At 38.0% G+C, this 285,877-nt stretch overlaps 4 protein-coding genes and 1 pseudogene across 4 annotated transcripts; 2 read left to right on the top strand and 3 right to left on the bottom strand.

Moving 5' to 3' along the window:
- The first annotated feature begins 51,177 nt into the window (after nucleotides 1-51,177).
- LOC134806076 (calexcitin-1-like) lies at nucleotides 51,178-92,136 on the top strand. Its single transcript, XM_063779344.1, has 6 exons — nucleotides 51,178-51,279; nucleotides 83,793-83,857; nucleotides 83,956-84,008; nucleotides 86,211-86,330; nucleotides 88,051-88,263; nucleotides 90,517-92,136. Exons 2-6 carry the CDS (start codon nucleotides 83,800-83,802, stop codon nucleotides 90,625-90,627), a joined length of 555 nt encoding a protein of 184 aa, XP_063635414.1. The 5' UTR covers nucleotides 51,178-51,279; nucleotides 83,793-83,799; the 3' UTR covers nucleotides 90,628-92,136.
- A 17,026-nt stretch (nucleotides 92,137-109,162) lies between these two features.
- Nucleotides 109,163-111,454, bottom strand: LOC134801400 (uncharacterized). The gene is made up of 2 exons (XM_063773936.1): nucleotides 109,370-111,454; nucleotides 109,163-109,171 (listed from the first exon to the last, which is right to left on the bottom strand). The coding sequence occupies exons 1-2, from the start codon at nucleotides 110,537-110,539 to the stop codon at nucleotides 109,163-109,165; spliced, it is 1,179 nt and encodes a 392-aa protein (XP_063630006.1). The 5' UTR covers nucleotides 110,540-111,454.
- An 8,135-nt stretch (nucleotides 111,455-119,589) lies between these two features.
- LOC134806067 (uncharacterized) lies at nucleotides 119,590-246,788 on the bottom strand. Its single transcript, XM_063779326.1, has 2 exons — nucleotides 245,303-246,788; nucleotides 119,590-119,606 (listed from the first exon to the last, which is right to left on the bottom strand). The coding sequence occupies exon 1, from the start codon at nucleotides 246,744-246,746 to the stop codon at nucleotides 245,352-245,354; it is 1,395 nt and encodes a 464-aa protein (XP_063635396.1). The 5' UTR covers nucleotides 246,747-246,788; the 3' UTR covers nucleotides 119,590-119,606; nucleotides 245,303-245,351.
- LOC134799863 (vacuolar protein sorting-associated protein 16 homolog) lies at nucleotides 119,920-123,300 on the top strand. Its single transcript, XM_063772272.1, has 4 exons — nucleotides 119,920-120,329; nucleotides 120,625-120,771; nucleotides 121,120-121,218; nucleotides 122,672-123,300. Exons 1-3 carry the CDS (start codon nucleotides 120,159-120,161, stop codon nucleotides 121,171-121,173), a joined length of 372 nt encoding a protein of 123 aa, XP_063628342.1. The 5' UTR covers nucleotides 119,920-120,158; the 3' UTR covers nucleotides 121,174-121,218; nucleotides 122,672-123,300.
- On the bottom strand, nucleotides 227,079-230,720 carry LOC134801391 (uncharacterized; annotated as a pseudogene).
- Nucleotides 246,789-285,877: the final 39,089 nt, after the last annotated feature.

The following is a 285,877-nucleotide window of genomic DNA, read 5'->3' as shown; positions in this document are numbered from 1 at the left end:
TGAATTCGGTGACGCCAATTGATTTCAGTGCCTGCACATGATTTCGGTGTTTTTTTAAATCTCAAATATCTTAAAAACTATAAGGTTCTAATGGAGGCCTCCACTACCAATATTTTTTATATTAAGGCTAGATTTTAGGAAATAAATTCGCATATCAAATAAGTTAAATATATAAAAAAAAAATTTGGCACCGAAGTCAGGCACCGAAGGTCATCTCTGAGAAACGCCCATACACTCTATTCTTTACTCCAGGTAAACACCTAGAAAAATAAAAACAACTGACGCGAAGGATTGTGTTGAGTAAGTTTTCAAATGATTGTTTTCAATCTTTTTGCAAACCTTCTCTTACCGATTATCTTTCACCTCACTACACATAGTCGCATAATGTTTTCTAAAAGCAGAAATACTTACGTGTGCTTTATTGTTATAAAATAGGGCGGAAATCCATTTAGCTCTCTATTCATTTGATTTCTAAAAGCCGGCTTTTTAGGGTTCTGCACATGAAGGGTATATACCGATATCGGATGTCGGAAAGAAGTAAAATATAAGAAATATGTGTTTCTGTGTATTACTATTCATACATTTAATAAATCATTATTACTAAAAACCAATAGACAACACAAAAAGGCGGACTTAATGCCAATGGCACTCTCCTGCAGCTGTTTTTGTCATAGGCGCCTTCCGACATCCGATATTGGAAAGGTGCTTCCGATAAATTCTGCCATGTCGGAGCCCCCCGTCAGCTGTTGGACCGATAATACATTGTTTGTGTGCGTATGTGTAGGCAAAATGTTTATTGTAGTGTGCGTGACCGCTAAATACAGCATCGGACAATGTGAAAACGCTCTAAAGGGGCCCACTGATTAACAGTCAGCCGGACGGTATCGGCCTGTCAGTTAGAACAAAATTTTGACAGTTCCGAACAACTGACAGGCCGATACCGTCCGGCGGACTGTTAATCAGTGGGCCCCTTAACAGCGGGGTCGCCGTAACTAACCATTTTTCAAAGAACGCAGAAGGCAAACGGGAGTATAATCCGAAAAATAAGTACTCAATTAAATACATGAAAATTTAAACACAATTGAGGTAAACGCCACCATTTGCTTTTATACGGACTAGCGACCCGCCCCGGCTTCGCACGGATTCCACAAAACCTTAACAAATTATACACCTAAACCTTCCTCAAGAATCACTCTATGGATAGGTTAGAAAACCGCATGAAAACACATGCATGTACATGGTGGTTGGGCATTTTCGCGAGAAGAGATCCAATCAAACTTAATATTTTTCCTACTCAGAATAACGAGCTCTTTAGATCTAGGAGAAAAAAGGTAGGAGAAAAAAATGACCCAAAATTTTCAGTAATTTTACTTACTCTCCATATTGTAACCGCCGTACAAAGTGTTTGAAAAATGGTTACGAATTGGACAAACCAAATTTGAGACGCTTTTTTTCTAGTAGGATCGAAAGAGCTCGTGATTATGAGTAGAAAAAAACATTAAATTTACCTATTTTAGAAAAAAGGTGATTGGATCTCTTCTCGCGAAAATACCCGGTTGCACCTTTATCAATTTTGTCATCTGTTATATCATTAGTCACACTTACAATTACGTACCTACATGTTATAAAGTTACGACCACAACAGCAGACGGTAAGAGTGCGACCACCTTAGGCTCCGGTCAACCCGATTACTATCCAAGTTTCATTTAAAAATAAACCAATTCTTTGACCCCGGAAAAAGGGTTTGTGCCCGGAAGATGCTTATAAACGAATTCCATGATAAGAAACGACATTTTGAATAAACAATGCTTATACTATCTATGTACATACAAATGCCCTTGCTGGGGTCATATTAACAAAAAAAAATCAGCCTATATACGTCCCACTTGCTGGGCACATGCCTCCTCTCATGCGCAAGAGGGCTATAGTCTCCACGCTAGCTCAATGCGGATTGGGGAGTTCACATACACCTTTGAATTTCTTCGCAGATGTGTACAGGTTTCCTCACGATCATATTATACTCGTATCATATCATATCACTAGATTGCTAGATATAAAATATAAGTAGATAAAAAAATATAACTAGATAAAAAATATAACTAGTTAAAAATAGATATAAAAATAGAATCAGAAATAATTAATTTGCAAAAAAGTGTACCTAAATAAAAAAGTAAAATGTAATGAAAATATAGATCGTTCAATAATAATACGGCATTTGTTAAATTAACGAATACGGATTACGTTAAACATTTATACGGATTACGGGAAGCAAAATGGAAGCAAACGACCAGACAAATCGTCTGATAGTAATCAATTACCGTCGCCAATGGACACCTGCTACACTAGAGGGGTTGCAAGGACGTTTCCGTATTTAAAATGGGAGCACTCTTTTCTTGAACTTTCGAAGGTCGTAACAGTCCGGAAATAATTTTAATTTTTAACAAGCAGTAACGTCTGCGATCGATGCTATTAAGTTTAGAATACATTTAAAAGTGGACAAATTACTGTCTTGGTTGAGACTTGAACTCACGACCCCTGGATCGATACTCTAGTGCTCTGCCATCTGAGCCACAAAGACCTCATCCATAGCCAGCAAATCTTTCCACCATATTATAGGTCAAGGGGACCCTTAGCGACATCTACCGCAAGAGTGTTACACTTCTTAAACGGCTACCGGAGTTCCAAGTCATATTGGAAATTCACCAGTTACGATGTGCTACCCATACTAATTTTAATTTTTAACAAGCAGAAACGTCTGCGAACGATGCTGGCTATGGATGAGGTCTTGGTGGCTCAGATGGCAGAGCACTGGAGTATCGATCCAGGGGTCGTGAGTTCAAGTCTCACCCAAGATAGTAATTTTTCCACTTTTAAATTTATTCTAAGTCCGGAAATAGCTACCACGAGCGACAGTTCATTCCACAGTGTAGCTGTGCGAGGCAGGAAGTTTCTGAAGAAATGCACAAATGGGGACTGCCAACCATCTAAGTGGTGAATGATGTTATATAAATATAGATATACTATACTTATATATGAGTCGCTTCACTTCGAATTCGGGTAAATCCATGTGTCAAATTATGCGATTTTGATATTAAGAAAAGGTAATAGGGTAGGTATTTGCTGAGAAGGTCGAATGGATTTACCCGAGATAAGTTAAGCGACACATATAAGAACTACAAAAATACTTCCATGTTTTTGTTGATAATTTTCTCATCAATCATCTTTGTTATACACATTTAAACATAAGCTGGTCTCTTTCTCTTTCGGTGTGTGATTTCGGTGTTAGCACGTGCATATTTCTCGCTTGCTTAGGCGCGACTAAAGGCAACATGGTATATTTTTTTTACAAAGTAATCGCTTCAAATTTGAAACGCCTACCTATAATATCATTAGGAGAAAATGGAAGCGATGTTCGGTTATAGTTAGTTTTTTTTAGCATTAGAAATAAGGTAAACAATCTTGATGTGTCTTTTAATTGAAAAACACATTTTAAAAATAAGTTACGGCAAATATGTAACAATTATGAATCTAATACGATCATTTATATTCTTCTGCTTTCATTAGTAATAGTTACTGATTTTTAAAAAGCGTTTTTCAGTTAAAAGTCAAGATCGCTTACGTTCTTTCAAGTTCTTTCTAATGCTAAAAAAAAGAACTATAGAGAGAGTCGGAAAGCAGTAGTAGTGGGTACAAAAAGGTATCGAAACGACTTACTATTAAGGATAACCTGGGTTCGATTGAATAACAACTTCTAACTAATAATATAAGCGGAAGTCTCTTTCCATTTCCTGTGATTAGAAAGAGACTTTCGCTAATATTATCGGCCCCAGTTTGTTAAAACCCAAAAGTGCTTCATTTGCATCCCCTGACTACCTATTGTTGTAGTTTGCACCCATTTGCAATCTGTATCAAAAAACAGTGTATTTACTTTCCAAGCTTTAGTGTATGCGTTGTTCCCTTAACCTGCTGAAAAACAATTATTATTTACATGATTTTCATAATAAATTTCCAAGACACTTACTAATACTAGTATTAACCGAGGTGTGAACCTATGACCTACGATTTGGACGCCGCAGGCCATATTCTCTCATTTAAATATCATTATGTAATCTAAGCTTCAAATTCCTTTGGAATCTAGTAAGACGTTGGACCGAACCAGCTCTGCTTCGTCAATGTGAATCGTACTTTATTACCACTGTATAAGGTTGATTTTCAAATAGAAGTTAGGAATGTTAGGATTAAGATCGAACTAGCTCTGCTTGGTCCATGTGAATCGTACTTTATTACCACCGCGCAAGGTTGATTTTCAAATGGAAGTTAGGATTAAGATATTTAACTAGTTGAGAAGGTTGTTCTGTTGCACCGTGTATTCGTACACGTGGATTGAGAAGTTGTTGCTGAATAATAATAATATTTGGGATCGAAATTGATCTTTGATAGTAAAGTTGAAGATCAAGTTTATATTTTGCTAGGTATGTAAGTTAACAACGGAGGATGTGTAGACGAGATCAAACGTCGTATGGCAATAACTAGAAGCGCTATGGACAAGTTACGAAAAATATGGCGGAATCGTAACATCACAAAAGCCACAAAAATCCGGCTCGTTGGAGTACTTGTATTCCCCATATTTCTCTACGCCGCTGAGACGTGGACCCTGCGGGAGAGTGAGAGGAAGAGGGTGGATGACCTGGAAATGTGGTGCTGGCGAAGAATGCTTGGGGTATCGCGGACCGAACACCGCACCAACGTCTCCATACTCCAAGAGCTCGGCATCAAGCAGCGTCTATCCTCCATCGTTCAAGCTCGCATCCTCACCTTCTTTGGACACGTTTCTCGACGTGGAGATGTATCCATAGAGCGACTGGTGGTGCAGGGCAGAGTAGAAGGTACCCGAGCGCGAGGAAGGTCGCCCATGAGGTGGACGGTCCAAATAAAGGCAGCAAGGAATGGACCCTTTAGTACCGTTTGGTAACTAAAAATTGGTAACCAGCTTCGAAACGGGATAGAAATACCAATTCGTAACTGGCTTCAAATTGGGACTTTTCCATTACCGATTTGTAACCACGTTTGGTAACCGGCTTCGAAACGGGAAAAATAAATCCCAGGTTGTAACTGGTTACAAAATGGGACTTTTGAATTACCGATTCGTAACTACGGTTGGTAACCAGCTTCCAAACGGGAAAAAATATCCCGCGTTGTAACTGGTTACAAAATGGGACTTTTGAAGTGACCATCTAACTTTCTAAGTGGTGACAATTGGCATTCACAGATTTTTGATAAAATGTACAGTCAGCGAGAAATTATCATTAAAACTTAAAATGAACGTATGCAATGACAATGACAATAAGTCTGAAGTACTTTCGTATGTACACCGTTCTAGCCTCGAATTGGTACAATAAACTCCGATCAGTGAGTGACTCTGTCCCAATACGTAACCGGCTACAAACAGGTAATTTTGGATTCCCATTTTGTAGCCAGTTACAAAACTTATTTACCAAACGGTACCACTCTGGCCCAATTCGTAACTGGCTACATACAGGGAATTTTAGATTCCTGTTTTATAGCTAGTTACCAAATTTAGTTACCAAACGGTAACATGCTGGCCCAATATGTAACCGGCTACAAACTGGGAATCTTGATTCCCATTCTGTAGCTGGTTACGAAATTTTGGTTACCAAACGGTACTAAAGGCAATGGACGGCCCCTTGCACGAATGCGCTAAACGCGCAGCCGTCAGGGAGGAGTGGAGGCGAGCCGTCAAACGTGTCACAAAGGGAGACTTCCAATGTTGACCACGACCGCTCTGTCAAGAGTGTCCCGATCAAGAAGAAGATGTAAGTTAGTTGTATATGATATTATCTAAATAATTATACTGAATTAGTAGATTAAGAATCGCCCACTATGTTGCAGAAAAGATGTGGTCAAAAGTGTGGTGCGAGCAATCATTTACTCATCTAACTAGGTACACTGCAAACAGATACAATTGACTTTGCCAAATTAGAAATATTAGAAATAGTTCAAGGATTCCACGTAAGAATACAATAAAATAATATTGGAAAAACTTTAATGTTAGTTAATCGCATGGATTTACTTGGTGAGAGCTTGTTGCTAGGCCTACATGAATAAAGTAAATTTTGTTTGCACCTATTTTTAGTAGTATACTTACCTACTTAGTTTTATTGACTCGTAAATTAAACAAAAAATTTATAGATGTCCTGTTGCTCCCTTGGGCATTATGACCTATCTATCCTAAACTGACGTTGACAGCTAAATAAAACGGAAAAGGGATGGGATCCTTCCGCGTGTCGTATTTATGTCAAATGGTTTTTTAAAACCAAAAATAACCTGAAAGTTCAATGTGCGGCGCGGCACGTAGGTACCTACCGTACGATCAAAATCCTTCTTTATCGGCCTAGTCCGGCAATGTTTCTTTGCCGGCTAAGCAAATGTTTTTAGGGTTCCGTACCTCAAAAGGAAAAAACGGAACCCTTATAGGATCACTCGTGCGTCTGTCTGTCTGTCTGTCTGTCTGTCTGTCTGTCTGTCTGTCTGTCTGTCTGTCCGTCTGTCAAAGCCGATTTTCTCCGGAACTACTGGACCAATCAAGTTGAAATTTGGTACACATATGTAAGTTTGTGACCCGAATACGGACATGTAACGTAAACAAATGAATTTTAAACATGGGGGCCACTTTTGGGGGGTAAATGGAAAAAATGAAAAAAAAAATTTTTCAAACTATAACATGTTACATATCAAATGAAAGAGCTTATTGTAATGATTTCAAATAATTTTTTTTTATAATTTTCGAATCAACAATTTAGAAGTTATTCAAGAAAATAGGCAAAAAATGACCATTCCCCCCCCCCCCCTTATCTCCGAAACTACTAGGTCTAAAATTTTGAAAAAAATACATAAAATAGGTCTATACCTATAGATGACAGGAAAATCTATTAGAAATGTACAGTCAAGCGTGACTCGGACTTAATTACAGTTTTTAATCCGACCCCTACGGATTTTTTAAAGAGATTTCACTCACGTTTCACATAAAAAATACATTGTTAACATTGCCGGATTACTTAGAGTAGTAGTTTTCTTAGAGTAATTGGTGATAATTTTCTGATAAGATAATCATTTTAAATATTTAACAGTCTCACCTACTTACGAGTAATTGTAAGGTCAAATTACAAAAAATGTTTAAAAAAAATGTTGAATTGAGAGCTAGCTTAAAGTTTTTTGTACTCGTCGACTTTAATGGTTGAATTAATAAAGACTTTGTAACCAATAAGCAAAACAAGCACGTGCTTAGGGCACCACGTTCAGGAGGGGCACCAAAATGCCAGGTTGAAAAAGGTGAACAAATTTTAAAATTAGGAACAGACACATCGTTTTTACCACACGATTTTTTTTAGCTGTCCAAAAGCTAATTTGCAAAAATAATGGCGCGTAATTCTTTGGGAAACAATCGGTAGCAGTAGAAGAGTCGTGATTACATGCATAGATTCGATTTCAACCCACTCTTTTGCGGTTCGGCGTTCTGCCTTAATTACACTTGGGCGTGGATCCAAATCCAAGCTTTCCTCTTTCGCAGCTAGGCCTACTGCCTTTCTCACACTTCGCCAATTCAATTCCAAGCTCTGCTTTCTTGCATATTTTATGCATGAAAACAACCTCGAATATCGAAGCCTAAGAAATATCGAGTCCTATGCGAAGCTAGGCTGATAGAAAACTGTCCCATCCCTTCTCTGTATGAAATCCTGGATTCGCGCCTGGTTGGGACTAAAAGTAAAATTGCGTTTCTATATCGAAAAATTTTCGCGCTCGCTTCGCTCGCGTTTTCAATAACTTTATAAGGTATGATAAAGGTCACATTCGGGTGGCGACTTCAGCAACATTACTCTGTTGCAACGTTACTGCTGCAGTACTGTCAACTTCCGTGATAAAATGATGTGACTGATTTCCATACTAAAAGTAAAAATTTACAACTGTCTATCATATTGCGTTTTTATATCGAAAAATTTCCGCGCTCGCTTCGCTCGCGTTTCTATTACTTTCTAAGCTATGATAAAGGTGACATTCGGGTGGCGACTGCAACAGCATTAGGTACTCTATTGCAACATTACTGCTGCGGCACTGTCAATTTTCGTGATAAAATGATGTGACTGATTTCCATTCTCAGCTGTAACGCGGCAATGAACTTCTCTCAATTTACCAAAAAAACAATGTAATCTTGATGACCCGAGGGAGAGGGGGCACCTAGCAATCCTTAGGGCATCAACATATCTTAATCCGGCACTGATTGTTAAAAATTGTGTAATATACGGAACCCTTGGAACGCGAGTCCGACTCGCACTTGGCCGGTTTTTTTTCATTGGATGCAGATATAGGTCACACAAAATTAAAAGGCAACTGTTCAATGTGTCGCCATGACACGAATCTGAATATTTCTGACCGCGAGTGCAGACCTTTTGTGAGCCATTCACATAACTACACCGTCATCTCGTAATGAAAGATAAACTACAAGCAAATATGTTTTCGTTGATTTAAATCACTTTTTTATTTTCTAATTTTGTGTCACTTATTTTATAATATTGTTTCTTTATATTTTACAATAAATAAGGCGTCATAAGGCAAATAACTGGACAAGAATATCACTGTGGGCGGACAGTTGAGAGCACTCCCCAGTTAATAAGGCCGTATCCCACCACTTACAGTACATACACCGGGTTACGATCGCGAGTTAAAAGACGCAATGACCCGCCATAGCGTTTTAGCGTCGTCATATTCATAATTTTATATGAAACGCAATGAAAATGCTCTTCTGCCGTTAGGGTTTATTAATAATGACTGGGAAATAAATGCTTTATTAAGTGATAGTAGATTACTAGCTTTAGCCTGCGACTTCGTCCACGTGAAGGTCGCTAATTCTAACAAATAGTTTCCTACAATTAAGAAATAAATCGAGAGTAAAATATACTATTCGGAATATCTTAAGTATATACTATGATTAGGTTTAAGGAAAATTACGTATTACTGGAGAATTGTAAACAAACATAAAGCCTAATGATTACTTAATAATATTCCAAATAGAGCTGATGAAGATCTCAAATTAGGTACATACCGGGGGTGGCCTGTAACACGAGCAAATAATTAAAACATAGATCGTACTCCTCAAACAACTTTTGTTCAACAACTTTTAAAAATTATGAAGTATTTAGACTCCCTATTTTTCATATGAAATAAATATTATCTTCAATGGACGCCATCGCCACGCCATATCATTGTGACTGACGTTGCTTGTCACGTCTTAAACATAACAAAATTTGGAATACATTGCGTCTTAGAATACATTTTAAAGTGTATTAAAAATCAAACCACAAGTTATATTTAAAAGTCGCTTAACAAATGTTGGTTAGTATGAGGAGTACAGGCTACAGTTTAATTTTTTGCTCATGTTACAGGCCACACCCGGTATATGTAATTATGACACAGGTGCCTGCGCGGAATGATATTCCGGAAATTTCATAGATGCATTATCAGAAGTAGAAGTTACGCAAGTTAAAGCAAGTTAAAGCAAGTTAAAGTAAGTTTTGTTGTATGGAGTTTGGAGGGTTTCTACGGGATCGTGATAGCTATCGGCTTTACCTTTAATGGTATTAACTGCTATAATTTAAACTGATGTATGATTTTTTTAGTTAATTTTTTCACGCGTTGATGTAGTGAAAAAAAAACCGGCCAAGTGCGAGTCGGACTCGCGCACGAAGGGTTCCGTACCATTACTTACGCAAAAAACGGCAAAAAAATCAATAATTATTTTATTCTGTTTTTAGTATTTGTTGTTATAGCGGCAACAGAAATACATCATCTGTGAAAAATTCAACTGCCTAGCTATCGCGGTTCATGCGATATAGCCTGATGACAGACACACGGACAGACGGACAGACGGACAGACAGACAGACGGAAGACCCTTCTGGTACGGAACCCAAAAATGGAGTTTCACTAGGGAGCAATAGTTATTTGTACAACAAGAGATCAAAGTTTGATATTTCTTCGAGTGCTTATTTTGAGTCCCGTGCAAGCGAAAGATTCTATAATAGATTCACGAGCGTAGCGAGTGAATCTAATTTAGAATCTTGAGCGTAGTAAGGGATTCAAAAGCGCACGAGATGTAAATAACTTTGATCTCGTGTAGTACACAAAAATTTTCACCCTAAGCAGTGAGAACATACCTAGAGGGACAGAGATAATAGAACCCAAGTATATCGAACTTGTATTAGACCCCGCATGTTGAAATGACTATAAAGGTCACTTGAATGTCATTTTGTCTCACTCAGTGAGCAAAATCGCATTTTGCTCACTGAGTGAGACACAATCAGTGAGCAAAATGCGATTTTGCTCACTGAGTGAGACACAATCAGTGAGCAAAATGCGATTTTGCTCACTGAGTGAGACAAAATGACTCAGTGAGCAAAATCGCATTTTGCTCACTGTTTTTAAGAAGCAAAGTACCCTTGTTCGAGCTGCTGAGGTGAAAAGTTTATTAAACCCTTGTGCCTTGAAACCCACACAACGCTGATAATTCCACTTTTAGAACCACGAGCGTAGCAATTTTTGGAATCCCATGCAGGCTCGGGTATCAATAACATCACGTAGGTTCAACAACTTGCCCCCTTATAAAATTATTAACTATTTTCATCTTATGTCAAATGTACCATTGTAAATAATGTTTGAAACTATAATTGGCGCAGAACAAAATTAAATCAAAACTGTCAACCTCCCAACTTCGCCGCGACAACGTGTTTCCTTCCCAATTAATTAAATACTTACAATAAATACAGACAAGACAAATGTTGAGGCTCGGTTCGATAAGTTTGATTGTCAGCTCATGACATGGCAACCTTTGGTCCCTTTTTGATCCGCTAACGATCCAGGCGGCCTAGCCAAGGTGACGATCGTTATCGCTTCGCCATTGAATCGCTTTATGTCTCTCTATCACTCTTCCATATTAGTGTGACAGTGACAGTTGCGTTACGTTCGCTACGGAGCGTTAGCGATTTGCATGTTGTCTACGGGGCCAGTTCACTTTGTTATGAGTAGGAAGGGGTTCGTAATGTTAAGACAGTGATAGAAGGTGGACCAAAGCAGTGGGGAGACACTCCTGACTTCGGGCAAACTCGGCTCCGTTCGGCTCAGCATTGCTCTGAGCAATTATCAGGGTTGGCACCACTTGACGTCCTTTCCCGTGCACGACCACAGATAAGATAATGACTTGAATTTTGACAACCCTAAGTAGCCGAAAGGGATAGTGCCATACATTAGAAAGGAATAGCATGATTCGTCCCTGAATCGCTGTCATACTTCGGTTTTGTAGGAAGTGTCCTTTCTGTACGGTAGTACTATTATTTATTCTGTGACAAAAATGTTAACGGATTGGAGGCCGCTTTCGGATGAAAGCAGTCTCGTGAGATGAATGAATGACTATATAATAATTGTGTTTAAATGTAATTAAACGTATGATATGTAAAAAAAATATTACATGTGAAATGTAACATCTTCTTTTTGTAAATTTGATGCCTCCGACCTCTTTTTACGACAAAAAACCGAGCAATTAGGCATTTTTTCTAGTTTTATTACCCGCGCTTGATCAGTTGATCTTGTAACTACGCAGAGGGGAAATAGTGCGAATGCCGCCTCCCTTCCGTGCTGCTCGAAGCCGTTATACCATGTTACAAATGCATTTCCGTTATTAAATTATTATTTAATTGCTTAAAATAATAAATAAAAGATACAAAAATTTGCCCGCGAAAAGCTGGTCAGCGAAACGCAACGCCATTAGTCGAAACGTCACGTAACGTCACTCGTTTCAACAAATTGTATAGACCAACCAAGAGTGAAAGAGTTGGCATTATGACCTGACTTGCCACTAAGTAGCAAACCTCAGTTGCGCTCACACCGAGTCGAATTCGCGCCAAAAATTATGAGCGTTTCAACCGCTCAACATTTTAAATGTTTTTTAATAATATTATGGGAAGGTTTATAAAAGTATTTTTATTTTTTCCGGTGTTCAAACGACAAATAATTATTAAAAAAAAAAGTCACGCATGAGGCTAATTATAAACGGCTTGTTAGAATTTACAAGGAGTATGAATAACGCCATTGATACTAAAAACAATCCCGAATAGCGTCTATTGTTCAAGTTTTGACTACTGTTACAAATTGTGTCGTCAACTTTGGAGTTTGGTTGTTAGTTGCGATGTCATTGACAAATTATATACAGGATGACTTCAAATTGGTAATACAAAATCAATGTTTTAGATACATCTTCCCTTAATTAAGCCCCTCAATTAAGTCTCATGCTTTTAAAATAATCAAAAGTATATTTTTATAATTTTTATATTTATCCCATTTTTTTAGGCTTCACATGGTTATCCTAACATAATGATTAACAAAGAAGGTTAAATAATTTCAAAAGAACACTTTCCTCTTTGGTTATCAATCACCTAAGCTGTCACAGTATTTATGAAGTAAACTTGTTTTGATTAGTAATTGTCACTTGTCAATCGAAAATTAGATTTTCCGCAAGATTTTGATTTTACAATAAATGTTTAAATAAAACAATTCCTGAGAAACGTGTTACCGATTTTGCTACAAAAGGTGCCGGAGCAAAATTTGGAGAATCTCCATTTCCAGCAACCAGCACCAGCGCAGTTAGCTCTAAGTGTGCGATATCATTTGGACCAAGAGTTCCCTGGCAGATGGATTGGACGCAACGGCCCAGTCGCATTGCCGCCTTGAAGTCCCGATCTTCGCATGGCCGACTCGACTTCCTTTGTAGAGCGAAATTAAAAGGAGAGTGTACGCACGGGAATCATACCCTCAATGAACTTCGTCAAAAGATAATTGAGGCGTTCAATTCTGTGAAAACCAATGAATTTATCAAGAATCTCAAGAGTAATCATATGAATCTGACTTATGTGTCCAGAAAAGCGGTGGTCATTTTCAACACATCTTAAAATACGCTTAGTTAAAGTAGGTGCACACTTATATACTTATTGAAAGTATTGAAACGTAGGTACTCGTATTTTAAGATTGAACGTTGTGAGCCGCGCGCCGCCATATTTTAGTGTCGATAAATACATAGATCTGTTGTCGAATGCAAACAGTGTTTTGATTACTTTAAATTGATTTCGTGTTGGAAATTACTAAAAACTTTAAAATTAGTTACCTACATGACAATGTTGCTGAATGGTGAAGTAAAATTCATCTATGATTAACCAAAGAAGTGCAGTTCAAATGATTTATAAAGAAGAGGAGAAATATTGCTGCGTTTCTGATTTTTAATTTTATATTTAGTTGTATTTCCGAGGCATCCGTCATGTCATTTTCTATGACGGCTGATCGGTGATCACTGATCACGTGGTGCTTTCCATGGAAAACGAAGTGCCGGAAGCTCCGGCCCGGCCCCGGCCTGGTCTAGCGTGAGTCATCCTTAACTTAAGAGCAAGAATGTAACGTTTATGATTCTATATCGTATTGTTGTAGCGGTGGTGGCCGAGTGGATATGACATCCGACTTTCAATCCGGAGGTCGCCGGTTCAAATCCTGGCCCGTACTAATGAGTTTTTCGGAACTTATGTACGAATTATCATTTGATATTTACCACTAGCTTTTCGGTGAAGGAAAACATCGTGAGGAAATGGTAGGTGTATGTGAAGTCCCCAATCCGCATTGGGCTAGCGTGGGGACGATAGTCCAAGCCTTCTGGCTCATAAGTGGAGGTCCGTGCCCAGCAGTGGGACGTATATCGGGTGAATTATTATTTGTATCTCCGTTTTAAAACACTCGGGTCTTTCGAGCCCGGTATTATATAAGGCGTGCGTGGGGACATAGGTCCAACACGTAGAGGCCGTTTGGAGAGATTTGATGTCATATAGAACGCTTCCTGGAACCCATTCACGGGTACATCAATAGATACCCGTGAACCGGTTTCAGCAAACATTGTAAGCTATTGTAGAGAATATGGACAGAGTACTGGTCTATGGTTTAAGTTTGGGTGGAAAAAAGACTGGGCTATTGCAAAGAAGTCCGGACACCTGCCATAACATTGCTTGCACAAGCTATCGAGGCAGCCGATGACTCGCCACTCGTTATATGGGCACCTGATGCGCCATCGTAAAGACGGCCTGGCGAAACATGGTGATGGTGTCGAGAGGTGTGCGCAGCTTTCTACCCAGTGGCTGTTACCAGCCACTCTGCCAACTCGCGTCTTATGCATCTTTCACTTCCACCCCTGGAGCATATAGCTCTAGCGACTCCTTTCTGGACGGCCAATGAAGGCAAGCCAGAGCTGAGAGTCCTGCGGGTCCCCTTGAGGTCCACTCCGACCAACGAAGAAGCGCCGGAGACCCTGACCGACTCTCTTATTGTGTATTTTTTTTGTTTCACGAGAAAGTGACGTTTCTGATTTTATTATTATGTTACTATGTTTTCTTAAATAATATCAGAATTATTGATTCTCTTCTTAATAACAAATACTGTGATACCAAGTACATAATAGGTACTTGGTATCACAATATTTTAAGCGTACATATTTTGTTAATATGACAGACACCCGTGTTTGATTCTTAACTCTATGGACACAGAACGACCTACTGTAAGACCGACCAATCAGCGTGCGAGGTGCGTTTCCTCGTGTGTCGGTTCACAATTTTACGGTTTCTTGTCGATACATTATAATCTACCGAAAAACAATCCGTAAAATTCTGATTTAAACTTTCTCGATTATTAAACATTATCAAACTACACAACGGGACTTAATCGCGTCCACCACCACCACCACCACCACCACTGGTTTGAGCTGCATAACCCTAAAATCCTTTCCACGGATCGCCATTTCTACAGTAGAAAAGTGCGGGAAGCGAGTAGCTCACAGTCAAGGTGGCGAACACTTCAACGCGGCGAGATGTCAGACTTATGCCACAAGGTGTCAGACCTACTGATATGATTCAGCGGCGGCAGCATGATTCCATTTTTATCGCATTATGCCCGTCACTTTCGCACTTACATACTTGTTAGAACGTGACAGACGATAAAAATGCGACCGTGCTACCGCGCTGGATTCCAGATTATTATCTTATAGTAGTTTGTTCTTTAATAACGGCCTTTGGAATCCTATTGGGACCCTACAGGCTATTATCAAAAAGAATAGATAGTATAGAGGGGTCCTGTCATTGTAAATTTCGTAGTCACTGTAAATTTACTGCCATCTATCGACACACGACTAAAACTCAAAATGAAAACGTATAAAGTTATCAAAAAATGTATATATATGGATAAATGATTTTATTATTTTTATATCATTTTGATCCATCTTCATTCACTGATATCTATGTGTTAAAATTGTTAAATATGAAACGGTGTCGTCACGCCATCTAGCCGAGGATAGGCTAAAGGTGTGTGCGGCATCTATTCGAGAATGACTTTTACTTGAATTCCGAGGCACGTTTTTTCCTTAGACTTTATTCGTCTTATACGAAGTTACATATGTCTTTGCTATTATCAAGAGGCACACATAGGCGACATAAGCAAAAACTTGTTTTTGGTATAAGTATTTCATACATGAACTTTTCGCCTTAAAAACTAAAGTACAGTAAATGAATGATCAACGAATGAAGTTTTATTACCAATCAGTGCACGAAGTGAGTGAGTTTGAACAGTTTCGGTTCAATCAAGCCCCGAACCCACGTTACGGTCCCACGCGTGAGGTGAGTCCTCACTGCAAGCGATTATAGACTATGCTCAATTTTAACTTATTCACAGTACTTGTACATTCAACATCAGAAGTCGCGAATCAGACTTCGCGTCAAAAGTATCTGCTATGCTCTAATAACTTAACAAACAGAGATATGTCTCGATATGTACAGATGTAGTGCATAATTATTTTCCATCGTATTTTCACGGAAACTTACGAACGTGTCTTGCTATTTCAGTCAGTCTCAGTACAAAAAGTACTGACGTTGACTGAACTAGCATGACAAATACTAACGTTTCCGAGAAAATACGATGGAAAACAATTACGCACTACATCTGTGAAACAATTTGACTGTGACACATGCTTTTGAACGCGAACTATAGAGATATTACGAGTGTATCTCTATTTGGAAAAACTGAGCATTCCATGATGGCAGATTTTATTGGCGCGTCGGCATCTGCTACAAAAGGTGTTGCTCTACGTATTGACTTCGGCTCCTTGCACGTCTCCCAAATGTCCGGAATACCCATTCAGTTATTATTACTATAGAGAAGCTAAACCAAACAATTAAGTAAATTGTCGCAATGGCAACCTGTACCACGCGGCCAAAATGTCGTAAGCACTGTCGCAAGCAAAGCGTTAAATTCATGGCACTTACGCGTTAAGGTCGCGAGATTCACGCTCCGCTTCTATGATTTGTTCTCAAAACAAAACCTCATGGCTCATGGCGCCAAATACTGGTTATCTGTGCCGGTTTTCTACGTAGTTATAATAGTTCAATGGGAATACCATTGTTCGGTGATGGGAAAGACATACAAATAATATTTTATTTTTAATTCGCATTTCCGCTGCCACTAAAGCCTCTCTCGCCCCTCGTAAACTACAGTGTATGCGCAATAAATGGGCCGATCATTAAAAACGCCGCAAGTGTTTAATCAGTCGTTAATCATCACTCTTTACGATTGGGAGTCTGTTAGCTGTCTCCAGCCTGGCCTTGAACTCCGGAACTAATTTTATGTGAAATTGTGATCAGCCTGATGCCCTAAATTAAAGTGTTGTACTGAACTTTGCTTTAGAAACTTAAAATGTCGTAATTTTAGTTGTGATTATTTTACGAGAGTAGGGAGTAATACGATGAAACTTAAAGGGCATTTAAACTTTTGGTTAACTGGTAGAGAAAGCCTTTACGCATTCAGTCCTTCTTGTACATAATGGTACATCTTTGTGCCATGAAGTTGAAGTAAATAAATAAACTTTACGCTATTTTTATATTCTGAAGTAGTCGCAGTTGGCCATGGAGGTGGTGGAGGTAAGATTTAACGCAAGGATCAGACGGCTAAATAAATAAATATGTACCTATGTATTTGCAAACTATTTATTGTAAAAAAATACAAAACACAAACCTTATACAAAATAAGCACAAATGCGAAATTTCGAACTTGTGGGATATCTTCCTGACAAATACCAAGCAATCCAATCACGCCATCTATCGCATAAAACTAAAACTTCCCAGCAGCAACTTTTCCTGCCTCATGTTATCAAAAATGAAGCGCAGTTCGTAGCAACACGGTCGCGCCATCTAGCTGCGGGGTTACGACGTAGTAGCTCTCGCTACGAACGTAACCTTGCTACGAAGTTGTGGCATTTGTGTTAGGTCTACGCGAGGAGAGGTGACGTATCTCGTAATAAATGTTAGAGGGCGTGTTTATATCCTTAAATAATTCTTTTTGTGGAACAATTCTGTTTGAAATTAAGTCTGACTGTCTTTTGTTAAATTGGACGATCCCGCTTAATAGTCTAGACAAAAAAAATCAAAATCGCTCTTCTTCTTGATGCGACTGCCAAATCATATTACTTTTTGGCAACCGGGTTTTTTAACCTAATTAAACCCTGCTGAATCCGAATTTGCCAGTTACCAGATCGAAATCTTGACCGGAAGTGAAATATTTGATATTAAAGGTCCCTTTTTTTAGTTTTTCGTAAGTAACTCGTAAACGGTGGCGCATAGCAAAAAATACATAAGTAATCTGCATAAAATTGCCTACAAGAAAGATTCCGTACAATTTTTCGCAAGGATCAATATTCAAAGTGATATTAACGCGGGAAATTTAATTATAATCACTTCTAAGGTCCCTTTTTTTAGTTTTTCGTAAATAACTCGTAAACGGTGGCCAATATAAAAAAATGTTGTTCAACGTTAATAATTTACACAAAATTTTCTATAAAATAGATTCCTTTTTTCGCAGGGATCAATATTTAAAAAGATAATAAAGAGGGAAAATTTATTATAATAAATTCTAAGGATCCCTGTTTTTATTTTTTCGTTAATAATTTGATAAGTATGACTCATAGCAAAAACAAATCTTATACATAAATAATAAACATAATATTTCCTACAAGAAACATGTGGAACACTTTTCGCTGGAATCAATATTTAAAAAGATAAAGCAGCGGGTAAGTTAATTATAATAAATTTTAAAGTCCCTTTTTAGTTTTTTTGTAAATAACTCGTAAACGGTGTCCCATAGCAAAATAAGTTTTAATTAATAAATAATTTACATAAAATTTTCTCCAAAATAATCTTGAACACTTTTCTCTAGGATCAATATTTAAAAAAATATTAATGGAAGGAAGTTAATCACAATCAGTTCACAGGTCACTTTTTTTTAGTTTTTCGTAAATAACTCGTAAACGGTGCCCCGTTGCAAAAAAATTGTGTACATAAAATTGTCCACAAAAAAGGTTGTGTACACTTTTTCGCTACGATCAATATTTAATGAGGTATTAAAAGGGGCTAAGTTAATTATAATCAATTTCCTGGTCCCTATTTTAAGTTTTTCGTAATTGACTCGTAAACGGTGGCCCATAGCAAAATAGGTTCTTAATGTTCTTGTAAATAAGTTTTTTTTTTATATTTAAAAAGAAACAAGCGCTGGTAGCCTAGCGGTAAGAGCGTGCGACTTTTAATCTGGAAGTTGAGGGGTCAAACCCCGGCTCGTACCAATGAGTTTTTTGGAACTTATGTACGAAATATCGGTGAAAGAAAACATACTGTGAAAACCGGACTAATCCCTATAAGGCCTAGATTACCCTCTGGGTTGGAAGGTCAGATGGCAGTCGCTTTCGTAAAAACTAGTGCCTATGCCAATTCTTGGGATTAGTTGCCAAGAGGAAGAAGCTATAGAAACGAAATAATAAAACTCCTGTGTTACATCGCCGGAAAATCCACCTACGATATAAATCCTGAATTCAAAAACACACGTAGCGAGGAAGGTTTTGTAGGTATTCATACTTCACCGGCATGTCGAATGGCTTATAAGAATTTTAAATCTCGCGGTGACACTTACATACCGGGAGCCCAATTCTGAATTAACAATTTGTTACGGTTTTGATTAGAGATGCAAAGTTGTTGTTTGGCCGGATACCGGATACCGGATATTCGGCCTGAACATCGGCCGGTCCGGGCGCCGAATATTCGGCCGGCGGATCTATACCTACATTTCGGTTCTTCTGGTCCGCATTGTGCAGGTTTTGACCTGTTTTGTAGTTAACGTTCGCGTGTACTCATTTCTGGGTTCGAAATGAGTGCGCGTGCAAGTGAGTGGAATGTTTAAATTGTTTTAAAATGATAAACTGGTACAATTATGACCGTGACTGTTTCTTAGATCCAATTTGTTTACTCCGAACTCCGAAATCAAGCAATGTTACTATCCGGTATCCGGCCGGATAGTAGGTCACTATCCGGTATCCGGCCGGGTATTAAAATATTGGCCGGATAGGCGGGATACCGGATAGTAACCGAGTATCTGGTGCATCTCTAGTTTTGATATTATTTCGATACGACCTTGGAGATCGATCACGCTGATTAGTGCGTGCGAAATGAAGTGACAGTCGTGCGTGAGGTGCGCGCCAATCAAAAAGACGATCGTTGAGGTCGTATCAAAACTATATCAGATTACTGAATCAGAATTGATCTCTGGTTCATACTCGATAAAATTCTGACTGTGTTCGGTACATAGGATGTGATGTCTGGTTTTACTTGCGTTGAGGGAAAAATGTGGTATAGGTAGACATTAAAAAGGACACACATTTTAAGTTTTGCTTAAATTTGAGAACGTCATAAATTGAACTTATTTATATGATCTCTGCACACAATATAGAGTATTAGGTTTTTCCGTGTTCTTCATTTATAACAAGGTAGCCCCTAAGCCCTTATTCATTCATACTTTTCTTTTCGGGCATCCAGAGTTGTCTACCTTATTATATAATCTCTCTTATATGGCAATACCCTAAAATCTTAAATACCTACTAGTGTTTTCTACCTCTTCTCTTCTTCTTCTCAGCATATTTGCGTCCACTGCTGAACATATGCCTCTTTCATGGATTTCCATGTTGTTCTGTATGCGGCGGTTTTATGCCAGGTCGGCCCTGCCGTCTTTCTAATGTCGTCCGACCATCTGGCTCGTGGTTTTCCGTCCCTCCGGCTTCCCAGTCGAGCCTACCTGCTTATCCATAATCTAGCGCAAAATAGACATCTCACTTCGCTAACGTTAACTTTAACTTCAAGATTTTATTCTTCTCTGCACACATGTTTAGAGTTCTGTCATGGTCCAGATTTGGACTGTAGATATTTGGACTGTAATCTAATAATGTATTTTATGTAACTGTCGGTAACTTGTTTTGCGACCTAAATAAAATTCAGCGTAACCCTCTAACCCCCTAAATTTCCCAGAAATAAGCAGTTTCGACTTATTCACAGTGTTAGTGATGGTACTTGCCATAACTATTCCAAAATTTTAGGTACCTACATCAAACGGTCTTTGAGAAAAACGCATTTAACCGATTTGCAAGACCGAAGTGATCCCATAAGAGCACCGTGAACAAAGTTTTGTACGGTGCTCTAAAAATGATTTAATCAGAATATTTTCTTGCACTTTATACTAACTAGCTGTAACTTAATCCTTTGGTTACCTGCTAGTAAATGTCAGCCGTAATACGTATCTCCGTGCAAGCTCGCCTCAGCCGCAGCCGGGTCTCATTAAAGCTGCATTTTTCACACGGTGACATGAAAAAGGCCAAGTGAGGGGCTATTTCGAGACGGTAGACATTTTAACGAGCGATAGTTAAAGTATCCAAGATGATTTTAACTCTTAAACAGGCCTGACGCATTTTTTACTTTTGATTACTGATTCGGGTATAGCTTTAGAAGAAAAGTAATTTCTTGGTTTTTTAGTATCACTAATTCAACAAAAAAAAACCGATGGTTTTTATATGCCCACTGCTCGATACCAATGGTGCTACGTGGTCCTTATATGGCCACTGCCTTGTTAGCCGTACCGAGTAGTTTTAAGGGTAAGTCACGTGCACATTACATTTACACTTGCGTCACAAAATGCACTAACTTACAGCACTTGCTTGCCTCGCGCGGATGTCGTGGCTCGTAAGATTGACCGTTGAATAAATATTTAATTTAAAAACCAAAGGAAAATATATTACATTTGTACTATGAGGGTTCATTTATACTAATAAATAAAATACTTACTTACAGTATTTTATTTCGGCGTAGCGACTATTTTTGTGGTCGATTTCAACTTGACAACTAAAATGTCAAAGAAATTTGTTTTGACACCTCCAATTTTTTGCATTCGGAAATCACTTACTTTATGGTCGTTTCTCAAAAAGTTGGCACCGCCAGGTTAAAATTTATGTTTTTCAAAAATTTTCGCATTTTTTTTATTGGGATCGTTAAAAGGCAACTTAAACTATTAGAAAATGTTTTTCTAACAACACTCAAGCATAATTTATTCTTTCACGTTCATGATACGTCAAACGATAATAGCGCAACCATTCTATACCTCCTGGGCAAAATAAAATTAGGATAAATAATTCAATGGATGCATACCAAGTAGGTACCTACTAAAACATATCGAAGTCTTACATAATTGCATCTTCCTCCAAAAGCTCACGTTGAAATGCAAGGAGCATTCTTTTTCCATTTCGGATTCCAACCGAATCATGCGCTTGTGATTGGCTATGTAAAAGCAGCTCCGGAGAAAAGGGGGTGCAGTGCAGGCGTCTCGAGAGTCAATTTGAATTCAAGTGTTAGTATTAGGTAATATCGTCGCCCCCATGGAAAAGTCACCTATGTGCAAAAAACACATTTTTGAGGGGAAGGATTTTAAGCTGTAAAATTTGTTTACGCCAGCAATGACTAAAGATCGCAACAAGTGGCGATCAAGTATCAGGAGGGCCGACCCCAAATAGGGAATGCGCCAGGAGAATGATGAAAATGGTGTTAGGTACTACTACTAACGTAACTTAACAATTGTAACGATGTTTCCTTCACAATCTTATTACGTGGGCCATTTCTGGATTCTGATATATGAGGTGACTTATTTTTTCTAAGTGGCCAGTCCAGGAATTTTCAAGTATAAAATTAAAAGCAAAGTATTTAAACAAGGCAAAACGTGCCTAAGATGTGAACGAAATGGCACAAATGGCACGAGATGTCCGCCAATGATCCTCGCGGGCAGAATGCCAAACGTCCGTAGTCTCACGTGCCAAATTTAAAAAGTGCCGCTCAGGTTGAAGTAGAGTGTTGTAAAATGTTTCAGATGAAATAAACATTGTAGTTGGTAAGAACAAAGTTTTTACAACCTAGTAAGGTAGTTTTCGAAATATGTGGTTATATTGTACCTATAATGTACATATTTTATAATGGACTACGGAATGGAATCGTAAAAGTAATTTCAATTGTTGTACACATTAAAAATATAAATCAATTCTGTTAATTTCGGCTTATGAAATGAAAACATTTATTTTCAGGCAACTATTGGCCCATAGATCTTAACACTAAAAACACACAATTATGGCTGCGATGCAGTTCGCAACCCCACAGTGTCAGGGAGCCGGCCGCGGAACCGCTGCGCGCTGGAACTCGACACTCTTCGGCCAAATTAAAACATATTATATCTCATCCAAGCTATTCAAGCGTAAGAAACAATTACGTAGGTAACAAAAATCTTTGTTCATGTTTTTTTGATAACATATTTAAATGAGTATGGCGCGTTCTAAATTTAAAAATACAAAATTGATTTGATATTAGTCTAAAGTCTAGATGAAATGCACAAATATGTAATGTGAGAAAAAAATATTTGAAACTAATACCAAATCTGTATCCCCTAAAACCAATAAAATATATATCAATTGGAATGCTCTTCATGGTAGGAAGGGCAAGGATGGCACGATATGAACGCTAGTGGTCGTCTCTGGCAAAATGCCAAACGTCGTCTAACGTGCCAAATTAAAGCGACGTTGAGGTTAGAGAGCGCTCGCGAACTGCAAATTTCAAGGAGTCAAGTAAATAAACATTTTAGTTGTTGACTTTTTAAGGCGTTATTCATAAACGCGCTACATGCCCCACTAGCTATTCAACTCAATCGTTTGTCTTATTCTGTTATGTTGATCTTTTGTTAGAGCTTTAAGAACATATATTATATTGACATAAAAACATATTATTATAGAATATATTTAATAGAGTTTGAAAACTGTTGTAAAATTTATATCTAAATATATATAAATAAATATAAATATTGACTATCTATAAATATTGAGTATAAATATCAATTTTACCACAGTGTTCAAACTCTATTGAATATAAACTGAGTTTTAAATATTTTAGGTAAATATACCCGTCTCGCTAACGGAAGCGGCACCTAAAAGTAGTGCGATAAGGACAAGGCGAAAAATCCTGCGTAAAAATCTCAAAAATCGAGGTTTCGTACTCCTCTGTTTCCTCCTCCAAAACTTAACCAATCGTAACCAAATTTGGAAATCTAAATGATTATGAAATTATCTGTGTCGGACCGTTTTTCTTTTTTGGCTAATTGATATCAGTTTTGAATGCCACGCCTCTCATTGCGGCATAGTCAATTAGGCCATTTTGGCCATTTTTGAAGGGCTCTAGCGCCTTAAAAAACAAAAATATCAAAAAAAGTAAAACGGTCCGACACAGATATTGACAATATTAATCGGTGTTGAAAAAATCATTGCTCTAGCTTCAAAAACGACGGAGGAAAACGAGGAGTACGTTTGTATGGAGAAATAATAAATAATAATAAATTCATTTATTCGCGACCAACTTGGATCAATAGTGTTAGTGACAGTTTTTATCTTAAGGCTAATGTTAGTATCTATAATATAATATACACAATTATTTACTTACTAGCTAATTAACTACTACAATCTCATATAACTATTTCTAATAAATAAATAAATAAGCAGATTTTCTCAATAAAACAGTTTAGAGAAAATCCCCCCACCTACTTATTCCTGCGCACATGGATCATGCAGCAGTTATTTATATACAGGCCATCAACCCTGTCCGCAATCATGGTCAGGATGCTGTTGGAGCTGGCCCGTACTCTGCGCACCAGGGATGTGGCTCGTTTGCGCATCGTGGTGTAGAAGCAGTCTACCCGCGCTTCCGCGAACATCTCTGACGCGCTACAGAATCTGGGCAATCCCATCAGCACCCTGTACGCGTTGTTATATTGAACGCGCAGAGCGTTGTACCGTTTATGCGTATAGTCTGCCCACAGGCTGCTCGTGTAGAAACTAGTACAGTAGGCTCTGAACAAACTGACTTTGACTTCTTTTGAGCAGTGAGCAAACCTGCGGGCTATCATATTCGCTCTGACGGACAACGCTCTGCGCTCACGCTCAATATCGGCATCATCTTTAAGGTCAGGGTTCACCAGATGTCCTAAATATTTAAATTGGTCAACGACGTTTAGAGGTTGACGAAATGACGACTCCCGTTGGCTTTTAAACTCTCGCGTTTTGTACACATATTTAATTACACAAAAGTCTTTCCGTGACCACAGCTGGTGCAACTTAGCTGAAACGTAGGAATGTAAGATAGAAACAATGAAATTAAATCGCGGTATACCCGTATGTGTAATTAAATAATGTATATGTTCTGTGTTTTTATATCAATATAATATAAGTTGTAAGAGCTCTAATAAAAGGTCAAAATATCTTTACGATCGCGGAGACATTTTGTCGTTAAATTTAATTGGGTCGTCGGGTTAATGTAAGGTATTAGATGATTTTTCCTACGGTACGCATAATAAGAAGAAACTTGTGGGAAGTAAAAATTTTGTCCAAAAAGGCCGATTAGATCCTTATTATAAGCTAAAGTCTAGCTAGCCAAAAATTGTTGACAGAAATTTCGTTGTTGTATCACCCATTGTCTATGATTTAAAAAAAAGCTAAAGGACAGTTATCAATTTATGTCAGTCATTCAAATTGTTTGCGGTTTATAAGGGGTTTAATTTAAATAATATTAATAATGTCTATACTGAGTGAGGTTCGCTAACTATTATTTAAGCTCGTGAATAATTACGACAATGTGCGAAGTCGACGTGTATCGTTGTATAACGAAAAACTGCAATGTTTACAACTCCTAAACAAATTAAGAGGTTGGTGCTCTATAAATATTTTGATACTTAGTATTTAGAATATTTGGCATAGTACTTATGTATTTTTTTTGGTGATGGATCAATATTACGGTATTATCGAGCTAGGTCTTATTTACACTACATTTCATTTTTCGCCTTGTTACTAGGGAATGCAATAACCGGCCAAACTTCATAACCGGTTTCGGTTACGGTTATGCCCGAAAAATAACCGAATATCGGTTATAATCGGTTACGGTTATTTTAGACGAAGAATTATAAATTTACAATTAAGTAATTAAAAAAATACTAAAATCTTTGTTGTAGTACCTACAGTATTAGGGAATGTGAGTAAAAGTCTTCGTTTTTTAATAAAACACACCAAATACAGTAAAAGTAAAATATGACCTTGAACGTATATTCAATAAAAATATTTCATAAATAAGGGAAGTAAATTTGGTATATTTTTGTTATTAAAGTCCACGAATGACAAAAATTACAGTCACAGGCGTCACAGCCAAAAATGGCAGGATTTTGTAGTCATTTGATGATAAAAACATACAATTTAAGTCATAAATAAATAACCGAAAATAACCGTAACCGGTTATTCGAGTTTCCAATATTCGGTTATGAAATTTTGTCAAAATATTCGGTTATAACCGAATATTTCGGTTACGGTTATAACCGATTTGCATTCCCTACTTGTTACAATGGTATATGGTGAGAAAGTGTTAACATATGTGTTTATCGATGACTGTAATTTACATAGTGGTAGAAATTATGTGAGCTGACTTTGAGTGCAAGTCAACGTATATTTAACTTATATCCTTAGGTACCTTACGTGTGCACAGAAAATCTAAAATATTTTCTAGTATCAAAACTATAATTCCTACTACACAAAGTGTGACCCGCCCAAGATTTTTTGAATTTCCCGCCATACATTTGTGTAATATTTCAGTAGCCAGACTCTACGTATCTAATAAACGTTTATGACCAAAAAACTAGTCAGTTTTTATTTATTTTATTTTTTATGTATGTTTTGTGTGTATATAAGTTTTTAATATAACAATATCTTCTTTTTCCTCGCGTTATCCCGGCATTTTACCACGTCTCATGGGAGCCTGAGGTCCGCATGACAACTAATCGCAAAAATTGACATAGGCGCTAGTTTTTATGAAAGCGACTGCCATCTGACCTTCCAACCCAAAGGGAAAACTAGGCCTTATTGGGATTAGTCCGGTTTCCTCACGATGTTTTCCTTCACCGAAAAGCGACTGATAAATATCAATGATATTTCGTACACAGTTCCGAAAAACTCATTGGTACGAGCCGGGGATTGAACCAGCGACCTCCAGATTGAAAGTCGTACGCATTTACCGCTAGGCCACCAGCGCTGTATAACAATTATATGACAATATATACTCGTATAACCTAGATATATCGTAGTCTAGTACCCACAAAACAAGCATTCTCTCTGTCGATCTCTGTAAAATTGTCCTCTCATAATTATTTATTGATTAATAACTGTTATCATCATCTTGACGGCTGCAATACCTCGAAATTCCAATACCTTGACATTTCCTATTTAGGAACTCAACGAAACTGAATATCGAGTAGGTTATAAATAAATAATAATTTCCCATTTCGATGTCCCTAAGTGGCAATCTTTTGTACCGGCATCGGATCGGAAATTAGGGGGCTGTCACCCGCGCCATTAAGAAGCTCGTTTCCGCCGGAAGTTGTTATGGGATAATTTTCCGGGGCGAGGTTTACAAGTATATTGTTATTATACTGGGATAATGAAAACAAAACTTTTTTACATATATATTTGTGCTTTTCACTGGCAAACCAATTTTGTTAGTAATAATAGAATAAAAAATCAGATATCATCCCTCTTTTGGGGTTATAATACTAGCATAAGAAAAAAGCAGTATGATTATCTTTGCCTGTGCCACATACCAGCGACTCTTGACAAACTAAAGTACCTACCTACATTAGTAAAACTGACTAAGTGGAAGTCGGAGTACTTGAAATGAAAGATTCAGTCGGTACTTTACTGGTTAATTGTGTGGTCGCGTTCTTTCTTTTATGATATTATGATACCGTCCCCCCCCCCCCTATAGATTAAATATGTATATGCTTCCCCCCCTCCCTAGGCCTTCGGCAATATCATATTGCCCCTCTGGTCCATTGACTGGCAACGTCATTGACGTCGCACCTTTCGTATTTATTCAAAGTGATTTCTCTTATAAAAAAAATTAAACGTCCAAAAAACTGGTCCCGAGGCACAATGAAACTAAAAGTAAAACTATTAAATTTTCCACAAAAAAATGACTTAAAACTTTAACGCAACATTTTATACAGCTGTTGAAAGTTAACACTGTACAAACAGCAACACTCCTAACTGTACATCGGTGGACCTTATTACAAAGGCGTAAGGTCCACCGATGTACGTTAACAAAGCGAAGGTTCTACCTTGAATATGAAAAAGAAAACTTGGAAGTGCAAAAAGCGGGAAATTCATTTAGGACGCGTAAAGGAATTTTTGAACAGTGGGAATTTTTAAACGTCTACTTTCGTATTTCAGTTATTTTAAGCCAAAAGCACACATTCAGAACTACATAACTTTCAAATTGCATTGTACTAAGTAGAGAGTACGAGTAATATACCATAGCAAAGTTCTATCACGATAACTTTCCATACCTATACCCTGAGTCTCTGACAATAGTTTATTTGGCCTTTGCCATGGTGCAATTAACGGCCCGATTCAAATTTTAAGATACGTCAGCTAATAGATCTAGAAACTATATGGATTAGATATGTCTGTGTCAAATGTAACGTTTCTTCAAACAAAAACGTCACTTTTGACACTGACACATCTAATCCATATCGTTCCTAGATCTATTAATTGACGTATCTTAAAGTTCGAATCGGGCAGTTAACTTTTAATATGCGTTGTTTTAACAATTAATGTAAGTAAATACATGAATTGTTTTCTGATTAAAATTTTATAATATGACATTTTGTCAGGTAAATATATTGTCAACTGAATTACTAAAGTGAACAATCTTTTATTAATAGAGGTAGGTAGGAATAATCATTCTGGCAAACGTTTGTCAAATGAATGATTTAGATTGATTTATTTAATAATATATGAAATTACATTATAAATTATTCTAAGCTAATCTATACCAATTTATATTCTCTTTATTCATTTCTCATCTTAAGTTAGGTTATTTATAATATGAATATAAAAGTAAAATATAAAAACACTTACAAAACAATAAAAATTAATATAAACACATTATAAAAAACCTAACCTAGGGTGCCGCCAGCAGCGGGGCAGGGCCCAAGCTACCGGTGGTCAGGGCCGCAGAGAGAGGAACCGGCGGACTATCCGCGCCGTGTCCAAGATCACCGCCTTCTGCATCTGACCCTTGATCCAACCACCTAGCGAGAGTCTCTCAAGATGTTGGTCGAGACTCTTCGCTATTAGACCGTTCACTGAAACGACTATCGGGACAATGATCGTCGAATCAACATCCCACATGGCGGTTATCTCGTGAGCCAAGTCTAGGTACTTACTGGACTTGTCCTTCTCGGCTTTCACGAGATTCTCATCATGGGGGATGGTGATGTCAACGAGCACGGCCCGACGTTGCGATCGATCTATTATCACGATGTCAGGCTTATTGGCTACAATAGTTCTGTCAGTGATGATAGATCGATCCCAATAGAGCGTGGCACGACCATTCTCGAGAACAGGCGCAGGTAAGTACTTGTAGTACGGTACTTCGCGGTCCACAAGGCCGTATAGAAGAGCAAGTTGCTGGTGAATAATCCTGGCTACGAGATTATGTCTGTGCAAGTACTCGCCGTTAGCAAGATGAGAACAACCAGAATTTATATTATTATTATGATCGTCAACTATTTATTATAAACAAATGTCAATACAGATAAAAATCATCATCAAATATCAATAGCAAAATAAATGCATCACAAATTCAAATAAATATTGGGAAATAAATATACAATGTTTGTCAATTGTTGTTTGTGAAATGACAAATCACCTATAATACCTCATTTGCTCGGCAAACCCTCAATAATCTCACTTCGACTAATTACAATGGCTTAGAGCCGAAAGCCAGATTGGTCCGATGGCCAATTATCGGGAATCAATAGGCGATGATCGCTGATCGCTGATTGCCGTTACCAGATTGATCGACTGGGAGATAATGCAGTCACACACATTCTGCCCGTGACTTCGTCCGCGTACAAACTTCCTTGTCCTCACGTACAATACCGGGTATACTTGTACTTATTCACAATTTCTATCGAATAATTAGACAACCATTGTAGGTAGTGGAAAAATGATATTATTAATTTAACTAATTAGGAGGTGTAAAAAACTAAATAGTAGGTAGTAATAATGAATAAGTATAGTAGTGGTACTACTAACTGTAAGCCTATAAATCATGATATTGTATTCATCCTATAAGAAATATATTAAATACCTATTAGTTAATAGCAAATAGTGATGGAACGTGCCTATATTATAATTTCTTATAATATAGGTAAATAAAATATCATGATGTCGACGTATAAGTCCTGACTCAAAATGAAATACCACTTATATATAGTCGGACAGACAAATGAATCAGCGAGGCTATAGCGGTTTTTAGTTAGACTGTGTACATAATTCCAAAAATCTAACTAAACAAAACGAGTACATACTTTGTATGCGCAAGACAATCTGGCTTGTACAGTCGATTTCCTCTCTAATGTAAAAGACTCAGACTCACAGAAAACCGCCTTCAGACTAGACCTAATTTGTTACAAAAAGTTCGAGATGTAGGTCAGTAGACAGTCCAACGACTCATTTGAGACGAGTTGGCATGTAATGATATTCTACGGTAAGGCTGTTGTCTAAAATCTAATGAGATAAAAAATACAACAAGTAATGATATTGATATGATATGCCAATTAAATTAGATCCATAAAATGCGTCACACTAAGCAACGCTTTCCACAAAGCAACCGACAGGGAGAAGTGGAGAGCTGCCATAGGAAAAATTAGCAAACAGAGTCACGATCCTCTGCAGTAAGGGACCGACTTAGAAGAAGAAGAAGAAAAAGCGTATTGAGTAGTGATGTACCGACTATTGATTTGGCTAATCGGCGCTCGAATGGCCGATTAGTCGGCCGACTAGTCGGCTAGTCGGCCAGATCATTAGTTTCGTATAAGTTCAGGTGAAAAATAATAGTTTTGCTCCTTTGGATGCGCTATTCATCAGAATTTAGCTTGGCTAACAGGTGTTCTTTACAGGTTCAAAGACCTATCACAAGAATCCTCGTTTAATTTCTGTCTTTAGTTCTTTTATTTTGCGATCCTGAGCAGACCGTCAGTACAGCTTGTATGAGGTATTTCTAAGGTTCTATTTCCCGTACGTAGTCGCCAGTTAAGAACCTTTCCCCTGTGGTCAGCATCTTTACGAGCAACGTGCCCTGACTAAAGTCTAAATTTTGCAATAACATTAATAGTTCCTCATGGCTCCACCATTAGAAAAAAAATTGAATAATAATAAAAAAAAATAACTGTAGAACTTGCACATGAAATTACACGAGAATCAGTTAAGATCGACCTGTAGAGGAAAACACCAGCCCACCAACATACGATAACGATCAAACGGTCAATTATATGAACAAAAGTTTTCGTATGCACCCGGAATAGGTATTTTAGTAAAATAAACATAAAACATATGGTAAATATTGACTGTTGATTTCTTTTTTTTCTGGTTTTCATTCACTAATAAAGTGCCGACTAATCGGCCATTTTTGCCGACTAGTCGCCGACTAATCGCCGACTACAAATGTGGCCGGATAGTCGGCTTTCCCGACTAGTCGGCGACTAGTCGGTACATCCCTAGTATTGAGGAATGAATTCTCAGCAAGCTGGAAATCGTTTTAATTCCTTCATTTGGTCCTAAATGCGTGTCATCCAAGTTTACGCAATCCTAGGAGGTATGTATAAGCTTTTACCCTTTTTCAGTTTTTTTTTGATTGTAGATCAAAAACGGTACGTCCGACGGATATTTTTCTAATCATGATGAAAATTGATATCTGAGGATCCGAAAGGTAGGTACTTTACTATGAATTTGTAGTCAAAGTTGTAAAAAATGGCCGCCATCCAAAATCGCTCAAAGTCTAGCCCTAGCCTAGCTGTACCCGTATTTCTCCAAACACTAATCGTGAGGTTCAATTTGTATAATCCCGCGATAGCATCTGTCGGTTTGACAAATGGCCTCATCGGCTTGATCCTATTTGTACCGGATATCTTCACCTCATGGCAAATGGTGATGGATTATTAGCAATTAATATTGTACCTAAACGGTGAGAGACACATAAGATGGAACTGAGGCTTCCAAATAGGAGGTGGGTTGAATTCTGGGCCCGTACCAATGACTTTCACGGAATTTAGATACGATGTTTCATGTGATATTTCCGTACATGGCGGGAAGAATTTGATAACTCGAGATAATTTATGGAAGAAGTTTTAACTTAAAATAAAATTTCATATAGTTCAAATTTCTTCAATTTTTTCTCGCTATTTATCAGCTACTTCCCACCGTGTTCGGATTTATCAGTTGGCTGTCTTTGAATGACAACATTATAATTGTCTCTGACGATGTTTTCCTTCAAAGATCCGTAATATAATTATTAACTTAGGTGATTTAGAGCCAGTGTGGGCACTAGCGTCTTTTGAGCGTCGGCGTCTAGTCAGCGCTGTGGAAAATGTCTTCGCTGCGCAGTTGCGCCAAACATTGCGTCGAGCTGCAGCCATAGCAGCTTGTGTGGGCTGGCACTACAAATAGGCCTGTGGTGCGGTGTGTTCGCACGCACGGCATCATATAAACGAATTTTTGTTATTAATGTTTAGTCTGTTAAAACAACACACTGGGGAAACATCGGCGCAAGGGTTGCCATACGTCCGGATTTGTCCGGACATGTCAGGATTTTTGACCCTTTGTCCGGATTGCGGCCGGACTTGGCAAGTGTCCGCATTTTTAGGAATGACCTGAATGAAAAAAATGTTTTGTGATATGCAATGCGGCGCGGGCGCGGGTCATGCGCGCGCGGGGAGAGGGCTACGGGGTCGGGCGGAGGGAAAGGGAAAAGTAGATCCACGATACAGTACACCGCAGAGAGCAGCGCGCCGCCGGGGCGTCGTTCAAGCTACGCCAAATCTCTGTTACAAGAAGAAATGTCCGGATTTTTAGGGTGATGTCCGGATTTTTATCATGACATTTAATTCTTCTATATGGCAACCCTAGGCGCACAGAACGATTGATATGTGATTCCGTTCACAGCTCACGGTATCAGTGTGTGAATCGCCTGACATGTTTACAAATTGCCCTACGCAGGTACCAATTGTACCTACCTACAAGAATAGCGCTCGCGAAGTTAATACATCTCATTCATCACTACCGACTTTCGCATCGACCTGTCGTGACTAGCAGTTAGCCTGATTTACCATCAGATTAATGCCTGAATACGTCTGAGCGAGCCTAACCTTACTTCCACACATAACACACTCTGCTACCGTCGATGGAACTCTTATTACCAAGGCAAAAAGTTAAGAATCGCTTGTATAAGGTGTGTTTTTTTGATGTTTTTAGGTTATGCCGCATTTTTGTGCTGCTAGTTGGAAATTAAGTATCAAAACAAACGAAAGACGACCTCAAATGTGAATAGGTTAGCAAACAAAGATAAATGAGGACGGTGAATTTAGGGGCAGTTTCGTACTGTGTTAGGAGGGCATGTTAATATTGCTTGAGGTAACATAGCTAGTATAGCACTATTCACTGCAAAAAGGTCAACTTAGAGGAAACTGGTAATGAAAACGGAAAAATTGCTGCTGTAAAATAATCTCTATTTCTATGTACATGTCTATTTAACTAGATAAGTAGACTATATTAGATCAAATAGCTAATTAACTACATTAAGTAGACGGCGGGTAGAGAGGACTCGGCAATCTCAATAAAACATCACAAATTAACGTAATAAACTTGCGGAACTTAAAAAAATCAGTCCAAATTTTTCCTTTAACATTAAACTTCTTTAGCAACACGATGTATACAGTATACACTGAAATGATTTGGTTTGAATCATGTGTCTTTCAATCAAAACAGTTTAAATACCTACCACATGATTTTCGCTTCACAATTCTTCACAATGTTTGATTTCCCAAATTTTACGCTCAGTTCTGGCTGGTAACGCTGATAAAGCCGTGACTTGAATAACTTGAATTAGCTAAGCCACCTTAAGGGGAGGTTACTTGCTTAAGGTGTCACAATAATCTTATAAAGCATTTAGGTCTAAGCTTGTCGCATAGTAGGATGCCTAAAAAAAGCTTACACAGACGGCTTCACCTTCAATTTCAAATAGAGTAGGTACCGAACAGACAAACAGGTAGACTGGGAGATGGATTAAAATAGTAAACATACAGAACGACAGATATTTACATGACAAATACAAAAGCAGGATAAATGAATAAATGACGGACAAGTGTAGATAAGTTTTAGATCACAGATACATCTGCTAGGCTAAATAACTATTCCACAAAAGTATTTTATTCTGACAATAACAATTTGTCCTACCTATACACTAAGCGCCACTTGCACCATCCCATCAACCCGGGGTTAACCGGTTAAACCTAGAGTTACCATGGTTGCCGGTACAATTTGACACTGGGTTAACGGTGTAACGGGTTAAACCCGGGTTAGTGGGATGGTGCAAGTGGCGCTAAGTAGTAAGTAAGTACTTGTCCTACCTACTAGGTACACTTGATTGGAGAAAATTATCGTGAGGTTGGACTTGCTAGTTCAGCTTGTACACGAATCGGGTAGCACTAAATACGTTTTGTCATATTTAGAGCACTTTTTCCTTTTACATTCGTTTATACGTACATTTAAAATACGTTTTGGAGTAGGTATCTCCAACAAAGCATAAAGAATATCGAAACAGCCAGGCAATGAAGACTACGTTTCCATTCAATGTTCGCAACTTCGATCGTAGTCACTGAATAAATAACTCGGTACATTGCAGACCCTTTTTAAGATCCCTTAGTTATACAACAGCCTCTTACAAGATAAGTGTATCATTGAAACATGTGAATGATGAATATTTTAGCAAATTAGGGTTTAAGTGAAGGGGTTGGGTAGTTGGGTGCTGTCCCTCACGATCTTCATAAGACACTCGACTTAAGTGATTAGGTTATTGAGGTCGGCCGGTCAAAGCATTGCCTTAAGAATCACACAAACCAACCGCCAAAAGCCGCTTCCATACAATTTAAGTCACGTTCATATTTCAACGACATGCTTAAAATTACAAAGTTTACCACCAGTCCAGTACCAGACATGCATATATACTCGTACATATGTTACTTGAATGTTCATGTCAAAATTCACGTTAATACAGAGAATGATTTTTTGAAGTGAAAACTTCTTTAGCGGCCCTGTGCACTTTTTGTGATGGGGAAAAAATGTTAAACTCGTAACAGGGGTCACGTGACCGTAAGATTCGTAAGACGTAAGACGGACACGTGACCTGATCGAAAAACTGTTACAATGTCAATGACAGTTTTTCTTTATTGATTTAATTGACATCTAGTGAGTTTCCTTCTAACTGGTACTAATATAACTCGAGTACCTACTAACAGTGATGTGCTCAGGGGTTTCAAGTAATGCGATGAAATAACGTTAGATGGCGTTAACCTCAATTATACATAATGCTGCAGACATTTTGCACTAGATGGCGCTGTTATTAACATTTTGACGTAAGACGTAAGACGTTTCGTAAGACGGACACGTGACCTGATCGAAAAACTGTTACAATGTCATTGAGTTTTCACTTCTGCCGGCACTCCCGGAGGGCAACCCGTTTTTTTTCGCGTGACTTCGATTGTATGATTCTTAAGAATACAAAACTGCATGAGCAACTGAATTACAGATGTAGCGCATAATTGTTTTCCATCGTATTCTCGGAAACGCTATTTGTCATGCTACTTCAGTCACCCTCAGTACTTTTTGTACTGACACTGACTGAAATAGCAAGACCCCTTCGTACGTTTCCATGAAAAAACGATGGAAAATAATTATGCACTGCATCTGGACGAGCAACAACCATGAAGTAAAAACGATTTGAAAGTAGTGACAGATTCTCAAAGATCAATAACATCGCACAGATGAAGTGCAATTGTTTTCCATCGTATTTTTTCGGAAACGTTCGTATTTGATATGTTACTTCAGTAAACCTCAGTACTTTTTTTACATAGACTGACTGAAATAGCAAGACACGTTCGTACGTTTCCGTGAAAAAATGATGGTAAATAATTATGTACTGCATCTGTAGGTAAAAACGATTTTTTTTTTTTTTTTTTTTTTTTTTTTTTTATTTACTCAATAAAAAATACACAGTAATCCATTACACATATTTTTTCGCCAAACTGCATGACAGTTTGTTGGCGAACGGTAGCACTCAACAATCTTCCTTAATCTACTGTGTAAGGTATAAGTAGGTACTATCGGCAATACACTTACCCGAGCAGTCGTTAGGCTTTATCTCCTTGCAACAAAGTTCAAAACTGGTCAGATAACTGTGACGCCGATGGAATATTTGTTAACAGGTAACATACTTAAATACAATCTTATATCTAGTACTATGCTATATTATATAATAATATGTTTATTCTAAAGAAATTTAACCAATAGGAACTGGTATCAGGTACCTATGTTGCACTTTATAGCATTATAGGTAAAGTAAGCATTATAGGTTCATACAGACTTATTTAATCCGAATCTTGTTATCCAGAACATTACGTCGATAATTAAATGAAGTAACTTAAAACAAAAAACAAGTTAACACCACGTTAATCTGTTTTTGTGTAATTGTCTAATAAAAACACTTTTAGTTTATTTCTAAAGGACAATATGCTACTACAGTCGTCTTCAGATGGGATTACATTATAGATTCTCGGTATTAGGTACTCCCTCGTCCGTTTACCGTAATAGTTATTGGCCCGCGGTTCAACATATTTTTTTCGTGTTAGCGATAAGGTTCTTAGAGAACGAGGGTACACTTTGGTTGTTTTGAACTTTGAACAGCTATATTGGTTGACCGCTAGGAGAAATTTAAACTTTTCCTGCACCGGAAGTATATTACATTTTTTAAAAAGTGTATCATATTGTTTATTACATTTCTTTCTGATTTTGTTATGTACTAAGGTCTTAATTATTCTAAGTTGGATATTGAGTATTCTACTTATCTGTGTTTTAAATGTACCTCCGTAGACCATGAGCCCATAGCTAAGAACTGAATCGGCTAATGCATGATACAAAGTATACAAGGTCTTCTTATCAGTGAAGTGTTTTATATTATTGAACTTACATAATATGGACCTCAATTTATTACAAACTGCGTCTACATGAGGTTGCCAGTTAAATTGGCTATCTATATGAAGACCAAGGTACTTAAAGGTGTTCACAGACTCAAGGTTATTACAATTACACAAGGCCATGTCATTATGTAGGCAGTCGTATGAATGACCGACAATATGCATAAATTCAACTTGCGTTTTCATATAAGGGGACTTGACTAACATACACTTAGTTTTGGATGAATTTAACAGAATGCCGTTGTCGTGGGACCATTTTAATATGTTATTATAGTCTGACTGTATCCTGGATTGCAGTCGCGCGACGTCCCGGTCGGCGTACACCAGGCACGTGTCGTCCGCGTACATGTAGGTGGAGCAGTGCTCCACGACGTTGCTGATGCTGTTCACGTGCATGATGTACCCGACCGGACCGTACACTGACCCAGTCGGCACTCCGTACCTAACGGGTGCCTCCTCCCCAGTACAACCGTTGACCTTTGTACGTAGTGTTCGGTTTGTTAAATAACTACGGAACCATTGACTCGTTGGACCACGGATCCCACATTCCGACATGGCTCTTAACAGTAATTCGTGGTCCAAAGTGTCAAAGGCTTTTTTGAAGTCTATAAACAATATACCTACCAGCATTTTTTTATTTAATTTATCGTTTATGTCATCTGCAAATTGCGCCAAAGCCGTTGCGGTACTTCGCCTTTTTCTAAAGCCGTGTTGTACGTTGGATAAGATATTATTATTTTCTAAAAACATACTAATTTTACCCACAATCACTTTTTCAACTATTTTATTTATGACAGATAGTACAGCAATTGGTCTATAGTTGGAGTAATCTAAGTGGCTGCCTTGTTTAAATATTGGTCGAATAATAGCCTTTTTTAAAATATCAGGATAGACCCCCCTTTGCAAACACATATTTACAAACTTAGCCAAAACAGGGCTGATTTTACTTTTCACGTATTGCAGATCCGTCACTCGAATATCATCGTAGCCCGGTGATTTTCTCGGTTTTAAATGGTCTATTATTTTTTCTATTTCTCGAGGCGAGACACTCCGATAATGAAACGAGACATTGCAGTTGTTAACATACACTGATCTGTCCAAAAACGTTTTATTACAAGTGTGTTTGACTCGGTCTATTTCTTCCGTAAACATTTTGGCAAAGTTTGTGCATATGCTGGGCACAGTGTCAGTTTTACCCAAGTACTTCATTATTACAGTATCCAAATCATCTTTTTTATTGCCAAACCAACTATTTATAATTGCCCAAATCTTTCTTTGATCCCCCTTACAATTTAATATTTCGTTTTTTCGATATTTATTTCTAGCAACATTAATAAGTTTGTTGGTCCTATTTCTAAATCGGGTGTACTCTAATCTTAATATCATATTTTTTGGGTTGGCCCTCCAGACTCTAAATAGCTCGTCCCTGCGGTCAATCATATTTTTTAATGTTGTAGTGATCCAAGGCTGAGTAACTCGCTTATCTGTATTACTCACTATCATTTTACAGCTATTATATATTTTTTTAAAGGTACACAACATATGTTCGTATAGTAACAATGGACAATCAAATAGCAACATCACTTCCCAGTCTATTTTATCGAGCTCACACTTAACTAATTTATTATTCAAAACACTTCGCGAATTTTTTTGACTTGACACATCACTCGTAGAAGTCTCTAACTTAACGCCGACTAGGTAGTGGTCAGATAGTCTGCACGTAAAAATATGACCGGCCGCGCGTTTTCGACTTCGAACCCACACATGGTCAATACACGTCACTGATAACGATCCATCTTTTATCTCCTCTCTAGTGCAATCATTGATGACGCACTGCAGGCCGCGTTCACACAGGGTGTTTTTGTAACTTTCCGTAACGCTGCTTGGCTCGAGTATGTTGATGTTGATATCTCCGGCTAAAATAATATCTTGATTTTTAGGTATTGTGTCGATGAGTTTTATCAGGTCTTCTATAAATATATATCTATTGGAACTTGGCGGTCTATATGTAGCGATAACATGTATTTTTTCTAAATTGATATTTACTTGGCAGTGTAGTATTTCAGCTGAGTTTACCTGAGTGTGTTTAATTTCGGCACACAAAACGTTTTTGACGAACAACAATAATCCTCCTCCTCTCCTTGTTTCCCTGGTATACGCAAACGTATCATATCCGTCTATTTTATATGTTGGTAATTCTAACTGTTTCACATTTATTTCACTTAATATGACTATATCTATGTTATATCCACACTCTTGTATAAGTAGCAATATTTCATTAAAGTTTTTTCTTAAGGACCTTATGTTTAGGTGTATAATTTGCAAATTATTAGTTGATTGTTTTATATATGTGCTCCATAGCTTCGTTTCCTTAAATGTTGTACATTCTATGTCGTCACTTTCAATACTTGAATGATCGATAAAATCGTTCACTGTTATGCTTTATTATGAAAACGTGTAGTGTGGTCGCGCGCAGCTGTTATCGCTGCGGCTTTGTTATTCTGCGATCTCAGAACACAACTTGTTTACGTCGGCTTCGGAACGTATATGATATATCCTTTTTTGATTGTCATCCTTCTTGACGAGAATTCGCAGGTCCTGAACCCAGACATATTTATAACCACCTGTGCCCTTTAGAGCAGTTTTTGCGTACCAAAACAGCTGTCGTAAGTGTCTAGGCAAGCACTCATTGATGTACACGCGACTTTTATCCTCATTGTTTAATATATCCTCGTTAGTCAGTGTAGTTCTTCTTTTTGAGATCCACTCGCTCCTAGCATTTGAAGATAGGTGACAGATTTTCAAAGATCAATACATCGTATTAGGTGGAAATGTTGTTCAAATTGCGATGGGTATAAATTATAAAACTTTTAGAAACGAATGGCCGCAACTCGTTAAAAGAATTCACAACTCGTTACACTGGACGTTAGACCGTCAATTTACAAACCCAAATTGGGCCAATCAGCCTCCCAATAGCCTATCCTAACTAAAGACGGGCTGAAGTAGAAAAGGTTCCATCTCCCTTATTGATCAAGAGATATTTATGACCTTTTCAAAACAAAGTGACGATGTATTTTATTGAGTTTCGCGAGTTCAGCAGTTGACGACTGAATCTTAAGTTGTACATTCTAGGTCAAAGGGCCTACCGCGAATCATGTTCGACGTGTTGCCTCTCTGTCGCATTTGTAAATTCTTACGTAAGCGTGACAGGGAGGCAACACGTCGAACGTGGTTCGCGGTAGGCCCTCAGAACTTAATGCAAGAGGGCTTGATTTATTTGGGCATAATGACATAATTGCGTCCCGTCCATGGTATAAAAATTAATCCTATATAAAAATAATCGGTATAAAAATGTCAAAACAAAGTCAATGTAATCATCATTTGTATATTTTTATATTTCATAATTTTTTTATGTTTTTAATTCATCATGATAATTGCACATTTAGTTTGGATACATTGTTATTAAATAGATAAATAGGTTCTAAGAAAAACATTAGCAAAGTACTCCACTCATTAACACATTCAACACCAAGAACCCGACTGTCGGGTACACTGTTCGTAGCGACTACGCGCTACATACGACGAAACCGTGGCTACGCGCTACGAGCGTAACCCGTAGCACTTAGTGGTATTGAATGTGTTAAAGACTGCGCTGGCGTTAAAAAAAGTTACATAAAACAATGGCGGGAGACGGAGAAACAAGACAACGAGGTCAACACAAATTTAACAACCATTTATGGTTTTGATACGACCTTTTCGACCGTCTTGGTGATTGGCGCGCGCACACGCACGACATTATTTCATTTCGCCTGCACCAATCAGCGTAAAAGATGTTCAAGGCAGGCGTGGCTCACTCCGCGATTTTGTCGCTTTGCTACAGGTAGCTAAAAGTACATCCGTTCGGCCCCAATTTTGGGGTTTGCCATAAGCCGCGCGTGGCGCTGTCGCCACCTAGCGGCCATATCTGTGCTGATCGTAACAAACGTGTTTTGTTAGAGAGTGAGTCTTCTGTACCTAGTACTATTATTTATTCTGTGTTCAAGGTCGTAGTAGTAGTAGTAGTAAACTCTTTATTGTACAAAAAGACATATTAAAAATAACATACAATTAGTAAGAAGTACAAAGGCGAACTTATCCCTTTGAGGGATCTCTTCCAGTTAACCTTTGAGTCGTATCAATATGTTTGAATCAGAATCGGGCGCCTAGTTTAGATAATTAACACATTCATTGTCACTAAGTGCTACGGGTTACGCTCGTAGCGCGTAACCACTTCTTTGCCGTATGGAGTGCCAGTGCCAGTGTACCCGACAGTCGGGTTCTTGGCCCTGAATGTGTTAAAATAAAAATTAAAAGTTACACTACAAACAAAAGCTGAAACAATCAGACCGCTCACCTCGGTCAAATAGCATCGGCCGCAAATAAATGCTTTCACAGAATCCATGAAACATGAAACGTGGCCCGTTTCACGTGGAGTTTTTAATGAACTGTCCACTCTTTGCTTCGGGCAAATAAAATTGTCAAAACGGAGCCTTTTCGTCGGACGTTCCTCGTTTAACCATTGTGTATATGGCCATGGAACACTAATGGAATGGAAGGTTCATCTTCCTTTATTTTGTAGTGGAAATGGTATATTTTTCCGACACATAATGGTACATTGTGATACAAGTGTGCTACGTTGGTCATTACACACGAGGCGATATTGTGCAATAAGAAAGCCGATGTGTGTAACCAATGCACACGCGTTTCACACGACGCTTTCAACACACTTGCGCGGAAAATTAAGAAGGCTCCGTTTCCATATATATTATTAGTAATCAATACCTTCGTAAGTCAGTCGGATTATCATTGATTACCTAACAAGTGCTATAATATAATGAAAAAGCACGCGCGCGTAATATTTCGGATTATGAGCCTAAAGGCGGTTCAATCACTTCCACGTTACGAGCAAGTGTGTTGAAAAGAATATTATTTTAATTGTTTATATAGGAAACCCAAAAAAATATGTCAAGTTCTTAGAGCAGACAAAAAAGCTTTCTCAGATGGAATAAATAATGATTTCAATTCGTTGGGAAAAGGGATGTTTTCTTTCAATTAGGAGCCCGAAGTCGTTTTCGTTTCATTAATTAAATCTAAATTAATCTTGTTCGTTTTGTTTCCTTTCTTTATAGTCAAATTTGAAGGATAAGCCTTCCTATACTTTTTGCCAATGTGTAGTACTTTGTTCTAGAAGAAAAGCGAACCGAAACTTTTCAAAAATATTTTAGTGGTTTTCTACTTCTTTCGAATTCGTATCGCATTGAATGAAATATTTAGGTAATACATGATATATTTTTAATAAAAACTATAACATATAATACAATGCAACATTTTGAAGCATTTTCTGATGTTGCGTGAGCCCTGAACAATGCTAAAATGAAATCGCTTTAGCGCCATTAGGGACGGCAGTAGTAGTACCCAACAAACAATTAAGCGACACTTAGCACTTATTTTATCACCTAAAGACATAGAACGGCTGTAGAATAGCTACATATTCTAAGCTTACAGGCTCTGGTGACATCAAGGTCTTTAGGAGGTCCATGTATAGCTTTAAGATCCACAGTAGCCGTTTTGGCCGCTATAATGCATCTTAAGCCGCTAGTGTTATTGCTCAAAGTGAATTCTACCACCTTAATATCTATATGAGTAATAAGAAGCTGCAATTTTCACTTAAGGTTCTAAACAGGCGATAAAAAGTCTTTTATAGCTCCGTGTATCATAATCGCTACTTAACTCTCTTGTATCACTTACAGTCGAAAAGAGAAGTTATGAGTCACCATTATCGATCATGTAGTCGCAGACGAGCGTTATTCAATACCTTAGTACATCTTATACTGTTATTGGAGTCTTACTTAGAACCTAAGCCTATAGCGCCATGTTAAGATGACCGATGAATCAATAAGCAAAACAAAAACTATTAATTAGAACGTAAATACTTCATAAAAATCGATACTTTTACTCAATATTGACCTAATGTTAGTATTGTTATATTTAAAACCGGACTTCACGTATATTGAGTAATTTTTCGAAAATTAAATACGGTGGACCACAAATAAAGCAATATTATATTCAGATAAATATGCAAAGGATCAGAGACCCATTAAAATTTTGTTAGTAATACATATAGTTTTTGACAGTGTAATTAATTTCGCGATCATAAATCCGCAGATAACTCCTGCATCAGTGAACTAAAATAATTATTTGCTTTTAATTATCCGCCATTACATTTCACTTCAAGCTGTCACAGAGCAAGCTTACGAATAATAATACAAAATGGAAACATCTCCAACCAAAGCAGGTAGGGCTATAAGGAAAAATGTGCAATTACCTTCTTGAGTGTTACAAATATTGACTTTAAATGCTAATATACCATCTAAAGCTGAAAGTATCATCTATATGGCCCTACACTACTACTCAAGTAGTTAGTATTCGCTTATTTGGCACCCTATTAAATCCTAAATACTTAATCAACGCTATTAGAACACTACTTTAGCGCTCTTCTACTACAACAGTTTGTAGTCACCTATATGCGACCCATCTAGCTCCTAAAGAATTAATTAACACTATTGTAGCTCCACTATACCGCTCTTATGTCTCTTTTTTTATCCGCTAACCCTACTGTAGCACTGTTATAAATCTTATGGTGATAAAATTTGTGCCCAATCCGGGGTTAAAACGGGGTTATAGCCGGCTATAACTCCTATTTTTAGAGCACTAACAAAACCTAAAGAGTAAATAGGCGCTTATATAAATCTCTTCTAACCCTTAAATTTAGCGCCTAATGTTAGTTGGGTAGTACCATAAAACTCCGTGATTTTTGGGAGCTGCCTCAACGTGATTTGCCACAGTATAAACGTCAGATCAGTATTTTGCCTTATTTCGATTCTAGAAATTATGTTGTGTATACTGTAGGAATTAAGATTTGAAAAAAAAAATCGTATGCTTGCAGCTTGCTTATAAAGTACTTATGTAAATTTTTAATTTTAAAAGTAGGTAATGTTACGATACTGACGCACTAAAAAAGCACTGAATAGTGTCCTAGGATTATATAAGTGTTAAATTTAATGATATGATTTTAAATGCCTGTAATTCTTGTACAGTTACAGTTACTTATACTCTTTGAGGATAAAAAGTTATTTGATTGTCTGTGCGAAATTCCGTCACCGGTGCGTGCGTGATGCTATTACAGCGTCAGTGAAAGGATTTGAGGCAAAATGTCGCGTGAGACGCCTGTGAATAAACGTATGTTTAAACCTACTCCTTAGGACAAAAGAATAACCGTACACTAATAACTTTAAAGAATAATCCACATATAGAAAACGAAGCGCCGAAGCTACAGCCCGGCCCCGGCCCGGTCTAGCGTGTCAACCTTTATATTAAAATCGATTTTCCCTTCCAACCTAGAAGAAAAAGTAGGCCTTATTAGGATTCTTGTCAAGTTTTTGTTCATCGTAAGAGTGAATTGCAAAAAATTTTTACATAATTAAGCATCTGTAATTAGTCTAAAGTTAATTGATTCCACTGTGTTACGACAGTTAAGCCATTTCTATTCAAGTTAGATGCATGAAAGTGTGTTAGCGTATGCTATAGACTTATATGTGTACGAATTAAGTACAATAAATACAATATAATACAATTTACATAGTTAATTTTCGTAACACAAATGAATCAATTAAGTGAAGACTAATCACAGCTTTTTAACTGCGCTTAATTACGTACCTACAATTGTTTTGCAATTCACTCGTAAACGAGGTGGTAGAAATCAATTAAAATTGTATGATATCCGAGAAACTCACCAGCATGTATTTACAAGATAAGCTGTAAGTAAGCCTAGCTCCCACGTCTGAAGGATTATCTTAGTAAATTGAGAATATCCAGCGTTCCTAAATCCGCGATGCATCTCGATGCACATCTCTAAGTGTCACACAACCATCCCTCGTGGTCTTCCAACCAAGATGAAAAAGTTATTGGGATTCTTGTCAAGTTTTTCTTCATCGTAAACGAGGTGGTCGAAATCAATTAATATTGTATGAGATCCGAGAAACTCACCAGCGTGTATCTACAAGCTAAGCTGTAAGTAAGCTAGCTCCCACGTCGGTTGGACAATTTTACACAGATTGACCTAGTCCCACAGTAAGCTCAATAAGGCTTGTGTTGTGGGTACTAGACGATGATATATATAATATACACATATATATAAATACTTATATACATAGAAAACATCCATAACTCAGGAACAAATATTTGTGATGAACACACAAATAAAGTCCGCCGGACGGTATCGGCCTGTCAGTTGTTCGGAACTGTCAAAATTTTGTTCTAACTGACAGGCCGATACCGTCCGGCGGACTGTTAATCAGTGGGCCCCTTTACCAGGATTCGAACCCGGGACCTCCTGCTACGTAGGCAGGGTCACTACCGACTAGGCTAGGAGGCCGTTATCTTAGTAAATTGAGAATATCCAGCGCTCCTAAATCCGCGGTGCATCTCGGTGCACATCTCTAAGTGTCACACAAACATCCCTCGCGGTTTGCGGAAGCGAACTGTATTTTGTGAGAATAATTGTGCACACACTATAGACGGAGTTCTGTTCATATATGCTTAGGGAATAAAGCACTGATAGGAACGCGTCGTTTAGAATGTATGTAGCATTTTGGTGGCATTCTACTAGTAGAACCGTGATAGATAATGTAAGAAACTAAGTTATTTAAACCGGGAATAAAACAATATTTTTATTATTGATATGATACGCTTCTATTTACGACACTAAGCGATGCGGGGGCTAGTTTGTAGATTTCATTTTTAGATTTGGTAATTTTGGTACACGTTTTACAAAAACATTACACGCTAGATTACATTTGCAAGGGCAGACTTCAACCTTAACCTGATTCAAGTTAAATGTAGCCATACATAAAATAAATCACGGTTTCATTAAAACCCGTGGATTAGCCATAATGGTGCTAATAAAAAAATCTCCATGTATTTTTTGGCTACTTTTCAGGAGACAAAAAAGAACTGTTTATTTTCCTGCTTGTAATATATTTGCTGCACCTGTATTTTTTTTCTGGTAGATCAATGGTTTTTACATGATACTTATGAAGAAAATTAACAGTTTTTGTCGTAAATTTTTACAATATTAATTATTTTACCCAGAATTATGCTACATAGCGACTTAAATTTGGTTCACTTAAAACCGTCATGTGTAAAGTTTATACATATCGATTCGTTGCTAAAGTAACGTACCTAGTACGAGAAATGATACATAGCGGATTTTAGGGTCAATAAATCGCCATGTGCAACATTATCGCCATCACCCTCGTCGGAAAACAAGGCATTTAATTTCGTTATGTGCAAAAAAAATCATTTAGCTATTTTTTGTACAAATTTTGTTAGTTATTTTCCAAACGAATAAAGATATAAAAAAAATATTTATATAGGTCGACGGGAAATTGAAAAAGGAATTAAAATATGCCAAAATCAAAAAATCGGAAAAAAAACACAGCGATTTTTTTATTCGCACCGACGAATATCTTCTATCGCAAGTTTCATGCCATATCCTTTGTTACTTCTAATTTTCTGACTTTACGCCCTCTTGGGCAAATGGGCGGTGGGGCACGTTATATAATAAAATTATTATGAAGCCAATAAGAGAAATTTTCATGGCAGTTCAAAAATATTTAACAATCTGGGCTCATTTTATCTTCCATCGCAGTCTCGACGTACATTTACTAAGTAACGATACTGATAACATATGCAACCTTTTAATGTACCTACTCAAAAAGGTTAAGCTTCAGGCCGCGACCCAAAAAGGGTTAGATTTTCCAAATAGTTGAAAAGGTTCAATTTAACCCTAAACTTTGGGAATCAGATAATATTTCACTGTCCACAAGTTCTTATCTCGCATCAATTGTGTTGGGGTTTATTGAATGATAAATCTATCCCGGGGCGAATTACTAGTCAATGTCTAAAGTTACGCGTCTGTTTTGGAAATAAAAGATTATTCTTAGAGTTTTATATAAAGTGAACTTAGAATACAACTTGAATTTTAATTAATATTGAAATAATTAATTTTATTTATTTTTCAATAGGCTAGTGTGACGTTTAGTGACGTTAAAATACATGATTGAAACCTGAAACCGTAAATAACGTATAGGTAATGGCAAAAACGTGAGTTTTCAGAAAAAACTGCATCTAATTAGTTGTCAAGAAAAGTTAATCGCTGTCAGTTTTGTGACGACAATTAAGCCTGAAATCCTTATAGGAATCAATTTTTTTTATTTTTTACATTGCGATATCGCCTATTGTTCATTAAATGAACACCAAAACCAAGCTTTTAGTGATATTTTATGCTTAATTATCGTCACAAAACTGACAGTGATTAACTTTTCTTAACAACTCACGCTAATTGGGGTAGGTACACTATTTTCTGAGGTCTCCCAAATAGGTAAAATGCCAATTCGATTAACTACTACAATATAACATTAAGATATAATTATATTATAAAAAAAAACTATGGTGGATAGTAAATAGAGATTGAAGATGTAAAATCACCCCAAAGTCAGAGGAAAATAACCCATAAGATTTGGAGGTACTTGACCTACTTTCCTTATTACAGATCTGTCAAAATTGGTTTCTGCTCAATCTGTCTAATTTTACATTTTCCGAGCAGAACAACTCATTTCGTAACTTGAATCGGAAAAGTTGCTAAACTCAGGCAATTCATTTTGCTCACTTTTTGTAAATTCATTTTTTCTTTTTTTATGCTGTCCTAAATTAATTTTGATTTCGGAAACCCTTAAGGGTAAATAAATGGCTCACTTATGAAAACCGTTTAAAGTTAGATTTTTTCTCCAAATAAAACAATTATGAAACGTGAATTGAGCCGCCAGAGGGCCACACTTGACTTAAGCCTATGCGATATTACAAAATTTACATATTCAGCCTCGGCGAATTCAGAGACGATCAGTGCCGCTAAATAACCCAGTGTTCGCCCACACTAATTACCCCTCATTGACGAAGTCACTTTATAACTCTTAACTATTAATGGTGGGAAACACTTGTCGATATTCTCCATTTTATACATTTTTCGATAAATGCTATTAATCAAAAATTCAGCCTTATTATTTATAATTTGGGTACAAGTAAAGTTTTGTGATCTGATCATTTTGTTTTAACTTTGCTTAACATGTCTATTTAATAAAACTTTGCACTAGAAATCGCAATTCTTTTTTTTTTTCTCAAGATACAGCATACCCATGGATGATAGCCATGATAACATAATACAACGAATTATACTAATAGTGTTAGAATTCTAATATATGAGTGAAAATTCACTCATTTAAATCTTATTCGAATTCAATTTAAACTTCGACAACCAAAATAACTTCTAACTGTCCGCTTAATTCGACAATCGACATTGAACTAGTAAACTAAGCTGGCTATTCGAGACATCTATATCTATGCAGTTGACCTACAAACTATTTTAACTAGTTACTTTCTAAAACGCGCATTACAATTAACCTTTCCACAGTAAACAACACCTTATTACGCTTGTAATAAAGTTACAATAACAGTAATATAAAACCGTTTAATAGGCTCTTGAAAATATTTCGCTCAATCTCAATCAAGATGCATTTTATATTGAGGCTAGCATCGAGCACAGATTTAGATTGATGATGATGAGTCTCGTTAATAGGAAAAACATAGTTTGTTTCTGAACTTATTCGTTTTTTTTAACGAATCGCTTCTCTTCTTAGTCGGTACACTCTTGCCAGAGTGGTCGTGGTCATCATTGTGAATCTCGATGAGTGATGATCTTGCTAATACGGCGCCAATCGTCGCGGACTGCAGCTTTCCGGGTACATTCGTAAACCGAGCACTTAGTTGCGGCCTTGATCTGGTCTGTCCATCTCATTGGTGATCTACCACGTGGCCTGGTGCCTTCGACCTTTCCCTGCACTACGAGACGCTCTATGGAGTCATTACCACGACGAGAAACATCGCCGAAGAAAGTCAGAATGCGTGACTCCACTGTGGTTGATAGGCGCTGTCTGATGCCGAGTTCTTTTAATATGGAGTCATTTGTACGAAACTCTGTCCACGATACTCCTAGCATCCGTCTCCAGCACCACATCTCCAAAGCGTCAACTCTTTTCTTCTCGGTTTCACGAAGGGTCCATGTCTCCGACGCATAAAGGAAAATGGGGAATATTAGGCAGTAAACGAGTCTGGTTTTCGTGGTCTTGGTAATGTTCCTATTACCCCAAATATTTTTCATTTTGTCCATAGCAGACCTAGTAATCGCCATGCGCCGCTTGATTTCGTCTATGCACCCGCCTTCGTTGGCGGAGTAAGCGAACGAATCGCTTAGTTGTAGGTATATTTCTCTTCTCCAAGGTCTAAGGTTCTACTTGTTCCAAGAACCTCGTTGTTTGTTGAATACACGCAAATCATTATAATATGACTAAATTAGTTCTATGCGTGCCGGTTGTATGGCTTACATGTATCATCATAAGCATACCGAAAGCTACATTCGAACTTTTAATATCTCGGTGTTGTTTATTTGCACTAATTATAGGTATAAGATGTACTGCGAGCATCCAAATAAATGTCAAAAAGCTGAACTTGCAAAGGCAGGCAGGAATAAAGGTTCTTTTTCCATTTCAATGAAATTATTGCCCATAAAATTTTATTTAAATCACATAAATATCGACAAAACAATTTATCGACACGATCCCATCCCTAGTTTAGTAATAACTGTGTTAAGCACAGAGTAGTAAAGCGCCTAAGGACCGGCGCCCGCGCCTCATTTGCGTGATATTGCGATCCCGTAAAAAGGCTTAGGGCGTTTATTAACGGCGAGGAATGCTCAATTTAAATAATTAACGTTTGGCATTTAATGGTGACAAATAAATTATAAATTTGTTGACAGCCATTGTGAAATTTAAGGGTCTTTTAGCTGAGCGTTTATTGCCACTTATATAATATTAAACTAGTATTTACGTACACTCGTACGCGTACTTACCTATTCGTATATACGTGAATCTCGATTTGTACAATCACCACCAAATATATCAAAGCGGCCAAGGTGTTCACAAATATTTGAACAAAGCTTCTATAATCAATACGTTAGTGCACGTTCAGTTATTTTTGAGCATCTAAGCCGCTCTCGGCCAAAAAATATATGCCAAACTCAAAGTGTTTTCGTAAAAGTTTTTTATTTTATTTAGGTACACCATGGAAAATAAGAAAAATCCTGGATCGAACAGGGTATTCGAACAACTAAGAATATTAAGACAATAAATCTTTCTTTTCTCAAATTGCGAATGTGCGAAAACGTCTAATAAATTCCACAGAGCACTAAATTTTAACTTTCGCACAGAAAAACCCAATAAAGCTTTTATAAAAAGCAATTCTAGCAATAAATAATGCTTAATAAAACTGACACGCTCGACAACAACCGATAATCCTGAAACCAATGAAATTTGCTATAAATCATAGTTATTTATTTCAAAAAATACAATATATATACAGTGGTACTACTAAACGAAATTAATAACTAGCTTAAATCTAAAATAGGCCCTTGAGGCATTGTACCAAGGATGCTGGCGGCATTTCCTCGCTGTATCGCAATGCTGATACGTTGTGCGAGGTAGCCGCCAGCTCTTCGGTCACCAGTTACGTCAATCATAGTTATGGTCAGATTAGTAAATAATTGTTTATGTATAAGGCTGCGTTTCCACAAGATATGTGCGAAGATGCGTAGCGAGGGATGTGTTTGTTAAGAACCAGAATAATAGAATCAATGTTACATGCTGATCGACGAAAACAAATGAAATGATTCTATTGGTTCTTGTAGGCGACGGAACTAATAACCTTTATGCTGCACGCGTGCTGGCAGCCTGGCCGGTAGGGATGCCGCGGCCAGCGCGCGTCTTTTGTTTATATGTTGACAGTTTTTTCTGTCAATGAGCGAGAAATGTTTGTTTTGCACATATTTTGTAAATTTTATTTGTATTCTCTGTTTTTTTTCGTGTGATTGTGTATATAGAACTATAGATTGTATTATATAGGTACTGTACAGCCAAAGATTTACGTGTTTTTTATTCACCATCGGCGGCCGATAGCGTAGGTACAGTTTTTAACAAACACATACCTCACTACTCGTACTCTCTCTGGCGGAAACGCAGCCTTAATACTGATATACTCGTATTAAACGACAACAGAACTAAGATCTTGGAAATGCAATTTAATATTAGGTAACCACAGTTGCAGAGAGTTTGCTTCAAAATACTGTATTCTATTCGAATTGAAAGTAGATATTCATTAATATTTTACTAGGTAACTTTAATCTCTTTCATCTGGAACTTAAATCCTCACAGTTAATCCAAACTTTTCAATAGGTAATGTACCTAACAGAACGTAAATAGTAAGTGACACAAGCATCTCCAGGCCCGATCAATCGGCCCTCAGGCTCCCGCTGGCTGCAGCATGGTCCTATAGGTGCGGGTACGATCAGTCGAATACGGACCGCCGCGCGGCACTTGACGTTACGCTACCACTGCTCCCGCACGCTACAAAAAAAGGTAGGATTCCATTTTCAATTTTTTTTATTTGTGGCCAGTATTTGAACAGTGAAAAGTGCTTTAGAATTCGTTATTTTTAAACTAAGTCTGAGGTTGGCCAGTGTTTTAAAAGTTTTGTTTCGAGAGACTTTGAAAGTATAATTAAAGTTTTTAATGGGTTCAGTTTTGAAGCCGTGTTTTGAATAATGTATAGTTTTGAAAATGAAATAAAAATAAATAGTTATGTTCTGTTGAGTTTAAAAATGTTTACAGATACTAAATTGAAAGGTAGTCTAAATAAAAATGGTGTCGTAATCAGTCAAAAAAAGCAAAACTTTCCATTATTTTCGTACTTAATGAAGCTTAAAAATAAAAAGGTGGAAGTGCTTTCTAGGTATATTTGAATAGAAAGGAGGCTGAAAGCGTTTTCGCATACCTACTTGATTTTGTGTGGAAAAAGTTTGCCTCGGCTCCCTCAAGTTTGACGTATTGGCGTACAAAGCTTTCAAAGCTTTGCTATGAAAAGTTCATGCCTTGTAAAGGATTTTGTTTTCAAGTTTGGCTTTATGTTTAAGCCAGATTTACATGAATCAAAAGAAATATGGTACTTATTTAAATATGTTATGTAACTGTATGTACACTTCAATATATAAAAGGATTTGGGTTTGATTATAATTCAACAATGTGAGTTTGTAGAGTGAAAATTACATGTATAAAAAAAGAGTGTAATTAGGTAGGTAACGGTAATAACGAAGTGAAAGACAAGGTTTATATAAAAAAAATAGTTTTCCTTTACATTATTTTATAAAAAATATCATTAACAATAATTGCTTATCGAAAGTTTTACGCATAAATAGGTACTTGTTTAGAATAACAGAATAGAGTGCAAACTGTAGGTACTAGGTAACTAGTAATGAAGAAAGCACTTAAAAGTTCCTGCCTTGGTCTATAATTGGAGTACGTAGGTATCAACACTGAGTTCAGAGAATTTTTAACAAGACTGAGTATAGTATGTTCATTGAAATATTGAAGTCCGGTAACAAATAAATTGTGATTTTACTTGGAAATCTACATTATTGTGGAGCACCTAAACCTAAACCTGCATAAACTACTATAGGAGTCTAGTTATTTTATATTATAAATAAGTATAAGAATAATTATATAAATTTCCACATTATGACGAGTTTATACAAGACAAATCATAAAACTAATGCCTGAAAGGAATCACAACAGCTCGATAATAGCTTTTAAAATTTACGACCTTTATGGCCCTTATTCTTTAAACTCTACAAGCCTTAATTAGTAAATTTATGTTCTATAACTTTCTTATAAATAAATTAGTCAAACTGACAGATAAAAATAAAAATATCTCTAACTAAACTGGAACCATGATTATATTTATTTGTTCAGTGTTTTCAGTTCCAATTTACTATATTCTTTTTTTTTAGAAAACAAACTGCCTTTTACAAATAATTCTTACAAAAATGACTAAAAATAGACCTAAATTTTCATACTAGACTATTACAATGAAAAGTAGGTTACTTAAATAAATTACCCGTCAAGATATATTCGTTTTAAATTCAAGAGCCGTCTAAAGTTTGTTGTCTAAAAGCAAACGTTAGCTAAGGCTTTACGTAACCGAAAGCAAAGGGCGTTATCTTATGCCAGCTCCGGTTTCTCTGAAAATTGTATTAATGTACACTGAAAGATAATTGTTTGTATAACAGTAACAATATATTTTTCTCCACACCAGCTCGGAAAGGCTTACTTTGCACTTCAAAAACTGAGAGCAAAGTTGCATTTTATTCACATGTGAGGCAAAGTAATCAAATGCAAAATTTGAGGTGTTTTATTATGTTTGCTGGTAGAATTGACTTTTAATATTTAATAACATTCATTTGGATTTGATTTGGTGTGATTTTGTTTGAATTGATATTTTACATTTAATATTTGCTTCGGGTTGGTGGGGTGAAAAATTTACATAACATACACAAAAACTGGGACTTATGAACTATACACACCTACCAGCAGGTCGATTTGTAAGAAAAAAGAAGTAAGGAGTAAACTTCAAAATTCAGTTTTATGATATTGACAAAAAATATTTTTTTGGATTGCTTAATGAGTTCAGCTAATATTTTTTTAGTGTATACTGCAGGGATTTAATACCGGTATTTTTTGTATGGGAAAGAAAACGGTGCTTTCTCGTTCTTTGTTAATTATTTCATTTCTAATTGGGCAATCTAATCGTCGTAACCTATATACAACTGAGTCCTACATTTCGAGTTTAAAATAATTCGAAAAATATGGTTATATCGAAGTTTTTCACAAAAACCGGTTCCGATCCCTGGTATATACTGGTCACTGGCCAAAACCCAAATGACCAAATAATGTTAATGTAGTCTGAATCCGAATGGTACCTTAAGAGCGTTTTCACATTGTCCGATCCGATATTAGATGTCGGATGACTCGTGGAAAGAAACAATGTATTGACGTTAAATTTTAAACGAACAGGCCTATTCGGATTTCGAGATAATCACAAGATCTTGAGCCAATTTAGAGATCAACTAGATCTACATTAGATATCGGCTAGATGTGACTTGGATATCTAAGTCATAACTTGTCGAAATCGTTCAAGAGGACCTCCAGAATCGCGGAAACGTCAAATTTGACATATCTATCTAACAAATATATTTAAATTATCCGTATCGTAACTTGTTGAAGTCTAGTAGAAATCTAATTCATTTTCCGAATCGAGCCGTTAAGGTAGTTATTAACTAAATGGATAAACTTAAAATTACAAGTTTAAATTGTTTCTTCTCTATGGTCGTATCTAACATCCGATATCAGATCGGATAATGTGAAAACGCTCTAAGGGAGTTATATAACTCGGAGCAAATGCCGTTATCTTTATTCCACCTCTGGTTCCTCTGGGAATGGCATTTCGCCTCAATTTATGTATCCTGTAAATTCCTTCACCTCTGAATTATGCTACGCGCGCGACAACCTTATATTTTAATGAAACAAAGAAAAATTGAGGAAAAGTCATTTTTAGAGAATAATTTATAACACCGAAAGGAATGTTTTTGCAATATTTATCCGAAATATGCCTCCAGATTTTTCCTTTTATTGCAAAAGGAGATATGTATGACCAGTTTTCGTTAGTATTAACTCAAATAGTTAAAGGCAAAAGACATGAAAAGAAATATTTATGAAGTATTTTGTGAATACACATACGGCGCGATTCGGGAAATGAATTAGAAATAGTAAAGATATGTGACGTTCCACGGCAAAAGGTAGGTTTAAGCCATAAGGTTATGGCGGCTGGCGCTTACGTCGCATAGCGCCGCAATAATATTATTGCGGCGCCATAAGGTACCTTTTTCCGTGGAACGTCACATATCTTTACTATTTCATATCTAGTGAATCTCTAATTCATTTCCCGAATCGCGCCGATAGTAATAATGTGTGCTCGACAACGTTCGTATACGATTCTTTGCTCGAATGATTTTCTTTTTAAGTGAAGGTTTGTTGTTGTGTACAATATTCCAGACAACAAGCGCTATCCCCCGCCGTCTGATATTTTCGATAGCGTTCTATTAAAAACTGATATAAAATGTTCAAAAATTATTCGTTTAATTTTTGCCTTATTTCGTTACATGTGTAAGTACACACATGTTACATGTTACATGTGTGTAGAAATTACGTCTTGCTAGGCACACGTGCCAGTTTCAGTTACAAAAGCTTTGAATAAAGTCCCATTTAGACGGTTCAAGGACTTGCTATATTCGATACATTGCTAACTATAGAGTACAATGAATTTAGTCGATCGACCAAATACCGCAATGTAACAAACATCGCTATCAGACTTTTTACTACTAGGAGAAAGTCTCTCTGTGGCGGACACCTCAGCCTTTTTGAAGAAAATAAAAAAGCACCTAGGTAACTATTTCAAAAAATATATCTTTATTTATGAATTACTTTAGTCAACAAAATGTAAATTAAATAGGTGAATTAAAAAATACATATCAGGATCGAAAAGTAAGGACAGTTCGTAGCCGTTCATATACATAGGAATATACTTGTTGGACCCGCTATGTACAGTGAATTTTATTGTCATTGTCATATAATTGTTACAAAAATCTGTCAGTCAAATTTGAGCTTTCTGTCAAAAAGAGAATTCACTCATTTAAATGACATCGAGGGTTATTCTAAACTACGTCCCATTATCCACAATGGTGAAACAGTGGCCCGATCTAAAATACGTACGCCATGTGACGCAGGTTCAAAACAAGCGTTTACTCATTCGCCAATAAAGCAATGTAATGATTTAGCAGTCCATAAATGCCGCTAAGCCCGTAAAGTACCGGAATACTTTGCTGAAGTGGCATCATTAAACTAGCATTGTTCTGCACAATGATGTAATGAAAACGTTTAAGGCGCCATTTTGTTCTTAGCGAGCAGACGATCTTAATGGCGGTTAAGTATCGAATCGTGCTATGGTATAAGCGGGTAATCTACGCTACTTTGGATACATGCAGACATAGATAAAAAGTTACTTTCTTTCCGTTTTTGTGCTAAATTCTTCCATCGTTTTTAGGGTTTCGTACCCAAAAGGTAAAAATGGGATTACTAAGACTCCACTGTCCGTCTGTCTGTCTGTCTGTCACCAGGCTGTATCTCATGAACCATGGTAGAACACAACTAGACATTGTAAGACACAAAATATTTTAACTTTCTTTAAAAATCCAATTAAATAAAACCCTGTTTGTTATCAAATAAATGTAAGTCCTTCACAATACATTTCTAATATATTTTTCATCGTATAAAATGTTGAACTTCCATCGCATGATATCTGGTCGTCGTCCATTTAATAAATATTTGCTATCCGCGGTCGCGGTTCGTTTGTTCTAGCTATCAATTTATAATGGAAAGTAAGCTTTCAAATACCTATAAAAATGCTAGTTATCTACAAAATGTATCTTCAATTACTTAAATATCGTTAAATATTAAAATCAATATAAACGTTATTAGATTTAAGGTGCAGGGGGACAATTTCGACTGCGGGATAATTTCAACTAATCGAAATATCTTCCATGTTTTACATTATTAACTAGAGTCACACACAACACATATTTTTCACTATCGGGACATATAATGGCACTCTAGTTAATAATGTAAAACATGGAAATTATTTCAATTAGTTGAAATTATCCCGCAGTCGAAATTGTCCCCCCGCGCCTTATTAGATTTCTTTATAAAATACCTTTGAATATGTATTTTCGGCTCACAAGCCGAGGTAGTCACATATATATTTTTACTGCTTTGAATTATTACTTAAAACCATATATAAATATGTCAGGTACATAATGCAGATCAGGTCTGATAAAGCTAAGAAGCCGATACTTGCCATGATAACGTTTAATAACTTAGCTTTAAACTAAACGGTGTATATGTAACACAGATATTTGCATATTGTTAAGGTAGCTGTCATAGGCGTCTCGTCCGCGACAAAGTAGATCAAAGATTTTGATCTTTGGTACTTTACTTACCTATCAGTAGTCTCATTTTTATAAAGAATAAATGTAAGTAAGTAATACATATTTTTTTAAGGACATAAAATCCAATCGCAGCCCATATAACAAATGAAACTCTTTGAAATGACTTTATATTTTACTTTGAGCAAACGATCCGAAGAGATTCTTGAACAAACAACTATTAAGGCGATTAAAACTGTATAAATAGCGCTATTACGGACCAATAAATTCATGATTCTAAAAGTAATATCGTGAGTAGTCCTTTGCTGTTTGTTCAAACATTGAACGGAGCGTAGTTTCCCACTATTCATTTGTATTTCATAAACTACCTACACTAAATAAATAATGGGAGTATTCAGATTTTAATATTAAATGATAGATAATAACCTGATTTATCAGTAGTAGTAATAATTCTTAAAATTGAATAAGGTAATCATCAATTATGGTTAAAAACTACATTACTAGGTTACGCGTGGTTGTAGAAACGTTGTTTTGTAAATAGGTATCTTAAGAGTATCTTTTGCTTGAACATGGAAAAAATCAAAATGCTGTTCAAATTGTACAAATGTACAAATATACAAAACACAACAACTACACTTTTAACGCAGTAGATGGAGTTTAAGACACCCTTAAAACTTATAAAGTATCTTAACAAGTCTTAGTAGTAACTTGTAAACGTGTAAGTTCAATTTAACGTACAATCAGCATGTCTTTGCAATTTGCAGCACCGCGTATTTAAATATTTGCAAGCTGTTGTATAGAATCATTCTTCAACAGAATTCAACTACAAAATCTTACATAACGCACCCCAAATTGTTTACCTTAAGATTCAGGACGTATCTTCCGATTCTCAAACACGCATTGAATCCGAATGAGAACGTGTTCAAGATTTGTGTCCGAGACGTGTCGAATGTTCCGTCCTGAGGCCTCCCTGCTACCTAGCTACTGGAAACATTAAACCTAACCTGAAATTCTAAACTTGCTGTTACTTTTAAAATACCTGTATCCCACCAAAACATTTTTATGTAAAATGTTGCCAAGACGAGACCATATGGCTCGCACTGTCAAAAAGTTATCAGATTCCTGTAGAGCCAATAAGCTTCTAACTCTACAAGCCCGAAACTTCAAAAACTCTAAAAACTAAAACCCTGTTGTACAATAATTCTTGTAGTACTTAACGAAACGGCATATATTACATTACATTTACATTTTTGCCCAATGCTCTGTTATCTGAGCTGCCAAGACTTCATTACAGCAAATATTTCCACCATAATAATATGGGCGTTGAAGGAGGCACCTTAGCGATATCTACCGTAAGTGCGTAACACTTCTTATACGTTGCCTACATACTATTGTCACTAAGCTAAGCCTCAAATTTCCGATAAATCGACCTATCAACTATATTCACAGCAATAAAAATCGAGACGTTGTATCTAATAGAACTAGTGTCGTAAAAACTACAAGCATCCTGTTATCCTCCAATCATTCCCGACTTCAAATCAAAGACTGCTCGAACGCTATACACAGCTTCAAGGATCCAATTAGTGCTAGTTGAACACTAGCAGGACTTGCTAGGTTAGAAGCCAAGAGGTTGTATTGGGAGGTACGTTATGATTTGACTAATGAAATCGGCTAAAGGGTAAAAAACTTACTGTTTGTTACTAACATTTGCTATATATGTTAGGAACAACAAAAACATTTAAAAAAAATAGGTAATATGTAGGTACAACACTGTGACAGCAATGTTCCAGAAACGATTTGGTTTATTATTGCATTGCATTTCGCTTATAAATATCGGCTATGTTGCACACAGACTTGACTTTACCTTACATTTGATTTTATTTCTTCTTATTTGAAAACTAACTTTCCTGATTGTATATTTTACAAGCTTGCCTTTCTTAATACTTATAAAAAAATATTACTACAAAAAGAAATTTGCGCAAATAGACGGATCTTAAAAAGATACTTACAGAAACAAGGGAAAACTTTTAACATAAAACACAGCAAGCATTACATCGCACTCTGAAGACGATGATTCTTTAAATCTAGCGTCGTTTAAAAAAAATGTGTTCAAAATACATTTTAGAAGTATTTCTGATCTAAAAATGTACTTAGACAAGTCTGACTACGTAAATATTGGTACTATATCTAACGTTTAAGCCCTATTTAGATGGTTCACGAACTTGCTTGCAATATTCGATACATTGCTAACTATGGATTAAAATGAATTCTGTCGATCGAAAACCGCAATATAACGAAAATCACATGCAATTTAATCATATTACCTACGTATATGTTCAGGAATCTATGTTCTAAATTTTAATCTAAAACCGCAGTAGTAGGTAACTTAAAAAAGGTTTCAACATAACCAATCCTGTAATATACAACACAAAGATCTGATAGTTTTCTAACGATTTTAATGATCAAAGAAAAATAAGTAGGTAACTTCTTTATGCAATTCAGCTGAACAAGAAATTTAGTACCTAATGTTCAAATTTCATTCAAATGAATTCTCGTAGATAACCCGAGTAAAGAAAATACCTACCTATACCTAAAACTTGACGACCGTAGAATATGAAATATTATATTAAGCATAGCGGCTAATCCCGTCTTACACTAGTTCAATCGAATTAGCTTGCCAATTAGACATCATTGTTCCAATATAATTCACCGAGGCTTTGGAACTAAGGAATGATTGGCAGCCATACAGGTGCAACTGAGCGTTGAATCTGTACTAGAACTCGTAATACGATTATCAGCGGGTAGATAGAGTTAAACCAACCTAAGTTGACAGCGATTTTGATAGCATAGAATGTGCAAGTATTATTTAAACGTCTTAGAGCCAATTGTATCTTTCACTAACCCGGGGTTAACCGGTTAAACCTGGTCATGGTTACCAGTACAATTAGACACTAGGTTAAAGGTTTAATCGGTTAACCCCGGGTTAGTGGGATGGTGCAAGTGGGTCTAAGATAAGTAAGAATAAGGCGCTTAGTTAAAGAGCGTAATGTTTAAGAGCTTTTTGACAGAGTCAAAGTGAAGATAAAAATCTGTCCAATAATAAGTACCTATATAATATGTAGTAGTATTTCCTTCTTTTGAAATACCGTAATATAATAAATTATTAGGGTCACGATATAGCTACGAAGGCTATAGCGACGAAGCTGCCAAGGCGGCCAAAGATGTCGCAGTTAAAGAGGAAGGAGTGAGCGGTGATAAGGAGGCCGCTTCTAATTTGACAATTTGCTATAGTTTTGATCTTATTATTAAATTGTACAACGGGACTTAATCGCGTATTTAAATTTTAGGATTTACCTCCGACGTTTCAAGGACGGCGTTGTTCCCGTGGTCTCGGAGAAGACCACGACCACGATCACGCCACCACGGCTCCGAGACCACGGAAACAACGCCGTCCTCGAAACGTCGGAGGTACGATATACAAAAGGGCCGGATGCTGTGCACTTACCGATAGTCATAACAATAAAATATCGACATTTGATACAGTCTCAAATTTTACTTGAAAAGTTTTAACTATCTATATCGTAGACATTCACGGCTACGGCACGGCAGCACATTGATATCTAACGAAGTTCTTGTCTAAAGTATGGTTGTCCTTTTTTATCAAATGACATTTCTAAAAGAGCGAGGAACAAGGAGTGATAGTACCCAAGTACTTGACTTGCGTCGTCAAAGAGGATAGGCGTCTAGTTTAGCCTGAGATGCCGAGCGTGCGGGACCAATCAGTGTCATATCAAGGTCTTATCAAAACAAAATCAAAACCATAACAATTGCTAAATCAGAGTCGACATCAAGGAGACGCAAAACACTCTTAAACCGGGTCGCAGGTGGCACAAGAGATAACGGGAGATGTAAGTGTAGCTATTATAGTAAGGGCTTAGGGTAAGACACTCGTGTCTGGCGTCAAAATCCTTGACACTCTCGCACAGGGTTTTCATTAATCATATTGTATTAATTAATTTTAGTTTTATTTCGCCATTACTCGAGTCTGGCTGACAAGGTTTGTTTTATCTAAAATTCCTGTACGTAATTCTACGTAAGAGTTATATGTATAACCAACTATTAAATACCTACGCTCTCATTTTAAAATAACATAAGTACTTAAATTTCATAAATGTCCAGCGATGTCCTTCACTCGCTCCCCAAAGCCTTTAATTGCACAGTATGTACTTGGATCAGAAGTCATAGCCCGCGTAACAACTGTCAAAGACCTGGGTGTTACCTTTGATGTCTCTCTTACCTTTCATGAACACATAAAAGGATTAGCTGCCGATTGTTATAAGCGACTTGGTTTCGTTATCAGAAATGCGCGCGAATTTAATGATCCTAGAGCTATCAAACTGCTCTACACGGCTCTTGTGAGAAGTAAGCTTGAAGCGGCAAGTATTGTTTGGAACCCAGCTGAAAGCACATACGCCCTTCTCGTAGAAAAAGTACAAAAAACATTCCTTAGGTTCTTATATAAAAAGTTGTACACTTATTATCCATTTTTAGGGTTCCGTACCCAAAGGGTAAAACGGGACCCTATTACTAAGACTTCGCTGTCCGTCCGTCCGTCCGTCCGTCCGTCCGTCCGTCCGTCCGTCCGTCCGTCTGTCACCAGGCTGTATCTCACGAACCGTGATAGCTAGACAGTTGAAATTTTCACAGATGATGTATTTCTGTTGCCGCTATAACAACAAATACTAAAAACAGAATAAAATAAAGATTTAAATGGGGCTCCCATACAACAAACGTGATTTTTGACCAAAGTTAAGCAACGTCGGGAGTGGTCAGTATTTGGATGGGTGACCGTTTTTTTTTTGCTCTTTTTTGTTTTTTTTATTGCATTATGGTACGGAACCCTTCGTGCGCGAGTCCGACTCGCACTTGCCCGGTTTTTATATCCGACCAAGTACTTATTAGGATCCCTAGGTTTTAACTCCTTAGCAGTAAGGCGGAATAACAATCTCCTAGTGACAGCATGCGGAATTTTACGTGGCGATACAGACTGTCCTGAGCTGATAGGAAGAGTTGTTAGACTCGCTGTTCCATTTGTGCCCAAAAATCTCCTTAGACCGCGAATTCACAACCTTTTGACAGTACCAACTACACGCACTGTAGCTCATAAAAACTCACCAGCTGTGCGGGCTCTAAGGCTGTTGAACTCGCTTCTGTCATGGGCACCAGAATGTGATATGTTTGCAAGTCGATGGATGGTTGTGTGTCAGATGTGTCTGCGGTACTGTGAGATGATGGACGAAAGTTAATTGTGATATTTGTGATCTGATTTTCCTAAATTGTGTAAATACATTATGTATTCTGTAATCTGATGTGTACAGTGATTTGGTCTCGACTGTAATGCTGTATATTATGTTTTCAAATAAATAAATAAAACATGGGATAAAATTTATGTATCATACTCGTATCTACCTATGTCTAGTACTAGTTTTTGTTTGTTTTTAGGTTCCGTACCCAAAGGGTAAAAACGGGACCCTATTACTAAGACTCCATTGTCCGTCTGTCTGTCTGTCACCAGGCTGCTCATGAACCGTGATAGCTAGACAGTTGAAATTTTCACACATGATGTTTTTCTGTGGCCGCTATAACAACAAATATTAAAAAGTACGGAACCCTCGGTGGGTGACTCCGAAATTTCATGTTATTTCATCAAGCAGCAAGAGCCTTAGTTCGATTGTCCATTAAAAACATGTCAGTTAGTTCATCTACCCGAGAATTTAATTCAAACCGAGAACGTTCTGTGAAAAGGAATTTAAACAAGTCAGAATGGATTTTCGAAACATTTCTTGCACTCAGTAATGTTTAATTAACTGAGATATTTCTTGCCTTCTTATTACATTCTTCTTGATTTTCGCGCTTCGAGCTATTTAAAGACGATTTGTAAAATTTTATGGTTTTAGGGTTTTATAATATTCAGTCTTTATTAGTGCTCATTGACCGAGCAAGCGATGCAGTAAAGTTGAAAAGCTTGGGCAAAAAATATTTCACATGGAAGTATGACGCATGTTGTATAAAAAAATAAGTATTTAAAAAGATTCCCTATCCGCTTTGCCTCACAGCACGATTAGAAACAATAATAAAATTAAAAACGTAATTCTCTACAATGGCCAATCTCTTCATTATCGTCTTTTGGGAGTTATTATAGTACCAATATAATATTATAGGTATTTATTATCCACATTAAGATAAATATATTACCTAGTTTTCGAATAGTCTATCAAATTGCACATTTCTTTCGTAGTTTTAACAAACTCATATTGTTTTCCATCTAGTTACATAATATTATAGCCCTGGTGCCCGATTGAACTTACCTATTACTTAACTAAACGGAAGTTACATGCCAAATGTTAATTTTACTCACAACGGACACTATCTGAATTTAACATAACAACTAAACTCAATTTCAAAAAACTGAACAAAGAAAATCCAAACAATAGTTTTGTTTATCCTGTAACATTGTATCTTGGGATTTGGGCTTTTGTTGGTGCGACAGAGGTTGAGATCGAAAACAATGGCCACTATCGTACTACGAGGGACATAAATATAAATGATGGCTTACTTTAGGAGTTTTATTTTAACTAGATTTTTTGTTGATAGGTACTCTACTGTTCTTTATTCAGTCCAAATTGTGACAGGTAGGAAAAGTCATGTCCAGATTTATAAAAATATCTGGTAGACCGAGTTTTGCTCGGAAAACATATAAAAACTCAAAAGTGCGCGTTTTCCCAGAGATAAGACCTAGCTAGATCGATTTATCGCCCCGGAAAACCCCCATATAGCAAATTTCATCGAAATCGTTAGAGCCGTTTCCGAGATCCCAAAAATATATATTTATAAATAAATAAATAAACATACAAGAATTGCTCGTTTAAAGGTATAAGATAAGTGATGGCTTAATTTAGGAGTTTTATTTTAACTAGATTTTTGTTGATACCTACTCTGTGCTTTATTCAGTCCAAATTATGCCAGTCAGTAAAAGTCTTGTCCCCTTATTTATATTATAAAATTTAGCAGACGTCTGTTAACATAAATGTCCCTTTCTAACATAAATGTCAAAGTAACGAGTAAGGACAAAGGATTATCAAGGGCTTGTTAAACTTGACAAGCATTATTTATGAATAATGCCATTAAAATCTATATACGTATTTTAATTTTAATTATAGGATATGAATTCTATCTGGACTAGATTTGGATCAGATCTGTCAGTGTCAAAAGTGACATTTCTTTAACCAAAAACGTCAATTTAAATGGCCCGCAAGCCGGCTAGACAAAATATAAACTATAGATGGTCAAGCAAATCTTGTCAGTAGAAAAAGGCGCGAAATTCAAATTTTCTATGAGACGATATCCGTTCGCGCCTACATTTTTCAAATTTGCCGCCTTTTTCTACTGACAAGATCTGCTGGACCAACTATAATTCTGAGTATGATCACAAATAAGTAAGATAAAAGCGCTTATATTATACATCAGTTTCCTTCATTTGTATGGTAAAATGTACTAAGTATTTATAAGTTTTAAACTCACTTAAAACTTAATACTTATTAAGCTTAAATTTAATTATAAATGTAGTGTTCGAAAGCTCGCTTATAACTTATTATAAATGAGTTTTTATCTGTGTATAAAACTGGTATCTGTGCACTCTAAGCTTGCTTATGGTAACTATTACCAGACTTAATTCGACCCAGGCATGGGTGTGTCTTGAGTCAAGGTTAAAAACATTTTTATCGCCTTACAGGTATGCGATGTTTACAAGCTTTCTACCTCGATAAGCTGAAAGATTATAAGTCAGACGTGTTCGCGCATATTATATTTCCATTCCCCTAAACAAGGAAACTTTTCTTGTTATACCTCCATTTTGTAGCGCGTGTGCCGAACTCCGTGTAAACTTGCCTAACAATTTGGCTGTAATTGCACTATTACACGATCGATTTTAGTGAAACACTAAATCGCTTTTGTTTTTCCGTGTGGCCATTTGTGATGATATATTATTACGCTTCGATCAGTCGTTATCAAATGTTATGTCATGTTTTTATTGCTTTTCTGAACCAGCATGTCATTTGCTTTGTTGTGGTGGCTTCCTTTCATGTATGGAACCTAGAGTAAGTAAGTATCGACATACTTAATGTTACGTTACTTTTCTATGTACCAATCTAAGTAAGAAGACTAGGAGGATATATTAAGAAATAGCAGCAGCTAAGAGGAGTGTTTATGATCTTGGCAAGATTAAAAAAAAGAAACGTTGTGCCAAGGTCAATGTGGTAAAAGGTCAAGGTAGGGTCAAGGTCGGGTAAGTCTGGCTGCGATGTATGTGTGGCTTGACTTTACATTCAATTGGGGTTTTTTACACATTGATTAGTGATAATACGAGTTCATAATTTTGCCATAAAGATATTAAAAAAAATAAACGATATAAAAAAGATATAAAAACTTCTGCGCAACAGTATTTTTGCGGCGCGGTGTGTTAAGGAATTTACCTTACTCGTAGCATGTGGAACGTTTTTCTTTTGGACTTTTCTTCGCCTTCGACCTAGTTCCGCGGCTTGTTTTCACATATTCTCGCACCACGCCTAATTTGCGAAGAACGTGAGGTTGTAATGACGCTTTTATGCAAGTTAATAAAAGGCCGAAATACACTTTTGTGTTTACCCCGAAAGTGCTAATTGACGGGCTGACTATGCACTTTTGGTGGGTTACAACAATCATCATAAAACATTGTATTTGGGTCGTAATCAGAGTAGATTTCTAGCTTCATTATTTGTAAGTACAAATAATCTAATAATAAATATCGTCAATTTTAGTACAGGCTACTAGCCAAAACACGGTAGAAGTGTATACTTAATTGAGTAAAATACATTTCATAAAAAGGTCACTTCTGTGGAATATACAAATAAAGTTAACGACCTGGGTACATATAATATATAAATATATCACGTTTTTCTTATTTGAGTCTCAAATACCGAAAAAAATTATCCCGCGTGGAAGGGTGCAGCGTAAAGAAATTACTTTTTCACACCACCTATTCGGAAAAGAGCTTTTTCTTCCCTGCTAGGAGGGATCACAGTGACACTTTTCTGTTCAACTTCAAGCACACTATTTTTAATTTTTCTTGTTCATTATTTTTTTAGCTTAAATAATCTGTTTAATTCGCATTGTGTCAACATTAAGATTTTTGAAGTGAAAACTTCTTTAGCGGCGCTGAGCACTTTTTGAGGTGGGGAAAAAATAATAAACTCGATTCAGATGCGTAACGTAACGGTGACGTCATGTGTCATGGACAATGTTATTCACAAAAGAACTTTAGTCATAACGTATCATAATCAGATCAATTATTTAAAACTGGACTTTTATATTAAGCAATAAAGCTCAATGTTCTAATCTTGTACGGGCTGAAATACGAGGATCTCACAGTTACATAACTTTATATCACTCCAATATAATTCAATAAAGCTACATCTTGATGAAATCGCTAATAAAAGTGAACTCTAGTACTGGTGAATAAAACTCAAAATATCATGACCAAATATATTTAGATGCGAGGTCTGCAAGGTAACTTTACAATTTCTATTCGAATTTTAAACAATTAACGCTACAATTTTAAGCTCACTGGCCAGCAATTTCGGAACTAATGTTTTTCAATAGAAAGGAGGATGGGTCAATTATACATAGTGCTGCAGTCATTTTGGACTAGTCATTGAGTTTTCACTTCTGTCGGCACTCCTGGAGTGCAACCCGTTGTTTTTTTTTATTTTCCTCATAGTTGATGTGAAAAGCAGTATGTGTCACACGGTATCAAAAATATTTCGTCTTGGGCGTTAACACTTGAATCCCTCATTACACTCAAGATTCTACTTTAGAATCCGTCACTACGTTCGGGATTATATTGTAGAATCCATCGCTTCATTCAGGATTCAATGTACGCCCTTGACGGAAATATATCATTTTGATCCCTTGTAACACAAACTACTATTGTTTCTCTTAACTTTGTTTTGTCTACAGGGAAAACTATATGACCCAATTATTTCAGCGTCAAACTTAAGACTGGTAGTACTGTACATTTTCGGAAAACGAGGTATCAGGCAAAGTGACGACATCAAGAACCATGAAGTGGTTAGGTTGCTTGGTCACTCAGTTAATAGAACCATCTTAAAATTAAATATTTTTGTTTATTTTTATTGTTTTGTGTCCCACTGCTAAGCATCTCTCTCTGCCGCCACCCGTCATGGCTTGAGGCAGGTTTCTGCCAATCGCTAGAAAATGCATCCAGATGCAGATCGCACCACCACCTGAAAAATTGTAAAAAAATGTAAGAAGAAAATTCCAATCAGTTATTTTAAAAGAGTAGTCCACCAGCACTGATATCATAATCCCATTTTTATCACCTGACGTGTCATGCGTCACTTTCACACCTTCATACTTGTTAGAACGTGACAGGCATGGTGACAAATGATAAAAAGGCGACCATCTTAGCCCTACAGGCGTACCTATTATGGATGGCTTTATCCACGTGGTCGTTTAACACCACCGGTTTATCACGCTGTCACGTAGACAAGAACGATAGAAAACAATAAAGCGAGATAGATTATCGTGTCGATGTATTGTGGCATTTAGAATCGAGTAGATATACTCCGTTAATCCTCATACACATCCATCTAGCTTAACGTTTCTATCGGATTGCTGAAACTGGATTCAGCACAAAGTGCCAAGTTTCAATAGCTTCCCTGTCGTGTTTTGACTAGCAAGTTATAGTAGGTATTACTTTCGTTATAAATCTATGCTTACTAATATTTTATGTTTGAGCCCGTTCAAGAGACTAACTAGCTGGAAGGTAGTTGAATAGTTAGAGTAGAAGTATGAGTAGGAGGCTTATTTTTATCAAGATGTGTACCTATGCATGAATGTCTAACTTTATAGCACGGCCTAAACCTTTACGGTTTGAAGGATCACAATGTATGAGGTGTCAATGTGGGTACAATGGGCAAATGAGTAGGTAATAATTTGTTTGCAAATAACTGGTAATGCTCATACTATTTTTTTTACCGGTTGCGTTTCCCAGTGTCAATCGATTCATACACTTCATGCCATTAGACTTGTTCAATTAGAACTCGAAGGAAAAAACAACTAGCCAGTAAAATGCAACGTTCATTAGTCTAATCGATACTAATTACAAAAATAAGCAATTAAAGTGCAGTTACAACTGACCTGTTTACTTATTAATGAATGCAACATATGGGCAGCCTGACATAATTCTCAGGGTAACTAAAACACATATCGATTGCTATAATAATGACCACAAGTACATTTGAAAGTCTAAAACATATGTTGACTCCCGCGACTTACAATTACAATATCGGGTGTGGCCTGTAATAAGAGCAAACAATTTAACTGTAGGCTGTACTCCTCATACTGACCAACATTTGTTCAGCAACTTTTAAAAATAACTTGTGGTTTGATTTTTAATACACTTTAAAGTTTATTCTAAGACGCAATGTATAACGAATTTTGTTATCTTTAAGGCGTGACAACGCAACGTCAATCACAATGATATGGCGTGGCGATGGCGTCCATTGAAGATAATATTTATTTTCTATGAAAAATAGGGACTCTAAATACTTCATAATTTTTAAAAGTTGTTGAACAAGAATGTCATCGTTTGAGGAGTACAATCTATGTTTTAATTATTTGCTCGTGTTACAGGCCACACCCGGTATAATGACAGTTCTTCACAAGTAACTACGACTGCCATGAGTTGACACTTATTGACGTTTACGTTATTAACCTCCTGAGACCCAATGACAGTTGTTTTGTTTTTGAATTTAGAACCCATAGTTACACAATAAAAGTTCAAAATAGATTGTAGAATATGTGCACAAATTTGTACGCCCCCGCGTACTCGGAGGAGGTTAAAAAAAAACATTAACCAACTTATGAACCAAAAGGTTTGAAATATACCTACCAGAAATAAAAGTCTAATCATCTCTTCTCCCATCCAAAATTGTAAGAAAACAGAAATATCACTACCTAATGAACGCGCACCTGCCTAATGTCTGTTTTCCCTCCCTCTAATCACCTAATTAACCTCAAAACACATCCTAAAACAACGTGCTGCCAAACACAATCCCATTAAATCTGGGAACCATTCGTAAGTCCATTTTAAGCCTCCCGGTCTGCCAACTAAGCGACCCCCGATTATACACACCTGGCGTTAAGCCGGGCCTGTAAAGTGAACATTGCCGGCCGATCTTTATTAATGGCTTAATTGCCTCGCCTTTTTCTTGTTTGCTGGTCAGCACCTTAAACTTTCTAATACGATCACGTAGACACTTTTAGGTACAGTTAGCAGCAGAAGTTGCTACGCGGGCGAGGTGTTCAAAATTACCTTCACACGCTCTTATTCTCTTAAAGTCGCCTCAAGATCATTTTAAACACCTCGCCCGCTTTGCAGGTAACAGACAAACTACAGACAAACAGACACACAGAGTTACTTTCGCATTTATAATATTTATTGTAGTAATGTATAGTATAATCTAAATATATAAACGTGAAAGACCTGACTGACTGACTTAAATCAACGCACAGCCCAAACCGCTGGGACTAGAAAGTCCAAATTTGGCAACTAGATTCCTTATAAGGTCTAGGGGTCCACTAAGAAAGGATTTTTCAAAATTCATCCCCTAAAGGAGTGAAATGGGGGTCCAAAGTTTGTATGGGGAAACAAGATTAGTTAGACTATTTTATTCCAAAATTCACAGGAGTATTCCTAAAGATAAATGAGTAAACACGTGTTTCAGGTTTTTTGAAAATTGAACCCCTAAGAGGGGGAAAAGTCCCCAATAGGGTTGATATCTCAAAATATCAATATGGGTATCGTTTTCATAGTATTTTGAGACGCTAATAACAAAAATGGCATCAAAATTAAAATTAACGTAGCCGAAGTGAACAATCATCCCCCTGGTGGGGGTGCAATGGGGTTGAAATTTCAAAATATCAATATGGGTATCATTTCCATGGTTTTGTGGGACGCTAATTACAAAAATGGGATCAAAATTAAAATATAACGTAGCCGACGTGAACTATGGCCCCTGGTGGGGAATGCTAATTACGAAGATAGCATAGACGGTTGTAACATACACGCTGATTTACAGCCACATGTGATCCAGACTTTTGAGAATGCAATCCCTTAAAGTAAATTTTTTTAGCTATTAGCTCAGGGAAAATTTCACTAATACCTACAATGGCTGTTGAATTGTTGGATATTGATGGGACCATGTTGGCTCACACCGTAGTACCTATAATTGGAGATGGAGCCTGTCAGGCCGCGTAGCCAAGATGCCAATCGCTTACTCTCCGTAGCGATCGAAACGCAACTGTCACTGTCGCGCTAATATGGAAGAGTGATAGAGAGACATAATGCTTTTCGTTGTCGAAGCGATAGCGATTGTAACCTTGGCTAGGCCGGCTGTTTCGCGCCATCTCCTATCTTCTGTATGATACGCAGGTGACGGCCAGGGAGGTGCGCGAGCAAATCGGTAGTCACGTGGTGGCCAACTGGGAGGAGTTTGTTATTATGTCTCATAACAGTAACGGTGATAATTACTCCAGCTCCGTTGAATACTGCCTTGAAATGTCGCGCCCGTTTACTTACGGTAGTCTCTGCGAGTTGGTAGCGGCAGGACAACTGTTTCCGTGGGTATTCGAAGTTTACCGCAACAATGAGCTATATATGAGAGTTGGTACTGTGGGTAATCCGGTGGGCCGACTAAGATTTTCAAGTGATTTGTCTAGCGGTCATTTTGACGTATATATTCGCAGTGAATTACTCGTAAGACCCACAATATCAAAGCCCCCTTCTTCACTCCTCTCTGTGGTTGCCAAGAAGATTACCACGAGAAGGAATGAGGAGATTACCACCCCATTTAGAATCAGACTCATCATTATCTCTTACCGCTACCAAAATAGTTACTAAAAAACGCCGTGCCAGGTTCACGAATACTACACGGAACAAACAACTAAAAGCTGCCGCAAATAAATATATGCAAAACAAATCATCAGATCACCAAGCTGCCGTAATCAATTACCAAAAAATGAACCCTGATGTACACAGAGAAGCAGTAGCTAGGTATCAGCATCAGCAAGCCCACCCCGAGGTAAACCGTGACACCTCCGCTAGGTATCAGCAAACCCACCCCGAGGTAAACCGTGACACCTCCGCTAGGTATCAGCAAATCACACACACTGATACACTTCATCCATGTAAAACTCCGCACCATTTTGCAATTCTCTCTCAAGTTGCCGTTTAATGTCGTCCGAAAAACTGTCCTTATAGTTTTCCCAGAGACTTAACGGGTCAGTAAGTTGACAAAAAACTAACATTATTATGAAAAGTTCACGCAGCTTGAAGGGAGAATCGCACAACGCAGCTTCCTCTAAAGTTGAGTCCCAATGTTTATCGTCCTCTAGCAATCCAAGGGAGAACCACTAATGTAGTGTATAAGGAGGTGCTATAGGTACAAAAGGCTACAACTACATAAATAAAAAATATAAATTAAAAGGTGTTAGGTACAAAACGTACATTAGATTATATTACATAAGTCGAGCTCGATTAATCGATATAATTACAATTGGTGTCTTCAAGTCAAGAGTGAATACTGTGAATAAGCTTTTACTGAAATAGTGAGCTACACCTTCGTAGGGTTGCAAATAGAAAAAAAAACAAATGTTTTTTTTTTTCAAATTTATGAAAAAAAAACATGAAAAAAAACCTGGCACCATGGTTTTTTTTTTCTAAATTAGGTTTTTTTTTTCAGATGAACAAAAATATGCCACAATAACGGTTTTTCGTGATTTATTTGTATATGTAACTTAAAACTAAGTAATTTTTGGGGAATCCCTGAATTCCCCGATGCGGCGACGAGAGGCGTTGGTGTTGCCAACAGTAAATTGCGATAACTACCACTACAGATTTCATTTATGTTGTTATTAATCAAAGTTGTTAAATTAAATTGGTTTAATGGTTAACATAAACTGACATAAAGTCTAAAACAAGTAAAACAACCGTATAAAAGTATTAACTGCCTTGCAAATTTTGAGTTTTCATACTTTTGAAAAAAAACGTACTCCAGAAAAAAAACGTTTTTTTTCACGGTTTTTTTTCATGTTTTTTCTCAAGTCAGAAAAAAAAACCGTTTTTTTACAACCCTACACCTTCGGCCTTGTCATCACTTTCCAGCAGGTGAGACTAAGGTCAGTCACTGTTCAGTCCGTAAAAAAAAAACAAAATTAAAAAAACTCTCCTGCGCGTGCGAAGCCGCGGGCAAAAGCTAGTAAGTAAATAAGCGTCACTTGCACCATCCCACTAACCCGGGGTTACGCGGTTAAACCGTTAACCCAGTGTCAAATTGTACTGGTAAGCCTGGTAACTCCAGGTTTAACCGGGTAACCCGGGTTAGTGGGATGGTTCAAGTGGCCCTAAATATATATTTAACTAATAGGGATTTGACGAAAAAAGGAGTAGGTATTAATTTAAATAAATCTACACCTCCACATGATGATTAACCTACAGTATTAGCTGAATAATGCCTTTAATAAGGATTAACAAAAGGTTAATATCTACTTATCTACTCCTTATGCAAATTATACATCAATCTATTAATCAGGCTAATCGGTTTCATCCTTTAAATAGACTAATTTTTAATTAGGTCTGCTCCTAACTTAGTCTCAATACGCCTAAAGCACAGCACGATATAGAGATGACTAAATTTTTACTTTTTCAATTCTTACAGATAATAAAGCAGCAGAAGTATTTAATTAAGAGGGTGAGGGATTTATTAATGACCTGCACAGAAGCTTTTGGAATATTATTCATACAGATATATATGTAGTTAATATTAATTGCCGTTTTCGTTGTAAACATTAATTAACCTATAGCCTATCCTCCTGAGTCCCTGACTGCCGTCCTAGTCTAAAAGGCAGTTTTTCGACAAAAGCTAGTTTCGAGATAATCGCAAAAAACCAACCCAAACATCTTTCTTGAATTTCTACGAAACGGAAAAACTTTTTCCATTTTTTCTTTTTGTATGTGGTAGGTATATATATGTACTTATTTTAGGTATTTATAGTATGTTTCTAAACAGCTCAGTTTTTTTTTATTGTATAAAAATCACTTTAGATTAGTATTAAGCTTAAAAATGTGTAGGTCGTACTAGTCAAGAAGGCGGTAAACATGCGTTATGCGGCGTTCTAAGTTAGTTACGAAGTAGAAACTAAGTAAAAACGCCGTATATGTCACATGCTGCCTTTTTGCTTAGTAACAATGTATAATTCGCACTTGAAATCCTAAGTTAAAAGATCTTATAGTAGCTATTCGGCCTTTTCGGTTAGTATACTAGGAAAAATTAAGATTTTGTCCAGATTTTCGACTAACGTGCTAATGTAAAAAAACGTATACCACCAAAAACACCGAATATACGGTTTTATAGATTAGTATTTATGGAAGAAATGGGAATAAAAAACAGTCACGTAGTTTAAATGTTTATTTATAAAACGAGGTCCAGCGATTACTTTTTGGATTATAATCTTAATTACCATACAAAATTAACACATAAATTGGGTTATTCCCACTAGTTACCATCAAGTTGTTACCAGTGCTAACTAATGGGATTTGTTTCCCAGTAGTTACCACTGGTAAAAGGTGGGATATTTTTCCCAGTAGTTACCCCTACAATTTTGTTAGGGTTCAATAAAGCCTCTATTTTTATGTGTTAATTTTGTATGGTAATTAAGATTATAATCCAAAAAGTAATGGCTGGACCTCGTTTTTTTAATAATAGCCTAGTAGTATAGTGTTGTTGTTGTACTGTACTGTAAAAAAATGTTGGTGGTAACTACTAGGAAAAAACTCCCACCTTTTACCAGTGGTAACTACTGGAAAAAAAATTCCCAGTAGTTACCACAAAACCGAGTTGGTGGTAGCTACTGTGAAGAAAGGTGGGAAATAAATTCCCAGTAATACCACTGGTAACAACTTGGTGGTAGATACCTAACTAGTGGGAATAACCCCATAATATGTAACAAATTTTTAAAGTGTACGGTCTTTCTGATTTTATTTGTATCATAGGCTGGATTTACTCGACTCTACTAATGACATTACATGTACTTCTAATGAGCATGAGCAACGAAACTTAAAAGAGTCCGCAATAAGCTCAGCCGAATATTTACTTCCCATAAAAACGGAGATTCGTTCTCATTTTAAAACAACGTGTTGGATTGTAATAAATTGCACATACAATAACATGAGGTATATCTATACCAGTACCTAATTAGTTTATATTCCAACAAAACTATTGAAATAGAGGAAAAATAAATTTTGTATGAAAAACTTATATTCGCTGTATTTTTTAACTATGGTATCTGAAGCTACACATTAATTACAGGCATAGATATACCTTATCCTTTAGTGAGTACAAAGTTTTAGAGCAATCTAGCTAATCGTTTTAAAATGAGAGCGTAACTACGTTTGTATGGAGAACCCAGCTTGCTGCTGACTTAAATCTTAGCAACCATTTACCTTTGTAGGTGACCAGTTTTCGCATACACGTAACTCAAAATAATACATAATGTTTTACCGAATTCGTGGCATCTCTAATAGTTATTTTAGTTTGTTATCAATATTATAGGCATCGAATCATCGAGAATTTCATCGCACGGTAAGACGTTAGCGGGCTATGTAGTCTACATTAGCAATAAAATTAAACTCGTATTAATTCCTGCACATACTCTGTCATTTATTTAATTCTAAAACGCCTTTTAGCGGTTGTAATTAAAAATCAGATTCAAATTTGAATAAAATTATTTTTCTATTAGATTACAAACTCGTAGCTTTTACTATTTTAATATACAACTATTACATAATACACAAACATAACAACTTATTTTAAGATACATATTGTTTTTTTATAAAACGTAATAGATAATACTGCAATATATAAATACTATGATAAACAAAACGTAATATAATTTGCAGTAAGTAATTAATTTACTATATTTCTGTACGAAATCTATTAATAATAAGAGTGACGTCAGGTGACTTACTAGGCTACCAAAAGCAAGTGAGTGGTTAGATATTGACAAACTACAATAAAAATAATTCAATTCCGCTTGAGGCATTGCTTGGGGCCCATGGTGCGATATGAACTAGATAAAACCCACTTATATATTAGGCCATTAAATAGGCCTAATATATATGTCGGGAATTGTGGGCGTATCATACTATCGGCAGCACATCAGAACCTTCAATCGTGGATGACGAGGGCCTTCAATGAAATACGATGTTCAACTCACAATCTTTACTGCACAAGACTCATTACAAATCACAGCACGCGTTACGTTTCTTATCTTAAGCAAACCAGTGGATTAGACCCAGGAGCCGCCACAGACGTCATCTTCCCCCGTTCGTTCTCATCGTGCTCCTTCTGAAGATTGATTGACAGCATAACTTCAATTGTTCTGGACGTCAATTGTTTTAAGAGCGCACTCTATGACGTCTTGGCGGAACTGCGTCGAACGCCACTCAAGTGTACGTAACACCCTAGTTTGCTCTATTTGTCAAGGTTTGCATGACAAAACGCCTCTTGAAGGCGATAGATGGCACATTTCAGCCATTCTCCGACACGGCCAACCTGACATTGTACGGGTCCCTCCGTACGTTATCCATCCCCCTTTATGATTTTCACTGGTAGACTAGAGCGAAGATGAGATCTTCTTCTCCCAAAAGAGACTGTAGAGCGCAGATCATCTGCACCACCACGGCATCCTGACATTGTATGCATCACTGCATACATCTGCGGACAGAATACAACAATCTGAGGTATCTAAGCTCATTGCTCGGCCTACCTGACCAAAGTAAGTTCCTCCATAACTTTTGGATACTGACAGGCAACTCAACTCAACTCTTTCAATAACACGCACATAGATCATTGTTGTGAATGAACAAGTTCAGCATCAGTAGCATCACGATATTCAATCGGGCCATATTTCAACGGAAATGGGGTAGAGATACATTTCGAACAATTCATTAAGAGACTTAAAATGCAACAGCGTGAAAATAATATCACCATAATCCAAACAGCGTGAAAATAATATCACCATCAAGATACAATACAAACTAGCTTTTAAATGAACCTCACCACAGAGATTCCCCTCAGTTGAAACACATCTTGTATTGAGTTCTCGAAAATAAATGGTTTTCCATATTTAACTGATTTTATGAACATTATCTGCGCACCTATTCTTTACTTAAACGTTTAGTATTCCCTAAAAGTTTAGTGTTCCCACTAATAGATTTTCTTATTTGATTTCATTGATACCTTGATCCAGATCTATTTGCCATTTTAATCATTACCTCAAAATGTTAGCTAGGATCACAGAAAACAGCGATGAAATTAGTTTATCCGTTTGAAAGATACTTGGGTGCACGCACACAATGGCCTCTCACCCAAGACGCGTGTATCATCTCCGTTATCTCATGGTTAAAATGTTTAGTAAGTTTGATTTAAACTAGTAGTTCGCCCCGAACTGAGAACTCTCCGACATATATATATGTATATAACTCTCAGTTGGTTTTTGGATGGACCCAGGTTCCATACAAAGATGCCCAGGTCCTTTGTCCTGGTTATCTAAATACTTAGGCGGAAAATGTTATTTTGTCCATAAGTTTTCCTCATTAAATTTCCCTTTAAAACATTTTTCATTAAGATTTAAACTCTTCGTAATGTCAAATACCTACTTGGCTTATAGGGAATTAAACCCGATACAATTAGCTCTAATATAAATTTGATTTTATTTAAATAAAAGCAGTCGAATGAAAAAATAAAACGTAAACAACGTTTGCTGTAGAAAAGTACGTATGAACAATTTCACCATCACAAACTACGCTAGAAAGACGTATTTGCTGTCGAGCGTAAGTATTTGCGAGGCAATTTTAAAGTATATACCTTGATAAAAATGATAATACTCGAAGGTACTAATTGTAAACACTACATATTATTGATAACATATGATGGTAATGCAATAATAAAGTATTTTTCTTACTTTGGCGTTCGGTCAATATTTCGCGCGCAAAATGCCACCTCCGCTCGCATACCGGCAGCCACAAGCCTGCGCTTGCGGCTGACGGCTTTTACTTAGCATAAGGGTGTCTTTCGGCGCGCAGGGAGCATGACGAAGGTTGGAGCATATACTGCGTTATAGACTAGTTAGACGCACTTTCAACCTTTATAAAAGTTTGTTTGCGTTTAATACGACGTCCATACAAAATAAGAAGAACGTATAACATTTATACTTTTCTAAAGACTATTATGGTGACGTAAAAAAGTTAAGTGATACTAGGCTTAAATGACGTATGAGACATTTAAACAAAAAAAAATATTATACGATTTTTTAGACTAGTATCAGATCTAAAATTTTGCTAAAGATCCTAATCTTAAAGCGCGTATAGCGTCTTTTACGTATTTTTAGCCTAGTTTTTGGCTTATACGTTATTTTAGGCTAGACACGGTGGATAAGATTTTATGCAAACCAGAGCGTAAAAAAACGTATAGCTGCATATACGTTGTTTTAGCCTGGCTTTGTCAAATAGTCGCTTTTTAGACTAGGAACGCTTTGACCATTAGTGCAAATACGGTCTTTTTACTATATTTTTCTCGAAAACTAAGCCACTTATCGGAAAACGGGCCAAAGTGGTCGATGCATCTCGATCTCTACATTACGAATATCACAAAAAGTCAATTTTGGCAAAATGTCGAAAAACTGCCTTTTAGACTATGACGGCAGCTGAGGCCTTTATAAGGGATTAAGGTTCCAATTTCAAAACTGTAATAATGACAAGGGGGACTCAGGAGGATATATTAAGTAGCATTACATAGACAATCTTTGGAAAGAGCCACAAGTGTGTTCTACACTTGTCCGTAACTAATGGTCCAACATTAACTCAAATATCTTCGTTTAGGTGTGACTATTATTTGAATTTCGCAATTCCAGTGAAGAATATTTGTATAAATGGAAGTAAAAACTCAGACACACCAAAAAGAAGAAAAATTCTGGATCACAGTTGTATATAGAACTGGACTCACTATGGTCCAAAATTAACTCAAATATCTTCATTCAGGAGTGACTATTATTTTAATTTCGCATTTCTAAGGCAAAATATTTGTATACCTACTCATAAATTGATGAAAAAGCTCAGACAGCAACAAAAAGAAGATTAATTAATTACGGATTGAAATTTTGGATCATAAGACTATAGTTTAGCAGTTTTACGGTAACTATTTATATACGTATCATTATATGACGTAGATTTGTGTTAACACGGCGTACATATTTTGCTCATCGCTAACCACATTGTCACAAGCGAGCCACAAACCGTGGAATAAATAGCATCGCTAATTAGCAGTGGCCGCCGTAATAAGCAAAATGGGGTATTTATTTTCTGTAAAATGCCAGTGCATTCATGAAATATTTGGACTCGTTTATTTTGCCGCAAACAACGATTTAATTGAGCTATTTAAAATGGATATCACATAATAGCCTACGTTGTTACGTAACAAGTTCTTGAAATTAATGTTGAAATTAATACTTACATAGGGAACGCAACGAAATGAAATATATAGAACGTTATAATAAAGAATGCTTAAAAGATACATTTTTATTTATTTAAACATTGACTTACCGAAACATTATTTAAGCCCAACTATTTCGTTTAATTTTAGTAGGTAACACAGGGAGTGAATTTAAATTAACTCTATTGTACTAAAAAGTCATTCTGACGGTGCTAATACGAGTAGCTACAGAGCAGCAAAAACTGCCACGGCGTTAGAATACGAAGTAGGGTTGAAAATTAAACGGTTGGGTATATTACCTACTACAATTAACTTTTTCTGTCATACTTTGGACTTTAAACGCGGCATATAAACTGTACAGTACAAGGTAGAAGAAAAAAAAAGTGATGTCAAAATACTTAATTTCTAAATAAAACATCTTCTCTAGTTATTTTTTTACTAGCGTCTGCCCGCGATTTTTTTTGCGTGGAATGATAATGATTAATATGGTTATTAAAAACTATCCTATCCCTGGGACCTAAACTATTTATCTCTATACCAAATGTCATCTAAATCGGTGCAGCGGTTTAAGTGTGAAGAGGTAACAGACAGACAGACACACTTTCGCTTTTATATTATTAGTATGGATAAGTAGCGATTTACAATTCTATATCACGCAATTCATATTTAACAAGGTTGTATAGGTACTCGCACCTTTAACCTGGAGAAATTAGCATCTAGCCGCATTATTCGCAGCATTCAGAATGCTAATTTATGGAGGCCTGAAATATAATAAACTTTTCCCACGAGATACACCCATCTCCATGATTTTACATTATAATTCCCTCTGCGTTCATTTGTCTGCAGAGTTATATTAGAGTTAGAGAGGGGCCCCTCTGGTAAATACGTTGTGTTACGTCGCGTCGTCGTCATAAAAATATTTGTAAAATTTCGCAGCGACGAAACAACGCAACGCACTAATGGGGCCGCGCCCTTAGAGTGATTAATTATATATTTTTTATGTGGGTTAAGTCAAGCCATAAGGTGGTGGTACATGCTCGACGCGGTCCCAGTACTACATGTCATCTTGAAACTTAAGTCATTGTCAATAGAGGTGACAGCAGGGTGTCATCTATTGGGCATTAGCATGTCGAGCACTAGTACGTTTACCTTACTTAGAATTTGGAAAAGGTTCAATGATTAAAGCGGGCTAAATTAGTTCTGCAGTTGTGTTATGATCACGTTTATCGCATACGATATGTCACGATACTACCTATGTCACTTTCTGACACCGCGCCATCGCCATAGCAAGAGTGACAAGTGTTAAATCAAGACTTGTCATGAGCGATAAAAATATATAAATACCTACATACAGAATTATACAAAACAAGCGTAACCTAAGTTATATGTATAAGTTAAATCCCGTGTTGAATTTTTCCTTAAAAATGTTACGATACTGTTCTGTATTAAAAAGCACATTTTTACTTGAAACATAATTTGATTAGTGTTGGCGCTGTCTTCTCTCTCAGTTCGTTAATCTTCGAACAAATTTATGAGAACGGCGACGATTCTTTTTTAGTATCTACATTTAGAATTGAAATATATTATATCATGCTGTGCAACTTTACATTTCATGCTAAAGAAATAGGGAATATTAAGTACGCATAACTCTGCCTAGAGGGCGTCACTAGGTCAATCACATGGCCTACCGTGACATACGATAATCGAAAGTTCGGTTTCTGCCTCTATCACTCTGACTATTCGATCGATAGAGAGGCAGATAAAGAAATTTCGATTTTCGCGTTTCGCGGTAGGCCACCTATAAACAAACCGCCTTGACGCATCAATGTCATAGTGAAAACTTGTCAAAAAACTGTTTAAGGCCTAGTATGTATAAGTTACTCTATGGTTTACTAAACAAATTAGTGCTGCACTCTGGTGACAGAACATTGCAGTAATATTCCCTATTAATCAGATTACTGATTTCGGGGTTACTAAACAACAAAAAATACCTACCTACTTACGGTCAGGCGTGGCTCACTCCGCGATTTCGTCGCGTCGCATCAAGCTACAAGTACATCCGTCGCACACCAATTTTGGTGTCTATCCATAAGCCGCGCGTGGCGCTTGCGCCACCTAGCGGTCATATCTGTCCTAATCGTAATAGACGCGTTTTGTTAGAGAGTGAATCTTCTGTAACTAGTACTATTATTTATTCTGTGTTACGATATTGAAACTAATGTAAGAAATTTTGCAATGTTTGCGTATATCTGAGCAAAAATTGTCTGTAACTTTTTCTTACAAAAGTAATCATAAAACCAAATATCAGCAATAAACTGAGACTGCTAACAGAAGTTGCCAAAACAACCTTCAATATTATCCTTCCTAGACCTAAAATAACAAACAAAAAAGTAACCAATCACCCTAGTGTCTATTAATATTTGGTCTGAATCGAACAAACAAGTGTGTTATGTGGAAAAGTATAGATATACACTAATACGATGATTGGGTGCTTTAATTTAGCAGCTAAAGTAATGAAAGCATATTTGTGACATAGCAAAAATATTCGTGTCTAGGTAATGTAAATTTGCTTTTTTCAAAAATGTGACTTTAGAAAAGGTTGTTTTGTAACACTGTATTAGTTATAACGCAAGTTGATAATGGCTAATGTATTCAAAGGAGGCCTTGAGTAACTACATTGATTCCTAGCTGTCCTCGTAACCACGGTCGGTATTTATATGAATACTTTGCATGCATATGACGCGATAAAATGACGTCGTACAGCGGTAAGAATCTCTGAGAGCAGCTATATCGGCCGCCAACGACAGAATAAAATTATCATAACACAATTTTCAAAATGTCACGTTTTAGTGCATTGCGATATTTCTAAAAATATCATAATTTTATTTTTATCCCTGTTATTTACAGGTACTAGGTGAATGTTATTTAATTAAGTACCTAGTATCTATCCATCTATTCATCTTTCATCCGTCATCATCTAGCGTTCGTCTTCGGATACAGGCCTCCTCTCCATTCTTCCACTAAGTAATTATGCAATTATAGTATTATCTGAAAATGTTCATATAGGTAGGTACCTACATGATTCCTATTCTGATCTCAATTTAATTTAACTAGTGTTAGTTTACTTTACGTACTGATACTGACTCTTTCGCTTGATCTTTCGTTTCGTCTCCACGGAAGAAAAGTGACGATTCTGGTTGAAGGTTTGTCACATATGACACTGACACATCATAATTATCTATAACAAATGCCGATAAAATTAATAACCTGTTATTACAATCAGGATACGCATCAAGATACCTGAAAAGTAAATTGACATCAAGCGGAGAGAAGACCTTTTCAGTGGCGTTTATGCTTTGTATTCATAAAAGTGTTTTAATAGTCTTAAGCAATATTGTACGCGTTCTGAATAAATTTAATATTGTCTTTCTTCTTTCTTTCTAAATTTAATCATTATGAGTTAAATGGCGTTATTTAGACTTCCAGTTTTCTTCTTGTTCTGTATCAAATATCAGGATGTTAAGGATAATAACCCGTTGATTATTATACTTAATCCGTTGATTACGTACGGGATTTCTTTAGAACATCCTCGTTTATTTTTGGTTCAATTTTCCAATATTCCAAAAGCACTTTACAATAATTCCAAAGCTTAGCCCGGGTTGGACAAATTGAATTTTAAGCCTAAAACAATTTCGCTCCTAAAATTTTATACTTGATATATTGATATTTTAATATTTTGGTTCATGTTAAAACAATCGAAATTGGATAACTGTCATAGAATATCCTTTGTTTCACCTGAAGCACTACCACCAGTTTTAACATTGACATATTCACTCACGTTTAAGTAACTTACTTTCTATGTATCTCGCTCGTACTCGCATATTAGTGCAAGCGAGATGTATAGAAAGTAATTTACGTAGACGCGAGTTAATCTGTCAATGTCAAAACTGGTGGTAGCCGTACAGGAATCCGAGATTAACCGAGCGTTATAAGTGAAAACGTTGACATCTTTATTGTTTTATAAGGATTTTGTTCATCCGTAGATTATTTGAAAGTTCATTTTATTTTAAATGAAACAAGTGTTTTTTAACGTTCAAAATTTGAGCTCACAGTAAATGTACGTTGTTGATTTTATTAGTTTCAAGAGTCATTTGACTCGAGAAAAGTCACATAAGTACGGCTCGGTGAAATATTAAGTAAATAATTTACTGTAATAATGTATACAGAGAATAATATTACAGGGAATATAGTAATTTTAATAACAAAACTTCCATAAAATATAAACGTATTATATTTAATGTTAAAACGTATTTAATTTTACGTATTTTAAGTCGAGATGCTCGAAGAGCTCGGTTTCGAGGAGCTTCAATGGAAGCACGCGTTGGTGGACCGACGAGATTTAACATAGTAAAGGCGATAAATGTATTAACTTGTTATTTAAATAAATACATAAAATAACGATTAAATAATTTTACGGTTTAAGGTGCACTACTAGTACGAACGCGTCGGTGTTATTGTCAATTTCCATAGTAAAATGAATGGTAGTGCTGAGTTTAGACTCACTTGTTTTAAGTCACTCGCGCGACATGTTTCGGAGAGTCTAAACCATAAAATTATTCAATGTTAGTATGTCTCACAACAGTTACGTTCGATAAAATAACGACTTTAAAAATCAATTTTTGAAATAAAAAATCCTTTCAATTTTAAAACCAAAATGTCTATCACAACCAATCTAACGGCAATTCCCCAGAATAATAACTTGTGGCTTGCAATACTGCGTAGATTGTTCCCACAGATTGAGGCTGGGGGCGATTTTACTAGCATTGTGTGTCTAGTTATTGACTGTGATGGGAGGATGCATTCCTATTGTGTGTCCTACGCTACTAGATTTTGAGCTGCAAACTATGTACAATATTTTAATTGAAAGAAAAATGGGATATAACTTAGATAACAAATTAAATTATGTTATTTAAAAAATATATTTCTGTTTATTAAGTAAGGAATCACTCTACTATACTTCCAATCGGTTTATAAAACATTGGATAATTCATCACGTCGATGAAGATTTTAACTGAGGACTTTTGAGGAAAAAAATACGATATTAATATGTAAGTATGTATTATGTACTACGTGGACCAAACATGATCTTTAAAAGTGTTCTTGAGTTAGTTATGGGGTAAGGAGTGAAGAGATCTTGAGACATGTTCGAAGGAATAGTGAAATTTAGAGTAACAATAATTACTTAAAACTTAAAAAAAAAAACAATTATGGTCCTTGTTCTGATAATTTCTACAAAAGTGAGGTTATTTTTGCTTTACTGTTTGTTTCGGGAAGAAAAGTATTTGCTAAAGTTTTATTTCTTTTGTTTCAGATAAAAAATGTCCATCTCCGAATTCAGGCGGAAGAAACTTCTCTACGTTTTTAATGTCTTCTTTGGTAATTAAGATTGTACTTTTTAAACAAAACTTTTATTGCGGTGCAGTTTTAATTGTGCTAAGCAATATATCTTTTTTTTATTGTTATTTTTCTTACAGATGTCAATCAAAGTGGCACGATAGAGAGGAAAGACTTTGAGCTGGCTATAGAGGTAAGAAAGAAAGTATTTTAACAAATTATGCCGTTATTCATAAACGCGTTACTGACCTGAATTAGCTATGAATCGTTTGTCTTTATCTGTCATTTCGACTAGTGTATTCGTAATAAAGAGATACAACACAATTTAACTAAATCAGACCCGTAAAGTTTTATGAATAAGAGGGTTTAGTCATTAATCATCTTGGCAATTGATTTAACGGCCAGCCCAATATTACGCTGCGTAGCAGAAAGCCCCTGTCGTAGCGCAGTTATAATAGTTAGGCCTTGTATCTATAATTAAAGCATTTTCTCAACTAGAGTGATAATAAGATTTTATAATTTTTATTGTTTTGATTTAGTTATTATACGGCATTAACATGACTCGGTGTGCGAGATGCCTAATAATACTATTCGCACTGCATTTCGAGCGAACCAATCTGCGAGGCCGATCATATCAAAATGGGCATTTCGCAAAAAGGCTACATTGCCGAAGACGTGACGCGTATAGCGGCTACCTTAATAACCTACAGAAATGTGTATTACTATGCCGTCGAATTTAAAGCTAATTTATCAAACGTAATCATGCCAAATATCGGCTTTATCAGAAGTGTTAAATTTTTTCTTGAATGCCCAATAAAAACCTTAAAAGACTTTAAAATCAGAAAACCGCTTTAGTTAGGTCCGTGTACTATAACTAAAGCACTTACTCAACAAAAGTGGTTGAAGATCCACTCCCGGTAATACAGCATTAAAACTGAAGGGTGCTGTAGATCCATCTCCAGCCTTTGTAGGAAATCTCGGTCGCGGTCTTAAAACAGCACACATATTTCAAACAGCAATGATTTAATGTATTTTTATTTAACAATCGGACCTAATACAAAGATTCTGAGAGAATTGGCATAATACTCTATCACAAATAATAAAACAGCGACGGTGTTTTAGTACTTACCTAGTTAATGGTATTTTACCGTTTTATACTATTATGTTCCAAACTGTTTAAGATTCTACACTTTGGTATATATATTGATACTTGGAGATGAGATTTGTTTCGACAAGAGCTTATTTTTAATGTTAATTAAGGGTTGTAAGTTACAAGTTACTGCACATTGGAAAATCCATCATATCGTTTACAGTATTATCGCGCAACAATTTCCAAATCCCAACTAAAATTGACAGTATATTGGCAGAGCCGTGTTGCTTCCCCTAGTAATAGCCCTTTTCACATCTGTCTGTCTGTACTCGTCAAATAAAATATCGTTATTTTTTTTTCTTTCAGCACATGCGGTATATCTTGTATTTGGATTTAGTTATTGTACATTATTACCATATAAAATTAAACTACATTAGTATAACCATTAAAATTTAGGGATTTTAAAACTAAAACATTATTTTTGTACAAACGCGAGAACCTCAAAAAATGGTCTGACTACACGAAAACATATGCATCGGGGCTCGTAGTTTTTCATTGGGCAACCGCGTAGTGGGGCAGCATACACATACATACTTACCTACATGTTTTTTTATAAATCTATAAATTGTTCTACAGCTGGACAAAGACCTCCCCTCTATCCTTCCAATCCTCTCGGCGAAGTGCAATTTCTGACCAATATCTTATGTAACTTACGTTACATATAGAAAGCATTGCCATTTACAGGATGACCCAAAAATAAGTTGATAATTTTAACAAACCTTTGTGTTTGTGCATCAAAGCTAAAGGAAAATATTTTCAAAATAATACGTTTTATTTTAGCTAAATGATTGTATTGTATTTTTAGTGACATTTTGTAAAAGACGTGCAAGTAAGAAAAATATTCCTAAACATTCATTGACAACGTATTTTTGGGCCAACATGTTACTGTTACATTGCAGTACACTGTGATAGAACTGAATAGTGGGGCAGCTCTCGGTCGCATTCGTCTTAAACTGTACGTAATACGCCGAGGAGATTTAAGAGGATGAACTTCCCGGACATTCCAGTATTTAGCCTAGAGCTTAGACGTAATTGGATTTATTTTCAACCTTCAGGGCTACAAATGGAGTTAATGTAAAAGCTTTAGGTATTATCTAAAAAATATATTAAAGTTGATATTCGAAGGGTGTCTGATAAAAGTGAGGAAAAATAATTCCCAGAAATGTATCCCACCCTCTAACCCAAAAAGTAGCCTTACAATAAAACTGGAATCTAACGTGTAATAATTTTTATTTTACCTCTTAGAAAATCTGCAGCCTCCGAGGATGGAAGCCTGGAGACCCGAAGCACACGGAGACGCACGAAACTATGATCAAGATCTGGGATGGGCTTAGGAAGAGGGCTGATTCTAACAGGGATGGACAGGTAAAATATCGACACAGATTTCCTTTTTCATTTTTCATGCTAGTAAAGTTGATATCGGAGTGGCGTGTAAGCGGCGTAAAGTTCCTTTTTATGCTCTAGTTCATAAAGAAAAATCATCTCTTACGACCCTTATTGATTTAGCAATAAAGTCCAAACCCTACTGCCGTACAAACTACCAGTGCTGCACCTGGCTATCGGCACGCTCTCCTCTTGAACAGGTGATGTTAAACACACAGGTGATGTGGTAAATAAAACAAGTTTGAAAATAATTGTGAAAATAAAACAACTTAACAAACACAACGACAATTTATTGTTAATCTGAATGACAATGTCAGTCAAATACTTTATATATGTGCTGCTCATTTCAAGTGGCAATATTGTTTAATTTATGAACAAAACCTTATTTAAATTCACCTATGTGTGGTTTGAGTTTGACGTCATCTGCACTAAAAGTTATTTGATATTTTAGTGACAAAGCAGCCCAATGGCAGTTCTATGTATTTTCTGAAAATACTGCATTATTTTTTTAGCCCATTAGCAAAACTGTATTCCTTTATTATGCTTTGTAAGCGTACAAAAATTAATCAACATTCTAAACATGATTACATCCCGGTGCTACATCAACGGTCGTCCACTTTTATACCACGTATTCATTGTTAAAATAAATTGGGCTCTGTATTAACATTTTTGTCCAGTAATTCCCTTATTGTTCCCGGGAGGTTTTATGAGGACCATCACGTTTGACCGGGCACATGTGGTGGATATAGTAATCAGATTTGTATGGGTTGGGGATTGTTTCCTCTTTCCGAATTTCCTGTGGATCCCGCATTGTTTTTTGAGTCGGTGACTTAGTAAATTATTGGATTTGATTATCCTGATATACTTTTATCATTTTCATACACATATGTATCTCTTTTTGTTAAGCAGTTACAGAATGGTGGATAATTTTATTTATTTATTTTATTTATTTAGAAACAAACAGTCTCGTATTGCTACATTGGATACAATTGCATTTAGTAATATATTGTAGACTTACAGTTTCTTTAGTCGCGTAGTCTGATCCGTTACTTTTGATGCTGACTGTACCTAAAAATAAACAACCATATTTGATGCTTTTTGTATTTTGATTTAAGTAGGTACATATAAAATTGAGATAGACAAATTTGATCTAGATTTTCGTTTAAATACCTTTGATGCCAGTTTCAAATTTAGCTCCATTTCAGAGTATAAGTACTAAAGCCTTTTAAAATACACGCCGCATTTATATGGCAGTAAATTCTGCAATCATTTTTGATTATGTAAATACGAATTTTGAGAGTGAAAGCTATTTCAATAAATGTAAATTCGGGGTTGGCACGAATTGTGGGAGCGAATTCTGAGAGTTATAGTAATTTCAATAGATGGAAATCTTTTTACACCTGATTTATGTGAAATAAAATCATACCTGCATTATTCTGTAACTTATTCGTAATACATTGAATGGGTTGATATAACAGATATATAGAGGTCCTATTCTGCTCATCCAGTATACCTATAAGTCCATCTAAGAGTGAGTGCACCTCCACCGAACCCGAGTGGCCGAGTGGTTCAGGCATCTGTCGCGTAAACGGAGGACGCTGGTTCGATTCCAGCCTTGTGCACTAGATGTTAGTCATTTTTTCCTTAGTATATGATATTTATTTCGTTCAAGCAGAATTAAATTGTTTTTTTTTATCCCCAGGTCTCCGTTGAAGAGTGGGTATCCATGTGGAATGACTACGCCCAGAATCCGGCCTCGGCCTTAAAATGGCAGCAGCTGTACAGCCAGTTCATGTTCCAACTGGAGGATGCCAGTGCAGACGGGTCCATAGACTGTGACGAGTTCACTACGGTCTGCTCCTCCTACGGCATTGATCCTCAGGAGTGCAAGGTGGCGTTCAGTAAGATGGCTAAGGTAAGACCAATGTTTGTGTAACAGGTAAGGTTCCAACTGGAGAACGCCAGTGTAGTCGGGTCCATGGGTTGTGACGAGTTTACCACAGTGTGCTCGTCCTATGGTATCGATCCTCAGGAGTGCAAGGTAGCGTTCAGTAAGATGGCTAGGGTAAGACCAATGTTTATGTAACAGGTAAGGTTCCAACTTGAGAATGCTAGTGTAGACGGGTCCATGGATTATGACGAGTTTACCACAGTGTGCTCGTCCTATGATATCGATCCTCAGGAGTGCAAGGTGGCGTTCAGTAAGATGGCTAAGGTAAGATTTTGCAGAAAAGATTTTAAAACCGGATAATGCCATAGTATACCTACGAGTCAAGTCTATGACAAGTTCATTTCAGTCTGCTGGTTCTCATCATACCAGCCCTTTATCGACCACTGCTGCAGCACAGGCATGTCTTTTAGTACGCCACTTGTCCCGGTCCTGAGCTAATCTCATCCAGAAGTGACCCGCAATCTTCCTCATGTCGGCCACCCAACGAGGGCTTCCATTTTATTGGCATCAAAGAACCCTTTAATTACTATTTACTTATTTATTCATTATGAAATTAACAACTTATCTTCGAGTAAATACTAACAGTTGACTAAAATATTCCAACATTGAGGACTTCAAAAAATAATTTCACTATGACAGATAAACTTTTCTCGGTCCTGTGCGACCTCTCGCCAATTGCTGACTCGAAGTTCGCGCAGGTCCGCCTCCACCATGTCGCACCAGCGATATCTGGGGCGTCCGATAGGACGTCTTCCTGCCGGACGGCCCAGGTATGCGGCTGTCTTGTGTCGGAGGCCAAGTCTCATTTTGGGTCGCTGAGCCAACGGAGTAAGTAAGTAAGTAAGTATGAAAGATAAACAGTATGCTGAAGTGTTGATGACTTGAGTCTTCCTTTTCTACTTTGAGCGTCTAGTGAGTATTTACACTGCGACAGATTACTTTGCGAAGCAATCTTTAATCTTTTATTTGTGTTGCTAAGTAAATCTGTAACTCGCTTCAGGAATAGATGTAATCGGTTTTAAAACGGAATTAACCTAAATCAAGGGAACTTTATAAAGACTGATTAGTAGCCCGATTAAGTTAAATCTGCATTCTGCAATGAAAAATATTTAACAATTACATAATAAACATCTTTTTGTCAAACTTTGACGTTCATTGTGGTGTCGCCAATTATATATTTCATTGAATATTTACTAGTAAATAAACTGGAAACATCGAATTCAATTAAAGTTTTGTTATATAGGTACAAAGCCTTACGTAACTTCAAGAAGGCTCAGTAAAATGTGCCACTATTGGGCCGTAAATAGTAAGTTTATTGGTACATACTCGTACTATGATACTAAAAATATTCGTATTTTTTTTCGATGTAGGTTAAATAATAGTTACGAACACAGACCATCACTCTCAGTCATTTCGACTGGTTGACATATTACTCAGGTATCTTAAAAAATGTTCATATGATTATTATTCAAAGTAAAATGCCTTACATAATGTCCCTGTACAATAAGGGACGACATCAATTCTACATTAGTCGTAATGGCGGGAAACACGTAATCGTAAAGTTAAGAGCTTTGGCTATAATTTTATTCCCGCAATTCATTTACAATACAAATGTATTGTTATTTTCTTTTATTGCTTTTCTTTTTTACTCGTAAATCTTGTGTTAATGCCGCATTAGGTTTTTTCAACGCTTAGGTTTATTTATTAATGAATATGTACCTGCCTATACTTTTCCTCATTATATCTCTAATGGCTGTTATTCATAGCTCAGGCTCCAATTTCACCATTTGTATTTTCTTGGTATCGGTAAATAAAAATAACAGATTTCAGAAATAATTAAATAAGTGGTAAAAAATCATAAAGTCACAAAATATGGTATCTGTATTTGCCGCGTGCTTGTTAGGGTTCCGTACCCAAAGGGTAAAAACGGGACCCCATTACTGAGTCTCCACTGTCCGTCCGTCCGTCTGCCTGTCTGTCTGTCACTGGGCTGTATCTCATGATAAGACAGTTGAAATTTTCACAGATGATGTATTTGTATCCGTTATAACACCAAATACTAAAAAAAACGTAACCCTCGGTGTGGGCGAGTCCGACTCGCACTAGTCCCGTTTTTATTGGAAACGGTACGAAGATTCTACTTAAATTTTCATCCTTACCTCCCATACACCTAAATGTAGTTTTTGTTAGTATTCACAGCATTTTTCATTTTATCAGGGTAAGCCCAACGTGTACTGGGAAGAGTTCCAAGAGCTGTGGAAAGAGTACTTCTCCACCGAGGACCCGACCGCAGCCGGGAACTTCATATTCGGCCGGACCAGTTTCTAAGCCAGCTTAGCCTGTGTGCGGAACGCCCGTATGAAACATTCCACTATTGAGTGTAAGAGCGCTTTCACATTGTCCGATCCATATCGGAAGTAGGATCCTACATCCGCGTAGTCAGGCCACGGGGGCGCGCCCGGGCGCCGTCTTTAGCGGCCACGCACACTACAACAAGGATTATGCTTACACATACGCACGCAAACATATATTATCAGTCGGACAGCTGACCCCCGGCTCCGACATGGCTGAATTTATCGGAAGCGCCTTTCTGATATCGGATGTCGGAAGGCGCTTTTGACAAAAACAGCTGCAGGAGAGTGCCATTGGCATTAATTCCGCCGATTTTGCGTTATTTATAGTTCTTTAGTAATAATGATTTATTAAATGCATAAATAAATACAGAGAAACACATATATCTTACATTTTACTTCCTTCCGACATCCGATATTGGATCAGATAATGTGAAAACGCTCTAAGAGCTTGTGCATATTGGCGGTTATTCGTCCAGCTGCTTTATTTGTACTGCGCATCTTTATATGCACTAATCTGCCGAAGGATGTCAAATAGGGTTTCTGGAAAGGCAATCTTGGTCTTTCATATTACGCGGTTCAAACGCCGCCTGCAAACTGTCCAATCGTCATCGCTTAGGCGATTAACCGCTAATGCGTACGAGCTCTAATGTGACACTTGAAAAACTGTCAAACTGCTGAGTCACACCAAACCAGCGGTTTAACAGCTGCGTCTCACCTGTTGCAGAGTGTCACTTGTCTAATATAAATACAGTTAAATGTGTCTGTGTTCAAAGCATAGAATAATTCCTGATCTTTCTCTCTTAGTGGATCAATGCGTGATTTCGAAACTATGAATAGTCTTGAATTTTAAAAATGCTCAAAACTTTAAGCATTTTAATAGTCATTTTCAAGTCCTTAGGATTTATCTTATGACAACGAAATGATTCACCTATCTCATATAGCATATCTTGTAGTTCATATCTAAAACTAATTCTAACACCTACTGTTATGGAATATGTTACCCGAATTATGGATATTGAAAAGCTTTTAATAGTTACTTTGAACTTTAATCTGCTTCGTATCTCCATTAATCGATATAAGAAACTTTTTAAACTATGTAAAGTCAAATACTTATAGTGTTTTATTCTATTTGTCATACGAATGAATAAGGAATGATTTAAAAATTATGAATGTACCAGAGAAAATATTTATTAAATGGTTATTGTATTTATAAATTCAATTTATGGTAGTGGTGAGTGTGAGAATGTTGCAAGTCCACGTACATTTAATCCAGTGATTATAAAAACGCGCGTTTCAAACGCTCGTCTGTTTTCTTCACGCTGTTCTAGTCATTTGAAAGTTATATTTATAAAACAAATTCTATTTAAATTGTGTTGTTGAATGTGCAATTTTATCATAGATATGAGTTTGTAATACTCTAAATACCCCGATATGTCCTGAGTCGCCAAGCATAGAGATTCGAATAAATGTATGTATTTAATAATTTGATGTTTTATTCTACTCATCCTTTTATTTTCTCTACGATTGATCATACTAGAAATAACTAATTTCATGATATAACCAGGAGGCCGATGCAGATTTAATAACTTATTACGGATTTGATCTTATTTTATCTTATGAAGTGAAAGTCATGCGAGAATTGTGTGCCAATCACCAAGACCAAGGCTCGGAACCAGTTTTTTTCTTCATACAAAAAATACAGGTATTATTACGTTCTTTTTCGTTCTTTGGTTTATTATTTCATTTTGAATGGGACAATCTAATAATACGAAGTTGTTACCTAAATACATGATTCAGTCCTACGTAAAGAGCAAAAAATAATTAAAAATATTGGGCTATTTTGGGATTTAAAAAAAAAACCAGTATCAAAACCAGTTCCAAATCATAACAACTTGCTTAATCTGAGTCGAGATCCAGGAAAAGAAGAAAATCAAGAAATCAATAAAAAGAAAAAACGTAGAACCATAGATGAGCTTAAAAAATAGATCACAATATTAATTAGAATGTAAAAAATAACGGGAAAGCCTCGTATGCTCAAAACGGCTCGACTTCATCGAACCTCGCTCGCATCTTGCGTATCATACTATACTAGTATATACTCGTAAAAATAGTTCTACGTTTTTCCTTTTTAGGGTTCCGTACCCAAATTGTAAAAACGGGACCCTATTACTAAGACTCCGTTGTCCGACCGTCCGTCCGTCTGTCACCAGGCTGTATCTCATAAACCGTGATAGCTAGGCAGTTGAAATTTTCACAGATGATGTATTTCTGTTGCCGCTATAACAACAAATACTAAAAAATACGGAACCCTCGGTGGGCGAGTCCTACTCCACTTGTCTGGTTTTTATACATTCCTTTCTTTTCTTTTCAGCTACAGCTTTTAAACGCGCCTTTATCGGAACTAGCTTCCAAGCACAAAAACGTTAGTCTGCACTCTGCAACCTTTCAGCTCCCTTGTCATATTACGCGTAACTTATAAGCAAGTCATGCTCGCCCATAATATCCGACGTCATAATGAGACCACATATGCGCCACGGGACTCTCATATCCGTCCGATATCGATTCTTTATTAACGCTGTGTATTTTGGCGTCGTATTTATAGGCATATCGTAATAGGTTTAGCCTGGAGTGGCATTCAGATGTTTGGATTTGGTATTGATTTGATATTAGGTACTAGGCACTGTCTTCTTCTTCGCGTTATCCCGGCATTTTGCCACGGCTCATGGGAGCCTGCACTGAAAAAAAAACCTGGTACTGGTAACCAGAATCTGGTTAGCTGTACTATATTGTCTTGTTGTATATGTGACGACAGGACACTTTGTAAACATAACCAGACCATTCTTGTTAAATTAAATTTGTTAATTCTATGAAGTGTATAGTAGTGGGTATAAGACTTTTAGTAAACCCAACTAGCCGGTCTGTTAATGGTTACTAAATAATACAGTAACATATACGTTCCTGTCCTGTTGTTATAACAAGGTATTCAGTATATGTAACTGAACGATTTGTGCGGTGTACTGGTTTTATATTGTTCACGTTACCAGAACGCACTGTGCTAATGGGGCTTCTAAGCGAGCCATATGTTCACTGCAATATGTGACCGGCAACTATTGGTGTCCTCTTACTCACATGTTAGAGAGGGACACTAATAGTTGCCGGCCACATATTGCAGTGAACATATGGCCCGTTTAGAAGTCCCTTCAGCACAGTGGGTTCTGGTTACGTGAACAATATATAACCAGTACACTGCTCTTCTAGTAAATACAGACAAGTTTTTAAGCACACTTATTTTTTTTTATTTTATTGATCAAATAAGTAACACAGCATTACAGTAAAACCAAGGCACTGTGACACTACAAAAGAAAAACACATTTTGTCTCCACAAAGAAAAGAATAGACACAAAAATGACATACAAATTAAACATTGGAATTGGGCGACGACGTAACAGCGTGGCGTCTGACTCGGCGTAGGATTCGGCAGGTTGCCCCGGAACCGCCGAAACACCACACCCTTCGGCCAGAAGTCCGCGCTTGCGATGGTGTCCTGCAGAGGCCGCAGCACGCGCACTACAAATGAACTGAAGTGCACATAGTGACGCGACTGTAGCTGGTGCACCCTCAGCGTGTAGCCAGTCTTCCGGCGGACGTACTCCACCACCTCGTCGGCTCCGGCGGAGTAATGCAGGCGAGACACGTAGAGCACCTTACTCGGTGTCGCAACTCGTAGGCCAGAATTAACCGGCTCCGCAGTGCCACACAGAGTTTTACGAGGCGCCCTGCGCGCCTTGCGTTTCCTTTCCACCAGTGTGAATCCCTCCTTATCCACATCGGTGCGGGAGGACTTTTCCTTAATCGGAGCCCGCACATTTCACTGTGTCAGCAACACGCAAACAACACGCACTTATACTATACACTTGTACTAGTTTACAATAAAATTATGAACAGGATCTACGTAAATAAAACATCGACCGGCCGCGCGGCGACTTGCGCAATTCCTTTCTCCGCCCCCCGCCAGCCGCGCATACACCGTGGTGTTGGCACAACTGTTTGATTCGTTCAGACTACAATGCATTATAGTAACCACAACATAATAACTTGTAACGTGTACACTCGTATCTTTATTTTTACATATCAATAGTTAGTGTTACGATGCATATATTAAACGAGACAAACGTTTAATATTTACAACACTTGCATCTTTACATATACAACGAAATTGTAAGCAGTACTAAATTGCATTTAACTAGAATTAAACAGTGATGTTTAAAAAACAAGTTTTACACGATACAACATTTTTTGTTATTACTACCGGATTTTAGTAGGTATAACTATATTTTTAATTACTATACGTTCTGGTAGTATTGTAGAAAATTATTTTTTTCGGTGTGGGGTCCGCTTGACAACTAATCCCAAGAATTGACGTAGCCACTAGTTTTTACGAAAGCGACTGCCATCTGACCTTCCAACTAGGGAATGCAAATCGGTTATTTTCGGTTATTTTTTGTATGGAAATAATCGGTTATTAACCGAAACCGCGGTTATTTCCATACAAAAAATAACCGATTTGCATTCCCTACTTCCAACCCAGATGAGAAACTATTGTTGGGATTAGTCAGGTTTCTTCACGATCCTTTCCTTCACCGAAAAGCAACTGGTAAATATCAAATGATATTTCGTACATACCTAAGTTCCTGGTACTAGGCACTGTAAGGCCTAGTTTCTGTGGGTTGGGAGGTAAGATGGCAGTTGCTTTCGTAATAAAGACTACATATTTACGCCAATTCTTGGTATTAGTTGCCAAGCGGATCGCAGCCGCAGACTCCCAATAGCCGTGGCAAAAATTACTTAATCGCGTATAATTAAGTTTTAAATTTACCTCCGACGTTTCGAGGACGGTACTTTCTGTCCATAAATAATACATTCAAACAAACCCAACTGCTACAACTGCTGCTACAACTGCAACTGAAAATGTTGGCACCGAAACATACCTTCGGGGATTATTTCAAGTCAGCCCCGAAGTGATAACAATCTGAAGTTTCAAGACAAGCTGGCTTTAAGCCCGACAGTCGTATCCGACGTTGCCGGTCGGTGCACTGCCGGATTTAGTCGAACTAAACTTGAATATTGACTGTATTATATTTATTTATTAAAACTATTTCAATTTGCATTAATTAAGTTATGTTTAGAGAAACATGCAGAAACGATCCTTTCATCAAACATCAAACATCAACATTTATTAAGCAAATAGGCCACAAGGGCACTTTTACACGTCATCATTGAATTTACATAATTACAAGCAAAAATAATAACATCAACAATTTTATAAAATAAAACTAACAATTCAATCTAACGTATTACAATTACTAAGAGATGTATATGGTCTCTTAATGTCTAATTACATAAAAAATACAGATACAAAACACAAAAAAAAATCTATAATATTTAGAGGTGTAAATGTCTCTAGGTGTCAGAACTATAAGATTATATAGTTTATTAAGTTATCCTTAGAGATGTATAGGGTCTCCAAGAGTCAATATCCTGTATAATTAATACATTCATTAAGAGAAAAGAAACATACGAGAGCAGAATGAGGCGTCTCACTGTAATTAATTAATAAAAATAAAGTTACTAAGTATAATAGCTTGTGTTAGCTTAAACAGACCAGTCTCCACAAACAGCACCCGTTCACGAGTATGACGCGTATCTCAGCCATCGCTTTCGTACCTTATTATTATGACATCTAATCTAGCTTCGATAAAATGAGAAAAAAATAAACTTAGGTACAATGTGACATCATAATAATATGCAGAAGATGTCAGTCGCCCGTGTGTGTTTGGGTTTATAATTGTATTTATACTACTACTTGATACACTTTCCTTTGCATAAGTATAGTTAGTAGTTACATCCACTATGTAGCACCTACTTATCAAGATGACAAACGCAAAATCTTTGGAGTTGCGTATCTTTATACAGAGATGCTATGGCCACCTTATTCCGCACAGAATCAGGAGCACTTCAAACCTACCAAATTTAATCAAAATGTAATGAAATAAAAAAATACTAAATAAATGAAATTTATGAGTGGCGGAGCAGAATATTTCAGCGTAAATATGATCTAAAATTTTACTACGCCGATAGTATGATTAAATAGGGAGACTGTAATAATTAGATTAACGGCTAAGTTGTGTTATCCATAAAGAAAAGTATCTACGACACGAGTTCCAAACAAACGACGGAGGCAGGTAAAATCTTTGCAGCGAAAAATTGCTACCTCAACCACACACGGGTGATAACAATCTTAAGCTCCAAGACAATCGATTCCACTGTCTCCGAATCCGCTGCAAAAACGATGATAGGATTTAGTTGGACGGAGCTTAGTAGAACAATTGATAGGTATCATTCAAAGATCGAATTAAAAACAAGATAAACGATTGCGATTGTCGCAACTATTTGCGTTAGACTGCAGGATTGGCTCGAATTTGTGAGTGACACCGCTGAACTAGTACCATTTTTAGTGCCCGTAAAGAGATCTACTTCAATGATGTAAAACCTTTGGCTATGGATACTTCTGTAACAAGATTGTATTTATCTACTTTTACTTGTTCGATACCTACCTAAATAGCTACACTTGCGCCCTATTTCAGCCTGCGCCAATTTATTTAAACTAGATTTAACTTCGGCCTGAAAGCCGCCACTTGCTCCAAACTTCAGTTTTTAAGTGTCAACACTTTTTAACGATGGAAGTCTGAAAAATTTGCGAAAGCTTCTTTCGATCCGGTTGCCGCAAAATGGTGAGAATTTTTAAGGATAAAGTGTTGTGATTCAGTGGGATATGTTTTCTTTATATCTTATGTTTATTTTTTATTTACCTTTTTTGACATTTTCTTAGAGCTTCATCTGAAGTACTTAGAGTGCAATAACTTAGTGCTTCATCTGAAGCGACGTAGGTAGTGTAGGCACACCTTATTTATTAACGGTAGGTAGGTAGTAATAGGTACCTACTTAAGGCAAAATTTTTAAATTAAAATATAACACACTAAAATAAATAATTTAAAAAACCTTTATTTCTACATTACAATAAAAAAACTAACTAAAGATGATACTTATATATTAAAATTAGGTAGAAGTCACCTCAGCGGCGTAGGCTTCCCCCATTATTATTCACAGTTTTTAGAAAATATAGCTTAAAGTCAGTCAGTCATTCACGCTAAAACGGTCCGAGCCCGGGCCGAGGCATACGACACTTCAGTTTCCTATTAGAAAGTATCACGTTCACTTATTACCCGTCATAGAAAACATAGTGTCGGAAGCTTCGGTCCGAAAATGAGTTATCTTATAGTATAACTTTAAAATATTAGAATAACTTCCAGAAGAGTACCTCAATCTGTTTCAGTATATCCCACCAAAATAAAGCGCTCACACTCAAAATTACATATGCACGAGCGCCTCTATTATTTATACCCGATTCACGAATCAATTTCATGGTGTCTACTCTGCCGCGTCACGGGACCGTTTTGTTGCAAAGCCGTAAGAATTGGCCCCCCGTTCCATCACGAATTAGCCCCATTTGTCTCCGCGAGGGTGCGGGACCGAAATATGTGGCTAATTTACACCGTCGAGATACCTACATCAAGATATTATGCAGCGAACGCGACGCGGATGTGTCTATTTTACGAAAGACGTATTTAATAACAAGACTTCCGTTAGACATACTCGTAATAATATTAAATTAAGAACGGGTCACTCACGGAGTGAAATATAGCGAGCGTTTTTCAACTTAAAAAATCCTGCCTGTGAAGCCGATGGTCCTGGGTTCGAATCCCAGTAAGGGCATTTATTTGTGTGATGAACACAGATATTTATTCCTGAGTCATGGATGTTTTCTATGTATTCAAGTATTTGTATATTATACTGTGTGTTACTGACCATGGGGCTTTAAATCCAGGGCTCGATTCTACTCGCTAAACTGAGCTACTTTTACTATGGCACCAACCCCGAAATCCCGAAAAAATTTTTTACTTTTTCATACATTTTGGCTGATCAGATGTCGACGTTTTCTATGAAAAAGCCAAAAATTTTTCCCCGATTTTAGGGTTGGTCCCATAGTAAAAGTAGCTCAGTTTAGGGAGTAAAATCAAGCCCTGGATTTAAAGCCCCATGGTCAGACACACCATGTATATATCGTTGTCTGAGTACCCACAACACAAGCCTTCTTGAGCTTACCGTGGGACTTAGTCAATTTGTGTAGGAATGTCCCTATAATATTTAAAAAACGTGAGTGACCCGTTCATAATATATTTAAAGATGTATTTGTATGATGTCCACCCTGGGGGCCTAGCGAAGAACACAATCGTACATTAGGGTGGAGCGTCGTTGTATGGAAAAAAATAAAAATTTGATTATCAATGTGGAACCGGTACCAAAAGTTGCAGTTTGTCCTGTAGACTATATCAAGTTTCAAAATCAACACTACTTTTAGCCCTCTACTCGGCCGCTAAAGAAATTAATAAAGGTAAATTTTCATCAATTATTAAAATATACTATTTCACTAATATATGTACTTTTTATTGAAATCATGTAATACTTAATAAGCGTATAATAAGTTTTTACCAAACATTTAGTGCATTTTTCAATATTTATGCAATAATATAATTTCAAAATTTCATATTAAACAGCAATTTCATCCAAAACAAGGCAAATGCTAGTGTAAAAAAATTATAGGAGTTATTTATTTTAGACATTCTTGTGTCAAAGTAACGATGTTATTGATTACGAAAAGTATAATTTTACTGCAAAAAAAGGGTTACTTATATGTTTAAATAAGCGTCAAATTTCGCCCTTCGGCGTCGCTTACGCCCTTTTTGGGTCATGTTCACACGTATGTTAGGTATATATATACTTCTATTATTATCTTATCATGTTCTTATCATATTCTTTTTAATATCTTATCATGTTCAAAATAGTTTTCACGATTCTGTTATGGGTTGTAAACTCCAATTTGTGCACAATATCCGGGTTAAATGGGCATTTTCCATAAAACCCCTATTTACGTGGTTTTACCGTGTCATACAAATATACGTTATAAACAAAATTAAGTGTAGGAATAGAGTATATCTGTATGAAAATGATGTTATTTAATGAATAAAACTTGTTTTAAAAAAATAAGCATAAATTAAATTTATTAAAAATATCCATATATTGCTATATACAGGATGATCAATCCAAATGGGTCAGTATGGAGAAGTCGGAAACTATGAGAGATAGCGAAATCTGTTCTTAGGAACCATGGCTTCGATTTTAGATTTAATAATAATGGCATTCAATTTTTTTTTTAAATCTATCATACATAACCGGGATTCGAACCTAGTCAATATTCTTGTTGTTTGTTTGTATGGCAACTTTTAAACGATGCGTGATAGGTGGGGGGTGCTCGACCAAATATCATAGAGGGCCCCGAGACAAAACAAACTACATTAAAAAAATTCAAAATGGCCGATTTTTTTTTTATTTTTTCAAGTTGGTCTGAGCGCGCTGAGATTTGACATGCGGCGAGCCTGGGGGCCCAAGATTACCATGTCAAAAAAAATTTTTTTAAAAATCCAAAATGGCGGCGGACACGGGCAAAGTCAAATTTCCAAGTAGGTTAAGCGAGCCCGAAGGGCGAACTTCAGGCCGGGAGGCCGAAGGCCGACCCCGGCGGAGGGCCGAAGGCCCGGAGCCTCCACCCCGACTCCCAAAACGCGAGGCCGAGGCCGAGCAAACGAAGGCCGAGCTCCGCGTAGGGCCGAAGGCCCGAAGCGTCACACGAGAGGGGGAAGTTGGAGCTTAAACACGACCCAACACTTTTCCTATTGGGAGTCTCGTTTTGGGAGTCGGGGTGGAGGCTCCGGGCCTTCGGCCCTCCGCCGGGGTTGGTCTTCGGCCTCCCGGCCTGAAACTCGCCCTTCGGGCTCGCTTAACCTACTTGGAAATTTGACTTTGCCCGTGTCCGCCGCCATTTTGGATTTTTCCAAAAATTTTTTTTGACATGGTAATCTTGGACCCCCAGGCTCGCCGCATGTCAAATCTCAGCGCGCTCGAACCAACTTGAAAAAATTAAAAAAAAGTCGGCCATTTTGAATTTTTTTAATGTAGTTTGTTTTGTTTCGAGGCCCTCTATGATATTTGGTCGAGCACCTCCCACCTATCACGCATCGTTTAAAAGTTGCCATACAAACAAACAACAAGAATATTGACCAGGTTCGAATCCCGGTTATGTATGATAGATTAAAAAAAAAATTGAATGCCATTATTATTAAATCTAAAATCGAAGCCATGGTTCCTAAGAACAGATTTCGCTATCTCTTATAGTTTCTGACTTCTCCATACTGACCCATTTGGATTGATCACCCTGTATAATCGAATAGTAGAGGGCTAAAAGTATATACCAATATTTTTTTAATTATTTTTCCCTTAAATAATAAAAAAATAGACATCCTTTTAGAGGGGTTCCATTGCTATATTCAAGAATTTTGGATTTCTCTCCACCCTATCGTACATCGACAAACGCGAACGAAATATATCATGTGACGTGACTATGTCTGTACACCTATTTAAGTTTCCATTGGCGTTATCTATCAATTTTTTGTCAACTTGGCTAGGCCACTTGTATTTTGCTAACGATTCGCGAATGGTTTCCTTTCGGCGCATTCGTTAAATTAGTCGGATTCGGATTAAAAACCTTACTTGTGTAAGTATATGTGGCGAATTCATACCATTAAGATACGTAGACGTATAATTACGACACTTACATGCTGAAATTCATCATCAACGACTGAAGAACCATCCGAAAATAGACATAACTCCTCTAAACTTTAAGGACCGTATCGTTTATTATGGATACAGATAAAACCTGGTGTAACTGTTGACGTGTGTATTATTTTGTATTACTATCTTTAGGTATAAAAAACATTATAACCTAAATAAGTTTTCTGTAATGGCATTATTTGCCGTATTAGTTATGTCCAATACAATAGTACAATTGTATATGCTGTTTTTACCTGATTACATTAAGGATTACTATGATTAAAGTATGGATACGTATGTTTTTGTTGTATGTTCCATTACTTAGCTGGTTTTGATTAATGATGTGGGATTAAATAATGGTGTGAATCGATTCACTTTTGTTCCCCAACAGAAAAAGGTCGCATTGTTCAAGAAGGATTGTTAGACCAAAGAGGTCTAGCTAGACAATTGTTGACAGACTGCCTGGTTTGAATATAGAAGGATGTTTGAATAAAATGTTATGAAGGTTCTCTGTCGAGCAAATAATATTGTCAGCGGAGGCGGTTTTTTATTGTATTGTATTATTTTATTCTGTTGTATTTGATATTAAAGTATTTCTTTTTACACAGAGTTTTCAGTGATTAATTTATAAGTGAGAGAAGTTCTCACGAGGATGTACTAAACAAAAAAACTGTAGCCAAGATAATGTTAAACTTTTTACTGGTTGGTGTAACAGGCAGCTACAAACTCAAACCGAAGCGAAGCGAAGCGACGGTGTTTTTCATTTTCACGGGAAAATACGAGAATTACTCATCAATTCCTCGACCCGTGGAACTTTGGAGGAATTAATTAAATAGGCTCCGTCAGTGTAATCCTCTAATTAACTGCTGGATTTTCTCGGTAGTAAATTTACGCCATTTTAATTTAATGTTTTATTTATAGAAAATAAATTATAATTTTGAACTAATTTTATTTCTAACTTATAATACTAAATAGGTATTCAAATAATAAGTATGAAGTGACTTTGAAATACTTAACTTTTAATGAAGTAAATAGTCTTGTCAAAACATAAAACAAAAAAAAACTAGGAATATAAATAAAAACATAAATTAAGGGGGTTAGTTACAACAGAGAAAACAATATACTATGTATTATTAAGTTCAAAAATGTTTAATCAACTATTTTTATTCGTGTAGCGCTGTAATACAATGATGCAAGCAACAAAACGTACTTTAGTCGCCTCATGATAAGCAAAACAAATTCAATATTTTCTGTAATCTGACGACGTTTCGTTACATTCCTTAAACGTATACAAAAACAAAAAAGAAATTCACAAATCCCACTCAATAAACAACTTAACGTTCTCTCTGTATACAGCACGTTCAATGCTTATTCAATATTCCAACAGCAATATCCGAGGAATGATTTATGCCTCCTGCCTTCTGCCTCGTGCTTATACTTGCCTTTTTTTGCGTCATCCTTCACCGTTATTGTACCTGCCAGGCACCTCAACATTTTTCATTTGGTTTCTATGCGGTAATGCTTTGGGACTTTGAATAGGAATGGCTTCTTTCGAGGGGGGAGAGAAATGGGAGTTGAGAGAAAGGACTTCAATGTTGGCAAATAATATTGAAATCAGGAGCAGGGTGGAGTTACAAGGAATGCGCGGTGCCATAGATGACGTAGTGATTTTTATTTACTTAGCACTTTTATGAGGGTTGTGTAGCGAATTGATGTCAACGGGTTATTACTTTAAGCAACCATTTGTCCATCTGTCCCTGTGGCTCTCAGGGGGATATGTTTAAACTTTTTTTATTTACTAGAATTTTGATTCAAGCAAAAAGGCTCATATTATAAATAGCTTATAGAATCAGAACTAAACAAATTTATATGACAGAACGGCGTGGCCCACTTGAATCGTCTGCTTTTGAGTTGGATTCGGCAGTTTGCGCCGGATCCTCTGAAACACGACACCTTTCGGCCAGAAGTCAGCACTTTCTAGTACTTTTTACTACTATCACTAGCTACTTTTTAGTAAAACTCTATTAATGTGGTAGGCAAGGTTGTACAATTGAAAATAAATGAAAGTACCTAAGACATGTTTTCGTGATTTTTTTATCAAGCCAACTTTAACCTTGTAGAGAATACAGTGTAACTCCGTTCACGTATAAATGCAGGCATTGGGCATATGACACTTTAGATTGCCAAACATTCATAGGATTCGGTTCGCCTATCGTATATACACTGAGAAAAATTTGCTACTTATGAAGCAAAAAATTGTAAGTAGCTTGCAATTTGCTACTTACTACGGGTGCAGCATACTTAATACAGCTGCCGCATACTGCTTAATGGTGCAAGCTACTTACGCGTTTAGGAGATACACAATGTTGCGTACGGGCATTGGAATTTTGTACGTATAATGTCAGCGCCTACGTAATAAGTATGTTATACCCGTACAATACGTAGTTGTTTAAGGAACTTGAATGTAAGTAGCTGCCACCATTACCCATACATATTCGGGTACATTATCCAGTTCAACCTCCTACTTATAAGTAGCTTATACCTTTACATTAAGTAGTTTTCAACAGAACATGAACATAAGTAGAAAACATCTTTATTCATACATGTGTTGGTTATCATATCCAGTTGTTTAAACGTACACCTCCTACTTATTTAAAGGCTTTACTTACACGATATCCGTATCTTTACGAATACGTAGGCGAGTTACGAGAGTTGTAATACAAATACGACCTACTATACAGTCCCATGATGAGTAAATATGCCGATTCATTATACGTGTGCGGTCTACTGTTATACATGTAGCAGCTACGTATCTTACGTAGCCCATGCCAGTACGTAAGGACCCAGTCACCTGACGCTAGCACGCAAGCTACGTAAAATACGTAGACAGTCTCATGATGAGTAAATATGCCGATTCATTATACGTGTGCGGTCTACTGTTATACATGTAGCAGCTACGTATCTTACGTAGCCCATGCCAGTACGTAAGGACCCAGTCACCTGACGCTAGCACGCAAGCTACGTAAAATACGTAGACAGTGCCATGATGAGTAAATATACCGATTCATTATACGTGTGCAGTCTACTGTTATACATGTAGCAGCTACGTATCTTACGTAGCCCATGCCAGTACGTAAGGACCCAGTCACCTGATTCTAGCACGCAAGCTACGTAAAATACGTAGACAGTACCATGATGACTAAATATGCATATTCATTACACGTGTGCGGTCTACTGTTATACATGTAGCAGCTACGTATGTTACGTAGCCCATGCCAGTACGTAAGGACCCAGTCACCGGATGCTAGCACGCAAGCTACGTAATATACGTAGACAGAGCCATGATGAGTACATATGCCGATTCATTATACGTGTGCGGTCTACGTGTCTTACGTAGCCCATGCCAGTACGTAAAAACCCAGTCACCTGATGCTAGCATGCAAGCTACGTAAAATACGTAGACAGTGCCATGATGAGTAAATATACCGATTCATTATACGTGTGCAGTCTACTGTTACACATGTAGCAGCTACTTATCTTACGTAGCTCATGCCAGTACGTAAGGACCCAGTCACCTGATGCAAGCACGCAAGCTACGTAAAATATGTAGACAGTGCCATGATGAGTAAATATGCCGATTCATTATACGTGTGCGGTCTACTGTTAAACATGTAGCAGCTACGTGTCTTACGTAGCCCATGCCAGTACGTAAGGACCCAGTCACCTGATGCTAGCACGCAAGCTACGTAAAATACGTAGACAGTGCCATGATGAGTAAATATACCGATTCATTATACGTGTGCAGTCTACTGTTATACATGTAGCAGCTACGTATCTTACGTAGCCCATGCCAGTACGTAAGGACCCAGTCACCTGATGCTAGCACGCAAGCTACGTAAAATACGTAGACAGTGCCATGATGATTAAATATGCATATTCATTACACGTGTGCGGTCTACTGTTATACATGTAGCAGCTACGTATGTTACGTAGCCCATGCCATTACGTAAGGACCCAGTCACCGGATGCTAGCACGCAAGCTACGTAATATACGTAGACAGAGCCATGATTAGTAAATATGCATATTCATTATACGTGTGCAGTCTACTGTTATACATGTAGCAGCTACTTATCTTACGTAGCTCATGCCAGTACGTAATGACCCAGTCACCTGATGCAAGCACGCAAGCTACGTAAAATACGTAGACAGTGCCATGATGAGTAAATATGCCGATTCGTTATACGTGTGAGGTCTACTGTCATACATGTAGCAGCTACGTATCTTACGTAGCCCATACCAATACGGAAGGACCCAGCCACCTGACGCTAGCACGGAAGCTACGTAAAATACGCAGACAGTGCTATGATGAGTGAATATGACGATTCATTATACGTGTGCAGTCTACTGTTATACATTTAGCAGCTACGTATCTTACGTAGCCCATGCCAGTACGTAAGGACCCAGTCACCTGATGCTAGCACGCAAGCTACGTAAAATATGTAGACAGTGCCGTGATTAGTAAATATGCATATTCATTATACGTGTGCAGTCTACTGTTATACATGTAGCAGCTACTTATCTTACGTAGCTCATGCCAGTACGTAAGGACCCAGTCACCTGATGCTATCACGCAAGCTACGTTTAATACGTAGACAGTGCCATTATGAGTAAATATGCATATTCATTGTACGTCTGCGGTCTACTGTTATACATGTAGCAGCTACGTATGTTACGTAGCCCATGCCAGTACGTAAGGACCCAGTCACCTGATGCTAGCACGCAAGCTACGTAAAATACGTAGACAGTGCCATGATGAGTGAATATGCCGATTCATTATACGTGTGCGGTCTACTGTTATACATGTAGCAGCTACGTATGTTACGTAGCCCATGCCAGTACGTAAGGACCCAGTCACCTGATGCTAGCACGCAAGCTACGTAAAATACGTAGACAGTGCCATGATGAGTGAATATGCCGATTCATTATACGTGTGCGGTCTACTGTTATACATGTAGCAGCTACTTATCTTACGTAGCTCATGCCAGTACGTAAGGACCCAATCACCTGATGCTATCACGCAAGCTACGTAAAATACGTAGACAGTGCCATGATGATTAAATATGCATATTCATTACACGTGTGCGGTCTACTGTTATACATGTAGCAGCTACGTATGTTACGTAGCCCATGCCATTACGTAAGGACCCAGTCACCGGATGCTAGCACGCAAGCTACGTAATATACGTAGACAGAGCCATGATTAGTAAATATGCATATTCATTATACGTGTGCAGTCTACTGTTATACATGTAGCAGCTACTTATCTTACGTAGCTCATGCCAGTACGTAATGACCCAGTCACCTGATGCAAGCACGCAAGCTACGTAAAATACGTAGACAGTGCCATGATGAGTAAATATGCCGATTCGTTATACGTGTGAGGTCTACTGTCATACATGTAGCAGCTACGTATCTTACGTAGCCCATACCAATACGGAAGGACCCAGCCACCTGACGCTAGCACGGAAGCTACGTAAAATACGCAGACAGTGCTATGATGAGTGAATATGACGATTCATTATACGTGTGCAGTCTACTGTTATACATTTAGCAGCTACGTATCTTACGTAGCCCATGCCAGTACGTAAGGACCCAGTCACCTGATGCTAGCACGCAAGCTACGTAAAATATGTAGACAGTGCCGTGATTAGTAAATATGCATATTCATTATACGTGTGCAGTCTACTGTTATACATGTAGCAGCTACTTATCTTACGTAGCTCATGCCAGTACGTAAGGACCCAGTCACCTGATGCTATCACGCAAGCTACGTTTAATACGTAGACAGTGCCATTATGAGTAAATATGCATATTCATTGTACGTCTGCGGTCTACTGTTATACATGTAGCAGCTACGTATGTTACGTAGCCCATGCCAGTACGTAAGGACCCAGTCACCTGATGCTAGCACGCAAGCTACGTAAAATACGTAGACAGTGCCATGATGAGTGAATATGCCGATTCATTATACGTGTGCGGTCTACTGTTATACATGTAGCAGCTACGTATGTTACGTAGCCCATGCCAGTACGTAAGGACCCAGTCACCTGATGCTAGCACGCAAGCTACGTAAAATACGTAGACAGTGCCATGATGAGTGAATATGCCGATTCATTATACGTGTGCGGTCTACTGTTATACATGTAGCAGCTACTTATCTTACGTAGCTCATGCCAGTACGTAAGGACCCAATCACCTGATGCTATCACGCAAGCTACGTTTAATACGTAGACAGTGCCATTATGAGTAAATATGCATATTCATTGTACGTCTGCGGTCTACTGTTAAACATGTAGCAGCTACGTATGTTACGTAGCCCATGCCAGTACGTAAGGACCCAGTCACCTGATGCTAGCACGCAAGCTACGTAAAATACATAGACAGTGCCATGATGAGTGAATATGCCGATTCATTATACGTGTGCGGTCTACTGTTATACATGTAGCAGCTACGTATGTTACGTAGCCCATGCCAGTACGTAAGGACCCAGTCACCTGATGCTAGCACGCAAGCTACGTAAAATACGTAGACAGTGCCATGATGAGTGAATATGCCGATTCATTATACGTGTGCGGTCTACTGTTATACATGTAGCAGCTACGTATGTTACGTAGCCCATGCCAGTACGTAAGGACCCAGTCACCTGATGCTAGCACGCAAGCTACGTAAAATACGTAGACAGTGCCATGATGAGTGAATATGCCGATTCATTATACGTGTGCGGTCTACTGTTATACATGTAGCAGCTACCTATCTTACGTAGCCCATGCCAGTACGTAAGGACCCAGTCACCTGATGCTAGCACGCAAGCTACGTAAAATACGTAGACAGTGCCATGATGAGTGAATATGCCGATTCATTATACGTGTGCGGTCTACTGTCATACATGTAACAGCTACGTATCTTACGAAGCCCATACCAGTACGTAAGGACCCAGCCACCTGACGCTAGCACGCAAGCTACGTAAAATACGTAGACAGTGCTATGATGAGTGAATATGACGATTCATTATACGTGTGCGATCTACTGTTATACATGTAGCAGCTACCTATCTTACGTAGCCCATGCTAGCACGTAAGGACCCAGTCACCTGATGCTAGCACGCAAGCTACGTAAAATACGTAAACAGTGCCATGATGAGTAAATATGCATATTCATTATACGTGTGCGGTCTACTGTTATACGTGTAGCAGCTACGTATGTTACGTAGCCCATGCCAGTACGTAAGGACCCAGTCACCTGATGCTAGCACGCAAGCTACGTAAAATACGTAGACAGTGCTATGATGAGTGAATATGACGATTCATTATACGTGTGCGGTCTACTGTTATACGTGTAGCAGCTACGTATGTTACGTAGCCCATGCCAGTACGTAAGGACCCAGTCACCTGATGCTAGCACGCAAGCTACGTAAAATACGTAGACAGTGCTATGATGAGTGAATATGACGATTCATTATACGTGTGCGGTCTACTGTTATACATGTAGCAGCTACCTATCTTACGTAGCCCATGCCAGTACGTAAGGACCCCGTCACCTGACGCTAGCACGCAAGCTACGTAAAATACGTAGACAGTGCCATGATGAGTAAATATTAGGGTGTCCCTTATATGGGCAAAAAATATTTTTTTTATTTTTTTGGTACGCATACCCCTCAATATTATTAGAAATGCTAAAAAAAACAGACCTGCAAAATTACAATACTCTGTGATAACGGTAACCCGTGCCGACTTGGCTTCAAAGTTCGAAGTATTTTTTAGTAGGCAAAAATATACTAAGAATTCAAACTTGCTACGAAATGACTAAACGAAATAGGGAAATAAGTAAAAATAAACATCATAATCATGAAATTAAATGTTATTATAATTACATATTTGGGATACATTTTTCGCAGAGTAGCTTTTTTACAATCAGGATAAAGCTTTCTGTGCTCTTGAACACAACGTAATAGGAACTGTTTCTGCTCTTCGTCCGCCGTTATTAATCCGTGAAAGTCTTGCATCAGCTTAACTGCCCTTTCTGCTGTATCATTAACTGCTCGAAGAGTCGAAATTTTAGATTTAGCATTCAAGTAAGCATCATTTTGGCTCCACATTAAAACAGGAACACTCAAGAAGCTTGTGTCAATTTTCAAGCGTGTAAACAAATGTTTGCTCTTTGTAGACACGAAATCATCCAAACATTTAGTAAATAAAGTGTTTGCGATTTCTTGTTTAGATGGAACATATCTCTTTTCCAGATGGCACGGCTTCTCGTTATCATACTCTAGTTTAGAAATCATCCGTATTTTCACTTCATCGTCTAGTTCATCATCGAAAATTGCTAAAATGGCAACCTCATCCGTCAAATACCACAAGTGTTTGCAGAACTTATCTAAAGCTGCTTTCGAGATCACTTTGTCAATCGCTTCATACCTCTTCAATGTTTTTAGAAAACACAAGCCCTGATTAGGAGCCTTCACAGCCATATTGCACTGAAGCCATGGTTTGACATATGAAGTCGCTATAAATAGAGAAACATCTTGCAATGCTCGCTTGTCCTTTGCACTAATTTTTATTTGGTCTTTTAGCAAAAACATTTTTATAGCGTAAATCGCTCTTGCCATCCACCGAGCTTGGTGCATCGCACCAGGTGGCTTAATTTTTAATTTGTTTTCGCTATCGCCACCCAAATATATTACCGACAGTTCAATGAGTTCGCGATAGTCATCTCGCACAGTATTTTTCTTTAACTCTTTCCAATAAAATCCAAGGAGTTCACTGCGGACTGCATCGTTGACGTGTTTTTTCACAAAATCTGGACAGGTTTCAAAGACACTTGGATTAACATTTTTCCAGTTATCTTTAAACTTTTTAAAAAGTGGAATATCAGGGCTACGGGTGACTTGTGGTATTTTAGCTTCAAATATACTTTTCAGAACGAGTTCGTAGACATGGTGGCGACAGGCAAACAGTAATAGCTCTCTTTCCATTTTTTGTTCTAGTATTGAACACGCACCATTGTAGCGACCAGTATTTGAAGCCGTGGTATCGCAGCACATAATCTGTATTTTGTCATTAAGATCCCAATTTTGAAGGGCTTGTAAAACGGCTTGAGCTTGTTCTTTTCCTGATGAACTGTCTATCTTGGGCACAGCAAGAAGTTGTTCTTTGTCTTCGTACGTGATCACGATCGGCAGTCGTTCCTCTTTTGAACTTCGTACATCTGTGGCAGGTAGTAATTTGCCATCCCAGTGAATAGTAGCAATTTAAGGAACATTGTTTTGGAAATCAGTTTTTATTCCCTCAGCCCTAATTTTTCGTGTCTGCGTTCGAATTCGTTGTATCGAAGATTTATTTACGGGGTAGTCATCGATATTTAGATCCAATGCTTCAATTGTAGCCTGAATGACGTAAACGGAATTTCTTGTGCTTAGTTGACATCTATCTAAGGCTGCTACTAACTTAGGTGAAATAAAGTCCTTTCGGCCCCTTTTAACAACGGTGACTTGGGGAGTAACAGGTAATGTCAATACGGGTTCATCTAGAGAACGATCGGATAAACCATGAATGGAAGACGTAGGGCTGTGAACCAGCGAATAATCATATGGCGGCGAAGGTTCTGCGATAGATGTGTTTTTTAATCTTCTTTTCTCTTCGTCTATTTTCCGTTGCCGGGCTCGCTCTTCCTTTTCTGCCAATTTTTGGTCAATTCCTGCTAGACTACCCTGACGCCCCGGTTCTCTCTGTTGCTGTAAAAATACTCTATCTTCTTCAATCTTTATCATTTGCAGAGCGTCAGCATGTGCGATATCAAATAAATTGTCCAACTTGTCTTTAAAATCGTGCTCCCGGCGTTTATGAATGTCATTGCTTTTCTTACAATTTTTTTGTAAATCACGCCAAACTTGGTAAAGGTCTACAAGCTTTTTAACACAGTTAGGTACTGACCGTGTAGGTATTCTAGCCTTATCCCAAAAAATAATACACTCACGAATAGCAAGATTAGCACTTTCGTTTACATTTTAAATTCACTTCGCGAATATTATAAAAAAAGACCGCTAGTACTTGCCTATTTGACGGCAATTTCGCTCCTGTTATCTGATGTTTTATGTTACCCACTAGGTAAATGTCCTTTTTTGAACTTCGTAGTTCAATATCCATTTTAAAAAACAAACAAAAACCTCCCAGATACAACGAAATGTAAAACTACACTAAGTGATTACGCAGTATGTTCCGATCGCTCAAAGCAACTTGTACGGGCAAGTTTCAGCTTCAAGTCGGCACGGGTTCCCGTTCATAGATCAAGCTCATTTTTATTTTAGGAGTATTTTAGAATATATGGAACAAATTTAGGGGGTATGCGTAAAAAAAAAATTTGGTCGAAAAATAAGGGACACCCTAGTAAATATACCGATTCATTATACGTGTGCGGTCTACTGTTATACATGTAGCAGCTACGTATGTTACGTAGCCCATGCCAGTACGTAAGGACCCAGTCACCTGATGCTAGCACGCAAGCTACGTAAAATATGTAGACAGTGCCATGATGAGTGAATATGCCGATTCATTATACGTGTGCGGTCTACTGTTATACATGTAGCAGCTACCTATCTTACGTAGCCCATGCCAGTACGTAAGGACCTAGACACCTGACGCCAGCACGCAAGCTACGTTTAATACGTAGACAGTGCCATTATGAGTAAATATGCATATTCATTGTACGTCTGCGGTCTACTGTTATACATGTAGCAGCTACGTATGTTACGTAGCCCATGCCAGTACGTAAGGACCCAGTCACCTGATGCTAGCACGCAAGCTACGTAAAATACGTAGACAGTGCCATGATGAGTGAATATGCCGATTCATTATACGTGTGCGGTCTACTGTTATACATGTAGCAGCTACGTATGTTACGTAGCCCATGCCAGTACGTAAGGACCCAGTCACCTGATGCTAGCACGCAAGCTACGTAAAATATGTAGACAGTGCCATGATGAGTGAATATGCCGATTCATTATACGTGTGCGGTCTACTGTTATACATGTAGCAGCTACGTATGTTACGTAGCCCATGCCAGTACGTAAGGACCCAGTCACCTGATGCTAGCACGCAAGCTACGTATAATACGTAGACAGTGCCATGATTAGTAAATATGCATATTCATTATACGTGTGCAGTCTACTGTTATACATGTAGCAGCTACGTCTCTTACGTAGCCCATACTAGCACGTAAGGAGCCAGTCACCTGATGCTAGTACGCAAGCTACGTAAAATACTTAGACAGTGCCATGTTGAGTAAATGGGTATCGTCTTGGGTCGTCCCATTAGGTTTTTGCCAAGTTCTTAAATTAGTCCTATTCTGCTTTCGTCACCCATTCTACATTCGTCACTTTTGTCGGTGGGCTTTCTCATCTTTGGTCATATTTGCTGTTTGCCTTTTTCTTATTCCGACCCATTCCGGTATTCTTCATTATCTTGTTTGGGCATGTTCGATTTTAGTCTATCTCGTATTCAGTCTCATTCATTATTCGTCATTTTTCTTCGACACGTTCGATATTGGTCCCATTCGGTTATTGACAAGTTCTTAATTTGTCTTATTCTGTATTCTGTCATATTCTTCATTCGTCACTTTCGCTGGTAGTCTTTGTCATCTTTGGCCATATTTGTTGATTGTCTTTTTCCCAGTGTGGTTATCAATTTCATCATCCCTTCCCTCCCGTGAGCGTCATAGAAGTCGCCCTGAAGAAGGTTGACAGCAGTTACCAAAGCTTTAATCAGTCTGAAACTATCTAAGTAGCCATACTACTGTGCCCTGGTCTAAGACCAGGCACGGCACGACGTAGTAAGCCCCGTGTCCCCGTTTTGGATTAATCTCCCCTACATGTGTATTGTTTAGGATACATTTAATTAATATTTAAGTATAAGGATTATTGTTTATGGAATCAAAACAAAAAAGAAGACAAATAGTAAATGGGACGAATATCGAATGGGACGAATATCGAACGGGACGAATATTTAACGTGACAAATAGAGAATGTGTCCAAATTTCAAAAGATCCTAAATAATAAAAATACGAAATTAGAATAAGACCAAAGACGATATTACGAATAACGAATGAGACTAACAAAAGAAATTGACTAACATCGAACATGCCCAAAGAAGATGATGACGAATACCGGAATAAGCCGAAATAAGAAAAAGGCAAACAACCAAGTATAACCAAATATGAAAAAGACCACCGATGAACTTGACGAATGTAGAATGGGTGACGAAAGCAGAATGGGACTAATTTAAGAACTTGACAAAAAACTAATGGGACGACCCAAGAGTATACCAGTAAATGGGTCATTCCACCGTTTCGGGTGTTACACTTGAACTCATAAAATAAGGTTTTATTCGATATAGTAACAGGAACTAGGAGGTTAAACTATTAATTCATCTACTACTTTGATAATTTTTTCTTTTCCTGAACACACATAATTTAAAGTATAAGAGTAATAACGAGAGACTCACTAAAAAGTAGCTGTTTCGGGTGTTACGCGAATTGGCCTATAGCTTCTGACCATCAGTACCAAAATGCATAAATTAGCGAATTTTCTCAAGTAACCTCCAGTTTTATTTATGTCAAGTAATATAGTCCCAATAGTCTACTGAAACACTAAAGTAACACTTAGTATCACTTTTTATTTAATTTTAATAAAATAAATTACCTGTTTCGGGTGTTACTCATGGTTCGTTTCGGGTGTTACGAGTACGAATCTAAGACAGATTTAGACGAAATCAGGGCTCATTTTATTGAAAATATTGTCTTTTTAATAAATTCGATTAAAAACATAAATATTAAATGCTGAATTATTATAAAATACATTAGTCTTAACAATAAAAACTGTTTCTCGTAGATATCATAATTATTTTTCTTTCAATGCGAATATTTCCGAAAATATTCCCTTAATCAAAAAATGGTTGATGGTGACACCTATTCATTTTGAAAAATCTATCCAACGACACCCCACATCACAGGATTAAAGGCGAAAATACATAAAAAATATGTTGTACAGGAGCTACCCTAAAAAAATTTTTTTTTTTGTAATTTTTGTGTTACTACTTTGTCGCCATGATTGATTTATGTATCCATGCCCAATTTCAGCTTTCTAGCACTAACCACCACGGAGAAAAGCCGGGGACAGACAGGCGGACGTTTCGGGTGCTACACAACTTCAAACTTTAAAACATACGATTAAAGCAGACGCTAAAACAATAATTACTACACATTTGAATAGATTCACATCATAGCCTTTCTTTGGCAAAACATGTTTGGCTATAGTTAATTACGGGGAAAGTTACACATATTTTTGTCTCTTTTTCGTTTCGGGTGTTACTTTGAGACCACAGTCTAGAATACTCTTCTAAAAACCGATTAATCCATGCTTTTGATGCTAGCACGCAAGCTACGTAAAATACGTAGACATTGCCATGATGAGTAAATATGCATATTCATTATACGTGTGCGGTCTACTGTTATACATGTAACAGCTACGTATCTTACGTAGCCCATGCCAGTACGTAAGGACCAGTCACCTGACGCTAACACGCAAGCTACGTATAATACGTAGACAGTGCCATGATGAGTAAATATGCCGATTCATTATACGTGTGCGGTCTACTGTTATACATGTAGCAGCTACGTATCTTACGTAGCCCATGCCAGTACGTAAGAACCCCGTCACCTGATGCTAGCACGCAAGCTACGTAAAATACGTAGGCAGTGCCATGATGAGTAAATATGCATATTCATTATACGTGTGCGGTCTACTGTTATACATGTAGCAGCTACGTATCTTACGTAGCCCACGCCAGTACGTAAGGACCAGTCACCTGACGCTAACACGCAAGCTACGTATAATACGTAGTCAGTGCCATAATGAGTAAATATGCCGATTCATTATACGTGTGCGGTCTACTGTTATACATGTAGCAGCTACGTATGTTACGTAGCCCATGCCAGTACGTAAGGACCCAGTCACCTGACGCTAGCACGCAAGCTATACCCCCAAATATATACCCCAGGGGAGAATCTCTGCATAGACGAATCTTTAATTTTGTCTAGAGGCCGGAGTGGCATTCGCCAATATATTAAAGGTAAACGCCACAAATATGGCATCAAAATGTATGTGTTAGCCACTCCTGGTGGCCTTGTCTTCCAATCTCATATGTACAGAGGGAAAAATGATATTGAAATTGGAGGGCAAGGCCATACAGGCAAGGTAGTGGCTAAACTTCTCCAGTCATATTTAGAAAAGGGCCGTCATATTTTCATGGACAATTTTTATAAGTGTCGGGCTCGCAAAAATTTTAATGGCAAAAAAAACTAATGTTACCGGAACGTTGCGATCTCGATGAAAAAATTGGGCAAAGGAGGCAGCATATATATTAGGTTCGATAAGAATGGGATTTGTGTTTGCAAGTGGAAAGACTTAAATTCTATGTTTTATCATTACAAAATCCTGCCTTTTTTGGTTGTGACGCCTGTGACTATATTTTTTGTCATTCGTGTACTTTAATAATGAAAATATACCAAATTTACTTCCTTTAAGGTAAAGGGCCCCTGTTTCGGCAGGTTAAGGCTCTTGAGAGTTTGTATATTTTTTTTAAATATTACTAAGCATATACCTTGAAAGCTTTTGAGTAAGTTATATTAGTTCTTTGTTTCGAATTTTTTCGTGAACCTCTTATTTGGCTCCCATTTCGTGATACAAATTTAGGTCAGCTCCTAAGTTCGTGAATTCGTGTCCCCTGTTTCGGAATAAAGTTTTCTTAGAGTAATTGGTGATAATTTGCTGATAATCATTTTAAATATTTAACGGTCTTACCTACTTACGAGTAATTGTAAGGTCAAATTAAAAGTAATATTTAAAATTAATGTTAAATTGAGAGCTAGCTTAAAGTTTTTTGTACTCGTCGACTTTAATGGTTGAATTAAGACTTTGTAAACCATATGGGTACTTTAATACTTGATTATAAGCCGAACTATATAAATTAAAAATATATAATAATAATAATTAAACTGAAACCGGTTCACGGGTATCTATTGATGTACCCGTGAATGGGTTCCAGCAGGCGTTCTATATGAAATCAAATTTCTCCAAACGGCCTCTACGTGTTGGATCCATATCCCCACGCACGCCTTTGTAAATGACCGGGCTCGAAAGACCCGAGAGTTTTAAAACGGAGATACAAATAATAATTATTTACAAAAAAAATGTACTATCTTATACGTTAAATATAAACATAGACCAAAATAAGTCAAATAAATTGAATTATAAATAAAATTGTGCTAGTAGTTAATATGAGAATATACGTGGAATATACCTTAACATTTTTAACTCGGGTCACATTCAAACTCGTTTCATGAGAATTCTAGTGAAAAAAACGTATACCGAATTTCGCTCAAACGAAACTTGATGAAATACATTAATTGTTTTCTAATTTATTTTTTTAATTTTATTCGATGTTATATTTAAAAACAAGCACTCATAATGTATCTAGAAAAACCTTGATTCGGTAGTGGCACGAAATAGGAGACACACGAAAAATAAAATTACCGCTATTTCGTGAGTCGATTTATTGCAATTTTAAGGTATTTCTATGCATTCTTTTTTCTTATCAAATCAATTACTAAGGAACCCACAGAAACACTCCCAAAAACTTTTATTCGAATGGGTTTAGCTTTTCCTTCCTATAAGCTTAACAAGTGAGAGCGCGCACCTTACGCCTAAAAAAAGTGCACGCATACAACACAGCTGCTCGCGGCCGTCTGACAGTTTCGACCGTCGTATTACTCTCAGTTTAATCACTAAAATATTGGTTATTATTTTATTGAAGAGATTAAATAATACATTTTTTTACATATGTATAATTTGAATAAAAAATATTTGAATTCCTTATTATTTGCGCCAGAAACAAAACTAACGAAATAACGTACTAACACGAACTTGGGGCCCTTTACCTTATTTATGAAATATTTTTATTGAATATTGTATCACGTCCAAGGTCATATTTTACTTTTACAGTATTTTGTGTGTTTTATTAAAAACGAAGATTTATACTCACATTCCCTAATACTGTACCTTTATTTTCGTAATTTTTTAATGACTTCATTGTAAATTTATCATTTTTTGTTGAAAATAACCGTAACCGATTCTAACCGATATTCGGTTATTTTTCGGGCATAACCGTAACCGAAACAGGTTATTAAGTTCGGCCGGTTATTGCATTCCCTACAGGGCAAGCTATGCTGGCGCCGTCTGCTAAATACTTTGATCGGCCAACCCCATTTGTGGCGTTTTCCTTGGATATGACACCGTAGGTTGTGAACCCGTTAGTTTATAATCTAACGTAGGTTAGGTTAGGTTAGATTGTAATCTCTCTACCGTCCGTTTATAATTTAACTAGCGATATTATAAACTGACGACTGACGAGTGTTTACAATTTTACGGTGACATATAATTATATTGCCTAATCCCACTGCGACCTCTCGATAAAATCATGGATTCGTCAATCGATAAATTAATATTCTCCCAGGACTATACAATTCAGTCATTCTATGATTAAAATAACTAAACAATGAATCTAAATTGTCCTGTCCAAACCTTAACCATCTAAACATAATTAAAAATCTGTTACGCGAAATATAAAATGTACGAACTATATCTTTCTATTTTCGCACCGTGAACCACGTTCGATGTGTTGCCTCCCTGTCACACTTACGTACGAATTTACAAGTGCGACAGAGAGGCAATACGTCGAACGCGTTTTGCGATTGGTCTTGGTGTAGGTACGTCAAGGTACGTATTTTTACGTAGCTGGCGTACTTAAATAAAGATGCGTTATTAGAAAGCGTGTCCTTGGCAAGTGTTGCCAACATAACGCATTTCATGTCAAATCTAGCGGATTAGAATAAATCGTATCCCACCCATGACTCGTGGGATTGGGGATTGGAAAGCGCTCAGGCCCGGTGTATTTGCCTTTCTTTTGCTAGAATAATACGCAAGAGCGATAGAGAGGCAAATAGACGATCGAACGATAGAAATTGTTCGCGGTAGCTTACCCCCAGGTCGAGTCAAAGGGCCTACCGAGAAACACTAAAATCGAAATTTCGTTGTCTGCCTCTCTATCACTCTTAAAGAGGCAGATAACTACATTTTTCAATTACCTATATAAAGTTTTAGCATTTTTTAGCACATTTCAAAATTATCTAGCATATTTCTGGCATAATCTAGAATCTAGACATAAGTCTGGTATTTTTTCAAATTCCGAGTTGGCAACACCGTGGAAGAAAAGGGAAACCACTGATACCAGTCGCAAGAGAAAACAAACGAGCGTCGGCACGTTTTTGCTATGGCGGTGTATTAAAAATTGTTTAATTGTGAAAAGACTATCTGTGACGGTTCTGTGTCTGTGTATTAAGTGCCAGGAACCTCGGAACATTAAATTGAAGCATCAACGAGAGCGGGGGCTCTGCCCCTGACCACCTTTGGAGCCGGCTTCCATCCCATCAGGAGGCGGTTAGCAACAGGTAATTACTGTGTTATTTGTTTGTGTAAGTACCTAGTTGATGATATGTAATTGCCTGAACATATATATCTATGGGTTGGTGGTAGGTAATTAAATTAAAATAATAGTTGTTAACAGAATAAATATTTAATTTTGTTCTATACTAAAATCATTCATTTTCATTAAAGATGTTCGTCAAATCTATTATCCATTTAAAAGTTTAAATGGTAGGCTTGTCTGGGAAAGAATGTGTCGCGGCCATTTTGACGTGAAATGTGATTTGCTAATTTGCAAATGATTAAAAACCGGCCAAATGCGAGTCGGACTCGCGCACGGAGGGTTCCGAACCATCAAAAAAATAGAGCAAAAAGATCCCTTAAATATTTATTTTATTTTATTTTTAGTATTTGTTGTTATAGCGGCAACTGAGATACATCATTTGTGAAAATTTCAACTGTCTAGCTATCGCGGTTCATGAGATACAGCCTGGTGACAGACGGACGGACGGACGGACAGCGAAGTCTTAGTAACAGAGTCCCCTTTTTTACCCTTTGGGTACGGAACCCTAAAAAACTGACTGATTAAAGGCTTCGTCACACAGGCGCGTTTTCCGGGCGGGGCGTGAGCGTTTTATATGGAAAAGCGGATGGATAGGAATCATTCTAGATTATATCTTCATAATTTTTCATACTTAAAAACACTGAATTAATAAAATTATACTAATGCAGCAGGTGCCCAAAATATAATAAGCAGACAGGTGGTTATCTACCTTGTTTGGTTGATACCTTGCTATTAACAATTAGCATAAACATTGTCAGAAATGATTAAATTGTAAAAAGTCTCAACTGAGCTGGCATCTTTCTTGCCACCATACACTTACTATAAGTATATATTAGAAAGGGAATATACTATTAGAAAGGGAGTACTGCCATATCCTTAGCACCATCCCATAGGTGCCATTTTAGATATGAAATTTAGCTTAGAGTCTATTCGGAAAGAGAAGAATAGTGAAACATATAAAAAATAACTACAAATGTATTTTACATGACTGAAACCATTTTTTTATTTTTTGTTACAATTTAAATTCTTTAAGTAATATTTTACAGGCGTTTAGAAATTTACAACATGAACTGGTCCATGGATGAGGGCCTAGACAACATGATCATCAGTGGAGCCCTGTACGGAGTGCCTATTGCTGTGGTGCGGGACCGGAAGCAGTTTGGCAGGATTGCAACCACTGCCAAACCTGTCATAACAATTTACAACTGTGTAGGGAATGTTATATCAAAGATTTTGGTAAGTAATTTATTTAATATCTAAATTCCCTTTTAAAAATATTGTTAACAGTAAGTTAAAAATGTTGTTAACCACACATTTTCAAGTGTCCTGTTAACCTCTGTATTCTTATATCCCTGATCCTTAATCCCTAAATAATATTAGAAATGCTAAAGAGGTACCTACTCTCAGTCTGTCTGTTTTCACGCTTAAACATCTGAATCAATTAGCATATTACACAAATGAAAAATGCCTTTACAAGGATTTGACCCAGGCATTGTAGTTTGAAACATACCATCATCTGTGATATTTGCAGTGGAACAGCGGAGTCCTGGTCCACATGGGCTGGTCGGACGGGGAGCAGCTGCTGTGTGTGCAGGAGAGCGGAGATGTGCTCGTTTATGACATGTTTGGCGCCTACCAGAAGACATTCAATATGGGGCAAGAAATTAGGGACACTAAGGTACCTATCATATTCTACTTATACATAAGGATATATTTATGTGTGGGTGTGGGGTAAGTGTGGCTGGCCTTTACAACTTTAATTTGAATTAGATATTTCTATGAACAAAAAAAATTACTTAGCTAAACACACTGAATTTACCTAAATGGACTACTGTGTTTATGTAGAAATAACTATATAAAATAAAATGACTCGATTTTATTACTCTTTACTTAACTAAGAATGTACTAGAATGAATGGTACTTATATAATGCACAGTTATACTCGTATTATATGTGCCGATGCATTTTTCCTCCCCTACTCTACTATTATATTCCCTACTATATTGTTTATACTGTTTGTGAACAGGTCAGCAAAGCACAGCTGTTCCCAAATAGGACTGGCTCTAACACCAACCGCTGAGCAACATCTCCGAGCCCAAAGTCAGGCCCGTACCAGATCTGCCACGTAAGTTGTTCAATTTGTTATATTTATTAAAATAAAAAGTGTAATATAACATTTATTTTTATGTTCAACTTGTTTTTAGGGTACCCCAAAACAAAAGGAAACAACTAAACCCTTATAGGATAACTATATTGTCCGTCCGTCCGTCTGTCTGTCAACGTACAATTATCCTTATTACAATAATCCGTACTATGAATATTTTAAACATACTAGAAAGTTAAATGGTGGGGACTAGAGACAGGTTTATTCCTATACACAACTTGTTCTGTGCGTGGCTTCTCTTGTTTCTATGTATACCTGGCAGTACTGAAAGAGAATGAGCTAAGTATTTATTATTTATGACTGTGACTGTTTTAGATTCAATTTGTTTACCCCAAAATCAAGCAAACTTACTATCCGGTATCACAGAATAAATAATAGTATTATCATACAGAACGGCCACGCACCGCCCCGCCCCGACTCTCATTACCTCGCCCCGCGACATGAATTTTTATCATTTTATTTGTTATGAAATGGAATTTTGATGTTTAATTATAGTAAGTCGGTTTGCTGCTGACGACACATATTGCTGATTTTTGACAGGAAGTACCACCCGGAAAATTTTGATGTTCTGGCAAATAGTAGACCAGTCGGTCATAACCATACGATCCGAAAAAACTCTAGGGGTGTCACTACTTAACAATCGCAAAAAAAATATTGAACTTTTAATTTTGTCCTAGTTTTCTATTTTTTATGACAATAAAAAAACATTTAAAGTGAAAAACTGTCACAATGTCACAAATAGGATGTTGATACTTAGCATAAATATTCGTCACTAGAAGAGGTAGCCATAAAAAAAAACAACAGGTTGCACTCCGGGAGTGCCGACAGAAGTGAAAACTCAATGACTAGTCCAAAATGTCTGCAGCACTATGTATAATTGATCCATCCTCCTTTCTATTGAAAAACTTTAGTTACGAAATTGCTGGTCGCAGGTTGTTGGTGAGCTTGTTTAAAATTTGAAATTCAAATTTATAGCGTTAATTGTTTAAAATTCGAATAGAAATTGTAAAGTTACCTTGCAGACCTCGCATCTTAATATATTTGGTCATGATATTTTGAGTTTTATTCACCAGTACTAGAGTTCACTTTTATTAGCGATATCATCAAGATGTCGCTTTATTGAATTATGTCATTGAGTTTTTCTTTATTGATTTAAATGCCATCTAAATGAGTGGCCATCTAAACCTTACGGTCACATGATCGCCTTACGGTCACGTGATCGCCTTACGCTGTCTTGAGTTTATCATTTTTTCCCCACCTCAAAAAGTGCCCAGCGCCGCTACAGAAGTTTTCACTTCAAAAAAACAGTCTGTTTAACGCAAGGGCCGATTTACTATGGAAAGCCGACTATGGCCTTTATACGATTTTATGATCTTTTGTTACTTTTTAAAATAACCATTGCCAATTGTTTCAGATGACGACACAGAGACTGTAAGGAACGTTTGTCTTATGCTTCTGGCATATGTCAGAAACGTATCGCCGGCTCGAAAACGGAAAGGCGCAGTGGCTCTGAAGTTTTCTCGCGCGGAAATATGCGACGGATTTTTCAAACAAGTGTCATCAGAAGCACATGTCATTAGCTACATAATCGAGAAGAGAGAACAATACATGAAATAGAAGTGGACTATGCAGCCATTTGTTATTTTACTATTTTTTGTTACTATTCGTACACTCAGTATTTTTTTGTATTTGTCTATTATTCTTTTGGAACATATGTACACCCTTAAAACATGTCTTAAATCAGAAATAATAGTAACACAATTTACAATTACAGAAGTAACAAGTGAATGTCATTATTGTTTTAGTCACTAGAGTCCTAGATCAGTCAACAGAGTGATCACTACCTGTGAGCGTCTATCAAATGGTGTTCTTATGTTGTAGAATCCCAATTGGATAAAAACCCACAGATCATTACATTCTTCGGGATAGCAAGCTCCGGTTGATTGGTATATTTTAAAGACACAGTCTATGGCAGTTACAAGTTTTTCGAAACGGTAAACAGTTTCGTTGACGACAACGTATGCAGCGTTTACATTCGAGATTAAAAAAATACCCGGTAGTTACCACTATCTTAGTTTGGTGGTAAAAGGTGGGGAAAAAAATCCCAGTAGTTACCACTGGTAACAACGTGGTGGTAACTAGTGGGAATAAGCCTTGATCTTAAGCATAGTATTAATATAGTACTTTTGTTTGTAATAGGTATTAAAATAATGGTCAACAATAATCTGTCATAAAATGTTGTAAAATAATACAGTTTCAAACTGATTAGTTTATGTTAGTTTGTTTGTAATATTTCTATTGACATAAACATTGGAAACACTCAAATGCATATTTTTTTCTAATAGCTCACTTCAATTAGCAGTCCTTTACCTAAAAAAATTGTATCGTACTTGAATAGGTTTGCTTAAATAGGTACTTAATATTTGTAAAGCTCCAAGTAATTATAAGTTAATGCGGTTTTTTACTTTATTAAATTGAAGAATCATGCAAAACTACGTTTACGTAATCTGCCATGTAATTCTCTAAGCAATGTCGTTCGTGAAATCCATACTTGCATTGATATTAAACCTAAAATTTGTTGTCAATGATGTTGATAGGAGAATATCATGGCTGGACAGGTGCGATAATGGCTCAGGATCAGTAAATAAAATGTCATCCTACGTATGTTGATAAGTTGGCCAGGTACCGTACCGTATAATATTTATTGTACTATTATCGTGTGTCCTAATAGGTCTACATAGTAGCTTTGTATAATTATAATGGTATAGGGAGTATTACTGCAATGTTCTGCCGCCAGAGTGCAGCACTAGCACAAACTGTAAACCATATAAGAGTAGCTTATAATATACTATGCCGTAAACAGTTTTTAGACCAGTTTTCACAGATTATTTGTTACGAACAAATATGACATTGATGCATCGAGGAGGTTTGTTTACTGTTTGTTCTAGTGGCGCCCCCCACGCAGTTTTGCGTAATATTGCCTATTATACTTAATACTTACACTAGATAATATTTATGCTGGTCAGTTGTCGTACTGATTTGGGTTCTAGCCTCCCGAGTCCCGCTTGTCATTTTTGCAGTTTTGAATTTGGAACCTTGTAGGTACCTATTTTATTTTAATCTAAAATTCGATTTGGATTAAAGCCTTTATAAAGGCCTCAGGGACTCAGGAGGCTAGAGTCTGATGAGCGAAAAAAATGAGTTTTGACATGACGATAGTATCAACCTTCAAGTTAGTTCCTTTACCTACCACGACTCATGTTTTTTCGCACAAACTCTTAATAATTGTGTTTTACGTATGTACATACACTGTGACAGGTACTGTACTTGCTCAGGCAAAGTATATAACGGTGCGGCCTATGTATGTATGTATCGACAGGTACCGTAATTGCTCAGGCAAAGTATATAATGGTGCGGCCTACGTATACTTAAACGTATGCCTGACAGGTAACTTACTGGCTCAGATCCAGTGTATAATAGAACATCCTACGTACGTAGCGTAGATATGCCGGTGAGGTACCGTACTGATTCTTGTCCAGTATATAATGGAATATCCCACGTATGTAGTACAGTCGTCATCAGATATATCTGAGCGGCCAGCGAGCTCACAAATATCTGAACATGCCTTTATTGTCAAGGTGTTACAGTGCGTGTTCAGACATTTTTGACCACCTCGTCCGCCCCGATATATCTGATGGCGACTGTACTACGTACGTGGGATATTCCATTATATACTGGACCAGAATCAGTACGGTACCTCACCGGCATATCATCGTACGTAGGATGTTCTATTACACACTGGATCTGAGCCAGTAAGTTACCTGTCCGGCATACGTATATACGTAGACCGCACCATTATATACTTTACCTGATCAAGTACGGTACCTGTCCGGCATACGTACATATGTAGGCCGCACCATTATATACTTTACCTGAACAAGTACGGTACCTGTCCGGCATACGTACATACGTAGACCGCACCATTATATACTTTACCTGATCAAGTACGGTACCTCTCCGGCATACGTACATATGTAGGCCGCACCATTATATAGTTTACTTGAACAAGTACGGTACCTGTCCGGCATACGTACATACGTAGACCGCACCATTATATACTTTACTTGATCAAGTACGATACCTGTCCGGCATACGTACATATGTAGACCGCACCATTATATACTTTACCTGATCAAGTACGATACCTGTCCGGCATACGTACATATGTAGGCCGCACAATTATATACTTTACCTGAACAAGTACGGTACCTGTCCGGCACACGTACATACGTAGGCCGCACCGTTATATACTTTACTTGAGCAAGTACAGTACCTGTCCGGCATACGTACATACGTAGGCCGCACCATTATATACTTTACTTGATCAAGTACGGTACCTGTCCGGCATACGTAAATACGTAGGCTGCACCATTATATACTTTACCTGAACAAGTACGTTACTTGTCCGGCATACGTACATACATAGGCCGCACCGTTATATACATTACCTGAGCAAGTACAGTACCTGTCCGGCATACGTACATACGTAGGCCGCACCATTATATACTTTACCTGATCAAGTACGGTACCTGACTGGCATACGTAAATACGTAGGCTGCACCATTATATACGTTACCTGAACAAGTACGTTAGGGGTCATCCATTAATTACGTCACACGAATTTCTAGGTTTTTTGACCCCTCCCCCCCCCCCTTGTCACATGTGGTCACATTTGGCAAACCCCTCCCCCCTAGTGTGACGTCACATTTTTTCTACGAAATCGCCAAACCGAATTAAGTAAGTACCTAAGTAGGTATTATTAATATTTTATCAAAATATTTTTGTCGATATAAATATTAGTAATTTTATAACCCAAAACGGCTTAGGAAAGAAAATTAAAAGAATAAAAACGATTATCGTTTTAAAAACTTGTTATTTAAATGTACAGCGAATAAAATAATTTAAAAAAAAATTTCGGTTACTGATGAAGTTAAAGTGACGTCACAAAGTTTGTGTCTCCCCCCTCCCCCATGTCACAATATGTCACATTTTCTTGACCCCCTCCCTCCCCCTAAACGTGTGACGTAATTAATGGATGACCCCTTACCTGTCCGGCATACGTACATACATAGGCCGCACCGTTATATACTTTACCTGCGCAAGTATAGTACCTGTCCGGCATACGTACATACGTGGGCCGCACCATTATGTACTTTACCTGAGCAATTACAGTACCTGTCCGGCATACGTACATACGTAGGCCGCACCATTATATACTTCACCTGAGCAAGTACATTACCTGTCCGGCATACGTACATACGTAGGCCGCACCATTATGTACTTTACCTGAGCAACTACAGTACCTGTCCGGCATACGTATATACGTAGGCCGCACCATTATATACTTTACCTGATCAAGTACGGTACCTGTCCGCCATACGTAAATACGTAGGCTGCACCATTATATACTTTACCTGAACAAGTACGTTACCTGTCCGGCATACGTACATACGTAGGCCGCACCATTATGTACTTTACCTGAGCAACTACAGTACCTGTCCGGCATACGTATATACGTAGGCCGCACCATTATATACTTTACCTGATCAAGTACGGTACCTGTCCGGCATACGGAAATACGTAGGCTGCACCATTATATACTTTACCTGAACAAGTACGTTACCTGTACAGCATACGTACATACATAGGCCGCACCGTTATATACTATACCTGAGCAAGTACAGTACCTGTCCGGCATACGTATATACGTAGGCCGCACCATTATGTACTTTACCTGAGCAACTACAGTACCTGTCCGGCATACGTACATACGTAGACCACACCATTATAAACTTTACCTGATCAAGTACGTTACCTGTCCGGCATACGTACATACGTAGGCCGCACCATTATATACTTTACCTAAGCAACTACAGTACCTGTCCGGCATACGTACATACGTAGACCACACCATTATAAACTTTACCTGATCAAGTAGGTTACCTGTCGCCATACGTACATACGTAGGCCGCACCATTATATACTTTACCTGCGCAAGTATAGTACCTGTCCGGCATACGTACATACGTGGGCCGCACCATTATGTACTTTACCTGAGCAATTACAGTACCTGTCCGGCATACGTACATACGTAGGCCGCACCATTATATACTTCACCTGAGCAAGTACATTACCTGTCCGGCATACGTACATACGTAGGCCGCACCATTATGTACTTTACCTGAGCAACTACAGTACCTGTCCGGCATACGTATATACGTAGGCCGCACCATTATATACTTTACCTGATCAAGTACGGTACCTGTCCGCCATACGTAAATACGTAGGCTGCACCATTATATACTTTACCTGAACAAGTACGTTACCTGTCCGGCATACGTACATACGTAGGCCGCACCATTATGTACTTTACCTGAGCAACTACAGTACCTGTCCGGCATACGTATATACGTAGGCCGCACCATTATATACTTTACCTGATCAAGTACGGTACCTGTCCGGCATACGGAAATACGTAGGCTGCACCATTATATACTTTACCTGAGCAAGTACATTACCTGTCCGGCATACGTACATACGTAGGCCGCACCATTATGTACTTTACCTGAGCAAGTACAGTACCTGTCCGGCATACGTATATACGTAGGCCGCACCATTATGTACTTTACCTGAGCAACTACAGTACCTGTCCGGCATACGTACATACGTAGACCACACCATTATAAACTTTACCTGATCAAGTACGTTACCTGTCCGGCATACGTACATACGTAGGCCGCACCATTATATACTTTACCTAAGCAACTACAGTACCTGTCCGGCATACGTACATACGTAGACCACACCATTATAAACTTTACCTGATCAAGTAGGTTACCTGTCGCCATACGTACATACGTAGGCCGCACCATTATATACTTTACCTAAGCAACTACAGTACCTGTCCGGCATACGTAAATACGTAGGCAATACAATTATTTACTGGACCTGACCCTAACCAATCCTACACATACGTAATATACACCGTGCTTTCATGGATAATTTTGGGCGTATCGACAGCTACTTATTGTAAGTAGCAAACACCCTACCTACTTATTGTACGTAGGAAAACGTGCCAGTGGTAAATTACGTAGCCGTACCAATTACTTTTATCAGTAGCGCGGCTACTTACGCTTAACTACGTACGCAACATTGTGCCGGCTACAAACGTCATGCTGTATCATTTTTCCATGTATTTTCCGTATGCGGGCTACTTAAAATTTTCTCCGTGTAGGACTGTGCTACCGTCAAGGTGTTAAAAAGGCGATATATGTCAAGTCGACAAGTTGTAACTTTTATAAGACCCTGAATTATTTGAACTTTAAATCTGCACTCATTGCGTCCGTCAAATGTTTATGTCAATTTAATGGGCAGTTTCCACAGCAATAACTATTTTATGGTGCACCCTCACATGTTACAAACTTCGCATTTATATGAAAAGGTTTTGTTCCGCGAAAGTTCTAAGTACGTTATAATATTGTACCTACTCATCAATTTAAAATGGGTAATTTTCTGTGGGTTTATGGGTAGATGTCATCTTGCTTGACTGTGAGAGTGCCATGATCTGTGTTATTCTATTCTATTTTATTTAAAATTGCTGAAATCACCTTCACGATCACGGATCGCGGTTTCAGAGGAATTTCTTCCCACAAACGCTTGGCTATAGAATGAACGGGCTGTCGAGGTTTTCCAGAGGAACTACGTATATTATGAGCTTCTTCATGAATACAAGTTTTTAGGTGACGCCGCTGGTGTTGCAAGTAAAAAATTCAAACCGGATCCAAAGCCAAGCTCAGTACCTAATTACCGAAGGCCAGCTTCCATTAATTCCGAACCTGCTGCAAGACTAAAACAAACTTTAACAAAGCATTTTCTATTAGAAATTTCCAATGCGAACTTTACAATCTAAAATCCTTGTCGGCCTTGTTCCTAAGGCTTCAAAGGAGCCTTTTTGTTTTAGAAGGAAAGCTTACGTCGCGACTCTTTTATGATCGGCTCAGAGCCGATATGTACTTAGCCGCAACAAAGGGGACGGATAAATCGCTCAAGAACCGATGTAAGTGTTGAAGACGATTTATCTGTTTATATAAGTATCCTAATAATATATTATCATGTCCATTGGATTATGGAGGACAAAATTTAATGACAGGACGTAGGCAGTTCCTATATCGATATAATCAAAATTAATACACCCTACACAGTCATAAAATGTTGCCCCCTGAAACCCGATGTCCGGTCATTTGTTGCACTAGTAACAGCAAATAGTTACCTAGAGCATCATCATCTTCCTCGCGTTATCCCGGCATTTGCCACGGCTCATGGGAGCCTGGGGTCCGCTTGGCAACTAATCCCGAGAATTGGCGTAGGCACTAGTTTTTACGAAAGCAACTGCCATCTGACCTTTCAACCCAGAGGGTAAACTAGGCCATATTGGGATTAGTCCGGTTTCCTCACGATGTTTTCCTTCACCGAAAAGCGACTAGTAAATATCAAATGATATTTCATACATAAGTTCCGAAAACCTCATTGGTACGAGCCGGGGTTCGAACCCGCAACCTCCGGATTGAAAGTCGCACGCTCTTACCGCTAGGCCACCAGCGCTTCCAAATAGTTACCTAGCTATTAAGCTATACATACATGTACATATAGTGTTAACCTTTGTTGATTTCATTTTTCAATAAAGCCATACGATAATAATAATAATAGTTACCCTGAAAGAATGTACTTAATATAGGTAATATTCTATTCTAGTAACGGTCAATGTTGCTAGAGCTTCCATGCATAATAATAGGTTAAAAAAAGTTCTTGCACTTTTCTTGCTTGGAAGTTTCTTAGGGTCTTTTTTCTACTTCGATGTCTGCATAGGATAGTATAGTATAAATATCTTATACCACTTTCTCTTCTCATTATTTCAAAACTATTTTAAAGAACTTTTGTATTTTTGAACGGTTTTATTTAGCTTGACCCCGTATATACCTATCTTTGTATATATGGACCATCAAATCTTGCAATCGATTTTTCGGCCACTTCTAGTTTTAACCGATTTTGATGAAATTTGGTATGCGTATCAAGTCCCCGTTTTTATTATTTGTCGTCACATTATGTGTGAATGAGCGGGTAAATAGGGAATTTAAACATCAGGACAAAAATTACGGAATAATTTGATAACAGTGTGTTGCTTAAGTGATAGTTAGCAAATATAAATAGATAAATATTATTATTATTATTGTATGTCTTTCCCATCACGGAACAATGGTGTTCCGGACCTTTGGGAGGCGTGCGCGTAGCTGAAGCCAACACGTAGAGGCCCTTTTGACACTTTAATGAAATGTAAGGGGTACACCGAGCGGATGCTGCCCTTACCCGTGTCAAGGGACGTACGCAGAGGCAGCACCCGCCAGGGTGTAAGGGCTATTGAGAGTTGATGGGATCTAAAATGAACTAGGTTATTGGGTGAAAGCGATGGACTAAGTACTGAGCTATGGGGTAAAAAACCGGACGCCTGCCTAATAAAACGGTATGCAATTTTATTTCCGGCAGACGGTGACTCGCCCTCACAAGATGGGCCTCCACAAAAAGCGACATCTAGGATGGCTCAAGGGCAACACCGATGTGAGCGGCTCAGTGGTGTCGAGAGGTGTGCGCCGCTTTCTACCCAGTGGCTGTTAACAGCCACTGTGCCAACTCGCGTCTTATGCATATTTCACTTCCACCCCTGGAGCTTATAGCTCTAACGACTCCACTCTGGCCGGCCGGCTAAGGTAAGCCAGAGGCAGAGAATCCTGTCCCACCCACCCTCCTTGCGGGTAACAGAACTCCCCAGGAGCACTCGGGTACGTGAGGTCGCTACTCCCCAACAGCTCGCCACAAGCTGCCCTGCGTTGACTGATTGCACTGGTAAAACCAGCGGGCGATGAGGTCGTCACATCCCTACGCCAATTCACATCCCTACGCCAATTATTATTATTATTATATTAAATTCTCTTTTTTTTCTCGGCTTTCACCGGTGTAATACTGCTATGCACGGGCCTAGGCCAAGTGCATGTCAGGTAAGTATTCTTACATTTTCATTCGTTGAATGTGAATCAGGTTGAGCAATCATGTGTCTGGGAGTGGTGTGCGTTTCTATGTTTGTGGTAACTGGTTCTATAGGGTTTAAAGTTGCATGAGTGATGGTTTGTGCGGTTCGTCTCGTGACAGCAGGGGCTTCATGGTCAGTTTGTAGGAATTTTCTCACTATTCGGCATGTATTAAGAATAACGGCTTTTTGAAGTAGGTGGAATGTTTTGGGTGGTAACTTTAAGGTCTTTAAGGATTGATGCAGCTGTGTAGGTATTACGCCTGTACTGGATAAAACTATAGGTACTATAATTACTTTTTGGAGATGCCATATACGGGTTATTTCATCTTTCAGTTCTATGTATTTGGTAAGTTTTTCGGCTATGGTACTCTGTAAATTGTGTGTGTTAGGAACGGCTATGTCTATAAGGTATCCTGTTTTGCAAGTTTTATCTATTAGTGTGATGTCAGGTCGGTTGTGGTGGGTGGTTCGGTCAGTTAGGATGGTTCGATCGAAATATAGTTTGGCTGTAGGGTTTTCTAGCACACTTTCAGGCTTATATTTATAATACGGCTCTATGTCAGTTACAAAGTGTTGTTGGAAAGCAAGTTTCTGATGGATAATGTTCGCAACTTGGTCATGTCTATGTTTGTAGTCTGTCTGGGCTATTGTTTTACATGCACCTGTAATATGTTGAATGGTTTCGGGGCAGCTATTGCATTTTCTACATGTGTCAATGGCTAAGGTTTTTGTAATGTGTCGTTGGTAGTTTCTGGTCTCAATTACCTGATCCTGTATCGCCAGCATGAAGCCTTCAGTCTCCGGGAAGAGCTCACCTCGACTTAGCCACGCGTTCGACGCCTCTTTGTCGACATTAGGTTGGCATAAGTCTTGATGATGTCTACCGTGGAGAGACTTCCTAGCCCACTCGGCGTGTTTAGCTTTGTCATCTGTCAGGTTTTCATTTTTTTGTGTTGTCATATCTTGCAGATTTAATGGTGTGAGTTTGCGGTCATTGGATGCTGTTACTTTGTGTACTGTGGAACTCTCGGATTTGGTGAAAAAATACTGTCTCAAAGTTGTGATTTGTCTGTTATGCAGGTTTGTTATGTCAATGACGCCTCTCCCCCCTTCTTTCCTTGGTAGTGTCAGTCTCTGTATACAAGATCTTGGGTGGTGTTTACGGAATCTAGTCATTGTCGTGTTAATTGTGCGTTGCAGTGCTTTAAGGTCAGATTTGGTCCAATTTATCACACCGAAAGAATAAGTGAGAACAGGTATGGCAAAAGTGTTAATAGCTTTTATAGTATTTCGGGCATAAAGTTGTGATTTTAAGATTATATTTAGTCTGTGTCGGAATTGTTGCCTTAGTTTTTGTTTGATGTCTCCGTGCTGTATTTGGCGTGATTGGTTGTATCCTAAATATTTATATGTCTCTTGCTCGTTAAGCGAATCAATAATTTCACCGGTTCTTAATCTGTAGTCGTGTCGGTAAATCTGTCCAGCTTTAACAGAGTTTATTTTACATTTGTCTATCCCGAATTCCATTTTAATGTCATTGCTAAATTGTTCTGTCAAGTCAGTCAGTTGATATAGGTCGGTTTCGTTTTTAGCGTAAAGTTTAATGTCGTCCATGTATAATAAGTGGTTTATGTTCTCAGTATGTCTGTCCGTGTCTGTATAATGTAACTGGTATCCTGCTGTTGTTGAATTTAAGGTATTAGAAAGCGGGTTTAATGCCAAGCAAAACCATAGGGGGCTCAGGGAATCACCCTGAAATATACCTCTCTGTATTTTAATTGGGTCAGTCTCTATTACAGTGGTGGGAGTAGTAAGCCTAAGTCGGGTTGTCCAGGTGGTCATGGTAGTCTTTAAAACGTTAATGATTTTCGGATGTATTTTATATATCTCCAATACTTGTAAGAGCCAGGAGTGAGGAACGGAGTCGTAAGCTTTTTTGTAGTCTATATACATCGAGTATAAGTCGGTCTTAGTTTTGGTTACATGTTTCAGGATTACAGAATCTATAGTTAATTGTTCCTTGCAGCCCTGACTGAACTTACGGCACCCTTTCTGTTGTTCAGCCAGGATGTTATTGTCATTAATATGTCTGTATATTAAATTAGAGATGCAGGCTGTCAAAATCTTATAGAGGGTTTGCAAGCATGTTATTGGTCTGTATTTAGCTGGATTGGCAAGGTCGTTTTGGTCTTTCGGTATCATAAACGTAGTTCCTGAAGTCAAGTACAGTGGTATTGTACTAGGGTCGTCAGTAAATTTATTTAAGTAGCTGTGTAAGAAGGGATGGACGTTTGTAAATTTTTTGTACCAATAACTATGTATGTTGTCTGATCCAGGTGCTTTCCAATTATGTGAATTACTAAGAACTTTCTTAAATGTGTCGATCGGAATGTGCTGGTAAGCCATTTCTGTTGTATTAGTGTCATTTCTAACAATTTCAGTCTTAATCCACTCGGCATCAGTGTTGTGATCAATTGGGTTCTCCCAAATTCCTGCCCAAAAGTTTTGCAAGTCGTGTGAGTCCGGCAAGTTACTTACTATATTAGGGTTATTATTGTCTGTCGTATTTGTAGTGGCCTGTCTTACATTTCTATAAAATAGCTTCTCATTGGTTTGAAATTGGTTATTCTGTTGTTTTCTTAGCGTACATACTTTATATCTGTTTAAGCGTCCTGATATGAGTGCCAGTTTTTGTTTTAATGTGTCTAGTGTGTGTGTAAGCTGTGTGTTTGGTTCTTCGTGTACAGAATGAATTTTATATTGGTCAATGATGTCATTTACTTGTTTTTCTAGGTTTATACTTCTGGTCCCTGCAATGAAATGTGTTACTCTACCTATTTTAGTTCGTAAATCTTGTAGTCGTCTTTCTAATCGTCTTTGCCAGTGCGGTCTTTTGTCTTTATTTACACAGCGAGATCGGGAGCTGTCTGTGGGTTCCAGTGATATTTTTGCCCCGTTCACTTTAGCAGCAGTCCATGCTGCACTGTATATTGCTGTTTGCAGAGTATCAAAGTCTGTGTCTATGTTAATGTACTCAGGAAAAGTTATATTGTTAAGATATTGCACTATGTCTGCCAACTTTTTTGATGTTTTTTGTTTTGGAATATAAGGTCTACAAGTCGGGTCAGTATCTGTAAAATGTTTGAATGTTTGTTTAAACGTTTCGTCTATCAACAGGTTCCTTTCAGAAATGGGATCATTGTTTGGAACATTGTCAGGGCTATCTGGTTGAATATTTTGTAAGAACTGGGTTTCAAGATCGGGCTGTTGGGTTGTATTGCTCTGTTCAATATCTGGGATGTGGTCATCGGAATTGTATATATTTATAGATAGTTCTTCAGCAATCTGTTGTTTTAATTCTGTCAATCTGGTATCAGTTATGTATTTATTATTTATTATAGCTCTTCGCTGATCAGATATTCGTTGTTCGCTAAGATGTGAAAGAGCAGGGAAACTGTTTATAAAAGCATCGTGCAACGGTTTTCGGTACGAAGTTCTGTTGGTTTCAAGTTCAGTAATTCTGTAATATGATAACATGATCGATTCGTTCTGTTCGTTTGTCCATCTTAATCGTGTTTGAGCTTGCATACTATGTGATTCTTGATTATTAGAAGTGGCGCGTGTGTAGGTTGTGGTAATACCAGTGCGTATAGTAGCTAATTCGGCTTTTACTTCGTCATATATCTGATTCAACGTCTCTTGTGGTAGCAACTTACTTCGGATAATGGCTCTCCTCTGGTCACCTACTCTTTGTCGGCTAACTGTCATATTTGGGAATTTTTCTATAAATTTTATGTGAAGTGGTTCCAGATACGCTTTCGTGTCAGTGTCCAGTGCAGTAAGATAAAGGTATTATTATTATTTCGTTTTAGACAGGCAGCTGATGCTGGTGCGTCTAAATCATAGTTCACTTAGCACGATTTCACTGTTTAGATAGTTTATCCAGTCTATTTTTAAATTGATTCACGCTTGTAGAGTTCACAACTTCAGAGGGTAATTTGTTCCAAGCATTTACTATCCGGTTTGCAATGAAGTTTTTCGCGATATTTGTTTATTTGTTTATTGCGTTAATATTTATTAGCAGAAAGGCCCTCGTTAGGGCCCCATATTGCAACAAATACGGAACCACAATATAGTACGGATAAAAGAAATGCATACCAATGTGAATAAAATCCTTCTGTTCTCGGGACTTATCCTGAAAGTGGATGATAGCAGAGATTCCTTTGGGAATATACAATAAGATACGAAAGGACGTGAAAACCATGGCAAAATGTCGCTTTGCAAAGGTTTAGGTGCCCCTGACTACGCAAAAAGCGTGTCAAAGGGAAATGTGATATAAAATCCCATAGCAACCTCCATGGTTCAGTGACGTGTCAAATTTCTCATGCGGTCAGTGCAAACGTAACGTAATGGTTTACTGTCCGCCACTTGGAGGATTTGTAGGTTTGATGTGAGCTACAGTCAACGTCTAGAGTAGCGTATTATGAAACAACGCGTCAAAAGTATAGAACCTTCAAATAGGTAATACTTTTCCTAATAAAGATACCTATATCTCAACATTATGTGTTCAAAAGTTTCTGCTACCTACAGTTCAATTTTATTGTTCTGTATATAGAGGCATATTTCTTTCTGTTAATCTATCACAGAATAGTATATATTTTTTTTTTATTGATTAGGGAAACAAACAGCATATATAATTCTTATAGCCTAAGAAAGATATTTTAACACATTAGCCAAAACAGTTTCCACTGAAAGTTAATACATACAATTTTGCTCTGAGAGTACAACATGCGAATACTTAGGTACGAAATGTAAAGTAAATGTATAGGTATAACAAAATTAAAAGAAAAGTATAGAAAAGAAATAGGAACAAAACGTATTGCAAATAAATATACAAATGTGCGTAGACTAAATGATAATAATAGTTCTAGTTTAACATTAATTAACTTAACCAAATAAATAATTATTGTTAGCACTACTAACTTCATGCTAGATATATAATTATCGTAGTTGTAATGTGATCATTTAGCTGGTGCCTTAGATATAATAATATACTTTTGACGTAAGTACATAGTCAATTTTTTTATTTCTGCCTACTTCTAAAAAGTCCTAAGTTCCACGTCAAAGTGCTTGGTGGGCAACAATGAACTAGACTAAATTACATAGTTGTTTTTGGTATGTTGTCAGGAATTTTATAACGTGTTTTTAGGGTTCCGTACCCAACGGGTAAAAACGGGACCCTATTATTAAGACTCCGCTGTCCGCCAGTAAGTGGGGCTCCCATACAACAAACGTGATTTTGTTGACGCACATATGTGGTAACTCTATGGTATACTTGTTTTGAGATTTATCATAAAACTCGCACATGACATGGCCCCGTCTCAAACAGAGGCCTCTGCAGGCGGCCTGAGGCACTTTGAAGAACACATTTTTAAAATGCCGAAGCAATTTCGGAGCCGGAAACTTTGTACTGATATTAAATTCTCCATTGAGTCGAAACTCGATTTCATAGTAGGTACGGGATATCGGTGCAATAGTGCATGCAACTGTGGCATTGTATAATATACCTGGATGGACATGTATGGACAATTTGGATAGGGAATAAAATATAATTTTGGCTAAAATGTGCTTCATATTTGGCTAAAATGATTTCGAATGAGGTATAATTTAATGGACAATCGATAAGTAGTCAAATTTTACGGTACCTATTGTTGCTAACTACGATAAATGATGTACAGTCAGTGTCAATAGTACCGAATGAAACAAAGTACCTACCAAAAGTATCTGCCACCATTGAATACTTTTCAGAATAAAAATATAGTTTGTCAAAGGACTGTCTCATTTCAAACATAGACATAGAGAATCACACTATTTTTGTCTTACACCCAAAAGAAAAGGATGAGTATAGTTTTTTTGATCTTATTTACTGACAAATTTGGTTTGACCAAATATAATACATATCAGAGACAGATCTCTCTTCAACACGCTATCAAAGTATGGAAGATACTATTGACGCATAGTCTGATACGGACTCTTGATGTTAGCATAGGACTTTAACCAGTTATTTTTTGGCTGAAATATTTGAATCTATTAAAAAAATATACTTACAATATTTGTGAGGATCACGTAATTCACGTACAATGTAATGAAACTCAAAAGTCTACATTGTAAGCTTTTAACATTCAGCTATCAAAATATGGGAATGTGCAAACTTTCATATACAACTCTTAGAATAATAAAATCTAGGAAGTGAGTACTTGCAACCGCAGCGACGTCATTTTAACGATGTCATTCTAACACTCATGGATTTCAATATAAAAGGATTCATTATCCAATGCAATTATCGTACCTTTTGACTAGTAGAGGCACATATATTGCGTATAGTGCACATTAGACCGGGCCGGGGCCGGGCTCGAGCTTCCCGTGCTTCGTTTTCTATGGAAAGAACCACGTGATCACCGATCAGCCGTCATAGAAAATGACAGACGCCTCGGTCCGGGCACGGCCCGGTCTAGCGTGAGTCGTCCTTTAGCTGACGAGTATATTGTTATTTTGTAGAGTACACTAAAACCAAGTTGACGTTTTTACTATCTCTCAAATAAAATACGGTAAGTCATAATCGTGAGCTGCCGAGGAAAGTGTAAAATTACTTTATTTACAATGTTGGAAACCTTCTGAAACTGTGTTTATTTTGTACTATGTACTATAATGATATGCCAAGGTACTTGTTATACTTAGGTCATGCTCAAAGTTCCTAAATTCTCAGAAACTGTAGAAGATATGAATATATATTATTTAAATAACTAAGCCTTTCTAACCTCTAGCTGACAACGCGTTTCTAGCATGTTAATATTTATTACAACCAAATCAATTTGAAAATAATAAATCATAATAATTTTTGAAGTGAAAACTTCTTTAGCGGCGCTGTGCACTTTTTGAGGTGGGGAAAAAATGTTAAACTCGAGACAGCGTAAGGCGTAAGGCGTAACCCTCTCTTTCTACCGCGCGGCGAAAATGTATGCCTGAGCCTGCCGTTTCGTTTAGGCGACGCAGGGCGCTTGCGTGACGTCATGTGTGACGGACAATGTCATTGTTTTTTTTATTTAAATGCCATCTAGTGAGTTTCCCTCAAACTGGTATTAATATAACTGTAGTACTTACAGTGATGTGCTTAGGGGTTTGCGACTTTTGGGTTTGGGGTTAGGGGTTTGGTAATGCGACGATATAACGCTAGATGGCGTTAACCTCAATTGCCTATACATAGTGCTGCAGACATTTTGCACTATATGGCGCTGTTATTAATATTTTGAGTTACAATGTCGTTGAGTTTTCACTTCTGCCGGCACTCCCGGAGTACAACCCGTTGTTTTTTTTATATTTGAAAAGTATACGATTCATTTTTACAGACACTTTTTGGATGTAAATTTTGAGTCATTAGTGGTCTTATTGTAAAAATCCGTCGTCGTCAAATCATTTAAAGTCGTTTCAAATTAAAGTGCGCCCTGCACTTTAATCGATAGGCTATCCTTTCTACTACGGATCTTTTATCAACCTTACTTCCCGTACAAAATTTATATTTAACCGAACCGAATTTCCAGCAATATTGCAAGCCACATTTTGAAATGAAATTCATGTTTTTATTGCGTTCCGGGAGGGCTTTTAAAGGCGGAATATTTAAAGTTGGCTTCGATTCCTGGTAAGGGGTGAGTTGAAACGTTTTAGAATTGCCGTACCGTAAAAGCACCCAACTATAGCTCAAAATTTCCCGACTATGGTTCAAAACTAACTCGATTATATGATTATTTGAATTACATACTGCTAAAGTACCTGAAACATAAGTAGTTTAAAAAACCGGGCAAGTGCGAGTCGGACTCGCGCACGAAGGGTTCCGTACCATAATGCAAAAAAAAAAAAAACAAAAAAAAGCAAAAAAAAAACGGTCACCCATCCAAGTACTGACCACTCCCGACGTTGCTTAACTTTGGTCAAAAATCACGTTTGTTGTATGGGAGCCCCATTTAAATCTTTATTTTATTCTGTTTTTAGTATTTGTTGTTATAGCGGCAACAGAAATACATCATCTGTGAAAATTTCAACTGTCTAGCTATCACGGTTCGTGAGATACAGCCTGGTGACAGACGGACGGACGGACGGACGGACGGACGGACGGACGGACAGCGAAGTCTTAGTAATAGGGTCCCGTTTTACCCTTTGGGTACGGAACCCTAAAAATGGTGGATAGTAAATATTCAGGGAAAACTAAAAATAATCATCATCATCATCATCTCAGCCTATATACGTCCCACTGCTGGGCACAGGCCTCCTCTCATGCGCGAGAGGGCTTGGGCTATAGTCCCCACGCTAGCCCAATGCGGATTGGGGACTTCACATACACCTTTGAATTTCTTCGCAGATGTATGCAGGTTTCCTCGCGATGTTTTCCTTCACCGAAAAGCTAGTGCTAAATATCAAATGATATTTCGTACATAAGTTCCGAAAAACTCATTGGTACGAGCCAGGATTTCCTCCGGATTGAAAGTCGGACGTCGTATCCACTCGGCCACCACCGCGAAAAATAATATTGGTACTTAATTAAGTGTTGAACATGTGGTCCATACCGGCCATAGTTGTAGTAGGTATTGGACTACAACTAAATAGTAGTAATTTTAATAAATAATAATAAGCAAGTTTAATATACCGGAATACTGAGGGTTTTTTATGACATCCTCGTAAAAGTGGGGAAATAGTAGATTGTTAACCAAGGGATGAAATGATGCCTTTCACCCGAGTTAAACACTCTACTTTTCATTTCGAATACAAGGAAAGTAAAATGCATGTGTTTTTTTAAAAACATGACTAAGTAACAGTGGCGGAGCGTCCATAGAACTCGATTCCCATCGGCTTGTCTGATATTAAGGCTCTTGGGCCATTTTCTTTAAAGTTATGAAGAAAAGGATGGGCAACTCAGCTACGGCTTGCCTACGAACAATCTAGACGCGCCGCCATTGCTAAGTAAGTATATATTTTTATAGTATTTTTTGAGGGTACTTTCAATTAACAATTTAAATTGTATAACAAATCCATTTATACTCAAATTTCAATTGCTTATCGTAAATAAATTAATAAAATCGTACATGAACCTAAAATGCTCTAGTGCAGAAACGTATCATTTTCTGCACACCTTTTAGAACAACATTGACTCTATTTCAGAGCATGAGAAATGAAAAACAAATGAACTAATACTATAAACTTGTTGTGCGATCTTAAGCTTGATACCTACCCTTCACGCAGTTGATTACCTAGATTCCAAAAAGCGCCCCTAGGGTAAGGAAATTGCGGCCAAAGCCGTCTACAGAAAATTCTGTACACTAGAACGTTTTTCAAACCACAGTACACTATATTGTTATCATTATTATGGCTTCATTTATTCCTTATTACATTTACAATACATAACAATTCGTAAATAATTTCACGTGCAAAAATATTTTAGATTGGCAATTTCACATTTCATTTTGACAGTAAGTACATAAATTACATTTTAATCTAATCTAATTCATTTATACTTGTGTTTTTTTTTATTCAATATAATTATGTCATGCAGTTTAATTAAATTATTTATGTAGAATTCTAGTTTGAATTAAGGACCTCTCTTCGAGTGAAGGCCTCCTCCATATTGTTACCTTCATCGATAATGTAGTGTAAAGAGGGCGACCTATCTGGAGGGCGACGTGGGCATGGAAAACACACAGAAATGATTCGATCAGAGGCAGCTACCTAGTATAGATGTTGATCTTGTTCCAAATACGTCTCAAATATATTGAAAGAAAGTCTACTGTGTGTTTTCCATGCCCACGTCGCCCTCCAGATAGGTCGCCCTCTTTACAAGGTTGCAAACCTTTACAGTAGCAATTGCTTTTACTATCGTGTACAGAATTTCCCGTAGACGGATTTGGCCGCCTTGATCTTTCTTATCCAAAATCATCCAGTAATATTTTAAAGTATTTATTATAATTTCAAAAGATGCTTATTTACAGCTAATATACAATCTGGAGCTACGATAAGGGTTTAATTAAAACTTTTTAAAAGGTTTTCGTCCGAATGGTTCTCTATACAATCTTAATGAAAAGGAGTAACTTACTTAAAAGTTTTGCTCTGCTGAAACATGAAAACAGAAATAACATTAACGTATTTATTATTTAATTCAATTACGAGAAATAGATTTTACATAGATATTATGGTGTGCCTTATGGTGTGTAGCCAACGGAACAAATAATTTTTAAAAATAACCGGACAAGTGCGAGTCAGTCTCGCGCACGAAGGGTTCCGTACCATTACGCAAAAAACGGCAAAAAAATCATTTTTGATGTATGGGAGCCCCACTTAAATATTTATTTTATTCTGTTTTTAGTATTTGTTGTTATAGCGGTAACAGAAATACATCATCTGTGAAAATTTCAACTGTCTAGCTATCACGGTTAATGAGATACAGCCTGGTGACAGACAGACTGACAGTGGAGTCTTAGTAATAGGGCCCCGTTTTTACCCTTTGGGCATAGAACCCTAAAAAGAGTAATATAAAATTAAAATCAACGCAAACATTTTAAAGAACTTGCTTCTTCATCTTCCAGACATTTTTCATGTTATGTAAGTCAAATTGAATTAGTGCCTTAATAAAATTATACTTTGAAACTTTATCGCAGTAAAAAGTAACAAAACCTCTGAACATCTGTATTAAGTGAAGATTTGGTCCATTAATCATTACACTATGAAGTATCTCGAGACGGTTTTATAATCTCGTATTTTTTTATACCTTAACAAAACCACCCTTATCAGTTCGGATATAGAAACTAAATTTCCGAGACACTTAAAAAAGAAAATGAATGCGCGATTGTCCAAAGTAAATAAGACTATAACGCAGTTGGCGCTTAAGATCTTATCGTCAAACTCTCTATACAAAATTAATGCTTTACAACATAAGTGCCAAATACAAGATGGTTTCTCTTGTTTTGAGCTGGAGCTTGATTTTTAAAGCCTGGAAAGTAATTACTTAGCTGGTATGGCTAGTAAGATACTAAGTTTGAACAAGGTTTACAGTTTTTATGGAGCTTTCCGTGAATGAGTAATAGGTAATATTTTAAGAGCCCATCAACGTGCGCATTAGCGCCACTGCTAAATAATTGTGATTATTTAAATGTAACGATAGTTATTTAAAAAAAGGGGCCGCTACGTACTGTATTTTGTATTTAAGTACCTTTTGAATATATCAAACTAGTTTTATGTTGCTGGATTCGTCAATCTATGCGTCCAACGTTAAAACGGCCGTTTTTGTTTTGAGTTCATAGATCGACGAATCCAGCAACTAAACATAAAAACTACTTTCATGTATTAAAATGGTACTTAAATACAAAATAAAGTACGTAGCGGCCTCCTTTTTTCAATATCTTTCGTTAAATTTAAATAATCACGATTATTTAGCTGTGGCGCTAGTGTGCACGTTGAAGGGCTCTTAAAAACGCAAAATTTTATTGAGATGACAGCTGTCATCCTACCCATAAAAAAATATACAGTGTGTGTCTTTCATAACGACATTGGTTTTAAGTAACGATAGTTTAATGTGCTGTTAACAGTTTTATCAAAAGAATATAACGATTACCTTTTATTATTAAGAGTAATTAATTTTAAAAAAATTCTCGAGCAGCAATGTAATGCAAACATTTATTTGACGTTTCAGAGAGGAAGAGCTAGTTTCGTTTCCATTTAAATTCGATCAAAACATTAAAGTAACTCGGAACTGTTGCCGAAGTTAACTTATTTACTGAATTATCCACTAGAAAACACTGCAATTTAAAACATACGCGATTTTGACCACACTAGCACAACAAATTTACATCAACAAATCTTTCTGTGTCTTAGCCACCACATTTATGAATCGCAATATTCACTGAACTACACTGATATCAAAAATCACTGCACATACATTTATTATCATTTCTTAGAAATCACATTACCTAGTTCAAACATGCTTATTCAATTTATTAGGAATGTCTGTGTTGATCAACAAACTTGATGTTATCTTGACACTTCAACCCAATCAATGTGAAGTTGTCCATCGGTACTTAAACGAAACGATTATCTGATTCCGGCTACTTAGTTAACACAAAGTTACCTACTTAGATCAATCTTTGACTGCACTGGCTGGTATGACAGGATGCAGGTAGGTTGACGTAAATTTAGGTGACTTTTTTCATGAAATTGTCATGTCATCATTTTCTTGCCAAAATGCCACGACCATCGCCTCATACCTCGCAAGAATTAGCGGATATGATTCTAATGTATGGCGAAGCTATGCAAGATGCTAGACTAGCGTTAATCGAACTTTGACCAAGAAACACTTGCGAAGTTTCTCCTCAAGCAACTTTTGTGAGTGAGAAAGAGAGGAGAAACTTCGTAAAGTGTTTCGCGATAGCAGGGCGGTTAAATCCTTTTCTTACGAACAAGGTCACTAGTCATGATTTTTGATGGTCTTGTCAATCAAAAGTGTCACCGACATGATGATACGATGTAGGTAATTATAATAGGTGTCAGGATGTCACTAAGAGCGAAATTTCAATGAAATCACATGTCAATTGTTAAGTTTAATAAAATTTATTACTGATACCAAAGACATATGTAACTTCGTATAAGACGAATAAAGTCTAAGGAAAAAAACGTGCCTCGGAATTCAAGTAAAAGTCATTCTCGAATAGATGCCGCACACACCTTTAGCCTATCCTCGACTAGATGGCGTGACGACACCGTTTCATATTTACCAATTTTAACACATAGATACCAGTGAATGAACATGGATCAAAATGATATTAAAATAAAAAAATCATTTATCCATATATATAAATTTTTTGATAACTTTATACGTTTTCATTTTGAGTTTTAATCGTGTGTCGATAGATGGCAGTAAATTTACAGTGACTACAAAATGTATAATGACAGGACCCCTCTATACTATCTATTCTTTTTGCTGATACATTGCGTGCCCAATTAATTTGTATGAACATTTTTATTTTTTAACTAAATATGCTAATTTCAGTTCATTAGGACTTATACTTTCAGCCCTTAAAATTAGTGTCGTTATGAAAGACACACACTGTATACCATGAGTTTGACACTAACATATTCGCTAGCGACTGCGTAAACGAACTCGCTATACATCTTCCTCGAACTGTGATTGGTGTAAGCGAGATGCACTGCATTTGAGTTGACCAGTCGCTAGCGTTGGCCGCAAGGTGAGGGTACTTTTGCGGGGGCTTAAGGTACCGTTCGGTTTCAGACTATACCAGTATTACTGTAAGGGTAACATTCCATTTCTGACCGCAGCTGCACTACTGGTACTGAACGCGTCGGTGTTATTGTCAATTTCCATAGTAAAATGAACGGTAGTGCAGCTGCCGTTGGAAATGGACTGTCACCTTAATGCGGAGCGACATTGCTGCCGACTGCATGGCTGCCGCAAATGTCAAATATGAAGGGTACACGGAAAAAACATGTCTTTTATCTATAGTCTCTTTTTTTTAAAGTGAGATTTTAACCTCAAAATGTAGAGCTCTCAATTAACTATTCCTTACAGCTTCTGTTACTTACAGCTTCTATTACCTCTGTAATCTTCTTTCTCACTTTAATAACACCTATACACAAAAATTCAAAATGTTATCACTATCAGAATGACTAGACATGTTTTTTCCGTGTACCCTTAATATATATGGGTTAGCAAATTACATAAAAGCCTTATTATCTATCTCTCACCTTAACCTACTTACTTTAGCCAAAACCACTAGATGTCTCACTCCTCTAAACCTATAAGCTTCTCTCCCAATCGCGTTCCTGTAACAAGTTCCTACCCAATTCAAACAAAGGGTACGCCAAAGGAAAACCGTATTTGATGAGAACACATTCGAAAATAGTTCTTATTGCGACGGAATAGGGTGGAAAGGAAGGAAGGCGATAATTTAAACAGTTATTGCTGTGGAATAAAAGAGGAGAGTCGTGGGGACAGATAAGAAATGTTTGAACAGATTTTTTGTGACTATTGCATGTTTGCAGTAGTTGATGGGTGGTTACGGTCTCCTGGGTCATTTTTAAAACCCTAGTATGGTATTTAAACAACCCAAACATACATTTATATGGCAGTTATAAGCCCTTTTTATAATGGGTCTTCTACTCAGAATATTAGTAGAACGTAGTACCTAACCTAACATTTCTTCGAAAATAACTATTGGCGCCTGGCAGACGGGACAAAATAACAACAAAAAAATATGATCCACCCTAGTAATGTATGATTAGTTATTATGATATCTAATAAATTACCTATGAAATGGTAAGTACCTATGAAATCCGTAATATAAACATTATAGCGTAAACATTAAACTTTATTTGTCAGACAGCTTTAACTAACGTGTAATTGGCATTATAATACATTGAATTGAAAGAAAAGAGGATTATTTTTCTTGCAATTTTCCAGTGATATTGAGCATTGAGTACAGAAAATAATCTCCAAAATAACACGCGTACTGAAATATGCAAAGCTTTCATAAATATAACAAGAATATTACCTAATTTGTATGCAAATCCTCCCTTTGTGTAGGTTTCAATATGCGTGAAATATGCAGGATTTATTGATTGAAATATATGAATAAATTATGGTATGTACTCGTATTGGAGAATTAATTGATTTGCCACACCACCTATTCGGAAAAGAGCTTTTACTTCCCTGCTAGGAGGGATCAAAGTGGCACTTTTCTTCCCTGCTAGGAGGGATCAAAGTAACACTTTTCTGTTCTAGCACACTCTTTTTACATTAGTCATAGTCATAGTCATATAATTTATATGCTATAAGTATACAAGTATACATGCAAATATACATTAAAACAGTATTTACATTTAAAATAAGTTAACATAAAATTATTATAATAATTCAGTAAATAATTCTAGTATGTCTAATCTAGTGCATTAGCAAAATATTCATCGATTGTATAATAAGGTCTGCTTAAAAAATATTGCTTAAGTTTATATAGTACTAGCTGTGCCCGCGGCTCCGCCCGCGTGGAATTCGGTCTGTTCTGTTTCTCTCCCTCTCCCCTGGAGGCGGAACTTGAAGTAAAGTTGACAGATGGATATGCTAGAGGACTGTAGTCCAGATAAAATATTTTACAATTAGGTACCACTAAATAAAACTACACTCCAAAATCAATAGTTTTTTTCGCCCTTATTCAAATTTTACACGTGATTTAAACGACAGAGTAGTAGGTGTATATCGGACGATACGAGTACAGTAAGGTATAGGCGCGCGAGCGAAAGCGAAGCGGCCTGTCTGGTTAGAGCGCCACTCACCGTGGTCTTCTTCCTAGACTCCTGAGGAAGACCACGTGCCCCTTGTAACCTCAATGCGTTGCGAGACTTTCGCGAATCATTCGATTTTTTTCGGGAAGGCATGGTAATACGTATAAAATGCGAGTCCCAAATCGTTTGACTCCGCAAACGACCAGTGCCGGATTAAGATATTTTGATGCCCTAAGCATTTCTAGACCATGGTGCCCCCTCTCCCTAGGGTCATCAAGATTATATTGATTTTTTTTGGTAAATTGAGTGCCGTTCATTGCCGCATTACAGCTGAGTATGGAAATCAGTCACCTCATTTTATCACGAAAATTGACAGTCCTGCAGCAGTCACGTTGTCACGTTCATCATCATCATCATTTCAGCCTATATACGTCCCACTGCTGGGCACAGGCCTCCTCTCATGCGCGAGAGGGCTTGGGCTATAGTCCCCACGCTAGCCCAATGCGGATTGGGGTGGGATGCGTTGCAACAAAGTAATGCTGCTGCAGTCGCCACCCGAATATCACCTTTATCATAACTTAGAATGTTATTGAAAACGCGAGCGAAGCGAGCGCGAAAATTTTTCGATATAAAAACGCAATTTGATAGACAGTTGTACATTTTTACTTTTAGTATGGAAAACAGTCACGTCATGTTATCACGAAAATTGACAGTGCTGCAGCAGTAACGTTTCAACAGAGTACTCGTAATGCTGCTGCCGTTGCCACCCGAATATCACCTTTATCATATCTTAGAATGTAATTTAAAACGCGAGCGAAGCGAGCGCGAAAATTTTTCGATATAAAAAACGCAATTTGATAGACAGTTGTACATTTTTACTTTTAGTCCCAACCAGGCGCCAATCCAGGATTTCAAACAGAGAAGGGATGGGACAGTTTTCTATCAGCCTAGCTTCGCATAGGGCTCGATATTTAAGGGTCTCAGCGAGGTTGTTTTCATACAGAAAAGATGCAAGAAAGCAGAGCTTGGAATTGACCAAGTGAATTGAATTGGCGAAATGTGAGCAAGGCAGAAGGCCCAGCTGCGAAAGAGGAAAGCTTGGATTTGGATCCACGCCCAAGTGTAATTAAGGCAGAAGATCAACTTTGCCGTAAGGCAGAAGGCCTCGCATAAGACCTCACGCCGAACTGCAAAAGAGTGGCTTGAAATTGAATCTATGCATGTAATCACGACTCTTCTACTGCTCGCTCTGTCTTCACTCGAAAGCGCTACTTGATAGGATGCTTTTAGTTTTCGGCTTTCACGGGGCTTCTGAGACCTAACAGACAGTTACACACACAGACACAGTGAGACAGGTAGGTCTCAGGATCGCGGCTAAGGAGCAACTCGCCTTGGTCGACAAATCTGCCGTGCAAGAGAGCAAAATTCGCTATAAAATCGGTAACATATGTCGATAAAATCGGCTGGCCGCAAGCCCGAAAGCAAGTCTCTTACTTTTAGTATGGAAATCAGTCACGTCATGTTATCACAAAAATTGACAGTGCTGCAGCAGTAACGTTGCAACAGAGTAATGCTGCTGCAGTTGCCACCCGAATATCACCTTTATCATGTCTTAGAAAGTTATTGAAAACGCGAGCGAAGCGAGCGCGAAAATTTTTCGATATAAAAACGCAATTTGATAGACAGTTGTACTTTTTTACTTTTAGTATGGATATCAGTCACATCATTTTATCACGAAAATTGACAGTGCTGCAGCAGTAACGTTGCCACAGAGTACTCGTAATGCTGCTGCAGTTGCCACCCGAATATCACCTTTATCATATCTCAGAATGTAATTAAAAACGCGAGCGAAGCGAGCGCGAAAATTTTTCGATATAAAAAACGCAATTTGACACAGTTGTACATTTTTACTTTTAGTCCCAACCAGGCGCGAAAAAGTTTGCCCCTCTTTCCTAAGTAGCGCCATAAGATTCAGGGGCAAACTTAAGTCAATCGAGTGTTGTGGCTACCCCCCCTTTTAGGGGTTGAATTTTTATAGCCTATAACCTGGCCGGGGATTTTTTCGACAGATTAGTAAAGTTTTCATCAAAATCCGTTCAGCCGTTTTCACGTGATGCGCGTTCAAATAAACAGACAAACAGATAAACAGATAAACAGACAAACAGACAAAAATTCTAAAAACTGTTGGAACGTGTTCTGTTATCGATTCTAAGTATCCCCAGCCAAATTTTTTTCGAATATCTTCCATGTACAGACTTTCGACCCTCTTCAGCTTTATTATATGTATAGATATTTAGTATATTATAGTATATTTTTTTGCACATTATTTTTTTAGGTTAAATAATCGGTTTAAGCATTAGATTGTGTCAACACTAAGATTTTTTTATTTTCCTCATAGTTGATGTGAAAAGCAGTATGTGTCAAACGGAATCAAAATTATTTCGTTAAGATTAAGATTTCGTATACCAAACTGCATTTGGGTACTTTTAATGTATGAGTTCCCAACTCAACTATAATATTCATTTCGATACCGTTTAGTCAACTATAATGAAATTGACCAATCACAGCTCGCTGCGGTCAAGAGGACGAAACAAAACCATAGCTCAAATTAATTAATTATTTTAGGTTGTATTGTAGAAACAATTGCTTCATAAGTCAGAAACGCGCATGTGACACCCTTAATATAGGAACATCCATAGACTATGAAAACCGCTTAGCGTTACTTGTTAGTGTCCATAGGCTACGGTGGCTAAAATCGAGAAAAAAACTGTTTAAAAATTGAATTTAGCAAGGAGCAAGTACCAGGGCCTCATGAGTTACGAGAAGGTGTCGTTGACCAACCCGCCGGGCCGCGGCCGGGGAGCGTAAGGGTATGAAGGTATCACGGCTGCTCGCGTATCTTAGCTGTATACATCTGGTTTATTTACCTTGATTCTACTAGTTTAAAGTATTATTTTTGTTGACTCGTAGAGAATATATTGTATACAATAGTGATATAATCAAGCTTTTCAATCATTTACCTTACTTAGGCAACTCAGCAAGCTTCGTTGCCTAAACACGGTACTGGACTGAAAAGCTCTCTATTATATCACGATTGTATAAAATACTAATACTGAAACGGAAAAAGCTGTGGGTTGATGAATGAAAGTAGTACACGATTGGTCGGTGTAGTGATTCAAGAAGAAAACATAATATGTTTAGCATTGGACGTAGGTATATTGTATTTTTTTCTATTTATTGTATACATTGCAACATGGCACACGTTTATTCATTTATATTATAATTTAACTATGGATAAACCAATTGGAAGGTTTAAGATTTTGCAATACGTTCCATAGTAGCGTTAAGACTAAGCCGGCAATTTTAATGAATAAGGGTAACATTCCATTTATGACCGTAGCTAGTAGCGTACTAGTACGAACGCGTCGGTGTTATTGTCAATTTCCATAGTAAAATAAATGGTAGTGCTGCTGTCGTTGGAAATGGACTGTAACCTTAACTTATCCTACCGGCTGCGCCATGTAAAGTATTGTAAAATGCACAAATCACAATAAAACCACCACAGCTCTGATCACTGATTATTCTTTTCTTGCATATTTTTTTTTCATTAAAGGAAAAATGGAAATACCTCCGGCAGGACTCGAACCTGCGACTATTAGAACACGGGTCCAATCGCTACTGCCAACTGAGCCATGGAGGCCTAGCAGATTTTTTTCCATTTTTCCTTTAATTTAAAAACTTGTAGTACCTATCGCTCGCAGACGTTTTTGCTTGATAAAAAATATTTTCCTGCCGCTTAAACCTATCCTACATCTTAATCTACCCACATAATAAATACTGACGAATTTAATAATTTTAGTTATCATTACAGCTAGCTAGCTAGCTAGCCCAGCTAAATATTTTACCGGCTCTTAAAAAGATAAAAGCTCTAAAATTTATGGCACGCTTTTTTTTAATATTGTTATCTAAGATAAATCTACTGCGTCTTTATGGTCTGTGACAGGTTTCATACGCAGTACTTTGGACAGAGAGTTCGTCGTGTCTGCTTTGTGTCGAGTCTCTTCCTGTGTCAGGCTAACGTCAAAGAAATCTGCTAAAAATTTTGCACAGGCACACTATCTGGCACTTTTAAATCTGACAGTCTATGATGGACCTACATATTTATTTGTGAATTGTGAGTAGAATGTTTTGGCAAGCTTTACTATTTTTGTTGACTTTATTCGAATATTATAAATACAAAAATAGTTCTGCCTACAGCTAGTAGCTTTGTCTTTCTGTTACATTTTTACGTTTAAACTGCGGAACCGATTTTGATGTATTGAACATATTTTTAACCCCCGGAAAAGGATATCGGATATTTTTAGGATTCCGTACTTACCTCAAAAGACTGTCTGTCTGTCCGACCCCCCCCCCCCCCCCCATTTATCTCTGAAACTACTGTGCCTAAAATTTTGAAAAAAATACATAAAATAGTACTTTACCTATAAATGAAAGGAAAACCTATTAGAAATGTGCAGTCAAGCGTGAGTTGGACTTATGTACTGAACCCTTGGAACGCGAGTCATCATTCTACACTTGAAGCAGGGCAGTCGCGGGCAGAAGCTAGCTGCTTACTTGTATACTTTTCAATTATATGCTTTTCTTTGCACACGACTTGAACGCTTGTCTAATAGAGACCCAGCACAATCGGATTGCATAAATATGGCCGGCTATCGGTTCCGGTTCGCCAGCCTCAAGTCCGGTGCCTAAGGAACTGGTCCTATTTCCTATCTTTCTTCATGACTGTGCTACACGAAATCTTTTTTATTATGAGGTACTACCTGGATAACTCCGCATTTTAGTCTTCTGATTTAGAAATAGAAACGTTTATTTGCAAGACGTACCTATACGATGCATAGGTACTGGGTGTTACATAATATAAACATAGTCACAATATTCAGCCAAAGCAACATGCAAACGTTCAAAAAGTAAAATCTGCCTATATAATCTTTATTTTATTAAAATCTTATTTCTAACTCAAGCATTACCAGCAAAAGGTACCTAAATTTGTATGGATATGCCATATAAAGTGATTCTTTAAAAAAATAAAGTCTTTTCAGTCAATGCTACTTTATTAGTAGGTATAATTTTGTTAGCAACAAATTATGATATTTTCTAGTAAGGAATATGTAGATAACTTCTAGCCTTTTTAATATTCAATAAAAAGAAATTCCGTAATAACATTTTGTTTGAAAATTTAAACTGATCTTGATACTGTATAAATATTCACTTGATAGGTTAAGTATTAATTTTTCATCTCTCCTGTTCGGAAAGTTCACCTTTCATAGGCTGATAACAGGGTGGAAAATTGCATTTCCCACCTTAGGGTGGAAAGTAATTATTTTTTAATTTTTACTTTGAGCAATGGCTAACAGTCATATAGGCCATATAATTCAGTTAAAAGCTCTCATATTAGCTTCCGCATGACTGAAATTGGCGCCGTTTACATTGTGATCGGAAAAAAATAATTTGTTCTAAAGAAATAATTATACTTACATTTCTCGTGTTTGACTTTCCTCATAGTCGAAATGAAAAGTAGAGTGTTTAACTCGGGTAAAAGTAACCATCTCACCCTCGAACTATTGGCGCTCTCTCTTCGTTCGAGCGCCAAAATATCTCGGGTGAAATGGTTCACTTTCCACCCTTGGTTAACAATCTACTATTTCTGTAGGTACTTACGTCAAATTTCGAAGGCTCAACAATCTCTACATTTAATTCAAGTTAGATAATATTGCTACACCTCATCTGGTTGTTCAAAGGCCGGGTTTCAACTCAATGTAATATTCATCCCACGATATCTTAAACGTTACCTTTGATGCCACAGTATTTACTAAGCTAAATTAACTTGTAACTGCCACAGTTGAGATATTTGAGAATATTATATTGCTTCTAAATGTTGGGTTTAAGTAACTTGGGAATAAATGTTTTGCAGAGTTTATTGAGTTTGTATTCCTCGAGGGTTAAGATGTATTTTACAGGCATTAATTTCTGTTACCTTATTATGGTGCGTACAAATCTCGCTTATCTTTTCACAGCAGTTATTTCTGATACATTCGAGGAAGTATAAGCAATTCCAAGCGAGTGCTGATATTTTGTAAGTCAATAAATACTTCTTCTTCTTCCTCGCGTTATCCCGGCATTTTGCCACGGCTCATGGGAGCCTGGGGTCCGCTTGACAAGTAATCCCAAGAATTGACGTAGGCACTAGTTTTTACGAAAGCGTCTGCCATCTCACCTTCGAACCCAGAGGGGAAACTAGGTCTTATTCGGATTAGTCCGGTTTCCTCACGATGTTTTCCTTCACCTAAAAGCAACTGGTAAATATCAAATGATATTTTGTACATCAATTCCGAAAAACTCATTGGTACGAGCCGGGGTTTGAACCCGCGACCTCCGGAAGTCAATAAATACTTACGCAGATCGACCTAGTCGTTCTTAGTCCCACAGTTAGCTCAATAAGGCTTGTGCTGTGGGTACTAGACGACGATATATATGAATACTTACATAGGTACATAGAAAACATCTATAACTCGGGAACAAATATTTGCGATAAACACACAAATAAATGGCCTTACCAGGATCCGAATCTGGAACCTCCTGCTTCGTAGACAGGGTCGCTACCAACTAAGCTGAGAATGCAAGTTGGGAATTCCTTATCTCCCGGCTAATAATAAATCCCGGGTAATTTAAGAATATTTGTACGCCATGTATTATGGTAAATTTAGGATTGGAAACAATATTATGTAACATCAATTTATACCCTTTTTTACAGAAATAAACTATTCTATTCAGTAAATATACTTTAGTCAGTTTAATTTTACATTTGACACTTCAAATCCAACCCAACTTTCGTAATTAGGCTGCAGTCTTCAGACCCCGCTCTCTAATTACTCTTTGCACATGCATCTTGCAGGCGCAATCCTCAAGTCTACATACAACTACTGTGCAACTTAAAGTCCTTATTTTTTTGCGGTTGAGAACGATCTTACGACCATAGCTATAAAGTTGATTCTTTTGAAAGCTGTCAGCTTGAAAGGTTGTCAAGATGGAAAGCAAGGCGGAAGTAAATGGAAGTAATAGATAGAAGTGGTAGGGAGTTTTAACAACTTATTTAACACGAAAGAAACTTCGCCGTGCGATGTTGTGATTATTTTAACTTCTAAGAAACAGGGTTCTACTACTGCCAATTTAATACTCAATCATATACGAGATTTTAAATTCAAATGAATAATAATAATATTATTAAATCTGTGGTAATAAGGCAAATCAAACACTAAACAGTATTACGTATCACTTTAATATTTTATCACATATATTATATGCATGAAATGCATTAAATTAGTCACGAATAAAATCGTGTCGCCTTTTTAAAACGTTTTCATTTTATTCACGCAAAGCCTATAAATATATCTCATTCGATTTTTTTATCTCACACAAGGAACCTACACAACTTCTTAATTCAATGTGGTCATTCTTTTAGAGTTGAAAAGGGCTTCCCTTTAAGTTCATCTCCCCACTCAAATTTATAAAAAATGAAATTTTGACCTCTCCGTGTCTCTTGAAATTTTAGAAGGGTTTGGCACGATATACTTATTAGCATGCTTCTCGCGTAGGTATGGGTTTGATATATATTATGCCAGTGACGGGGACTCGTCTGATTTTTTGCCTCTTATGGCCGGGGTGTCATAGCGTTCAGGGGCCCATTTCTCGAACGGTGTTAGACTAATAATATTAGTCCACGAACTGTCAAATCGTATGGGTTGTCATGGCAACACACTAATAATATTAGACTAATACCGTTCGAGAAATAGGCCCCAGGTTTCGTTCAGGCTCTTTTTCTGTTAGACTCAAACGGTATGTTTAAGCGTGCTTAAGCTATGAAATCTGCCACGCCATTATAATATTATATACGTGTATATCTGTGGGTTCTATTATCAATAATTATATATTATGATTATCATTATGATATAGGTACCTGAAACGTAGACAAATATTATTAGCGCTATTCACTAAATCCACCAGTCACATTGTCTGACACTGTTAACCTAGTCATAGTCATCATTTATTTATAATATTTTGAATATTACATGTCAAGTTATTTACACATTAGGTACAATTCCCAAACCTTATTGTAAAGATATAAGATCTACCGACAGTTAGCTAAGACTGCTGTTAGTACAAGTGACAGAGAATTAGCAATTCAATTCAACGGCTGCTCGGATAATGAAATCGGCAGCTGGCTTATGTACTGTTGTTACTGGGTATTATTACTGGACGCCTGGCTTAACAGATTTGAATGGTACGTGTTAATAAATATACGGCGTATTAAAATCTTTATTTGGATTTATGATGATGGCAACCCCGGCTGTCAAACGATAAGCAGCTGATTTTGCTAGGTCCCTTGTAATTATTTTAATTTTAATGATATTTCATGTAATATTAAGCATTAAAAGTGTGAATCAAATAGTTTTAACATTAAGTTTTATGTATACATAATAAGTGAAGTGCTTTAGTGACGTTTACTAGTGTCTTGTAATATCTCAGATTTGTAGCCGTTACAGGTTATAAATTTGAAACCTGCTTTCGCCTTGGATTCCTTTCTGGGTTTTTTTTTATCACTAATATTTACTAAGTGTGTTTATAATAAAGCGTTGATCATTGTACAGGGTTAGAACGCAGTGTAGATACAGTCAATCGTCACTATTTCACGTAAGTACGTACCTAAATATCACTTAGCTTGAGTGAGCGATTCCTTGTTTATTTTTGGGTTTAATTTCAATTGCAAAACTGTCTACAATGCTTACCCGCAGAGCAGCCGCAGCGGCTCGCCAGCAGGAGACTGATAAACTCCAACTTACCTTGCTGGAGTTGAAAATATCCAAGGAATCTTGTGCTCAATTGCTCAGTGAAAGGGAAGACAGTGAGAAGGAACTATTATTAGTACTTAATAGCAATGATAAGCTTAAAAAGGAACTTTGCTCATTAGAAGCTGACTACAATAATGTAAATTCAGAGCGGGCCCGGCTTCAGGGGACGGTTGACAGGTTCACTGAGTGTAGTGCTGCGTATGAACAGGCCCTGAAGGACATCAACTCATTGGAGAGAGCACTGCACGACGCCCACGAACAAATCTATGAGCTACAGGAGGCCCAACACAATGCAGCAATGGCACACTCTCAGAGCTTGTTCGAAGAACTGGTCCGGCCCGACTCTCAGTTGGTTGCCGCACCAATTGAAAACCTTGTGGCCCCTACAGATTTAGCCTATGATACTACCACACCAAGGTTAGTAAATTGCAGCGGGAACAAACTAAAGAAATATATTAAATTAAATAGACTAATAAAAAAAAAAAAACTTGTCAAAAATAAATAAATTGTTTTTTAAAAAATTGAGATTTTGTAAAATTAATGTTAATTTAGTGGATAAGTTAGATTTATATTCTGCCCAGTTAGAAAATAGTCAATTGCAATATGAAACCGACACACAGACTTTAAAATTAAAAATTCAGAGTTTGGAGGATTCCATAGAATCCTTAGAAAAAATAAATGAGAGTTCTAAAAAGGTGATTAATGAATATTCTTTGGCCATGGATGATTTAATATCCCAGATTAAGCTTAATTCAGAACGGTTTGAGTCACTGACCAATGCCCAGTCATGTGCTTGTAAGCAAGTGACTGAACATTCGTCGACCAGTTTACTCGACCTAAGCCTGTGTGACGGTTTACCACAACAGCATGTAAATGATAATAGCTCCTTCCACACTACACAACAAAGCACATCTAAACCTAATGTTATTATGTATTCTGATGAAATTGGAAGCAATATGAGCTCATTTTTAAGCTTTTACCTAAAGGGACTTAGTACAATCAGCAATTGTCTGCCTCACAGTAGCTTTGAAAATATCTTAAAACAAATTTTAAATGACAGTAATATCAATTCTAAGATAACACTGCTTATTCTTATGGGGAATAGGGGTAATGTGAACAAAAATAATTTAATTAAATACTTTGAACAGTTAAACTCGCTTGCAGTGCATGAAATTATTTTTTTCACATTCCCCTATTGTGAGCAAATGTCAGAGGCAGAAAATACCACTAGACATAAGTTAAATATATCTCTATATAATCTTTGTACATAGTAGTAAGTTTAGCATAATTGACACTAACAATTTTGTTAGTAAATACCATATGCCTATGGTGTTTTTGACTAAAGGCAAGTGTTGCCTTTCAAATTATTACAAAAGACAAATAGCTTTATCGCTATCATATTTACTTGACATTTCTGCCAAGAATTTGGCAGACAATTCTGCTCCTATTGAGCAGCCCAGTATGAACATGGAATTGGTTCCAGTCATAAACAATGATTTAATAGATTTAAACTAGCTGTTAAGACAAAGGATTCTGTCTCTGGCAATTTAGTTTTAAATAAATATAATGAAAAATACTGCAAACATGGAAAGTATATCCACCTGGTGCATCAAAATATTCAATGTATTAGAGGAAAAAATTTACAGATAGAACTTTTTTTGAATGATTTTAATATTGATATTTTATGTCTTACTGAACATTGGTTAAATAATAATGAATTAATGCCCCAATTTAATAATCACCAGGCGGGAAGTTCGTTCACCAGACTTAGTTCCATACATGGTGGGTCATTAATTATATTAAATAGTCAGTTAAAATTTAAGGAACGTAAGGACATTGTATCCATGTCTGTTGAACGGACTATAGAACTAAGTGCAGTAGAATTAGAGCAATTTATTGTTGTCTGTGTGTATAGGCCGCCATTAAGTAATTTTGAATTATTTGAAAACATAATGGAATCTGCCCTACTTAAAATATCATCTTCTAGTAAGAAATTGCTTATATGCGGCGACTTTAATGTAAATATTATGGAAAATTCAACAATGTCTTGTAGATTATTGAATCTTTTTAAATCTTGTAATCTCAACCACATGTTTATGGAGCCCACTAGAGTGACTGCTACTAGTGCAACCTGTATAGATAATATTTTCACAGATATTTTTCCTATTGCTAAAAAAGTTATCAGCAATTTAGAATCAGACCACTTAGGTCAATTAATGGTATTTGAGGCATTAAGGAAAAATACCATGAGAAAACAAATAACTTTTGTACCGGTAACCTCGGACCGCGTGGAAAGAATGAAGCTAAGTTTAGTTCAGGCGCTACCCTTTTTGTCTTCCGATATGAGTCCTAATAGTATGTATAATTCATTCTTTCACACTTTTATGGATCATTATAATGCGATATTCACCTCAAAATCGGTCGTAGTTAGTGGTGCATCAGTTTTTAGTGAGTGGGCTACTGCGGACTTACATCAAAGAAGACGTGAACTGTATGCCTTATATGAGGAACGGCGGTTTAATCAGAGTGATGAATTTAAAGAACATGTGAAGGAGTATTCGAAGAAGTTTAAAGTAGATTGTCATATAGCTAAGCGAAATTATCTAAGTCAGAAAATAAAAAGTAGTTCCGACATTGTTAAAGCAACCTGGAAAGTTATAAATGTGGAGACTGGTCGCTCTAAACACACAATTAAAGAGCTTAAACTAAACATTGATAACAAAATTATAGATTCCAATTTAGAAGTAGCTACAGAATTTGAAAAATTTTTCACCGAGGTACCAGTATCCACAACTAAGGATTTAAATTCATCACCCTCATCTGCTGTTACATTATTAAAACATAACGCTCCAGAGTGTTGTGGAGACCTTCATTTTGAACATGTTTGTACCTCAGATGTAATAAAGGCGTTTAAATCAATTAATGTCAAAAAAACTAATGACCTCTGGGGAGTCTCTGTCCATGCTGTCAAATCCTTAGTAGAAATTGTAGCGCCTGACTTGGTAGTTATATTTAACAACAGTGTTGATTGCGGCGAGTTTCCTGATCTAATGAAACATAGTAAAGTAATTCCTTTATTTAAATCTGGTAGCAGCTCTGATCCCACTAACTTTAGACCGATATCTGTGCTGCCAACATTTAGCAAGATTTTTGAAAAATTTGTTCTTTCTCAATTAGTACGACATTTTAACGATAATAATTTGATGCATAATAAGCAGTTTGGTTTTACACGGGGTCGCTCAACAACCGATGCCGGTGTTGAGCTAATTAAGCATATTTTCGATGCCTGGGAGGAGTCACGAGATGCTTTAGGTGTCTTCTGTGATTTATCTAAGGCCTTCGACTGTGTTTGTCATGAAACATTAATCAGGAAACTTCATTATTACGGAGTTAGAGGATCGGCACTGAATTTACTTAAGTCCTACTTAAATGGTAGAATACAAAGGGTCGATGTGAATGGACAGCGATCACCTGGGTCATTGGTCTCTATGGGTGTACCACAGGGGTCAATATTGGGGCCTTTCCTGTTCCTTATCTACATAAATGACTTGCCATTCCTTGTTAAGACCCACCATGATATAGTATTGTTTGCAGACGACACCTCACTTATTTTCAAAGTCAAACAACAGCAACAAGCTTACAATGATGTAAACAATGCCATTTCAAAAGTAGTAAATTGGTTCAATGTTAATAATTTATTGTTAAATGAGAAAAAGACTAAATGTATTAAGTTTGTCACTAGTAGTAACGTAAGGCACGTGCAAACAAGTGTCATTGTGAAGGATGAGGAATTGGAATTAGTTGATAGTACAGTTTTTCTTGGTATAACTTTAGATTCTAAACTCCAGTGGGGTCCCCATATTGCTACTCTTTCGAATAGACTGAGCTCTGCAGCTTTTGCAGTGAGCAAAATCCGTCAGTTAACTGACGTGAAAACAGCTCGATTAGTATATTTTAGTTACTTCCATAGCATTATGGCATATGGTATTTTACTGTGGGGCGGTGCTTCAGAGATAAATACCATTTTTGTTCTGCAGAAGAGGGCTATTCGAGCAATATACAAAATGAACCATAGAGACTCACTAAGAGATAAATTTAAGGAAATTGACATAATGACAGTGCACTGTCAATACATTTATGAGAATATTCTGTATGTACATAAAATATTGTAAATTTTAGGAAAAATTGTGAAATTCATAATATTAATACTAGAAATAAACATAAGCTCGCAGTGCCCTTCACTCGGCTCCATAAAATTAAAAAATCATTCATGGGTAATTGTGTAAGATTTTATAATAAACTTCCAAACCATATTACTGAATTATCTATTAATAAATTTAAGAATTATGTAAAGCGTAAACTTATTTCTAAAGCTTATTATACCACACAAGACTACATGAATGATATTACAACGTGGGATTAATTGTTATTCGAAATGATTATTTATTTATTAGGTATATTTGATTATTGATGAGGAAATGGATATTCCGATGTAATACTATCTACGGAGTCTAAAAACGCCTGGTCCATCGCCTGCCCGGGTAAGGATTTTCCCGAAAATCTAAATTGGCAAAGGGCCTGGGACGACATACAATGCAAAATTACTTATGACTATCTTTTAAGCCGCAGTACAGGTTCTGCACGCGCCAGACTGCTAGCAGCCGGTTCCAGGGAGTCCGGCGCCTGGCTGCACGCCTTCCCATCGGTGCATACCGGCACTTTCCTGGAGCCGCACACTCTGCGCGTTGCGGCCTGCCTGCGACTCGGCGTCCGGGTCTGTGCTCCACATAGGTGCCCCTGCGGCACTGACGTCGACGCCTTCGGACACCACGGGCTCTCCTGCCAAAGGAGCGCCGGCCGCTTCTCTAGACACGCCACGCTTAACGATATTCTCCGCCGGTCTCTTACCAGCGTCAACGTACCGGCTCTTCTCGAGCCTCCTGGTATTGTAAGAGACGATGGTAAGAGACCAGACGGAATGTCACTAATTCCGTGGAAGATGGGTCGGGTGCTGGTGTGGGACGCCACCTGTGTGGACACCCTAGCCCCGTCTCATCTCCACGGCACTACTTCAAAAGCCGGCGCGGCAGCAGAGGCGGCCGAAAAATTAAAAAAGACCAAATATAGGGGTCTCGGCCCCGAATACGATTTCGTACCTTTTGGTGTCGAGACCCTTGGCCCGTGGGGTCCGAACGCGTCTACCCTTTTTAAGGAACTATCAAAAAGGATAGCTGACGCCACTGGTGACCGTAGATCTGGCAGCTTCCTCGCACAAAGAATAAGTATTGCGATACAGCGAGGAAATGCTGCCAGCATCTACGGCACCATTCCGCAGGGGGATATTTTGTAATTTTTTTATTTTAAGTTTAGTTTTATTTATTTTTAGATTTAGTTTTTAAGTTTTGTAGGTTAGTTATTTAATTATGTTTTTTTTTCTAGTTATGTATATTAAGTTTGTATGCACTAGTAACTACATTCAATAAATACTATCTACTTCTTTTGTTACTTATGCTTTTTTTTGACATTTAGATTTTATTCTAGAAATTCTAGACTCGTATTTTTTTTATACAATATTTTTAATGTTTGACGATCCTTTTGTGAAATTCTTAGTGTTAAATTTGATATGTATAATAATCCAATTTTATTATGGAATAATATTAACATCAATAAATTGCTCTGATAATTAGATTAAGATTAATTACGATTCATAAGAGCTTGTTGCTAGGCCTACATGAATAAAGTATATTTTTGATTGATTTTTGATTGATAAATTACCGCTACATAGTGGAACGATATACTTGTGGTTGGACATAATAATTTTCTGTTTTTCGACGATAACTTGTTTTTATCCAAACAAAAATGTATAATTAAGTCCTAGAAAGTATCTTGGAAATCTGCTTACGACTATGCCTTCCAAATTTTACGATTCTTTGTCAACACCATAAAATTCTTATGTCCGACCACATGTATGTAAAATAGGTAAAATAAAAAAAAAATGTGGTTTTAACGTAGTGACTCTATCCGACGTTTTTCTCAGAGTTATACATCCTATCAAAAACCAGTAGGTAATATGCGTTTTAGTCAGGTAAAAAATATGTAACTCACATAAGAGTCATAGTTTCTTCATTAACTTTGCCCCACAGCGCTGGCAAGTTTCCAACTATAACCGACTTAATCAGGCAGAGTGCGTTAATGCTCTTACCTTCCTAAGTTTAGATGAAGTTAGGATGTCCCTATCTACTGGCAAACTAGATATTGCTATTACATTACTAATTGAAAACCTAGATTATATAGATTTTGAGACATTAAAAACATCATGATTTTGGCTTTAACCGACTGAAGATAAAGAAGTTAAGAACTAACTAAAAATTTAAAAAAGTTTGAATCCACTGAAATGATTAGAATCCCATAATAATATTTACCGAATGTAAATACGAGTAAGTAAACTTACCAACATTGAAAACTTAGTTCTTCATTCTAAATTAGATGATTCGTTTGTGGGAGTAATCTTGGGAAGTATTAACTTTTACACTTTTTAATTTTGAAAAGGGGATTTACTCTCTTGGATCTTAAGTCTTTCTCCGACACCATGAATACATTCCTATCCTCGATAAGTCGGAGGTAATTTTATAACTTAATTATACGCGACGTAATTAAAACATCTTGACATAGAAATGAGGGTAATATAGGTACAGGTTGGCCAAAAAATAAGTGCATTTCCGTCGCCAGGGAGGTTTTGGGATTATACTTAGCAACTTTTACTATGAGACCAAACACGAAATCGCGAAAAAAAATTTTACCCTCCCATAGAAATGTATGAAACAGCCATCATTTTTTTTTCGCGATTTCGGGGTTGGTCCCATAGTTAAAGTTCATCATCATCATCATCATCTCAGCCATAAGACGTCCACTGCTGAACATAAGCCTCCTCCATAGACCTCCATACGTACCGGTCGGAAGCGACCCCCATCCAGCGTCTTCCGGCGATCTTAACAAGGTCGTCTGTCCATCTTGTGGGTGGACGTCCTACGCTGCGCTTGCTAGTCCGTGGTCTCCACTCGAGCACTTTTCGACCCCATCGGCCATCTTCTCTGCGTGCAATGTGGCCTGCCCATTGCCACTTCAGCTTGCTAATCCGGTGGGCTATGTCGGTGACTTTAGTTCGTCTACGGATCTCCACATTTCTGATTCGATCACGTAGAGAAACTCCGAGCATAGCCCACTCCATAGCTCGTTGAGCGACGTTGAGTTTTGAGATGAGGCCGATAGTGAAAGACCACGTTTCGGAGCCGTAAGTCATCACTGGTAACACACATTGATTAAAGACTTTCGTCTTGAGGGCCTTGAGGCACTGAGGTATGTCGGACGAAAATACATTACGTAGTTTCCCGAACGCTGCCCAACCGAGTTGGATTCGGCGGTTGACCTCTTTCTCCAAGTTGGATAGGTAGGTCTTGGAATACTTGTCCTAGGTAATAAAAGTTGCTAAGTTTAATCCCAAAACCTCCCTGGCAACGGGAATGCACTTATTTTTTGGCCACCCTGTAAATAATAACAATATTGGCAAACCAGCATTCAAGTCGGTTATAAGGAGTTATTGAAGTTCAGCCACTTCGACATTTGTCCTGACCTGATAGAGTAGAATAGATTCAACATAATTATATTAGCTGTTCAAACAGATAGCTACTCATAAAATTAATAGCTTAGCAGGTCTTCATTAACACACGTTTGGCTTAGCGCCCGGGAGTTGTTTGCACATAGCTGCATGCTCATATTTACAAGCCATGTCAGTTTGCCGCCCGGGTGTTTTAGACGTTAACTCGAGACAAACATTATTGGGGTAATTTCTGCTGAGAGTTGCAGTTCAGCTTAGTAAGTGGCAAAAATGCAGTAAAAATCATCCTACTATAAAAACATTATTTATGTAACACTTTAAATGTTAGGATATTTTGATGTTTAATTTAGATATTATTTATGCGGGTATGATAGGTACATTTTTATCATCTATCGTAGCACGCGTCTCTCTTACACTTACATACTTGTTAGAAAGTACAGGCTAGGATAATATTTAGATGATGAAAGCGCGACCGTATTCGCTCAGCCAAAGTAGCGATTAGCTAAGTATAAAAAGTTGGGAACGCTGAAATAACACCACTGAAGTTGCAAGGCATATTTAAGTTACGGTGTTCAAATACCATCTACCGGACTGTATTTTGGTATGCCACTGACTTAATAACATACTTTACTCCAAGCATCCTCTGCTTGACCAACACGGCTAGTTTTACCATGTAACATTTTAAGGGTGCCCATACATCACTCTCAATGCGAAGCGTCGCCGAGGACCCGCGAGGGGTCTAAATTAAACTGCTTGCCTAGTACGAGGGTTAATCGCTTTAAGGGGCCGGTATATGACGTTTTCGATTTAGACCTCACTTTGTAACCATAATTTGTTCAATAAATGTTTGATAATTGCATTAAATTACACGTTAATTTATTCACGAAGAAACCGTGTACCGACTCTTCATGCCATTATATTTTTAATTTGCTGTTATTCTCTACAAATCGACACTAAAAGTATCAAAAAATCAAAATATGGAGTTCCGTTTGAGACAGAAGCAAAACAATTTTGTCTTTGACAGTAATTGAATTATTGTATGATTTTGGAAGCTAGATAATTCAGCTACCAATTTATTATCGATTTATATTTTTACTCACAAAGACAACACAGAAATTCAATCTCAAATGTAAACTTTCGAACAATTTCCATACATTGACGACATCACTCAAAATTCTTCTTCAAGTCAGATGCCCGTTGGGGCTACACCGGAGCACACGTGTACTTCTTCAAATGAAAATGACAGCTTGATTTTCTTGCTTTTGACAATTATATTGACATTAAATCATATACGCACACGAGAAAGCATACCAGTAGATAAAATGTATTTCAAAAAATAGGGTACATAAATATCAGCTCGCGTCTCATTTAAATTTCATTTGCTGTTATTTACGGGTCATTATTGTTGAAAACCGCAGTAAACTATCTTAAAACAATACGATTACAGTCGAATTTAAGTATTATGTTCCTTCAAAACTCGCTTAAAATGAAAAAAGTTTAAAGACTCATCTTTACTGATTGGGATCAATTTTTATTATGCTGGTATCATTTTGCGTCATTTTAAAAACGTATTTGACTTCTGTATGTCAATGAATTTTGATGACAACTGTAATCTTGTATTACATTATAGAACTTTTATATTAAAATATTGCCTATTAACAGGAAGAGTTATGTAATTCGTATAAGTAATACCTGAAAGTCTTGTATCTAGATCTGTAATACCATGGATTGCGACGAATAAATTATTATGATTATGCCGTTCGTTCCGTCTATATGTATAATGCGTGTACGTGCTGTTCTCTGAAAATCTTCAAGAAAAAATAACGCTAGACCAGCACTAAGTACTAGCAAGTTTTTGCGGCTTTGGAGACCGAGATGAAGCTTACAGGCTAATAGCGTTGTGGCCTGGTTATTGTTATGTATACCTATGTATCGAATGTTTTATAAATTTACTATAAAAAGCAATGTTTTATTTCGATTAGGTCTACATTTTGTGCATATTGCATATCTGAAGTATTTTCGTACTAAACTTGAAACTTTCGTAGAAACTAAATAAAATAATTATTCCTGCCTGCAATTTATGTTACACAACGAAGGCCGCAAAAATATCTGACACGATCTTATTTGTAGAACCATAAGAGCATGTCACATATTTTTGCGGCCTTCGAAGAGTAGGTACCGTCATTACTCATTATCACCAACTTTGTCCGCTTTTTTTTAAACACGAATTTCTCAAAAAAAATACATCATATGACTTTTTTTGCTCAGCACGTCCATTGTGATCAAACGCATCAGTTTATGTGAAGAAAATATAATATGACTTTTTTATCGTGTTTTTACCCATTTTTTTGCGTTTTAGAGGGCGGGCAAATAAAAAAATATCTGGGGTTTTGGCCAACATTGCCCACGTCAATTTGGTATTTAAATACAGCTCGTATGATGATGATGTCTAAGGATCACTTAAAGGTTTTGGGCAATCCTACCATTCCCTGTTAATAACTTAGCGATAAGTGTAAAAACTTTTAAATAAATTTGCTGGGCAATGTTGCCTACCCGTTTTTGCCCATTTCCAAATAAGGCTCGCCTAAGCATTTTACAAAGGCTAGGGTTGTCACTTTTGAGAAAATCTGTTACAACAGTTTAATGACCTAAAATATGATTTTTGTTGCGTTTTCATTCGTTAACGGGATAAAACATCTAAATAAAGGATAATAAGACAAATTAAATACAGTATATATTTATAAACTTATTTTAGTGTACAAACATAACCTTCTTTTACTTGCGAAGTTAGGTAAATTAGATGAAAGTGACAACCCTAATCCGTTTTTGGTGGTGGGAAATGTTGGTATGGATGCCAAATTACCGGATTACTTTGCCCACCGCTAAAACTTTTGTGTATTTAGGCCTTTTTAGTTTAAATCTCAATAGACATAATCTATGCTTCATGTGTTATAACTGAAACCCGGAAATATTTGTCAAAGGGTTCTCAATTTTTTCTACTTGCATTCATTATTTATAAATTTTTTGCCCGCCGAAATATACCCTATATTAGACAACACGCTCAAAATTCCCAAGTCAAGTTATGCACAAGTTTGGCATATACTTTGTCACAAATATAACCAATTTTCTACTAAAAACAGCAGGGTGGCCATAACTATTATAAATTTTTCTACATTAACGAATTTGTTTAAAATTGTCGTTTTGGGCAAAGTTTCCCTGGAGGCAAAGTTGGCGCTAATGACGTAACATATTATTGCAGGTGACTGTACATAAATGTTTCGGTGATTTTGAGATTATTTTCCAGGTTAGTTTACTAACTAACAATCTAACTAATAGTAATAACTAATAGTCTACTAATAATCAAGTTATGCAGATACCGATTTCGTGAACGTATAAGTACTATTGTTTAGCGATACCTACCGATTATTTTTGAAGGTAAAACTATACCGGTTGAAATATAAAGATATTAAAATTACAGCAGGGACAACCATTTTTTATAGGTGTACCTAAACCATCATTGGCCGAGCGTTAGCAAAGGTCTCCGTTTCAGCTTGGGCAAAAATGCTTTTGTATGTTCTCCTTTGCAGATTACATTTCTCAACTGATTCTGAAAATTTGTAAGCAGGTTCGATAGAACTATTCTGTTTCGCTTTATCCGCCAAAATGGAATTGCCACCCTGCTGAAACTTTATTTATTTAAATTCCTATTGAATGGATTTTGCACCTTATGAAAAACCGTATAGAGTAGTAAATAACATTTGACATCTGACTTAATGACATCTTGTTTTATTCGCTTTAATTGTACAAAACGCGTATCTCGACAAAGCAATAGTAGGTAGTAAAACAGTCAACAATCAAATGAATTAAATAGGTACGTCACGTGTGACATGAACAGACAAGGAAAGCAAGATTAAATGCATTGTTTCTCTTTCATCTTTAAATGGAATGCTTTTACCCTCAAAGGAGGCTAGTGGTCAATACTAAACTAAAAGTCCAATCTTAAAAAAAACATGATGGGTCACTGACCTGTCCCAGTAAAGTGAGGTAATGTGCGTGAAGTGCGCTTGTGTGTGAAATGGGGTAAATTGACAGAATCTGATATTTTACCCACCGCTACCGTCGCCTTAAGAGGGCTCCCTTCCTTTTGGGAAAGACTGGGTCGTTCACAGAACGAAATCTTGGAAACTATTTTTAGGGACCCGGACAGCCTATTTTTCAGATATTGGCTGTCTGTAGGTACATCGAGATGAGAATCGGAAATAACGATGTATGATGTACTTATGACATATTTGCAATTTAGTTATTATTATTATTAAGTAGTTATAGGTATATGTATATTGTTTATTTCAATGTAATTGTGTCTGTAATTTTTTCATGGGTGATCCTTGCATGTCAATAAACGTTTTTTTTTTTCACTAATATTATTCATAGTTTAAACGATCTTGCGCTTACGTTACTCTGGTTCTTAAGATTTTGACCGCGTTTGCGTAACCAATAGGAATGAGCAATTCTAAGCAACGTTGATTTAGAATTCTTAGTGACCTTGTCTTCATAAATAAAATAATGAAAACATTTATTGTTGGGCTGGGAAAATTAGTCTACAGAAAAGCATTACTTTAGGACGATTTATTTCAAATATGTTACGAAATGAAGTAAGAATACTTTTACTGGTACCTATACTTACATACGTAAGAATAAAACAATTTTTTCACGAAGCAATGCTGGAAGCTTAAACTCAGTGAGGGTGGCGTGCTGTTTTAAATACTTATGTAGTACGAGTATTGCGTAAGAATATTATGCTTATTAATCAAAAAATAGGTTCATATATTATGAATTTTTCATTTATCTGGATTACCGGATAAAATAAATCCACATTAAAACCAAAGTTGTTAACCCAATCGAGAGCAAATCAGTCAACCAAGTCACCCGAAAATCGGCAGCGGATTGATTGGAAGGTTTCTATCATGACTAGCGGACCAACTTACGTATTCATACATTTTGTCCTTACAGCATTGAATAAAGGTTTATTTTGACATTATTGAATTTACATATAAGTTTGTGGGCATTTGAATATGTTGGCTAAAAGTGTGATTTATTTTGTTTGCAACATCTACATCTAAGCGTGTAGTTGGTTTTGGTTTGTTATTGTCGAGTATTTATTGAAGTTAGTATTCTTGATAATGCTTAGATATTAAAAAATAACAGTAGGGTTTACTGATTTGGTTAGTATTTTCAGAGATAAATAATATTTAATACAAAAAGTCTAGCAGCAGCTTCGTAGGAGTCATCCCCCTCTCTTAATTGCGTACTAACTTGTGTAAATTTCACCCGCTTAATTAGAGCCGCCAAAAAAATTATGGGCTTAAATCTGTTTCGCATGATTGGTGAACAGCTGAATACACACCCCAAAATAGATTTTGCTCCGTTTACAAATTATAGGACTACGCACAACGCATTTTCTTAAGAGCCCATCAACCTTAGAGAATATAACCAACGGAGTGGTCATTAACAGGCGTTCCCCTCTGTCGAAAAAAGGCGGCCAATGGTCAACGACTTGTCAACCATATCTATGGAATGACGTTTATCTGACATGGCTATGTTGGCGTTACGTATACATTTGATGTGCCCCTCCCCCGCAAAAAACGGCAGACTATTTTGTACCGAAAATTATAGACATGGCGTCTCCGTTGGTTATATCCTCTAAGCCATCAACACACTAGCGCCACTACTAAATAATCGTGATTATTGAAATTTAACGATAGGCATTTTAAAAAGGAGGTCGCTACGCTGCGTACTGTATTTTGTATTTAAGTACCTTTTGAATACATCAAACTAGGTTTTATGTTGGTTGATTCGTCAATCTATGCGTCCAAAGTTAAAACGGCCGTTTTTGTTTTGAGTTCATAGATGTAAGGGTTGAAAATGTGGGTAGCTCATTAATTACACCTACCGCATTGAAACCGTAAACCTCACAATTGTTTTGCTAATTTCCTTTATGGTCCAAGTGCCGCAATAGTAATAAAGTAGCGCCACCTGACGTGTTTAGTGGTAGTTTTATGTTTACTGTAATTTTACCGTGCGCAGTAAAAATTGTTTTTCTCAAAAATGGACGGCAAAGTCGACTTTGCCGTTTAAAAAATAGGTTGCGAAGCGCGTAGTTTATGGTCAGTCAAAAATTAAAAAGTTAAAAACATTGCAGTCTCGATTTTGGGACTGCAATGTTGCATACAAATTCCATTATTTGTCGAGTTCCAAACTTTTTAAAAGTTGAAATGGCCATATCAAATGAAGGCACAGGCCCATTAAACAGCCAAACAGATGATTAGTACCGCGACTATTTAGCTGTCTCAAATAGGTTGGCGTATTTTCGGCAGAAAAATACACTTTTATTTTTTTATTAAAAAAATAAAAAGGCGGCAAAGCTAATTTTTTCAATTGTTTCTACTTTTTTCTGTGAAAATATATACGTAAGAAAGTTGGTTTTGTAAAATATTTCTATGATATTTATATTTCTTGCACCATTTTTGAGAAAAGCACTATATATGACTCGGCTGGAAGGCTACTTGCTGGCTTCGGATTCAATTAAACGGACTCCCAAGGTCGTCCGTTTAAAACGAATCCTCAGCCTGCAAGTAGCTACTTCCGAGCCTCGACAATAATGTACTATTACCTCACCAGTCTCGGAGTAAATATCTATGGAGCGGCCATTAACAGGCGTTCCCCTCTGTAAAAAGATCGCGGCCGCCGGTCAAGGAGGTTATATAAAACTAGTTGCCACACGTCATACGCCATTCAGCAAACGTCAGTCTAAGCGGAATGATAGGAGCCGAAAATGCCGAATTGCAGCGTTTTCTCGTGCAAAATGAGATCGGAAACGTCTACTCTACAAAAAGAACACGTTTCTTATCATATTTAAGTACTATTACATCTAAATATTATCAAATAGTGCATTAACTTTGCAAATAACTAAAAAAACATTGTCAATCTGACAGTGATACCAGTGATATGATATTAGATCTAATTTAGGGTAATTCTAAAGAAGACTTTCTAAATATTAATTAGGTACGAGTAGAATTTCTAATAGGAAGTATTATGCGAAACTCTGCGTAGGGGGCGCGACTACCACAATCCATCATAATCTGGGGGTCCGCCGCGGAACAAGAAAATTTAAATTTTGTTATCTAACCTCTCTATCACTATTGCATATTTGAGCGATAAAGAGAAAAGAGAAAATTTACTAGCTAGCTTAGTGCTACACTCTGGCGGCAGAACATTGCAGTAATATGCCTAATTTGCGTTGCTTTTTGTTATAATATAACATAAATTATATTATAATTTATGTAACACATTATTTTTATATAACACCTTAGTTTCATATCAACCTAATCTATTTAATCAAATAAATAGATCTATAAGAATAAAGAAAAGGGGGACGGGGATAAAAAAGTAGTCGAAAACATCTCGCGTGATTTGTGCACAACCCCTAAATAACGTAAAATTACCGATAGACTCTTTTTTGAAAATTAATTTTTCCTTTAGTTTCTACATATAGCTGGTCAAGCAGATCTTGTCAGTAGAAAAAGGCGGCAAATTTGAAAAATGTAGGCGGGAAGGGATATCGTCCCATAGAAAATTTGAATTTCGCGCCTTTTTTACTGACAAGATTTGCTTGACCAGCTATATATTTTTATTTAACATGTCAAATATTTTATTAATTTAAGGTATTTACGGCTGTCACTTTCCATAAATAGGCACTTTTAATTTATTACTCTGGTATCACCGTCCAATATTAGTGATGGGACACCATAAAAACCAATATCGGTAAAATCGATATAAACATAATGAATAATATACAGATGGTCATGATGCCTAGCGAACACCAGCCATATCGTACAAACCTCAAGGAGTGATATTCCTAGGCAGATGATGATCTGCCTAGTGACCACCAGCCATATCGTGCTAACTTCAAGGTGTGATATTCCTAAGCAGATCATGAAACGCCGGCATGTCATGATCTGACTAGTGACCACCAGCCATACCGTTCAAACCTCAACATTTAGGCATATCGAATAAGTAGGATGTCCTAATTTTAGCAAATGATAACCATTGAAATGGCTTGACAGCCTACTTATAGTACGTGTTTGGGTAGCGTATGATTTTAGTACCTACCTAGTACCTACGCATTCTGCTCCAAATGCCACATGGAATGCAGCACTAGCCGTGGCAAAAAATGCAAAAGGCAGATTATTAAATGGCGGCGTTTCATGATATGCCTAGGAATATCTCGATATGCCCGATTTTACGATCTACCGCCGATATACATATATACTAATTATCCCCTACTCAATATCCCTTAAATGACATCCTATGGCCGCGTTCCATCTCTGTCATCAGATCTGCATGCTCGATAGTATATTGCATTGCTTTCAGAAGTAAACCAACATGTAAAATATTAACTAATGAACTGATAATAAAAAATCATTCTATATCAGCTTGCAAGATTCGCCCTAAACAAATTGACAAACTATTAGAAATAACATCTAAACAATACAAAAATTCAAAGTTAGTAAAATGCTGGTACAAAGACTTGATATTGTATTATTATTATAATTGATAAAATCAGAAATTAAAATTCATTGTCAATTTTATCGACAATATTATCGGCGCGTCCCTCGCACTATCTAGGTTTACTTAGAACTGACGTCATCTCGTTCACGGACAGGGTTGTCTGTGTTTGTTCTTGTACTTGTGTGAATATAGTTTTTGCTAGTGTTTGATAATTTTGTCGTGTGCGTGTGTAGCGACGCATGCTAAAAATGCATGAGTGTTAACATTATTTGTGTGCGTTACCTCGTCCCCCGCACCAATAACGACAGAATTTTTCAGATAGAAATTAGTGCGCGTCTCTACTCCATAGATATTTACTCCGAGTCACCAGTACCCCTAGTGTACATTTCATTGGATAACGTAGCGTGACGTGACGTACCTACGCGTTTGCGTTAAGTGTCATTTTGTATCGGATTCTGAGTTTCCAAAACTTCCCGCTTGGCGCGCTGTTCAAAATCCCATTCAAAAATAGACATAACGCAAACGCGAACGCTCGTCACGATATCGAAATTATCGAATACAATTTAGACTAGGGGTTCTGCTCGAAAAGGCTTTCATCTCTTTAAAGTTAAAATTGACTGAAAATTAAATTATGTAACTACATGTACCTACTTGTTGGACTGTTGGTTTCAAACTTATCTAATTAGACAATGTTCTGGGCTACAGTCTACAAGGCCACGACAAGTCACCCACTTGTCCCCCGCGCTAATAGATCGGGGTTTTCAGAAAAAAGGGTACCTTTTTTTTTCGAAACACCATCAACTTTTGGGTTATTTGAATCACAAGTACTATTGGGTGAGAAAAGAAAAATGTGTCCCCAGTTCTTCATGAAATTTTTTGGTGTCAGTTTTGTAACGGTCCATACAAAATGTATGTGAAAATGCGTTACTAAACTGAAATTTTTTGGCCTATTTTTTTCTTTTTAAATCGATAGTCCTCGTGATTCTGAGTAAAAATAACCCAAAATATGATGGTTTTAAAAAAAATACACTTTTAAGAGAAAATGCCCAGATACTCAAAACTTACAATGTTATGTTATCCAAATTCGAAAACGGGATAAATTTGAAAATGGCAGATGTCTACTAAACTAGAATCAATTTCTTATACTACAGTATACAGTTACTGTTGCTACAGCAACAGTAAGCAAGATGCCTCGTATGCGTTGTAGTAGCATAACTTGTTGCTAAAGTAGGAATGACTTCTGGTTTTATATATATTTGCCATTTTCAGAATTACCCCGCTTTCGAAGTTACCCCAGTGCACTTTACACCCTTTGCTTCTTCAGTCCCCGAACCAACGGTTTCGAATTGTAGCTAAGTAGCTCAGTTTATACGTTGAAATAACTAAGTACTCGCTAGTCCAATTAACTTAGTTAATATACTCCGTTAACGAGAGAATGGAACACCGACAATCTTTACTTTTCTTAACAAAGAGCTTCCCGTTAAAGTTGCTTAAGTAAACTCACTAAAACTCAAAAACTTGAGAAAAGCTCAATGATATATGTAGAAATACTTAAAGTATCCATTTGCATTCCTGGAAGAGGCAGCAGCCATTTGCTAGAGTGACACGGTAATAAAATTATTTGATTTATTTCCCGGTAATCGTTGACTTACGCTAGACCGGGCCGTGCCCGGACCGAGGCGTCCGACATGTCATTTTCTATGACAGCTGATCGGTGATCACGTGGTGCTTTCCATAGAAAAAGAAGTTCCGGAAGCTCCGGCTTGGCCACGGCCCGGTCTAACGTGAGTCATCCATTATACCTTCGTTATTCTAATAAATATCAACTTTCATGTAAAACCTGTCTAATATTAATACTTTTAAAGTATCTATGAATTGTTTTACGAGTAACGTTACCTACAGTTCCAATATCTCTAGGCTCAAATACGAGTACTATTCCTAAATCTAAGTGCCTAAGCCTTTACGGGTGAAATACGTATGAACTAAATATTTTTTTACTGGAGCATCTTAACTCAAGGCTAAGCTTGCTATTAAAAGTAAGAGGGTCGGTCCCTGCGGCGTGCTGTCTTAGCATTGTGTAAGAAGCCGTAAGTATACTACTTATATGTAGTTTACTTTTGTTTTTAAAATTTATGTATGTATTAACTTGTATGTACAGTCACCTGCAGTGCTATAATATGTTACTCTTCGATGGCCGCAAAAATATGTGATAGTTATGATTCTACAAATAAGATCGTGTCAGATATTTTTGCGGCCTTCTTCGTTGCATAACATACTATTGCAGGTGACTTACTTTTGTTCTAAAATCTATGTTTGGCTAAACTCGATATGGCAAGTGCTCCACAGTTTTTAAAATATGTCCATCCGAATCGCCAACCCAGGCACCTAGGTATTTTTCCATCACCCGTGTGGGTATATAAAACCGCACATTATTTGACATTAAGGTAGAACACATACAAAAATGTTTGTGTACGTTGTTATTTTTTTGTTACCCTATATATTTTAGCGGTGGTGGTCAGACTTGATAAATTCCATCACCGGCTTGCCAATACCTAAAGCTATTAAGTATTAAGATCGCCGCAAACAGGAACACTTTGAAGAGCGTGGTACATCGCGCACGAAACTCTTCAAACTAGACACGACCTTCAGCAATGAAGACGCCGACAAAGAAGAGAGAGAGATATTTTAGTGTCTCCTTCCTGGACAGAGGCCTCACTCTTTTTGCCATTCGCCCCTGTCGTTTATATTAAATCAAAATTCCGTGTTCCATTTGGAAGCAATTTTCAATTTAGCTGTCTTGGACTTGGGTCCAAGACAGCTAAAATTATAACCCAATGTGCCAGGTGTGCCATAGTTTTTGAAATATGTCCATCCGAGCGAGCGAGCCACCCGCGGGTATTTTTCCGTCTCCCGTTTGGATATTTTAAGCCGCACATCACTCACCGCGGCACGCTATGACAGGGGACGCCGAATGAAAAAAGGCTTAGTCCGAACACACAAATGGCATTTTTGTACAATTGTTAAACAGGGCCAACCATCGAGTTTAGAATTTGAACGGTAGGTAATTTAATACAACTTTGGAATACCTAAATCAAATTATTTAATATTTGGAATAATGTTTGCGATCGCCAAGCATTTGGAACAATACTAGCGTGCTCGAATAAAATAGAACGATTTCTCATAATACACATGAGAAGCCACGAATTTATTTACTTGTTTATCTATCGAATGTCTGCAAACGTAGGTATCGTATATTTGAATAAACCTTCGTAGCTAAATATACTCGTAGTGAAATCGGAACGTTATTGTTGCTTCGATTTCTAATGGATATTTATTTAAGTTGTTTACTGCTTTACTGAAATGTATTACTATCTTGACTGAGATATAAGTAGTATAGGTAGGTACATTTACCAGAGAGATTCGATACCTAATTGAATTAAAGTTTATAGATAGATAAATAAGTGGTAAGCATAGGTATTAAGGCTGATTTAGACGGCGTGCGAAATCGCATGCGAGTTTCATTACATTGCGGGTTTTGATTGGTCGGTTGAATTAGACGTAACCCATTGTCCGCAATGTAACTAAAATCGCATGCGAGTTCGCGCGCCGCCGTCTAAATCAGCCCTTAGGTAGGTACTTACTCATCTATAATTTCGCTGTATTGAAATTAAGTTAATCTCACATTCGGCCTGATTCTAATTTTTATAAACGTCAAAAATTAGATCTCGATACTATATGGATCGGATCTGTCAATATCTAAAGTGACGTTTCTTCAAACAAAATCGTCACTTTAGACATTGACACTGACAGATCAGATCTATATCGTATTAAGATCAATTTTTTGACGTATATTAAATTAAAATTAGAATCAGGCCGTTTGAATCCGAACGGTAGGTATCTTCACATGCTTGACATTAATTTAGTTGCCAGTACATACCTACTTTCTAGGCGTAGGCGTATTATAAATCACTATCACTATCACTAGTGCAGTAAGTATCGGAAAACATAGCCAACCCAGGAAAATGCGAAACTAAAGCGCGCGAATAGCGGTTCATTTCAATATCTCCCGGAAGCGATCGCGCATTACCGGAACATTATCTCGCTCTTTGCAGTCGGGGCACGCGCAAGATAGGCACTATGCACACAAGAGAGAGTAAAATGCTGTTTTTTCTCTTCGGGATAGAGTAAGAAATGAAGATATTCTCAGAACCGACATAGCGTATGGCCGGAAAACTCTACAAAAGAATACGAGTAAAAGGCCGACCTTAAAGCGACATGATTTGTTGTTATGGTACATCGATGGAAATATAGTATTAAAATAATGATCGCTTAGACAGCCTAAAGCTCTGGTAGTCTTAATTCTCAAATTCTTTATTGATACCTAAATCACTTACCACTTTTAGGTCTCACTTTAAACCGTTACTATAGGTATATTATATATTTTTACTGTGTGTTATGTGTTATATATTTTTATTGCTGTTGTGAGAATGACTTTATCAAATTCACTTTATTTGTGTTATATTATACTTCTTAGAAATAATTTTATGGGTGTCTAGATAACAATTAGCTTACACAATAGGTAATATAGTATGGTCGCGGGCCTCAATGTTAGCATTAGAAGATATATTTGAATAAAAACATTTTGTGTAGGATTCCCCTCATATTTTTCTCACATTATGTAAATGATATGCGGTAGTATACATTTACTTATGCCATGTTGATGTAGCAAAATAAAAGATTCCAACAACTGTCAAAATACAGGGCCAGATGGAGAAAACAACCGCTATACTTACCTACCAATCTACCTAAATTTAAATACTCACAATAAAATAGTTACTGGAACTTTTTTTACTAACTAACTATTAAGCGGATAGTGTGGTCGATCGCTTCTCTATACAAACGGTTCTCCCCTCTTCAATTCCGGTAACGCCCTTGCAAATCCCATGGTCTTCGACTGCTCGTTCGCCTCCTATATCATTAACCTTTTGAACGCCACAGACGGCAATTGACGTCAACGCAAAATCGTGACAACGACGCCAAAGACGGCATTTAACGTCGATCGTTTTTTGATGAAAATCTACTGAAAAACACCCCACTTTTAGGTTGGCATTATTTATTCACAAAACTAAATTTTACCCCCGTGACGTCAGTGGCACGGCAAATGGATGCGCCGTTTGGCGTTCAAAAGGTTAAAAAATACAATTTTGCGCTAAGGTGAGCCCTCAAAGGCGTTAGTTTTCGACTAACGAGGCACTGCCGTCGTAAACAACTCTAACTCGATACATTACCCCGCCCCGTGTACGAGAAATGTTTATCGTGTGTGTTAACGCTTGCGCGTAAACAACGCGTTGCCGTAGAACTAAATTCTTATAAGCATAGTTTTTAGGGTTGCGTACCCAAAGGGTAAAAACGGGACTCTATTACTAAGACTCCACTGTCCGTCTGTCTGTCTGTCTGTCACCAGGCTGTATCTCATGAACCGTGATAGCTAGACAGTTGAACTTTTCACAGGTGATGTATTTCTGTTGCCGCTATAACAACAAATACTAAAAAGTACGGAACCCTCGGTGGGCGAGTCCGACTCGCACTTGGCCGGTTTTTTTTCATACTACCCCGAAAACTATCATCATTCACAAAATGAAATACAGTAGCCGTTCTAACCACGAGTAGAAACTTGATGTTATCGCAAGTGTTAACTCGTGGGATAGAGATAGAGAAAGAATGCGATCGAGTTCACGCAAACGCTAACATAATTATGTCAGACGCCAACTCGTAATAGCCGTGCAGCTGTTAGTTTACACAATAGGGTGATATTAGGGTGAAAAAAATGGCTGTTACAAAAAAAAACAATCAAGCAAATATCAATGTTTCCGGTATAGAAAAAGACGCAGAATGTAAGAGTGGAAAAACATTATGTATAGGCAAAAATTTACTTTTACTATGGGATCAACCCTGAAATCGCGAAAAAAAAATTGGCTGTTTCATACATTTTGGCTGGGTAAGTAATATAAGACATAAAAACTTATACTATAATATTCATATTATATACGCTCATATTGTATAAGTTTGTTTTGTATACCGTTCAAGGTGTATAACGAACGTGAGATATAACATCAAAATATCTATTTTTGTTAAGTATAACGTTATTTAAGTATAATATCATTGTCTATAACGATCATTATGTATAACGTTCATAATATCTCAGATTTATAATGTATATTACTCAATACATCTAACACCAAAATGCATAATGCTCGTATAGAATAAACCAGTTCGCAGTTCTAACCTAACCAAACCTACTTTTCTGGCAGCAGTTTGTTTTCTGTAGGGGTCGCAGTTCTAACCTAACCTAACCTACTTTTCTGGCAGCAGTTTGTTTTCTGTAGAGGTCGCAGTTCTAACCTAACCTAACCTACTTGTCTGGCAGCAGTTTGTTTTCAGAAGAGGTCGCAGTTCTAACCTAACCTAATCTACTTTCTGGCAGCAGTTTGTTTTCTGTAGGGGTCGCAGTTCTAACCTAACCTAACCTACTTTTCTGCCAGCAGTTTGTTTTCTGTAGGGGTCTCAGTTCTAACCTAACCTACTTTTCTGGCAGCAGTTTGTTTTCTGTGGGGGTCGCAGTTCTAGCCTAATCTAACCTACTTTTCTGGCAGCAGTTTGTTTTCTGTAGAGGTCGCAGTTCTAACCTAACCTAACCTACTTTTCTGGCAGCAGTTTGTTTTCTGTAGGGGTCGCAGTTCTAACCTAACCTAACCTACTTTTCTGGCAGCAGTTTGTTTTCTGTAGGGGTCGCAGTTCTAACCTAACCTAACCTACTTGTCTGGCAGCAGTTTGTTTTCTGAAGAGGTCGCAGTTCTAACCTAACCTAACCTACTTTCTGGCAGCAGTTCGTTTTCTGTAGGGGTCGCAGTTCTAACCTAACCAACCTACTTTTCTGGCAGCAGTTTGTTTTCTGTAGGGGTCTCAGTTCTAACCTAACCTACTTTTCTGGCAGCAGTTTGTTTTCTGTAGGGGTCGCAGGTCTAACCTAACCTAACCTACTTTCTGGCAGCAGTTTGTTTTCTGTAGGGGTCGCAGTTCTAACCTAACCTAACCTACTTTTCTGGCAGCAGTTTGTTTTCTGTAGGGGTCGCAGTTCTAACCCAACCTAACCTACTTTTCTGGCAGCAGTTTGTTTTCTGTAGGGGTCGCAGTTCTAACCTAACCTAACCTACTTTTCTGGCAGCAGTTTGTTTTCTGTAGAGGTCGCAGTTATAACCTAACCTAACCTACTTTTCTGGCAATAGCTTGTTTTGTATAGGGGTAGCAGTTATAACCTATTTAGTATATCATACGCTATTATATTTTATAATCATTATACTAAAAGATAGTATATACTATGATCGATATACGTTATGTATGTTATATAAACTGAATTTAGATTATTTGAGTGTTATATAAAAAAACATTATACAAAATGAGTATTATGTGAATTGATTCGTTATTCCTAATAAAAATATTGATTTTGATATTATAGCAAACGTTCATTATATCTTGTGAACTTTATTAATATGAAATTATATATAATGTAGTTATATCTCGTGGGACGCACCCCATTTTGGCTGGTCCATTTTCTATGGGAGGGTAATTTTGACATTGGAATAGTACATTGTGTATTAAGGGCGGGAAATAAGAAATTACGAACGAGTGTCAATTTTAAGCCCGACGCGAAGCGAGGGCTTAAAATGTTCACGAGTTCGGAATTTCTTTACCGCCCGTGGCACACACAATGTTTTTCATCACACTTGTAAGGAAAAAAAAGGAGAATTAATAAAAACAAACTTCTGTATAAAACACTTTTCCGCCCTAGGGCGAAAATTTCAATTTCCCGCCCCGCAAGCCCTACGTGTAAATAAGTGTTTTTCATCACACTTGCTCGGAAAAGATTTTTTCCGCCCTAGGGCGAAAAATTCAATTTCCCGCCCGCAAGCCCTACGTGTAAATACATCTTTTCCGAGCAAGTGTGATGAAAATGTCTTTTCGTTCGCTCCAGTATAGGCTCCGATTTCAAGAAAAAGTGCGATCCCGTTATATCTCGGAAAATTGTGAAGATATGATATTAAAAAATAGGCTCAAAAGACGCATAATCACGAGAGCTGTAAGGTGCAAAAATAATTATTCGAGAAAGTCAAAAACAAAAAAAGTTATGGTCGAAATAGTGAAAATAAAATTAAATTTTTTCCGAATTTTTGATTTTTGGTGCTCGATAATTTGGAAACGAAGAATGATATCAAAAATTTGAGAAAAACGGCTCTGGACAATTTAGTCAGCTACAATTTGAGCCTAAAACAAAGACGATCGGGTTAAGGGTTTGCCCTGTAGCCTAACCTTTAAATAGTCAAAAAGTCAGAACGACATTTTTCACATGACATTTATGACTTCATGTTTCGCAGAGTTCGTTATCGGTGTTTGTTGTGAAATGGGAGAGGGAGAGGGAGAGGAGAGGGAGAGGGAGAGGGAGAGGGAGAGGGAGAGGGAGAGGGAGAGGGAGAGGGGAGAGGAGAGGGAGAGGGAGAGGGAGAGGGAGAGGGAGAGGGATGAGGGAGAGGGAGAGGGAGAGGGGAGAGGGGAGAGGGAGAGGGAGAGGGAGTAGGGAGAGGGAGAGGGGAGAGGGAGAGGGAGAGGAGAGGGAGAGGGAGAGGGAGGAGAGGGAGAGGGAGAGGGAGAGGGAGAGGGGAGGAGGGGAGGGGAGAGGGAGAGGGAGAGGGAGGGGAGAGGGAGAGGGAGAGGGAGAGGGAGAGGTGAGGAGGGAGAGGGAGAGGGAGAGGGAGAGGAGAGGAGAGGGAGAGGAGAGGGAGAGGGAGAGGGAGAGGGAGAGGGAGAGGGAGAGGGAGAGGGAGAGGGAGGAGGGAGAGGGAGAGGGAGAGGGAGAGGGAGAGGGAGAGGGAGATGGAGAGGAGAGGGAGAGGGGAGGGAGAGGGAGAGGGAGAGGGAGAGGGAGAGTGAGAGGGAGAGGGAGGAGGGAGAGGGAGAGGGAGAGGGAAGAGGGAGAGGGAGAGGGAGAGGGAGAGGGAGAGGGAGAGGGGAGAGGGAGGAGGGAGAGGGAGAGGGAGAAGGGAGAGGGAGAGGGAGAGGAGAGGGAGAGGGAGAGGAGAGGGAGAGGGAGAGGGAGAGGGAGAGGGAGAGGGAGGGAGAGGGAGAGGGAGAGGGAGAGGGAGAGGGAGAGGGAGAGGGAGAGGGAGAGGGAGAGGGAGAGGGAGAGGGGAGAGGGGAGAGGGAGAGGGAGAGGGAGAGGGAGAGGGAGAGGGAGAGGGAGGAGGGAGAGGGAGAGGGAGAGGGAGAGGGAGAGGGAGAGGGAGAGGGAGAGGGAGAGGGAGAGGGAGAGGGAGAGGGAGAGGGAGAGGGAGAGGGAGAGGAGAGGGAGAGGGAGAGGGAGAGGGAGAGGGAGAGGGAGAGGAGAGGGAGAGGGAGAGGGGAGAGGGAGAGGGAGAGGAGGGAGTGGGAGAGGAGAGAGGGGGAGAGGAGGGAGAGGGAGAGGAGAGGGGAGAGGAGGGAGAGGGAGAGGGGAGAGGGGAGAGGAGGGATTGGGAGAGGGGAGAGGGGAGAGGGAGAGGGAGAGGGAGAGGGAGAGGGAGAGGGAGAGGGAGGGGAGAGGGAGAGGGAGAGGGAGAGGAGAGAGAGGGAGAGAGGGAGAGGGAGAGGGAGAGGGAGAGGGAGAGGGTGGAGGAGGGAGAGGAAGGGTGAGAGGGAGAGGGAGAGGGAGAGGGAGAGGGAGAGGGAGAGGGAGAGGGAGAGGGAGAGGGAGAGGGAGAGGGAGAGGGGGTTTAATACAACATAAGTACACGCTGTTTTGGTCATCGGGACTCGTCCTCGATGAACACTTAGGAGAGTAGTACCAAGATAGAGCTGATGCTGAACCCTGGCTGTACCTAAAGGAACTCAGGTTTGTTGCAACATAGGCACACGCTGTTTTGGTCATCCGACTCGTCTTGATGAGCACTTAGGAGAGTAGTACCAGGATAGCTGATGCTGAACCCTGGTAGTTACCTATTGGAACTCAGGTTTGGTGCAACATAGACAACGCTGTTTATGGTCATCTCTCGTCGCGTCAAACTGCTGTCAAGAAAAATACATATCTTGCAGCAAATGGGCCGCTGCCGATCAAGACTCGAGTGACGATAACGGCGATGTGGCTACCACTTCTCGAGTTGACTACGGATTTGCCGTGTAATAATTTTCTTGTACTTTGAACATTAATATATCCTGCTTATTAATCGAAAAATGAAATATGTACCTATACTTATGCGCCACGGCGACAATTATTCAAACTTCGATCCGCGTGTGGAAATTTTGTAATTTGTTTGTTCACATGCGTTATGTCCAGGATACTTGTGTTAGTCTAAGAATAAAATAATTATCATTCAACGTTGTAGTTTTATTTTGTAACTTTTTCCTTATCCAGACTTTCTCGTCGCTCAGCGACAATATTTTTTCGAATTCCGTAGATTCATTTCCAATGTGCTCGATAGTCGTGTGAGGCACGAAATCTGTGAATTTTTTTTTCGTAATCGTAATCGTAATCGGTGTTGGCCCCTTAGTAAAAGTTGCTCAGTATAATCCCAAAACCTCCCTGGCAACGGGAATGCAGTTACTTTTTAGCCATCCCGTATAATCTAACGGTACGTTAATCTTACCTGACATACAACAAAAACATGATTAAGTATTCAAAACTTCCAAGTACAGTAACTATTCCATACGAAATACGCTATACAGTTAAAAGGTTTTGGGCCTCAAAAGCGGCTATTTGTCGAACTAATGAGGCTCTCTGGCATCGTAAAGAACCTTAACTCGACACATTACAGGGGTTCCGTATAAAAGACGTGTGTTTGTGCAACTTGTACACACATGGTGTTTCCTGAAGTATAGGAAGTTATTCGATTATTCAAGATGTAGCCAAGATGTGATGTGATATTTACTAAATTAAAAAAAATCACCTCTCAGCTTTATCAAGTAGCCTTATGGGCCTCGTGGTGGTCGCATTTTATGCTAATTGTCTTGTATGAATTGGATTAAAAACATTAAATATTATATTATTAAATTCTACAACGGGATATAATCGCGTATTTAAGTTTTTAGATTTACCTCCGACGTTTCGAGGACGGCGTTGTCCCCGTGGTCTCGGAGAAGACTGGCTCAAGTTGACATCAACATCTTCTAGCCGCGCGAGTTTTTCGAACTACCCGCACTTAGTCTTGTTTATCAGTTTGAACGTTTTGCGCACTAGGGATGTTACTCTGTGGACACACAACACTAACGATATTCGATTTATCGACTATCAATATTCGTTTCCGCTTACCTAAAAACTTAAATATGCGATTAAGTCCCGTTGTAGAATTTAATATTATGTTATCTATATTGAAAGGCTCGCACATTCTAAACACAGTCGTTTTCTAGTTTTTAGTTTTAGTTAGTCTCTTTTTAATGTGTTACTAACGCTACTAACAAATTTTAATGTTTACTAACCATGTATGGACCTTTTAGTCTGAATTAAATTATTTCATCTATTTATTTATTTATTTTAAACGTTTACTGACGCGTATATATTAGGAAACACGATGCGTTAGTATTGGTCCGTTATGTAAGCTGGTGTTCATTTGGCTTGCTTTTCATCGAGATTTTTAGATAACGTGCTCGATTATTTCTAAATAGCCAAGCCGATGTGCAACGAGTTGGATGAGACTATGGATACTCCGCCACTGGTATTTAAGTATACAAGCTTTTTTTGATAATGTTTTAGTTTATAAATTATTTTTTTACTACTTATAAACTATTATTAAAATCAAGTATAAACTAAGTTAATTAAAACTAATAAAATATAAATTAAACTTATCCACCTATATTAAACTAACTAATATGGCTCAGCGATCCAAAGAGGATCTTGGCCTTCGAAACGAGAGCATGCCACTTTTCCCGATTCTGCGCCGTTTCCTGCCAATTATCGGCTTGAAGCTGACGCAGATCCGATCCTCTCCCATTCTTAATAGGTGACCGAACCAGCGAAGTCTGTGGGATTTCGTTTCGCCGATGATATTGGGTCCGGCCACCAACTCCTCGATTTCGGCGTTCTTCCGTATCCTCCACGTGCCGTTGTCTCTCTTGATAGGTCCCAGGATCTTACGAAAGATCTTTCTTTCCGCTACCAGGAGCTGACTTTCCACCTATATTAAATCCCCTAAATTATCAAACATATTTATCCATTTAATTATCATGATTGCAGCTAAAATATAGCGAAGTCATGTTACCTTTTACGTTGCCCCTCAGGGCTATTTTGTAAATAAAAAACTCGTTCATTTCTCACGCTACTGCGCGCTGCGGAAAGAAAAATGGCTACTAAACGACGAATCATCAATAGGGTTGCGTACTTGTATGTGTACGAGTACTGGTGGTCACACGGTTCTTAGTATACACCGTATACCTTTAAATATCTAACATTTAGACATAAGTATGGAGAAATTTTATTGTGTTTTCCATCTCTTTTAATTTTGGAGAGTGCTTTGCTAGGTACTTGTACATTAAAGGACGACTTACCTTAGACCGGGCCGACCGGGCCGTGTCCGGGCCGGAGCTTCCGACGCTTACTTTTCTATTACAGATGACAGGTGATCACGTGATGCTTTCCATAGAAAATGAAGCGCCGGAAGCTCCGGCCCGGTCTAACGTGAGTCATCCTTAATGGTAGAGGATTTTTACACAAATAAAAATAATGATTTACTTAATTAATAAAAAAAATGTATATTATAGTAAAAATGTAGATTTTTTGTTCCCTCTTTCCAAAAAGGTCTTAACACATTCACTGCTAACACAAACTTTTGATATTAATAAAAAAATAAATAAAAAACTGCATAATTTTATAATCTAAAACTAAATTTGAGGAAATAAGATTTTTGTATAAAAAAAATGACTTCACTACAGCTTATAAAACAAAGTCCCCCGCCGCGTCTGTCTGTTTGTATGTTCGCGATTTTCATGCGGTTTTCATCTATGTATAGAGTGATTTTTGAGGAAGGTTTAAGTGTATAATTTGTTAACCCGTGCGAAGCCGGGGCGGGTCGCTAGTCGTTTCTAAGATCCGGCACACCGATTCACCCGCGGCCATGATTCTTCCTGGATCCCTACGGCCCGAATTTCCGGGTCTCGTTTAAGGCAACCTTTTCTATACCCAGTATTTTCCTGCTGAAAATACGTTTAGTCGACGACCACTAAAATAGTTTTATGTGCGATATAATATTTGATTTACTTCTTTATTTTATACTATTTTATACAGATACATGATTGAGACACAGATATAGATCCATGAAATGGCCGAATTAAGGTAAGTGTCCTAGTTTTTGACAGCATTTTACCAATAATTAATGCTTGCGTGGAGTTTTTTCTAATAAATGATTATTCCATCTTGTCATCCCTCGCCTTAACATATTTGACATATATTTAAAGGAGCAAGCGAATAGGGCTTACTTTATGTACCATATTTTGAGGAAATATGTCATTCTTGTTCTGAATAAGGAGGCCGTCTAACCTACTTATAGGATCAAAATTTATAACGGTGGTGGTGCTCGTACTCGCATATTAGTGCATAGATGTATAGAAAGTAAGTTACGCACACGCTAGCGAATAAGTACATATGTCAGTTTGACACTGCTAAAGCGGTCGTGGTAAGGCTAGAGGTATTAAATTCGTGATTAGTTCATCTATTTAATATGTCAAATTTAATTTAATAACTTTTAAATTATAGTTGTTATGTACAATTAACTTAGTTGTAGAATTTATGGCTACTCTAGGTTAATGTGTAACGTGTGTAACCCTGGGCAGCCCATGACAGCATAACACAATATAATTAAACATTTATGACGAGGTCAAACTCTAGATGGTTTTAGTGATAAATAGATACTTACTTACACTCAAATTATTCCGATTTTTACTACTATGCGAATTAATCTTTAAAAAAAATATAAACGGACAATTGTAGTATAATGGTTCTGTATTTTTTTAATGAAATTTTATATGATTAAAATTAAAACGATTAACTGAGTGCCTGACCAGTTTATACTATTTGCTGCTTGAATTATATTTTTGTATAAGTATTGTAAAGTCTATTTTGGTATTTTATGTAATCAATATCCGATTTTAGTGCAAATTTCAACCGCCTTAGTATTACTTAATACAAGTTATTCACTTAAATGGAGGATTCGACACACCTGTATAGTGTATACCTAGTGCATGTTAAATGAATAAATAATTTTTGATTTTTTTGACTAACGGGCATAGTCACTGACAGTGTCAACACTGACATATTCGCTAACGTAACGCTAGGTAATTTACTTTCTACACATCTCGCTCGCACTAATATGTCAGTACGAACGAGATGCATAGTAAGAAAGTTACGTAGAAGTGCTAACGTCTTACGCTATACGCTAGTATAATGTCAGTTTTGACACTGTCAGTAACTCGTGATGAGGGTACTGAGATAGGACAGGCAGACGAACAATTGAACATCGTAGCATTCTCATTGTCACCCTTTGAGTACGGAATCCTAAAAAGCATGAAATGACGCAGTTAAAAACACTGGGAACAAGGCGTTATGGAGTATTTGAGGTAAATCATTTGAATACTCAGTTTATCCACTGAAGTGACCACTGGAAACTGACGTCGGAATACTTTACGATAGTAATATGTGACGTTCCACGGGAAAAGGTACCTTATGAGGGTTTCTAGTTTCGGAGATATGAAATGTTTTGTAAAGAGGTGAAAAAATGCTCATTTTTTTTATTATGTGATCTGAAACCTTAATGCGTAACGTTTGTTTACCTGTTTTTATTTTTGTTATAAGTTAGTTATAAGCCTAGTAATGTCGTCTCAGAGTTTAGTAGAAAAGGTACCTTATGGAAAAAAGATTGAATATTCCCAAAAAAACTAGTCAATACGGGAAAAGAAGTTTGGTAGAGAACTGTATTAGCATTCTGCAAAACTAATTTGATAATTTCAGTTCTGATTGGGGCGCCTCGCAAATATTATAACCGTACATAGACCGAACCCGAAAATGCCAATACCCGACGCATTACCTTATGGAATATCTGAGGCCATTGAACCTCAATGCCGCTTATCTTCAATAGCAATCGAAATATATTATTGATAAGAAATAGACGATTTATACCATTACCAAAATATTATTAGTTTATCCTAACTGTTCCATCATCATCATGCCTCATCATGTAACTTAATCACAAGGTACCTTTTCATTACATACACATTATTGGTCTTTTTTAAGATTATTATGACGAAGAACTAATTAAATTTGGGGCAGTTTAATGTAAATTAATATTTTCTATTCATAAAAGATAAACTGTAATATGATTGATATTTTGTAGTGATGTATTATTAGATTTATTTCTATAAGGTACCTTTTCGTAAATGTATGGAGCAAATACTGTTATTGTTATGTAAGTTTAAAGTGGCATAAGGGGTTAAATATAGTATTTAGTTGGGGTTTTAGGATTTATTTCATTTGAATGACAGAATTTCTTTCACATGTGCTCAGAAAAATTGATTGTGTGTCCCATTAAAAGTAAAAATATTCAATTTTGTGATTTTAGACGAAAAAGTCAGAAAATACATTTTCACCTCTAAATCGGTATTGTTTTTTGCTTAAACTGTCTGTCAGTGTCGTTTTCTAATAGATAAAATTTAAATCTTGAGAGCTCATTGCAATCAATCGTGAAAATGAAATAAAACTTTATTTTCAAGAGATTGGTTAGTATACACATAAATCAGTCGATATCAAAAGTTTCTATTTGCATTACAGAACAAGTCGCAATATTTTTTTAATCTCAGATATATAAGGTATTATTATTTGTTGTCAACTATGTAACTTACTTCAGGAACATAGTTTTTTAGGCGGCTAAACTTAAAACTTCTCTATCGTAAAGTTGCTCATTTCACAACATAATTTTCAAAATATCATATCTCTGTAACTACGCAACCTAGAAGGTTGATATTTTGTGTTATCGATAGCCTATTTATTGTAGATTACTGGGGTATGCATAACTCCATACCCGCCATAAGGTACCTTTGACCGTGGGACGTCACATATTTGATTTATTTAGTTGTCGTGTATTTCTCTCGTGCTTGTCCGTAGGTACATGCTAGGCGCACGATAATTAAATAACTTTATTCAAATACTTAGATATTTTGATTTCAGTGTACGCCAAATTGGCGTGTTAGCCCTGGCTGAGTTTCTTTCGGTAGACCGTGAGTTATAATATATAATCGTACAAGATGTGGCCGATGCTGCTACTCGTCGTTTACGCTGCAATCCTCAACGCTAAGGAACTGGTCAGTAATTTGGTGCCCCTCCTCTTTGGATCGGTTTCCTCGCCACTGAGGGTCGTGACCACTCCTAAGGAACAGCTTCTCTTTGACATCTACTGTCACCTCTTTCTATCTGTCGCCGTGGGCATTGTGGTTACTAGATGAAGCGATTCGTTTTCTGTATATATTTTATTGGAATAACCCCATGTGTACAATGGTAGTTTATCTTAAAAACCGGCCAAGTGCGAGTCGGACTCGCGCACGAAGGGTTCCGTACCATTACGCAAAGAACGGCAACAAAAAGTTAATACCCAAACGTCACCTTTATTCTCGTCCTTCCGATCGATCTTTTTAAGGTCTCGTATCCGAAGGCTAAAAACGGGACCCTATTACTAACGGCCCGATTCGAACTTTGAGATACGTCACATAATACGACTAGATACGATATGGATTAGATATGTCAATGTCAAAAATGACGTTTTTGTTTGAAGAAACGTCACTTTTCGCTGTCCGTCCGTCTGTCCGTCTGTCTGTGTGTCACCAGGCTGTAACTCATGAACCGTTCGTTATGGCTAGATCTATTTTTGTTGCCGCTATAAAAAAAATACTAAAATGAAAATAAATATTTTAGTGGGGCGCCCATACAAACGTGATTTTTTTGCGTAGTAATGGTACGGAACCCTTCGTGCACGAGTCCGACTCGCACTTAGCCAGTTTTTTTGAAAGTATAGCACATTAATTAATTTATAAATTTAACACTTAAATAATAAAAACATGGTAAAAACATATTTTCACCTCAGCAGCTCGAACAAGGGTACTTTGCTTCTTAAAAACAGTGAGCAAAATGCGATTTTGCTCACTGAGTCATTTTGTCTCACTCAGTGAGCAAAATCGCATTTTGCTCACTGTGTGTCTCACTCAGTGAGCAAAATGCGATTTTGCTCACTGAGTGAGACAAAATGACATTCAAGTGACCTTTATAGTCAAATGTCATTTCAACATGCGGGGTCTAATACAAGTTCGATATACTTACTTGGGTTCTATTATCTCTGTCCCTCTAGGTATGTTCTCACTGCTTAGGGTGAAAATTTTTGTGTACTACACGAGATCAAAGTTATTTACATCTCGTGCGCTTTTGAATCCCTTACTACGCTCAAGATTCTAAATTAGATTCACTCGCTACGCTCGTGAATCTATTATAGAATCTTTCGCTTGCACGGGACTCAAAATAAGCACTCGAAGAAATATCAAACTTTGATCTCTTGTTGTACAAATAACTATTCTTCAATTATGTTTTAAATTAATCCTATCCAAAAGTTACTTGGAGGAATTGCATCTGTTGCTTTAAAGTTTTATAAATTAATTATTTTTAACTTATTTCTAGATACACTACGTTGACTGTGAGCATCCAAACGTTACGTACTGGAATCCGAAGTACTGCGAGGATGTGACTTTAACAGCCCAGCGGTACAGCCGTCATGATCCCATTCACTACGTTAATTTTCATGCAAAACTCTTAATTGATTTTGGGAACGACGTTATAGTGAGTTGACTTTATATTATATGTTCGTAAATAAAAGTTAATATATGTACTGGCGACATGATTAGAACTTTAAGATACGTCAAAACATTGATAAGATACGATATGGATCGGATATGCCAGTGTCAAAGGTGACGTTTAGGTTTGAAGAAACCCCTCTGCCGAAACCTTGCAGAATTGTGCAAACTTTTGTATGGACTGACGTTTACCTGACATGGCTATTTGTACGTTACGTACAAGCCATACATTTGAAATAAAAGATGGCTGATATTTAAAATAAAATCAAAATTGATTATTACCAAAAAATAAAAAATAAAGTTTAGATTTTTTCATAGGTAACTAAACAACGGGGAGGGGGTGGCTATTCTTAGTTTTTCTTACATAGTAGAGTATCAAAAACTGGTAAATCCGTGTTACGTAATAAGTGAATGGCGCTATAGCTATAATTTATATGATCACTTTACAGGTAACCATTAATTTCTACGAGTTCTTGAGCAACGAGTATCGCCCCAGCATGTTAGTGATGCGTTTCAGGACTTGCGATTTTTTCTCAGACCAAAAATATGACGTATTTAAGCCTTTCTACATGAGATATTTTAACGCATCGTCTTGCCCTTTCCCAAAGGTAAGGCTGTTGATGATTTATGAGTTTGAGGAATGATGAGCGCCTATTACTACATTTTTGTTATGATTATTTAGATTTTTTTTAACCTCAAAAGTAGTGGTAATTAACTTTTTCTTCCTATGATAAATTATGTATTTTTCATACAAATTTTTAAAGCTCCTGTTATAGTAATAGCTGTGGTTGATTTAAATCAAAACGTGTCAAAATATTTTCCATTATCTAGATAGGAAATAGGGGACCTTTGAATAGAAAGGCGGTTTCGGAGCGGTCATCTACTTTCTTTTTAAGTTACCAAACGTGCAGCGAGGACGCTCGCATTATTTATTTAACACGGACGCCAAGCCGCACTTCCCCTTGATATAAAATACCTTGAGCTTTCACTCAGTTTGCACACTATAGTTGGAGTCCAGTCAACTTTGACCAATATTATATAGTTACTCTTTCATTTTTCAGGGAGAGTATAATTTTTCGAACTGCTCTATTCCGAATATGCCGCTCCTTTCGACGTTCCCTGTACAGAAGGCCCGATTATTTATCAGTTTCGTGCGTGGCGACGAGCGATTGATAGAAGCATATCTTGATGCAACCATCAAACACAAATTCCTATAAATTTCTATTGTATAAACATACATACATATAATCACGCCTATTTTCCGGAGGGGTAGGCAGAGACCACGGATTTCCACTTGCTACCACTTTCGCTTCCTTCACTTTCATAACATTCCTCATACACGCTCGCCGGTTTAGGGTGCTCTTCACCTGGCCTTTCTTCGGGTTTTCCCGGTCTGGTCAGAGGAAGTCCGCCGAGGTCTACCCCTTCCAACTCCCACTTCTACTTCTCCCTTAAACACTCTCTTTGTTAGCCTTTTTCGCCCATTCTTTCCATTATAATATTGTATAAACAAATCAAATTAAAGAAATTAAATATCGGAAAGCACTTTCAATATTGTACCCCATATAATACAACCCATATCTCTGCCATAACTGAGGAGAATCCAACGACTCTGCCGTCATCCGTCCAACGTTATAGGCTGTAGCCCGTGCCAAATAATTAGATATCTACTTACATAATATACATACATACATAATTATACAAATAAATAAATATTATAGAACATTAGTACACTAATTGACCAAGTCCCACAGTAAGCTCAAGCTTGTGTTGTGGGTACTTAGACAACGATATATATAATATATACATATTTATAAATACTTAAATGCATAGAAAACACCCATAACTCAGGAACAAATATCTGTGTTCATCACACAAATAAATGCCCTCACCGGGATTCGAACCCAGGACCATCGGCTTCACAGGCAGGGCCACTACCAACTAAGCCAGACCGGTCATAACCCTTCTGCAGTCGGGTAAAGTAATAAAACATTGCGTCTACAAACATTTACATGTATTTGTTCATATTACACATGTTGGTAATTTAACTATAGTGAAATAACCGGTGTATGGTATATAAAAAAACATAATTATTATAGAGATAAACTTTATCCGTATGACAAAATAGAAATAGCGTTGAATTTACTTTGACCTCATTCACTTTGATATTTGTTCATTTGAGAGATAATAGGATAAGTGTTCTGTGGATAATACATATAATATGTATGTATTTACTTTACTTAGTGCAGGTAAAGTTGATGATGCTAACATAAAAACCGAATTTTGACAACACAACAAAACTCTTATAACGTTTTATGTTAGGTATTGCCGTAAAGCTGGGCCATAAAAACGGCACTTGATATTTAATACCTGGACTGAATGTATATAACGGCTTGTCAAGTTGATTGCCACCTGCTAAATGCCGCCAGTAATATAGGGTTTTTTGTTTGTTAGGCGTTTTTATTTATGATATAACTAGGAGGTTAAACGAAAGGACACTTCCTACAAAGCTGAAGTTTGACAGCGATTCAGGGACGAATCATGCTATCCCTTTCTAATATATGGCACTAATAGTGCCGCACTATCCCTTTCGGCTATTTAGGGTTGTCAAAATTCAAGTTATTATCTTATCTGTGGTCATGCACGCAAAAGGACGTCAAGTGGTGCCAACCCTAATAATTGCTCGGGGCAATGCTGACTGCCCGGAGCCGAGTTTACCCGAATTCAGGAGTGTCTCCCCACTGCCTATATGCTCCATCTATGATTAGTAGTGATCTGTGCAGACAGACTCTTTTTATTTATTCCCTCACGCCTTCACTTGGCGTATTTTATGGCCCGCGCCTGATTGGGAACTGCAAAATGGGAGCTAAGTAAATTTTTATTCCTCCCAGGAGATTATTTAGATAGATAAAATTTTAACCCGAGAATTTGGTCATAGGAGAATCAAGTTTATTACTACTACAGCAGTAGCTTTATGTTGGCTTTCCAGTAGAATGGCATAGTTTAGAACTAAAGTTATGTTTTATGGTTCCGTCCGTACCCCCTTCTGGTACGGGTAAAAACGGGACCCTACTACTAAGACTCCTCTGTCCGTCTGTCGGTCTGTATCTCATGAACCGCGATAGCTAGACAGTTGAAATTTCCAAAGATGGTGTATTTTTGTTCCCGCTATAACAACAAATACTATAAACAGAATAAAATAAATATTTAAGTGGGGCTCCCATACAACAGACGTTTTTGCCTTTTTTGCGTAGGTAATGGTACGGAGCCCTTCGTGAGCGAGTCCGACTCACACTTGGCTGGTTTCTTTTCTTAATAAATATAATAAAACTCAGTCTCATAAAACGTTTTACTTTAATTTCACTGCCATAAAATGTATATTACGTTAAATCGAGTTACGCGTATATTATCTGAAGACCTACCGCGAACCACGTTCGACGTGTTGCATCTCTATCGCACTTGTAAATTCGTACGTAAGGGTGACAGGGAGCCAACACGTCGAACGTGGTTCGCGGTAAGCCCTCTGAACCCCTAGTGTAAATTTCATTCGATAGCGCGACGTGACGTACGCGTTTGAGTTAAGTGTAATTTTGTATGGGATTTTGAGTTTACGAAACGTCCCGCTTGGAGCGCTGTTCAAAATCCCATACAACGACATATACAAATAGACATAACGCAAACGCGAACGCTCGTCACGCTATCTAATGAAATTTACACTAGGAGTTCTGTATGCCTTAACAAGACTTACACGGGTCAAACTCAAATAGATGTAGCTACTTATGTATATGTCGCAGTCAAAAGTGTGAACTGGTCAAAAGAACTTTTAACCGACAAAAACAGGCAAAACTGCTTTTGACTGAGCATGTTGGTCAAAAGTAGTTTTACCTGAAAATCATTGGTTAATAGTAATTGTGACTGTTACTATCAGTCAAAAGTACTCCCAGAAATAGGTAGGTTAGGGTTATTTTTTTTTGCTACGCCCAAAAAACGAAACTGTTCCCAGAGATAGGTAGGTTAGGGTTATTTTTTTTTGCTACGCCCTAAAAACGAAACTGCTGCCAGAAATAGGTATGATTTTCAGGTAAAACTACTTTTGACGAACATGCTCAGTCAAAAGCAGTTTTGCCTATTTTTGTCGGTTAAAAGTTCTTTTGACCAGTTCACACTTTTGACTGCAACATATAAAACAGTAGGTATTTCGTGAAATTAGAGACATGAGATTGTTAGAATTATTTTCCCAAATTTTATTTTCACATATTCGGCAGCATTTCGCGTAAGACTATTAGAATTCTTTTATTCGTATTTTTTTATTTGTGTGTGTACCATTCATACATCATTTTATCCCATTTACTCCAAATACCTGACCTACACAAGTAAAAAGTGCAAATGTAGCATGACAGTTCAAGCTTCCGGCCGTAAAATGAACGTGTGTTTCCCCTCCCCCCCCCAGGGACTCACTGAAGATTTATATGAGAAGTTGCGATCTTTGCGAACGTAACCTAACGCATTATTTTAGACGTAACTGTCAGGAAATGGGCCTTTCTGGTATAGTCTTTTTAGTGAATTATGACTAGATATTAAATGATGTTTTGATAAATTAAATCTAATATTGTGTATTTTTTGTTGACTGCCTCATTCTTGCTTATTTATAAGTATTAAGGTGGTTTGCTTTCCATACAAAAAACAATTGCGTTTTGTTAAGTCATTACACACTATTACTACATAAATATGTGTGCATCTATCTACTTTCAAATACTCGTTTGCGCTAAATTGATAGAAAAATTTTGTTTTATACAGAAATCACGCAAAAAATCATTTTATTTTTTATCAATGCAATACCAAAATAACGTTTTTTGCGTGATAGATGCGTACATATTTATGTAGTAATAGTGTGCAATTACTTAATATAACGCAATTGTTTTTTGTATGGAAAGCGAACCACCTTAAGTACCTATCTTATAAGTAGGTATCAGCAGCAGAAGTTGCTAAGCGGGCGAGTTGTTCAAAATTACCTTGACACGCTCTTACTCTTAACAATAAACAGTAGGGGTTCTGTTTATTGTTAAGAGTAAGAACACCTGGCCCGCTTAGTAACTTCTGCTGCTGACTGTACAATGGAGTACATTTACTCGTACTGTGGCTTTACATTATAACGCCTAAGACTTGGTTTCTCTCAATATACTACCATTGTTAAACAACTATAATATACTTTATAGTTATTTAATACTTTCAAAAGAAGTTGAACTAAATTCCACACAAATTTATAAAAGTGTAATAATGTTGCTACTTCAGCACAATTTCTCGTGGTTCATTGAAATTTTCGTAGCAGCCTTTAAAATACCTTTTAATCGTTTTATTCTAGGAATAGAAAAAATCAGCGCTCAGTAAACTCAGTTTAATTTATTTTTCAATTTTGCTGGTGCAATTATTAAAATTGTTTCTACAGGCGTTTTAAAATCCCGGGGCGATAACTTTTTATTGCCTCCGTTTTGCTTGGGTTGTATTAGATTATTTGCTAGGGTTGATACTTTTCCAACTTTCAGGAATTCGACCGGGTGGACCGTAAATAATCCAACAGATTCATACTTATTCTAAAACACAAAGTTTTTAATATTTGGGTAATTCTTTTTAGTATGAGTTCAGGTTATTTATGCGACTTTCCTGTGGACATCATAGAATAAACGGACTTAAACCTAATTTTTTAACTATATCCTTATCGGCACGTTAAAATCTTTTACTTCTTTAAATTTGTATGACCATAGTTTCAGAAAAAATATCCAAACCGTTAACTTTTTTAATATCCACAGAAACGACGCCGGTTTTCCCGAATATTTTAGACCTATTTAGACGTTCGGAAGTTGGAGCATGAAAAAATGGCTAAATCGATTTGATGGCTGAAACAACAGTAACTTATACTCAGGTAGATTTTGGTTTAGATGTTTCGAAACTTAAACACCAACCCTACTCAACCCCGTTATGATCTAGAAACATCTGGAGATAATCTCCCCTTTTATTGCTGAATAAGATGTCTTGATTGTGTGAGAGCCATAAAACTATAGGTACTGTTGATTGCTTAATGCCCATAATGGCGTGGCATCAAAGGCAGTAAATACTGCGGTAAACATCTACCGTCTAGACTGCAATGATTGAGATAAAATGTTTATGTTTAATCGAAATGCGTTCACGACTAAAAAACAAAAATTTAATTTTAAACGACTATCGATCATCAATAACTACTATATTGCTGAATGAAATTACTATCTCATTGCATAGCTGAACAGAAAAATCATTAACATATATTATTTCATAGCGAGCACACCTCAGCACACTACGCATTTCGGAAAGAGCCTTCATAGCTCGCTTTTGAAGTTTTTGAACTTATGTATGAACTTCACAAACATCGGTGAAGGAAAACATCGCGAGGAAACCGGACTAATCCCAATAAGGCCTAGTTTACCCTCTGGGTTGGAAGATCAGATGGCAGTCGCTTTCGTAAAAACTAGTGCTTACGCCAATTTCTCGGATTAGTTGCCAAGCGGACCCCAGGCTCCCATGAGCCGTGGCAAAATGCCGGGACAACGCGAGGAAGATGATGTATGAACTTCACACCTCACGTTTCTGTACCAAAAATTGTATGTGAGAAACGAGATCAGAGATAGGTCTTTACATTTCATGCTTATATGTCTGTGCGCTCAAGATTCTAAATTATATATATCTTTCGCTTATCGCTTTCGCTTATTTGGGACTCAAAATTAGCACTCGGAGAAGTATCTACATAACTTTGCTCTCTTGATGCCCAAATAACTATGTCTTCAGCATTTCTGCGAAGTTATCATAACTAAACTTTTATCGCCGTTTAAGTACCTAAAGGTTCTAAGTGAATTGCTTTATGGAGAATCTATTAAAGATTATTAAAGGTACGTAGGTATTATGGCTATTATTAAGAGTAATGTTCTTATCCGCTTGCTTATAAAGTTAACGAGGTAATAATAATAAGCTTTATGAGTCATAAATAGTCGTCAGAAGAAGTCCCACCTGCTCGCAAAAGTTATATCTGTTACAATGGGGCTACGAACATCGATTTGAAGATCTGTCTCTATAATACCTAATCGCTCTTTAACTGTTGAAGTGATAGAGAAAAAGATAAGTACATGAATTTTGAATTAGCGTAAATCCCCAGACTTGTGATTTTTTCAGGTAAAAAGGAGGTTTTCAAAAATGTTGACCAACATAACATACTTATGATTAGCAAAATATCAAGAAGAACCTGAAACTAATGCAAAGTAGGTAGTTTAAAAGATCAGTCTAACAACAAAGAGTTAAAAGAAATGGAAATTATACGACATAATATAATGGATCTAAAATGAAATAATGATGGATCTAATAACAGTAATAACATTGCCTGCTTCATTTCAAAGGTGCCCTAAGTTCAGTTTTTGTGTGTTTTTGGCACCGAAAGGATTAAACGTATGACCTACTCGTTAACGTCAGTTTTAATCCAGCTAATTAAAACTTCAACTTTAAAAAACCCTTACAAATTTTACAAATGTTGCAGTCAATATTTTTGCATATGACAGAGTACGAGTACTCAATGTGAAAGAGTGCATAATAGCAGTCCGTAAGGTTAAGTAGTGTGAAGACTGCGCTTGCTATCATCCACCATACGTGCAGAATAAAGTCATACAATTTTACACCTTATTATCATTGAATAAAGTATACATTTGTACGAGAGTATACATGAGTCTACGGTGAATATGCTAAGCGCAGTAGCATGTACACCCGGCGCCGCAAGTGGTGATTAACTGTAATTGCTGCCCACTTTGCGCGGCATGTTGGCTAAAATGTAAAGTGTACGCCTGTTTTATGACAGAGTGGAATTTTCCATTTATTTACAGTCAATTTTAACGTTATTACGAGCTTTTATCATAGACAAGAGAATAAAGGATGACTCACGTTAGACCGGGCCGTCTCCGGAGCTCCCGGCGCTTACTTTTCTATGACATGACAGGCAAAGGCTCCGGCCCGGACACGACCCGGTCTAACGTGAGTTATCCATAACATGGTTGCACAAAGTGGAGTAAAACCGGGTTCAAATTCCTCTAAATTCATAATATTTCTTTTTCTACTCGTCGACTGTAATTCTTGAATTAAGATTTCTTATACCAAACTGCAATTGGGTATTTTTAATGTATGGGCTCCCAACTCAACTATAATATTCATTTCAATACAGTTTAGTCAACTATAATGAAATTGACCAATCACAGCTCGCCGCGATCAAGAGGACGAAACAAAACCATAGCTCAAATTAATTATTTATTTTAGGTTGTATATAGGTAGTAGAAACAATTCTTCAGAAGTCAGAAACGCGCATGTGACACCCTTAATATAGCAACATCCATAGACTACGAAAACCACTTAGCGTTGCTTGTTAGTCTCCATAGGCTACGGTGGCCAAAATCGAAAAAACAACTGTCTAAAAATTGAATTTAGTGCGGAACAAGTAAGTACCAGGGCCTCATGAGTTACGAGAAGGTGTCGTTAACCAGCCCGCCGGGCCGCGGCGGCCGGGGCGCGTACCAGTATGAAGGTATCGCGGCTGCTCACGTATCTTAGCTGTATACTTTTGGTTTGGTTTGTTTGTAAGTATGATTCTACTAGTTTAAAGTATTATTTTTGTTGACTCGTAGAAAAAGTATTGTATACAATAGTGATATAATCAAGCTTTTCAATCTCGTACCTCACTTAGGCAAATCAGCAAGCTTCGTTGCCTAAACACGGTACTTGACTGAAAAGCTCTCTATTATATCACGATTGTACCTATTTTTACACGATTATTTCAGACTGTGGGTATATCATCTGTCAAAAAATATTATCGTCACTACCAGGGGCCTATTTCTCGTACGTTACAAGTTCACAAGTCTACAAGCTTACATTTAAAATTTGATTGTACAAGTGTGTTTTAATTCTGTTTCTCGTAGGAATGATTACTACAAGTGCTACAAGGCGGCTGTCTAAAGTTAGAAAATAGGTTTGTTTACTATGCAAAAAGGAAATGCAATGGCCATTATAAATGTTATCTTAATTCAATGTCACTGTTATACATCATAATCTTAATACGAGGAAAATAATATGGCTGACTTGTGTTTTCGGAATATACAAGCGTATAATAATACAAGTAGTAATGAAAAGCGTTTCTCAAAATTATCAATTACAAGTGTAAAATCAAACTCAGTTTCGTCAGTCACTCTATGAATGTTTACAAGCTTCAGGGTGGGTCAGTTTTTTTTTATAATACGGGTGAATTCGTTACAAAATTATTATGTTATTGGTCGTTTACTGGTTCTTTCCCAATTATAATAATTTCATAGGAATGAGTTTACTGTTTATTTTTGGAGAATAAAAGCTAAATTTAAATAATATTACTGATTTTAACGAAGTGCATTCAAAACTTACACGTTTGAGATCTTAAAAATGCAATATCTTCATTTATTTATTAATCGATTTTTACCAAAAACCCATATTAGCAGTTTATAGAGACTCCTCATTATATCGTGATAAGTCACAAGCTACAAGTATAAAGTACAGCTTTTGAGAAACGAAATTACTATTTTAGTATATAATATCTACTAGTGTTTGTCAACTTGTGAAACAACAACACTTGTGAAAACTCTTTTATCCCCGCTCTTGTAACAATTATACATTTACGTGAAACGGAAACTTGTAAAAAATATTGAAATACAAGCATTACCATAGATACACACTTGTATTACAAGACTTGTAACGTACGAGAAATAGGCCCCTGGACAAGAGATAATATATTTTAAATTTATGTTCTAAAACTTTGCTATAAATCCGTAACATTTGTGTCAAAGTGCTTCAGCAAACGGCACATCTATTTGCAGTCTTTAATGAGCTCTGTGGCAGGCTTTGAAGATCTCAGGAAATCGTTTAACTAAAGTCAACTCTAAAACACACGTCATAAAGCCCAAAATAAAAGAAACGAGATCTATTCATTCGGGTCCGAAACGGAGTCTGAAAGCTCCACTTGAAATATGGACTGTGTTTGTGTGGGTTAAGGTTTATTTTGCTCTGTATTTGTATAATAAATAGTAGAACATCAACAAAGTTATGGCTGTGAATTACATGTTTTGTTGGTGATGTAAGTGGAATTACATTGTTTCTTTGGATGTGGATAAGTATCACTTTGCTGTGATAAGTTCCCGTCTTGTGGTGTTCTTATCTTGATGACGATGTAGATTGTTTTGCAAAGACGAAAATATTTTAAAAACAGAAGTATAGATTATTTCATTCACGAAGACGCGTGCTTTGGCTCGTATTGTCATGCTATTAAAGGTTAGATTCGACAAATCTTCGCGTCATCGTGAATGACACGTTCCAAAAGTAAGCTGATGATTCATTCGAATTCGAGATGGGGTCATTTTAGTTGTGTAGTTTATTTTGAACACCCCACCCGCTAAGAAATGTCTTATGTTAACTAAACTGGATCATGAACCTTATATATTAATAGCCAATTCCTTACTGTCAAGTCAGAGAGAGACAAACCCCTAGTTCCTGGGTGAGGTTGAGAAATACGTTACTAAAAACGTAAAATCCTCATTTTTTCAACTAAAGCAGCACTATGTCACGTGCACTTACTTTTATTATTTATACCTATTCTGACGTTTTGAGCGCGACATTATTCGCTTTTGCTCGCAGGACTCGCAGGTAGAATGGTGAGGAATTTTACCAACAGCAGCATTTTAGTGTTAACTCACATTTATAGACGGGTCTAACGCGAATTTTATTCAATTACCTTGATTACGCGAATTTTAATAGAGAGGATGGTTTCAACTTATCGCCAACTTGGGAACCAGTGATACAAAAGTTAAAGCCAAAGGATCTATCTTCGGACGGGTGCGTGGATATTGTGAATGTTGCGTGTCGGACGATTGACAAAAATTAACATTATGTGTAGTGGGTGGTTTGAAAATGTGATGTCTACCCCAAACTTCTCCATACACTTTTCGTCGGGTAGTTGCACAAATCTTTGTTTTGACACTTTGCTGGGACATCAGTCAACCGCGACCACGACCAGTGAAACCTGTGTCGAAACGTCGGTAAATCAAGGTAATTGAATAAAATTCGCGTTAGACCCGTCTATAAATGTGAGTTAATATGTGTTCAAAACGCGAAAGTTTAAAGTATTATATAGCATTTTAGTGTACCCGCACTTGGTACATATTAACAAAAGCTGGGGTTGTTACTTGACACTACACACAGGTCACAGTGAATAAATAAAAGTCCTTATATTGTCCATTTCTTATTTTTCTCGTTATGTTGACATGCTTCCTAAGTGTCAAAACTGTCGCCTTTCCCGCTCTTTTTCTTATAAACTGTACAGTCACCTGCAATGATATGTTACTCTTCGAAGGCCGCAAAAATATGTGACACACTCTTATGGCTCTACAAATAAGATCGTGTCAGATATTTGTGCAGCCTTCGTTGTGTAACATATTATTGCAGGTGACTGTACATATCTCCTGTGTTGTCTGTGATGTCCATACCAATACTTAAATGTTTTTATAATGGTACCCAACACAATTCCTTTTGCCAAAACAAAATTATACACCGAACATTCTTATCGTGCGTAGTAAGTCAAAACGTCGTCATTGGCAAAATCCCTCCTGCCAAAACCCACAAGAGGGGAAAACCATATTTAAATAAAATAAAAAAATCCTGTTTTAGTTTGAATAATGAGCAATATGTCACGCATCAACTGGTCAAAGATCCAAGGGCAGCACCCAAAAGTTTTATCAAGGAAAAGTTTCACGAAGTATGAAAAAAGTTTAGCAACAAGGTGTGATATTAGACGGTACCTAAGTAAAGAAACGATGGCTCCCTCACGTACGTAAGCGGTTTCTAGTTCCAAACTTATTCGTTCAGGCAAAAGAAACGTTAAACTAACACTCGCAAAGTTACGAGTGGGCGTTTAGTTTTTTGCGGACGGGTAAGTTGCTGGTGATAATTTACTTATAAGTACATACTATTTAGTTGTGACAAGAGACAGATACTCTTAGGCTTGATGACGTTAGAATTGTAGTATAATATTTTACTCAATTGGGTTGAAAGCTTTTTTTAGTATGAATTAAGGTTATGCGAATTTTTTGTGGAAATTATAAAATAAAACGCTCTAAAGCCAATGCGCTATAGTACTTTACATTTATAGGCATGTTAAAATCTTCTACATTTTTAAATTTGTGTGATGGAAGTCATACAAAAATAAACCCAAATTTTCAACTTTTATAATGTCCACAGAAAAGATGCCAGTTTTCCAGAACGCTTTTGACCAAATTGGCATTTTGTGAGCTCCATAATATGTTTTATATTATAAAACTTTGTTCACTTAGTAGTTAGAAATATCGGATCACTTCAGTAGGTATTTAAATGTTATTATAAATATCAATAATACAATAATACTGAGACGCATTTCTTGAGAATTTTGGCCCAATGATAATATTTACTTGCCCACATAAAATATCTTGCGTTAAGTCTAATAAAATAAACATTCATTATCACTAATTCTAAATTATCGCATACATGAATCAGCCCTTTCGTATTAAGCCCAAAGGCAAAGTTTCAGCATAATACGAGAGCAAAATATTAACTTCCATGCCCCAAATTTTCAGTGTATTATTAAAGAATTAACATTATTGCGTAATCTTTTGTAAGCGGCTGTACTTTTTAAGCTCCACACAAATTCAGATAATGAGGGATAAGATAAATTAATTAGAGGGGATTTTTTATTTACTTAATTTAATCCCATATTCATTTCAGGTTAACGTTTTTTTTTATATAGGGGATAGTTAGTACCATTAAGTTTTTACACTGAGATAATTATGATAGGTAATAGTCTACTTAAGGCATTTCTAACGATCTTTAAAATGTAGGTATTTAAAAAATAAATACTATGAGAATGTAGGTAGGTATATGCATATGCAGCTAATATAACGATACTTACTTACTTCAAATCAGTCAGTCAGTTCCATTTGCTCAGTTTTGTCAGGAAACCCGTATATAGGGAAGTTGATTCGAATAGTGAATAGAATCTGGCGTTACTTTGCGGAAATCCATATTAATTAAAAACCATCCAGAGAAGTCCAATTTTGCAAAGCACTTATTAGATACAGGTCACACTTTATCTGAGAATCATTCTTTTGATATTTTACATGTTTGCGAAAAGGGATTGCGTTTGGGTGTTCTGGAACAACTGGAAATAATTAGGTACAACAATAGGGGCATGATTCTTAACGAACAATTGAGTGTTGCGTCATCGCCGTTATTACGAATTTTTCCATCTCACTCACACTTGCACAGTAGGGGGAGTGGTCAAGGTATAAATATGGCCGACCATTCTAGACAGGTCATTCCGTTGCCGGGCGTCAGACCGTCAACAACTCCTGAGGATGCCTCGTAGAGAGGCGAAACACGTGTCGAGGATTATTCTTTTGGTGGTGGTTTGTTATATTTATTTGCGTATTTATTTTTGCGGTGGGAGGGTGGGAATATTAATTGCATGTAAAAATACGCAAGTAAGTATAACGGGTTAGCACTGATTGACTAGCACGTTATCTTTTCGCGGATTAGCAAAGTAATTTTTTCGTTTTAATTAAGTTGATTCGAATTAAACATTTTTTTATGGTTCTGATACGAACATAAATAAGATCAAAACCAAACAGTAACATGTTGTGAAATCTGAATTGGGCTCAGGATCTTCCGGATTTTCATATGAACAAAATGACATAGCATACACGTAATACCCGACTCCAAAGGTTATCCTTTTTGAATCGTTCCTATTAATCTTGTACAAAACCTAACCCATTATTAGGACTCTAAATTGCCTTTGTGAGAACTTCAAAGAAAGTTTCCGTATGTATACCTATTTATACTCATTCAGTTGTTAACCTACCCTTTTTCTTTGGCAATGAAGTAGGTAGGTACAGAGACAGATTACTTATTTTGCCATTTAAGGTTTACTTTACAATCTATCTAAATTGGCTTTTCATTAAATTTAATAACCAAATTAGCTATTAGGCACAATCTTAAATGGCTCAACGAAAGTCCATGACCATAAATGCTAGGCAAAAAGCCTCACCTTTTTAACCGCCACTGAATAATCCAGCTTCAAATACTGCATGTTCCTGGAAAGCGTCCAATCCGTTTTGCCACGTCTTGTAAAAAAGTTCAAAGTTAGAATGAAAATTTAATTCGCATAAATTTAATAGTCTTGTCACGCAAATATGCACATAAATCCCGTTGCTGGAGACTTTTTGTGCCAATTTTCAACAAGTTTTCGGAGACGAATGCGACTGAATAGTAGAATGCTGGATGGTCTCCAAAGCAAGCTGAAAGTTGAAAACTGTTGGCAACCCCTGGGATTGCGAAACGGATCGACAGGTAAAAAGTTGCAAGTTTGGCGTTGGCAGTTTTGGAAAGCTATACTGCCGTATTCGAACTTCAAGATATTCACAAGAGACGACACGTACTAGATCCAATCTAGATACGTTATAGTTTAGATATCAACTAGTTCTCTTTTGCAGCGCAATTCGGGCAACCAATGTCACTTTTACGTTAGATAGAGTAAGATATCTATTAGATGTGAATTGGATCTCTAAGTCATATCCTGTAGAAATTGTTCAACAGTATCTCCAGAATCGCGCAAATATCAAATTTGACAGGTTAGATCTTAAACATATCGTTATCGTATCTTGGTGATGTCTAAAAGATGTCTATTTCAAAATCCGAATCGGGCCCATAGTGCAATATTTGCAAAAAAACTGCTTAACGTGGTTCAAATACCAAAATAAATAAAAAATGGGTCAGTATCTCTCCGTTTTGTAAGAGATAGGGTCCAGTGAAATATCATCTCGCTCGATACTGCAGCAGCCCAGCTTTATAGAAGACCACTGCTACTTAAATATTATGTTGAAGGTATCAACAATCATACATATAGGTAGGTATGTAGTGTTGTATTCATGACGTAGGTTAACCTAATAAATAATATAGTTGCCAGAGTTCAAAGGATGCATTTTCTTGGCGATAAGATGGCATTCATTTTGCCCCTTGACGTGCCATAACGCAATACTCGTATAAAGGTTCACAAACCTGCTTGATAGTAAATATAAAATACCTAAAAATACACTAGAGTTAGACCAAGAAGAATCTGCGACGATTTTGATAACACAGGCAGTGCAAGAGTTATTTTGAACGTCAAACTTCTATGAAAATATGACGTATTAAATAACACTTGCACTGCATATGCTATCAAACTCGCTGCAGACTTTTCTTGGTCTAACTATACCTGTTTACAGACGGCAAGATACTATATATTTCTTCTTACATTGAACGCAAAGGCATAATTTGCAACAGTCTAACTTGGCAGTACTCGCACGTTTTAGTACTTTGTTGCAGTAACTTCAAGTTGAGAGTGACTTGAATTGGTCACATCAGTTGCTACGAGGAAGTGTTATAACTTTCACTGACTTTAGTTCATCCTCACTTTAGTCCGTAAGCTATTGGAATATTCGTCGGATTTAAACGAGTACATCTTTGTTGTTTTATTCGCATGTTCGCGCGCGAAATCCGAACATTCCAAGGTCAGCCTTAGTCTTCAGAGAAGTAGGAGGATGTGTTAGTGTACCTATACCTATGGGGCGTAGTGGGCAAGCTGGACTCCCCTTTACCTCAAAGCTTGTGCACAGATTATAAGGTTTTTTCCTAGTGACGTGACCCATCGTACCCCTTTTTCGCTAATCCACAAGACAAGTAAGAGTGAGTTTGGCACCATAGCAGTCTTTAACCCTATGAATGCCAAGACGTTGTGAATTTATGGAGCCAATGACGCCAAGAATGCTTGTAGATACATGTTAGGTTGTAAACTTTCAAGATAATCTTCAAACTTTCAAATAAGGTAGTTTGCATTTTCCGGCTTGCGTCAATGATGTTGGTATGTACGTTTTAGTATAAGACAAAGGTAATTACCTAACCCGGTCATTGTTGTTAAAACTATCGAAAGAGATACACTTTTAAATCTTGCTCTTTTACCGCACCAGGTTCCTAACTTGCGGCTGCGAGGGTGCAGACTGCGGGGGCTCTAAACCAGTAATGTATTTAGGCAAATTTTTCTGCGGCCGGCGGTTATGTAAACTCGCCATAAATATTCATGGCCTACATTCCGCTGTTCTTACCATGATTGACAAACGTTTTGATGAAATATTCCTGTACAACCTGACCACCTTACCCAGGCCTGCTATAAGCTCTTTCACCCTAGATATAGGGTTCATTTTTGATTGGATAATGATAACGATAAGATGGGTAACCTACCGATAGGCCATTTGAATAATCGTATAAGTCAGTTTTTTTATGGAACTGGCTGAATTCATTTGCTATTGTGCGAAAAGGGTTGGGAACGAATAACCAAAAATAAACAGTTTATTCAACTTTTAGCAGGTACATATTAAATACTTGTCTTATTACTTTTACAGAACCTATATATATATATATACATACAGTACCTATTGCAGCGCGACATTACTGCCGACGACAATGCTGCCACAAATGTCAAAATTCATCATAACAAGATCTTTTAGCTACATTCTCATTTTCATTTTTTTTAAATAACACTAGCGGCGGTGCAAAACTGAACTCAATGTAATATCGAAATCCTCCGACCAAGTCTCTTAACACCAACAAAATACTGTTTAGCTATTTGGCTAGTGTGAAACTTGCTGTTTGCAGTCCTAACCACACCAAACGAGCTCCGAGTCAGGCGTTTAGTTTTAAAAGTTTAGTTTTAGTTCAGGCATTTATTATAGTAACACTATATTGGGTTAAATGGAATATAAATTGGATTGGTAACTTCTGATTTGGAATTTAAAGAATTATTTAAACTGCAAATCACTTAAAATGCAGCAGTATAGCTTTGCTTATCCCTGCGAGTTTTAATAGAAGAAAAATTAAGAAAAGAAGAAAATTTTAATAATATAATAACACTTCCGTGAGGCACTGACACCGCCCACCTATTACCCGCCTACGCCTATTACTATTACGACCTATTATCCGCGGATCGTGAGAGAGGCGATTGAAATTAAAAAACACCCTAAAAATTTCAACCGAGAGGACGGGTACAAATTATCGTCTACTTGGGGACCAGTGATTCAAATGTTGAAACCAGCGGATATGTCTTCGGACCAGTGTACGGATACTGTGAGTGTTGCGTGTCGTGCCGTGGACAATAAACATTAAACTTTAACGGGTAGCTGCAATTTCTTTGTCTACCCCAAACATTTTTATAAACTAATTTCGGGTAGTTTAGTGGTGTTTTATTAATATCTCTGTTGACATTTGTTGGGACGTCAGTCTTTCCGTGACCACAGCTGGTGCAACTCAGCTGAAACGTCGGAATTAAAGGTAAAAACAATGAAATTATATCGCGGTAGACCCGTTTGTGTAATTAAATATAGGCACAGACACATTAAATAAACCATTTAACACACACAAAATCTTACTTCCTACAATATTTTGGCATATTATTTAGGAGCTTACAAAATATCCCTAGAACGATATTATATTAATGTTAGAACCGAGTCATATTTTACATGCGAAAGGGTTCCCGTCCTTTGAATGTGTCGAGACAAAGCGACCGCCTCGGGCCCCTTATTTAGAATGGCTGCTTTGATTTCTAATAGGTATTTATTATTTAATGTCAAAATTTGTCTTAATGGACGTCTGGGGGGCGATTTTTGAGTTTCGATCGCTCGATTTCGTCACTTGAACATCGGTGGAAAACGGCGAAATGCTAATTGTTGAAATACGAGCGAACGAAATTAGGAATCGAGTGGTATTGACCACTCATTTTCAATTCTATTAGTAGAATTTAAATGCCTAGTAGTGGAGAAACTATTGAACGAAATACACGAAATCGAGCGGTCGAATTTCAAAAATCGGCCCCCAGGTACAATAACTGACTAGAGAATGAAAATGAGTGGTTTGTATCTAAGACCAGGGTGGACCAGACTAATTTACCCCTCATTTAAACTTATGAAAAGATTTGTTTATCTTAACTACGTTTCTGCTAAATCTCAAAATATTTTTTTTATCGGTTCATTATTTAAAAAAAATATTTGACCAAAAGAATTAACATTTTTTCCAAATATCACAAAAGCGTTATCTCACGAGTAGGTAAGGTCACGCTTCATTAATCATGACTTTTGCTAATTCATTGACATTGTTTAAATATTACTTTCAGTACATCTCAGTATTTATTTGTGTAAGCGCGATACACTAAGAGTAAGATCAAATCATATTTTGAAATATCGAACCGCTTTCAACTCGCTCAGGCTTGCGCTTCCTTTAGACACAACACACTATACACAACCGGAACGTATGCGTTGGACAAGACTGTGGTGTGATACTGCTGCTAACTTTCCTCTCCCGGCAGCATGTAGCAATTAGCGCTGTACAATTCGCAGAACATGTCTTGAATGTGCAAACATTCGAGAATGTGTGCTCAAAATATTACTGTGTCGTGAAACTCATTTAGATTAACTTTAGCGTTAATCAGCTTGTAAACTTCTCGGACTTTATTTTCACAAATAATTTCCGTCGGATTAAAAACAAGTAAACAGGAGAATCTACTGCCCGATTCGAACTTTAAGATACGTCAATTAATAGATCTAGAAACGATATGGATTAGATGTGTCAGTGTCAAAAATAACACTGAAATATCTAATCCATATCGTTTCTAGATCTATTAACTGACGTATCTTAAAGTTTGAATCGGGCCGGCTATTAATCTCCGTGATGAGTGACGGATTGAATATTCTAATAGCAACAGCTATAGTCCGTCTAAGCTAACTCTGCGCCAACTTGAACAGAACAAATTGAAGGAGTGACATGAAAAACGTAATATTTTCTTAGAAATGTTCTCTCTCTCTCTCTCTCTGGTCGGTCCCTTATGTCTGAGGATCGTGGTCAATATCAGGGTTGCATCTGGAGCGGATGATCTGCCTCCACCGGTTTCTGTCCAACGCGTCTTTGATTATACGCAGAAAGCAGAGGATTTTATACTAATTTGCCAGTATAAATGCGACAGCAAGTAAAAATAGCGCACTGATAACAAGTTCAAATGACCTTAATCTCTATCAAAAATATGAAGAATCAATATCAATGCGGCAGCAAGTAAAAATTGCGCACTGACTATAAGTTCAAATGGCCTTAATCTATATCAAAAATATGGAGAACAAGATACAAAAATTACAAGATTAAAATACTTTAACAAAACTCTACTGCTATCCCCTATCCTGTGGTCACAGCCATATGAAGACAAAGTTTCAGTTCATGCGTTTAACTACTTATTGTCGACCGGCAGTTTGCAGGGTCCGATATTGGCGAAGTTACCCTATCCAGAGGCCAGTGTGCTTAATAAACTGCCTGCGGGTTTGTAGTAGCTAAGAAGATAATATACATGTAGAATGGTAAAGTCTGACCAAGCTATCTCTGCAATAACAAATTTTGACAACTTCGGTGTTCGTAGTAGGTCTCTGGTAATCTGTGGGCCCCTTTACTCTCGCTGGCCTTGAGTCTTCGATAACAAGCTATAAGATATATTGGTCTAGTCTAAGTGTTTCTATATTTCTCGTGTCGAATGATTGTCCCATTAAAGTTCATTTTTACCTATATCAAAGAGAATAGATAGTACGAAGTTACATATGTTTTTGCCTATATGGAGTAGCTTACACATAAAATGTATGTAGACATTTTTTGGAGTTTATCACATTCATTTATTTAGGAATACAACATTTAAGTAATAAAACACTGTTAAATATATTTCTTCAATTAGATTTTAAGTAAGCCTTCAAATTATTTATTATGCAATCAAAAGAGACTTAAAGAACTGTCATAGGGACCATAATTATTAGAGCATTTAATAAACCGGAGTCGCCTTTAAGAGCTTACTCCTCTGCCGAAAACCTTGCACAGTTGTGCAAACTTTTGTATGAACTGACGTTTATCTGACGTTTATACTTTTTGTACAGAAAATGACAGCCAAGGCGTCTCCAGTTATTAAATGCTCTAAGCCATCATGCGACGCTAGAGGTATTATGTACACACACGTAATATCATGGAGATACTGATGTAACAATGTTTTAATAAAAACAAAGTATGAGTACCTAACAAAAGCATTACGAGCAACACTAACAATATTTGATCACCGACAAAATGGTGATGTTTACTAAACACAGCTACATATTATGTTTATGTAATACCACGGATGAATATACAAGACAAGCCAGTCTACTTTTAGCTGCCATTACAACGCGTGTGGAAGTGAATTTTGTAACAGGATACAATGAAAGAAATTTAAAATGAATACGTTATTGGCTTACCTTCTATATTTATATTTACTTTTTTCAACTAGTGGTGTTACTTATAACCGGACGGTACTACAACCTGAATTTTTAGAGGGATTTACCAAAGAAAATAATACTAATATGACAACAACCAGTGAAATAGCTATACAAACTACTCGAGGTGTCTCTGAAAAGGAAATCGAATCCGTCTTAACGAAAATGCTCTTAGTTGCATCAAACAAAAATAACTGTCACTGTAATTGTTCTAAAAATGTACCCACGAGTACAACCGAGAAAAACATTAAACAAGACATTAAAAGGGATAAGACAACAAGTGATCAAGTTGGTATTAAAATAAGAAATAAACCAGAAAAGTACTCCGGTACAAATAACACACTGAGTCAATTATGCCCATATTTTGTGCCCAATGAAGGTTTCAAAATGGACAAAATGGTTGACGTTTTTTGGCCAAAGTTTTATAATATGAAAGAAAGTTTGAATTGTTTTAAGATAACTGTGCTAACACTGTCCGATATGGTAAGTTTAAATGAGATCAATGCCAAATTTGTGTGTTATTATAGCTTAGTACATTAACATGTGGTCTATGGTGGCAAGTATTAACGATACGAGAGTGAGATTATATGAAAGAACCTATAAAAAACATAAGAAGTGATCAAAATCTGCGCGTATGATCTAGACGGAATTTATTTGCTTGCACGTATATATAAGCCTACAAATTCGTGATTTTAAACAAATTATACCTATTTATAAAGGAAGATATTTAAATTATAAAAGAAGATTTTTTTTTGACGAGAAAAAAAATGTATGGGGCTAGTCGTCCAAGTCGGCCAACCCCCCAATACAAAGCCAAAAATTGTTTCTTCTACTTTTTCCCAATCAAAACACGATACCGAATATGCTACTACTATACTATTTTTGTTAAGTCCACCTTGTACGAGTATAGAGGACAAGTCGAAAAAATGGACCTTAAAAGGACAATTGTGGACAATTTTACCCTTAAATGTCTTTGTTATTTTTAGGAGAGAAAACGTAACGCGATAATGTACGGCACATTCGGCGGAAAGGTGGACTGGACGCGGTGCCATTTCGAGATCAAGCCACCGGACTCCATCGTCGGGGTGAGACACTTCCTTGTGGGCGACGCGAACGACAAGGGGGTGATGAGGAACATACTGGTCACGACAGAAGATTACGGTATATTTAGACGTACGGTAGAGTTACAACTATTGCATATACTCGAAAATTTATGAGGTGTACCGCCATGGCTGGGTAGTGGGTGGGTAGCCTCTAGGCTCCAGCGTGTTAGGTGAAAACGCCGAATCCGTCCTTCGCAAATTCTAAACTCCACATTTGAGGGTTTGGTCACTTTTTCTTTAGTATATGTTGTCTATTTCAGTTTCAGTAGGGCTCAGAGGAATTTCTATCTGCAAACTCTGGCAGTATTTCGTAGGTTTTCTCAAGAGACTAAGAGTAGGTACTTTGCAGATGAAACGATAAATAATAATTGTGCTACCGTGATAGCTGTAGAGCTAGAGATATACATATCTCACGCATGGGTATTTTCAGTGACAACCATTTACTTTTTTCGACAACCATCAACTTTCGGGTTATTTTCACTCAGAACCACGAAGACTAATATCGATTCATATCATAACAGGAAAACCGTATCCGAAAAAAATCTTGATTTTGTATGGACCGTCACAAAACTGACACCCAAAATATCAATTCCAATATATCCCAAGGTCTTACAAGTTCCCCTCTCAGTTCGGATTAGTGCATTGTGCTAGCTAGACGTGTGACCGAAGCGCATTGTCTAATTGCAATTAAGTTAAACAACAGGTTTCTTATCGCACCGGCCGGCTGCCCGGCAGCCGAACACGTGTGCGCATCTATTGTTTGTACACAAGTAGTGATGAAGTGTAATCGGATTTATAATGGGTGACAAAAATAAAGGACACGAGTTGTACAATGCTAGTCATAACGATAGTGTAACATCGACACGAAAAAGTAGTGAGACAGACCTAACTAATGAGAAGATGGATAACCTACCTATAAACGACAGTGGAAGTGTAGAACGACCTGAAAAACGAACGAGGGATGAGGAGGAAAATCAGGATCAGGAAGGGGAGTGGAATCTAATTAATCGAACACGTAAAAGATTAGATAGAAAGAACTCTCGAAGTCCAATTTTGAGCGAACGCATCAATACGGATAATATTGAAGTATGCGTAACTAACAAAGAAAAGATGCCAAAACAAATCGCACTATCCAAGATTCTGAAGGCTAATAACATAACGGGTGTACTCCAAGTTAAGTATGTCAATTTATATAAACTACGCTTAATATTCGATACAGACATAAGTGCGGACAGGTTTTTGAACTCGGGAGAAATTAACAAACTTGGGTGGAGGTGCTACAAGTCTTCAGATGTGGGAATATCTTACGGCTTAATCAGAGATATAGAGATAGAAATGTCAGATGAAGATATTACAACTAATATTACAAGTGACATGGAATTAATAACCGCGAAACGTTTAAGTCGTAGGTCAAATGACGAGGGCGGCTGGGTTAAATCAGAAAAGGTGCGACTAGGATTTAAGGGCAATACGTTACCACAATACATTTATATGAATGATTTAAGAATAAGAGTGGAACCTTATGTATTTCCAGTCACTCAGTGTTCAAAATGTTGGAGGTACGGGCACACATCAAAAGTATGCCCGTCAAATAGACTTGTTTGCCCCAAATGTGGAGGAAACCACCCTAACTGCGAAACTAAAATCTTTAAGTGTGTAAACTGCAGTATGAATCACATTTCGTTGGATAGGAAATGCCCGGTATTCTTAAAAGAGAGAAAAATAAGAGAAATAATGAGTGAACATAACCATACTTACCAGAAAGCATCAACGCTGTACTCTCCACCTTCTCCGCCTATTCATCAGCCCGCTTTCCGTCCCGAAATAACATCTGAGGTTTCAACCGCCAGAGGCTACGCGTACGCGGCTAGCCAAGAACCGACAAGACCACCAAAATCTAGAGAAACTCAAGAAACTCGGGAATCTGACAACAACAGCTCAGTTGTACGCACGCAAGCGATTATACACCACGAAAACACGCAGTCGCAAAAAACCAAACGCGCGAAGAATACAGGGAATAAAAAGCCAAAACAACGCGATAATGTCGATACAGATGAGTGGGATATGTCGTGTTCGGAAGATACAACTGAAAATACAACGGACCAGAAAGAAGAATCAACAACTAAACAACGAAAAACTAAGAGAGATAAATCGATGACATTTAGTCAATTACTGGATAAGATAAAGGGAATATGTTTTTCACCAGAGGAAACTGTAAAAGCTAAATTCGGCAACATAATTCAAGTATGCATTCAGTGGGCTATTAACTACTTATTAGAAAACATCTCGGAAATACCCTTATTAAGTTATTTAGCACATTCAAGCAATTAAGCATTTTGCAATGGAACGCCCAAAGTTTAAGAAATAAAATATTGGAGTTAGAATTACTACTTCGCCAAGAAAAAGTACATATTTGTATTATTAGTGAGACATGGCTACATCTTGACATTAATATTAGAATAAGCGGCTATAACGTCTTTCGTCAGGACAGAAATGATGGATATGGAGGGGTATGTATCTTGACTCATTATTCTATTCAAGCGCAGCAATGTCCAATAAGTACATTAAACTATGACATTGAAATGATACACGTTCAACTATACAATTGTCACGATGTAAGTGATATTGTTGCCATATATTGTCCACCGAGTATCAATACATCGCAAAATGATTGGGACCACATTTTTTCACAATTTAAAGAAAAAACTCTGATATTGGGAGACTTCAATGGACATCACTCAAATTGGTCAAATAAATCTAACCAGAGGGGGACGCAAATCTTCGACAGCCTGATAGATTATAATTTCATTTCATTAAATGATGGTCAACCGACTAGACTAAAAATGGTAAATGGGAGGCTGCAGAGTTCATCTCCAGATATTTCGATAGCATCAACAGATTTAGCCCTAAAAACAGAATGGACAGTTACAAATGAATCTTTGGGCAGTGATCATCTTTTCATCAAAATACAAATGAAAATGAATTACTCTGTCGATATAAGGAAAACGCGCAATTTTAAAAATGCTAACTGGGACAAATACCAAAACTATCTTGATAATATCTTCTCCAATTTCGTGTTGTCTGACAGTCCTCAAGAAGCATATGATCTATTCTTAAAACATTTAAACATAGCGGCTGACCTATATATTCCAAATATTAAATTTAATCGGAACCCTACAACCAATTTTACCCCAAAACCGTACTGGAACACGGAGCTTTCAAGAGCGGTGGCCGAAAGAAGATTAGCATTGGCTCAATTGCGAAGAAATCCGACCCCGCAAAATCTGGATAGGTTAAAAGAAAAAACTCGAATTGCTCAACTTAAGATAAGAAAGGCTAGAAGTCAGAGCTGGCAAACATTTTGTTCATCAATAGATAAATCTACGTCCTCTAGCGATATGTGGTCTCGTATGAAGTGGCTAAAAGGCATTAAGTCAAACAGGGCTTATACAGATAGTGAAAAGATCGACGATCTACTGCACAGCTTAGCGCCTGATTATGTGTTACCGGCAGCCCCAAGTTTTAAGTCTAAGAACTTCCATCTAAGTGCCGAGATTTCACGCCAAGAACTTGACAGCTGCATGAAATCAAAGGATACCGCCCCAGGATGTGACGATATTTCTTATTCCATGTTAAAGTATTTACCCGATTGTGGCAAAGAAATCTTATTGCGTCTGTACAACATATTCTTTGAGAGTGGCTATGTTCCGTATCAGTGGCGAGATATTAGGGTAGTGCCCATTCCGAAACCTGGTCGTAACCTACAATCCGCCAATTCACTTCGTCCAATATCATTGATATCATGCATTTGTAAGATTTTTCATTCTATATTAAATAAACGTCTCGAATGGTACTTTGAAAAAAATCTGATGTTTGCTGAGGTTACTACCGGGTTTAGGAAAGGTCGCTCATGTGTTGATAATTTGAGTCGCTTTGTGACTGACGTGCAATTAGGAAAAGCAAAGGGACTCATGACTGTGAGTTGTTTTATAGATCTAGAAAATGCATACAATAATATCGACATATCTTATTTGGTAAACAAACTAGACAATTATGAAATAGGAGCTCAAATATGTAATTATTTGTGGAATTTCCTTAAGGAACGTATACTCAAATGTTTAATATCAGACACTTATACCATCAGACATACCGGTCGAGGCTTGGCGCAGGGTGACCCTCTCTCGCCTTTGTTATTTAATATAGCGACGATTAACATCTGCAGAGAAATAACCAATGTAACAGTATCGCAATATGCTGATGATTTCGTTTTATACACTGCTGCCAAGAACGTCAATGATGGTATATTTAGGATACAATCTGCTTTAAATATGTTGAATTGCTTATTAAAGGAAAAGGGGCTATCAATTTCAGGGTCTAAGAGCAAAATATGCGTTTTTGGCAAACTTATAAAGGCCGAGGCAATAAACATTAGCGTAAACGATTCAGCCTTACATGTAGTTGATAATGTTAAGTACTTAGGGTTGTGGCTTGATCGCGGACTAAGATGGAATCGACATATAAATGAAATAACACAAAAGTTGACTAAATTTATCAATATTTTTAAAGTTCTCACAGGACCCCGTTGGGGTGTACATCCTAAACACTTAAGGCGATTATATATAGCTCTTATACGTAGTCGATTGGATTACGGTAGTTTCCTTTATGACACGAGTGCAAAATGTCACTTATATAAATTAGACAAAGTTCAAAACCAATGTATGCGAGTGATTGGTGGATTTATCAAAAGTTCTCCTATACATGTAATGGAAAATGAATTGCATATCCCCCCATTACACATTCGTAGATATTATCTGGCTGGTAAATATTATTTAAAATCTAAATCCCTTTTAAATAATCCTACAATTGATTCTATTTGCAATTTATCTCAAATTCTTGGCTCTCGACAGTATGGCATTAAAATACCTCTTTTAGTTTCGATTCACAATTATCTAAAGGATGTCCTAATTCAGTCAAAAAAACAACTGGAAATGTTTGCATTAAATACTTGGGTTAGTAACATAAATATGTCTGATGTCATTAAAATCAATTTAGAAACCATAACACAAGCCAAAAGACTATACGACAAAAACCAACTCAAATCTAAATGCACACAATATTTGGACAAAACATATGGGTTGCACTACAAAATATTTACAGATGGATCCAAGAATAAGGAAATATCGGGTGCCGCTTTTTATGATCCCCAATGCAAGGTATCGGCTAAGTTTAAAATATCAACCAATATCTCAATTATGCAGATCGAACTAGTTTCTATTTCAGAAGCATTATCTTGGATTGAATCAGTGGATGGAAAACATTTTGTAATCCTGACAGATTCAAGAAGTGCCCTTCAGCACCTGGCTCGATGCACCTCGAATATTCGAGGAGCACCGATAGCCTATTCCATCCTAAAAACAGTTTACACGTTGAAACAACACAATAAATCGATTACCCTACAATGGATACCGTCCCATATAGGTCTCACAGGTAATGAGGTGGCGGATATTTTAGCAAATGAGGCGGTTAGCGATGGAATCCCGTTGAGCATAATACCTACATTTATGGATACAATTCACCTAGTCAAAAAACAATGTAGGCAAATATGGAGTGAATATTTTGATTGTAGATCGTTAGATAAAGCGATCTGGTATAAAACGATCCAGCCACAACTTTTAAGGAGTCCATGGTTTGAAGACTCGTGCATGGGTCGGCGCGAATTAGTTTTAGCATTTAGATTACGTTCCGGACACATACCATTAAATAAATTTGCGTATTTGATGAAAAAGGTGCCGTCGCCAAACTGTGACGAATGTGACATTTTGGAGGATGCATACCATGTCATAATGGAGTGTGTCCGAAACGAAAGGGAGAGAAAGGATATAATGAACGAAACCTTATTTGAAGTTGGGGGTTGCAACCAAATTTTGGGGCACCCACTATCTGAGGATGCAAAATGTGTATATAAACTTGTTGCCTTAGGATTAAGTAGAAGATAATGTTACATTTAATTTTGTATACGTACAGAGCGACATCGTCACAAAAGTGACTAAGCTCTTTAAATAAAGATTTAAAAAAAAAAAAAAAAAGGTCTTACAAGTTACAGAGCCACTAGTATATAGTTAATATAATTTTGAGGCGAACGTAGTGAATGTTTGAATGGGATTGGAACATATCGATAAATAAAAAAGATGTAGAAAATAATTCGAAAACAACGGCTGTGCAGTACCTACAGCTTATATATGTTTTTGTGTTCGTTGCTTATCCCTACGGTGCCATATTAACATTAATGGTTTTACTACTGCTACACATATTACATATACTCCTACGGGACATGTTTGCGGTTGTTTGGAGCCTACATTTCGATAATCTACTGTATCAAATGTACGACGTCGTTTACTGTTAATGGCTTGCATATCCATGCTGCCTTGTGGTCGCGAATGCTATAAATGTGTCTCGGTAGCATTAGCAGTTAGACTTCAATGTAACTTCATAGGTGCCTTAGCTTACGTTAGCAACTCGCTATCTGTGATATTGGATTGATTAACCATTTGTAACCTCGACGCAAGTGGGGTTTAGCATTTGATATGTTCCACAGAGCTAACCAACTGAGATTCTGTTGGCATATTGACGAAGGAAACATCAAAATCAAATCTCATCAAAAATTACAAACATCTCGGTGATACTAATTTAACGTTAAAAAAACATCAACGTCTACATTTTATTTATCTAAATATAAAAAGAGAACATTTTAGAATTGCCAGTTTCCTAACAACCGTACGAGAGGCATAGAAACAAATAAACGTTAAATTAACTGTTTCGAAAGAAGTTTTCTAGGTACCTATGAAAAGCGACGGAATATATATAGACATCGCTATCCAAAGAAAAATGCCTTCCAAAAATGACCCCAGCCACACTAACACTCACAACTATCCCTTCTCTATGAATATGTTCCACCAGCTTTTAATGATATCCAATAAACAATTTCCCGCTATTAAAAAAAAGTTGTGATTGGTCAATATAAGTTTTGATTGGCAATAGGTAATAACATTCTATGCGTCAAACCTCTTGCGCGGCGTTACAATATTTTGGCGTTGTCAAATCTGATAAGGATTATACTAAACAAGAGGGAACCAATTCATATAATTATTATTTTGACGCGTATTTATTGTTCATACATTCAAAAGTTGAAGCATAATATTAATGAGTAGGATGTATTTTGAAAGGTTTACCTTTATTTTACCGTCAATTTTTCTGCAGATTTTCGTTTTGCAGAAAATTTTTCAAGTAATTTCAAATCGCAAAATAATATTTACATAGAATATTTACTTCAAATAATTTTAGTTCGGATTAGTTATGTTTCACCAAAAATTTAAAACATTAGTTTTGTTTCAAAAACAGTTTGTTCATGTAATTTCATTTCACAGAATCATCGATCTGTAGAAAAGTCACTTCTTATAAATACGGTTAACCAAAATTTAATATACAGAATAGTCATTTAGTCGAATTTTATTTATTTAGTCGTTAATTTAACGCAATCTGCTTCTCTGGAAGGAATTCGTTTTTAGGGGTTGCCGTTCTAACCTAACCCACTTTTCTGGCAACAGTTCGTTTTCTTGGGGGTCGCAGTTCTAACCTAACCTAACCCACTTTTCTGGCAACATTTCGTTTTCTTAGGGGTCGCAGTTCTAACCTAACCTAACCCACTTTTATGGATATAGTTCGTTTTTATGGGGGTCGCAGTTCTAACCTAACCTAGCCCACTTTTCTGGCAACAGTTCGTTTTCTTGGGGGTCGCAGTTCTAACCTAACCTAACCCACTTTTCTGGCAACCGTTCGTTTTCTTGGGGGTCGCAGTTCTAACCTAACCCACTTTTCCAGCAAGGGTTCGTTTTCTTAGAAGTTGTATCTCTAAAGTAACCTAAACTCCTTTTTTAGCAATTTCAATGAATACTACGAGTATGTGAAAGGTAATTTTGTAAAACAATAATTGTTGAAATTAATATTCTGTGAACTGGAGTGTCGCACAAATAATATTCAATGAATAATAATTCTACAGTCAGTCTTTTATTTTATTTAAAAATCTTTGAATAAATATTCTGAATTTTAATCAAGTTACAAAATATGTTTCTTTGAAATGAATAATCGAAGAAACAGAATTAATTGTAACAAAAATGTGCGATTCGATTATTCTATGAATAATTTTCTGTATAACAAAATTCTGCAAAAAATTTGGCGATAAAATAAGGGTACACCATTTTGAAACAGTGTCAGTACAGTGATAGACTACCCGTCCCTCTTTTTAACATAGTTAGAAAAAGACGGGTAGTCTATCTCGCTGCGAGATACTGTCGCGCCAATCATGTGCTAGGCCCTGGTCTTCCACAAATATTTCTATACCAAATTAGATGCCAGGGACATAGTTAAAATATAAACATTAAAAAAAGCACCACCTACAATGGCGCGGCGATTAGTATTTACTACCACTAATTTAAATTAAATGGATAGTCCGTTACGGACTATATCAAAACAACTACTTTAACAAATTTAAAATAATAGGATCTTAATATCAATGGCTGTTTAAAAAATTGCATAACATCATCCCCATATAAAATCTGTTATGATCAAAATAAATCAAAATAATATTATCCTGGTTAAATTATACGTGAAAGGTAATCCCATAATATTTTCAGTGTTTGTTGGAACGGCTAGCACATCATTTAACCTTACATTAAGGCATATTTTTTCCTTAAAATAATAATCTAAATACTTCTTACAACGACTGTCACAACGGGCCGCTATTTGCGAACTAAATAGCTCCGTGGCACAAAATTTACGCCCCACCCACCGTGGCACAATATGTGTGGGGTCATTTTACAGAGCTAGTTCGTCATCTATGTTTATTGTCTATCGCTGTCTATGAAGGCTATGAATGTTGAAGAACGAAGTAGGTACCTAGATATCTTAGTCAAACGAACCACGTTGAGTCAAAGTTTTGATTCGTGGTCATAAGAAAATCTGGGAAATTTGCAGATGTTTGATTATTATTAGGTACTATCTTGAGTATTTTTTTAAACAGCTAGTTTGACAAATAAGAGATCAATGAACTTCCATACATAGGTTTTAACCAACATTGATGTTGTGATATTTATAAATAAATGTGCTCTCAAGTATCTCATTGGCACACTTAACGGATGTAAAAGAGCATACCTATGAACACGTTTTTTTTGTTTAACGGATATATTTAAATGCCTGCATCCTTTTGTCACACTTGATTAGCCAGACTTTGCTTTTTCTTCAACAGGCGAGTTCTCGCTTCAAGAGGAAGTCTCTGACCAGTGGCTAATGCTGAGGAACCTGGTACTTCTCCGTGATTGTGGGACAGGGGAAGTGGTGGTGTTCACCAGGTCTGTCAGTCTTACAATTATCATCGTTGTGAGGTTCTCGAGAGAGGCCATTGCCTATCACGATCCTGACCAGCGGCTGATGCTCACAAACCCGTTGCTGCTCTGCGACAGTAGGGCAGGTCAAGAAGTGTTGTCCACCAGGTCAGTTACTCTTACAGTTATTGACGTTGTGAGACTCTTGAGAGAGGCCATTGTCTACAACGAAGATCCTGGCCTGTGGCTGATGCTCACAAACCCGGTGCTGCTCCTCGACTGTGCAGAAGAAGAGATTTTGATCACCAGGTCGGCTAATCTTACAGTTGACGTTGTGAGATCATCTAAGAACGCCACTATCCAACAGGAAGGTTCTGGCCAGTAGCTGATGCAACCTGGCGCTGTTCCACCACTGCGGGGCATGGGAACTGGAAGTGTTTCTCTTCATGTACAATTCACGTATGCGACTGATTGTTTACCTTCTAAACTAAACGTGAAATTAACTTTTGTAGATATTAGGTCTCACACGATGTTCTTCTTCGTTGTATCAAATTTCAGAAAATTAATTAGTATGAGACCACATCTCAAAATTCCAAACCAAAGGATACAAAGCCACCTTTGGCTTTAAAATTGCACGCTTTTATCAAGATGTTACCTCAAATTTGCAAAACATCTTAAGTAATATGTTATTTATCACCAGGACTCCTGAGATGACGAAAATAGAAGATATCGTGCTAGCCCTGCAGGATTTGGGGGAGGAGATGGTAGGCAAGATGCTGTGCGACGAGGACGAGGATTGGTTAGATAACATACATTAACGTTGCATCTTCATATAAACATAAATCAGCTGTTGAGAAATTTCTTTATCTAACATGGCTATTTTTACGTTACCGCCAATCCCGCTGGAACGCATCCAAATCGTCCCGCCATCTCTTATACATATACCTATATGTAGCCACTAGCTGGCGTCCCCAGTGTAGTCGTAGCAGAGGCACACCGAGAAAGAGATGGCGGGACGACTTGGATGCGTTCCAGCGGGATTGGCGGTAACGTAAAAATAGCCATGTTAGATAAACGCCAGTCCATACAATGTGTATGACCATTGGCAGCCTATTTTCGACAGAGGGGGAACACCTGTTAATGGCTACTCCGTTTGGTTATATCCTCTAAGGTGGTACTTGATAATGATTTGATGGTAATAAATACCTACACAGTTAATTGTACTTAAACATGAAACCCTTCTATTTAACGAAATACCTTAGCTTAGAGTATCTACCTAATATTTAATGGAATAGATATCGTAATCTTTATACTATGCTGTTGTATTTTTCTGAAGATCGATTCTGTGAATCTAGTCGTAAGTTATAAGTTATAGGTATACCATAATACCAGTAAATGTGCCTAACTAACTTATGTATCTACGAGTATTTCACGAACGTTACAATTAAATGTTTCTTACGATAAACTTAAACGCTTTGTTTTTATTTCATATTTGTTACATGACAAGCTACTTAATTTTAACAATAGGTTAAGTAAAGTTATATTTTTGTTCTCCGTGCAGAAAGCGTCAACTTTCTGCACGCTGCGCTATACGAAGCTGCCGCTTTCCGGCACCGTCGAACAGATAAATAGCACCTATACACACTTCGACCAGTAACTAAGGAAGCCTCAGATCACACGTTTGCCAGCCGAGGCAAAGCCGAGACATTTCTTACTTTACTGCCCTTGGTGTGTATGTAATATACTCTTAAATTACCTAAAAATATCTATGGATTTTTTTTAATTCATTTACTTTTAATATTCACTTTTAATAAATAAAACGCTGCCAAAATATGTTTCGAATGGTAAATTACTCTACTTATAGTGTAAGCGAAGTTGTTCCTATTCTATTAAAAACTATGCTTAAAATTGTATGGACTATTTTGAAGACACGGAACGTGAAGTCAAAATGCATGCAGTTAAGTTTGGCCCCGCTTTAGCACGAGTGCGGCAATATCGCGGATCAGGGGTCGAGCCAGCTTGCTTGTGAATTCACAAACTCGAGTTACACAAGTCGAATTTGACATAACTACTGCTTGTTAGAAATATAAATAATAAGAAAGAAGGGTAGGTAAACCTACTTAATATTATAAATATTTACATCAGTTACTTTGTATGTCTATTTTTCATCTTTTCACGCTTAAATCTTTGTTCCCGAATTTTTTCCATAGTTCGCTTGGAGATAACTTGAGTAAGGTAAACGTACTAGTGCTCGACATGCTAATGCCCAATAGATGACACCTTGCTGTCACCTCTATGGACAATGACTTAAGTTTCAAGATGACATGTACTGGGACCGCGTCGAGCATCAGTACGTTTACCTTAGTTAGACATAAGATGGTTTTTATTACGGTAATTATCATTCTACGCATCGAATCACGCAGATTGTATAGAGCCGCATGAACTTTTATCTCAGGCGACGTCGCTTAGCACGATTGTACCTTATCTCATGCTTAGCTGGCTACCCCCCCAATGAGGCAGGGGGAAATGGCGGTTCCGGAGGTCCAGTTTGAACTCTATTTCTACCTACCAATAGATAGCTATTGTACAAGTCAAATTTGGTATAATTCTCGTATGAAATGATTGTTTTACCTCATTTAAACAAGTAGGCGTCAGTTAAATTCTGGTGGAAAGCTCAATCTATTAACCCCCTTATTCCTAAACGCGCTACAAACCTCAATTATCTAATAATCGTTTGTCTTTATCTGTCATTTTGACTTATGTATTTGTAAGAAAGGGATAAAACATAATTTAACTAAATCAGACCCGTAAAGTTTTATGAATAAGGGGGCTAATCTTGTAGTGTTCAGGATAAATTGCCAACTACACAACCTATTACAAAGTCAAAATCGCGCCTCACTTTAAAGTACAAGCATTATAAGTCCAAACGGTCGGTCAGCGCGTACATAAAACTTTTGCCATAAAATCTAATACCACCTTTGGGCGCCGATCTAATAAATAGAGAGTCAGCGTAAGCCCAGAGTTACCTCGGAGTCGACTCACGTTCCCAATTAAAATTTATTGTTTAGCAGAACAAAAGCCATTTCATTTTATTTTCTGGAAAAAGGGATCATTCCACCAATAGGGTTAAGGGCTTTAAATTAAGCAGAATATCAATTTGGTAAGCTTTGTGTTCGGTAATGAGACATAGCAAATTATTGGCTTCTGGCAAATTATATTTGAATAGTGAAAATGCCTCGGGCATGAAATTGTACTTATAACACATTTTTTGTACATAATCTTAAACTTAAACTGGATTTATTACTTAGGTATATTGAAAGAAAGACATCGGCAGTATTTGCTTGCTGTATCAACAATATTGTACGAACAGCAATACCCGTGTCGACTTTTTAAATTGTAGCAAATACGAGCTTCATAACCAACTAGTCTGTACCGTAGCCTGTTGATTTTGGGGCATAAAACGAAGCGGACCGGCATTCATGCATGCCACTTTATTTCAGTCGTAAACCGAACGGAATACATGAAAGTATACGCGTACGGTGATACAGATCGGCACGGAACGACACGTGTATAAGCATTTTCGTTTTATCTCCATTGATTTTGACATTGGAAATGTCTTTTCGTTCGCTCCAGTATAGGCTCCGATTTCACGAAAAAGTGCGATCCCCTTATATCTCGGAAAGTTGTGAAGATATGATATTAAAAAATAGGCTCAAAAGACGCATAATCACGAGAGCTGTAAGGTGCAAAAATAATTATTCGAGAAAGTCAAAAACAAAAAAAGTTATCTTCCTAATTCACTCAAAATGAAAAAAGTTTGAAGATTTGTTTTTTCTTATTGGAATATATTTTCATTGTGCTGGCATTCGTATTACGTCATTTTAAAAACATATATGACATAATGTCAATATACTAGACAGACAATTTATCAACAAAATTCTTCACATTTTAACGTAAACAATTTTAATTGTTAAAATTTTATTTATGAAGATGAAGCAATGTTGTTCACATAATTTCAGCAATAAAATTCTTAGTTTCAATCAGTTTTGTTGGTACTCTAAGATCTATCACGTGCTTTGAAAGTTAATTCAATGATATATCATCAAGAAACTGAAATCAAGACTCGACCTGCAGTCTCAGCGAGTTTTTGTGGCTATATTATCAGTTGAAAGAACGATATTTAAAGCCAATACCATCGCAATGGTCTGGTTTACGAGTACCTATATTGGTTTCATGTGACGATTTTTATATAAATGTATCTATCAAATAACAACGTGCTTTTATTTCATTGATGTTCGGTGCAAAACGATAACTCAGTAACGAAATAGAATTATCAAAAATGCCTTTGGGTTTTTTCAGTGAACGTTTATGAGCTCGTTTATGAGTTCTTATGTCCTATCAGCGTGGCTTTGGCCTTTGGACATTTTTGTAATGCTTTGTAATAAGGTAGGTGAGGTATATCTATATCCCTAATTGTAATAACCTTTCTTTGAATGAATTACAATTTAATTATTTAAATAAAAAAAGTGGTCCACAAAAATACACATCCGCTTGGTCCGCTAAAATAATTTAAGTGTTCTACATAATATTAAGTAGGTATATTTAAGATTAACAATCAGTAAACATCATTAATTACGCTCAAATGCTTATGTTTCAGTACAAATTGGGTGAGATATTTCCGACATAAAACCTAAAGGTAAAAGTACAATTTGCTAAGTACCTACGTAAACTGTCAATCTACATTAATTATAAAAGATAGACTCTTAAAAGTCAGCTTACTGAAGATTATGAACAACATATAGGTACTTTCTAAATAAAATACAATTTGGTTTCCTATGACTTATGTAGGCCTTATTTTACTGTAGACCATTTTAAATTGAAGATGAAATAATTCATGATAAAAGTTAATAAGGCCCGGTAATGTTATCTGTTATTCTTGAACTTGTACTATGACTAAGAAGGCCCAATGTCAGTGCAAGTAACAAGGCCCGGTTGCAAACCATAATGGTTTTTTATAAAACGTGTATTTTTCAAAAGCGCCGGAATATTTTATAACTATTTTGGTACATGAAGAAACATGAACTAATGAGAAACCTATATTGGTAATAATATCCTGATTATTTATAAACATATTTCAGTTAAAATAAAGGTGGGCCTTATATGCCTCACCTGACCTTATTCGTTCACATTTAGATCCTATAGCTATATTTGGTCACTTTGGCCGTCACTATCTATTTGATGCCGATTGTACTAACAATTAAAAGTACAGCTCATATGTACTTTTACTTGTACTGAAACTTAAGCATTTGAGCGTAATTAATGATGTTCACTGATTATTAACATTAGGTGTTAAAGAACCGTGTCCCGATTTGGGCCATGGTGCGTCCATTAATGAATCGCATACTAACGGATAGAGGTTTACGAGTACATTCACGGAAAATTAATTTCATTGTTAATTGAAGTGGGCATATGATTATAGGCAACCCAATACTGGTGGCTTAATTGCCGTTTATAAATCTGGAGATTCTTCATACATACTGTCAAATCTTATAAAATATGTCTCTTACTTCGGTTAATGGAGGTTTTATTAGTTGTGTTAGATGCTTTGCATACCGTTATTACCAAATAATGGGCTGATTTGGCCCGGTAGTAACGAGATCGTACCGTGTACCAAAAAAAGGGAAGAGGGGAAATGGTCGGCTCCCCAGGTCCAATCTATGCTATATTTCTTCATGCTCTTAGCAACTAGTGCAAGTTATATATCATCTTTGTATAATTTAGGGACGAGGAATTCAGTTTTTAAATATTCGTTATACCTTTTCATACAAATAAACTGATTTTTGCACAATAAATTAAAATTATATGTATTTTTTTGGGACAATTTTGGCCTTTACAATCACAGTGTGGCGATTTGTACTAAATAAAAAAATTTAAAATTTATCATTCTCATTTATTCCTCATTCTAAAAAGTATCACTTTAAAATAGGCACTCATATATTTTTTGTGAATAATAATTAGCAGCGCGTGGCGGTGATGATTTCTATTTAAATTGAATTATGGCCAAAGTCAAACATTAAAAATGTTAAAAAAAAACTGAATCTGCCATTTGAAAAGTGTGAATACAATGTTTTAATATTTTACAGATAAATTACAGGCGATAGTTTTACAAATGAAATGGGTTTCTGCCACCAGTGCCACCTTATTATAAAGCAGTAGATTTTTTTGCTAACAAGGTATGCCCACCAAATACGCTCATAAGAACGATATATTCTATCGATATAGGCTATGAACTATCTAATGACATACAGGGTGTAATCGTTAAGTGTAGCCAGGCTATAATTCCGTAAATATAACAGATATCAGAAAACTTCAAATTGATATCGAAAGTGCGTTACCCAATGACAAAAATTACATTCTCTCTTCTTCTAAGTCGGTCCCTCACTGCTGAGGATCGTGACTCCGCTTACTAATTTTTCCTATGGCAGCTCTCCACTTATCCCTGTCAGTTGCTTTGTGGAAAGCGTTGCTTGTGATGTCCATCTGGGCGGATATTTGGTCACACCATCTCGTTGGACTTGGTCCTCTAGGTCGTCTGCCGTCCACCTTTCCCATCACGACAAGTCTCTCCAAGTTGTCAGGGTCTCTGCGAGCTATGTGACCGAAGTATCTCAGTACTCGTTGAAGACAGATGATGGATAGTCTAGGTTCCTTTTCCAATTTGAGCTGCGCTAATATGGTGCGGCGTGCCGTCCAGGGTATTCGGAGCATGCGCCGCCCCACCCACATCTCAAATGCATCGACTTTTTCCGAAGATCCGTTTTCAGTGTCCAGGTTTCCGCCCCGTAGAGAAATATGGGAAAGACAAGGGTACCTATTCTGGTTTTGGTTTTGTTGAGAATATTCCTGTCTTTCCATATTCTTTGCAGCTGAGACATTACCGATTTTGCCATACCGGTTCTTCGTCTGATTTCGGCCTCAGATCCGCCCCTGTTGCTCAGAACAGCGCCTAGGTATGTGAACTCTTAACTATTTCATAGCTGTTAAGGGCGTCTGTTTGCTGACGGGTATTGAATCTGTCAACTATCATGATTTTGGTTTTTGTCTTATTGATAGTTAGTTCGTATTCTCGGCTTGTGTCTTCAAGGCGGTCCAGCAATGTTCTCATTTCGGATTCCCTAGAGGCAAAGAGTCTGGTGTCGTCGGCATATCTGAGGTTAGAGATTTTGCATCCACCCACCGTAACACCTCCATCCCAGTCCTCCAATGTACGTCGCATGTGTTTTGACGACCGGTCTGGCCTAGTGGGTAGTGACCCTGCCTATGAAGCCGATGGTCCCGGGTTCGAATCCTGGTAAGGGCATTTATTTGTATGATGATACAGATATTTGTTCCTGAGTCATGGTTGTTTTCTATGTATTTAAGTATTTATATATTATATTTATCGTTGTCTGAGTACCCACAACACAAGCCTTCTTGAGCTTACCGTGGGGCTTAGTCAATTTGTGTAAGAATGTCCCTATAATATTTATTTATTTATTTATTTATTTATGATGTGCTCTCCGTAAATGTTAAATAGTATCGGGGATATGATACAGCCTTGTCGAACACCCTTCTGGAACACGAAACGACTAGATGTTGTGTTCTCCACCCTCACCGTTCCAAAGCCAGAGTCGTATAGGTTTTGTATTAGTTTAACCAAATGCTGCGGGACACCAAACTCGCTCAGGACTTCCCAAAGTTTGTTCCACTTTACACAGTCAAAGGCTTTCTGGTAATCCACGAAGCACATGACCAACGGTTGTTTGAATTCATAGCACTTTTCAAATGATCTGTCTGACGTTGAGAATTTGCTCGCGTGTGCCTCGGCCTTTAACAAACCCTGCCTGTTCTTGAGGTATTTGCCAGCGTAAGACCTCCGCTGTGATATTATCTGGACCGGATGCTTTGTTCTTTTTTAGTTTTCTAATGGCCTCCGTCACTTCCGAGCGTAGTATGTCTGGTTCTGGGCTCACTGCTTCGGCTAGCATTCCAGTGGCTTTGTCGCAGTGTTCGTCTTCAATTATCCAAGACTGGGGTTTGCGTTTCCGGGTAATTTGGCGAATCTTCCTAAAGAGGTCAGCTGTTTGATGCTTTTCTGAATGGGCTTCTATTTCAGAACAGACGTCTTCAAGGTTTTTATCACGCCTGCAGAATGCATCAATGGTTTTATCGAGCCGTTGGTATTCGAGCTGTTTTTCCTCACTGTTCTCTCCTTTTAGTAGGTTTTTTCTGCGTGTTATCATATCCCATGTTTCATCGCTTATCCAGACTTTCCTGCCTATTGGTGATTCTCTCATGGTGTTAAGAGTCTCATGTATCTGGCCTCGAAATTTCGTCCACATTTGTTCTGGATCGCTGCTTATACCGATGTTGTCTGTGGTCAGTTTGGTCTCCATCTTGTTCTTGAAACTCTCTGCTAGAGCTGGCGATAACTTGCTGGGCTTGCTTTCACTTTTGCTGGTAGTTTTCAAGCGCAGACGAACATCCGCTTCCAGAAGCATATGGTCGGACCCGCAGTCTGCTCCTGGGAAGGTTTTCGTGTTGGTTACTGATGATCTCCAGCGATGACTGACGTTTATGAGGTCTAACTGGTTTCTGTACTGGTCCCCCGGTGATTTCCAGGTGTACCTCCTTCTCTTATGGTGCTTAAAGCACGTGTTAAGTATGGTCAATGAGTTGCCAACGCAGAACTCCAAGAACCTTTCACCTCTTGCATTGCGGGTGCCAAGCTCCCACTGTTTGCCGAATATGGTCGCCCTCCTCCATTTGGCCTATTTTTGCATTTAGATCTCCCTGCAAACTGAACAATTATCTCTTTGGCAATTTCCCGATGGTCATCTCTAGTTGGCCATAGAACTCGTCAATCTCCTGGTCTGTAGACTGTGCAGTTGGGGCGTATACCTGGACTCTATGTTAAGGGCGCATGGTTTGCAGTTAAAACGGATTGTAATTGTTCTGCCATTTACAGGGTTGTATCCGGTCACATATTTATTGACTCTTGCAGGCACCAGGATACCGACGCCATGTTTGCTTTCCTTCTCGTGACCAGAAAAATACAGCATGTTTCCTGCGTCTGTTCTGTAGTGGCCCTTAAGGTGCGTTTCGCATAGTCCTAGTATGGAGACGTTGTAGCGTTCCATTTCTCGCTCTATTATGGAAGTTTTCCCGGGCTTTAATATACCTCTGACATTCCACGTGCCAATCCGGTGGTTAGTGCGGATGGACATCTTGGGTTTGTTATCGTCAGTAGCATTTACGATCCCGGAAGCCTGATGATGCACTCCCGGGGCGTCTTCGGTAGCCAATTTCACACTCCGCAACCCGGTAATTGTGGAGCGCCGGGGGACGATTTAAAATTACATTATGTAATAACTTTTTTTTAATACAAGCAGAAATATCCCAAACATTTACTTCAAACCCTCCCATACATTTAGTACGACGACTCACCACTCAAAGAACGTCGGTGTCGTAAGAGATAAAACTACTTGAGATTAATTATTTGTGATAATAAACTGTAATAAAATATTAAAACTACCGTTTATGAAATAATAAATCTATCATTTATTTTTTAAGTAATTAATTTTTTTGATTACAGTAGTTGCTCGAAGTGACGCCCTTCTTGTGCGATACATTGCCCTCTTAAATATTTCTAAATGAACTATTCTTAAAATTTGCGGTGTAGTAAAAAAAATAATGTCAGATTTATTATTTCATAAATAGTAGTTTTATTATTTTCTTACAGTTTTTTATCGTAAATAATGAATCTCAAGCAGTTTTATCTCTTACGACACCGACGTTCTTTGAGGGGTGAGTCGTCGTACTAAATATATGGGAGGGTTTGAAGTTAATGTTTGGGATATTTCTGCTATTATTTAAAAAAAGTTAATAATGTAATTTTTGTCATTGGGTAACGCACTTTCGATATCAATTTGAAGTTTTCTGATATCTGTTATATTTTCGGAATTATACACGGCTACACTTAACGATTACACCCTGTATAAGTTACTTCGGGACGCGTCATGGTCCAGAACCCATACTATCCGGGACACAGTTCTTTAATATTATGTAGGGCTAAAAAGGCCCTCTGTCAGTGCGGGTGACAAGGCCCGGTCCCGGGCCTTATTGAACGTATGAGATGAAATAGTACATTTAAATATTTTAATATAGGTAATTATGAGTTATTTGTTTTCCCGATAAGATTTAAGTAAGCATCACTTACTGACTCACAAAATTATAAGTGTAGTACGGTCAGCCAAGAAAGTGGTTTACCACTTTTCGACTCTATTATCTGATTGATAGAGTCGAAAAGTGGTAAACCACTTTCTTGGCTGACTGCACCTGAATTTTATTAGATGTTTTTAAAGCCTTATTATCAATAGAGCTTTAAACATTAAGTTATAAGTGAAATATAATAAGCGTCTTTAGTTGTAAAAAATATGTTATAAGACCTATAACTAATGAAGGGATAATTTTAGATATAGTCCACTTTTTTCGAGTAGGTAAAATAGACGATTTCTTATATCTTTAATAAAAAAACTCCTAGGTTTAATTCGGTATATGTTTACCGCATACCATCGCCCACCACCACACTGTTAACTGACAGTTCGTAAACCTTATTACAAAAGGCATAAGGTCCACCGATGGACAGTTGAGAGCGTCGCCGTTTGTACCTATCTTAATACAAAAGTCAACAACATGACATGAACAAACAAGGAAAGCTATATATAAAAAGTGTTTTTTCTCTGTCTTCTCATAAAGGAAAGCTTTGACAATTTGAATTCTTCAAAGGAGGTCAGTAGTTAACTCTAAACTCGAAAATTGAGGTAGTGTGCGTGAGCTGCGTTTGTGTGTGAAATGGGGTAATTTGACAGAATCTGAAAATTTACCCTCCTCTACGCCCTCTTAAGTTCCCTATATTTTTTTTGGGTGGCTTGATTTTGCTGCCAGTTTTTTTAATAATATGATGCTTATATATATTTTTTGGCGCTAAAATATTAATGCACAGCCAAATTATATTATTATATGCCCAACGAAAGTTCCTGTTTAATATTTTAGTTGCCCTGTTAATAATAAGCCTTTAATGATCAGGTTCCAATAAATTGTGATTTTATCTACGTATCTGGAAAAGCCCAATAAATACTAGCCAATTAGTATAAAGGCAGTCTCCGGGGAAATTAGGAATGTGCGTAATGCGAACGAAATGCTAAACTAAATGTATCGGCAAATGTCAAAAGCGAGTGACAGGGGATACCCTGCGTATTTGTCACTATGGTAAAGGTTTTTCGTCATAGACAGTAGTTTCGTACGGTTAGAGTCGGACCAAGTCAAGTAAATAACTTCTACCATCATAACATAAATTATAGTTCATTACATAATTACGAGGTTTTACCTTCATTACAATTTGTAACATAACTGACATGTAATTTAAGTATTTCCAGTAGACAATGAATTCGCCGATCTAAAGTGTCACGGTGAATCAGCCCAACTTTTCAACGTTCGGCTTCATTGTAATATGTGAGCTTCCACGGGAAAAGGTACCTTATGGCGGCTGGCGCTTACGTCGCAAAGCACCGCAATAGTATTGGAGCGGCGTTAATAATAGCGTAAGCGCCAACCGCCATTAAGGTACCTTTACCCGTGGGAGGTCACATATATTCTATCCAATTATTTTTCCACCCTTTGTGAGGAACTCGTTTCCTTGGCTCAAAAGGAATCGCATTGATGATTGTTAAAAATACTTTTAGAATTCCGTTAACATGTATGGAACATGTTAATTATGTTGTGGATGTGATTATATCGATAATATACTAGTAAACTCATATGTGTTTAGAATAAGCGTGAAACAAATTGCAATCAATTAGATTTTAAAATAGACTTCGTCCGCGTATTGGTCAATAAGGTTCGGGAAAACCGGCGTCTTTTCTCTGCACATTACAGCAATAATTCATATTATGGTTTGGGTACATTTTTTAGTACTTTTATTAAACAAATTTCAAGTAGTGAAAGGATTTAATATGCGTATAAAGATTTAATTTGGCTTTAGATTTCGTTTATTTTACAATGACCACAGGAAAGTACATTCCCTTAACTAAAACTAAAAAAGTAATTGACTCATATAAGTAACACTGACCATATACACATACAAATAATCTCGGCTGTTTTATATCTTTTCACTATAATATTAAATAAATATCCGTAAACAAATTCCGATTACGTTCATATCCTTTTCAAGATCAGTGAAGTTTCTGACAAATGTGTGACATATTTTTTTAGGACAGCTTGAAAGAGGAATCTTATTTTTGTTGTATGTGCTTGAATCTTTTTATAATATTGAATTAATTTTTTTGAAATTATTTGGTACCATTGTTTAAGTTTGATACCAAAAAAAGATATTACTAAAATAATCTTTACTCAATCTACTTTAAAAATCGTCTGAAGTTACTCTTAATCACTTTATAAGTTTTTTTGTGTTTATAATTTCTTGGCACCATTTTCGTAACCTACCCGACTGTGCCACTTAGGCATAAGAAGACTTTAGTACCCCACTTATTTGCCTCGACTGTAGCAGAGTTGACCAAAAATTAACTTGAATAAGAATAAGAATAGAATTTTTTTTCTTATTCAAATCGATTTGAATTAGAATAATTCTTGCACTAGTTATTTTAGAATAAAATTAAGGTGAATAAATCATGTGACTTTTATTTTAAATGCGGAATGAAAAACAGAATAATTATTCTAGAAGTGGGACTATTTTAAATAAGGCTTTATTCAATTAAAATGTTATTTAGAATTAAGTTAATTTTTGTAGTCCAATTGGTTATGTTTTGTAAGTTGATTTTCACCCTTCTATTTAAAAGTCGGATTGATTTGATATTTGTTACTTTAGTTTAGGTACAGTACCCATTGAAGAGTTCCGCTGTACACTATCAGAATATTCTGGTTCTATCATCCGATCAGGGTGCTTACCCAACATGCCAAACGTTAACGCTCCGTAGAGTTGCGTATAGTCTCTCTCTATCACTCTTACATATTAGTGCCATAGAGAGACAGAGATAGCGTTTCGTTGTCGTAGCGCAAACGATTGGCATATTGGCTACGGACCCAAGGTGCCTAGCCAAGATGACAATTTTTGTTTTAAATTTAATAACCAGATCATTAGGTAAATTTTGCTGTTTTGGGGGCCTAGCCAAGATGCCAATCGCTTGTGTTCCGACAACGGAGCACTTTCTGTCTCTATCACTCTTACATATTAGTGCGATAGAGAGACAGAGATAGCGCGTTTCGTTGTCGTAGCGCAAACGATTGGCATATTGGCTACGCACCTAAGGTGCCTAGCCAAGATGACAATTTTTGTTTTTAATTTAATAACCAAATTATTAGGTAAATTTAGCTGTTTTGGGGGCCTAGCCAAGTTACCAATCGCTTGTGTTCCGACAACGGAGCACTTTCTGTGTCTATCACTCTTACATATTAGTGCGATAGAGAGACAGAGATATCGTTTCGTTCTCCTAGCGCAAACTATTGGCATATTGGCTACGCACCCAACATGCCTAGCCAAAATGGCAATTTTCGTTTTTAATTTAATAACCAAATCTTTGGGTACAATTTAGCTGTTCTGGGGGCCTAGCCAATATGCCAATCACTTGCGCTCCGACAAGGAAGCGCTTTCTGTCTCTATCGCTCTTACATATTTGTGCGATAGAGAGACAGAAATAGCGTTGCGATGTCGTGGCGCAAACGTTTGGCATGTTGGCTACGCTTTGAAGGTGCCTAGCCAAGATGCCAATTTTTGTTTTTAATTTAATAACCAAATCATTAGGTACAATGTAGCTGTTCTGGGAGCCTAGCCAACATGCTAATCGTTTGCGCTACTACAACGAAACGGCATCTGTCTGATTTGGTTATTAAAATAAAACAAAAATTGGCATCTTGGCTAGGCACCATGGGAGCGTAGCCAATATGCCAAACGTTTGCGCTACGACAACGAAACGCTATCTCTGTCTCTCTATCGCACTATATGTAAGAGTGATAGAGACAGAAAGCTGTTCTATGTTAGAGCGCAAGCGATTGGCATGTTGGCTAGGCCCCCAGTACAGCTAAATTTACCTAATTCTTTGGTTATTAAAATAAAAACAAAAATTGGCATCTTGACTAGGCACCTTGGGAGCATAGATAATATGCCAAACGTTTGCGCTACGACAACGAAACGCTATTTCTGTCTCTCTATCGCACTAATATGTAAGAGTGATAGAGACAGAAAGCGCTTCATTGTTGGAGCGCAAGCGATTGGCATGTTGGCTAGGCCCCCAGAACAGCTAAATTTACCTAATGATTTGGTTATTAAATTGAAAACAAAAATTGTCATCTTGGCTAGACACCTTGGGTTCGTAGCCAATATGCCAATCGTTTGCGCTACGACAATGAAACGCTATCTCTGTCTCTTTATCGCACTAATATGTATTAAGAGTGATAGAGACAGAAACTAATTGGCATCTTGGCTACGCACCCAAGGTGCCTAGCCAAGATGCCAATTTTTGTTTTTAATTTAATAACCAAATCTTTGGGTACAATATAGTTATTCTGGGGGCCTAGCAGATATGGCAATTTTTGTTCTTTTTTAATTTAATAACCGAATATTAGGTAAATTTAGCTGTTCTGGGGGCCTAGCCAACAAGCCAATCGCTTGCGCTACGAAACGAAACGCTATCTCTGTCTCTCTATCGCACTAATACGTAAGAGTGATAGAGACAGAAAGCGCTTCGTTGTCGGAGCGCAAGCGATTGGCATCTTGGCTAGGCCCCTAGACCAGCTAAATTGAACCTAATGATTTGGTTATTAAATTAAAAACAATACGGTTACTGAAACTATGCGACAGTCAATTTGTAAGATTTTATTTCATAAAATAGGTATAAATTAGACAAGAGACTAACTACTATTACATCTAATATACCTAACTATACGTAATTAGTACCTATACGGTACCCAGACTACACTTTTATTCGTGGAATATTATTTCTAATAAAAATCATGATTATATTTATTTGATTAAAAATAAGTTATTTCTCATTCAATTTTTTCTCATAAGAATTATTCCCAACCAAAATTATTTGAATATTTTTGACGGGAATAAAATCGAGATAAAATAATAATAAATAAATAAAAAAAAAAAAAAAAAAAAAAAAAAAAAAAAAAAAAAAAAGACGCTGTCAACGTCAGTCGTGTTTTTATAAATTTTCTCAAATTATTTTCTAGATTTTGTATTTACATGTTGCTTTCTACATTATTTTTATGAAAAATATAACCCAAGACTACATATATATAAGGGTTATAATTGGCCATAGAATATGATGTCCTAACATGTACGACAAAACTCCCTGTGAAAGAAAATGCAAACGAGAAGCAAAACACGAGCTCAACTAGCGTCTCCACGAAACGCACGCCCACCACCCCCGTCCGCATCATCCGTCTCCTCGCAATCGTCGTCGGGCGATGAATTCGCCACCGCGCCCGACACCAGCGAGTCGAGCGATGAGTGCGGGCCGCCGCCACCGCCGTCACGACCACCTGCGCGGCGCGGGCGGCCACCGCTGTCGGCACGCTTGGGGCCTGCGGGACATCCTGCCCCGCCCACGGCTCCCGCTGCCGGTGGTGTAGTGCGTCGCATGCGATGGTCTCAAACCATTAATGAGAACGTCATGCGCGCCTACTATGGGGCTACAGAGGGGGGAACCAACTTATGCGCGTACCGTGTCCGAATGCTTCCACTGTTTCAGGCCCTCGAACCGACCATCGACGTGACTGCGCAACGACTATCGGATCAGGTGCGAGTCATCCAGCGGCAAAAGCGGTTGGATGACTCGACACTTGATCGGCTTCGCCTGGAGGCTCTCTCTGCTCGCGCAGCTTCTACCTCGGCGCGGGATCCGCCCGCCACGTCGCCGGATCCGGTGCCGGCACCCGACCAGGCACCGGGGGCGCCGCGGGTAGATCTCAGTGCCGACGAGGAGGAGTTCGCGCAGAGTGTGGGTAGTACAGCCAATGAGCAACTGAGGAGGACTCTGGACGAGGCGATTACGCGGTACCGCTCCACACCCGATACTAGGCCACGATTACCACGTTTGCCTATGAATAGACACAATCTAGCGCTAATGGGAGCCCTAAACGCTTTACTAGAGCCATATTTGCGGACTAGTAAAGATTTAGATGATACGCACGCGATCATGTATTGCGGAGCCATCGCGGCGTGCCGTGTTGCACGAGTCAAGTTTCCGGACTCTGAACGTGCACCTAGGACCGCCGGAGGTGCCCCCGCATGGCAAATACGGATCGAGCGACGTATCAGCTCTTTTAGGACTCTTATCGCAAAGCTGATCTGCTTCAGGGGGGGCAACAATCGCCCCCGAGTAATGCGCTTTGTAAACCAGGCATTCGTGGGGACGGATATCAGGCCCCGCGACTACATGGCCAACGTTACGGAGCGCATCGACTTTCTAAAGCAGAAAGTCTATGCATGGGCAAACCGTATTCGCCGCTACAGAGAGCGTGTGGACCGATTCCAGCAGAATCGTCTTTTCCAGAGTGACCAAAGGAAGATGTACCGAAAGTGGGAGGAAACCAACCTTCGTGCATCCGACTCGCGGCCACCGGATGCTACTGTCATGAATGACTTCTGGCGTAGCATCTGGTCGGTGCCTGTCGGACACACCGAGGGGAGTTGGATGAGTGTTGTCGAGCGTGAGTGCGAGTCCATTGAACCTATGGGGGCAGTCACCATCAGCCCCGATGACGTAAGTTGTGCCATCCGCACGGCCCAGAACTGGAAAAGTCCTGGGCCGGATGGATTGCACAACTTCTGGCTAAAATGGTTCCGATGCTCGCACTCCTACTTAGCAGCACAATTTCAACAAACCCTCGAACTTGGTTCTCTCCCACCTTCCTTAACAACTGGTGTCACCTTCCTGCTCTATAAGTCCGGTAGTACCACGGAAGCGAAGAACTACAGACCCATCACATGCTTGCCTACACTCTACAAGCTCCTTACATCCATTTTGAGAGCAAAAATCAACGCGCACATTGTCGCAAACAATATTTTGGCCTCTGCTCAAAATGGATGTAGGGTTGGGTCCCGTGGTACTAAAGAGCTCCTCCTCATAGACATGACCATCTGCCAACAAATCCAGCGGACCAAGGGGGCCCTCTCAGCCGCTTGGATTGACTACAAGAAGGCCTATGATTCGGTGCCTCATTCATGGCTGGGGAGGGTCTTAGAGCTGTACAAAGTTGATGCAGCTTTGAGAGCCTTCCTAAGCGCGTGTATGGGGCAGTGGACCACAGTCCTTCGTCAACCAGGAGGCGGGGATGACCGACCTGGCCCACAGGATTTTATAAGGATTGAGCGAGGAATATTTCAGGGCGACAGTCTGAGTCCGCTATGGTTCTGCCTAGCTCTGAATCCCCTCAGCACCTTGCTGAAGGATTTGGGACTAGGTTGCCGGCTTCGGAGAGAGGGTGAAGTTATTTCTCACCTTCTGTACATGGATGACCTCAAATTATTTGCACCAAATACCCAAGGCTTGTTGGAGCTACTGAAAACCACCGAAGTCTTCAGTAGTGCCATCAACATGGAGTTTGGTGTCGATAAATGTGCGGTTATGCATGTACAGCGGGGGAAGGTTGTAAATTCAACAAATTTACAACTTTCTGAGACAATGTCTTTCAGGTCTATCTCTGAATCAGAGACCTATAAATACCTTGGTATGTCACAGTCGTTGGGTATTGAGGACGAGGGTATTAGACGGTCGGTGAAGGAGCGCTTTTTCAGTCGGCTCACAAAAGTCCTTAACAGTCTTTTGTCAGGAGGCAACAAAGTGCGCGCCTTCAACGCCTGGGTAATGCCTCTTCTCACATACTCCTTTGGCATACTAAGGTGGACTCAGACCGAGCTGGACGCCCTGGATCGGAGGGTCCGGTCACTGCTCACCACACATCGCATGCTACACCCACGCTCGTCAGTTATGAGATTGTACATCCCACGGAAGTGTGGAGGCCGAGGCTTCCTAAACGCCAAAGATCTCCACAACCGCGAGGTGTACAATCTCAGGAATTATTTCCTTAACAACGAGTGTGGGATGCATCGTGATGTGGTGGCAGTAGACAGGAACCTCACGCCGCTCTCCTTGGCAAAAGAGAACTGGCGCAAACCTGTGGTACTAAGTACTGCGGATCGCAAGGCGGCATGGGAGAGTAAGGCGCTACACGGGCGGTTCTACAAGGCCCTCACGGGACCCGATGTGGACCTGCTCGCGTCGGTGAACTGGTTACGATTCGGGGACCTCTTCGGAGAAACCGAGGGTTTTGCCTGTGCAATTGCGGACGAAGTGATGATGACGAACAACTATCGGAAATATATCCTGAAGGACGGTACGGTCGACATTTGTCGGGCATGCCGCCGTCCCGGAGAGTCACTCAGGCATATCATTTCCGGTTGTTCTCATCTTGCTAACGGTGAGTACTTGCACAGACATAATCTCGTAGCCAGGATTATTCACCAGCAACTTGCTCTTCTATACGGCCTTGTGGACCGCGAAGTACCGTACTACAAGTACTTACCTGCGCCTGTTCTCGAGAATGGTCGTGCCACGCTCTATTGGGATCGATCTATCATCACTGACAGGACTATTGTCGCCAATAAGCCTGACATCGTGCTGATAGACCGATCGCAGCGCCGGGCCGTGCTCGCCGACGTCACCATCCCCCATGATGAGAATCTCGTGAAGGCCGAGAAGGACAAGTCCAGCAAGTACCTAGACTTAGCTCACGAGATTACCGCCATGTGGGATGTTGACTCGACGATCATTGTTCCGATAGTTGTGTCAGCGAACGGTCTCATAGCGAAGAGTCTCGACCAACACCTAGAGAGACTCTCGCTGGGTGGTTGGATCAAGGGTCAGATGCAGAAGGCGGTAATATTGGACACGGCGCGTATAGTACGTCGGTTCCTCACTCTGCGGCCCTGACCACCGGCAGCTTGGGCCAAGCTCCGCTGCCGGCGGCACCCTAGGTTAGGTTTTTTATAATGTGTTTATATGTATTTTTTATTGTTTTGTAAGTGTTTTTATATTTTACTTTTATATTCATATTATAACAAACCTAACTTAAGACGAAAAATAAATAAAGAGAATAAATAAATAAATATTAGAGTACATTCTTACACAGATTGACTAAGTCCTACAGTAAGCTCAAGAAGGCTTGTGTTGTGGGTACTCAGACAACGATAATATATATATAATATATAAATACTTAAATACATAGAAAACAACCATGACTCAGGAACAAATATCTGTGTCATCACACAAATAAATGCCCTTACTGGGATTCGAACCGAGGACCATCGGCTTCACAGGCAGGGTCACTACCCACTAGGCCAGACCGGTCGTCAGATGTTTTTATTCCTTCGAATTCTTATTCAAATAATGATTTTATTCTTGAATGCCCAACACTGGACTGTAGTACTCGTATAAACTAAAGGCAAATACAAGTAACAGGTAAATAAATGTAATGTTATTTAACTTCTCATTTACCCCCTAGCCCCTACCCGTAGCGGCCCAAATGGGCTCAATGAAATTTTAAATGTAAATGTCTTGACATAAAGTTAATATTCAAACAACCCTAAAAATGATATATATCAGCTGGTGTTTAGGGTTCCGTAGCCAAAGGGTAAAAACGGAATCCTATTACTAAGACTCCACTGTCCGTCTGTTTGTCTGTTCAGGCTGTATCTCATGAACCGTGATAGCTAGACAGTTGAAAATTTCACACATGATGTTTTTCTGTTGCCGCTATAACAACAAATATTAAAAATTACGGAACCCTCGGTGGGCGAGTCCGACTCGCACTTGCTCGGTTTTTTAACATAGTTTAGTGAGAGTTCTCATTGACGTATTTTTACAAGCGCAACTCGCTGGATACATATTTATGAGACGACGTTGACACGGCTCGCAGTACATTTCACACGCTCCAATACGAGATCAAAACCTTAACAAATTGTTGATACAGAATCGGCCTCTCGGGCAGAATTTTGATGAGTCCTTTAAATCAACGGTCGGCAACCAGCGGCCCGCGGGCCGCATGCGGTCCGCGAACCTCTCACTTGCGGCCCGCGAGCCTCCCTGGCTATTTTGTATGAAATATTGACTAATGACAATGTCTGATAAAGTCATAAATATTAACAAAGTGCGGCCCGCGTCTACTTCGTTAACTGCTATTTGGCCCTTGGTTGCTAAAAGGTTGCCGACCGCTGTTTTAAATGATTCTGAGTAGGCATACTATGGAGTACCAAGTGGCCGAAGACCGTCTGTACGCCCTAGGTACAGCTGGAGATACGAAGTGCAGAAAAACCTTAGCGAACTCGGCGCCGTCGACTGGACAGAAACGGCTTTGGACAGAGTAGCATGGCGGTCTTTGGTGTCGGAGACCAAGATCCACTTCGGGTCGTTGCGCCACAGCAGTAAGTAAGTAAGTAGGCATACTCGTAACACGACAGTCACATTAAATACTTGCCAGCAAACATACCAGCTCATAGAATAATATTTTAAATTTAATGAGCTGGAAAAACTTTCTCTTTAATAAAATAAAATCCTACGTTTATTCCGGAAACTTACTCCGCGGTAGACCAAGTTCCTGCTAACAATGGGCGAAGTTTTATTAAGCCACTGATAAAATCTTAACGAACCTAAGTTTGGTTTCAATATCGTTAAGGCAGATAAGAACTATATCTATGTATGGTAGCTTCCTTCTTAATTAGATATACAGGGTGTAAGTCTAATACGATCTAATATTTAAGTAAATACATATTTTTTTTGTTTTTTTTTATTTCATCCGTAATTCGAATCTAAGATGAGTTAGATAAATAAAATAGTTAACGACAACCACTCAGTTAACTTGACTGTTCCCTACAGCTGTTAACAGGGCACATTAGTGTTTCATCGTTTTTCATCAATTATTAACGGTTAAAATTCTTATTTTCGCCATTACGTATTTAGTTGACCGACTTTTACTAAAAGAATCTTCATTGCTTGGCTTGACAAGGATAGCTTAATTAAAGTCATAGAAAAGTATGTACCTACTTGAAATACCAGACCTTCAGTTGATATCTATTGTGATGAATTTCAGTAAAACCTAAAATAAACCCGACCCTTATAAATACAAAATAGGTCGCTGGGTTCTACAGATTCGCTCTGGGTCTATTTGCATAATACTGTCCCTATAAAGCGTATCGTCTGGTTCTGACCTTGTTACGAAATGCTACAATATTTTAAAGATTTCTTACATACGGACAGCGATTTCAACGATAAAGGGAACTATTATTTATATTGCCTGAAGGATGAAGGGAGTTATTTACATGCGTTTTCAGGAAAAAGGCGGTGGAAATGTGTTATTGATTGGCCTATTATGTAACTCAAATGTTTCACAGATCATTTGACTAGACGGGTCATACGAGTACCTATACGACTCGTGGTGCACTTTTATTGTCAGTCAGTAGACGGCGCTAAACATTATTTTTACAGGTACCTAACTTATTTGTGTGTTAAAACTGTCACTTGAACTGCATTATTTATAAACGGGCTTGCCTGACCGCTGTCACAGGCACAAAAGTAAATTTACCTAAAGCATCATATCTACAAGCATTTTAGGCAAATTATTTGAATGTGCCATCTAATGTTAACTCTTTGGTAACTTTCTCTAAGAGCTCACTAGACGTTTAACTATGCTAGGATTAACTATGTCTCAGCCTACACTATGGTCATGTTACCTCCCATTATAGGGTCATATTACCAGCATTCCTGGTAACTCACTATTTCAATGTTCCCAGCAGCAATAGGAGGCTCATTCTGATTTTAGTAACTTAAGGAAGTAGATATTTGTTTTTGATATCTGTCGGCTGTCAAAAGTGACATTTCTGGTTAGAGAAATATCACTGTTAACGCTGACAGATCATACTCGTTATAAATCTACAAATTCTCAGTTATTCTACTCAGAATAAGCCTTCGGGAATATATTTCTAATAATCTATGCCTCCGCTGAAAGACAATAGGTATGTCCGCAGGTACTCCAATTAATTGAGTGTATTACTGCAGCTGCAGCTTTGCGCGTCATCCGGGTTTACGTCTATTAGTTCGCTGATCGTCCGCGACGCCATAAGCTCGGAGTCTGTGGGTGGTAGTCTGTGTCTCCGGTCAAACAACAATACCTATGTCGGCAGGAGTTCCGAGTATTTCAGTCACTGGAGTGCACGATGCTCGCCATAAACTCAGAGTCTGTGGATGGTCGTCTGTGTCTCCGCTCAAAGAACAATACCTATGTCGGCAGGAGTTCCGAGTAGTTCAGTCACTGCAGTGCGCGATGCTCGCCTTAAACTCGGAGTCTACGTGTCGTAGTCTGTGTCTCCGCTGAAAGAACAATACCTATGTCAGCAGGAGTTCCGAGTAGGTAGTTCAGTCACTGCAGTGCACGATGCCCGCCATAAACTCGGAGTCTGTGGATGGTCGTCTGTGTCTCCGCTCAAAGAACAATACCTATGTCAGCAGGAGTTCCGAGTAGTTCAGTCACTGCAGTGCACGATGCTCGCCATAAACTCGGAGTCTGTGGATGGTCGTCTGTGTCTCCTCTCAAAGAACAATACCTTATGTCAGCAGGAGTTCCGAGTAGTTCAGACACTGCAGTGCGCGATGCTCGCCATAAACTCGGAGTCTACGTGTCGTAGTCTGTGTCTCCGCTGAAAGAACAATATGTCGGCAGGTGTTCCGAGTGATTGAGTGGTCGTTGCAGCTTTACGCGTCATTCGGTTTTATTTTTATAGGTTAGGGGCCCGGGCTTATTTCTCAACCCGGTTTAAGGGTTCACGGGGTAATTAGGAATAATTGATGGTTCAATGTCAAGTTTTAAGTTGAAACACCTGCTAATATTATTAGAATTCATCTAAGCTAATTCTGTACCGACTTTAATAGAACAAATGAAATGAAATGAAATGAAAAGCATTTATTTTCAGGTTACTAAGGCCCATAGATACATACCTTACAAACTAACATATATGTATTTGTACAATAAAAAAATCTTAAATACTAAAAACTCATTTTCGTGACGCAGTTTTCTGTTGCGGCGTCACTTGCTCTGGTGTAGGATTCGGTAGATTCGCACGGAACCGCCGAAATATCACACCCTTCGGCCAGAAGTCCGTGCTCGCGATGGCTTCCAGCAGCGGCCGCGGCACGCGCACCACAAACGAGCTGAAGTGCACGTAATGACGCGATCGCAGCTGGAACACTTTCAACTCGTAACGGGTCTAATTGCGAAGATATTCCACCACATCGTCTGCCGTGGCGGAAACATGCAGGCGCAAAGTGACACTTCGCACTATAAACGTCATATTTTGGTAGGAATAATACGTATATGTTGGCACTGTTACACTTTGCAACTGCAAAGTCTGGTCAGAGTTAGTTTGGTCCGACTGTACAGTAAATAATAAAAACAGGTATTAGGTCCCTCAGCAAGGTCGATGAAGCATATGCTGTAGTTAATCAAACGACGATACATTATATACCCAAGTAAAATATATATAAATAAGTACATATATCTTACATATATATCGGGATTTGATAGGCAATAGGATAGGATCCAGCTTTGTAGGCAAGATTCCAAGCAACAAGTTCTATAGTTTAATCCTATGATCTTTTTTCTATCCATCCACAAAAATTACACAACACAACCCTAGTTCATATCTATAACTTACACACAATTCATTCTGCTTAACCTTAGAGTGAGATTAGGGTTGCCTCCATTACAACGGGCTGACGTCATAATAATTTATTACGGTACCAGAATTAGTGAGATTGTCGGTAGATAAAGTAATGTAGACATATTTGCGGCCCTCGTACAATCGTCCACACTGTTAACTGTACATCGGTGGACCTTATGCCGTTTGTAATAAGGTCCACCGATTTGTAGAGTTAGGAGTGTTGCTGTTTGTACAGAGGGATGTTGACGGAATGAATTTAACAAGGTCGGGAATTGAAGCAAGTTATGTGGAAATTGTGACAAGAATTGGAAGCGCTGGTGGCTTAGCGGTAAGAGCGTGCGACTTTCATTTCGGAGGTCGCGGGTTCAAACCCCTCGTACTCGTACCAATGAGTTTTTCGGAACTTATATCATCTCAGCCATCTATGAGGACTAATCCCAATCAGGCCTAGTTTACCCTCTGGGTTGGAAGGTCAGATGGCAGTCGCTTTCGTAAAAACCAGTGCCTAAAATTCTCGGGATTAGTAGTCAAGCGGACCCCAGGCTCCCATGAGCCGTGGCAAAATGCCGGGATAACGCGAGTAAAATGATGATGATGCTCTTTAGCGATAAGACCGCCTGTTGTTGCTTAGTTTTTTATTTATGTTAATTTGCTGTATTTAATCATGTTTTCATTGTGCACAATAAAGAATATTATTATCTTTATTCATTTCTCATCTTAAGTTAGGTTATTTATAATATGAATATAAAAGTAAAATATAAAAACACTTACAAAACAATAAAAATTAATATAAACACATTATAAAAAACCTAACCTAGGGTGCCGCCAGCAGCGGGGCAGAGCCCAAGCTACCGGTGGTCAGGGCCGCAGAGAGAGGAACCGGCGGACTATCCGCGCCGTGTCCAAGATCACCGCCTTCTGCATCTGACCCTTGATCCAACCACCTAGCGAGAGTCTCTCAAGATGTTGGTCGAGACTCTTCGCTATTAGACCGTTCACTGAAACGACTATCGGGACAATGATCGTCGAATCAACATCCCACATGGCGGTTATCTCGTGAGCCAAGTCTAGGTACTTACTGGACTTGTCCTTCTCGGCTTTCACGAGATTCTCATCATGGGGGATGGTGATGTCAACGAGCACGGCCCGACGTTGCGATCGATCTATTATCACGATGTCAGGCTTATTGGCTACAATAGTTCTGTCAGTGATGATAGATCGATCCCAATAGAGCGTGGCACGACCATTCTCGAGAACAGGCGCAGGTAAGTACTTGTAGTACGGTACTTCGCGGTCCACAAGGCCGTATAGAAGAGCAAGTTGCTGGTGAATAATCCTGGCTACGAGATTATGTCTGTGCAAGTACTCGCCGTTAGCAAGATGAGAACAACCAGAAATGATATGCCTGAGTGACTCTCCGGGACCGCGGCATGCCCGACAAATGTCGACCGTACCGTCCTTCAGGATATATTTCCGATAGTTGTTCGTCATCATCACTTCGTCCGCAATTGCACAGGCAAAACCCTCGGTTTCTCCGAAGAGGTCCCCGAATCGTAACCAGTTCACCGACGCGAGCAGGTCCACGTCGGGTCCCGTGAGGGCCTTGTAGAACCGCCCGTGTAGCACCTTACTCTCCCATGCCGCCTTGCGATCCGCAGTACTTAGTACCACAGGTTTGCGCCAGTTCTCGTTTGCCAAGGAGAGCGGCGTTAGGTTCCTGTCTACTGCCACCACATCACGATGCATCCCACACTCGTTGTTAAGGAAATAATTCCTGAGATTGTACACCTCGCGGTTGTGGAGATCCTTGGCATTTAGGAAGCCTCGGCCTCCACACTTCCGAGGGATGTACAATCTCATAACTGACGAGCGTGGGTGTAGCATGCGATGTGTGGTGAGCAGTGATCGGACCCTCCGATCCAGGGCGTCCAGCTCGGTCTGAGTCCACCTTAGTATGCCAAAGGAGTATGTGAGTAGGGGCATTACCCAGGCGTTGAAGGCGCGCACTTTGTTGCCTCCTGACAAAAGACTGTTAAGGACTTTTGTGAGCCGACTGAAAAAGCGCTCCTTCACCGACCGTCTAATACCCTCGTCCTCAATACCCAACGACTGTGACATACCAAGGTATTTATAGGTTTCTGATTCAGAGATAGATCTGAAAGACATTGTCTCAGAGAGTTGTAAATTTCTTGAATTTACAACCCTCCCCCGCTGTACATGCATAACCGCACATTTATCGACACCAAATTCCATGTTGATGGCACTACTGAAGACTTCGGTGGTTTTCAGTAGCTCCAACAAGTCTTGGCTATTTGGTGCAAATAATTTGAGGTCATCCATGTACAGGAGGTGAGAAATGACTTCACCCTCTCTCTGAAGCCGGCAACCTAGTCCCAAATCCTTCAGCAGGGTGCTGAGGGGATTCAGAGCTAGGCAGAACCACAGGGGACTCAGACTGTCGCCCTGAAAGATTCCTCGCTCAATCCTTATAAAATCCTGCGGGCCAGGGCGGTCATCCCCGCCTCCTGGTTGACGAAGGACTGTGGTCCACTGCCCCATACACGTGCTTAGGAAGGCTCTCAAAGCTGCATCAACTTTATACAACTCTAAGACCCTCCCCAACCATGAATGAGGCACCGAATCATAGGCCTTCTTGTAGTCAATCCAAGCGGCTGAGAGGGCCCCCTTGTTCCGCCGGATTTGTTGGCAGATGGTCATGTCTATGAGGAGGAGCTCTTTAGTACCACGGGACCCAACCCTACATCCATTTTGAGCGGAAGCCAGAATATTGTTTGCAACAATGTGCGCGTTGATTTTTGCTCTCAAGATGGATGTAAGGAGCTTGTATAGTGTAGGCAAGCATGTGATGGGTCTGTAGTTCTTCGCTTCCGTGGTACTACCGGACTTATAGAGCAGGAAGGTGACACCAGTTGTTAAGGAAGGTGGGAGAGAACCAAGCTCGAGGGCTTGTTGAAATTGTGCTGCCAAGCGCGAGTGCGAGCATCGGAACCACTTTAGCCAGAAGTTGTGCAATCCATCCGGCCCAGGACTTTTCCAGTTCTGGGCCGTGCGGATGGCACAACTCACGTCATCGGGGCTGATGGTGACTGCCCCCATAGGTTCGATGGACTCGCACTCACGCTCGACAACAGTCATCCAACTCCCCTCGGTGTGTCCGACAGGCACCGACCAGATGCTACGCCAGAAGTCAGTCATGGCAGTAGCATCCGGCGGCCGCGTGTCGGGCGTACGAAGGTTGGTTTCCTCCCACTTTCGGTACACCTTCCTTTGGTCACTTTGAAAAAGGCGATTCTGCTGGAATCGATCCACACGCTCTCTGTAGCGGCGAATACGGTTTGCCCATGCATAGACTTTCTGCTTTAGAAAGTCGATGCGCTCTGTGACATTGGCCATGTAGTCGCGGGGCCTGATATCCGTCCCCGCGAACGCCTGGTTCACAAAGCGCATTACTCGGGGGCGATTGTTGCCCCCCCTGAAGCAGATCAGCTTTGCGATTATTATTATTATTATCTTTATTTATTTATCGTCTTAAGTTAGGTTTGTTATAATATGAATATAAAAGTAAAATATAAAAACACTTACAAAACAATAAAAAATACATATAAACACATTATAAAAAACCTAACCTAGGGTGCCGCCGGCAGCGGAGCTTGGCCCAAGCTGCCGGTGGTCAGGGCCGCAATGTGAGGAACCGACGTACTATACGCGCCGTGTCCAATATTACCGCCTTCTGCATCTGACCCTTGATCCAACCACCCAGCGAGAGTCTCTCTAGGTGTTGGTCGAGACTCTTCGCTATGAGACCGTTCGCTGACACAACTATCGGAACAATGATCGATGATTATTATTATTATTATGATGTGGAAATTGTTACACTGGAGCCTTATTCTGATTTTAAAATCAGTTAATGGTTTGATATTCGTGTATATTGATATAATAAGTAGGATCACTTACGCTGAATAGGTTGCACGAAAAAATTCGAAATGAAAACATGACGCACCGACAAAGTAGGTATTTGAAACACTTATAAAAATACAACAAAAGATGTTGGGCGTGTAATTTTAGTCAGAAACGTTTTCTTTACTTGTGACTCACACATACAATTGTTTGCAGCAGGAATTAAGAACACAGTCGCTCATATGAATGAGCTGTCTTCTCGCCTAAAAGCATTTTGAAAGGTCGCCATCATTGAAATCCCTTTGTATACATATGTGCTCCACGCTATTGGCCCGACGGCGCGCGTTGCAAAGTCAACATCAAGCATACGCCTGCGCCGTGTCAAGTTCTTGCACCGTGCAACTTCAACGCAACATCTCTGCGCACATCCCGTCACAGCTCGCAAGTCAAACTGCCATTAGTGACAGTGTCAAATTGTTTAATTTATTTACATCTGTTTACTCTCACTGTTTTTGTATAGGTAGTTTATCATTCTAAATAAGTTATTTACTATATAAGTGTGGATGCAATCTTCAACCCAACCTGGCGACAGCACTTCGACTAACTTCACATGCAGCCATTGTACTAAAAGTTTTAAATCCGTAAGAGGGCTTAATATACATTTTACGAAATCACACAGAAATTGCCTCACTCAAAATATCACTCCTAATAGCACCACCACTTCCGGCCCCGTACCATTGACCACTAGCAATCCAACAGTTCCATTCCATCTTCATCTCAGTAACTTAAAACATCGTATCCCAGTAGTTAAAAGAGTCCCGCGTGGCGCCAGAATCACAGTTGCAACCCATCTTTCCAATCTCATTGATTCATGCGTAGAAAATAATAGCATCGATGACTGGCACAATCTATTACTGTTCTCATACCGCACGCTTCACGTTAATGAAGACGACACTAACACCTCACTTACACAAAAAATTAAAAACAACTGCTCTAATCAAACTGTTCCGCCCTCCGCAGCAAACACACAAAGGAGCCCGGGACTATTTAACCGCCAAAAGTATATTGAAAACAAAATCAGCGACGGAGACTTAAAAGGTGCAGCCCGTCTCCTTTTTTCAAGCGAGTCGCTCTCGCCAGACAATCCAGACACCCTTCAGGCCTTACAGACTAAACACCCTCCAGCTCCTTCAACCCCATATTTTCTCGACCCGCCAACGGCTAGCCAGGTATGTTTTCAAATCAATAGTAAAGAAACCCTCGAGGCCATCATTTCTTTTAAAAATGGATCCGCACCAGGCCTAGACGGAATCTCACCCCAACATCTGAAAGACCTCATTTCATATTCAACAGGCGATACTGGCGAACAGCTACTAAATTCCATAACAAAATTAATCAATAAAATGTATACAGGAAACATTAACCCTGATATAGTCCGCATTCTTTTCGGCGCCAACCTTATCGCTCTAAACAAGAAAGACGGAGGGGTGAGACCAATAGCCGTTGGTACAACACTTCGGCGTCTCGCATCCAAATTAGAAGTCCGGCACATAATATCTAAATTAAAACCTCATTTCGAACCAATATAACTAGGATTTGGCACCAAAGGGGGGTGCGAAGCAGCCGTACACTCCCTGCGCACTTACCTCTCTAACACGACGTCCGAGGTGTTGATCAAAATTGATATTGAAAATGCCTTCAATTCAGTAAACAGAGACACCCTGCTGACAGAAACAAAACATAACATACCCGAAATTTACAACTATCTCCTTCTATCCTACGCATACAAAATTATTATATCGCCAAAACGTGCTTTCTTCAGAAGTTGGCTGTCAGCAGGGTGACCCGCTCGGGCCGGCAATATTCTCTTTGGCAATTAACCCTATCATCAAAAAACTAAATTCTAAATTTAACGTGTGGTACCTAGATGATGGAACCCTAGGAGGTGACGTAGATATTGTTACTTCCGACCTGTCCAAAATCAAGACCGATTTTAGGAACATCGGCCTTGAAATAAATTTTAGCAAATGCGAACTGTACATTCCAAATTCCATCCCTAATCACAACAATATTGAACAAAACTTCAACACCCTAACTCCAAACATAAAAACAGTTAACAAAAGTGACTCGTTACTTTGCCTCCTAGGGTCTCCTATTTTCGAAGAGTCTTTTCCAAACTATATACAAAATTCAATTTCCAAATTCAAAATCTTTTCAACCCGCCTTCTTGAAATAAGTCCTCACTACGCAATTACAATTCTTAAATTCTGCCTTTTTGTCCCTAAATTGACATACGCCATTCGCTGCAGCCCTATTTGGAAATTCGAAAATATTATTTTACCTTTAGATGACCTTATTAAGTCAATTTGGAATCCATTCTCAACATTCAGCTCAGCGACGATTCCTGGACCCAAGCATCCCTACCCATCCGTCATGGTGGGCTAGGGATCAGAAAAATTTCTAGTGTATCCTTGCCAGCTTTTTTGTCTTCAGTCCACAGCTCCGCAAATCTCATAGGTAAAATCCTACGGGGACTTCCCTCAAACTATGAGACTGCGGGCTTGGACGAAGCTAAGAAAGCTTGGTGAAGTGCTTGCCCGAACAAGGATTTCCCAACTCATCCAAATTGTCAAAGGAGCTGGAGTCCGGTGATTGGCTCCTATCCTTCACCGAACACCGGAACCTTCCTCACACCAGACACTCTCCGCATCGCGACCTGTCTTCGGCTTGGAGTCCGCGTCTGTGCTCCACACAGGTGCCCCTGCGGCAGTGAAGTCGATGAATTTGGACACCACGGGCTATCCTGTCAAAGAAGTGCTGGCCGCTTTTCAAGACACGCCGCACTGAATGACATAATCCGGCGGTCTCTTGCATCCGTCAACGTGCCAGCTCTACTGGAGCCAACTGGCATGGCTAGAGACGACGGCAAGATACCGGACGGTATGTCCCTGGTTCCTTGGAGTTTGGGAAGGGTGCTAGTGTAGTTTTATGATATCCAGCAGCGCCATCTACAGTGTTGATTTAAATATGGAACTGTGGTGTTCCAAATATGTTTTTATATGAATTGCTGTCATGTCGTTCTGTCACACAATAAATAGTCTTCGGTTAACATGCACGTATTTTATTAATTATAGGTTATGGGCGATTTAAAGTGATAAATACGGGGGGTTAGTCAAGTATTAGATTGCCAGTTTATAGTGTATCGTGTGTGATATATTGTGAGTGCGATCTGTGACAGAAATCCGAAGATGTCGTCACCAAACTATGTGACGAATGTGCCCAAGTTACGTGGCCGAGAGAACTATTGTGAATGGGTTTTCGCTGCAGAGAATTTTCTTATCCTAGAGGGCACGCAAAAGTTTATTGCGCGTAAGCCAGAAGCTACAGAAGTTGCAGATGACGAAAAAGCCCGTGCGAAATTGATTTTGACAATCGACCCTTCCTTGTATGTCCATGTAAAAGGCATCAAAACTACGTTTGAATTATGGACTAAACTCAAAAGCTTATTTGATGACTCTGGTTTCGCCAGAAAAATTACGTTGTTGCGAAATTTAATTTCCATAAGACTCGAAAATTCGACTTCGATGACAGAATACGTAACGAAAATGGTTGAAAATGGTCAAAAATTAAGTGGTACGGGTTTTGCCATTAGTGATGAATGGATCGGCTCGCTATTATTAGCAGGTTTGCCTGAGAAATATTCCCCAATGATCATGGCAATAGAGCATTCCGGCATTTCTATCACGACAGATGCCATCAAAACAAAACTTTTAGACATGGAAGAGAAAAATTCAAATTTGACAAGGAATGGGAACGAGACTGAGAGTGCGTTCGCGAGTACGTCAAGTTACCAATATAACAAGAAGAATAAAACAAAGATTGTCTGTGGTAAACAGGATGGCGGCGAAATGTCAAAAGTCAGAACTGTCAATGTGAAATGCTTTCGATGCAAGGTCCCGGGGCATTATCGAAATCAGTGCCCAAATATCGAAAAAAATTGTACACGTAAACAGTCGAATGCATTCAGTGCTGTGTTTTTAAGTGCCGACTTTAAGAAAAATGATTACTACATTGATAGCGGCGCTAGTACCCATTTTACGGCAAATGAAAGTTGGGTTATGAATGCATCGTACGAGCCGGCTACTCGCGAGATAGTTGCAGCAAATAAGGCATGTATGCCAGTGTTGTGCTCCGGAAACGTACAGATTACGACTGTGACTCCCGACAGTGAATTCGACATAACTGTTGAAGATGTTTTATGTGTACCGAGTTTAACTACGAACCTGTTATCTGTAAGCCAACTGATAAAGAAAGGTAATAAAGTAGACTTCACTAAGAAAGGTTGTAAGATTTACAACAGAAGTGGACAGCTTGTTGCTACGGCTACTTTGACAAACGGCGTTTACAAATTGAATATGCCAGAAAATACGACCAACGTTGCTATGGCAGTGTCTGCCGAGACTTGGCACCGTCGTCTCGCCCATGTTAACAGCTCATACATGACGAAAATGAAGGATGCAGTGGAAGGTTTCAGTATTAGCGACAAGATTGACATCAGTAAATGCAAGGTATGTTGTGAAGGCAAACAATGCAGACTGCCATTTCCTAATAATTGCAATAGAAGTGACAATTTACTGAATGTTATCCACATGGATATAGCTGGTCCAATGGAAGTGACATCTCTTGGAGGATCACGATATTATCTGCTATTTGTGGATGACTATAGTTGTATGGCATTTATATATTTTTTGAAAGAGAAAAGTCAAGCTCTGGATTGTTTCAAAGAATTTAAAGCTAAAGTTGAGAATGAACTTGACAAAAAGATCAAGATTATAAGGAGTGATAATGGTCTTGAATTTTGCAGCAAGAAGTTCAGCGAGTTCCTGAAGGTAAATGGGATACTGCATCAACGGACGAACCCTTATACGCCTGAACAAAATGGGTTGTGCGAGCGCCAGAATCGTGTGGTGTGTGAGAAGGCTAGATGCCTGTTATTTGACTCCGAGCTACCCACAGAATTCTGGGCAGAAGCGTGTAGTTGTGCAGTTTATCTACGGAACAGGACAATAGCTTCAGGATTGAACAACAAAACACCTTTTGAAATGTGGACAGGGACAAAGCCAGACCTAAGTCACCTAAGAATCTTCGGCAGTACTGTCATGGTCCACATCCCCAAAGAGAAAAGGTTGAAGTGGCAGAAAAAGTCTAAGGAAGCTATCCTAATGGGTTACCCAGAAGGGGTCAAAGGATATAGACTTTTCGATCCTGAAAAGAGAACATTTTTCACAGCGAGGGATGTAAAGGTTTTTGAAAAACAAGAGTATTGCCAAATTGAAGTTCAACAACAAGCAATACAAAAAGCTGAAGTAGGGTGTCAAAGTTCAGTGGGGGATGAGAGTCCAGATATTTCTAGAACTTTGACTGATTCATCTTTTGAGTCAATGAACCCTAGTGAGTATGAGGATGCAGATACCACAACTGAGAGTGTTTCAGTTCCTGAAAATGTTCCTGCTCCTGAGAGGATCGGTCCAGTCCTGAGAACAGCAGAACAAAGAAAAGCGCCTGAAAGGTATGGCATTTCAAATCTATGTTCAGATGCTAGCAGGATGGATGATGCCAGTGGTCTTTCACTATCAGAGGCTTTGCGCGGACCAGAGAAAGAGCAATGGAGACAAGCTATGGCAGAAGAGTTGAAAAGTTTCGAAGACAACCAGGCCTGGGAGCTTGTCAGCGTTCCAAAAGACTCTAGTGTCGTAAAGTGCAAGTGGGTACTTAAGAAGAAGTACGATAGTGAGGGCAATGTGCGGTTCCGAGCCAGGTTAGTAGCCAAGGGCTATACTCAGAAGTACGGAGTGGACTATGACGAAACCTTCGCGCCAGTGGTAAGGCATACAACTCTCAGACTTTTATTTGCTTTGTCGGTTCAATTAAATTTAGATATTTCTCATTTAGACGTGACTACTGCTTTCCTGAACGGCTATCTTGAGGAGGATATTTATATGGAGAAGCCAGAAGGCTTTCCTTCATCTGAAGGTAAAGGACAGGTGCTTAAGTTGAAGCGAGCCATATATGGTCTCAAACAATCCTCAAGGGCGTGGTACAGGAGGGTAGATGATTGCTTAACCGAGTATGGTTATACTAGGTCTAAACTTGAACCTTGCTTATATGTGAAAAATGACAATGGTTTGACTGTAGTAGCTCTATATGTTGATGATTTCTTTGTGTTTTCTAATAATGAAGAGGAAACCAAAAGTTTGAAACAGGTACTGTCTTCACATTTTAAATTAAAAGATCTTGGTCAGGTCAAACAGTGCTTAGGTATGAATGTGTGTGTTGATAAAGAACATAATGTAATAACTTTAGATCAGGAGGATTATGTTAACAAGTTGTTGCATAAGTTCAATATGACAGACTGTAACACTGCTCAAACTCCTATGGAGGAAAGAATGAACTTAGATAAAGGTGAGAGCTGTGATACTGAATTACCTTATCAACAACTCATTGGTAGTCTCATGTACCTAGCGGTTTTGACACGGCCTGACATTGCTTTCAGTGTAGGGTATCTGAGCCAGTTTAATAACTGTCATGGTAGAGAACACTGGGCCCATGCCAAACGTGTTTTGCGTTATCTCAAGAAAACAAAACACTATTGCCTCAGGTATAGTAGCGAGTCTGATTCAAAGCTTACCGGGTTTGTTGACGCTGACTGGGGCAGTAATGTTCTTGATAGGAGGTCCTATTCAGGATTTTGTTTCACTTTGTCTGGCAGTGTAGTTTCATGGTGCAGTAAGAAGCAGAATAGCGTGTCCTTGAGCAGTTGTGAATCAGAATATATTAGTATTTCTGAGTGTATTAAAGAAGCTATGTACTTAAGGTCATTGTACCATGAAATTACAAATAAGATGTCATTAATTACAATTTATAATGACAACCAAAGTGCTCTGAAGTTATTGGCCAACCCTGTGTTTCATAATAGGTCGAAGCATGTTGACATACGTTACCACTTTAGTAGGGATATAATAGCTAAAGGTGTGGTAGAAGCAAAATACTTAGCGACAGCTGAGATGCCAGCTGACTTATTAACTAAGAGTCTAGGGTTTGTCAAGCACTTTAGATTTGTTGAGAAGTTAGGACTTGTGCCTAAGTAGTAGGTATGTGTAGTTCTTTTTAAAGCTGTTTTTTTAATACTGATGATGCTGATGGCTATGCTTAGATATAGTGGGGGTGTAGTTTTATGTTATCCAGCAGCGCCATCTACAGTGTTGATTTAAATATGGAACTGTGGTGTTCCAAATATGTTTTTATATGAATTGCTGTCATGTCGTTCTGTCACACAATAAATAGTCTTCGGTTAACATGCACGTATTTTATTAATTATAGCTAGTGTGGGACGCTACCTGCGTTGACACTCTGGCCCCTTCCCATCTCACGGGAACCAGTCACCAAGCAGGTGCGGCGGCTAAAGCGGCCGAAAAACTCAAATTCCATAAGTACAGGGGTCTCGGCCCCGAGTATATTTTTATGCCATTTGGGGTTGAGACCCTTGGCCCGTGGGGTCCTAATGCCCTACAACTTTTTAAAGACCTTTCAAAAAGGCTTATCGATTTCACTGGTGACCGAAGAGCTGGCAGCTTTCTCGCTCAACGTATTAGCTTCGCAATACAGCGGGGAAATGCTGCCAGCGTCCTCGGCACCATGCCAAAGGGGCCCAATTTCTTAGACGTATTTTAATTTTAATTTTATTTAATTTTATTTTATTTAGTATTAGTTTTTAGTTTTAATTTAGTTTTATTTTATAGATAAGTTAGTTTATTTTATGTTTAATGTTAATACTTTACTTAGATTTACGTCTTAGCCAGACAACAGATAACATTACGGACGCTAAGTTAAATGGATGCTGGCTGTTCTCTTACCTGTTTGCGTGCTTTTTATTGCTTGCCTACTGTTTTTAACCGATATCAAAAAAAGGAGGTTATCAACCATTTTATTGTTTTTTGTGTTTGTTACCTGAGAATTCCATCATGTGTGTTTTACGATAGGCAATTAAAATTTTAGTTTTAAATGGATATGTTGTTCAATTTCCATTCTGATAATTTCTGGAATGGGGGATTCCATAAATATTTTTCTACCTAAATTGTTAATTGAAAGTACTCTCAAGAAATACTACTGAAGTTATTTTTAATGCACATGAATTTACTTATTCGTATTCGAAATGAAAAGTAGAGCGGTTAACTCGGGTGAAAGGCACCATTTCAGTCTGGGACTATTGGTGCTCTCACTGCGTTCGAGCGCCAAACTACTTCGACATAAATGTGTGCCATGAAAGTGCAAATTTGTACTACTAATGGTTAACAATCTACTATTAGTAGTACAAATTTTAAATTAGGTATGAGTCTTAAACCCAATCCAAGCCTACCCCAACATATTAGTAATATTTTAAAACGAAACGCTAAGTTTGCACTTAGGATAAATCACTAGACACTTTCCACAAAGACGTTAAGTTTAATGGGTCCTAACTGAAGCCCATTAAGTGGTTAGTGCTTACGTATTTCTTCGCCCAGTCTTTCTCCGATCTAATAAATCTAGGATAACTGCGTGGGCTAATTTTATTGCGCCTTTATTCAATCTTTCTTCGAAATGGCTTGAGGTTATTTCGTAGAAAGGTTTTAGGTTGAAATTCACGATGATATTGTATTGAGTTATTTTATCTATAGTATTTATAAAAGATACTCTAAACATGGGACTAAGGTTATCATATACTATCACTACACGTTATAAAACAAAGTCCCCCGCCGCATCTGTCTGTTTGTGTGTTTGTATGTTTGTTCGCTATAAACTCAAAAACGACTGAACGGATTTTTATGCGGTTTTCACCTATCAATAGAATGATTCTTGAGGAAGTTGAAAGTGTATAATTTGTTAACCCGTGCGAAGCCGGGGCGGGTCGCTAGTTATTTATATAGCACAAGTAGTTTTGTTGAACCTGCATGATGCTGATTCCGATCAATAAATTATAGGTGTACCACTTGGGTATATCAGGCGGTGACGGTAATTGAGTTGCACAGTGATTTATTACCGGGTGGGCAAACGATTTTCAAACCCTGCTTTCTGTTTTTAGGACACATACAAACAACGGAGAGGCCTAGCGACTAGCCTACGTTTATCTTCGCCGGGAAAAGATTAAAAGATTAGGTTTATAATACCGGGAGTGGCCAGTAACAGGAGTAATAGGTAAATGAAACTTTAGTGTAGGCTGTAGGTACTCCTCAAACTGGCCAACATTTGTTCAACGACTTTTAAAAATAACTTGTGTTTTGAGTTTTAGGACTTTAAAGAGCTATTTGCTCGTGTTACAGGGACCACCCGGTATAATATTATACCGGATGGTCAATTATTTAATAGCCAATATTAGGCAAAGCTCTGCGTAGGTAGCACAACTAGCACATACAGTAAACAAACATCAAGACACATCATGCGTCAATCACATGGCCTACCGTGAAACGCGACAATCGAAAGTTCGGTTTCTGCCTCTCTATCACTCTTGCATATTCCAGCGATAAAGAGGCAGATGACTAAATTTCGATTTTCGCGTTTACCGGTAGGCCCTTGTTAACAAACCGCCTTAATACATCAATGTCATATTTTATTGTCTGTGAAAACTTGTCAAAAATCAGTTTAAGGCACAGTATGTATAAGTTAGTCTATGAATTTAGTAGAGTCGCTAGTGCTGCAATCTGGCGGCAGAATATTGCAGGAACATCCCCTATTAGTAGCAGGTAGCGGAGTTTTGAGACTAAAACTAGTTTATAACTATACATAAAATGTTATATTGCTTATACTCGTAATAAGGTAATATAAATCAGCTTCATGTAGCCAAGCCTTCAAACCGCCTCAGTTAAACGGGAGACCTATGCAAAGAGTAGTATATACAGGATGTTTGGTCCATCGTTTGCCAAATTAAAATGGCGGATAAGTGGGGTAGCTTTCTATCTTTTCACGCCCTTTAAAAAATTGTTGGGTCCACGTGTATTATTTGCTTTTTTTTTTGTTTTTTAAAAATCTTCAGGGCCGACTCGTTTTAACTTAAATTAAAAAAAAAGTAAGTGGTAGAGAGATACAACGTTTATTGCGTCGTGATGTCTAACGTCAAACGGTTTTATCAAAGTCAAAATTACTGACATTTAACCTCTAGTTCTTTTTTTATTAACCCTCAAATGATTTACAACATGTAAAAATTTACACCAAGGTCAATTTTGATTTTCAAAAAAAAAAAAATTAGACCACGTTCTTAAAATTACCTTTACAAAATTCTGTGTTCTGTCCTCTTTCTAATGATGTACAATAATCCCAAAAAAACCTTTCATGAACTACAATTTTCCTGATCTTTTGTAACGGACGCAACAGGCAAATATCAAAATTGACCTTGATGTAAATTTTTACATGTTGTAAAACATTTGAGGGTTAATAAAAAAAGAACTAGAGGTTAAATGTCAGTAATTTTGACTTTGATAAAACCGTTTAACGTTAGACATCACGATGCAATAAACGTTGCATCTCTCTACCACTTACTTTTTTTTAATTTAAGTTTAAACGAGTCGGCCCTAAAGATTATTAAAAAAGCAAAAGAAATACACGTGGGCCCAAAATTTTTTTAAAGGGCGTGAAAAGATGGAAAACTACCCCACTTATCCGCTATTTTAATTAGGCAAACGATGGACCAAACACCCTGTATAGACCTATGTATAAGATGGAAAAAAAAAAGAAAAAGTTTCGTACAACGAAATTAAAACTTGAGCCCCTAAATAAATTAAAAATAATTAGGTTATTGGATATTTTTTCAAACTTTAAAACAAAAGCCCTTACAAACTTCAAAATCAAGAAGCAAAGGCGACGCAATCGCCTTTTTATCCGAAACTTTTTAATTAGTTTTGAACCCTTTACGAGGGCTAAAATAAATCATGTTTAAGTTAGGTATTTCAATACTGTGCCTGGAGGCTGATAATGAATTTTGCCTTAAAATAAGATCAATCATAATGAAGCATACAGTAGAGTTTTAATTGTGACAGATTGCATAATCCGTGTATTAAATGACAGACATTTTTGATATATATTTTCATGCATAAAAAAATTAAAAACGTATATGGCGAGGACGGTGAATAAATTTTACGATGCCCGGGTCTTAGTGGTGATTTATAACTAAGCAGATTTAAAATTCTTTGCCTTACTTTTATCATTCAGATTCTCTAATCGAAACCATAACGTTTAAACATTAATCTTTTGTTAAAATGCGATTACATTCATCTATTACATAGGCTATCATTCAAACGAGCGATAATCCCGCGAAATAGCAGTGTTCTACACGTTTTCAGGGCGATTTAATGCCATCAGTGATGTGACGTAGGTTCTCTAAAGTCTAAATGATGGCCGAAAATTATTTTGTCGAATGTCTCTTCGCAACCAAGTTTTTGCATGCTTAATTTAATTTTCACCTCAGCAGCTCGAACAAGGGTACTTTGCTTCTTAAAAACAGTGAGCAAAATGCGATTTTGCTCATTGATTCATTTTGTCTCACTCAGTGAGCAAAATGACATTCAAGCGACCTTTATAGTCAAATGTCATTTCAACATGCGGGGTCTAATACAAGTTCGATATACTTGGGTTCTATTATAGTTCAGTGAAATTAGCTAAAATTACGGCATAATTAATAGAAGACTTTTTTTAATTGGGATATGTACGTTGTCGACCGAGGTTATTTTTCATCAACTCTCCCCTCCCCTCCCCCCACTGCGTCACCCCCCCACACCCCCGCAAAGGGTCCAAAACATAGTTTTTCTCACTTTTTAAGAAAACCGTTCAAGATACAGAAAAAGGGTGTAGGAACGAAGTGATCCTTATTAAATTTTCTACTTATCTCTTATACACACTATATTGCTATCACTTATAGTTTTTGCGCAATACGTCACGGAAGATGCTATTTTTAGCATTTTCAGTGTTTTTTTTCTTCTAATGACTTTTCTCAAATAACACTTACGAGATCTTTCACGCTTTTAGGGTTCCGTACCTCAAAAGGAAAAACCGGAACCCTTATAAGATCACTCGTGCGTCTGTCTGTCTGTCCGACCATTCCTCCCCCCCCCCCCCCCCTTTATCTCTGAAACTACTGGGCCTAAAATTTTGAAAAAATACACAAAATAGTACTTTACCTATAGATAATAGGAAAACCTATTAGAAATGTGCAGTCAAGCGTGAGTCGGACTTATGTACGGAACCCTTGGAACGCGAGTTCGACTCGCACTTGACTGGTTTTTTTTATTTAAGTAAATAGTTAATATGTTATTTAAAATGGGTATTATTTATTGAAAGAGTTTGTGTATCTGGGAACCTTGTTCACTAGGGACGGTAAGCATGATAAAGACATTGAAAGGAGAGTGAATGCTGGAAATCGTGTGAATGGGGCACTTAACGCTTTAATGAGCAGCCAGAAGGTGTCGCAAAAAGCACGGTTGGCTGTTCATAGAGGGGTGTTGGTGCCTACACTTATGTATGGTAGCGAAAGTTGGGTATGGCAGAAGAGGCATCAGAGCCAAGTGAATGCAGTGGAAATGAGAGCGCTGAGAAGTGTGTGTGGTGTGAGATTGCAAGATAGAATTAGGAACAGTGTGATAAGGGAAAAGTGTGGACTGAATGTTGATGTAGTGACTAAAATTGAGAAAGGTATTTTGAGATGATTTGGACATGTGGAAAGAATGAGTGAAAGAAGGCCAACAAAGAGAGTGTATAAGGGAGAAGTGGAAGTGGGAGTTGGAAGGGGTCGACCTCGGCGGATTTTCTCTGATCAGATCGGGGAAATCCTGAAGAAAGGCCAGGTCAAGAGCACCCTAAACCGGCGAGCGTGTATGCGTGCGTGAATGTAATGAAAATGAAGGAAGCGAAAGAGGTATGACAGGATCGTAGCAAGTGGAAAACCGTGGTCTCTGCCTACTCCTCCGGGAAATAGGCGTGATTATATGAATGTATGTGTTATTTATTATTAAACTACTTCATTTGACGATCCTATGCCATTTTTAAAAATACATCGCCTTCAAATATTTTCAATGTCAGCTAATATCGTTATTAACCACTTGTCTGTATATGAAACGGATCCTGACCGAAATTTATAGGTACAGCACAACCGAGGGTGAACCCACGATTTTTGATCACCACACACATCTTCTTCCTCGCGTTAGTTGTCGCTTTTCGGTGAAGGAAAACATCTTGAGGAAACATCCCAGTAATCCCAGTAAGGCCTAGTTTCCCCTCTGGGTTGGAAGGTCAGATGGCAGTCGCTTTCGTAAAAACTAGTGTCTACGTCAAATCATCAGATTAGTTGCCAGCGGACCCCAGGCTCCCATGAGCTGTGGCAAAATGCCGGGAACAACGCGAAGAAGATGATGAACTTTTCATGTGTGTGGTGGTCAAAAATCGTGAGTTCACGAGGGTGAATTGGTGATTGTGTTGTATAAAATTCGTTCAGCGGGCGCAGCACGGTTCCATTTTTATCGCCTATCACTATGCGCGTCCCTTTCGCACTTACATACTTGTTAGCGCGTAACAGGTGAGGCAACATAGAGGTACAATAATAGAGAGGAAACGGGGGAGGGGCCAAATGACCGAACGAGATAAACTTATAGAACTTTCAGTAGGAGTAGCAAGAAAGCGGTAATATTGCTTGTCCTTGTCACAGTCTCACTTTTGTTTGTTCCCCACCATAAATTTAGTATGGGTTATGGTGGGCAACAAATAAAAAGTTTCATTTCATTTCATTTCAATAACCCGACCGAAATACGTAGATTATTGTTTTTGGTATATTGTCAGGAATGTTAAAACGTGTTTTTAATATTGTCGCATTGCGTATATTTTGTCCCTCACGGAGGCACGCGCACACCACTTCTATAGGCTACCTTCTATGTAAGGCAAGCTATAAAAATGCGACTGTGCGATCTGTTTCACAGTCAAGTGGTTAATAGTAACGATGTTCGGTGAGCTTAAAAATGTTTGAAGACGATGTATGTTCAAAATGGCATAGCATCGTCAAATGAAGGAGTTTAATAATAAATAATACACCATTTTAAAGAACATATTAACTATTTATTTAAATTAAACAAAATTTGGCGATATCGTAAGTATATTTTGAGAAAAGTTATCTTACAAAAGAAAAAAACGAAAATTCTAAAAAAATTGCATACATGGTGACAGATTTCACAAAAACTATAAGTGATAGCACTATAGTGTGTATAAGAGATAAATAGCAAATTAACTAAGGATCACTTCGTTCCTACACACTTTTTCTATATCTTGAACGGTTTTCTTAAAAATTTAGAAAAACCGCGTTTCGGGCCCTTTGCGGGGGTGTGGGGGGGTGACGCAGAGGGGGGAGGGTTAGGGAGGGTTGATGAAAAATAACTTCGGTCCATAACGTACATATCCCAAATGAAAAAAGTCTTCTATTAATTATGCCAAGTTTTCCATATATTTTTTTCCAGAAGCAACGTACTATTATCTCTGTCCCTCTAGGAATGTTCTCACTGCTTAGGGTGAAAAATTTTGTGTACTACACGAGATCAAAGTTATTTACATCTCGTGCGCTTTTGAATCCCTTACTACGCTCAAGGTTCTAAATTAGATTCACTCGCTACGCTCGTGAATCTATTATAGAATCTTTCGCTTGCACGGGACTCAAAATAAGCACTCGAAGAAATATCAAACTTTGATCTCTTGTTGTACAAATAACTATTTTCCGAATGACCACGTGGCAACTCAACACAATCATTCTTTCGTAAGTTAATATCGTACGACGTATGAAAATAAGTCCGTCCTAGTGCATTGTTTTGTCGCAGTTAACATAACACGGCTCCTTAGTTTTCTCGGCATTGTCCCAATATGACAAATCTGTCAAATGACTAGACTTTATTTAATTTAATAATAGTTAGCCAATTGAATGATTTTGTAATTGAAAATATATTTTAAATGTTGTATAGCATAACATATTAGTCTACTTAACAATAATTCTACCAAGTAGAACGTTATCATAATGGAAATTTGCCGAAGGTTGGTTGTCAAAGTAAATCACTCAAAGGAAATTTGGTTGGCAAGTAAAATTCTGATGATAAAAGTTCGGCGTAAAGGCGGAACACCTGTGACGTAGTTTTATTTCCATTTTCCCGATAATATTTTCAGGTACAATAAAAATGCAAACAAACATTACAAACATTACAGGAAATATGGAAAGTAATATTTCCTCGACCCAAGATTATTCCTAGAAGTGGCACATCCCTACTTACTATCAAAACGGTTTTGAATAATGACCCAGTCAAGTTTAATAACGTACGTGTATTAATATTGAATCTTAAGTCCAGGGAATAGGGATCAAATTTGTCTAGATAATTTTAAGCATAATCATAAGAATAATGAGTTCCGGATTACAGATGCCCCGAGGGTAGGTTAAGACTTTGAAGTAGAACCCATGATCATTAATAACGAAATTAATGGCGTTTAATTATTTATTGATAAGTAATTTTCCTATCCATATACGTGTATTACAAACTTCACTATAAATTAGTTATACCTAATGTTTCCAAATTCAGACATATCAAGATGTATAAATGCATTAAAATAATAATGTGTTTTTAGTGAAGTGGGTAAATAAAAAGGTCTCCTATCCATATACGTGTATTACAAACTTCACTATAAATTAGTTATACCTAATGTTTCCAAATTCAGACTTATCAAGATGTATAAATGCATTAAAATAATAATGTGTTTTTAGTGAAGTAGGTAAATAAAAAGGTCAGGTAAAATATTTCCATAAAAACATTTTAATCAAACTGCTAAAGGACATATAGGAGGATATAGCAGGAGCAAACATGTACTTTTCGCCCGTAAAGTCGGTCATAGGCAAAAAAATCACTTTATTCACTCTCCGTCGTGGAATTACCTAGTTAGACTATGCGTCAAAAGTACAATTAAGTACATACATGATAGCTTAAAAAAAGAGATGTATCCCTGTATAGAACAATTAAAACTGTTGCAGATACATTTGAATGCAAGCTGTCGAGATCACTCGCGTGCAAAAGTATTGCATCACTTTGCATTTTTTCGTCCGCACCCAATATATTTGTAAATTGTGGTTAATTTTGCTAAATTATTTTAATGTAATCATGTTCCTTGAAGTTTTAGCTTTGCGAAAAGTAAAAAAACATGGAAATTGGCGCAGTATTTTTCAAATTATCGGCATTTTCCTGATTTGTGAGCGGTTTCACGTTATCACGCGCACGAGTTGCGCTACCCTTGACCCCTATAAAACGGGGGTTAGAGAAGGGGTTGTTATCAGTCACTTATCAGAAGTCGATCGTTACATATTTCCGCGTATTTTCCCATGAAGAAGACCTGGAAAAATGGAAACCACTGAAGCTGAAGTCCGCCAAATCGTCCAGCCCCTGCAAGCGGGGCGTAGCCAATGTGCAGTAGCTGCCAAGCTGAATTTAAGCCAATCTACAGTTTGCAGAGTTTACCAGAGGTTCCAGGGGACTGGATCCTTTACTTCAAGACCAAGAAGCGGCCGCAGAAAGTGTACATCAGAGAGGGACGACCGCTTCTTTGTCACAACATCTCTCCGAGATCGACACCAGACAAGCATTGCCATCCAGCAGCGTCTGCGTGAGGTACGAGAAGTGGCTGCCAGTGAGTAGACAATAAGAAGAAGACTTAAGAAAGCGAACTTGACACCCAGGAGGCCCGCAGCGGGGCCCAGATTGCTGGTGCGACACCGTACAGCCTAAAAAGAGTTTGCTGAAAATCACAAGAACTGGACCATTGAGCAATGAACCCCAGTTCTCTTCTTGAAAGCGTGCAAATGTGGTTGAATGGATGTGACCGAAGAGAAAAAGTCTACAGAAGGCCAGAAAAACAGTTTGTGCAATGTTACTTCTCCGAAAGGGTCGCCTATGGCAATGGATCCGTAATGTTCTGGGGCGGCATTTCCTACGAGTCCTACGACGGGCGGACAGAGCTAGTTTTCGTGCCTGGCGGGAGCCGTGACAGTGGATTGACCGCTGCCAAGTAGATCACTGATATCCTGGAGGAACATGTTGTTCCTTATGCCGGTAATTTTGATGAGGGGTTCATCCTAATGCAGGATAATGTCCTGTGTCATACCGCTAGGGCCACCGCAGCCTACCTTCTCGAAGTGGGCATCGACACCATGGACTGGCCAGCGATGAGCCCGGACCTTAACCCCATTGAAGACGTGTGGGACTACCTAAAAAGGAGGGTTCGGAAGCGGAATCCTGCCCTGGTCAATGTTGCGGAGCTGAAGGGAGCCTTGCTGGAGGAGTGGGACGCTATTCCTCATCATCACATTACAAAATTAATTAGGTATATGAAAAACCATTTGGTTTGTGAAAGGAGGGCTGTGGGTGGCAATACCAAGTATTCATTTAATAATAATAATTGATATTGTATTAAAAAATGACTTTTATTCTTAAGTTTCCTGATTTAATTTTGGATCATTATGCGATTACTTTCAGTTTTCTGATTTTTTTTTAGTCTTCAGATTCGAAATTTAATTGAATTTACCATTTTTCTAATGCGTTACATTATAAGCTTTCAGTTGATACCAAAATTTTCAGAATCGGGTATAGAATTGCAAAGATATTGGGTGCGGACGAAAAAATGCAAAGTGATGCAATACTTTTGCACGCGAGTGTATATATATAATATATCTCTAATTGCAAAAGTATTCGAGGGTAGCAGATACTTTCAGTGCGTTGTTTCATACGCTGCTATTTTTAATGCTGAGTTTACTAAGCGGCTAGCAACAATATTTAAAGAAAATAATAAATAATAACATTCAAACGTTTTACTGGGCCCGAAAATTGATACATTAAAAGCATTAACGTAAAATGACATTTATATTGTATTTACAAATAATATATGTATAAGTAAGTTGATATTTGAAAGTTTGATATAATTTAAGTTCTTAAATGCAGCTCATGTTGTTTTATATTTTTAGGATCAAACCCAGATGAACTGGGGCACCCAAAGTTTTAATTTAAGTCCAAAACTATGCCGCAGTTCACAAAATTCTCCTCTCTAATGTGCCTGAGTTAATTTATGGCCTAATTTTAGTTGGCGGGAGTTTGGCTTGATAGTTGGCAAGTTGAAGTACTTTCCCTGGATATTAAGCGGCGTTTCAGATAAGTAGTTTAAAGGCTCATTTTGACGTTGCGCGAACTCGCATACGATTTTAGTTACATTGCGGACTGTTGAGGTTACATCCAATTCAACCGACCAATCAAATACCGCAATGTAAAAAAAATTGCATGCGAGTTCTCGCACCGTCTAAATGATCCTTTAGGGCTGATTTAAACGGCGCGCGAACTCGCATGCGATTTTAGTTACATTGCGGACTATTGAGGTTACATCCAATTCAACCGGTCGATCAAATACCGCAATGTAATGCAACTTGCATGCGACTCGCACCGTCTAAATGATCCTTTAAGGACTCCGAGACGTGGCTTATGACACTTTATTTTCTATGACAGGTGATCGATGATGCGTTCTGTAGAAAACCGAAGTGACGAATGCCTCGGCCCGGACCCGGACCGTTCAAGCGTAAGTCCAGAATTGACTGAGTGTTGCAAAAGAGGCGGTGTCCATGGTATAATTTTCGTAATTTATAATTACTATAGTTCTTTTGGCTCCTTTTTAGACAGTATCATATTGGAATAAAGTCACACGCGAAGAATTTTAAATATTTGATAAAACATAATTATACATAGTGTCAGGTACCTAAGTGTCGTGCAACTTTCCTTTTTTTATTACGTCAGCATTGCATGAAGACCGTCTAATTATAAGTTATGTAAGGTCTGATTTAATAACATATATATCTAAATTTCACTACTGTAACCACCCAACTATTTATAATCCAAAATCTTTTCTGCATGTACCTATATTACAATTACTTTCGTGTTGAACTTGTGGATCAGAGTTGTACTATTTAAACGACCTTGTATCTTGTAGTATTTGTAGTACTTAATCGTATTTCTCCATAGCTTTTTAGATCATATAAATAACTGATGTTACAAGAACTAACTCGTTTTTCTTAAAAGTCAAGCAAACATTTTGTTCTGCATTTGGACAATCTAATTTGCTCCTACTCGTAGCGTAGCATCAGAACTAATTTATCCGTCTTGTTGCGTTCCCGTTTCTACAATGTTACAATGTAACGCTTTGGAGTAAAATAAAATAAACACTAGCAGAGAGAGAGAGTAGGTATTTAACGGGTATCAAAGTCTGTTGTAGTTGTTTTTCTTGGAGCGGTATTCAAGTTACAAAATCTCAACTTAATTTGAAATTGACATACCGAGCAGTGCATCTCGCTTCATATTAATATCAAATCAGGGTAAGTTATTAATAATTATAATTTTCTACGGATTTAACAACTTCAAGGTCGCATATATTATACCACTTTCGATGCTTTTAAGTAACAACAAGAAAATAATATCATGACAGTGGTAAATTTTAGTAATAAATGGGTATAGTTCATTGAAGATAAGAAGAAGGCAAATTAATCATCCAAATAGCGATTATTTATAAGTTCCAAAGTTATTTGCTAGCCCCAATTTTCAGTCTGCGGATAGTTATCAAAATAACATGGATAAAGATCATTCCCCAAACCTTCTACCACTTAATCTTGCACCCTCAAAAGTTAGTTATCTATTCCTAAAGATAATATCATTTTAATGACATACAAAACATGTAGGTGTAGGTACACATGTTTTCTAATACTTTTGTCGCGATGATGAAAGTTAACAATATTAGGTATGCTTTTCACAGTAGCAAATTTATTTTTAATCTTACGAGCCTTTCTTTGCTCTTAATACTTTTTAAGGACACCCGACAAACAACAACGTTGCTAACATAATGCGTAACGGATACATATATGTACACCGTTACACATATCACATGATGCATAGCCTATCATTCCTCTCTCTGAACGCTAAATTTCCCTATGAACGACAAATTGAGGCAAACGTGACGTTTCCTCCATTCAACATGCTGCGCACGTACTGCCTAGAAGGCTGCCCGCTCTAGCAGATATTGTGTGAGCACGGAATTATGGAACAATATGAAACTCGGCGACATGCTGGGCTTAAAGGGAGACCCGACATTTTGTTACAAAAATATTCGTGATTATTGCGAAATAACGCATTTTGTCCAAATGTTGAGGACCTATGTCGCACCATGCGCCATGCCGTTTCTTACATTGAATTTGTAGACAAGCTACGGCAGAAGAGGTTGATTCTAAAGGATGACTCACGCTAGACCGGGCCGGGGCCTGTTCGGAGCTTCCGGCGCTTCGTTTTCTATGGAAAGCACCACGTGATCACCGATCAGCTGTCATAGAAAATGACATGTCGCACGCCTTGGCCCGGCCACGGCCCGGTCTGTGAGTCATCCTTTTGACACGACCATAATGATTGTCTTGGTGATTGGCGCACATCTCACGCACGACTTGATAATCATTGTCGTTCCTAGTGAAATTTTGCGTTCACAAAAAGAAAGAATGGTATTACAAAGGTTGGGAAATAAGGAACTATTCCTTATTTCCCCACCTTTGTAATACGAATGTGAATAGGCGAGATATGTGTAAGTTGCTGGCATGTTTAAATGTTGTATAATGTGTATGTGTATGGATATATGTGTGGCTCAAGGTCGTCAATATTCTAGATAAAGTGATATGCACGTTGATATGTGTAAGTTGCTGATATATTTAAATGTTGTATATGTATGCATGTACATAGGTATGTGTATGAATATATGTGTGACTCAAGGTCGTCAATATTCTAGATAAAAGTGCTAGAAACGAGATGTTTCCTTTGTAATTGCAAATATTAGGATAAATTCGTGACAAAATGCAATTACACGTCTTTTGGACACCACCCGCCAGACAGCAGCGCTGTCAAGCGTAAACCACGACTTGCAACTTTATTGCCGCACTAGGGCGCGAAATGCGCAAACACAATAAGCGGGGTCACATTTTTCAAGCGTGTTTACGTTTCATTTAAAGCGAAAAATTGCCGCTGCGTGGTGTCGGGTTAATTTATCGGCTTTCGGCTTAACGCGTGTTAAGCGATTACCTAAAGGCTGGAGTATAATACGGACTTATGAAGTCAAGAAATTCTACAGTACCCGTCATGTGAATGTTCAACCGTTTTTGTGAGCGTGGTAGAGTAAGGTACCTACATTTTGAAAATAAATTTACCTTTTAGATATTCCTAATACTTAATAGAAATAGAAATAGAAATAGAAATGGTTTATTTGGTGTTGAAATACATGCTTAACCTATAATACATCTTATTCTAGTACAAGACACCAAAATGGATGCCACTCAGCATATGCCGATGACTAATGTCCTTAGCCATGGCGCTGGTTTTCAGGGCAACCAATTTAAATACACATAACAAATATAAAATAAAGCAAAACAAAACTTAATGCAACATATGGGAGAAGAGATGACAGTTGAGTTAATTAAATGACAACAGTACATAATTCCGTGCTTGAACAATTTGGAAGTAGAAGTATGTGTTTGTAAACATGAAACGAGCTTAATAGCTAAAAAAAAAAAAAAAAATTACAATAATAATAATATCTAGCGCAGTACGTCAGCTTATATGTTGGAAGTTTGAACATCGGTTAAATACTCTTTTATCTTAATTTTAAAGGTTGCTATTGACGTACAATTTCTAATTGGAGGTGGCAGATTGTTCCAACACTTCGTGGCGGCGTAACGAAAGCTGCCACGAAAAGCAGACGTACTGTGCTTCGGGCCAACAAGCCGCTGCGCACCCCGCACTTCACGCTTCGAGTAATTTAACTTATTAAATAAATATGAAGGTTTTTTGGTATGCATGACTCCAAAAATCAACAAAGAGAAGTGTAAAGTTCGCCTAGCAGACATATTCAGAAGTTTATTGTTGTTTAAAAATGGAGTGATATGGGAACGGCGTGGTACATTAAAACAATATCGAGCGCAAGCATTTTGTATACGCTGTACCAAAGTAGAAGTACGCGCCAGCAAGCAACTACCATAGACACCATCGGCATAACCCAACTTAGACAAAATTAAGGAGTCACAGAGATTTATTCGTAAGTCTACTTTAATAAAGTCTCGAAAACGATACAACACATTCAGCCTGTAGAAACAATTTCGCACTAGTTCCGTGACGTGTTCTTCAAAGCGCAGCTTATCATCCATAATAAGGCCTAAGTTACGGGCTACGTAAACACGCTCTAAGATATCACCCATGATAACTACTTGTGGCACGTAAGTCTCAAGATCACTTAGTCGCTTATTTGAACCAAATATCATTAATTTAGACTTATTTGCATTCAGGACAAGATTATTCGACATGCACCACTTTGCTATGCGTCCTAAATCAGAATTTAATTTGTCAACTGCAGAGTCAGTTTTATTTGGCTTAAATGAAATATACAATTGAATATCGTCAGCGTACAAGTGATAATTACAGTAATTTATATTATTTATAACATCTGCACTATACAAAATAAATAGGAGTGGGCCCAAAATAGAGCCTTGCGGAACGCCCCGCGTAACAGTTAGGGGATTAGATGCAGATACTACACCATTAACATCACGTACCTCAACACATTGTGTGCGTCCTGTAAGATAACTCGCAAACCATTCAAGAGATCGTGTGTCTACTCCATAGAAGGCCAACTTAGATAGTAGCAGCGTAGTATTTATAGTGTCAAAAGCACGTGAGAAATCTAGCAACACAAGCATTACATTTTCGCCATTGTCTCTGGCACCCAGAATGTCATCGACTACATCTATTAATGCTGTTGTTGTGCTACGTGATTTTCTAAAACCCGACTGCTTCCGCGGCAGGATGTCATTGACTTCTACATATTCTGTTAATTGTAGGTACACTGCCCTTTCCAGGATTTTTGATAAAAAGGGGAGAATACTTATCGGGCGAAAATCTTTGAAACTTGTTGGATTCGATATTTTTGGAATAGGTCTAACAACAGAAGACTTCCATGCCTGAGGAAATATGCCTTTTTCTAATGACTTATTAATTATATCAGTAACTAGGGTAAGTGTATAGGGAAGCGTCAGCAAAATCATTTTTAGGGTAATTCCGTCGGCACCTTGTGCGTTAGTGGAAAAGGACTTTATAATGTTGAGTATATTTGTTTCCGTTACAGGTCTGAGAGAAAATATAGAATTACTAAATCTACTAAACTCGTATTTAGTTAAAAGAGAGATGTCAACGCAGTTATCTCCAGGCAGCGATAGAAAATGCTCATTTAATTTTGACGGGTTGTTTAAATGTGCTGGTAATTCAAAACTTTTGCGTTTAAAGTCTGCCACGTTGTTTTTAATGTTTTTCCACAGAGTTCGAGGTTTTTTTAGATTATTATTAATGTGAAGGTTGAAGTAAGCAGTTTTTTCGTTGTAAATCGCTGTATTAACCATATGTTTTAAGTCTTTATAGTACTTAACGTGGGAATCTAACTTTGTCAATTTACTCCGAGCATGAGCCTCATCTCGAAGCTTCATCATCTTTTTGACAGTGTACGTTATCCACGGGTAAGATTTATTTTTTATTAGAACTGATTTTACTGGAGCAAATTCATTAAACAACTGTATCAAAGAAGAATTAAACGAATCTACCATATAGTTAACATCGTCTGACATAAGGTTGTCCCATTGGATGGATGCGACACGCTCGTTAAATTGTTCGAAGTCAATGTCTTTCAACGGCCTATATGTTACCCATTGAGGAGATAGCTTTGGTTTTTTAACGGAAACTTCAAGCGTAATAAATGCGTGGCTACTAAGTTCCGGTATATGGTTGATGTATAAATCAGTGACACACGAATTCGAGCACACTAGGTCGATTAAGGTTTCACTATGATTTGTAAAGTGAGTCGGTCGGTCTGTAAATTGGGTGAGATTCATACACTTGAGAAATCCGAGGAGTTTTTTTGAATCATTGCTATTTGCATTTAATAAATTAATATTAAAATCACCCATTAAAATAATAACATCAAATTTAGCGAAAGTAGAAATTGATTCAGTAAGAGCGTCAATAAAAGAGTCAACGCTAAACCACGGTGGCCGATAAGCCGTGCCGACTGCTATTCGAGTGCCATTCACAGTTAGACTGAGCCACATCTGTTCCACGAGTGGTGCCTGCGGGTGCGAAATACTTGGTGCTAAAGTTTAGAATGCTACACGATAACCCATGGAGACCTTAAGTTCTGGTATTAAAAGGGTATAATATAATTGTGAACAAAAATTCTTCTGAATTAATAACGCAAAACATCGTAATACATATTGATAGAGAATACAAAATCTATAAAAAAATCTGCAAAATTTCAGTTTATTTCACAGGTGTATAATAAGTACTACCTACCTAAACATTTCCGTTTACCAGTGACCAGTTTTTGACATTGGAAATGTCTTTTCGTTCGCTCCAGTATACGGTCCGATTTCACGAAAAAGTGCGATCCCCTTATATCTCGGAAAGTTGTGAAGATATGATATTAAAAAATAGGCTCAAGAGACGCATAATCACGAGAGCTGTAAGGTGCAAAAATAATTATTCGAGAAAGTCAAAAACAAAAAAAGTTATGGTCGAAATAGTGAAAATAAAATTCAATTTTTTCCGAATTTTTGATTTTGGCGCTCGATAATTTGGACACGAAGAATGATATCAAAAATTTGAGAAAAACGGCTCTGGACAATTTAGTCAGCTACAATTTGAGCCTAAAACAAAGACGATCGGGTTAAGGGTTTGCCCTGTAGCCTAACCTTAAAATAGTCAAAAAGTCAGAACGACATTTTTCACAGGACATTTATGACTTCATGTTTCGCAGAGTTCGTTATCGGTGTTTGTTATGAATTATCGGGATTATGACGGCAGAATAACACTTGCACTGCGTGGGCTTTCAAAATCGCTGCAGATTTTTCTCAGAGAGGGAGAGGGAGAGGGAGAGGGAGAGGGAGAGGGAGAGGGAGAGGGAGAGGGAGAGGGAGAGGGAGAGGGAGAGGGAGAGGGAGAGGGAGAGGGAGAGGGAGAGGGAGAGGGAGAGGGAGAGGGAGAGGGAGAGGGAGAGGGAGAGGGAGAGGGAGAGGGAGAGGGAGAGGGAGAGGGAGAGGGAGAGGGAGAGGGAGAGGGAGAGGGGGAGGGAGAGGGAGAGGGAGAGGGAGAGGGAGAGGGAGAGGGAGAGGGAGAAAGCTGATAGCAGATAGCTGATGCTGAACCCTGGCAGTACCTAGTGGAGCTCGGGTTTAATACAACATAAACACACGCTGTTTTGGTCATCGGACTCGTCTCGATGAGCACTTAGGACAGTAGTACCCAAGATAGAGCTGATGCTGAACCCTGGCTGTACCTAAAGGAACTCAGGTTTGTTGCAACATAGGCACACGCTGTTTTGGACACCCGATTCGTCATGATGAGCATTACCCAAGATAGCTGATGCTGAACCCTGGTAGTACCTATTGGAACTCAGGTTTGGTGCAACATAGACAAACGCTGTTATGGTCATCTCTCGTCGCGTCAAACTGCTGTCAAGAAAATTTCATATCTTGCAGCAAATGGGCCGCTGCCGATCACCACTTCTCGAGTTGACTACGGATTTGCCGTGTAATAATTTTCTTGTACTTTGAACATTAATATATCCTGCTTATTAATCGAAAAATGAAATATGTACCTATACTTATGCGCCACGGCGACAATTATTCAAACTTGGATACGCGTGTGGAAATTTTGCAATTTGTTTGTTCACATGCGTTATGTCCAGGATACTTGTGTTAGTCTAAGAATAAAATAATTATCATTCAACGTTGTAGTTTTATTTTGTAACTTTTTCCTTATCCAGACTTTCTCGTCGCTCAGCGACAATATTTTTTCGAATTCCGTAGATTCATTTCCAATGTGCTCGATAGTCGTGTGAGGCACGAAATCTGTGAATTTTTTTTGTTCTCCAGTGTTAGTATTGAACTGGGAAACCCCGAAGTTTGCATATTTCTAGCATCTTTCTTTTTTACTCCAATAAAGGCGTTATTAGAGTGACAGAGATAGTAACTCGAAATATACGAACTGCGATAATCGTGGGATATATCCCTAGTTCCTAACATCACTCTCCGTAAAATGGTAGAAAGAGACGCAACCCCTCCTTAATTTAAGTGCCTCGCAATAAAATATATTTACCTACGCTAAGCCAATTATGCATTAACAGTAGCGATAGCGATACTTAAATTAACCTATAAACATCCTTTCCGTAGCAATTTTGCGTGTTTTACTACGTAAATAAAGTGATTTAATGCTTCCGGATTTCCGCAAGCCATTTGTACAAAATTTGTGAAAAGGTTAATGTGTATATTGGAAAGTGTTTCACTCTCAGTGAATTGTTTGGAATATTGAAATACAACGGTGAGTGAAACAGACAGTTTTATTGCGTTCGTAATTTTTCTGCCAATAAAGTTATCATTTCACCACGCTTCGTTACAAATCTCTCTCAGATTTCATATTTTTACGAAATATAAAATATTAACTTGCACATTTTTACTTTGTTTCACTCTGTATATTTATTACTAAAAAGGTAGGTACCTACTGTAATGGTTTTAAACCTAATAATTTAACAAATTTGAAACTTGCAACGCTTCTGTGTAGATACCTATTACACCTGTATTTTTTTAAAGCCTCCTCGTCTTTCATAATTACTTACAGACTCAGTAAACGAAAAATTACATTTACATAATATTTTTTTAAGTTCCATTTACGAAATGAGGTTATATCGAGATTCTCGTCTTGATTCGTTCCCCGAAAATGTCCGTTTAAATTACCGTTTTCAATTTTCACGAAGGATCTGTAATAATTTTCTCGTTAAAATTATAAAAACTCAATTGTAAAAAAAAATATTTAAATTTAAATGCTATCCTTAATATCATTATGCTTACAAACGTAATTTTTGTCAATTCCTGTATAGGTAACCATGTTTTCGGTCATTCTACAAAGTAGCATAGGTTACCAACTCGTGGGGTTGGCAACTGTCAAAGGTTTGCCTAGATGGCGCCATCATAGCTTGCCCCTTTTTCTATGAGATTTGGCTTAAAGAGCTGGCATCCAGGGTATTAAAAAAACAAAAATTTTACACAATTCTAGGGATTGACGGGGCAAGCTATGATGCCGCCATCTGCTAAAAACTTCCACCGGCCAACCCCATTACCTACTTACTATAATTTGTCAGGCCAGGGCCCAGGGGGCCGATTTTTGAATTCCGATCGCTCGATTTCGGCACTCGAAAATTGGTGGAAAACGGAGAAATGCTAATTTTTGAAATACGAGCTATAGAAATGAGTGGTATTGACCACTCGTTTTCAATTCTATTAGTAGAATTTAAATGCCTAGTATTGGAGATATTATTGAACGAAATACACGAAATCGAGCGGTCGAAATTCAAAAATCGGCCCCAAGGTCGAACGTGCGTAGGGTTGCCATACGTCCGGATTTGTCCGGACATGTCCGGATTTTAGACCCTTTGTCCGGATTGCGGCCGGACTTGGCAAGTGTCCGGATTTTTAGGAATGACCTTATAAAAAATATGTTTACGTGATATACTGCGTAATGAATGCGATGCGGGTCAGGCGGAGGGAAAGGGAAAGGTAGATCCACGATACAGTACACCGCAGAAAGGGGCTGTCCATAAATTACGTCATCGTTTTTTGACGAGTTTTGACCCCCCCCCCCCTAAAATCATCCAAAAATCATGCTTCAAATGACCCCGTTTCCTCCTACGACATGCTACCGTCATCCGATGTCCAGACCCCCCCCCCCCTAATTTGAAATGACGTAATTTATGAATAGCCCCAAAGCAGCGCGCCGCCGCCGAGGCGTCTTTAAAGCTACGCCAAATCTCTGTTACAAGAAATGTCCGGATGTTTAGGGTGATGTCCGGATTTTTATCAGGACATTTAATTCTTCCATATGGCAACCCTAAACGTGCGCCGACTTCAAACCGATATTAGAATTATATTGGAATTATATCAGTTGCAGTTAGCTCTCTCGCGCGGGCGACTCGCTCGCACTAATACTTGTGCGGACCAGAGCGAATAGAAAGAGGTAAGTAGTAAGTAATGTAAAATGTAGTAGGTATTTTTCTAGGGCACATGTGCCCCCTGAAACTTGGAGTGAACAGACTGCAGACATATCACAATCATTTTCGACTTTGGCACCACTTGAAATTGCTTTTTAATGGCAACCACATATTCGAGTATACCTCTTACTGTCTTATCGATAAGGTTCAATTTTGATTTTATTGGGATACAAGAACTGATTCTAAGTTTTGAATAAAACAGTGGCAGGTTGGTGGAAAAGAATTTTTAGGACATTTGATATGTTATTGATTTGTTCGTATTAAAAGGCATATAAAGTAATTAAAAAACCATGAACATAATAGATATTTGGGAGTTCACGTAACAGAACCATATATTATAACTGAAACAAAACGTATAATTTTATCCCTTCGGGTGGCAGCACCTCCGGTTGAACGGTAGGAGAAATGGCGCGGCCATTTTTTTAAATATGCCTCGGCGTGGCAGAGGCCGCGAGAAGGTTCGGTCATAACAAGCCCGTAATTGGCAGAGACCGTCTCGCGGCCTCTGTGCGACGCTGCATTTCGCGCATAAAATAAAACCGTTAAAACTATGCCTTGTTTGCTCACTCTTGCAAGATGCATTCGTCAATAAACAAGGATGGTATTCCCTAACGGTCGAATTCCCGCGTAAAACAAAGTTTGTTAGAAATGACGTGATGTTCCTGCCCCACCTCGCCCATTACGCGCCGACCGTCGTCAAGCCGCGAACATTCAAACGGAATACGCACTGATAAAAAGTGAAATAAACTGTGTGAATCGTGTTAAATGTATTGTTTTGTCATAAAGACTGCTTTTTCTACAATCAATTGTTTTATTATTTAATTATACGTATTTTTACATGAAAGTAGAAAAAAATTGGTAATATGAGATTAGAACAAGTCTAGCATAATTCACATAAATATAATAGAATTCATTGGTATACAATCAAATAACCCATTTTATGCTGAATTCAGTGATATATAGTTTGTATGTATCATTCATAGATTTTTTTTTGGGAAACGGTCATATTTCTAACACGCGCCAAATTCGCGATGATCACCCGTTGAGGCCCCGCCACTTGACGTATATTTTTCCAAAATGGCTGCGCCACTCAACCGGCTTGTTATGTATGTCCGTCTCGCGGCCACCGCCACTTACCGTAGAGACCTCGAGGAGGACAATGCCACTCGAAGGGTTATATTACAGGAAAAAATGTAAAGAGTTACGCTTCCGGCAGGACTATCGCTCGCTATTTGGGCTCGCTCGCAGACGTAACTGCTTATTTAAAAAAAAATTACAATACGTATTAAATATCTTCAAAAAGTTCTCTTCGCACACACACAAACCTTGGTATGTATAGCTACACAAACGCAAACTTTTGGTAAAATTGTCAACAGCATGCACAGTAAAAAATTCTAGTCAACGTATATTTGGGCCATCCTGAAGGCCTACCGCGAACCACGTTCGACGTGTTGGCTCCCTGTCACACTTACGTACGAATTCACAAGTGCGACAGAGAGGCAACGTGGTTCGCGGTAGGCCCTCTGTACTACAATCTACATACCGCGGTACAGCCTGCGTGATGTTCGTAAAATGCAATAGCAAAAAACAACAGCCCATTTATGATCCCAATGTTGGAAACCCCTGGGATCCCGGGGGATTAACATTTATTTTCATATACCCTTGTTTTATCTCTTTCACAACAATTTACATCTGATACCAGTTGAATTCACTATGCGATACATATGCCGTTTATTACGAGGCCGGATCCATTTTTTGTACGAAATATTTTTTATCTCTAAATCTTTTGTTTTGTTTTTGTTAGCTATAGCAAAGACATTTGTAACTCCGTATAAGATGAATAAAGTCTAAGAAAAAAACGTGCCTCGAAAATCAAGAAAAAGTCATTCTCGGATAGATGGCGCACACACCTTTGGCCTATGGCCGGCTAGATGGCGTTGACGACACCGTTTTATATTTAACAATTTTAACACATAGGTATCAGTGAATGAACATGGGTCAAAATGATATAAAAATAATAAAATAATTTATCCATATACATATTATATAATTTTTTTCGATACCTACGTTTTCATTTTGAGTTTTAGTCGTGTGTCGATAGATGGCAGTAAATTTACTGTGACAGGACCCCTCTATACTATCTATTCTCTTTGCTATAGGTATCGATCTAATAACAATTAAGACACACAAAAAATTATAAATAAAAACAAAAAAGTCAAAAGTAGGCTATACGTAGGGGTACATAACCATTAGTGAGGTGTCTGAAAAAAATCTTGCAAAAAAATTCATAAAGCTTTCGAGGATGCACTTTGATATGGTACCGGTGAAAGACATGAATTTAGTTTCTTAATCTGGAAACAGAGCGAAACCTGCTATACCCATAAAAGGTACGAGTAAACAACAAACTCGTCGCTCATCTTTGATAGAAAATACCAATTGAAACTTAACGACCGGTCTGGCCAAGTGGGTAGTGACCCTGCCTATGAAGCCGATGGTCCCGGGTTCGAACCCGATATGGGCATTTATTTGTATGATGAACATAGATATTTGTTCCTGAGTCATGGGTGTTTTCTATGTAGATATATAAGTATGTATTATGTATGTATATTGTCGACTAGTGCCCATAGTACAAGCTTTGCTTAGTTAGGCGCTAGGTAGATCTGTGTAAGATTGTCCTCAAATATTTATTTATTTAAATAATGTATAGCTAGAAATGTTGATCCGTGTTGATCCGTGATCTTTATATATTTTTTTATATTTATCGGATCAGGAGCGGCCGGAATAGGAGACTGGGCGTTATCTCGGGTAACGGACATAGCGACGAACGTTAGAACACGTTACTAAAGTCAAACGCTTTATAAACTTTGATTTATAACTTTTATTCACACTTAACACAATAAGGAATAACACTTGTTACAAAACGCAAGATATCGAGCTATCTTAAAACTATAGCTTATCGCAACTAGGTATTTAGGTAGCCTAGGTACAGTGGAAACTGACAAGTCTCTTGGCGAGCACGTCTACTTCGCACCGAATGCTCAATCAGAATCAAGTTATAAACCCAAAGCTTGCGTTTCCAATGAACCAACTTAACAATTATAATCGAGAACCAATCAGAAAATAGAACGAGCGGAAACAGTATACAGTTTGACCAACTTAACTCCAAATTAATGTTTCCATTTAAATTAACAGGAGCCAATCAGAATAAAGCAAGAACGGTAACACTGTACAGTAGTGTACAGGTTGGCCAACTTAATTCTAGACAACCAATCAAAATAAAGAACAGCCGGAATCACGAATACAGGTAGGCCAACATAACGCTATTTAAATCAAGATTTGAACAAGGTGTTGCAATAGTAATAAAAATGAAATGATTTATCGTAACTGTCAACAGGTGTCGCTACCAGTTGACAGCGATCGAACATTTATAATCTACACGGATTGTCTACATGAAGATACCCGCTTTTGACAAACAAAAAATGAAAACAATAATAAACATCGTTGTGAACTGGTGGCGCCGCCATCACAATTCGACACGGCCATCTTGACCATCACCCGTCCTCGGGTGCATTATCTGTAAACAAAAAAAAAACGGAAGCATTTCACTCGGCTAATCCTGACATAAAACTTGAATTATAACAACATACATTCGCATATGGTGTTTATTTTAATCAGCACAATATTTCAAAGAAATAGTCACAATAAATTCAGATTCTGACTTCATATATTAGCGCCAAGTATGTATGTATGGCACATTGGATTAATAAAACAGAATGTACAAAAACCACCCTGAATTCACACTTGCTAAAATTACACCAGTCCTTCGGTGTCTTCATCACACGCCAGTTCATCAGCTTACTAGAACCTATTAACTCATCAGAAGTGAACCATCTCAGCCGCGTAAGTGCTACTCCTCGCAAAGAGCATACTGCACATAAAAAGCAGACCACGTGCACCTCTTACATGCTCCGGAACTTCTGATGTAGTTACTAGATAATGCCCCGTCCATTGGGCGTGCCTTCAGTCCATCGAAAGCAAAACAATAGTGCCCAGTCCATCGGGCGTGCCTTCAGTCCATCGAAAGCATACCAGTAGTGCCCAGTCCATCGGGCGTGCTTTCAGTCCATCGAAAGCATAAAAAAAAAAGTTTAAGTGTGAATTCAAATGGAAATTTTAATCTGAAACTGTAGCACTATCAGAATCATCGCAAACTGTATCGAGTTCAGGAGGAACCAGTTGCTCGGGCATTTTCCTGACTCTATCGTGAGAGTATTTGTATGTTCTATTAGACGTGAGCGACTTTAGCACATATCTGTCACCATCGAGGACTTCAATGACTTTGAAAGGTCCTTTAAATTTAGGGTCCAATTTTAACTGGTTCCTTTCCTCATTCTCGATTAAAACATAATCACCTACAGCGCAACTTTGAACTTTGGCTTTATTACTATCGAATCGCACTTTATCATATTTCGCGCTTTCCACCATGTTTCGGGATGCCTGCTCTCTCATTGTATCTAAATCAATAGCATCATTGTCATCAAGCGCCATCAAATTAAGAGGTCTGGCAACCTTGCCTATTAACAGCTCAAGAGGGCTAGCTTTGGTAATGCGGTTGACCGTAGAGTTCATGGCTAACTGAATGTCACCTAGAGCATCCTGCCAGGAACGATCTTTACTAGTTTCTACCGAAGTCAACATACTTTTTAATGTACCCATGACTCTTTCGACCTGTCCATTGGCACGACTAGCACCAGTTGCGATAAGGTGCAGTTTGATATTATGACTGCGACAAAAATCAGAGAATTCCTTGCTAGAAAAACAACGCCCTTGATCCGCGATCACCTGTTGCGGAGCGCCAAACAAAGATATTCCACTATTGAGAGCCCGAATGCTACTGTTGCTATCGATGTTTTTCGAATTAATCAAAAGAACATACTTCGTGAAAGCATCTATCATGACGAACACATATTCCTTGACACGATTTTTACCACTGAGCTTGCCAGAAGCATCCATGTGGATCGTATGCCAAGGTATAGGTGTCTTCGGAATCGAATGCAATTCAGCTTGGACTCGCCCAGAGTGTGGTTTCGATAATTTGCACGTGATGCAGTTATCAACAAACCTACGAACGTACTTGGACATGCCCGGGAATCAATAATGGTCCCAAACTTTATCGAGAGTCTTTTTCCATCCAAGATGCATGATCGATTCGTGAACGTTGTTGATAACTGCCCACCTGAATGCACGCGGAACCATAGGAACACACCGAGTACGTCCATTGCGCTGCACCTTACGATGAAGAATATTAGCGCGAACCTCTAATGTTTTCCTAACATCCTCTGACAAGACTTCATTCTGCAGATCAGACATAATTTTGCGAATTTCCTCGTCCTTTTCTTGTTCAGCCTGTAGCCATGTATCTGAAAGAGTTGCTAAATCGACACGCTTTTGATCTACAAGCTCTATCGGAGTTGAGGGTTCAGCTGGAACAGGATTTCGAGACAGACAATCAACATGAGACATCCTAGTGCCCTGACGGTGTTCAATGCTGAAATCGAACGATTGAAGGTATGCCCACCAACGGTGCACACGCGGGGACAGATCAACTTTAGTCTTTGACGCCTTCACGGAATTGCAATCTGTGACAACCTTGAATTTACGACCTTGCAAATAGTGCTTAAAGTACTTGACAGCGTTGACCACCGCCAAGGTCTCTAATTCAAAAGAGTGGTATCGGGATTCAGCTGGAGATGTACGACGGCTGTAGTAAGCAACGACATGTTGTTTGTTGTCCACCTTTTGCAGAAGAATAGCACCGTAGCCATCAGCACTCGCATCAGTGTGAACTTCTATCGGGAAATCGGGATTGTAGATCATCAACACAGGGTCAGTAGTTAGCTGTGCAATGATCTTTTGACGAACCTCCTCATGCTCTGATTGCCATTTAAGAGACTTGTTCTTACTACTCGTCAGCTTGTATAGGGGAGTCATGATTTTGGAAAAATCGCGAATAAACTGCCGAAAATATGACGCCAACCCTATAAATTGACGGAGCTGGGTAATGGTCGTTGTGGGAGGAAGCTTAGTCAACGCTTCGACTTTGATTGGATTTGGTTTCACACGACTATCTTCAATGACATAGCCTAAAAACTCTATACGCCTTTTCAGGAATGAACACTTCGATAAGTTTAAAGAAAAACCTGCTTTTGTCAACACATCTAGAACAATTTTCAGACGCTCGAGACCTTCTTCAACGGTAGATGACAAAATCAGCACATCGTCTATGTAAACCACAACGAAAGAGTGCGCAAGATCACCTAACGCCTTCATGATTGCCCTTTGATACACAGAACTTGCGTTCTTCAACCCAAATGGCATGGTGAGATATTCAAATTGTCCTTCTGGCGTTACAAATGAAGTCTTCTCGATTGATTCAGGTGCGACAGGAATCTGATGGTAACCACTTAGCATATCAAGAGCCGTAAACCATTTGGCATTACCTAACCTCGCAACCTGATCACTGATGAGTGGCAATGGATACCTATCATCGACTGTGTTCTCATTGAGCTCCCTGTAATCCACACACATGCGATCTGATCCATCCTTCTTCTTGACGAGCAACACCGGACTCGAAAACGGAGAACAACTCGGCCTAATAACCTCTGCTTTCAACAGCTCGTTGACCTTCTCACGAACAATAGCCTTTTCGTCCACACCTAACCTATAAGGACGCCTCTGAACAGTTCGATGTGGATCTACAAGTCGAATATCTAACTGCCCTGTAGTGACTCGCGTGGTAGCTATTCCCGTTGAAAACGACGTCTTAAACTGCTCCAGTGTGTGAACAAGCTGCTCTCTGCTCTCCTTAGGTATGTCGGTATCGATGCTGTCAAAAGAAACAACCTCAACAGACGAGCTCTCCAACGAACAGGTATGTACCCCAACAGTTCGAGAAAAAGTCAGCTTATCTTGAGTCATGTTTACCATTAAACCCTGGCTTAGAATCTCGCGACCAATCACTATATTACTGCTAATACATGAATCAGGAACGACATGAAATAGTACCTCCACGTTTAGATTATCGACTGCTATTTGACACTCAATTTGCACGAGACTAGACACATTTGATAGCCCTAAGCCAATTAAAATGACAGTATTATTTAGTCGTTTGCCAGGAAATCTAGGTGCCACTGATTCTTTAACAAGAGAGAGAGCATTCAGCGCCCGAATCATAGTGAAAAGAATATGACTCACCAGCAATTTTCATTTGTCCAGTAGGGATGCTGATGCCGCATAGGTCCACCCGACGCTGGTTGCTGCCACTGGATGCTGTCGCATTAGAGTTGCTGTTGCTGCTTACACCGCCGTTGCCGGAAGAATTCTTGATCCATGTAGAGGTCGCAGTACGTGGGCACTTGTTAGCGAAATGCCCAGACAGTCCGCATCTGTAACATGTTACATTGGACGCGTTTGGTTGATGTCCACCTGACAAAATAGATTTAGGAAGGGTAGGACGATTACATGACCTTTTGGAATCCTTGGAGCGACAGTCGGCGCTGCGATGTCCTAGTTTCCCACACGAGAAGCAGCGCACAGGTCCAGCAGGTCGCGGTCGCTTGCTTGAGGACGCATCGCTTGAAGACTCGTTGTTCTTCCTCTTCGTATAGGAGCAGGCCTGTAGTTCACGTTACAATTGCTCGCGGGTCTTGATTTCAGTGGTGAAAGCTGTACGTTGAATCCTTCCATCGTATTGAGACACGTGGGCCAGTACAGTGGCTAAAGTTATTTCTTCCGTCGTCATATTCTTGAAACGTGCACCTAACAACGTTGAAAGTCGCGCAGCATACGATGCCATGTTCTCGTTGTCCTTGGGCTTGCTGTTCTGCATGTTGATCAGGGTCGCAGCAGGAGTTTCAATCAGGCCATAACGGGTCAGGAAGATATCTTTGAACTGGGACCACGTCATGCCAGCAAAAGAAACTTGAGATAACCAGCGCGATGCATTGCCCTTCAATGCTCTACTGAGGGCCAGAATGAGGTCACTTCCTTGTTGTTCACGATCTCCGAGGCACAAATCTACAGTAGCACACCAAGCGCGTGGATCTACATCCGCCTTTTCAGGATCAAAATCCGGTAAAATAATCTTGCGGGTATTCACAGGTTGCAGGGAACTAACTAAAGTCATCATGTTCTGATTTTGTGCTTCCAGTAATGTACGCAGCAAGTTTTCGTCTATACGTGATTCTTCACTATGAGTCTGATTTAATCCCACGCCTGATATCGGATCAGGAGCGGCCGGAATAGGAGACTGGGCGTTATCTCGGGTAACGGACATAGCGACGAACGTTAGAACACGTTACTAAAGTCAAACGCTTTATAAACTTTGATTTATAACTTTTATTCACACTTAACACAATAAGGAATAACACTTGTTACAAAACGCAAGATATCGAGCTATCTTAAAACTATAGCTTATCGCAACTAGGTATTTAGGTAGCCTAGGTACAGTGGAAACTGACAAGTCTCTTGGCGAGCACGTCTACTTCGCACCGAATGCTCAATCAGAATCAAGTTATAAACCCCATGGTATAATAATATACTCCGCCTGGTACTCCATTCCCGTCTTTTCTAGGTCACCTAACTGACACGGGCCTACGTCATCATGCGACAGCGCTATATGATAATATGCGATAGCGCTATATATAGCGGCCATGTTGTTGTGACGTAGGCCCGTGTCACTCTGGGAATGGAAGACCATGTTTTATTAGACTATGATAAACCCAAAGCTTGCGTTTCCAATGAACCAACTTAACAATTATAATCGAGAACCAATCAGAAAATAGAACGAGCGGAAACAGTATACAGTTTGACCAACTTAACTCCAAATTAATGTTTCCATTTAAATTAACAGGAGCCAATCAGAATAAAGCAAGAACGGTAACACTGTACAGTAGTGTACAGGTTGGCCAACTTAATTCTAGACAACCAATCAAAATAAAGAACAGCCGGAATCACGAATACAGGTAGGCCAACATAACGCTATTTAAATCAAGATTTGAACAAGGTGTTGCAATAGTAATAAAAATGAAATGATTTATCGTAACTGTCAACAGGTGTCGCTACCAGTTGACAGCGATCGAACATTTATAATCTACACGGATTGTCTACATGAAGATACCCGCTTTTGACAAACAAAAAATGAAAACAATAATAAACATCGTTGTGAACTGGTG

The sequence above is a fragment of the Cydia splendana genome, chromosome 2, assembly GCF_910591565.1.
Source record: "Cydia splendana chromosome 2, ilCydSple1.2, whole genome shotgun sequence".
NCBI lineage: Eukaryota > Metazoa > Arthropoda > Insecta > Lepidoptera > Tortricidae > Cydia > Cydia splendana.
Note: the sequence above shows the minus strand (reverse complement) of the source record. Positions and strands in the feature narration are given on the sequence as shown.

Excerpts from the sequence above, each read along its gene's own strand:
- LOC134799863 (XM_063772272.1), top strand. The coding sequence starts at position 120,159 with ATGAACTGGTCCATGGATGAGGGCCTAGACAACATGATCATCAGTGGA. Across the intron at positions 120,330-120,624 it reads ATGTTATATCAAAGATTTTG|TGGAACAGCGGAGTCCTGGT; the intron begins GTAAGTAATTTA and ends TGATATTTGCAG. Across the intron at positions 120,772-121,119 it reads AAGAAATTAGGGACACTAAG|GTCAGCAAAGCACAGCTGTT; the intron begins GTACCTATCATA and ends GTTTGTGAACAG.
- LOC134806067 (XM_063779326.1), bottom strand. The coding sequence starts at position 246,746 with ATGGAATTTGGTGTCGATAAATGTGCGGTTATGCATGTACAGCGGGGG.
- LOC134801400 (XM_063773936.1), bottom strand. The coding sequence starts at position 110,539 with ATGTGCTGCGATACCACGGCTTCAAATACTGGTCGCTACAATGGTGCG.
- LOC134806076 (XM_063779344.1), top strand. The coding sequence starts at position 83,800 with ATGTCCATCTCCGAATTCAGGCGGAAGAAACTTCTCTACGTTTTTAAT. Across the intron at positions 84,009-86,210 it reads ACTTTGAGCTGGCTATAGAG|AAAATCTGCAGCCTCCGAGG; the intron begins GTAAGAAAGAAA and ends TTTACCTCTTAG. Across the intron at positions 86,331-88,050 it reads ATTCTAACAGGGATGGACAG|GTCTCCGTTGAAGAGTGGGT; the intron begins GTAAAATATCGA and ends TTTTATCCCCAG.